We start from the raw sequence: 288,358 nt of genomic DNA, 5'->3' as shown, positions 1-288,358 counted from the left end.
CTCACTACCCTCTGTTGCTTTGAAATCCCCAAGAAAAGCAAAGCTGGGCAGAAACAGAGGGGAGGGGAGTGGGAACCTCACGTGCTAAGGGGGAGGTAGCCAGGCTTTTTGCCTTTGGTGTGTATAGATGGAGGACTGCTCGGCCCCTGGGGCCCCCAAGATAGGAAAAGGATATGGGGCTAAGGGACCCCTGATTCCAAGGAAGGAGAGTAAATGTCGGGCTGTGGAGAAAAGAAAGACAAACTGGAGACACGAAGACGACCAGGGAAGCCTCACATATTCCCTGTGGCCTGCACGGTAGCTGTTAAGTTCCCCAGAAGCACTGGGAAAACTGAGGTGAAGTTAAAGTGGGGGGTAGAAGACAATGAAGCCCTCCACTTGGGCAGTGCCGAGGTGGACAGAGGGAGACGTTCTCCATCCAGTCCAGGTCACCAGGGAGGCAAGACAGGTGGAGGTGGAGGGAGCTGGGGGAGGGGGAGGGAGGGGGTGGGCACTCTCTGGACAACAGAAACACTCACAAAGGGAAGAGGGGGTGGGAGGTTCAGATGATCTGCTCCTTTACAGGTGGGCATCTCCGCTCCTAGGCTCGGGCTCCCCCCACATCAGCACTCTGCTTGAGCGTCCACCTGACATCTGGGAGTGTAAAGGTCCAGGAGTGAAGATGTGAGTTCTGAAGTCTTCTTCAGACCAAGACCTCAAGGTGGGGAGAGAAGCAGGGAGGCTCCTGATGGAGAACCTGGGGTGAGCTGTCCTGCCACATCCTCTCCAGAAGGTCCAGGCTGTGCTCTGTGGTACGGGTGAAGGGATCAGGCCGTAGAGCAAGGGCTATCTGCTTCAGTGGCAGATGCTTTCAAGGCGTTTGGGAGATGGTCTTTGCCTCCTGGAGCCCAGCCAAAGCTATGTGGATAATGTTCTGTAGCACCTCAAACTCTAGGCAAATCCCTGGAGCTCACCCTGGGAGAGGTGGCTTTATCTGTAGCCACCCAAAAGTTCTTTCCTCCAATGGGCTACAAAGTCTCGGTCAAAGTCTTGGGTGTTGGTCCTCTCCCCACCTTGAGAAGTGACAGGAATCTCTCTCCTTCCCAAGGATGAATGAAGTCAGCCCATGGCCTTTCTAGGCCACTCTGGAAATGGCCCACGGTGGGGCAGTACGAAGACTCTGGGCCCTCCTCTTTATTTCCATGAAGCATTTGGCAAGAGGCGGCAGAGGCCAGAGGCTTCTCCCAGGAACGAGTCTTGAGTGGGACACATCCATTGGGCTAAGAGGAGGCAGGAGAATGGGCAGAGGTGGGCAGGCTTCTGGAGACAGGGCTGGAGCCGCAGAAAGTGTTCAGCACTGGGCCTCCCACTTCATGACCAGGGAAATACCGAGGGGCCCAGGCTCTCCTCATGCCTCTCCTCATCCTGCTTTCCAGCTTTAAGTGGGGATGACAGTAAAGGGCAGACAAAGCTGGTGAAAGGGAAATGGATTGGGGCAGCAGAAAAGAGGGCTCTAGTCAGCTGGAAAACTCTCCCATTTACTGGCTACTCAGAGATATGGAAAAGGAAGGCAGGATGCTCCAGTGGAAGCAGGGAAAGGAGTTGAGGGAGTAGGTGAAGGGGCCCGTGGGAGAGTCCATGCCTTTGGTCAGTTCCAAGAAGCAGGACAATGCGGCTCAGCACCTTGTCCGGGGCAGGTAGGATCCAGGAGTGCCCTGAGAATTGACAACGGAGAAGGCAATGGGGGTGAAGGGGTGAGGGGCAGGACACAAAGGGGATCACAGAAGCACTTTGCCATTTCTGTGGATTTTCAGGATACGGCCGAGTCTCTGCTTTGCTGTAGCCAGGCCCTTTTTGGGACGCTTTCCTGGTCCTGCTTGATTGCTCTGGGAGCCAACTGAAGGGCGCCGCTGGGCCAAGAAGACACCAGGGGCCATGGGTGTGGTGCTGCGGTTTGCCTGGGCCATGCCAAAGGCATTGGGACGAGCAGTACACTCATGGTCAGCAAGACTTCCTGAGAGGGCCTCTTGTTTAGGCTCAGGCGGAGGCAGGGGTGAGGAGGAGGTGAGAAGTTGGGGTGTAGTGGCCAGAGTTGGGGCTGGTACTGCCACGCTGAGATTAGGCTCTTGAGGGCGAGGCTGTTCTACCTCCTTCAACAAAGGCTTCTTCTTGATATATTTCTTCTTTGGGGCCTTCTGTAGCTCCTGCGGGGCCAACTTTGCAGCTGCTGCAGCCAAGCCTGTCTCAGTGGAAGCTACCCGGGTGCCCTCACGCACAGGACAGTCCTGCTTTGGTAGAGTTGGGGTCACACGGGCTTTAGGACTCCATGGAGCATCATCTGAATTCTTCTTTTTCTTGGGTCGAGATTTCAAAGCAGGGTCATCATCGTCAGACTCCAGGGAAGGGTAAATATACTCTGCATCCTTGAAGCATGCTCCCAAGCTGTCCTGTTCATCGAGACTGGCGTTCTCCTCCTCCTCCTTGCTCTCGGTTCCCCAGTATGATGGCCGCTTGATGGGCCACTTCCCTGGGATGCGCTGGGAAGCAGGACTGCTAGATGCTGTGCCCAGCCCACTGCTGGAACTCCCACTGCTTCGGTCCTGCCCCCCGGTCCACCAGGCCTGCAGGCTGGAGGTAGCTGGCGAGGATGATGAGGACTGCGGGTTGGCCATGCACAGCATGCCCTGGATGGCCTCCTGAGTGCTGGGAGAGGCAGGGGCCTCGGTGAGGGCAGCATAGTCAGGTCCCCCCACCTGCCTGCTGGCCTTGAGCAGATCAAGAGTTCCACCAGCTCCACTCCCATTTCCAAGCTTGCCTTCGACCCCTTCTACCATGTCCTCATCTGCTGTATAGTCCTCAATGTCAAACTCAACTTCTCCTGGTTCACGAACTCGGTTGGGGTCAGAGCAAGGCTTCGCACGGGGCAACTTTCGGGGAAATTTTGGTCTTATTATCAGAGTCGCCTTCTCCTTTCCCAGTCTCTCATCAGTCTGCAGTTCATCATCTGAATCCAAGTCAAATTCATCCTCCATCACCTGTTCTGCCACCAGCCTAGCCTTGTCTACCTTCTTTGCGATCTTGGCTCGCCGAGACTTGGATAAGCTCTTTACCCTCTTGGCACTGCCATTAGACGTCAACAGGGCCAGCCGGACCTCATTCCCATCAAGGTCCAAGTCTGGCGAGTCATCATCTGAGTCATTCAAGCAGGTACCAGTGATGTTGAACTTTGCTTTCTGGGAACAGCCTGTCTTCAGTGCCTGATGACTGTATGTGTCCATGGGATTATAGCTCAATTGGCCAGCAGGCCCCAAGGCTGAGCTCTCCTTGCCCTTTCGCTCTGCCTTCTTGAAGAATTCCTTGGGCTTCAGGCCTTTCTTCTTTGAACCACTTTTGGAGGGCAGTGACAGCCTGGACATGGATACTGAAGTGGAATGGGCTGGCCTGGTTAAGGGAATGGAGCCGGCTGGGAAGATCCTCTGCAGCCCAAAGATATTGCTTGTCTTCCCAACGTTCTGTTGGAAGGTATCTTCCACCAGGCGAATCTCCCTAGCCAGATCTTTAATGAGCCGTACGGTCCTCACTGTCTCCGGGATCTCATCCTCGTGGTCTGGCAGAGCTTCTTTCCTTGTCCAGGCTCTAAAGGCCAAGTTCAGGGCTTTACCACCATGGACCAGGTAGGAGGCAGGGTGTCTCCTGTTTTCTCGCAAACCTCGAAAGATGTCCAGGATATGCTTTCCCACATACCAACAGATGGTCTCAAAGTTGGGGAACTTGAAGAGGTCTTCTGTGCTCAACCGCTTCTCAATCTCATAGACTTTGAGCTGCATTTCAATGTTAAGGCTGTGTAAGAAGTTCCCTCCAAAGACAAGGCAGTCCACGGGGGTCAGCACAGCATGGATCCATCCTGCAGGAATGAAAAGTGTCTGTCCTTGCTTCACAGAACACTTGTAGCACTTGTCCACCTGGTCCCCAAAGAACATCTCATTCTGGTTAGAGGAGCTGCTCCAGCACTCAAAGAGAGTCAGGTTGGCATTTGTTGGGCGGATCAGGTAGAAGATCTTCTCACCCTTGAGCACATGGTACCAGACTGAGCTGCCACCAAAGTCAATGTGAAAGTCGGTATAGCTATCCCGCACGCTCATGAGGCAGTACTTCTGCACATTGGGCCTCTCAAAGATACACTCCTCTGGCCACAAGTTCTCCACCCATGAGAGCTTCCGAACAATCTTGGGTGTCTCCACAAGGTTAGAAAGCCTGGTATCAGAGAATTCCAAACTAATGACATTGAGGACTTTCTCCCTCTTCCCGCTATAATAATATTTCACAAAATCACCAAGCTTCATCTTGCAGTCGGCCTGGCGGGTCACATCAATTACATCAATCTCTTTGTCAGAACCAACATAGTGTTCCACATCCCTCACAGTGAATGATGGTGAGGGCAGCGTCATCCCCAACCCATCCTTCTTCAAGACTAGGATGGGCACACTGAAGCTATTCTCTTCCAGGAATTCCACGCTCAGCTGACTTCCAGTGGGCTTCAGAATCACTTCATCTGAGCTGTCAAAGGTCCTACTCCGAAGCTCTCCAATGAACGCAGGGCTTCCCGTCTTCACTGGCTTCCCCTTGTGTGTATCATGGCCTTTTGAAGATACACAGCGTTTTTTCATGATGGAGGGCCCATGTAAGACCTCACAATTGGGGCAGTGGTAGAGGTCAATGTCATCAGCCTTCTCCTCTTCAACACCAACACAACTGCCATGAAACCAGTCCTGGCACATGTCACACTGGATCATGAAGCGGGTGACATCGTAAGGAAGCCGACAGAGGCAATACACCGGTCCCGAGGCCATCTTCGCCTGGCCTTGGAGCGTCCTGCGGTGGGCCAGGTTCTCAGCGCCAAAGGGAGCGGGAGGCGGCAGCACGCACTCTCTCTGGACGAAGGGAGAATCTCTTCACGCCTCTCAAACTGACAGGAACCTCCTCACGCCCCAAACCTGACAAGAACGTATTCGGTCCGGAGCCCTACAGGGACCTCCTCATCCGCAAAGGCGCAGGGATTCCTCACGCCCGCGGAGCTCAGTCCCGCCAAAGCGCCGGCGGCCGGGCTCGCTCCGGAGCTGCTCAGCGCCTCGCTCAGCGAAGGTTCGGCGACGCGCACCGAATTCTGGGATCGTCATGGCAACGCAGCGAACCTTTCTCGCCTTGTTCTCGAGCCACCCGCTGGGTCGCGCGGCCCTGGTCGCGCGGCCCTGGCCGCCCAGCGGTGCTTCAGGACAGCTTTCTCCACAGCTCTGCCCCGGGCCCGGCCGTCAGGGCCTACTGGAGCCCGCGGCTCGGGCCTAGGCCGGCGGCCGCCTGACGAACAGGCAAGCGGCGGCGTCGCTGGGCCGGCAGGAGATCGCCGCGAGCAAACCAACGAGGAAGGAGATGAACCGGCGGCCCGGTTGGAGCAAAACAGCCCGAAAAATCACCGGGAGAAGCCCGGTGGCGGTGATGGGCAATTCAGAGTAGTCAATCTCTCTCCTTTTTTTTAATGCTTTTCCATCATTTGAAGATGGCAATAAACAAGGACAATTGCCTGGAATGCCCATTGGGATAAATGGATTAGTCAGTCTTTAAGTGTCATCAAATTCATAAGGACAAGTTGAAGTAAGTAGTCAGATGATATTGGACATTGATTCTAAAATGTGCAGAAAAGGAAAGCTACTCGGGAATACAAGAATGGTTCATTCATACTTTTCCTACTTATACAAGTGAAAATACTATGGTTATGATAACACGTTTAGTGGCGGTTCCTTTCTAGGGTACTTCTCAAGATACATTCATCTTTTGCCCATTCTTTTCAGTAGGTTGCAAAGCCCATAGGGATTCCTGTGGCTTTGTCAAGAGACGAGTGTATGTCTTTGCAATAACCCCAGCACTTTAAGAGTGACTACTGTAAGTACTGGCTTTTCAGAATTGTCCCATCTTTTGGGCTACTCATTTCCAAAGGAGACTACAAGTGATTTGTTTTCTATTTGTTTTACATACCACGGCAACAATGACAAGATCTAAGCTTTTAGCAATAGGAAGTTTTTTCCCCTAAGGCTTCAGTTATGATGGAAAACAACAACATATATCAAAAAACAACATATAATCTCTACTTCAACATAATAGGTGGAGCAGAGGGATTTACAGCTCAGAAAGCCAGAGGTCCACTGACACTTAAGGACTTCTGCCAAGAAGAAAACATCTGTGAAAGGACAAATAAGGACCTAGACCTATATGTTGAAGGCATAAAACATCTTACAGTATGAGAAGGGCTCCTGGGATGAGAAACTTTTCCTGGACTTGTGTGTGTCTAGGGGAGTTAGTCTACTCTGCTCTAGATTCCTAAACAATTTTGTGCATACTTCCATTATATGCTTACTATATTCTATTTGTTATGTATGCTTATCTGTCTCTCCTCCCCATCCCCCTCCTACCCTAACCAGCAGCAAGCTCTTTCAGACAGGGAATCACGTCTGACTACTCTCAGCTTTAGAGCCCAACACACATATAACTTCTTAATTAATATTGCTTGAATTTATTTATGAGAATAGTCTCATTTTGAACCCGAGGCTGGAGTAGTGAGTGTCATTAGTCAACTTTGCACTGATGAAATTTGTTTTTCATGTCTGGAAAAAGAAATCAAAATGTCCATCAGCCAATTTAGAGTTTTCTTTTTTTTTCTTTATTTGGTCCCCTCCCCTTTTTTTTTAAATCATGCTTTTGCTGAATGGAAATATTGCTTTGATGTGATTATGGACACATCCTCTGAAATGGGGTTTTTGATTAAAAGACTATAATCTAAAAGTAGAAGTTAAGCATAAAAGTATAAAATCATTTCCCCTGAGGGAAAAGACATTGCTCATCCAGTGACCGGATTTTCATGTTCAGTCGTTGGAAAAAGGGAAACATTCGAAATCTAGTTTGAGATCATTTTTTGTAACATGGTGTATTAACTAAGAATTCATTAAGCTACCAGTAAAAGAAAACCTAAGTATATATGTATATACATATATGTACATACAGATATATACAGATATATACATACATATATATATATATATATATTTGAGCTTAAATGAAAAGGGGTTTATTTTTCTTACCTAATAAGAAACCTGGAAACATGTGGCTGCTGATGTTAGTTCAGTGGCCCAAGGATATCAGGCCCATGTTTCTATGATTCCCTTAACGTTTCCTTGGACTCACAGGTTAGTTGCCACAGCTCCAAACATTACATCTACATTCAAGGCAGGAAGTAGGTGAACGGGTTGTTTCAGCCCAGCCACATCTGTTATATTTTTCTATTAATTAATTTATGTGTTAGTTTATTCATTTATTTATTTAGGCTGTGCTGGGTCTTTGTTGCTGCACACGGGCTTTCTCTAGTTGCGGCGAGCGGGCGCTACTCTTCATTGCGGTGCACAGGCCTCTCATTGCAGTGGCATCTCTTGTTGTGGAGCACAGGCTCTAGGCATGCAGGCTTCAGTAGCTGTGGCACGCAGGCTCAGTAGTTGTGGCTCGCAGGCTCTAGAGCACAGGTTCAGAAGTTGTCACACACGGGCTTATCTATTCCATGGCATGTGGGACCTTCCCAGGCCAGGGCTCGAACCAGTGTCCCCTGTATTGGCAGGCGGATTCTTAACCACTGTGCCACCAGGGAAGTCCCCACACATCTGTTATTTTTTAATCAAGAAAGTAAAAGCATTTCTATGACCTTCATCAGTGGACTAAGTCTTAATTCGTGGACTACAAAGATGTTACATGGTCATTTATAGATACAAGTCAGTCTGAGGGAAAGAGCTCTAGTGTAAGACAGTAAAGTACTTTGTCCAGGGAGTTGGGAATGGCTATTGGGGAAGCAATCACCAAAGTCAATCCCATAAGGCAATGTGACCTGATGGAAAACGGTGCATTGAATAAATTCAACTTTAACGCTAAATTGGCATAACTCCACTGCTATTTATCTTTATTTTCTTAGATCTTAACTTCTTTACCTTAAAAACAGAAGTTTTCATATTATTCACCAAACATTGCACACTTGAGAAACAGAAAATGCTGGTAAGAATACAATGATGCACTACCAAACGTGAAATAGATAGTTAGTGGGAAGCAACCGCATAGCACAGGGAGACCAGCTCGGTGCTTTGTGACCACCTAGAGGGGTGGGATGGGGAGGGTGGGAGGGAGAGAGACGCAAGAGGGAAGAAATATGGGAACATATGTATATGTATAACTGGTTCACTTTGTTATAAAGCAGAAACTGATACACCATTGTAAAGCAATTATACTCTAATAAAGATGTTAAAAAAAAAAGGATACGATGATGGCTGCATAATCTACTTGGTGATAGATCGAAAGCCCCTTCTTTCTAGAACTTTGAGCAACTAATTTCAACTCTCCTACATATCAATGTTCTCTGCAAATTAAATGGGTCCAAATGGATAATCTCAAAATTCTTTTCTGCTTTACCAATTTATTATTCTACGATTTGTGGTAATAATCTATTAATTGAATAAATGTCTTGAAATCCTGGAGTTTAGAAAATTATTGAAATTAAGAATTAAAAGTGGTACAATCACTGTAGAAAGGACTTAAACATTGATATACCCCAGGAGTAAGCAATTACACCCCTCAGTATAAACACCAGAGAAATTCTTTCACTTGTCCACTAATAAATATATATATATATATAAGAATGTTTACAGAGATACCATTCGTATGGAAAATACCCAGAAACTATGCAAATGCCAAAAAAGTAGGGAATAAATAAATAAATAAGCTGTAGTATGTTCACCCAATTGGTTATCACAGGAGTTAAAATGAAGTACAGCTAGTTGGAACACCATGTATGGTGTTATACATATAATATGGAGAAGAAAAAAATGAGTCTCCTAAGATTATATATAAAATTTCAATACCCTTTTTATAAAGTTAAAATAACTAAAACCAAACATGTGTATTAGAAATATGTAAAAAGATAAAACTAGGTATGCTTTCAAATGGCAATGAAATGATTATTATAGGAGTCAAGGTAGTAATTACATTAGAAGGGAAGAGTGAAGAGTCCAATGGATAAGATGGAAAAGTTTCCCAGGTAATGTTAACTACTGTCAATGCTCTAATTATCACACTGAGTAGTAGATTCATAGATATTTTTATAGGATTTTAAATAAATAAGCAGTTGAATAAATAAATACATACTCGCATACAGAAGGCCAACGGACTGATAGATTATATCAAGAACAAAGGATTGGGCTTTCCTGGTGGCGCAGTGGTTGAGAATCCACCTTCCGATAAAGGGGACACGGGTTCGTGCCCCTGTCCAGGAAGATCCCACATGCAGCGGAGCTGCTGGGCCCGTGAGCCATGGCTGCTGAGCCTGCGCGTCGGAGCGTGTGCTCCCCAACGGGAGAGGCCACAGCAGTGAGAGGCCCTCGTACCGCAAAAAAAAAGAAAGAAAAGAAAAAAGGATTACGCTTAATCCCTTTCTGTTTACTTAAATTTCAAGTAAAAAAAATTTATAAGTCCATATCATCTATGGAAGTTATTTTAGAAAAGACCTTTAAACTCATGGTTTCATTCCGTATAGAAAACAAATGACGCAAAAATTCACTCACCAAAAATAGTAGAAGTTTTTGGTTATTTAGGATGTCTTCTATTAGACCACCTAGTCATTTAATCAGTGCTAATAAAACAAGGAAGGAAATCACAAGCATACCACACCCTACCCTGAAATCCAGTCCCTCTAAGGATGACAACAGTCATTATTCTCTTTTATCACCAGTCTCATCCCTGTTCTTCTCTGGAGTGAGGTCAGGACAGAGAGATAGGAGGGTCCATCCACTGCATCTTCCTGAGCAGAGAGGAGGTTTTTGAAATGACCCAGTACTCGGTATTTCAAAGCATGTCCTCTACTGGGTGAAATGAGAGATTATCAAGATATGATTTAAACCACGATGAATCCCCAAATAATGAGGAACACAGCAGATGAAGACAGGCAAAGAACAAGACATTGAAATGTACTGACACAGATGCCCAAGCCAAAGCAATTCATTTGTTCTATATTACACACACACACAACTGTGACATTTACTGTTATAGGCATGGGGGATATACATCAATGAACATAATAAGCTAAGTCTTTGCTCTTTAGAACTTATATTCTACTGGAAAAGACTAACAATATTTAAGTAAACAAATCAATAAACAAGATAATTTAAAAGAGCAAAAGTGAAATGAAGGAAATAAAATCATGTATTATAATAGAGACTGAGGGGAAAAATCATTGCTTTAAAGCACAAATGACTTCTAACTTTTTACGCTCTTCAATCCATGCAAGCTTTGAGATTGCATCAGTACTCATTAGAACAAAACTGCAGCCCCTTATGCTTATAAAATTGACTTGTATCGACCAAATTCAAGTGTCATTAGTCACACGTATCTGAAGCTACTGAAACCTACTAAAATATGTGGAGAGCACACACTGCTTCACCATTCAGCCACTCTGCAATCAGGCTCCTTTTTAACCCTCCCTTCACCCCTTCCTTAAAAACCTTCAGAAATTGAGGTGACCACCCCTCCTGTCATGACCAGCAGCTCCTGAAGCAGAGTACATTTCTTTTAACAGGCCCCATGCTTCTGACATATCTGAGGGTGATATCCTAGGGGAATTTAAACATATACATAATTTTTATAGGCATAGATTTAGAAGAGCATATTACATATTCAAATATATATACACATATCTATGTTTGTATGTATGTATATGTATATCCATCCTATCTTGGGATCCCATATTTTGATGAAGTTTCATACCTAACACACATCTTGGGGCATCCATTTACACATGGCTTTGAATTAATAATCATGTAAGAAAATATCTAGACTCCAACAAATGTGCAACATCCGCAAAGTCATTGATTAAATCTTAGTGAGAAGATTACAAGTTCTCATATAGAAGTTTGTGGTTTTTTTCAGCTTGTAAGCCTGATCCAGAGCTGCTATCAGAAAATTGACCCCCTCTGCTCTCAAACATGACATCTGCCCTTGATACCGAACATAGGTGGTCATCACCAGCAGAAAAAGAAATTTGATTTTGGAACAGATTTCTTGAGTTTCCAGTTCAATACCTCTTCCTCACTAGGTAACAGGCATAAGTGAGAGAACTGTCCAAAAGATCTATTATACAACCATTGCATCGATCCAGTTCAAGACCAGAAAGATCAAGCAACAAACCACACACTGGAAGCATTTGCATTAAACAATTTATTGAATGCCCAGCCGGTCTGGAAACGCTCTAGTGTCCTGCTGGTTGTAAAGAGTGTTGAAGCCCTACCTTACCTTCCCCAGTTACAAATGTTTCAGACAGAAAACCTTAGACCACGGGAGAGAATCCAAGCAAACGAAATGTTAAAGTCATGCTCATCTGCTAATAGACCCAGATGCTGTCTCTCACCACTTTTGAAAACTCATATTTACAAGTATGACCCACTTCATTTCTAAATCACCGTAGTTCAACCAGTGTCCAGAACCAGGATGTCAGTAGGTTTCTGATACCACGCTTCTCCCTTTCTCTGAAATGGTTCCCAGAACAAGGGTTAGCCCCATTTAACACATTGTATAGAACAGTCTCTCTCACATTGAATGGAAAGGTTAATGCGTCCTCAGGCCCTCAGAGAATCTATAAAAGAGGAAGAACAGCATTATGAGGGGTTGGGGTTATTCCGCTAGGGATGCTTTCAGGGCTTAATTTTTCCATGGTAGAAACAAAATCTCTTGTTTCCAAAGCAAGATGTCAACATGATTTTTACCTGTCAACCACTTTTTGTGTAAGAAGTTCAGTTTTAGATAGCAATCACTTTTTTTTGTGCAAGGAATTCAATACTTATCCTTCTCTTTCACTATAATAAAAGTAAATATATATAAAGCTTTTTAACCAAACTAATTGCAAAGCTATTTAGCTAACTCTCAAATTATTGCAGGAAAGTCACCCAAACAGAGAGATGATTTATGTCACAAAATATTTGTAATAGTCTGCTAACATAAGTGATATGTGATTTGTGGACATAATGAATTGTTTGCCTTTCTGGGTAACTAACTGGAAATCCTACAGACTTTGATAGTCAAAGGCTTTCTTCCACAAACATTCATCTGTAGTTCATTTGTCTGTAAAAAGTCAAAGGCTTTTTATTTCATATGGGCAGCTACCTAGTCGGTATAGACCCTGAGAACAAAGCAAAAATGGACTGAATGTCTACATTTTGCTCCTTTCATCTGAGTGTTTGGTCCATATAAATATTTGAGTACAAGGCTTTCTCGGAGTGTTTTTTAACTTTAATAAAGAAAAAATTAGTTCTTTGTTTCTAACCATAACTAATGAAATGTGGCTCCAGGCAACACATCACCAAGAAAGGAGAGGTTATACAACTTTCTGAGAACTCAGTGAAGTAGAGAGCCATCTTGATTACCTGTAACCACGAGTTTCTACTTGGATTGGCTCCTTTTATTTCTTAGGTTCAACTCGCCTTTCTCAAAATACCAAATGCCTGATAAAATGCCTTAAGCATCTTATCCCTCTGCGTGGCATTGAAAATGTAGTTTTGAGACTCAAGAACAGTTACCACCTTTCTTGTGTTCCACCTTAGGTCATAATGGCTCAGGAATAATATTTCTCTGCAGAGAGCTACCATGATGTTATTAATAAATAGCTACTCTGCTGACAAATCAATATTCGGCTCCTAATCAGTATGGGGGTGTTGTTCTCATCTCTTGTATCTGAGATGCTGAATGCTTACAATTTCAGTTTCAGCCCAAAATAGTATAGCTATGGTTATAGTCATGGAAGTAAGAGGTTTTTGTTTGTTTGTTTGTTTTTTGCAGTAGGCGGGCCTCTCACTGTTGTGGCCTCTCCCGTTGCGGAGCACAGGTTCCGGACGCGCAGGCTCAGCGGCCGTGGCTCACGGGCCCAGCCGCTCCGCGGCACGTGGGATCTTCCCGGACCGGGGCACGAACACACATCCCCTGCATCGGCAGGCGGACTCTCAAATGTTCACACTGCTCCCTGAGCAAGCGACGGTCCCCACCTTCAGCGTCCTGAGGGTTACGGTGCCTCTTCTTAAGCAGCGGGGGTGCTCGGCGCCTCTTCAAGTCTACGTCAAAACGCCGGGAAACGGCCGCCACCTCTCGCCCCCAAGTCCATCTCCTGCACCCTCCTCTTCCCTCCCTCCCCTCAAGATTTCTTTTCAGAAAACAAGGAGGCTTAGCCGCACACACCTCATTGACACTGACCCCTACCCTGCCTCCACCAGCAGAACTGAGCCTTTGTGTGGTTGGGAGGCGTGACACTGCTGGCCAGGAATTGGAAAGTTGGGGCCCAGTCCCGCGCCCTTCAAGGAGCAAGTGGGGCTCCCTAGATCTCTACGCTCCAGACGTTCCTTGTTTGAGAATAAAGTGATAGCAGGGAAGACTCAGGACTCCTAGGGTCGGAGAATGCACGTGGGTGCCCTCACAGCGGTCAGTAAGGAAATAAAGGTGCATTCCAGTGACATCCTGGGTGTGAATTTCTCCTGCCTGCCTGTGGTCCTGGGCTCCAAAAAGAAACACACCCTTGAGGCAAGAATGTGGGTAGGGACAAGGCACCACTGGAAGCTCCCCTTGACTGGGGACAGGAGACCCCATTATCTCCAGGCTCTGTGGCTTGGATCACCCCAGGAGCCCGAGCTGCTGCTCGTATTGCTTGCGTCAGCCCACTGCTCAAGATTTCACAGAGGGGTTCCTGCTTTCCAAGAAGAGGAGACGTCTGGGATTCTCTTTGGTTCTCAGCTCAAAGCTAGTTAACATCCTAGTCAGGCCTGTCACCTTTTCGGGGCTCTGCTGAGAATTAGGGCCCACCCGAACTGAAATACACCCAGACCAAGAGCCTGAGGCAAAAGTCTTACCTTTGCCACGGTTTCCAGGTTTTGCCCCCTCACCTCAAAACCCTCTAAGCATCCTGAAAACCACTGGTAGCCTCCACTAACTGAAGGCTTTTGTGCCAGCTCAACAGTATCCATGGTTACCTTCCAGAGGGGCACAGGGAGGAACCCAGGCTTATAGCAAGGTTTACCAAAGACACGAGGAACATTCCCTCTACCCAAGCGGTAGAAAGCAAGAGATCTCGAGAGGATTCCTAGGGGTTCTGGGCTTTTTCTCTTCCTCTGAAATCAGTTTCTCAATCTGTGAACTGAACATACTCATGTCTGCTTCTATTTATCTTCTGAGGAAGTGGGAAAAGATCATAAATGAGGGCTTCAACTTGCTTCCTGAACTTCAAGGAGCTCTCAGCCTCTTGGAGAAGAGAATTACAGAAGCATAGTGTGTGAGCACAAGGGATAGAGATTGGTGTGGGAGAACCCTGAGAAAGGGAAAGGGGAAAGAGGGGGCAGAGACAGTGTGTTTGAGGAGGTGACTGGTGACCTTCTTGAAGAAAAAGTTATACAGTTTTCCTGGAGCCATGGTGGGGGAATGGTCTCCTTCAGGCAGAGAAGTTAGCATGATCAAAGGCAGGGAGGGAGCCTCCAAGCAGTCCTGTGCTTCTGGGGAAACAAGTCAAGTGATAGGAAGAAGGGAAGTCAAGGGAAGGAGTGCAGAGAGAGAAAGGAGAACAGAGGTAAAGATGTGGGGATTTAATTCTGGTTTTAGACATGTTGAAAGTTACATTACCCTTGAAAATATTGGTATATAAATATGCAGTGCTCACTTTATTTTCAAGTGTCTGTGTGTCAGGCACTATTCTAGATGCTGTGCACACAGAAGGAATAAAACAAAGTCCCTGTACTCATGGAGCTTACACTGTAGTCGGGGTGGGAGAAGAAAATTTATATTTTAATTTAAAAATTATATATGTATAATGATTTGTGACTCTAGTTTCTGTGTTAAATGATGAGTTTACAGCTGTGTATCAAAAACAAACACACAACTAGTTAATTAACTAAACAAATAGTGTCACGAGTCAATAATGAGTGTTTATAATTCTGAAGCCTGTGGTAAAGTATATGTGTAATGTGTCAGTTATGGTAAGAAAAAAACAAAGGATCACCAAGAAAAAGTAAAGTGGGACTAGGAAAGGATAATGTGGGAAAAGCTATTTTATATGGAATACTGAGAAGTCCTTCCTGAGGAAGAGATATTTAAGTAAAGATTTATTAATGTGAAAGAGTGAGTCATGCATACGTATGTGAGAGAAGGCTCCAGGTAGAGCACAGGGGAAGCATAATTGCCTTGGAACCTACGTGGTGTAATAAGAGTCTTTTCTGGATATTGGGTCAGAAAGGTGGTCAGAAATCCACTCTGGTTGCTCAGTAGAGCACAGACTAGAGGGGAGCAAGGGCAGAGGAAGGGAGTCCAGTTAGGAGCTACTGCAATAATCCCGAGGAGATGGAATAGTGGCTTAGATAAGGGTGGTAGCAGTAGAGTTGGTGAAAGTGAGCAGATTCTGAATCTATTTTGATGGGAGAAAGGACAGGATTTATTGATAGACTGGATGTGTTGTGCAAGAAAAAGAGAAAAATTCAAGATTACTTCAAGTTTTGGGGGCTAAGCAAATGGAGGCTTGGAACCATCAGCTGAGAGAGGAGCAATGGTTTGAGGAATAGGTTTGGGAAAGGGAACTCAAGAATATGCTTTTCTACAAGGATATATTGTACAGCATAGGGAATATAACCAATATTTTATAATAACTTCAAACAGACTACAATAGATAAAATTTTGAATCGCCATGTTGTACACCTGAAACTAATAAAAAAAAGAATTTGCTTTCAACACGTTAAGCTTGAGATGACTGACATCCAAAGGAGAAGCTGAATAGTCAAGGAAGAGGAGGGGACTAAAGATAAACACATACATAGCACTCAAGAAAGAAGTCTAAATTCGGGATTTTGTCAACCTGTGGGCAATAGTTAAAAACGTCATAGGAAAGTATGTAAAGTGGGTACAATAGTAACCTAAGGATTGAATCTGGGAAATGCCAATATCTAAGTGATTAAAAAGTAGAGTTAAGAGGAACCAGGAGAATGTGGTGCCTTGCAAACCACTGAGATAAAGATTTTCACAGGGGGAAGAAATAAACCACAGCACACAGATTCAGAAAAGGGAGTCCATAAAATGAAGACAAAGAATTTTCCATTGGCTCTAAAAAATAGTACGTCACCAAATTGCTTATTAAGAACAATTTTGACTGAGTGTTGGGGGAGAAATGGTGAGCTGAGGCAGAAATGGAAAGCCAGGAAATGCAGACAGCCCCTGAGAAGCACTTTCTATGAAGTTTAGCAAAGAAGAGGGAGAAGAATTGGAACAGGAGGTTAGAGGTTGGGTCTTTGTCATGTTTACAAGCTGAGGGAGAGAAACCAACAGACAGGGAGGAGTTTAAATTCAAGACAGAAGGATAACTAACAACCTCAGAAGACATAGAAGCAACAGGGATAAGGGAATAAGGAAGTCAGCATTACACAGAAGGGATAGCTTTGCTCTCTGAACAAGGAGAAAGAAAGGCTCCCTCTGGATATGGATACATCTGTGTATGGTATGTTGGCTGGAGAGCAGGAGTTGAGAGAGATGGTGACCAGTGGTCTCAGTTTCTTAATGAACTAAGGTCCGTAGTCATTCACAAAAAGTGAATGAGAGGAGGTATTAAGTAAGGAATTTAAGGAGAGTGAAAAGGCTTTGAATAATCTTTGAAAAGAAGAGAAAGAAGAGAGGAGATAAGAGAAGGGAGAGAAAGAGACTAAAGGAAGTACTAAAGGCCCAGGCAAAATTTGAGACCATGAATTGGTAACAGACCATTTTGCATGCTTGTTTGGTTTTTATGGGGCAGAATAGCATATGGATGAAGCTCCAAAGTGCCTGGGATTGCACCATATCTCCCTCATGTGTCATATTTGATGGATTCTTAGATGGAAATTTTCACATTGAACACCACTGAAATCAGGTTTTATCTATCAAATGAAAGCACCTTACAATCAGAATTGCAATCTTTTCTTTTGCTTTTATCAGATAATGAGATGTCTACAATCGACGGTGTCTTCTATTTGATGTAATACTTTGTACAAGTTACTTAACCCTTATGAAACCGTTTTCTTCTGTGTACAATGGGCAAAAATCTCCCTATGGCTAGTGAGGATAAAATGAGTTCATACATGCAAAGCACTTAGAATGGTGCTGCATGTAGCAAAGTGTTTGTTAAGTGCTAGTTATTATTTTTCTCCTTCAGTGCTCATCTGACTGAATGTAGGAGAAAAGAACGGTCATGATTATATTGATCCTGTGTTAGAACTTTTTTGGGCAAATGGTGACGAAGGAGAGGGATGCAAAGGAATCAAGGGTATACACAGGTTAGAAGAAAAGAAGAGACAAGGCGTAGAGAGACAAAAGACTGGTTGGAAATGAAGAAAACGGAAGCCCTGTTGAAGGGAAAAAACACGTGTAAGAGGAGTAAAAAAGGGGACAGTGAAAGGTACTAGTCGGGAAGAGGGATATTCAGGCTTCAGATTTCAGAGGTGGAGCAGCTCTGTATTCTGAGCACAGCCTCTGAAGTGAGTGGCTGAAGCGAAGTGAAGGTAAAGACCACTGTAGTTGGGCTCCAACTGTCCTATAATAAGTTATAATAAGATATAAGTATAATAAGATAATAAACTGAAATGGTCACCCCAGCTTTATAGCAGCTGAGGGTGTGTGACATTGCCGTCCCAAGCAGAAATCCTAGGACAACTCTTTAAAAATATATTTTTTTATACATATATATGTATAAAGACTTTCAAAATATATATTTTTAAAAGCCTAGCTAGTGTCTGCTCATTTACTTTTTTTTCTTTTCTTGACGATATAATTACTTGGGACTGGAAGTTTTGACCTTTAGTAAAACTTTTTATAGTGCCAGTCTAGAAAATAATGCTTTGATTAAACATTTCTCTTAAAGACAATTTACCAACTTGCACTTGAAATTTAAGTAGTCATCTTATGAATATGTTTATTTAGAAGATCTTAAAAACTATATATTCTGTTGGAACATACATTTAGAATCCCTTGCTTAGGGCAATTTGGAGAGATTCTTGGAAAGAAATATGTATCTTTAATCTGAACCTTACTAATAATTGCAAGAGGAAAATGGCACACTAATTCTTGCATTTCGAGAAAAAGAAAGCCACCATCAAACCACTTTAATGAAAGATTTAATACCCTGTTAAACACATAAGTTTGCTTAGTTTGATATCTTACCCTGTGGTTTCATTTCCACAGACTAGCCTCTCTCTAACAATGACACACATTTGATTAACACCTACATTTTACCAAACATTATTTTCCTATATATGGTCTCACATTTATTCTCCTCTTTCCCCCCAGTTTGCTGCCAAGGGAATTTCCTTGAGTAAGTTAGTTGGTAAGAATAGTAGAACATGCTTCTTTTTCCAACACTTAGCTTTACACATTGTCAGGTATCTGTCCTAAACAGTGTGCTTGTACAAACACATACACTGACTGTCACCCTCTATTCTCTTCACACTAGTCTATCCTTATTCCCCTATTGGCTCCCCAATACCAACTGGGAGGGAGCATATGGCAGGTACAACTTACTGATAGAATAATTTTAACAAGTTACATCTGGAATCAATCCATTACATCATCATTCTGACTTGTTAAAAAATATTCAGGGGGCTTCCCTGGTGGCGCAGTGGTTGAGAGTCCGCCTGCCGATGCAGGGGACGCGGGCTCGTGCCCCGGTCCGGGAGGATCCCACATGCCGCGGAGCGGCTGGGCCCGTGAGCCATCGCTGCTGAGCCTGCGCGTCTGAAGCCTGTGCTCCGCAATGGGAGAGGCCACAGCAGTGAGAGGCCTGCGTACAGCAAAGAAAATAATAAATAAAGTCTATTAATAATACATTTAAAAAAAAATAAAATAAAATAAAAAAATAAAAATAAAAATAAAAAAAATATTCAGGAAACCAACGGGTCCTTTAAAATGACATGACGCTAAATAACTGGTTTGACTGGCATTTGTCATCCGGAGAGTTGTTTCAGTTTTGTGCACTTGCAGACTAGGCTGAAAGAATGACTAGTGGAGAAGTAAATAGCAATTAGCTGATGTGACCCATGGGTAGATTTTCTGATTTTTGCCACTTGAAGCAATTCTCAAAGACATTTAAAAGGACTTCCGATTAATTTGAATGAAATTTGAGAGCAGTTATATAGATAGTTTGCATCTTCAGCAGTGCATTAATTTGCAAATGATGGGGCCAGCCTTTAAGAATAGGGTGCTTCTTTAACATTTAGGATCAGATTGTAAAAATAATTACTTTCCCTCATTTTTTTAATTTTTGCCAAGATAAATCACTTTTATCTCTATAGGAAAGGGAGGATCTAAAAACATATATATAAATTACATTAGTAACACAACATAAGAAAAAAACAGGGGAAAAAAACCCAACAGAGAAGTCTGTATGATGCTATTCTAACCTGTTTATAAAAAGGCCCTGCATCAGAAATTCACAATCCTACCCACTTCTAAAAATATATTTAGACACGTACAGAAGCGGTGGGCTTGTTTTTAAATTGCCTTTTTGTAAAAATATATTAAAGGTGAATAGAAATCCTCTCTCCCTGCCCCCTATCCAAGCCCCAGCTCTGTGCTGGGGATTGGAGACCAGAGGTAACTCTCTCATCATGTTCTAAACCTTGGTTACAACCACTCCCAACCCCTCCCCAACTCACTTCACTTAGAACCTGAAACATTAAAAAAAAAAAAAAAAAAGAAAAAGAAAGAAACGGCACACTAGCCTCTTTGGAAAAGCGTAAATCTGAGGGTAAACTTGCTTTTCATTTAAAACACAAAACAACAAACAGCCAGCTCTGAGAGCCCAACTAAATTAATCAGAAACCCAGTCAAATGGAGGTTGGGTTTCAGCTCCACAAAACTTTTAATGAAGAAACAGAAGGGAAAGAGGCCTGGAACCAGGGGGGATATGCTAGCAATTAGCTGCCTTTGAAAGATCAAGGGGAGGGGGGTGTTAATGGGCAGAAGGGCTGGGGTCCTGGTCTTGGTTACAGCAGTCAGGGCCTAGTCAGGCAGTTGCCTACACAGGGACACAGGCTGCCCTCCTTCCCTCCCCTCACTACCCTCTGTTGCTTTGAAATCCCCAAGAAAAGCAAAGCTGGGCAGAAACAGAGGGGAGGGGAGTGGGAACCTCACGTGCTAAGGGGGAGGTAGCCAGGCTTTTTGCCTTTGGTGTGTATAGATGGAGGACTGCTCGGCCCCTGGGGCCCCCAAGATAGGAAAAGGATATGGGGCTAAGGGACCCCTGATTCCAAGGAAGGAGAGTAAATGTCGGGCTGTGGAGAAAAGAAAGACAAACTGGAGACACGAAGACGACCAGGGAAGCCTCACATATTCCCTGTGGCCTGCACGGTAGCTGTTAAGTTCCCCAGAAGCACTGGGAAAACTGAGGTGAAGTTAAAGTGGGGGGTAGAAGACAATGAAGCCCTCCACTTGGGCAGTGCCGAGGTGGACAGAGGGAGACGTTCTCCATCCAGTCCAGGTCACCAGGGAGGCAAGACAGGTGGAGGTGGAGGGAGCTGGGGGAGGGGGAGGGAGGGGGTGGGCACTCTCTGGACAACAGAAACACTCACAAAGGGAAGAGGGGGTGGGAGGTTCAGATGATCTGCTCCTTTACAGGTGGGCATCTCCGCTCCTAGGCTCGGGCTCCCCCCACATCAGCACTCTGCTTGAGCGTCCACCTGACATCTGGGAGTGTAAAGGTCCAGGAGTGAAGATGTGAGTTCTGAAGTCTTCTTCAGACCAAGACCTCAAGGTGGGGAGAGAAGCAGGGAGGCTCCTGATGGAGAACCTGGGGTGAGCTGTCCTGCCACATCCTCTCCAGAAGGTCCAGGCTGTGCTCTGTGGTACGGGTGAAGGGATCAGGCCGTAGAGCAAGGGCTATCTGCTTCAGTGGCAGATGCTTTCAAGGCGTTTGGGAGATGGTCTTTGCCTCCTGGAGCCCAGCCAAAGCTATGTGGATAATGTTCTGTAGCACCTCAAACTCTAGGCAAATCCCTGGAGCTCACCCTGGGAGAGGTGGCTTCATCTGTAGCCACCCAAAAGTTCTTTCCTCCAATGGGCTACAAAGTCTCGGTCAAAGTCTTGGGTGTTGGTCCTCTCCCCACCTTGAGAAGTGACAGGAATCTCTCTCCTTCCCAAGGATGAATGAAGTCAGCCCATGGCCTTTCTAGGCCACTCTGGAAATGGCCCACGGTGGGGCAGTACGAAGACTCTGGGCCCTCCTCTTTATTTCCATGAAGCATTTGGCAAGAGGCGGCAGAGGCCAGAGGCTTCTCCCAGGAACGAGTCTTGAGTGGGACACATCCATTGGGCTAAGAGGAGGCAGGAGAATGGGCAGAGGTGGGCAGGCTTCTGGAGACAGGGCTGGAGCCGCAGAAAGTGTTCAGCACTGGGCCTCCCACTTCATGACCAGGGAAATACCGAGGGGCCCAGGCTCTCCTCATGCCTCTCCTCATCCTGCTTTCCAGCTTTAAGTGGGGATGACAGTAAAGGGCAGACAAAGCTGGTGAAAGGGAAATGGATTGGGGCAGCAGAAAAGAGGGCTCTAGTCAGCTGGAAAACTCTCCCATTTACTGGCTACTCAGAGATATGGAAAAGGAAGGCAGGATGCTCCAGTGGAAGCAGGGAAGGGAGTTGAGGGAGTAGGTGAAGGGGCCCGTGGGAGAGTCCATGCCTTTGGTCAGTTCCAAGAAAGCAGGACAATGCGCCTCAGCACCTTGTCCGGGGCAGGTAGGATCCAGGAGTGCCCTGAGAATTGACAACGGAGAAGGCAATGGGGGTGAAGGGGTGAGGGGCAGGACACAAAGGGGATCACAGAAGCACTTTGCCATTTCTGTGGATTTTCAGGATACGGCCGAGTCTCTGCTTTGCTGTAGCCAGGCCCTTTTTGGGACGCTTTCCTGGTCCTGCTTGATTGCTCTGGGAGCCAACTGAAGGGCGCCGCTGGGCCAAGAAGACACCAGGGGCCATGGGTGTGGTGCTGCGGTTTGCCTGGGCCATGCCAAAGGCATTGGGACGAGCAGTACACTCATGGTCAGCAAGACTTCCTGAGAGGGCCTCTTGTTTAGGCTCAGGCGGAGGCAGGGGCGAGGAGGAGGTGAGAAGTTGGGGTGTAGTGGCCAGAGTTGGGGCTGGTACTGCCACGCTGAGATTAGGCTCTTGAGGGCGAGGCTGTTCTACCTCCTTCAACAAAGGCTTCTTCTTGATATATTTCTTCTTTGGGGCCTTCTGTAGCTCCTGCGGGGCCAACTTTGCAGCTGCTGCAGCCAAGCCTGTCTCAGTGGAAGCTACCCGGGTGCCCTCACGCACAGGACAGTCCTGCTTTGGTAGAGTTGGGGTCACACGGGCTTTAGGACTCCATGGAGCATCATCTGAATTCTTCTTTTTCTTGGGTCGAGATTTCAAAGCAGGGTCATCATCGTCAGACTCCAGGGAAGGGTAAATATACTCTGCATCCTTGAAGCATGCTCCCAAGCTGTCCTGTTCATCGAGACTGGCGTTCTCCTCCTCCTCCTTGCTCTCGGTTCCCCAGTATGATGGCCGCTTGATGGGCCACTTCCCTGGGATGCGCTGGGAAGCAGGACTGCTAGATGCTGTGCCCAGCCCACTGCTGGAACTCCCACTGCTTCGGTCCTGCCCCCCGGTCCACCAGGCCTGCAGGCTGGAGGTAGCTGGCGAGGATGATGAGGACTGCGGGTTGGCCATGCACAGCATGCCCTGGATGGCCTCCTGAGTGCTGGGAGAGGCAGGGGCCTCGGTGAGGGCAGCATAGTCAGGTCCCCCCACCTGCCTGCTGGCCTTGAGCAGATCAAGAGTTCCACCAGCTCCACTCCCATTTCCAAGCTTGCCTTCGACCCCTTCTACCATGTCCTCATCTGCTGTATAGTCCTCCTCAATGTCAAACTCAACTTCTCCTGGTTCACGAACTCGGTTGGGGTCAGAGCAAGGCTTCGCACGGGGCAACTTTCGGGGAAATTTTGGTCTTATTATCAGAGTCGCCTTCTCCTTTCCCAGTCTCTCATCAGTCTGCAGTTCATCATCTGAATCCAAGTCAAATTCATCCTCCATCACCTGTTCTGCCACCAGCCTAGCCTTGTCTACCTTCTTTGCAATCTTGGCTCGCCGAGACTTGGATAAGCTCTTTACCCTCTTGGCACTGCCATTAGACGTCAACAGGGCCAGCCGGACCTCATTCCCATCAAGGTCCAAGTCTGGCGAGTCATCATCTGAGTCATTCAAGCAGGTACCAGTGATGTTGAACTTTGCTTTCTGGGAACAGCCTGTCTTCAGTGCCTGATGACTGTATGTGTCCATGAGATTATAGCTCAACTGGCCAGCAGGCCCCAAGGCTGAGCTCTCCTTGCCCTTTCGCTCTGCCTTCTTGAAGAATTCCTTGGGCTTCAGGCCTTTCTTCTTTGAACCACTTTTGGAGGGCAGTGACAGCCTGGACATGCATACTGAAGTGGAATGGGCTGGCCTGGTTAAGGGAATGGAGCCGGCTGGGAAGATCCTCTGCAGCCCAAAGATATTGCTTGTCTTCCCAACGTTCTGTTGGAAGGTATCTTCCACCAGGCAAATCTCCCTAGCCAGATCTTTAATGAGCCGTACGGTCCTCACTGTCTCCGGGATCTCATCCTCGTGGTCTGGCAGAGCTTCTTTCCTTGTCCAGGCTCTAAAGGCCAAGTTCAGGGCTTTACCACCATGGACCAGGTAGGAGGCAGGGTGTCTCCTGTTTTCTCGCAAACCTCGAAAGATGTCCAGGATATGCTTTCCCACATACCAACAGATGGTCTCAAAGTTGGGGAACTTGAAGAGGTCTGCTGTGCTCAACCGCTTCTCAATCTCATAGACTTTGAGCTGCATTTCAATGTTAAGGCTGTGTAAGAAGTTCCCTCCAAAGACAAGGCAGTCCACGGGGGTCAGCACAGCATGGATCCATCCTGCAGGAATGAAAAGTGTCTGTCCTTGCTTCACAGAACACTTGTAGCACTTGTCCACCTGGTCCCCAAAGAACATCTCATTCTGGTTAGAGGAGCTGCTCCAGCACTCAAAGAGAGTCAGGTTGGCATTTGTTGGGCGGATCAGGTAGAAGATCTTCTCACCCTTGAGCACATGGTACCAGACCGAGCTGCCACCAAAGTCAATGTGAAAGTCGGTATAGCTATCCCGCACGCTCATGAGGCAGTACTTCTGCACATTGGGCCTCTCAAAGATACACTCCTCTGGCCACAAGTTCTCCACCCATGAGAGCTTCCGAACAATCTTGGGTGTCTCCACAAGGTTAGAAAGCCTGGTATCAGAGAATTCCAAACTAATGACATTGAGGACTTTCTCCCTCTTCCCGCTATAATAATATTTCACAAAATCACCAAGCTTCATCTTGCAGTCGGCCTGGCGGGTCACATCAATCACATCAATCTCTTTGTCAGAACCAACATAGTGTTCCACATCCCTCACAGTGAATGATGGTGAGGGCAGCGTCATCCCCAATCCATCCTTCTTCAAGACCAGGATGGGCACACTGAAGCTATTCTCTTCCAGGAATTCCACGCTCAGCTGACTTCCAGTGGGCTTCAGAATCACTTCATCTGAGCTGTCAAAGGTCCTACTCCGAAGCTCTCCAATGAACGCAGGGCTTCCCGTCTTCACTGGCTTCCCCTTGTGTGTATCATGGCCTTTTGAAGATACACAGCGTTTTTTCATGATGGAGGGCCCATGTAAGACCTCACAATTGGGGCAGTGGTAGAGGTCAATGTCATCAGCCTTCTCCTCTTCAACACCAACACAACTGCCATGAAACCAGTCCTGGCACATGTCACACTGGATCATGAAGCGGGTGACATCGTAAGGAAGCCGACAGAGGCAATACACCGGTCCCGAGGCCATCTTCGCCTGGCCTTGGAGCGTCCTGCGGTGGGCCAGGTTCTCAGCGCCAAAGGGAGCGGGAGGCGGCAGCACGCACTCTCTCTGGACGAAGGGAGAATCTCTTCACGCCTCTCAAACTGACAGGAACCTCCTCACGCCCCAAACCTGACAAGAACGTATTCGGTCCGGAGCCCTACAGGGACCTCCTCATCCGCAAAGGCGCAGGGATTCCTCACGCCCGCGGAGCTCAGTCCCGCCAAAGCGCCGGCGGCCGGGCTCGCTCCGGAGCTGCTCAGCGCCTCGCTCAGCGAAGGTTCGGCGACGCGCACCGAATTCTGAGATCGTCATGGCAACGCGGCGAACCTTTCTCGCCTTGTTCTCGAGCCACCCGCTGGGTCGCGCGGCCCTGGCCGCCCAGCGGTGCTTCAGGACAGCTTTCTCCACAGCTCTGCCCCGGGCCCGGCCGTCAGGGCCTACTGGAGCCCGCGGCTCGGGCCTAGGCCGGCGGCCGCCTGACGAACAGGCAAGCGGCGGCGTCGCTGGGCCGGCAGGAGATCGCCGCGAGCAAACCAACGAGGAAGGAGATGAACCGGCGGCCCGGTTGGAGCAAAACAGCCCGAAAAATCACCGGGAGAAGCCCGGTGGCGGTGATGGGCAATTCAGAGTAGTCAATCTCTCTCCTTTTTTTTAATGCTTTTCCATCATTTGAAGATGGCAATAAACAAGGACAATTGCCTGGAATGCCCATTGGGATAAATGGATTAGTCAGTCTTTAAGTGTCATCAAATTCATAAGGGCAAGTTGAAGTAAGTAGTCAGATGATATTGGACATTGATTCTAAAATGTGCAGAAAAGGAAAGCTACTCGGGAATACAAGAATGGTTCATTCATACTTTTCCTACTTATACAAGTGAAAATACTATGGTTATGATAACACGTTTAGTGGTGGTTCCTTTCTAGGGTACTTCTCAAGATACATTCATCTTTTGCCCATTCTTTCCAGTAGGTTGCAAAGCCCATAGGGATTCCTGTGGCTTTGTCAAGAGACGAGTGTATGTCTTTGCAATAACCCCAGCACTTTAAGAGTGACTACTGTAAGTACTGGCTTTTCAGAATTGTCCCATCTTTTGGGCTACTCATTTCCAAAGGAGACTACAAGTGATTTGTTTTCTATTTGTTTTACATACCACGGCAACAATGACAAGATCTAAGCTTTTAGCAAGAGGAAGTTTTTTCCCCTAAGGCTTCAGTTATGATGGAAAAAAACAACATATATCAAAAAACAACATATAATCTCTACTTCAACATAATAGGTGGAGCAGAGGGATTTACAGCTCAGAAAGCCAGAGGTCCACTGACACTTAAGGACTTCTGCCAAGAAGAAAACATCTGTGAAAGGACAAATAAGGACATAGACCTATATGTTGAAGGCATAAAACATCTTACAGTATGAGAAGGACTCCTGGGATGAGAAACTTTTCCTTGACTTGTGTGTGTCTAGGGGAGTTAGTCTACTCTGCTCTAGATTCCTAAACAATTTTGTGCATACTTCCATTATATGCTTACTATATTCTATTTGTTTTGTATGCTTATCTGTCTCTCCTCCCCATCCCCCTCCTACCCTAACCAGCAGCAAGCTCTTTCAGACAGGGAATCATGTCTGACTACTCTCAGCTTTAGAGCCCAACACACATATAACTTCTTAATTAATATTGCTTGAATTTATTTATGAGAATAGTCTCATTTTGAACCCGAGGCTGGAGTAGTGAATGTCATTAGTCAACTTTGCACTGATGAAATTTCTTTTTCATGTCTGGAAAAAGAAATCAAAATGTCCGTCAGCCAATTTAGAGTTTTCTTTTTTTTTCTTTATTTGGTCCCCTCCCCTTTTTTTTTAAATCATGCTTTTGCTGAATGGAAATATTGCTTTGATGTGATTATGGACACATCCTCTGAAATGGGGTTTTTGATTAAAAGACTATAATCTAAAAGTAGAAGTTAAGCATAAAAGTATAAAATCATTTCCCCTGAGGGAAAAGACATTGCTCATCCAGTGACCGGATTTTCATGTTCAGTCGTTGGAAAAAGGGAAACATTCGAAATCTAGTTTGAGATCATTTTTTGTAACATGGTGTATTAACTAAGAATTCATTAAGCTACCAGTAAAAGAAAACCTAAGTATATATGTATATACATATATATACATATATATGTACATACAGATATATACAGATATATACACATATATATATATATATATATATTTGAGCTTAAATGAAAAGGGGTTTATTTTTCTTACCTAATAAGAAACCTGGAAACATGTGGCTGCTGATGTTAGTTCAGTGGCCCAAGGATATCAGGCCCATGTTTCTATGATTCCCTTAACGTTTCCTTGGACTCACAGGTTAGTTGCCACAGCTCCAAACATTACATCTACATTCAAGGCAGGAAGTAGGTGAAAGGGTTGTTTCAGCCCAGCCACATCTGTTATATTTTTCTATTAATTAATTTATGTGTTAGTTTATTCATTTATTTATTTAGGCTGTGCTGGGTCTTTGTTGCTGCACACGGGCTTTCTCTAGTTGCGGCGAGCGGGCGCTACTCTTCATTGCGGTGCACAGGCCTCTCATTGCAGTGGCTTCTCTTGTTGTGGAGCACAGGCTCTAGGCATGCAGGCTTCAGTAGCTGTGGCACGCAGGCTCAGTAGTTGTGGCTCGCAGGCTCTAGAGCACAGGTTCAGAAGTTGTCACACACGGGCTTATCTATTCCACGGCATGTGGGACCTTCCCAGGCCAGGGCTCGAACCAGTGTCCCCTGCATTGGCAGGCGGATTCTTAACCACTGTGCCACCAGGGAAGTCCCCACACATGGGCTATTTTTTAATCAAGAAAATAAAAGCATTTCTATGACCTTCATCAGTGGACTAAGGCTTAATTCGTGGACTACAAAGATGTTACATGGTCATTTATAGATACAAGTAAGTCTGAGCGAAAGAGCTCCAGTGTAAGACAGTAAAGTACTTTGTCCAGGGAGTTGGGAATGGCTATTGGGGAAGCAATCACCAAAGTCAATCCCATAAGGCAATGTGACCTGATGGAAAACGGTGCATTGAATAAATTCAACTTTAACGCTAAATTGGCATAACTCCACTGCTGTTGATCTTTATTTTCTTAGATCTTAACTTCTTTACCTTAAAAACAGAAGTTTTCATATTATTCACCAAACATTGCACACTTGAGAAACAGAAAATGCTGGTAAGAATACAATGATGCACTACCAAACGTGAAATAGATAGTTAGTGGGAAGCAACCGCATAGCACAGGGAGATCAGCTCGGTGCTTTGTGACCACCTAGAGGGGTGGGATGGGGAGGGTGGGAGGGAGGGAGACGCAAGAGGGAAGAAATATGGGAACATATGTATATGTATAACTGGTTCACTTTGTTATAAAGCAGAAACTGATACACCATTGTAAAGCAATTATACTCTAATAAAGATGTTAAAGGATACAATGATGGCTGCATAATCTACTTGGTGATAGATCTGAAAGCCCCTTCTTTCTAGAACTTTGAGCAAATAATTTCAACTCTCCTACATATCAATGTTCTCTGCAAATTAAATGGGTCCAAATGGATAATCTCAAAATTCTTTTCTGCTTTACCAATTTATTATTCTACGATTTGTGGTAATAATCTATTAATTGAAAAAATGTCTTGAAATCCTGGAGTTTAGAAAATTATTGAAATTAAGAATTAAAAGTGGTACAATCACTGTAGAAAGGACTTAAACATTGATATACCCCAGGAGTAAGCAATTACACCCCTCAGTATAAACACCAGAGAAATTCTTTCACTTGTCCACTAATAAATATATATATATATAAGAATGTTTACAGAGATACCATTCGTATGGAAAATACCCAGAAACTATTCCAATGCCAAAAAAGTAGGGAATAACTAAATAAATAAGCTGTAGTATGTTCACCCAATTGGTTATCACAGGAGTTAAAATGAAGTACAGCTAGTTGGAACACCATGTATGGTGTTATACATATAATATGGAGAAGAAAAAAATGAGTCTCCTAAGATTATATATAAAATTTCAATACCCTTTTTATAAAGTTAAAATAACTAAAACCAAACATGTGTATTAGAAATATGTAAAAAGATAAAACTAGGTATGCTTTCAAATGGCAATGAAATGATTATTATAGGAGTCAAGGTAGTAATTACATTAGAAGGGAAGAGTGAAGAGTCCAATGGATAAGATGGAAAAGTTTCCCAGGTAATGTTAACTCCTGTCAATGCTCTAATTATCACACTGAGTAGTAGATACATAGATATTTTTATAGGATTTTAAATAAATAAGTAGTTGAATAAATAAATACATAGTTGCATACAAAAGGCCAACGGATTATATCAAGAAGAAAGGATTGGGCTTCCCTGGTGGCGCAGTGATTGAGAATCCGCCTGCCGATGCAGGGGACACGAGTTCCTGTCCCGGTCCGGGAAGATCCCACATGCAGCGGAGCTGCTGGGCCCATGAGCCATGGCTGCTGAGCCTGCGGGTCCAGAGCGTGTGCTCCGCAACGGGAGAGGCCACAGCAGTGAGAGGCCCGCGTACCGCAAAAAAAAAGAAAGAAAAGAAAAAAGGATTACGCTTAATCCCTTTCTGTTTACTTAAATTTCAAGTAAAAAAAATTTATAAGTCCATATCATCTATGGAAGTTATTTTAGAAAAGACCTTTAAACTCATGGTTTCATTCCATATAGAAAACAAATGACGCAAAAATTCACTCACCAAAAATAGTAGAAGTTTTTGGTTATTTAGGATGTCTTCTATTAGACCACCTAGTCGTTTAATCAGTGCTAATAAAACAAGGAAGGAAATCACAAGCATACCACACCCTACCCTGAAATCTAGTCCCTCTAAGGATGACAACAGTCACTATTCTCTTTTATCACCAGCCTCATCCCTGTTCTTCTCTGGAGTGAGGTCAGGACAGAGAGATAGGAGGGTCCATCCACTGCATCTTCCTGAGCATAGAGGAGGTTCTTGAAATGACCCAGTACTCGGTATTTCAAAGCATGTCCTCTACTGGGTGAAATGAGAGATTATCAAGATATGATTTAAACCACGATGAATCCCCAAATAATGAGGAACACAGCAGATGAAGACAGGCAAAGAACAAGACATTGAAATGTACTGACACAGATGCCCAAGCCAAAGCAATTCATTTGTTCTATATTACACACACATACACACACACACACACACACACACACAACTGTGACATTTACTGTTATAGGCATGGGGGATATACATCAATGAACATAATAAGCTAAGTCTTCGCTCTTTAGAACTTATATTCTACTGGAAAAGACTAACAATATTTAAGTAAACAAATCAATAAACAAGATAATTTAAAAGAGCAAAAGTGAAATGAAGGAAATAAAATCATGTATTATAATAGAGACTGAGGGGGAAAAACATTGCTTTAAAGCACAAATGACTTCTAACTTTTTACGATCTTCAATCCATGCAAGCTTTGAGATTGCATCAGTACTCATTAGAACAAAACTGCAGCCCCTTATGCTTATAAAATTGACTTGTATCGACCAAATTCAAGTGTCATTAGTCACACGTATCTGAAGCTACTGAAACCTACTAAAATATGTGGAGAGCACACACTGCTTCACCATTCAGCCACTCTGCAATCAGGCTCCTTTTTAACCCTCCCCTCACCCCTTCCTTAAAAACCTTCAGAAATTGAGGTGACCACCCCTCCTGTCATGACCAGCAGCTCCTGAAGCAGAGTACATTTCTTTTAACAGGCCCCATGCTTCTGACATATCTGAGGGTGATATCCTAGGGGAATTTAAACGTATACATAATTTTTATAGGCATAGATTTAGAAGAGCATATTACATATTCAAATATATATACACATATCTATGTTTGTATGTATGTATAGGTATATCCATCCTATCTTGGGATCCCATATTTTGATGAAGTTTCATACCTAACACACATCTTGGGGCATCCATTTACACATGGCTTTGAATTAATAATCATGTAAGAAAATATCTAGACTCCAACAAATGTGCAACGTCCGCAAAGTCATTGATTAAATCTTAGTGAGAAGATTACAAGTTCTCATATAGAAGTTTGTGGTTTTTTTCAGCTTGTAAGCCTGATCCAGAGCTGCTATCAGAAAATTGACCCCCTCTGCTCTCAAACATGACATCTGCCCTTGATACTGAACATAGGTGGTCATCACCAGCAGAAAAAGAAATTTGATTTTGGAACAGATTTCTTGAGTTTCCAGTTCAATACCTCTTCCTCACTAGGTACCAGGCATAAGTGAGAGAACTGTCCAAAAGATCTATTATACAACCATTGCATCGATCCAGTTCAAGACCAGAAAGATCAAGCAACAAACCATACACTGGAAGCATTTGCATTAAACAATTTATTGAATGCCCAGCCGGTCTGGAAACGCTCTAGTGTCCTGCTGGTTGTAAAGACTGTTGAAGCCCTACCTTACCTTCCCCAGTTACAAATGTTTCAGACAGAAAACCTTAGACCACGGGAGAGAATCCAAGCAAACGAAATGTTAAAGTCATGCTCATCTGCTAATAGACCCAGACGCTATCTCTCACCACTTTTGAAAACTCATATTTACAAGTATGACCCACTTCATTTCTAAATCGCCGTAGTTCAACCAGTGTCCAGAACCAGGATGTCAGTAGGTTTCTGATACCACGCTTCTCCCTTTCTCTGAAATGGTTCCCAGAACAAGGGTTAGCCCCATTTAACACATTGTATAGAACAGTCTCTCTCACATTGAATGGAAAGGTTAATGCGTCCTCAGGCCCTCAGAGAATCTATAAAAGAGGAAGAACAGCATTATGAGGGGTTGGGATTATTCCGCTAGGGATGCTTTCAGGGCTTAATTTTTCCATGGTAGAAACAAAATCTCTTGTTTCCAAAGCAAGATGTCAACATGATTTTTACCTGTCAACCACTTTTTGTGTAAGAAGTTCAGTTTTAGATAGCAATCACTTTTTTTGTGCAAGGAATTCAATACTTATCCTTCTCTTTCACTATAATAAAAGTAAATATATATAAAGCTTTTTAACCAAACTAATTGCAAAGCTATTTAGCTAACTCTCAAATTATTGCAGGAAAGTCACCCAAACAGAGAGATGATTTATGTCACAAAATATTTGTAATAGTCTGCTAACATAAGTGATATGTGATTTGTGGACATAATGAATTGTTTGCCTTTCTGGGTAACTAACTGGAAATCCTACAGACTTTGATAGTCAAAGGCTTTCTTCCACAAACATTCATCTGTAGTTCATTTGTCTGTAAAAAGTCAAAGGCTTTTTATTTCATATGGGCAGCTACCTAGTCGGTATAGACCCTGAGAACAAAGCAAAAATGGACTGAATGTCTACATTTTGCTCCTTTCATCTGAGTGTTTGGTCCATATAAATATTTGAGTACAAGGCTTTCTCGGAGTGTTTTTTAACTTTAATAAAGAAAAAATTAGTTCTTTGTTTCTAACCATAACTAATGAAATGTGGCTCCAGGCAACACATCACCAAGAAAGGAGAGGTTATACAACTTTCTGAGAACTCAGTGAAGTAGAGAGCCATCTTGATTACCTGTAACCACGAGTTTCTACTTGGATTGGCTCCTTTTATTTCTTAGGTTCAACTCGCCTTTCTCAAAATACCAAATGCCTGATAAAATGCCTTAAGCATCTTATCCCTCTGCGTGGCATTGAAAATGTAGTTTTGAGACTCAAGAACAGTTACCACCTTTCTTGTGTTCCACCTTAGGTCATAATGGCTCAGGAATAATATTTCTCTGCAGAGAGCTACCATGATGTTATTAATAAATAGCTACTCTGCTGACAAATCAATATTCGGCTCCTAATCAGTATGGGGGTGTTGTTCTCATCTCTTGTATCTGAGATGCTGAATGCTTACAATTTCAGTTTCAGCCCAAAATAGTATAGCTATGGTTATAGTCATGGAAGTAAGAGGTTTTTGTTTGTTTGTTTGTTTTTTGCAGTAGGCGGGCCTCTCACTGTTGTGGCCTCTCCCGTTGCGGAGCACAGGTTCCGGACGCGCAGGCTCAGCGGCCGTGGCTCACGGGCCCAGCCGCTCCGCGGCACGTGGGATCTTCCCGGACCGGGGCACGAACACACATCCCCTGCATCGGCAGGCGGACTCTCAAATGTTCACACTGCTCCCTGAGCAAGCGACGGTCCCCACCTTCAGCGTCCTGAGGGTTACGGTGCCTCTTCTTAAGCAGCGGGGGTGCTCGGCGCCTCTTCAAGTCTACGTCAAAACGCCGGGAAACGGCCGCCACCTCTCGCCCCCAAGTCCATCTCCTGCACCCTCCTCTTCCCTCCCTCCCCTCAAGATTTCTTTTCAGAAAACAAGGAGGCTTAGCCGCACACACCTCATTGACACTGACCCCTACCCTGCCTCCACCAGCAGAACTGAGCCTTTGTGTGGTTGGGAGGCGTGACACTGCTGGCCAGGAATTGGAAAGTTGGGGCCCAGTCCCGCGCCCTTCAAGGAGCAAGTGGGGCTCCCTAGATCTCTACGCTCCAGACGTTCCTTGTTTGAGAATAAAGTGATAGCAGGGAAGACTCAGGACTCCTAGGGTCGGAGAATGCACGTGGGTGCCCTCACAGCGGTCAGTAAGGAAATTAAGGTGCATTCCAGTGACATCCTGGGTGTGAATTTCTCCTGCCTGCCTGTGGTCCTGGGCTCCAAAAAGAAACACACCCTTGAGGCAAGAATGTGGGTAGGGACAAGGCACCACTGGAAGCTCCCCTTGACTGGGGACAGGAGACCCCATTATCTCCAGGCTCTGTGGCTTGGATCACCCCAGGAGCCCGAGCTGCTGCTCGTATTGCTTGCGTCAGCCCACTGCTCAAGATTTCACAGAGGGGTTCCTGCTTTCCAAGAAGAGGAGACGTCTGGGATTCTCTTTGGTTCTCAGCTCAAAGCTAGTTAACATCCTAGTCAGGCCTGTCACCTTTTCGGGGCTCTGCTGAGAATTAGGGCCCACCCGAACTGAAATACACCCAGACCAAGAGCCTGAGGCAAAAGTCTTACCTTTGCCACGGTTTCCAGGTTTTGCCCCCTCACCTCAAAACCCTCTAAGCATCCTGAAAACCACTGGTAGCCTCCACTAACTGAAGGCTTTTGTGCCAGCTCAACAGTATCCATGGTTACCTTCCAGAGGGGCACAGGGAGGAACCCAGGCTTATAGCAAGGTTTACCAAAGACACGAGGAACATTCCCTCTACCCAAGCGGTAGAAAGCAAGAGATCTCGAGAGGATTCCTAGGGGTTCTGGGCTTTTTCTCTTCCTCTGAAATCAGTTTCTCAATCTGTGAACTGAACATACTCATGTCTGCTTCTATTTATCTTCTGAGGAAGTGGGAAAAGATCATAAATGAGGGCTTCAACTTGCTTCCTGAACTTCAAGGAGCTCTCAGCCTCTTGGAGAAGAGAATTACAGAAGCATAGTGTGTGAGCACAAGGGATAGAGATTGGTGTGGGAGAACCCTGAGAAAGGGAAAGGGGAAAGAGGGGGCAGAGACAGTGTGTTTGAGGAGGTGACTGGTGACCTTCTTGAAGAAAAAGTTATACAGTTTTCCTGGAGCCATGGTGGGGGAATGGTCTCCTTCAGGCAGAGAAGTTAGCATGATCAAAGGCAGGGAGGGAGCCTCCAAGCAGTCCTGTGCTTCTGGGGAAACAAGTCAAGTGATAGGAAGAAGGGAAGTCAAGGGAAGGAGTGCAGAGAGAGAAAGGAGAACAGAGGTAAAGATGTGGGGATTTAATTCTGGTTTTAGACATGTTGAAAGTTACATTACCCTTGAAAATATTGGTATATAAATATGCAGTGCTCACTTTATTTTCAAGTGTCTGTGTGTCAGGCACTATTCTAGATGCTGTGCACACAGAAGGAATAAAACAAAGTCCCTGTACTCATGGAGCTTACACTGTAGTCGGGGTGGGAGAAGAAAATTTATATTTTAATTTAAAAATTATATATGTATAATGATTTGTGACTCTAGTTTCTGTGTTAAATGATGAGTTTACAGCTGTGTATCAAAAACAAACACACAACTAGTTAATTAACTAAACAAATAGTGTCACGAGTCAATAATGAGTGTTTATAATTCTGAAGCCTGTGGTAAAGTATATGTGTAATGTGTCAGTTATGGTAAGAAAAAAACAAAGGATCACCAAGAAAAAGTAAAGTGGGACTAGGAAAGGATAATGTGGGAAAAGCTATTTTATATGGAATACTGAGAAGTCCTTCCTGAGGAAGAGATATTTAAGTAAAGATTTATTAATGTGAAAGAGTGAGTCATGCATACGTATGTGAGAGAAGGCTCCAGGTAGAGCACAGGGGAAGCATAATTGCCTTGGAACCTACGTGGTGTAATAAGAGTCTTTTCTGGATATTGGGTCAGAAAGGTGGTCAGAAATCCACTCTGGTTGCTCAGTAGAGCACAGACTAGAGGGGAGCAAGGGCAGAGGAAGGGAGTCCAGTTAGGAGCTACTGCAATAATCCCGAGGAGATGGAATAGTGGCTTAGATAAGGGTGGTAGCAGTAGAGTTGGTGAAAGTGAGCAGATTCTGAATCTATTTTGATGGGAGAAAGGACAGGATTTATTGATAGACTGGATGTGTTGTGCAAGAAAAAGAGAAAAATTCAAGATTACTTCAAGTTTTGGGGGCTAAGCAAATGGAGGCTTGGAACCATCAGCTGAGAGAGGAGCAATGGTTTGAGGAATAGGTTTGGGAAAGGGAACTCAAGAATATGCTTTTCTACAAGGATATATTGTACAGCATAGGGAATATAACCAATATTTTATAATAACTTCAAACAGACTACAATAGATAAAATTTTGAATCGCCATGTTGTACACCTGAAACTAATAAAAAAAAGAATTTGCTTTCAACACGTTAAGCTTGAGATGACTGACATCCAAAGGAGAAGCTGAATAGTCAAGGAAGAGGAGGGGACTAAAGATAAACACATACATAGCACTCAAGAAAGAAGTCTAAATTCGGGATTTTGTCAACCTGTGGGCAATAGTTAAAAACGTCATAGGAAAGTATGTAAAGTGGGTACAATAGTAACCTAAGGATTGAATCTGGGAAATGCCAATATCTAAGTGATTAAAAAGTAGAGTTAAGAGGAACCAGGAGAATGTGGTGCCTTGCAAACCACTGAGATAAAGATTTTCACAGGGGGAAGAAATAAACCACAGCACACAGATTCAGAAAAGGGAGTCCATAAAATGAAGACAAAGAATTTTCCATTGGCTCTAAAAAATAGTACGTCACCAAATTGCTTATTAAGAACAATTTTGACTGAGTGTTGGGGGAGAAATGGTGAGCTGAGGCAGAAATGGAAAGCCAGGAAATGCAGACAGCCCCTGAGAAGCACTTTCTATGAAGTTTAGCAAAGAAGAGGGAGAAGAATTGGAACAGGAGGTTAGAGGTTGGGTCTTTGTCATGTTTACAAGCTGAGGGAGAGAAACCAACAGACAGGGAGGAGTTTAAATTCAAGACAGAAGGATAACTAACAACCTCAGAAGACATAGAAGCAACAGGGATAAGGGAATAAGGAAGTCAGCATTACACAGAAGGGATAGCTTTGCTCTCTGAACAAGGAGAAAGAAAGGCTCCCTCTGGATATGGATACATCTGTGTATGGTATGTTGGCTGGAGAGCAGGAGTTGAGAGAGATGGTGACCAGTGGTCTCAGTTTCTTAATGAACTAAGGTCCGTAGTCATTCACAAAAAGTGAATGAGAGGAGGTATTAAGTAAGGAATTTAAGGAGAGTGAAAAGGCTTTGAATAATCTTTGAAAAGAAGAGAAAGAAGAGAGGAGATAAGAGAAGGGAGAGAAAGAGACTAAAGGAAGTACTAAAGGCCCAGGCAAAATTTGAGACCATGAATTGGTAACAGACCATTTTGCATGCTTGTTTGGTTTTTATGGGGCAGAATAGCATATGGATGAAGCTCCAAAGTGCCTGGGATTGCACCATATCTCCCTCATGTGTCATATTTGATGGATTCTTAGATGGAAATTTTCACATTGAACACCACTGAAATCAGGTTTTATCTATCAAATGAAAGCACCTTACAATCAGAATTGCAATCTTTTCTTTTGCTTTTATCAGATAATGAGATGTCTACAATCGACGGTGTCTTCTATTTGATGTAATACTTTGTACAAGTTACTTAACCCTTATGAAACCGTTTTCTTCTGTGTACAATGGGCAAAAATCTCCCTATGGCTAGTGAGGATAAAATGAGTTCATACATGCAAAGCACTTAGAATGGTGCTGCATGTAGCAAAGTGTTTGTTAAGTGCTAGTTATTATTTTTCTCCTTCAGTGCTCATCTGACTGAATGTAGGAGAAAAGAACGGTCATGATTATATTGATCCTGTGTTAGAACTTTTTTGGGCAAATGGTGACGAAGGAGAGGGATGCAAAGGAATCAAGGGTATACACAGGTTAGAAGAAAAGAAGAGACAAGGCGTAGAGAGACAAAAGACTGGTTGGAAATGAAGAAAACGGAAGCCCTGTTGAAGGGAAAAAACACGTGTAAGAGGAGTAAAAAAGGGGACAGTGAAAGGTACTAGTCGGGAAGAGGGATATTCAGGCTTCAGATTTCAGAGGTGGAGCAGCTCTGTATTCTGAGCACAGCCTCTGAAGTGAGTGGCTGAAGCGAAGTGAAGGTAAAGACCACTGTAGTTGGGCTCCAACTGTCCTATAATAAGTTATAATAAGATATAAGTATAATAAGATAATAAACTGAAATGGTCACCCCAGCTTTATAGCAGCTGAGGGTGTGTGACATTGCCGTCCCAAGCAGAAATCCTAGGACAACTCTTTAAAAATATATTTTTTTATACATATATATGTATAAAGACTTTCAAAATATATATTTTTAAAAGCCTAGCTAGTGTCTGCTCATTTACTTTTTTTTCTTTTCTTGACGATATAATTACTTGGGACTGGAAGTTTTGACCTTTAGTAAAACTTTTTATAGTGCCAGTCTAGAAAATAATGCTTTGATTAAACATTTCTCTTAAAGACAATTTACCAACTTGCACTTGAAATTTAAGTAGTCATCTTATGAATATGTTTATTTAGAAGATCTTAAAAACTATATATTCTGTTGGAACATACATTTAGAATCCCTTGCTTAGGGCAATTTGGAGAGATTCTTGGAAAGAAATATGTATCTTTAATCTGAACCTTACTAATAATTGCAAGAGGAAAATGGCACACTAATTCTTGCATTTCGAGAAAAAGAAAGCCACCATCAAACCACTTTAATGAAAGATTTAATACCCTGTTAAACACATAAGTTTGCTTAGTTTGATATCTTACCCTGTGGTTTCATTTCCACAGACTAGCCTCTCTCTAACAATGACACACATTTGATTAACACCTACATTTTACCAAACATTATTTTCCTATATATGGTCTCACATTTATTCTCCTCTTTCCCCCCAGTTTGCTGCCAAGGGAATTTCCTTGAGTAAGTTAGTTGGTAAGAATAGTAGAACATGCTTCTTTTTCCAACACTTAGCTTTACACATTGTCAGGTATCTGTCCTAAACAGTGTGCTTGTACAAACACATACACTGACTGTCACCCTCTATTCTCTTCACACTAGTCTATCCTTATTCCCCTATTGGCTCCCCAATACCAACTGGGAGGGAGCATATGGCAGGTACAACTTACTGATAGAATAATTTTAACAAGTTACATCTGGAATCAATCCATTACATCATCATTCTGACTTGTTAAAAAATATTCAGGAAACCAACGGGTCCTTTAAAATGACATGACGCTAAATAACTGGTTTGACTGGCATTTGTCATCCGGAGAGTTGTTTCAGTTTTGTGCACTTGCAGACTAGGCTGAAAGAATGACTAGTGGAGAAGTAAATAGCAATTAGCTGATGTGACCCATGGGTAGATTTTCTGATTTTTGCCACTTGAAGCAATTCTCAAAGACATTTAAAAGGACTTCCGATTAATTTGAATGAAATTTGAGAGCAGTTATATAGATAGTTTGCATCTTCAGCAGTGCATTAATTTGCAAATGATGGGGCCAGCCTTTAAGAATAGGGTGCTTCTTTAACATTTAGGATCAGATTGTAAAAATAATTACTTTCCCTCATTTTTTTAATTTTTGCCAAGATAAATCACTTTTATCTCTATAGGAAAGGGAGGATCTAAAAACATATATATAAATTACATTAGTAACACAACATAAGAAAAAAACAGGGGAAAAAAACCCAACAGAGAAGTCTGTATGATGCTATTCTAACCTGTTTATAAAAAGGCCCTGCATCAGAAATTCACAATCCTACCCACTTCTAAAAATATATTTAGACATGTACAGAAGCGGTGGGCTTGTTTTTAAATTGCCTTTTTGTAAAAATATATTAAAGGTGAATAGAAATCCTCTCTCCCTGCCCCCTATCCAAGCCCCAGCTCTGTGCTGGGGATTGGAGACCAGAGGTAACTCTCTCATCATGTTCTAAACCTTGGTTACAACCACTCCCAACCCCTCCCCAACTCACTTCACTTAGAACCTGAAACATTAAAAAAAAAAAAAAAAAAAAAAAAGAAAGAAACGGCACACTAGCCTCTTTGGAAAAGCGTAAATCTGAGGGTAAACTTGCTTTTCATTTAAAACACAAAACAACAAACAGCCAGCTCTGAGAGCCCAACTAAATTAATCAGAAACCCAGTCAAATGGAGGTTGGGTTTCAGCTCCACAAAACTTTTAATGAAGAAACAGAAGGGAAAGAGGCCTGGAACCAGGGGGGATATGCTAGCAATTAGCTGCCTTTGAAAGATCAAGGGGAGGGGGGTGTTAATGGGCAGAAGGGCTGGGGTCCTGGTCTTGGTTACAGCAGTCAGGGCCTAGTCAGGCAGTTGCCTACACAGGGACACAGGCTGCCCTCCTTCCCTCCCCTCACTACCCTCTGTTGCTTTGAAATCCCCAAGAAAAGCAAAGCTGGGCAGAAACAGAGGGGAGGGGAGTGGGAACCTCACGTGCTAAGGGGGAGGTAGCCAGGCTTTTTGCCTTTGGTGTGTATAGATGGAGGACTGCTCGGCCCCTGGGGCCCCCAAGATAGGAAAAGGATATGGGGCTAAGGGACCCCTGATTCCAAGGAAGGAGAGTAAATGTCGGGCTGTGGAGAAAAGAAAGACAAACTGGAGACACGAAGACGACCAGGGAAGCCTCACATATTCCCTGTGGCCTGCACGGTAGCTGTTAAGTTCCCCAGAAGCACTGGGAAAACTGAGGTGAAGTTAAAGTGGGGGGTAGAAGACAATGAAGCCCTCCACTTGGGCAGTGCCGAGATGGACAGAGGGAGACGTTCTCCATCCAGTCCAGGTCACCAGGGAGGCAAGACAGGTGGAGGTGGAGGGAGCTGGGGGAGGGGGAGGGAGGGGGTGGGCACTCTCTGGACAACAGAAACACTCACAAAGGGAAGAGGGGGTGGGAGGTTCAGATGATCTGCTCCTTTACAGGTGGGCATCTCCGCTCCTAGGCTCGGGCTCCCCCCACATCAGCACTCTGCTTGAGCGTCCACCTGACATCTGGGAGTGTAAAGGTCCAGGAGTGAAGATGTGAGTTCTGAAGTCTTCTTCAGACCAAGACCTCAAGGTGGGGAGAGAAGCAGGGAGGCTCCTGATGGAGAACCTGGGGTGAGCTGTCCTGCCACATCCTCTCCAGAAGGTCCAGGCTGTGCTCTGTGGTACGGGTGAAGGGATCAGGCCGTAGAGCAAGGGCTATCTGCTTCAGTGGCAGATGCTTTCAAGGCGTTTGGGAGATGGTCTTTGCCTCCTGGAGCCCAGCCAAAGCTATGTGGATAATGTTCTGTAGCACCTCAAACTCTAGGCAAATCCCTGGAGCTCACCCTGGGAGAGGTGGCTTCATCTGTAGCCACCCAAAAGTTCTTTCCTCCAATGGGCTACAAAGTCTCGGTCAAAGTCTTGGGTGTTGGTCCTCTCCCCACCTTGAGAAGTGACAGGAATCTCTCTCCTTCCCAAGGATGAATGAAGTCAGCCCATGGCCTTTCTAGGCCACTCTGGAAATGGCCCACGGTGGGGCAGTACGAAGACTCTGGGCCCTCCTCTTTATTTCCATGAAGCATTTGGCAAGAGGCGGCAGAGGCCAGAGGCTTCTCCCAGGAACGAGTCTTGAGTGGGACACATCCATTGGGCTAAGAGGAGGCAGGAGAATGGGCAGAGGTGGGCAGGCTTCTGGAGACAGGGCTGGAGCCGCAGAAAGTGTTCAGCACTGGGCCTCCCACTTCATGACCAGGGAAATACCGAGGGGCCCAGGCTCTCCTCATGCCTCTCCTCATCCTGCTTTCCAGCTTTAAGTGGGGATGACAGTAAAGGGCAGACAAAGCTGGTGAAAGGGAAATGGATTGGGGCAGCAGAAAAGAGGGCTCTAGTCAGCTGGAAACCTCTCCCATTTACTGGCTACTCAGAGATATGGAAAAGGAAGGCAGGATGCTCCAGTGGAAGCAGGGAAGGGAGTTGAGGGAGTAGGTGAAGGGGCCCGTGGGAGAGTCCATGCCTTTGGTCAGTTCCAAGAAAGCAGGACAATGCGCCTCAGCACCTTGTCCGGGGCAGGTAGGATCCAGGAGTGCCCTGAGAATTGACAACGGAGAAGGCAATGGGGGTGAAGGGGTGAGGGGCAGGACACAAAGGGGATCACAGAAGCACTTTGCCATTTCTGTGGATTTTCAGGATACGGCCGAGTCTCTGCTTTGCTGTAGCCAGGCCCTTTTTGGGACGCTTTCCTGGTCCTGCTTGATTGCTCTGGGAGCCAACTGAAGGGCGCCGCTGGGCCAAGAAGACACCAGGGGCCATGGGTGTGGTGCTGCGGTTTGCCTGGGCCATGCCAAAGGCATTGGGACGAGCAGTACACTCATGGTCAGCAAGACTTCCTGAGAGGGCCTCTTGTTTAGGCTCAGGCGGAGGCAGGGGCGAGGAGGAGGTGAGAAGCTGGGGTGTAGTGGCCAGAGTTGGGGCTGGTACTGCCACGCTGAGATTAGGCTCTTGAGGGCGAGGCTGTTCTACCTCCTTCAACAAAGGCTTCTTCTTGATATATTTCTTCTTTGGGGCCTTCTGTAGCTCCTGCGGGGCCAACTTTGCAGCTGCTGCAGCCAAGCCTGTCTCAATGGAAGCTACCCGGGTGCCCTCACGCACAGGACAGTCCTGCTTTGGTAGAGTTGGGGTCACACGGGCTTTAGGACTCCATGGAGCATCATCTGAATTCTTCTTTTTCTTGGGTCGAGATTTCAAAGCAGGGTCATCATCGTCAGACTCCAGGGAAGGGTAAATATACTCTGCATCCTTGAAGCATGCTCCCAAGCTGTCCTGTTCATCGAGACTGGCGTTCTCCTCCTCCTCCTGGCTCTCGGTTCCCCAGTATGATGGCCGCTTGATGGGCCACTTCCCTGGGATGCGCTGGGAAGCAGGACTGCTAGATGCTGTGCCCAGCCCACTGCTGGAACTCCCACTGCTTCGGTCCTGCCCCCCAGTCCACCAGGCCTGCAGGCTGGAGGTAGCTGGCGAGGATGATGAGGACTGCGGGTTGGCCATGCACAGCATGCCCTGGATGGCCTCCTGAGTGCTGGGAGAGGCAGGGGCCTCGGTGAGGGCAGCATAGTCAGGTCCCCCCACCTGCCTGCTGGCCTTGAGCAGATCAAGAGTTCCACCAGCTCCACTCCCATTTCCAAGCTTGCCTTCGACCCCTTCTACCATGTCCTCATCTGCTGTATAGTCCTCCTCAATGTCAAACTCAACTTCTCCTGGTTCACGAACTCGGTTGGGGTCAGAGCAAGGCTTCGCACGGGGCAACTTTCGGGGAAATTTTGGTCTTATTATCAGAGTCGCCTTCTCCTTTCCCAGTCTCTCATCAGTCTGCAGTTCATCATCTGAATCCAAGTCAAATTCATCCTCCATCACCTGTTCTGCCACCAGCCTAGCCTTGTCTACCTTCTTTGCAATCTTGGCTCGCCGAGACTTGGATAAGCTCTTTACCCTCTTGGCACTGCCATTAGACGTCAACAGGGCCAGCCGGACCTCATTCCCATCAAGGTCCAAGTCTGGCGAGTCATCATCTGAGTCATTCAAGCAGGTACCAGTGATGTTGAACTTTGCTTTCTGGGAACAGCCTGTCTTCAGTGCCTGATGACTGTATGTGTCCATGGGATTATAGCTCAATTGGCCAGCAGGCCCCAAGGCTGAGCTCTCCTTGCCCTTTCGCTCTGCCTTCTTGAAGAATTCCTTGGGCTTCAGGCCTTTCTTCTTTGAACCACTTTTGGAGGGCAGTGACAGCCTGGACATGGATACTGAAGTGGAATGGGCTGGCCTGGTTAAGGGAATGGAGCCGGCTGGGAAGATCCTCTGCAGCCCAAAGATATTGCTTGTCTTCCCAACGTTCTGTCGGAAGATATCTTCCACCAGGCGAATCTCCCTAGCCAGATCTTTAATGAGCCGTACGGTCCTCACTGTCTCCGGGATCTCATCCTCGTGGTCTGGCAGAGCTTCTTTCCTTGTCCAGGCTCTAAAGGCCAAGTTCAGGGCTTTACCACCATGGACCAGGTAGGAGGCAGGGTGTCTCCTGTTTTCTCGCAAACCTCGAAACACGTCCAGGATATGCCTTCCCACATACCAACAGATGGTCTCAAAGTTGGGGAACTTGAAGAGGTCTTCTGTGCTCAACCGCTTCTCAATCTCATAGACTTTGAGCTGCATTTCAATGTTAAGGCTGTGTAAGAAGTTCCCTCCAAAGACAAGGCAGTCCACGGGGGTCAGCACAGCATGGATCCATCCTGCAGGAATGAAAAGTGTCTGTCCTTGCTTCACAGAACACTTGTAGCACTTGTCCACCTGGTCCCCAAAGAACATCTCATTCTGGTTAGAGGAGCTGCTCCAGCACTCAAAGAGAGTCAGGTTGGCATTTGTTGGGCGGATCAGGTAGAAGATCTTCTCACCCTTGAGCACATGGTACCAGACCGAGCTGCCACCAAGGTCAATGTGAAAGTCGGTATAGCTATCCTGCACGCTCATGAGGCAGTACTTCTGCACATTGGGCCTCTCAAAGATACACTCCTCTGGCCACAAGTTCTCCACCCATGAGAGCTTCCGAACAATCTTGGGTGTCTCCACAAGGTTAGAAAGCCTGGTATCAGAGAATTCCAAACTAATGACATTGAGGACTTTCTCCCTCTTCCCGCTATAATAATATTTCACAAAATCACCAAGCTTCATCTTGCAGTCGGCCTGGCGGGTCACATCAATCACATCAATCTCTTTGTCAGAACCAACATAGTGTTCCACATCCCTCACAGTGAATGATGGTGAGGGCAGCGTCATCCCCAACCCATCCTTCTTCAAGACCAGGATGGGCACACTGAAGCTATTCTCTTCCAGGAATTCCACGCTCAGCTGACTTCCAGTGGGCTTCAGAATCACTTCATCTGAGCTGTCAAAGGTCCTACTCCGAAGCTCTCCAATGAACGCAGGGCTTCCCGTCTTCACTGGCTTCCCCTTGTGTGTATCATGGCCTTTTGAAGATACACAGCGTTTTTTCATGATGGAGGGCCCATGTAAGACCTCACAATTGGGGCAGTGGTAGAGGTCAATGTCATCAGCCTTCTCCTCTTCAACACCAACACAACTGCCATGAAACCAGTCCTGGCACATGTCACACTGGATCATGAAGCGGGTGACATCGTAAGGAAGCCGACAGAGGCAATACACCGGTCCCGAGGCCATCTTCGCCTGGCCTTGGAGCGTCCTGCGGTGGGCCAGGTTCTCAGCGCCAAAGGGAGCGGGAGGCGGCAGCAAGAATCTCTTCACGCCTCTCAAACTGACAGGAACCTCCTCACGCCCCAAACCTGACAAGAACGTATTCGGTCCGGAGCCCTACAGGGACCTCCTCATCCGCAAAGGCGCAGGGATTCCTCACGCCCGCGGAGCTCAGTCCCGCCAAAGCGCCGGCGGCCGGGCTCGCTCCGGAGCTGCTCAGCGCCTCGCTCAGCGAAGGTTCGGCGACGCGCACCGAATTCTGGGATCGTCATGGCAACGCGGCGAACCTTTCTCGCCTTGTTCTCGAGCCACCCGCTGGGTCGCGCGGCCCTGGTCGCGCGGCCCTGGCCGCCCAGCGGTGCTTCAGGACAGCTTTCTCCACAGCTCTGCCCCGGGCCCGGCCGTCAGGGCCTACTGGAGCCCGCGGCTCGGGCCTAGGCCGGCGGCCGCCTGACGAACAGGCAAGCGGCGGCGTCGCTGGGCCGGCAGGAGATCGCCGTGAGCAAACCAACGAGGAAGGAGATGAATCGGCGGCCCGGTTGGAGAAAAAAACAGCCCAAAAAATCGCCGGGAGAAGCCCGGTGGCGGTGATGGGCAATTCAGAGTAGTCAATCTCTCTCATTTTTTTTTAATGCTTTTCCATCATTTGAAGATGGCAATAAACAAGGACAATTGCCTGGAATGCCCATTGGGATAAATGGATTAGTCAGTCTTTAAGTGTCATCAAATTCATAAGGACAAGTTGAAGTAAGTAGTCAGATGATATTGGACATTGATTCTAAAATGTGCAGAAAAGGAAAGCTACTCGGGAATACAAGAATGGTTCATTCATACTTTTCCTACTTATACAAGTGAAAATACTATGGTTATGATAACACGTTTAGTGGTGGTTCCTTTCTAGGGTACTTCTCAAGATACATTCATCTTTTGCCCATTCTTTCCAGTAGGTTGCAAAGCCCATAGGGATTCCTGTGGCTTTGTCGAGAGACGAGTGTATGTCTTTGCAATAACCCCAGCACTTTAAGAGTGACTACTGTAAGTACTGGCTTTTCAGAATTGTCCCATCTTTTGGGCTACTCATTTCCAAAGGAGACTACAAGTGATTTGTTTTCTATTTGTTTTACATACCACGGCAACAATGACAAGATCTAAGCTTTTAGCAAGAGGAAGTTTTTTCCCCTAAGGCTTCAGTTATGATGGAAAAAAACAACATATATCAAAAAACAACATATAATCTCTACTTCAACATAATAGGTGGAGCAGAGGGATTTACAGCTCAGAAAGCCAGAGGTCCACTGACACTTAAGGACTTCTGCCAAGAAGAAAACATCTGTGAAAGGACAAATAAGGACCTAGACCTATATGTTGAAGGCATAAAACATCTTACAGTATGAGAAGGGCTCCTGGGATGAGAAACTTTTCCTGGACTTGTGTGTGTCTAGGGGAGTTAGTCTACTCTGCTCTAGATTCCTAAACAATTTTGTGCATACTTCCATTATATGCTTACTATATTCTATTTGTTATGTATGCTTATCTGTCTCTCCTCCCCATCCCCCTCCTACCCTAACCAGCAGCAAGCTCTTTCAGACAGGGAATCACGTCTGACTACTCTCAGCTTTAGAGCCCAACACACATATAACTTCTTAATTAATATTGCTTGAATTTATTTATGAGAATAGTCTCATTTTGAACCCGAGGCTGGAGTAGTGAGTGTCATTAGTCAACTTTGCACTGATGAAATTTCTTTTTCATGTCCGGAAAAAGAAATCAAAATGTCCGTCAGCCAATTTAGAGTATTGTTGTTTTTTTTTTCTTTATTTGGTGTCCCCTTTTTTTTTTAAATCATGCTTTTGCTGAATGGAAATATTGCTTTGATGTGATTATGGACACATCCTCTGAAATGGGGTTTTTGATTAAAAGACTATAATCTAAAAGTGGAAGTTAAGCATAAAAGTATAAAATCATTTCCCCTGAGGGAAAAAACATTGCTCATCCAGTGACAGGATTTTCATGTTCAGTCGTTGGAAAAAGGGAAACATTCGAAATCTAGTTTGAGATCATTTTTTGTAACATGGTGTATTAAGTAGGAATTCATTAAGCTACCAGTTAGAGAAAACCTAAGTATATATGTATATACATATATATACATATATATGTACATACAGATATATACATATATATATATATGTATATGTATATATATATATATATATATATATATATATATATATATATATATATATTGGAGCTTAAATGAAAAGGGGTTTATTTTTCTTACCTAATAAGAAACCTGGAAACATGTGGCTGCCGATGTTAGTTCAGTGGCCCAAGGATATCAGGCCCATGTTTCTATGATTCCCTTAACGTTTCCTTGGACTCACAGGTTAGTTGCCGCAGCTCCAAACATCACATCTACATCCAAGGCAGGAAGTAGGTGAAAGGGTTGTTTCAGCCCAGCCACATCTGTTATATTTTTCTATTAATTAATTTATGTGTTAGTTTATTCATTTATTTATTTAGGCTGTGCTGGGTCTTTGTTGCTGCACACGGGCTTTCTCTAGTTGCGGCGAGCGGGCGCTACTCTTCATTGCGGTGCACAGGCCTCTCATTGCAGTGGCTTCTCTTGTTGTGGAGCACAGGCTCTAGGCATGCAGGCTTCAGTAGCTGTGGCACGCAGGCTCAGTAGTTGTGGCTCGCAGGCTCTAGAGCACAGGTTCAGAAGTTGTCACACACGGGCTTATCTATTCCACGGCATGTGGGACCTTCCCAGGCCAGGGCTCGAACCAGTGTCCCCTGCATTGGCAGGCGGATTCTTAACCACTGTGCCACCAGGGAAGTCCCCACACATGGGCTATTTTTTAATCAAGAAAATAAAAGCATTTCTATGACCTTCATCAGTGGACTAAGTCTTAATTCGTGGACTACAAAGATGTTACATGGTCATTTATAGATACAAGTAAGTCTGAGGGAAAGAGCTCCAGTGTAAGACAGTAAAGTACTTTTTCCAGGGAGTTGGGAATGGCTATTGGGGAAGCAATCACCAAAGTCAATCCCATAAGGCAATGTGACCTGATGGAAAACGGTGCATTGAATAAATTCAACTTTAACGCTAAATTGGCATAACTCCCCTGCTGTTGATCTTTATTTTCTTAGATCTTAACTTCTTTACCTTAAAAACAGAAGTTTTCATATTATTCACCAAACATTGCACACTTGAGAAACAGAAAATGCTGGTAAGAATACAATGATGCACTACCAAACATGAAATAGATAGCTAGTGGGAAGCAACCTCATAGCACAGGGAGATCAGCTCGGTGCTTTGTGTCCACCTAGAGGGGTTGGATGGGGAGGGTGGGAGGGAGGGAGACGCAAGAGGGAAGAGATATGGGAACATATGTATATGTATAACTGGTTCACTTTGTTATAAAGCAGAAACTGATACACCATTGTAAAGCAATTATACTCTAATAAAGATGTTAAAAAAAAAGGATACAATGATGGCTGCATAATCTACTTGGTGATAGATCTGAAAGCCCCTTCTTTCTAGAACTTTGAGCAAATAATTTCAACTCTCCTACATATCAATGTTCTCTGCAAATTAAATGGGTCCAAATGGATAATCTCAAAATTCTTTTCTGCTTTACCAATTTATTATTCTACGATTTGTGGTAATAATCTATTAATTGAATAAATGTCTTGAAATCCTGGAGTTTAGAAAATTATTGAAATTAAGAATTAAAAGTGGTACAATCACTGTAGAAAGGACTTAAACATTGATATACCCCAGGAGTAAGCAATTACACCCCTCAGTATAAACACCAGAGAAATTCTTTCATTTGTCCACTAATAAATATATATATAAGAATGTTTACAGAGGTACCATTCATATGGAAAATACCCAGAAACTATTCAAATGCCAAAAAAGTGGGGAATAAATAAATAAATAAGCTGTAGTATGTTCACCCAATTGGTTATCACAGGAGTTAAAATGAAGTACAGCTAGTTGGAACACCATGTATGGTGTTATACTATTGAGAAGAAAAAATGAGTCTCCTAAGATTATATATAAAATTTCAATACCCTTTTTATAAAGTTAAAATAACTAAAACCAAACAACATGTGTATTAGAAATATGTAAATATAGAAAACTAGGTATGCTTTCAAATGGCAATGAAATGATTATTATAGGAGTCAAGGTAGTAATTACATTAGAAGGGAAGAGTGAAGAGTCCAATGGATAAGATGGAAAAGTTTCCCAGGTAATGTTAACTACTGTCAATGCTCTAATTATCACACTGAGTAGTAGATTCATAGATATTTTTATAGGATTTTAAATAAATAAGTAGTTGAATAAATAAATACATAGTTGCATACAAAAGGCCAACGGATTATATCAAGAAGAAAGGATTGGGCTTCCCTGGTGGCGCAGTGGTTGAGAATCCGCCTGCCGATGCAGGGGACACGGGTTCCTGTCCCGGTCCGGGAAGATCCCACATGCAGCGGAGCTGCTGGGCCCGTGAGCCATGGCTGCTGAGCCTGCAGGTCCAGAGCGTGTGGTCCGCAACGGGAGAGGCCACAGCAGTGAGAGGCCCGCGTACCGCAAAAAAAAAGAAAGAAAAGAAAAAAGGATTACGCTTAATCCCTTTCTGTTTACTTAAATTTCAAGTAAAAAAAATTTATAAGTCCATATCATCTATGGAAGTTATTTTAGAAAAGACCTTTAAACTCATGGTTTCATTCCGTATAGAACACAAATGACACAAAAATTCACTCACCAAAAATAGTAGAAGTTTTTGGTTATTTAGGATGTCTTCTATTAGACCACCTAGTCATTTAATCAGTGCTAATAAAACAAGGAAGGAAATCACAAGCATACCACACCCTACCCTGAAATCCAGTCCCTCTAAGGATGACAACAGTCACTATTCTCTTTTATCACCAGTCTCATCCCTGTTCTTCTCTGGAGTGAGGTCAGGACAGTGAGATAGGAGGGTCCATCCACCGCATCTTCCTGAGCAGAGAGGAGGTTTTAGAAATGACCCAGTACTCGGTATTTCAAAGCATGTCCTCTACTGGGTGAAATGAGAGATTATCAAGATATGATTTAAAGCACGATGAATCCCCAAATAATGAGGAACACAGCAGATGAAGACAGGCAAAGAACAAGACATTGAAATGTACTGACACAGATGCCCAAGCCAAAGCAATTCATTTGTTCTATATTACACACACACACACACACACACACACAACTGTGACATTTACTGTTATAGGCATGGGGAATATACATCAATGAACATAATAAGCTAAGTCTTCGCTCTTTAGAACTTATATTCTACTGGAAAAGACTAACAATATTTAAGTAAACAAATCAATAAACAAGATAATTTAAAAGAGCAAAAGTGAAATGAAGGAAATAAAATCATGTATTATAATAGAGACTGAGGGGAAAAAACATTGCTTTAAAGCACAAATGACTTCTAACTTTTTACGATCTTCAATCCATGCAAGCTTTGAGATTGCATCAGTACTCATTAGAACAAAACTGCAGCCCCTTATGCTTATAAAATTGACTTGTATCGACCAAATTCAAGTGTCATTAGTCACACGTATCTGAAGCTACTGAAACCTACTAAAATATGTGGAGAGCACACACTGCTTCACCATTCAGCCACTCTGCAATCAGGCTCCTTTTTAACCCTCCCCTCACCCCTTCCTTAAAAACCTTCAGAAATTGAGGTGACCACCCCTCCTGTCATGACCAGCAGCTCCTGAAGCAGAGTACATTTCTTTTAACAGGCCCCATGCTTCTGACATATCTGAGGGTGATATCCTAGGGGAATTTAAATGTATACATAATTTTTATAGGCATAGATTTAGAAGACCATATTACATATTCAAATATATATACACATATCTACGTTTGTATGTATGTATAGGTATATCCATCCTATCTTGGGATCCCATATTTTGATGAAGTTTCGTACCTAACAAACATCTTGGGGCATCCATTTACACATGGCTTTGAATTAATAATCATGTAAGAAAATATCTAGACTCCAACAAATGTGCAACATCCGCAAAGTCATTGATTAAGTCTTAGTGAGAAGTTTACAAATTCTCATATATAAGTTTGTGGTTTTTTTCAGCTTGTAAGCCTGATCCAGAGCTGCTATCAGAAAATTGACCCCCTCTGCTCTCAAACATGACATCTGCCCTTGATACCGAACATAGGTGGTCATCACCAGCAGAAAAAGAAATTTGATTTTGGAACAGATTTCTTGAGTTTCCAGTTCAATACCTCTTCCTCACTAGGTAACAGGCATAAGTGAGAGAACTGTCCAAAAGATCTATTATACAACCATTGCATCGATCCAGTTCAAGACCAGAAAGATCAAGCAACAAACCACACACTGGAAGCATTTGCATTAAACAATTTATTGAATGCCCAGCCGGTCTGGAAACGCTCTAGTGTCTTGCTGGTTGTAAAGAGAGTTGAAGCCCTACCTTACCTTCCCCAGTTACAAATGTTTCAGACAGAAAATCTTAGACCATGGGAGAGAATCCGAGCAAACGGAATGTTAAAGTCATGCTCATCTGCTAATAGACCCAGACGCTGTATCTCACCACTTTTGAAAACTCATATTTACAAGTATGACCCACTTCATTTCTAAATCACCGTAGTTCAACCAGTGTCCAGAACCAGGATGTCAGTAGGTTTCTGATACCACACTTCTCCCTTTCTCTGAAATGGTTCCCAGAACAAGGGTTAGCCCCATTTAACACATTGTATAGAACAGTCTCTCTCACATTGAATAGAAAGGTTAATGCGTCCTCAAGCCCTCAGAGAATCTATAAAAGAGGAAGAACAGCATTATGAGGGGTTGGGGTTATTCCGCTAGGGATGCTTTCAGGGCTTAATTTTTCCATGGTAGAACCAAAATCTTTTGTTTCCAAAGCAAGATGTCAACATGATTTTTAGCTGTCAACTACTTTTTGTGCAAGAAGTTCAGTTTTAGATAGCAATCACTTTTTTGTGCAAGGAATTCAATACTTATCCTTCTCTTTCACTATAATAAAAGTAAATATATATAAAGCTTTTTAACGAAACTAATTGCAAAGCTATTTAGCTAACTCTCAAATTATTGCAGGAAAGTCACCCAAACAGAGAGATGATTTACGTCACAAAATATTTGTAATAGTCTGCTAACATGAGTGATATGTGATTTGTGGACATATGAATTGTTTGCCTTTCTGGGTAACTAACTGGAAATCCTACAGACTTTGATAGTCAAAGGCTTTCTTCCACAAACATTCATCTGTAGTTCATTTGTCTGTAAAAAGTCAAAGGCTTTTTATTTCATATGGGCAGCTACCTAGTCGGTATAGACCCTGAGAACAAAGCAAAAATGGACTGAATGTCTACATTTTCCTCCTTTCATCTGAGTGTTTGGTCCATATAAATATTTGAGTACACAAGGCTTTCTCGGAGTTTTTTCTAACTTTAATAAAGAAAAAATTAGTTCTTTGTTTCTAACCATAACTAATGAAATGTGGCTCCAGGCAACACATCACCAAGAAAGGAGAGGTTATACAACTTTCTGAGAACTCAGTGAAGTAGAGAGCCATCTTGATTACCTGTAACCACGAGTTTCTACTTGGATTGGCTCCTTTTATTTCTTAGGTTCAACTCGCATTTCTCAAAATACCAAATGCCTGATAAAATGCCTTAAGCATCTTATCTCTCTGCATGGCATTGAAAATGTAGTTTTGAGACTCAAGAACACTTACCACCTTTCTTGTGTTCCACCTTAGGTCATAATGGCTCAGGAATAATATTTCTCTGCAGAGAGCTACCATGATGTTATTAATAAATAGCTACTCTGCTGACAAATCAATATTCGGCTCCTAATCAGTATGGGGATGTTGTTCTCATCTCTTGTTTCTGAAATGCTGAATGCTTACAATGTCAGTTTCAGCCCAAAATAGTATCGCTATATTTGTAGTCATGGAAGTAAGAGGTTTTTGTTTGTTTGTTTGTTTTTTGCAGTAGGCGGGCCTCTCACTGTTGTGGCCTCTCCCGTTGCGGAGCACAGGTTCCGGACGCGCAGGCTCAGCGGCCATGGCTCACGGGCCCAGCCGCTCCGCGGCACGTGGGATCTTCCCGGACCGGGGCACGAACACGCATCCCCTGCATCGGCAGGTGGACTCTCAAATGTTCACACTGCTCCCTGAGCAAGCGACGGTCCCCACCTTCAGCGTCCTGAGGGTTACGGTGCCTCTTCTTAAGCAGCGGGGGTGCTCGGCGCCTCTTCAAGTCTACGTCAAAATGCCGGGAAACGGCCGCCACCTCTTGCCCCCAAGTCCATCTCCTGCACCCTCCTCTTCCCTCCCTCCCCTGAAGATTTCTTTTCAGAAAACAAGGAGGCTTAGCCGCACACACCTCATTGACACTGACCCCTACCCCGCCTCCACCAGCGGAACTGAGCCTTTGTGTGGTTGGGAGGCGTGACACTGCTGGCCAGGAATTGGAAAGTTGGGGCCCAGTCCCGCGCCCTTCAAGGAGCAAGTGGGGCTCCCTAGATCTCTACGCTCCAGACGTTCCTTGTTTGAGAATAAAGTGATAGCAGGGAAGACTCAGGACTCCTAGGGTCGGAGAATGCACGTGGGTGCCCTCACAGCGGTCAGTAAGGAAATTAAGGTGCATTCCAGTGACATCCTGGGTGTGAATTTCTCCTGCCTGCCTGTGGTCCTGGGCTCCAAAAAGAAACACACCCTTGAGGCAAGAATGTGGGTAGGGACAAGGCACCACTGGAAGCTCCCCTTGACTGGGGACAGGAGACCCCATTATCTCCAGGCTCTGTGGCTTGGATCACCCCAGGAGCCCGAGCTGCTGCTCGTATTGCTTGCGTCAGCCCACTGCTCAAGATTTCACAGAGGGGTTCCTGCTTTCCAAGAAGAGGAGACGTCTGGGATTCTCTTTGGTTCTCAGCTCAAAGCTAGTTAACATCCTAGTCAGGCCTGTCACCTTTTCGGGGCTCTGCTGAGAATTAGGGCCCACCCGAACTGAAATACACCCAGACCAAGAGCCTGAGGCAAAAGTCTTACCTTTGCCACGGTTTCCAGGTTTTGCCCCCTCACCTCAAAACCCTCTAAGCATCCTGAAAACCACTGGTAGCCTCCACTAACTGAAGGCTTTTGTGCCAGCTCAACAGTATCCATGGTTACCTTCCAGAGGGGCACAGGGAGGAACCCAGGCTTATAGCAAGGTTTACCAAAGACACGAGGAACATTCCCTCTACCCAAGCGGTAGAAAGCAAGAGATCTCGAGAGGATTCCTAGGGGTTCTGGGCTTTTTCTCTTCCTCTGAAATCAGTTTCTCAATCTGTGAACTGAACATACTCATGTCTGCTTCTATTTATCTTCTGAGGAAGTGGGAAAAGATCATAAATGAGGGCTTCAACTTGCTTCCTGAACTTCAAGGAGCTCTCAGCCTCTTGGAGAAGAGAATTACAGAAGCATAGTGTGTGAGCACAAGGGATAGAGATTGGTGTGGGAGAACCCTGAGAAAGGGAAAGGGGAAAGAGGGGGCAGAGACAGTGTGTTTGAGGAGGTGACTGGTGACCTTCTTGAAGAAAAAGTTATACAGTTTTCCTGGAGCCATGGTGGGGGAATGGTCTCCTTCAGGCAGAGAAGTTAGCATGATCAAAGGCAGGGAGGGAGCCTCCAAGCAGTCCTGTGCTTCTGGGGAAACAAGTCAAGTGATAGGAAGAAGGGAAGTCAAGGGAAGGAGTGCAGAGAGAGAAAGGAGAACAGAGGTAAAGATGTGGGGATTTAATTCTGGTTTTAGACATGTTGAAAGTTACATTACCCTTGAAAATATTGGTATATAAATATGCAGTGCTCACTTTATTTTCAAGTGTCTGTGTGTCAGGCACTATTCTAGATGCTGTGCACACAGAAGGAATAAAACAAAGTCCCTGTACTCATGGAGCTTACACTGTAGTCGGGGTGGGAGAAGAAAATTTATATTTTAATTTAAAAATTATATATGTATAATGATTTGTGACTCTAGTTTCTGTGTTAAATGATGAGTTTACAGCTGTGTATCAAAAACAAACACACAACTAGTTAATTAACTAAACAAATAGTGTCACGAGTCAATAATGAGTGTTTATAATTCTGAAGCCTGTGGTAAAGTATATGTGTAATGTGTCAGTTATGGTAAGAAAAAAACAAAGGATCACCAAGAAAAAGTAAAGTGGGACTAGGAAAGGATAATGTGGGAAAAGCTATTTTATATGGAATACTGAGAAGTCCTTCCTGAGGAAGAGATATTTAAGTAAAGATTTATTAATGTGAAAGAGTGAGTCATGCATACGTATGTGAGAAAAGGCTCCAGGTAGAGCACAGGGGAAGCATAATTGCCTTGGAACATACGTGGTGTAATAAGAGTCTTTTCTGGATATTGGGTCAGAAAGGTGGTCAGAAATCCACTCTGGTTGCTCAGTAGAGCACAGACTAGAGGGGAGCAAGGGCAGAGGAAGGGAGTCCAGTTAGGAGCTACTGCAATAATCCCGAGGAGATGGAATAGTGGCTTAGATAAGGGTGGTAGCAGTACAGTTGGTGAAAGTGAGCAGATTCTGAATCTATTTTGATGGGAGAAAGGACAGGATTTATTGATAGACTGGATGTGTTGTGCAAGAAAAAGAGAAAAATTCAAGATTACTTCAAGTTTGGGGGGCTAAGCAAATGGAGGCTTGGAACCATCAGCGGAGAGAGGAGCAATAGATTGAGGAATAGGTTTGGGAAAGGGAACTCAAGAATATGCTTTTCTACAAGGATATATTGTACAGCATAGGGAATATAACCAATATTTTATAATAACTTCAAACAGACTACAATAGATAAAATTTTGAATCGCCATGTTGTACACCTGAAACTAATAAAAAAAAGAATTTGCTTTCAACACGTTAAGCTTGAGGTGACTGACATCCAAAGGAGAAGCTGAATAGTCAAGGAAGAGGAGGGGACTAAAGATAAACACATACATAGCGCTCAAGAAAGAAGTCTAAATTCGGGATTTTGTCAACCTGTGGGCAATAGTTAAAAACGTCATAGGAAAGTATGTAAAGTGGGTACAATAGTAACCTAAGGATTGAATCTGGGAAATGCCAATATCTAAGTGATTAAAAAGTAGAGTTAAGAGGAACCAGGAGAATGTGTTGCCTTGCAAACCACTGAGATAAAGATTTTCACAGGGGGAAGAAATAAACCACAGCACACAGATTCAGAAAAGGGAGTCCATAAAATGAAGACAAAGAATTTTCCATTGGCTCTAAAAAATAGTACGTCACCAAATTGCTTATTAAGAACAATTTTGACTGAGTGTTGGGGGAGAAATGGTGAGCTGAGGCAGAAATGGAAAGCCAGGAAATGCAGACAGCCCCTGAGAAGCACTTTCTATGAAGTTTAGCAAAGAAGAGGGAGAAGAATTGGAACAGGAGGTTAGGGGTTCGGTCTCTGGCATGTTTACAAGCTGAGGGAGAGAAACCAACAGACAGAGTGGAGTTTAAATTCAAGACAGAAGGATAACTAACAACCTCAGAAGACATAGAAGCAACAGGGATAAGGGAATAAGGAAGTCAGCATTACACAGAAGGGATAGCTTTGCTCTCTGAACAAGGAGAAAGAAAGGCTCCCTCTGGATATGGATACATCTGTGTATGGTATGTTGGCTGGAGAGCAGGAGTTGAGAGAGATGGTGACCAGTGGTCTCAGTTTCTTAATGAACTAAGGTCCATAGTCATTCACAAAAAGTGAATGAGAGGAGGTATTAAGTAAGGAATTTAAGGAGAGTGAAAAGGCTTTGAATAATCTTTGAAAAGAAGAGAAAGAAGAGAGGAGATAAGAGAAGGGAGAGAAAGAGACTAAAGGAAGTACTAAAGGCCCAGGCAAAATTTGAGACCATGAATTGGTAACAGACCATTTTGCATGCTTGTTTGGTTTTTATGGGGCAGAATAGCATATGGATGAAGCTCCAAAGTGCCTGGGCTTGCACCATATCTCCCTCATGTGTCATATTTGATGGATTCTTAGATGGAAATTTTTACATTGAACACCACTGAAATCAGGTTTTATCTATCAACTGAAGGCAACTTACAATCAGAATTGCAATCTTTTCTTTTGCTTTTCTCAGATAATGAGATGTCTACAATCGACGGTGTCTTCTATTTGATGTAATACTTTGTACAAGTTACTTAACCCTTATGAAACTGTTTTCTTGCGTGTAAAATAGGCAAAAATCTCCCTATGGCTAGTGAGGATAAAATGAGTTCATACATGCAAAGCACTTAGAATGGTGCTGCATGTAGCAAAGTGTTTGTTAAGTGCTAGTTATTATTTTTCTCCTTCAGTGCTCATCTGACTGAATGTAGGAGAAAAGAACGGTCATGATTATATTGATCCTGTGTTAGAACTTTTTTGGGCAAATGCTGACAAAGGAGAGGGATGCAAAGGAATCAAGGGTATACATAAGTTAGAAAAAAAGAAGAGACGAGGGTTAGAGAGATGAAAGACTGGTTGGAAATGAAGAAAACGGAAGCCCTGTTGAAGGGAAAAAACACGTGTAAGAGGAGTAAAAAAGGGGACAGTGAAAGGTACTAGTCGGGAAGAGGGATATTCAGGCTTCAGAGTTCAGAGGTGGAGCAGCTCTGTATTCTGAGCACAGCCTCTGAAGTGAGTGGCTGAAGCGAAGTGAAGGTAAAGACCACTGTAGTTGGGCTCCAACTGTCCTATAATAAGTTATAATAAGATATAAGTATAATAAGATAATAAATTGAAATGGTCACCCCAGCTTTATAGAAGCTGAGGGTGTGTGACATTGCCATCCCAACCAGAAATCCTAGGACAACTCTTTAAAAATATATATTTTTATACATATATATGTATAAAGACTTTCAAAATATATATTTTTAAAAGCCTAGCTAGTGTCTGCTCATTTACTTTTTTTCTTTTCTTGACGATATAATTACTTGGGACTGGAAGTTTTGACCTTTAGTAAAACCTTTTATAGTGCCAGTCTAGAAAATAATGCTTTGATTAAACATTTCTCTTAAAGACAATTTACCAACTTGCACTTGAAATTTAAGTAGTCATCTTATGAATATGTTTATTTAGAAGATCTTAAAAACTATATATTCTGTTGGAACATACATTTAGAATCCCTTGCTTAGGGCAATTTGGAGAGATTCTTGGAAAGAAATATGTATCTTTAATCTGAACCTTACTAATAATTGCAAGAGGAAAATGGCACACTAATTCTTGCATTTCGAGAAAAAGAAAGCCACCATCAAACCACTTTAATGAAAGATTTAATACCCTGTTAAACACATAAGTTTGCTTAGTTTGATATCTTACCCTGTGGTTTCATTTCCACAGACTAGCCTCTCTCTAACAATGACACACATTTGATTAGCACCTACATTTTACCAAACATTATTTTCCTATATATGGTCTCACATTTATTCTCCTCTTTCCCCCCAGTTTGCTGCCAAGGGAATTTCCTTGAGTAAGTTAGTTGGTAAGAATAGTAGAACATGCTTCTTTTTCCAACACTTAGCTTTACACATTGTCAGGTATCTGTCCTAAACAGTGTGCTTGTACAAACACATACACTGACTGTCACCCTCTATTCTCTTCACACTAGTCTATCCTTATTCCCCTATTGGCTCCCCAATACCAACTGGGAGGGAGCATATGGCAGGTACAACTTACTGATAGAATAATTTTAACAAGTTACATCTGGAATCAATCCATTACATCATCATTCTGACTTGTTAAAAAATATTCAGGAAACCAACGGGTCCTTTAAAATGACATGACGCTAAATAACTGGTTTGACTGGCATTTGTCATCCGGAGAGTTGTTTCAGTTTTGTGCACTTGCAGACTAGGCTGAAAGAATGACTAGTGGAGAAGTAAATAGCAATTAGCTGATGTGACCCATGGGTAGATTTTCTGATTTTTGCCACTTGAAGCAATTCTCAAAGACATTTAAAAGGACTTCCGATTAATTTGAATGAAATTTGAGAGCAGTTATATAGATAGTTTGCATCTTCAGCAGTGCATTAATTTGCAAATGATGGGGCCAGCCTTTAAGAATAGGGTGCTTCTTTAACATTTAGGATCAGATTGTAAAAATAATTACTTTCCCTCATTTTTTTAATTTTTGCCAAGATAAATCACTTTTATCTCTATAGGCAAGGGAGGATCTAAAAACATATATATAAATTACATTAGTAACACAACATAAGAAAAAAACAGGGGAAAAAAACCCAACAGAGAAGTCTGTATGATGCTATTCTAACCTGTTTATAAAAAGGCCCTGCATCAGAAATTCACAATCCTACCCACTTCTAAAAATATATTTAGACATGTACAGAAGCGGTGGGCTTGTTTTTAAATTGCCTTTTTGTAAAAATATATTAAAGGTGAATAGAAATCCTCTCTCCCTGCCCCCTATCCAAGCCCCAGCTCTGTGCTGGGGATTGGAGACCAGAGGTAACTCTCTCATCATGTTCTAAACCTTGGTTACAACCACTCCCAACCCCTCCCCAACTCACTTCACTTAGAACCTGAAACATTAAAAAAAAAAAAAGAAAAGAAAGAAAAGGCACACTAGCCTCTTTGGAAAAGCGTAAATCTGAGGGTAAACTTGCTTTTCATTTAAAACACAAAACAACAAACAGCCAGCTCTGAGAGCCCAACTAAATTAATCAGAAACCCAGTCAAATGGAGGTTGGGTTTCAGCTCCACAAAACTTTTAATGAAGAAACAGAAGGGAAAGAGGCCTGGAACCAGGGGGGATATGCTAGCAATTAGCTGCCTTTGAAAGATCAAGGGGAGGGGGGTGTTAATGGGCAGAAGGGCTGGGGTCCTGGTCTTGGTTACAGCAGTCAGGGCCTAGTCAGGCAGTTGCCTACACAGGGACACAGGCTGCCCTCCTTCCCTCCCCTCACTACCCTCTGTTGCTTTGAAATCCCCAAGAAAAGCAAAGCTGGGCAGAAACAGAGGGGAGGGGAGTGGGAACCTCACGTGCTAAGGGGGAGGTAGCCAGGCTTTTTTGCCTTTGGTGTGTATAGATGGAGGACTGCTCGGCCCCTGGGGCCCCCAAGATAGGAAAAGGATATGGGGCTAAGGGACCCCTGATTCCAAGGAAGGAGAGTAAATGTCGGGCTGTGGAGAAAAGAAAGACAAACTGGAGACACGAAGACGACCAGGGAAGCCTCACATATTCCCTGTGGCCTGCACGGTAGCTGTTAAGTTCCCCAGAAGCACTGGGAAAACTGAGGTGAAGTTAAAGTGGGGGGTAGAAGACAATGAAGCCCTCCACTTGGGCAGTGCCGAGATGGACAGAGGGAGACGTTCTCCATCCAGTCCAGGTCACCAGGGAGGCAAGACAGGTGGAGGTGGAGGGAACTGGGGGAGAGGGAGGGAGGGGGTGGGCACTGTCTGGACAACAGAAACATTCACAAAGGGAAGAGGGGGTGGGAGGTTCAGATGTTCTGCTCCTTTAGAGGTGGGCATCTCCGCTCCTAGTCTTGGGCGCCCCCCACATCAGCACTCTGCTTGAGCGTCCACCTGACATCTGGGAGTGTAAAGGTCCAGGAGTGAAGATGTGAGTTCTGAAGTCTTCTTCAGACCAAGACCTCAAGGTGGGGAGAGAAGCAGGGAGGCTCCTGATGGAGAACCTGGGGTGAGCTGTCCTGCCACATCCTCTCCAGAAGGTCCAGGCTGTGCTCTGTGGTACGGGTGAAGGGATCAGGCCGTAGAGCAAGGGCTATCTGCTTCAGTGGCAGATGCTTTCAAGGCGTTTGGGAGATGGTCTTTGCCTCCTGGAGCCCAGCCAAAGCTATGTGGAGAATGTTCTGTAGCACCTCAAACTCTAGGCAAATCCCTGGAGCTCACCCTGGGAGAGGTGGCTTTATCTGTAGCCACCCAAAAGTTCTTTCCTCCAATGGGCTACAAAGTCTCGGTCAAAGTCTTGGGTGTTGGTCCTCTCCCCACCTTGAGAAGTGACAGGAATCTCTCTCCTTCCCAAGGATGAATGAAGTCAGCCCATGGCCTTTCTAGGCCACTCTGGAAATGGCCCACGGTGGGGCAGTACGAAGACTCTGGGCCCTCCTCTTTATTTCCATGAAGCATTTGGCAAGAGGCGGCAGAGGCCAGAGGCTTCTCCCAGGAACGAGTCTTGAGTGGGACACATCCATTGGGCTAAGAGGAGGCAGGAGAATGGGCAGAGGTGGGCAGGCTTCTGGAGACAGGGCTGGAGCCGCAGAAAGTGTTCAGCACTGGGCCTCCCACTTCATGACCAGGGAAATACCGAGGGGCCCAGGCTCTCCTCATGCCTCTCCTCATCCTGCTTTCCAGCTTTAAGTGGGGATGACAGTAAAGGGCAGACAAAGCTGGTGAAAGGGAAATGGATTGGGGCAGCAGAAAAGAGGGCTCTAGTCAGCTGGAAACCTCTCCCATTTACTGGCTACTCAGAGATATGGAAAAGGAAGGCAGGATGCTCCAGTGGAAGCAGGGAAGGGAGTTGAGGGAGTAGGTGAAGGGGCCCGTGGGAGAGTCCATGCCTTTGGTCAGTTCCAAGAAAGCAGGACAATGCGCCTCAGCACCTTGTCCGGGGCAGGTAGGATCCAGGAGTGCCCTGAGAATTGACAACGGAGAAGGCAATGGGGGTGAAGGGGTGAGGGGCAGGACACAAAGGGGATCACAGAAGCACTTTGCCATTTCTGTGGATTTTCAGGATACGGCCGAGTCTCTGCTTTGCTGTAGCCAGGCCCTTTCTGGGACGCTTTCCTGGTCCTGCTTGATTGCTCTGGGAGCCAACTGAAGGGCGCCGCTGGCCCAAGAAGACACCAGGGGCCATGGGTGTGGTGCTGCGGTTTGCCTGGGCCATGCCAAAGGCATTGGGACGAGCAGTACACTCATGGTCAGCAAGACTTCCTGAGAGGGCCTCTTGTTTAGGCTCAGGCGGAGGCAGGGGCGAGGAGGAGGTGAGAAGTTGGGGTGTAGTGGCCAGAGTTGGGGCTGGTACTGCCACGCTGAGATTAGGCTCTTGAGGGCGAGGCTGTTCTACCTCCTTCAACAAAGGCTTCTTCTTGATATATTTCTTCTTTGGGGCCTTCTGTAGCTCCCGCGGGGCCAACTTTGCAGCTGCTGCAGCCAAGCCTGTCTCAATGGAAGCTACCCGGGTGCCCTCACGCACAGGACAGTCCTGCTTCGGTAGAGTTGGGGTCACACGGGCTTTAGGACTCCATGGAGCATCATCTGAATTCTTCTTTTTCTTGGGTCGAGATTTCAAAGCAGGGTCATCATCGTCAGACTCCAGGGAAGGGTAAATATACTCTGCATCCTTGAAGCATGCTCCCAAGCTGTCCTGTTCATCGAGACTGGCGTTCTCCTCCTCCTCCTTGCTCTCGGTTCCCCAGTATGATGGCCGCTTGATGGGCCACTTCCCTGGGATGCGCTGGGAAGCAGGACTGCTAGATGCTGTGCCCAGCCCACTGCTGGAACTCCCACTGCTTCGGTCCTGCCCCCCGGTCCACCAGGCCTGCAGGCTGGAGGTAGCTGGCGAGGATGATGAGGACTGCGGGTTGGCCATGCACAGCATGCCCTGGATGGCCTCCTGAGTGCTGGGAGAGGCAGGGGCCTCGGTGAGGGCAGCATAGTCAGGTCCCCCCACCTGCCTGCTGGCCTTGAGCAGATCAAGAGTTCCACCAGCTCCACTCCCATTTCCAAGCTTGCCTTCGACCCCTTCTACCATGTCCTCACCTGCTGTATAGTCCTCCTCAATGTCAAACTCAACTTCTCCTGGTTCACGAACTCGGTTGGGGTCAGAGCAAGGCTTCGCACGGGGCAACTTTCGGGGAAATTTTGGTCTTATTATCAGAGTCGCCTTCTCCTTTCCCAGTCTCTCATCAGTCTGCAGTTCATCATCTGAATCCAAGTCAAATTCATCCTCCATCACCTGTTCTGCCACCAGCCTAGCCTTGTCTACCTTCTTTGCAATCTTGGCTCGCCGAGACTTGGATAAGCTCTTTACCCTCTTGGCACTGCCATTAGACGTCAACAGGGCCAGCCGGACCTCATTCCCATCAAGGTCCAAGTCTGGCGAGTCATCATCTGAGTCATTCAAGCAGGTACCAGTGATGTTGAACTTTGCTTTCTGGGAACAGCCTGTCTTCAGTGCCTGATGACTGTATGTGTCCATGGGATTATAGCTCAACTGGCCAGCAGGCCCCAAGGCTGAGCTCTCCTTGCCCTTTCGCTCTGCCTTCTTGAAGAATTCCTTGGGCTTCAGGCCTTTCTTCTTTGAACCACTTTTGGAGGGCAGTGACAGCCTGGACATGGATACTGAAGTGGAATGGGCTGGCCTGGTTAAGGGAATGGAGCCGGCTGGGAAGATCCTCTGCAGCCCAAAGATATTGCTTGTCTTCCCAACGTTCTGTCGGAAGATATCTTCCACCAGGCGAATCTCCCTAGCCAGATCTTTAATGAGCCGTACGGTCCTCACTGTCTCCGGGATCTCATCCTCGTGGTCTGGCAGAGCTTCTTTCCTTGTCCAGGCTCTAAAGGCCAAGTTCAGGGCTTTACCACCATGGACCAGGTAGGAGGCAGGGTGTCTCCTGTTTTCTCGCAAACCTCGAAAGATGTCCAGGATATGCTTTCCCACATACCAACAGATGGTCTCAAAGTTGGGGAACTTGAAGAGGTCTGCTGTGCTCAACCGCTTCTCAATCTCATAGACTTTGAGCTGCATTTCAATGTTAAGGCTGTGTAAGAAGTTCCCTCCAAAGACAAGGCAGTCCACGGGGGTCAGCACAGCATGGATCCATCCTGCAGGAATGAAAAGTGTCTGTCCTTGCTTCACAGAACACTTGTAGCACTTGTCCACCTGGTCCCCAAAGAACATCTCATTCTGGTTAGAGGAGCTGCTCCAGCACTCAAAGAGAGTCAGGTTGGCATTTGTTGGGCGGATCAGGTAGAAGATCTTCTCACCCTTGAGCACATGGTACCAGACCGAGCTGCCACCAAAGTCAATGTGAAAGTCGGTATAGCTATCCCGCACGCTCATGAGGCAGTACTTCTGCACATTGGGCCTCTCAAAGATACACTCCTCTGGCCACAAGTTCTCCACCCATGAGAGCTTCCGAACAATCTTGGGTGTCTCCACAAGGTTAGAAAGCCTGGTATCAGAGAATTCCAAACTAATGACATTGAGGACTTTCTCCCTCTTCCCGCTATAATAATATTTCACAAAATCACCAAGCTTCATCTTGCAGTCGGCCTGGCGGGTCACATCAATCACATCAATCTCTTTGTCAGAACCAACATAGTGTTCCACATCCCTCACAGTGAATGATGGTGAGGGCAGCGTCATCCCCAACCCATCCTTCTTCAAGACCAGGATGGGCACACTGAAGCTATTCTCTTCCAGGAATTCCACGCTCAGCTGACTTCCAGTGGGCTTCAGAATCACTTCATCTGAGCTGTCAAAGGTCCTACTCCGAAGCTCTCCAATGAACGCAGGGCTTCCCGTCTTCACTGGCTTCCCCTTGTGTGTATCATGGCCTTTTGAAGATACACAGCGTTTTTTCATGATGGAGGGCCCATGTAAGACCTCACAATTGGGGCAGTGGTAGAGGTCAATGTCATCAGCCTTCTCCTCTTCAACACCAACACAACTGCCATGAAACCAGTCCTGGCACATGTCACACTGGATCATGAAGCGGGTGACATCGTAAGGAAGCCGACAGAGGCAATACACCGGTCCCGAGGCCATCTTCGCCTGGCCTTGGAGCGTCCTGCGGTGGGCCAGGTTCTCAGCGCCAAAGGGAGCGGGAGGCGGCAGCACGCACTCTCTCTGGACGAAGGGAGAATCTCTTCACGCCTCTCAAACTGACAGGAACCTCCTCACGCCCCAAACCTGACAAGAACGTATTCGGTCCGGAGCCCTACAGGGACCTCCTCATCCGCAAAGGCGCAGGGATTCCTCACGCCCGCGGAGCTCAGTCCCGCCAAAGCGCCGGCGGCCGGGCTCGCTCCGGAGCTGCTCAGCGCCTCGCTCAGCGAAGGTTCGGCGACGCGCACCGAATTCTGGGATCGTCATGGCAACGCGGCGAACCTTTCTCGCCTTGTTCTCGAGCCACCCGCTGGGTCGCGCGGCCCTGGTCGCGCGGCCCTGGCCGCCCAGCGGTGCTTCAGGACAGCTTTCTCCACAGCTCTGCCCCGGGCCCGGCCGTCAGGGCCTACTGGAGCCCGCGGCTCGGGCCTAGGCCGGCGGCCGCCTGACGAACAGGTAAGCGGCGGCGTCGCTGGGCCGGCAGGAGATCGCCGCGAGCAAACCAACGAGGAAGGAGATGAATCGGCGGCCCGGTTGGAGAAAAAAACAGCCCGAAAAATCGCCGGGAGAAGCCCGGTGGCGGTGATGGGCAATTCAGAGTAGTCAATCTCTCTCATTTTTTTTTAATGCTTTTCCATCATTTGAAGATGGCAATAAACAAGGACAATTGCCTGGAATGCCCATTGGGATAAATGGATTAGTCAGTCTTTAAGTGTCATCAAATTCATAAGGACAAGTTGAAGTAAGTAGTCAGATGATATTGGACATTGATTCTAAAATGTGCAGAAAAGGAAAGCTACTCGGGAATACAAGAATGGTTCATTCATACTTTTCCTACTTATACAAGTGAAAATACTATGGTTATGATAACACGTTTAGTGGTGGTTCCTTTCTAGGGTACTTCTCAAGATACATTCATCTTTTGCCCATTCTTTTCAGTAGGTTGCAAAGCCCATAGGGATTCCTGTGGCTTTGTCAAGAGACGAGTGTATGTCTTTGCAATAACCCCAGCACTTTAAGAGTGACTACTGTAAGTATTGGCTTTTCAGAATTGTCCCATCTTTTGGGCTACTCATTTCCAAAGGAGACTACAAGTGATTTGTTTTCTATTTGTTTTACATACCACGGCAACAATGGCAAGATCTAAGCTTTTAGCAATAGGAAGTTTTTTCCCCTAAGGCTTCAGTTATGATGGAAAAAAACAACATATATCAAAAAACAACATATAATCTCTACTTCAACATAATAGGTGGAGCAGAGGGATTTACAGCTCAGAAAGCCAGAGGTCCACTGACACTTAAGGACTTCTGCCAAGAAGAAAACATCTGTGAAAGGACAAATAAGGACCTAGACCTATATGTTGAAGGCATAAAACATCTTACAGTATGAGAAGGGCTCCTGGGATGAGAAACTTTTCCTGGACTTGTGTGTGTCTAGGGGAGTTAGTCTACTCTGCTCTAGATTCCTAAACAATTTTGTGCATACTTCCATTATATGCTTACTATATTCTATTTGTTATGTATGCTTATCTGTCTCTCCTCCCCATCCCCCTCCTACCCTAACCAGCAGCAAGCTCTTTCAGACAGGGAATCACGTCTGACTACTCTCAGCTTTAGAGCCCAACACACATATAACTTCTTAATTAATATTGCTTGAATTTATTTATGAGAATAGTCTCATTTTGAACCCGAGGCTGGAGTAGTGAGTGTCATTAGTCAACTTTGCACTGATGAAATTTCTTTTTCATGTCCGGAAAAAGAAATCAAAATGTCCGTCAGCCAATTTAGAGTATTGTTGTTTTTTTTTTCTTTATTTGGTGTCCCCTTTTGTTTTTAAATCATGCTTTTGCTGAATGGAAATATTGCTTTGATGTGATTATGGACACATCCTCTGAAATGGGGTTTTTGATTAAAAGACTATAATCTAAAAGTGGAAGTTAAGCATAAAAGTATAAAATCATTTCCCCTGAGGGAAAAAACATTGCTCATCCAGTGACAGGATTTTCATGTTCAGTCGTTGGAAAAAGGGAAACATTCGAAATCTAGTTTGAGATCATTTTTTGTAACATGGTGTATTAAGTAGGAATTCATTAAGCTACCAGTTAGAGAAAACCTAAGTATATATGTATATACATATATATACATATATATGTACATACAGATATATACATATATATATATATGTATATGTATATATATATATATATATATATATATATATATATATATTGGAGCTTAAATGAAAAGGGGTTTATTTTTCTTACCTAATAAGAAACCTGGAAACATGTGGCTGCCGATGTTAGTTCAGTGGCCCAAGGATATCAGGCCCATGTTTCTATGATTCCCTTAACGTTTCCTTGGACTCACAGGTTAGTTGCCGCAGCTCCAAACATCACATCTACATCCAAGGCAGGAAGTAGGTGAAAGGGTTGTTTCAGCCCAGCCACATCTGTTAGATTTTTCTATTAATTAATTTATGTGTTAGTTTATTCATTTATTTATTTAGGCTGTGTTGGGTCTTTGTTGCTGCACACGGGCTTTCTCTAGTTGCGGCGAGCGGGCACTACTCTTCATTGCGGTGCACAGGCCTCTCATTGTGCTGGCTTCTCTTGTTGTGGAGCACAGGCTCTAGGCATGCAGGCTTCAGTAGCTGTGGCACGCAGGCTCAGTAGTTGTGGCTCGCAGGCTCTAGAGCACAGGTTCAGAAGTTGTCACACACGGGCTTATCTATTCCATGGCATGTGGGACCTTCCCAGGCCAGGGCTCGAACCAGTGTCCCCTGTATTGGCAGGCGGATTCTTAACCACTGTGCCAGCAGGGAAGTCCCCACCCATCTGCTATTTTTTAATCAAGAAAGTAAAAGCATTTCTATGACCTTCATCAGTGGACTAAGTCTTAATTCGTGGACTACAGAGATGTTACATGGTCATTTATAGATACAAGTAAGTCTGAGGGAAAGAGCTCTAGTGTAAGACAGTAAAGTACTTTGTCCAGGGAGTTGGGAATGGCTATTGGGGAAGCAATCACCAAAGTCAATCCCATAAGGCAATGTGACCTGATGGAAAACTGTGCATTGTATAAATTCAACTTTAATGCTAAATTGGCATAACTCCACTGCTGTTTATCTTTATTTTCTTAGATGTTAACTTATTTACCTTAAAAACAGAAGTTTTCATATTACTCACCAAACATTGCACACTTGAGAAACAGAAAATGCTGGTAAGAGTACAATGATGCACTACCAAACGTGAAATAGATAGCTTGTGGGAAGCAGCCGCATAGCACAAGGAGATCAGCTCGGTGCTTTGTGACCACCTAGAGGGGTGGGATGGGGAGAGTGGGAGGGAGGGAGACGCAAGAGGGAGGAGATATGGGAACATATGTATATGTATAACTGGTTCACTTTGTTATAAAGCAGAAACTGATACACCATTGTAAAGCAATTATACTCTAATAAAGATGTTAAAAAAAAAAGGATACAATGATGGCTGCATAATCTACTTGGTGATAGATCTGAAAGCCCCTTCTTTCTAGAACTTTGAGCAAATAATTTCAACTCTCCTACATATCAAAGTTCTCTGCAAATTAAATGGGTCCAAATGGATAATCTCAAAATTCTTTTCTGCTTTACCAATTTATTATTCTATGATTTGTGGTAATAATCTATTAATTGAATAAATGTCTTGATATCCTGGAGTTTAGAAAATTATTGAAATTAAGAATTAAAAGTGGTACAATCACTGTAGAAAGGACTTAAACATTGATATACCCCAGGAGTAAGCAATTACACCCCTCAGTATAAACACCAGAGAAATTCTTTCACTTGTCCACTAATAAATATATATATAAGAATGTTTACAGAGATACCATTCGCATGGAAAATACCCAGAATCTATTCAAATGCCAAAAAAGTAGGGAATAAATAAATAAATAAGCTGTAGTATTTTCACCCAATTGGCTATCACAGGAGTTAAAATGAAGTACAGATAGTTGGAACACCATGTATGGTGTTATACTATTGAGAAGAAAAAATGAGTCTCCTAAGATTATATATAAAATTTCAATACCCTTTTTATAAAGTTAAAATAACTAAAACCAAACAACATGTGTATTAGAAATATGTAAAAATATAAAACTAGGTATGTTTTCAAATGACAATGAAATGATTATTATAAGAGTCACGGTAGTAATTACATTAGAAGGGAAGAGTGAAGAGTCCAATGGATAAGATGGAAAAGTTTCCCAGGTAATGTTAACTACTGTCAATGCTCTAATTATCACACTGAGTAGTAGATTCATAGATATTTTTATAGGATTTTAAATAAATAAGTAGTTGAATAAATAAATACATACTTGCATACAAAAAGCCAGCGGACTGATAGATTATATCAAGAACAAAGGATTGGGCTTTCCTGGTGGCGCAGTGGTTGAGAGTCCACCTGCCGATGCAGGGGACACGGGTTCCTGCTCCGGTCCGAGAAGATCCCACATGCCGCGGAGCTGCTGGGCCCGTGAGCCATGGCTGCTGAGCCTGCGCGTCCGGAGCGTGTGCTCCGCAACGGGAGAGGCCACAGCAGTGAGAGGCCCGCGTACCGCAAAAAAAAGAAAAAAGGATTACACTTAATCCCTTTCTGTTTACTTAAATTTCAAGTAAAAAAAAAATTATAAGCCCATGTCATCTATGGATGTTATTTTAGAAAAGACCTTAAGCTCATGTTTTCATTCTGTATAGAAAACAAATGACGCAAAAATTCACTCACCAAAAATAGTAGAAGTTTTTGGTTATTTAGGATGTCTTCTATTGGACCACCTAGTCATTTAATCAGTGCTAATAAAACAAGGAAGGAAATCACAAGCATACCACACCCTACCCTGAAATCCAGTCCCTCTAAGGATGACAACAGTCACTATTCTCTTTTATCACCAGTCTCATCCCTGTGCTCCTTCTCTGGAGGGAGGTTAGGACAGTGAGATACGAGGCTCCATCCACTGCATCTTCCTGAGCAGACAGGAGGTTTCTGAAATGACCCAATACTCGGTATTTCAAAGCATGTCCTCTACTGAGTGAAATGAGAGATTATCAAGATATGATTTAAACCGCAATGAATCCCCAAATAATAAGGAACAGAGCAGATGAAGACAGGCAAAGAACAAGACATTGAAATGTACTGACACAGATGCCCAAGCCAAAGCAATTCATTTGTTCTATATTACACACACACACACACACACACACACACAACTGTGACATTTACTGTTATAGGCATGGGGAATATACATCAATGAACATAATAAGCTAAGTCTTCGCTCTTTAGAACTTATATTCTACTGGAAAAGACTAACAATATTTAAGTAAACAAATCAATAAACAAGATAATTTAAAAGAGCAAAAGTGAAATGAAGGAAATAAAATCATGTATTATAATAGAGACTGAGGGGGAAAAACATTGCTTTAAAGCACAAATGACTTCTAACTTTTTACGATCTTCAATCCATGCAAGCTTTGAGATTGCATCAGTACTCATTAGAACAAAACTGCAGCCCCTTATGCTTATAAAATTGACTTGTATCGACCAAATTCAAGTGTCATTAGTCACACGTATCTGAAGCTACTGAAACCTACTAAAATATGTGGAGAGCACACACTGCTTCACCATTCAGCCACTCTGCAATCAGGCTCCTTTTTAACCCTCCCCTCACCCCTTCCTTAAAAACCTTCAGAAATTGAGGTGACCACCCCTCCTGTCATGACCAGCAGCTCCTGAAGCAGAGTACATTTCTTTTAACAGGCCCCATGCTTCTGACATATCTGAGGGAGATATCCTAGGGGAATTTAAACGTATACATAATTTTTATAGGCATAGATTTAGAAGAGCATATTACATATTCAAATATATATACACATATCTATGTTTGTATGTATGTATATGTATATCCATCCTATCTTGGGATCCCATATTTTGATGAAGTTTCACACCTAACACACATCTTGGGGCATCCTTTTACACATGGCTTTGAAATAATAATCATGTAAGAAAATATCTAGACTCCAACAAATGTGCGACATCCGCAAAGTCATTGATTAAGTCTTAGTGAGAAGTTTACAAATTCTCATATATAAGTTTGTGGTTTTTTTCAGCTTGTAAGCCTGATCCAGAGCTGCTATCAGAAAATTGACCCCCTCTGCTCTCAAACATGACATCTGCCCTTGATACCGAACATAGGTGGTCATCACCAGCAGAAAAAGAAATTTGATTTTGGAACAGATTTCTTGAGTTTCCAGTTCAATACCTCTTCCTCACTAGGTAACAGGCATAAGTGAGAGAACTGTCCAAAAGATCTATTATACAACCATTGCATCGATCCAGTTCAAGACCAGAAAGATCAAGCAACAAACCACACACCGGAAGTATTTCCATTAAACAATTTATTGAATGCCCAGCCGGTCTGGAAACGCTCTAGTGTCCTGCTGGTTGTAAAGAGAGTTGAAGCCCTACCTTACCTTCCCCAGTTACAAATGTTTCAGACAGAAAACCTCAGACCACGGGAGAGAATCTGAGCAAACGAAATGTTAAAGTCATGCTCATCTGCTAATAGACCCAAACGCTGTCTCTCACCACTTTTGAAAACTCATATTTACAAGTATGACCCACTTCATTTCTAAATCACCGCAGTTCAACCAGTGTCCAGAACCAGGATGTCAGTAGGTTTCTGATACCACGCTTCTCCCTTTCTCTGAAATGGTTCCCAGAACAAGGGTTAGCCCCATTTAACACATTGTATAGAACAGTCTCTCTCACATTGAATAGAAAGGTTAATGCGTCCTCAGGCCCTCTGAGAATCTATAAAAGAGGAAGAACAGCATTATGAGGGGTTGGGGTTATTCCGCTAGGGATGCTTTCAGGGCTTAATTTTCCCATGGTAGAAACAAAATCTCTTGTTTCCAAAGCAAGATGTCAACATGACTTTTAGCTGTCAACCACTTTTTGTGCAAGACGTTCAGTTTTAGATAGCAATCACTTTTTTGTGCAAGGAATTCAATACTTATCCTTCTCTTTCACTATAATAGAAGTAAATATATATAAAGCTTTTTAACCAAACTAATTGCAAAGCTATTTAGCTAACTCTCAAATTATTGCAGGAAAGTCACCCAAACAGAGAGATGATTTACGTCACAAAATATTTGTAATAGTCTGCTAACATGAGTGATATGTGATTTGTGGACATATGAATTGTTTGCCTTTCTGGGTAACTAACTGGAAATCCTACAGACTTTGATAGTCAAAGGCTTTCTTCCACAAACATTCATCTGTAGTTCATTTGTCTGTAAAAAGTCAAAGGCTTTTTATTTCATACGGGCAGCTACCTAGTCGGTATAGACCCTGAGAAGAAAGCAAAAATGGACTGAATGTCTACATTTTCCTCCTTTCATCTGAGTGTTTGTTCCATATAAATATTTGATTATAAGGCTTTCTAAGAGTTGTTTTTTAACTTTAATAAAGAAAAAATTATTTCTTTGTTTCTAACCATAACTAATGAAATGTGGCTCCAGGCAACACATCACCAAGAAAGGAGAGGTTATACAACTTTCTGAGAACTCAGTGAAATAGAGATCATTTTGATTACCTGTAACCATGAGTTTCTACTTGGATTGGCTCCTTTTATTTCTTAGGTTCAACTCACATTTCTCAAAATACCAAATGCCTGATAAAATGCCTTAAGCATCTTATCTCTCTGTGTGGCATTGAAAATGTAGTTTTGAGACTCAAGAACAGTTACCACCTTTCTTGTGTTCCACCTTAGGTCATAATGGCTCAGGAATAATATTTTTCTGCAGAGAGCTACCATGATGTTATTAATAAATAGCTACTCTGCTGAGAATCAATATTCGGCTCGTAATAAGTATGGGAGTGTCGTTCTCATCTCTTGTTTCTGAAATGCTGAATGCTTACAATTTCATTTTCATCCCAAAATAGTATAGTTATGGTTATAGTCATGGAAGTAAGAAGGTAGTTTTTAATTCATTTTTTGCTACACAGAGATATGGTCAAAAGTTTAAGTGTAACCATCCCAATTTTCCTCAAGGAAAATTTTAAAGGTATTTTTATTAACCTGAGGAGGAAAAGTTTTTTTTTTTTTTTGGCTGCATTAGATCTTCATTGCTGCGCGCAGGCTTTCTCTAGTTTCTATGAGATGGGGGCTTCTCACTCTGGTGGCTTCTCTTGTTGCAGAGCACAAGCTCTAGGTGCATAGGCTTCAGTAGTTGTGGCACGTGGGCTCAGTAGTTGTGGCGCACGGGCTTAGTTGCTCTGCGGCATGTGGGATCTTCCCAGACCAGGGCTCGAACCCGTGTCCCCTGCATTGGCAGATGGATTCTTAACCACTGTGCCACCAGGGAAGTCCCTCCTCAAAATCTTTTTAAGGAAAAACGGTCCCCTAACCACCAAGTATCAAATGTGGCCTTTAGCATTTACTCTTCTCTCTTTCATACGTTCCACAACCAGCTGCCCAGTTCTGTTGATTCTACCTGTGTGATCTGTCCCACTGCTTTCTGCATTTCCACAGCCCTGTTTCAGTTCTTCATTATCCTGGATAGGACCCTGCTATCCTAACTGGTTTGCCCACCTCCTGCCTCTCTTACCCACAGTCCATCGTATATACTGCTGCCGGACAGCTTCCATTCCTCCAAGCCTCAGAAACCTGCTTGCAGCAGCAAAGTCCATGCACGACAGCTCAAGATCTCTACAAGTTTACCTGGAGCTGCAGGTCATTCCTCTCTTCCTGCTGTCCCCTTTATACACTCTATGCTCCAAATCAAACCAGTCGCTTGGTGACTGTCCCAGATGGGGTTTCCTGGGAAGCAGACTCCGAGGCAGAGGTTAGCGGACAGAATGTTTATTAGGGAGTGCTTCTCTACAGCTGTGAAACGGGACAGAAGAGGAAGATGAGCTTCCATGAAGGCCCAACACAGGAGGAGCTTTTGGAGCCTGTCTGGTCCTGAGATGGGGGGAGAAGGCTGGGCCTTGAGGAAACCACAATGATTAATCTTTGGATGTAGCCTACTTTGAGGGCAGTTTTCTTCATTAGGGGAAACCTCCAAAAGGGCCAACAGCTGATGTCTGCCTTCCAGCAGCACTCCCAGCAGATAGAGGAATAAACCCTTTATATAATCTCTTTATTTCTCAAAGCAGATCTGAGCAGTGCATCATGCACCCGCCCAAGGGCACTTTTCTATAAGCTCAGCGGCAGGCTGAGGGCTGTCTCTCAGTGCCCATTTCTAAAGTTTTTCTTTAGTAATAATATGTCTCCACCCCTGTTAAATTTCTAGTCTCCTTTGCAACTAGGTGTGACTAAGTTCCAATTTCTCATAGCATACTTTTCAACTCTCAACTTTCTGTTTTCACAGACACCTGGGTATTTATCAGGCTGATTTGTACTTACAGGTTTATATTTGGACTTTATGACTTTAAAAATAGGTTAGGAAAGCTATTCAAAATTACTTGGCTAATTAGTGACTCGTTTGTCACCACGAAGCCCAGTGTTCGTTTCAGCACTTTTACTTGGTTTCCCTCATCTTGCATGGTAGACTGATAAAAACGAATATTCCTTTTTCTGACCAGACTCTCATAAATACTGAATTTGTTACAACAAGCAAATAAAAAGGCCGCTCGGAAATGGGAACTGAAAAGTAAAAGTGATATATGCAACTGCCAGACTGGTATCCAGAGGAACTGATAGGCCTTCCAAGTCTCCTCCTTTCCTTTGCTTCCTGGAAGGTAGACAGGCTGATGGGAGCTGAAGCAGAGAATTTGTTCCATGAGACGGAAGATGTGTGCTAAGGGTTTCACAGCAAGAAGATGGAGGGTGTGTGGAGCCATCTACTAGCTCTGGATGCCTCATGCGAGAGACAAAAACGTCTATCTTGTTTAAGCTACTGGCCTTTTGGGCTTTGTTATTTCAGCTGAAATTGTACATCTACCTGTTCAATTTGCAACACTTTTCTCCCCATTTCCATATGTCCATAGTTCGTCAGTTATTCAGATACCAGTTCAAACGCTTCCTCATCCAGAGAATCTTGTTGATCTCCCTACACCCCAAAGCAGGAAGTAGTATCTTCCTCTGCTGATCTCCCATGGTAGTTTATCTATTTTTCCTTTACCTAGTGTGACACTTTTATCATAAATGGTCACTCTTGAAATAATGTCATTTGTAGCAACACAGATGGACCTACAGATTATCATACTAAGTTAAGTAAAACAGATAATGATAAACACCATATGGTATCACTTATATGTGGAATCTTAAAAAAATGATACAAATGAACTTATTTACAAAATAGAAACAGACTCACAGACATAGAAAACAAACTTAATGGTTACCAAAGGGGAAAAGGTGGGGAGGGATAAATTAGGAGTTTGGGATTAACATATACACACTACTATATATAAAATAGATAAACAACAGGACCTACTGTATAGCACAGGGAACTATACTCAATATCTTGTAATAACCTATAATGAAAAAGAATCTGAAAAGGAATAGATACATATATATGTATAACTGAATCACTTTGCTGTACAGCTGAAACATTATAAATCAACTATATTTCAATAAAAAAAGAAAAGAAAAGAAATGCTCATTCTTTCCCTATTCTCAGCTTCTGTACTAAACTATAATGTCCAGCATCTGGGTGTCATATTTTCTGACCCAGCATCTGGCAAAGATCTTTTATTTAGTAGATGTTTGTATTATTTGTTGACTCAATGAAGTTTTTTAAAATATAGGATGAAAAGGGACACTCATGTCAATTTTCACTTAGTTTTGTAACAGAAAATGGTTTAACTCAACAGAGGTAACATAAAAATCCCATTTCTTCTCTCACTTGACATCCTACAAATTTGTAAGCTGATTAACACATTCCTTCTCAGGTGGAGTAAATTTTGTAGGAATACATTTTTCACCTTTTCCTTTGGTCTTGCTATTCTCTCTCTCTCTCTCTCTAGTTCTAACAAATGGCCAGAATGTACATTTAGAGAGTGAAGTTATTACAGTACAGATCCTCTAAACTGGGACACTCCCACTCTCTTCTAGTGGCGGCAGCAGTGGTTCCAGTAGTGGTTCCCAGCAGAATCAGCCCACAAACACAGGCAGAAACCTCAGCACTCTAACCAATGGTAGGTATGGCTTAGGAGCCAGGCAGCCACTAAGCTGCTTTAACAAGCATTTAGACACACCTATTTGCCAACATTGGACCAGTTCATCTCCCACAAATGAGCACATCTGAATAAGCTTAGCACATGAAGCACCGCCAAAAGGAAGTAGCTTCAGGCAGGCTGTCTTTGATCCTCTGTGGCTTTGACATCCACATGAAACAGCAGTAAGTTGACATATAAGTGGAAGCTCATGAGAACGCCTCTGTGACCCTTCACACAGCCACCTGCAACCCTGATTAGGGTCAAGGCCATGTCTGCACACTCACTGGAACTATCAGACGATTGCAGGGGCCACACGTGAAAACGTCTCATTATCTGATGCAGAACTTGGGCCCACTAGGGGCCATAGGTTCAATCCTGTGCAAAGACAAGTTCTGTTGGCACTGCCTTTATCCACACAGTGTTTTTGAAATATGAATTGGCTGCGTGATTTAAAAAATAGGAAATTTTAGATACATATCTGGACTTAGGGCTTCTCTAGAAAGATAAATGGGAGGGGCAACCAAGGGTCCAATTTTCCACACGGTGACCATTGGCTGGAGCTGAACAGAGACAGGGTGTATGCTCTCCGGCTCAGCTCAGGCTCCTTCACTCTCTCATCTCCTAGACTGGGTTGTCCTACTCGTCTGGGGAACTGGCTCCTGCAGACGCTAAACCGTTCACCCTTGCTTCACAGCCATTTCACCTACATAGGAAAAGCATTTTAAACCTTCTGAGTACCGTTCATTCACTATCTCTATGGGAGTGACATTGGCTCGGTAGGTAGCGGTAGCGCTGTCTCTTGCTGTAGGGCAGAGGCCTCCCTGATGTCATTTACTGTTTTCAGTTTTCTCCCTGACACCTGGGTCTGAAGAAGCAGGGAGCTTTGCTGTAAGCTCATTTACCTCCTGAGGTTGGAAGCTATTTAAAGCTCCAAAGAGATCTGAAGAACTCTTGATACCCTCCTGATCATTCAGGATGAAGATTTTTCTGTTTTGTTTTGTTTTGCCTTGTTTTTGTAGGACCATTCAATTTACTGGGCCGATTTGGCTTTCAGGGATCATCACAGTCAGTGAACTGAGTGAACTCTATGGGGTCACAAGTGCAGCCTTTGCAGCCACACCAGGGCAAGTGTGTGTGCTCACAAAATCAGCTGGCAAAGGTGCATCAGCAGATCCCAGCAGGACAACTATTTTCAGGTAATGAGGGATCATGGCATTTCCTTTCTCTCCGGAAGTCAGGTACGTGGCCAATAACTTGTTCTAGTCAAGGAGCCAGAGAGGCTAATAGGTTTTTGAAAAGATTGAGGAAGGTTAACCTCCTCTCCAAGCCATAAAAGATGATAAACACTAACTTTGGTGGACCGGAAGTGAAGCTGAACTTGGAAAATGATTTTGACCCCTCATTAACTGAAGGACTTACTAAATGTTGCTTTAAAAGCATTTATGGTTCTTATCCACCCCCTCACGCCAGACTGAGATTAGCCAGAGATTTTTATGCTAAGAAAATATTAGAGGTTTACAGGTCAGGTCAAGAAGCCCTCTATGTCATTAATGACAGCCCCAAATACTAAAGACTGATCCATGATGAGTTCATCAGTGGAAAAATATCTAAAAATATAAGGTTTTGACGGAGAACTTCATAATCATCATCATCACTCAAGCAAAAGAAATCCAGATATCTGAAGCAGAAAACTAGATCTGAATATTACAGGTTATTCTACTCCCATGGCATTTGTAGATGGACTTCCTTCTGTCAACCAAAATGAGCCCTGGTTAAACATAACAATACGTGATCATGGTTTGAAGGTCCAACTACACGGCCTTTCGCTCAAGTGCCACCTCCTCTGTGAAACCCTCCTTGATCTCAAGGGCAGGGATAGAGTCTCCCTCTTCTCTTCTGAGGCACTTAATTACTTAACGTCTATCGGGGCACTTACCACATCGAATTTAAATGTTATATTTAAAAGATTGAGAGCTCAGAGTCATTTGGTCCTTGAGACCTGGCACAATACTGTAGAATTTTTATAGATCAAGTTCAGGAAAGGTAGGAAGGAGAGAATAAGGTGGGGGCTGGGATGGGAGAGAGGGGTTGGTGGGCTAGCAAAATGGAAGGAAACACGTGCCAGGTGGAAGGAAACAGACATTTAGCACTACTTACCCGAAGTGTCTGAGCTCTTCTTCTTGGGTCTTGAAGCATGCTGCTTCCTGTGCCTTGAGTGTTTCCCACTTTATTAGACTAGTGAACTTGTCATCTTTCAAGATAGTTCAACACTAATTTTTGGAAAGCCTTCCTGCATCCCTCTTCCCACATCAGTTCTCTTCTATTCATTTCCTACCTGATTTAGTTTACTTATCACCTTGGGCTCAGAGGTTTTTGATTTTGTGATTTTCAACACGTCTCTCCCTGCTAAATTGTGAACAACTTTAGGCCAAGAATTTTCTTTTGTTCCTTCGAGTCCCAGGAAGAGTTTCTGGCATAGAGGCTTAATAAATGCTTGTCGAATGAATAAATTAATGAGTAGAAATCCCTAACTTTTGTACATTAACCTAAAGGGGGCCTACATTAAATTTGAAAAGTTACTTAGGATCCCATTGTGAGCATATGAATTATCTACCTATTTATTCATATCAAAGTTTTGTGGGTTTTTTTTGTTTTGTTTTTGCTGTACGCGGGCCTCTCACTGTTGTGGCCTCTCCTGTTGCAGAGCACAGGCTCCGGGTGCGCAGGCCCAGCGGCCATGGCCCATGGACCCAGCCGCTCTGCGGCACACGGGATCCCCCCGGACCGGGGCACGAACCTGCGTCCCCTGCATCGGCAGGCGGACTCCCAACCACTGCACCACTAGGGAAGCCCCATATCAAAGTTTTGACTCTAGGGCTGCTGTTCGATTTTCTAGGAAGTTTTTGGTTTCTGGGTCACGTTTCACAGTCAGTTACCAAGGGAGCAAGGAGAGTTCAATACAATGTCAAACTCAAAAAAAGAATGAGAAAAGAAAACATACAAAAATCAGATAATTCCTTTAAAAGTCAAATATGAATTGTACTCTAATGTTCTTTCTTATTTAAAGTATAATATTCATGTTATTTTAAGTGTTTCATATTCCTTTTATTACATGAAATGACATAGAAACAAATGAACTATGGTGAGTGGACATAAAATTTACATAAGACTGTTCAGACCTGGGCAGAAGAGGCTCTTTGAGGGGAACTGTAAGTAGGATGACTATGGGAGGATAAGAATTGATGAAGACTAGAAAGATAAACAAGGGTGAGGCCATGAAAGGCAGCCAACACTTTAAGTCACATTATTAAGTTTGGACTTTATCCTATAGGAAATGACGATGTCCTGCAAACTCTACCAGAGGAATGATGTGGGCAGATTAGGCTCTTTCCGTGTTAGTGCAGTACATACATGTGAGGTACACGTGAGATACATGTGGCTGTTGAGCACACACCAAAGCATGGCACTGGGAGGGAGAGGAAACACTGAGAGACCTTCATGAAGAATGAATATTATTTGATGACCAATTCCATGCAAGGTGTGAGGAAATACCTTCCTTCTTTGAATGTTTCTGATCATACAATTTAGATAACCAAATACTTCTATTTTCTTTTTAGTTTGATTCTAATGGTACCAGGTCAAAAGTGTGGATGCTATGACTAGCCATCCCCTCTTTAAACCCAGAAGAGAGACACTAAAGAAAAAAAAAAAAAGTAATGGTATAATCCTAAGGTGGTTTTTCCCCCGACTTATAAAAAGCAAAGCATTTCCAATAAATCCACTGAAACTGAATCCTAATCAGCAATATATTTATCATTAATCAGAGATTTTATTTTGCTCCATTGGCTGATTAAATTTTTAGTGAGCCTTTGATTAAGAGACCAGTGCTAAAACTCTTGATCGTGCCAGGCGCACAGCCACTTAATCAACAATACAAGAGAACACAGAAAAAGGGTTTAAGAAAAATGATCAAAGTAAAAAGCTACAACACTCAATGTTAACAAAAGTTTTAATATACACTTGACTACAGATGCATACAATGACTACTGAATCTCCATCCATAGACAGCCAACAAGGTATGAATTAATTTATTAACTTCCAACAAAACTTCAGGTTGTGCACTTAAAAAACTGGAAACTATTTAAAAATAAAAATTAACAATGGAAGCAACAATGGCTAAAAAATATGATGGGATTACTTTAAAGAAAGGGTTCAAGTACTGTTTGGAAAGTTCTTCAGACACTAGTCTTTGAGAAGTTTGTGCATTTCCCATCTTTGCATAGTAAAAAAAGAAAAACAGAAACTAAACCCACACACATACCACTTGGTGAAACTCCACAGCTTTATGTGATTCATGTTTTATAACATGCACTTATGTGTACTGCTCATTTATCTAATAGGAGTAGCTCTAATTTGATGGGCTCATGCAGTATCCCAGGGTGAGCAATGAAGTCAGCGCACATCTCTTCATCCATGTGTTATTAATTAATGTAGCAAAAGTAAGCAGGTGAAATGGGAACTTGTCATCACTTAACACTAACTCTTGTTGGGTAACATTAAACAGTAATATCCTTGTGTTTTGAGCTCAAATGAATAAAAAGGCATATTCACACCACAAGAATCAGCAAATGAATCGCATATGCAAGAGAAAATACAACAGAGTTTGAAACTACGTAACCTAATACCATCAAAAATAACTATAATCCACTGTTCACAATTGGTACGGTTGCATTATCTTTCATAGTCATACACAGATAGCTTAAAGCTTGTGTATTTTACATATACACACAAATAATTTAACACTGGGGCATAGGTTTCATTACCTATGAAACTGCCAGTGTAACAAAAAGTTACACTGACATTTGCCATATGTACATCATATTTGGGGACCACTGTGGTCTGATTTAAAACATAACATCGCACATTTACAATGTTATTTGTGAAATGCTCAAAAGTTAACAATAGATTTAACTTGTTTGCACTACCATGGTTTTGTATCTATTAAGTCACCGTGGTGCCTCTGGAACAGCAGTGAAATGTGTATGGTGGACTCAGCAGCAGCTAAGTATCCACTAATGAATAGGACCCAGCAACAGAGAGATATAAACAATGTGGTGACAGGAAGAGATGCCGAGTAATCTGAGTTTCCTCCAAGCTTCCTCTAAGAGCCAATGCCGCTTGGTAGAGGGATACACCCTGTGTCTTATGAAGCCAAGAGTAAGGCTGATAAACCTTGTAGGTAGCCCTGTTAGTATGATATAAACATACAGCTAGTTCTAGAGAAAGACTGCATACCTGTGTAGCACCTAAGACTCAGAAAGCAGTAACAGGATTAAGATGTTAGGTTATGGTTTATTGTAGCATATAGAAATTAAGGTTTCTGCTCTATGATTGTGATACTTCCACAATTAAAGATAACTTGGGGAAAACCCCACTGTTTAAGCAGTACATTTTTAGGACTTAATCCTTTGCAAAGTCCGAGCAAGAGTGGTGAGACTAATGTCATGAATCTCGCTGAAGAGGAATTTAAAGCTCAATCGAGCAACTAATTTGGTTGTCATGAAGAAGTGACTAGTACAATTGGATGTCCTGTTTCTAAAAACAGGACATTAAAGAAGTGTGGGCTCTTTGGGGGCCTTTAGTAAAACTCATCTCTAGAAGGCTGCTCACTGAAAGGATCATGTACAAGTTTTTACATTCAAAACAAAGCTGGGATCAAATTTCTTTATGAACGTATATACATAACACTTGAACAAAAGCTATCTTGACCATAAATGGAAGAAGAGTTCAATGACAGTGAATTAAATTTAGAGGGACCTGGGAACCCAGATTACATCTGCAAATCTGCCGGGAGGGCAAAGAAGGATGTGAATTTGTATATAGTAGAATCCCGTTGTAATCCAGCGCAACATTCCATGGACCCGCCATACACTGTGGGCCAAACAAGGTTTGTTGAAAATACAACACACAGAAGTAAAGCCTATATTAACAATGCTCACAAGAAGGTAAGTGTTGTTTCTGTCCCCATTACCAGCTTTACAGTGGGAATCTACCATATATATTTTGAGGCAGGAAGTTGAAAGCATGAATGAAATATTGACAATAATAGATATGAATAAAATGGAAAGCGTAACTTCTTCCTCAAGCTTTCAACATTTAAAAATTATGTTTTAATTTAAGGCTTTAAGTGTATCCTCCTTTCACATTAAAGACAGGGAAAGAAAATTGTCAGAACCAAAAGCTAAAATCATGAGCTTGGCACTTTTGTGATTAATTTGAGAGGGTGTCTACTTTCTTACATTATATACATATGTTTATAATGACATCAAAAAAAATTTAGAGACTTAGTACATATATTTGCATTTACATCATTTTTATATGTTTTCATATGGGTTATTTTGTTCTTTGTGTCCCCACCCTTTGTTTATTTTTGGTTTCAAGCATTTCATCTCATTCAAGCATTTCATTTCTTAATTGCACCTGTTTTGTGCCCCAAATCCCGGAATCTGTGGCCACATCTGTCTTTTTTTAAGCAAACCTAAGAATCACTGTACAACATGTTACAAGAGAGAAGGACAGAGACAAAAAGAAATAGAGAAAAGAACCCAAAAAGATGGGGAGCAAACAATAAACTCAGATTTACAGAGAACCTTTACAAGAGAAATATTTCAGTACAGACAAGTGAAAATGATGTGTCAAAATCTCTTATTTCCATATTTACATTTATAAAAGAACTATACAATAGCTTCATTGTTCAAATTCCAGCTTCCATTTCCAAAGGATGCTCGGTCCAGGAGAAAAGACAACGGGAAAGTGAATCAACAAGAGCAGGGGTGTGTGAAGCTCCTCGTGGCCTGGTCTAGACTAGGGGGCTGGGGGTCAGGCAGCTTCCATGGGCTCATCTGTCACCTTCACCTTAGGAATTCAGTTGCAGGTTTTGCTGTGGATTGGCTTGCTAGCTGTTTGTTGTATATATGCCATGCAGATTTTACCCTTTGATCTTCATGCCACTGGAGTGTGTCATTGGTAGGAAAAGAAAAAAAAATCATGCCAAACCATTTAGAAGATATTAAGTGCCAATAGGCTGAGGAAAGAAAAAAACATTTGCTATTTTTTTAATGGTTCTTTTATTGCACTTAATTTTTGTTGTTGTGCCTTCTTCCTTTCACTGGAAAAAAAAAAAAGATTCTGAAATCGTTCTTTTTATAACATTGTCTTTTGCTCCCTTTTATTGACAGGTGGTGGGAGGGGGTTCTTTGAAATTATTTCCAAAAAGGACAGTTTTCTTTTACCCCATCCCTGTCACCCCAACTTTAGTTCTGTAGTCATTACCACCCAGTGTTTTTGTTTACAGACTTAATAGTTCCGGCAACGATGCTGCAAGTATGTCATACCCAGAATCCAACAGTGCAAGATGCCATTCATCCAGTGCCGCTGATTCAGATGGGGCCTTGCTGAGTAGGATCGAACCTCCTCTTCTTGACATTTCTTCCAGAGTGCGTCAAAAGAAGATGCAAGCAGAGGGGGAAAATCCACAATATTAATCAGATGGTGATGAGAGAAGGGTAATGATAATGACAGCAATGCTAGTTCCAGAGCAAAGTAATCAACTGGCCCCGAGGCAGATTTTCCCAAATAACTTGAAATTGAAACACAGAACAGCTCACACTTTTGGATGTTGTTACAACTTCCCTGCCAGTGTATACTCATCTATGAATACCAAAAGAAGCTTCAAGTTGTTCACTGTAAATCACAGAAAGCCTCAGCAGCCCAATTTGTCTATTTCAGAAGTAAATGACATGGCTAATTTTAACTAGATGTAAATTATTCTAGGGAGGCTCTCCCACTTAGGGGGCTATTAGCAAAACTAAGAAAAATTCTGCAGGTCTTGTAGCTACTTCCTTCCAGAACTTGAGAGTTCTATATCAGTGGATCAGCCTTTGTCAAAGTGGAAAAAACAAAACAAAACAAAAACACTTTGCTCTACTCAGTTATATCTTGCTGCCTTGGTGGTGTGAGCTCTTACCCTACTCTGGAACAAGCATTTTTTCTTACCTAGAAAGCTTAAAACCTGAGTGCACAGTAAGACAGTACACTCAAGGGAGAATGGACACAGGCTTGGGTTAGTTTAGCAAATGCAGCAGCTTAGCTTAGTTTGAAGTAAGCAAGTTAAAATGCCTTGCTCACGGTGTCCGGTCTCCTAAAAAGAGGTTCCTATGTTTCAAAAGAGAAAAGAAAGAACCAGCAAGACACTACAAGGCAACAACAAAAGTTAGTTGCAACCTCCCCGTGGTCTGGCTTCATGTGGGGCATCAAGCAAGGGGGCTCATGCATTCAGTCTGCACACTGAGCGGGTGCAACCCAGCTGCCACCACGGCATCATGCAAAACTGGAGACCAAGGAGTCCCCAGGATCCCTCATCCCCCTGCCCACTCACTTGGGGCCAGTTGGATACCCTTACAGCCCTAAGTACCAAAAGGATTACAGTATATTCCTCCTCGCCCATGGGTAATTCAAAACAAAAACAATACCAAAGCTCAACATATGTAGAAAGACATCCTGCAAAGTTCTTATTTTTTTCCAAGATGACCACTTTTATGCTTCTCTTTTGAAATAGCAAAAATAAACATCTTTAAAGAAAATCTCCCTTCTCCTTTTTAACGTTTTCATTATGGCATCTTCATTAATGGCTTAAGCATGTGGATCACTGGCTAACATGTAGTGCAAACACTATTTCCAACAGTGCTACTTTTTTCTCTTCACCATTTCCCACCCCTTCAACCCTCTTTTGGGTCAGTATTCTTAAAAGCAGCCATTACTGAAGCTGCCCAGGAAAGAGAGGTGAGAACAAACAGGAAGTCTCCCGTGATGTATCTGTCACTGAGCTAGATTCCTTCAGAGCACAGGACCTGTGTCTCTACCTATGTTTACTGCCCTTGAAGGTAGATGTACAAGGAACCACACGTCCTGTGAGTCAGGTGGGGAAAAACAGGGACTGCTTGACCTTGTGAAATGACCCTGAAGGACTAGGAGCCCTAACCTATTAGATATGTATTGCTGGAACTCATGAGAAATGTTAAACTAATGTCTCCCCAATTAAAAGCGGATGCGGAGGAAAGATCAAGTGTGCTCATGCTACCCATGTAAATGACTATATTGCCCTCATTCAAATTCAGGGAACATCAGATAAATAGCCACGTTTACGGTCATAATGGCAATGTGGTTCTTTTTTTTTTTTTTTTTTTGGCTGCACTGTGCAGCTTGCAGTATCTTAGTTCCCTGACCAAGGATCGAACCCGGGCCCACGGCAGTGAAAGCACTGAGTCCTAACCAGGAATTCCCTGGTTCATTTTTAAATGGAGGTATGAAATTCCATTTCAGCCTGGCATACAGGGAACCTCTAGTGTCCAAAAGCTTGTGCTCCTTTTAAAAGTCAGTTTTTGAAGCTTAGATTGCATTTTTTATACAAAAAATGTTCGACAGTATGACTGGACTCCCAGGGCAGACCAGGAGGCTAAGACACCCTCCTGTCTATGGGAAAATGGACTCTAGAAACTAATGGGGAATTCCAGGACCACGTTTCCTCCACTGGTGTCCCAGCAGGGAGAAAGTGGGGCCCCGTAATGAAGACAGAGAGGGATACTCCTGCAGCAGGCTGACTTTGAGGGCTCCTCAGGGGTAAACTGTAAAACCACTATGGGCTACTGTATGTTGAGAACTGCCTGTCAAGTCTTTTTGTTCTATTTTAATGTGATACACTACTCTCATGCGTAGGTGCTTGCTGCTTTTCTTCCACAAGTCTTTCCTCTGAGTACCTCTACCCACTAGATTCTGAAGACAGCTCACTTTTTCATCATAACCTGCAAGGCATTTCTGGATCATTATAAAATATTAGTGTAATCCATAAACCCTGCATTGACCCAGTTTTCATCCATTTTTGCTACTTCTGAAAAACCTGTACTTTTGTCTACTATATATTATACTACATATACATCTATACAAAATTTTTAAAAAGCACTTCAGGTAACAATAACCATCTTGGGATTGCAAAGTCTTAGGTCTTCTTTTAAGGGTATGTCTATCCATCACTAAGACCTTCTTTTCTTTCCATGATGAGACATCACCTGCCCACCAAGAACCCTTTGCCCAACCCCGCCTCCTTGGTCACCTTAGACTGAGTTCCCTTCCCCAGGGGGTTGAGTCAGGGAGCTGAACTGGGTCTTTCTGGCCAACCCAACACCACCACCACCTGTGAGGTCTGAGTGAGAAAGTGCCTAACCCAGGAGTCGCAGGTACTAGAGGAATCAGGCTCCTTATTTTGCACTGGGATACGGTCATGGAATTCAGATAAATGGCAATCTGGTTATCCTCCTCATGGAAAGACTACCTAAAATTGATCCCATTTCCTAACTCTATAAAAATGAAAAGCAAAAAAAAGAAAAAAGGACATTTGCTTTTTTGAGAAAATGTAATTAGCAATATTAAGTTCCTTTCAAATTTCATCCAATGTGACATTCAAACAATTCAGTTAACTTTCCTTGTGATAATCCAGATATGGCCCTTTAAATTTCATTTATTGCAAGCACCTAAACAGTCTTTTCTTTAGCACTTTCAATGACAAGGAACACAAGCCAAACAGAATCTCCTAGAGTTCAAGTCAGGCTCAGTAAGGACTTGTATCCCAAGTAACTTCTCATAGAGAGGAAACCACATATGTAATTCCACAGACTTATTAAATTAACACTTTTAATGTCAGGAGGAGCTCTGCCAGGCTAGGACGGCCACTCCTGCCACCAAATCCCATGCAGAGAGCAAGCAGTGGAATAATGGGACATGGCACGTCTTCCACAGACTGAGATTATAATATGGTTGGAAGAACTCAATATTCATCCTAAAATCTTGTGATATGAATTGTCAACAAACTATGGCATCATCTATTACCTCCAAGTTCTTTTCCTACCATCACCTAGAATTCCTCTTTTCTACTACCATTGTCTATGATGTTGATATACTTTATGTGCATATAAATGACCATATTGTTCACACCAAAATTCCTGTCTTCAAATTTAAGGAATTCAGCTAAAAAGCCATATCTAGGTTAATAACAGCAATTCTGTTCATTTTTAGATGGAGAGAGGCAATTTTCTTTTTATATATTTGTCACTTTTCCTAAGCTTTAGAGAATGATCCTAAATGCTACTAAAACGATCCTTCATTTTCTCGATTTTTTCCAAAGTCCAGGGAAAGCAACAGCTCTAATAACCTCGTGGAGCAGCATTATTATTCAGCACTGGATAGGGGCCAAGAGTCTCTGGGAGTCAACCAGGACAGAGGTCTGCAATCTTCCGCAGCACAATTCGTAGCTTTATTTAGTGTGTGTAGGGATGGAGAGAAAAAAAGAGCATGGGGTGACTGTAAATCGAGGCAGATGTGGTGGAAAGTTGGACAAATTGGTGTGCCAAGGGCCTATGTTCAGTTTTCACAGGATTTCTCAGAGAAAAATCCTGACACCCCCAAAGACTGAGAGTTCATAGACTGAATTATCCCTTAGCCACCTTCATACTTGGAATATGCAATTAACTGAAGTTACTAAGGTATGCCTACCACATTATCCAATACATCAGAATATTAAAAAAAAAATTACCTACCAAATGAAGCATTTTTTTTCTTTTTAAGAGTTTCACAACCTTGCTCATGCAAGTCTTACTTACGTTAACCAAAACTTTCAGCCTCTACTATTCTGCTAAAAAGAAGTAATCTAAATTCATATTATTTTTTTGACCACAGCAATCTTGACAAAGCTTCATTATCACTTTACACACACAAATATGTACACACTCACACATGCATGTACACTCACATATGCTTATGCTTCTACCACCTGTTTCAGGGGAAATATGGTTTAAAAAAAGAACCATAAAGAACGGCAGACAGTGTCAGGAGTCAGAGCACAGCTGTATTTCTCATGCATACTCTAACAGATTATGTTTGGTGTGATACTTCCTCCACATCTATGTTACTCAGTGTTATACCTAAAGGAATGTGACATTAGGAGAAAGCAGTACTTCCCCTGAGCAGTTAATATATTTTCCTTTAATCTAAAAGTTTATGTACCCTCAGATTCTTCAGGCTACTTTGCCAATTTCCCGTCTAGTCATAAAAGCCCATTTCAGGAGGGATTTTCAATAAAGGTATTTAGAGCAATCCTTTTCAAAAACTGTTTTCAACTTCTGATTCTAAAGAAAGCTCTTTTGTATCTACACTGAACTCAATGAAAAAACTCGAAGTTTCAGTTCAACTAGCAAAAAAATATACTTCCATATCACCTCTAGACTAATCATCTCCAAAACTGTCCAAATGGTGGGAAAACCTAAGCTTTATCATTCAGCACCCAAAGCTTTTTATTGCAAGGGGTAAGCAGTTATTTAAAGTTTAATACAAACCACATGGTTACTCTTAAAATCTAAAGATCTAAACTCTGAAAATATAAAGCTCCTCATGGAGCAACCAATAGCACAAAGAATAGCAGCTTCTCCGAATTTAAACGGCTAAAGTGACACGTTCAAGAATTCTGCCTTCATTTTTTTCTTTGTTTCAGGGCATGCAAATATTTACTTCGCACTATTGTGTGCCTCCTACAATGTTTTCCTATAAGGGTCATAGGGATGGGAAGGGGTATTGACACAGCCCAGCCATACACGTGTCTGCACAGCATCCCCACAAAGGCTGTTTTTCTCACCTAAGTATCCATTTCTCCCCCTCTTTGTGTGTGTGTGTGTGTGTTCTTCTGATGATTAGACATCTCTCTCAGATATAAATAAACTGTACGGGCCTAATCCACTTATATACACAGTGATAAAGGCTTTTTTGTTTTTCCCCAAAGAAACATGCAATTCAAGCTGTGAGCTATAGGCCAGGCCACTGTTTTGAGGTCCTGCTACAGAACAGCGCTCTTATCTCCAAATGCTGAAGTGGTACACCTGTCACTGCATGTGGCTGGATGGCAAAGATGCCCAGGAGACTCTTCTCCAGGCCTTTGAAACTGAGGTTTCCTAACACTAAGGAGGCATGAGCCAAATTTATTTTTCTTGAGGCACATTTATGAAAAAGTTCAAAGGAGCATTCTAGAATGAGAACAGATCATGGAACTATGGCAACGTACAATGACAGTTTTACAGTAATGAGACTGAAAAGTTTTTGCTGGAATTAGGTCAGCCCAAACAAACATATATTCTTTTGTTAGGTACCATGTGAGAGACTCACCATCTGGGCAATATTTTGTTAATACCATACAAGAAATTTAAACAGGACTTGCTTACTTTGTGTGTGTGTGTTTTTCAAAGCATTTTGATGCCAAAATTACTGTTTCACCAAACAAGTTCAAGTTTATAAATATCTCTGTAGAAAAGAAGTCTCATCTGATAACACCTTTCCAACTTGAAGTCACTCAAAACCTTGTAGGCTTATGCATTAAATCTTAATATAATAACAAAATTAGCAGAAAATGTTTAATTTATTTAAATCATCTATTGGTTTGTTTTTCTTTCATAATCAGTTTATAATAATAATATTTTACCTGGTTCAAATATATTGAATTCAGAATTCCAAACATAAAATAGAATAAAGTTCATAATTAAGGCAATTATTCAGATAATTCAAGGTCAAAAACTTCCTTGTTAAATAACGAGATGGAGGCAAAGTGGGTTTTGAATTTGGGTAATGGTCTTAGTTCCTGCTTAAATTTGTTTCCCTAGATCTAATTGAAACTGAATTGATCACAGGGAGTGTTTGGCACAGGAGGTCTTATCTACAAAACACAATAATCAAGTCATCACAGCACAAAAAGGTATAAAAGGCAATTATCCGGGCTTCCCTGGTGGCGCAGTGGTTGAGAGAGTCCGCCTGCCGATGCAGGGGACACGGGCTCGTGCTCCGGTCCGGGAGGATCCCACATGCCGCGGAGTGGCTGGGCCCGTGAGCTATGGCCACTGAGCCTGCGCGTCCGGAGCCTGTGCTCCGCAACGGGAGAGGCCACAGCAGTGAGAGGCCCACGTACAGCAAAAAAAAGAAAAAAAAAAAAAAAAAAAGGCAATTATCCAATGAATCCAAGGTATGGAAACATCCAAACTGGATAAATAAGGTCCAAAAATTTGAGCCACAATTAAGGTTTGTTTGTGATTATCTGGTGTGTCTATTTAAACAAACTTACTTCAGTGATCAATGTACAATCCAAACTGAAAGGTCACATGAAAACACAAAGGCCTACCAGTCATGTCAATATTAACAATTCATTAGAAAATAGTAAGTGTCACAAAGCCACAGACTTCAAATTCCAATGAGAAACCAATTCAGTAGGTTAGGGAATTAATAAAACTATTTTTTTAAATCTGTTTTTATAAAATAATGAAGCTTTTCAAATCACAAAGCTATACATGTTACATGTGAAAAATAAGAACCAAATGGTTACTTAGGTTGTGAAAATTTCAAAATGTCAATGGCATATACACCAGTTTTAAACAGATACAAGGAACTTATATCCACTTATTTCCAATGACGTAGTTTCGATTATCTGCATATAAATAAATGTTTCTCAGGATGCTTGCTCCTAAAAGTTCTTTTATCAAAGAACTTCTCCTTTAAGCAGTGCACGTGAATGCCTTCTACATTTCATGTTTTCCCACTTGCCTGAAGATGATATTTGAGGTTCCATGTTTCTTCTTTTCTGACCCATTTCTGAACAAAAATATTTATTTTTAGCAGTTTTACCATTAAAACTCGAAATCTGGTAGCAGGAACTCAAAACTTAGTTATGTAAGCAGAAAAGAGAAGTGCCAGAGCCACTGAGAAGAAGACATGCGGCATTGCTTACTTAAATCCCCATCCTGTGCCCCCAAGGACAATAGCTGCTACCAGGATGGCACCAGCGATGGAGCCTATTATGAGGTTGGTGGCACTAGGACCTGTGACAAAGGATCATGGGAAGAAAGTCATATGAGCCGACCACTTTCATTACCACCAGGGACAGGCAGATAAACGGTTTCAGGAAGTAAGTCCCCTGCATAAAAGATCGCTAAACACTTAAATCGCCTTTATTTATAGACAGCTACTGCTTGGATTCATCTACCTGGAAATCTAAAGTTTCCGCACCACTGACAGAATAATTCATTCCATTCACCTTTTTCAGAATTTGAAGCAAATTATGGATGCCCAATTGCTGCCGTTGCCCATCTTTCTTCGCCTCCCCTTTCCCAGTTATCATGAATCAAACAAGTAAAAGAGTGAATAAAGAACACGACTGCGTTAGAATTCATTCAATCTGACTGGCAAATGAGGGCATGAAAAGAAGGAAAACTATTCCACTGAAATGCTCTTTCAAGCAGCACACAAAGTTGTCTGAATGCTAATTTTTTTATCCCCCCGTTGGAGACAGTTAAAATTTAGAAGTCGGAAGGGGGGTATCAATAAATAAATAGAAACTTTGAAGCTCTCAAAGAGCTTCACTGTACAGACCTATACAGTGTTTACACAGCAACATGGGGTTCCAAAGACAAGATATAAAGGAAGCATAAAATTCATTTGGGTAATTCTGTAGAAATGGGAAAAAGATTCCTTAGGTTCGACTGAATCAATCTTCAATTTTCCAGTTATTGCTAAGAGAAATCTGAGGCTTAGAGATAGTAAAAAAAAAAAAAAAAAAAAAAGAGAGAGAGAGAGAGAGTCAGAAAGACAGCAAGAAAGAAAATGCAAGCTGGAGCTTCTATCAGTTGTTTTAGAGTTGAAACATACAGTAAGTCCTCTCCACCCACATGGAAAACACTTTAGCTCACTATTTTTAAATGTAAGAAATGCTAACTTCAGCAAATGAATTATTCTAAGTATCACAACCTCCAGGATGCTAATATGCAGGTCCAGTGCTCCTAACGGCAAGCCACTTCCAGTCCTAACTATACATCTCTGTTCCAGAAGTCACGAGGCCAATTTTCATAGTTCCCCTAAAATCCTGAGTTTGTGTATACATTCATTTCTGTGTACAAAATTCTCTTTTCTGCTCACATCAGTGCCCTCAACTGTGTACATAAATGGATGCCACTTTTAGCAGCACCAAAATTGTGTGCATTATATGTTTTTACTCGGAGACCACCCAGTGCTGTGGGCATGAGTGGGGAGGTGGAGGATGAGTGAGTCTGGGGGACAATGGGAGGCTGGGGGATGTGGTCTTCACAAGCTCCTGGGCTGTGACACGCTCGTAAGACTAACCAATGAGGTTCTACAGAACACAAATCTCAGTGGCCTGTAGAGGCACACTGAAAATAATAAATAATAATGAGTGCAGGAAAAGCAGATTACCTACTGTATATTGAGCACTTACTACATGCCGGGTGCAGTTCTAAGCTCTTGACAGATATTATTTCATTTGATCCTCACAAAAACCTTACGAGATAGGAACTATGATTATCCCTGCTGAATAGATGAAGAAACAGAGGCTTCTAGAAGTTAATAAGTGACAGAGGCAAAATCTGAACACAAATTTGTCTGACTCTCAAGCTTATGCTACAAATTGAGGGTTAGCGAACTACAGACCACAGGCCAAATATGCCCCCGATGCTTTTTTTGACAAAGAAATTTTATTGGAACACAGCCACGTTCATTGGTTTACATACTGTTTATGGCTGCTTTCATGCAGAGACAGCAGAGGTACACACAAGGCTATGACAGACACCCTGCGGCCTGCAAAGCCAAAACAGTTTACTATCTTTAAGATTGCTAACCATTAATTTCCTCCCCACATTTTTTTCTGCTCTTGTTCTTTTTTTTTTTTATTGGAGTATGGTTGATTAACAATGTTGTGTTAGTTTCAGGTGTACAGCAAAGTGATTCAGTTATACATATACATGTATCTATTCTTTTTCAAACTGTTTTCCCAATTAGATTGTTACAGAATATTGAGCAGACGTCCTTGGGCTATACAGTAGGTCCTTGTTGGTTATCTATTTTAAATATAGCAGTGTGTATATGTCAATCCCAAACTCCCACATTTTAATAAGGAATCAAATCTTGAAACAAACTTTCAAAACACTTGTATGGCCATCTACGTTCTGTATGCTTTAGAAATGATTTGTACTTTACCAGCTCAGAAAGCATAGGTTGGGGTTAGAATCAATACATAATCCATGAGAAATGATTCCTGATTTATAATTATAAACTAAGGAGTAGAAAAGTAAAGGCAAAAATCCCAAACAAAACCAAAAAAAAAAAAAAGGCTCTGTGTAACCCTCAGTGACTAAATGAACATTAATACTATATCATACTATGTGGATTTTATTTTTAAAAAGCTATATTTCTGTTTTTAGCAATTATGGCCAAATTTAGAATTTGAAGGGAAAAAACAGTAAACTAATAGACAAAAAGCGTGCAGAAACCAAGTTAAATAAATAAATCTATTTTAAAGAAAAATATATATGCTTATACGGACTTACCTGTCACAACCAGAAATAGCCACAAACTAACAACAGTGGAAGGGTAGATGAAACAAAAGTTGGTAACAAAGACTATACCTTACAGCAAAGGCCTTGGATTTTGCCCAGCTCTAAATTTTTCCAAGGGAAATTTATTAAGATTCATCCCTTCTGTTAGTACATTTCAGTTATGGCCAATAAATAATATAAAATGATATAAAAATGGAATTTATATACTATAAAATAATACAAAAAATGGAATTGGGATGATTTTTTAGAAAACTACCTTTCTTCAAGGAGGAATTTCACGTAAATGTATATAGAATTTCTCCTGGAAAAGGAATGTTGCATCTGTATATAATCCAGTTAACAGACCCAAAGTGAAATTTTACAGGACAAAGTTCTTGTTTTCTCTAAATATTTTACCTCTGTCATATACAAGTAAGTAAGGAGAAATAAAATATTTATTTTCTAACAAGTAAAGAGAAATAAAATATCTTTTCCAGTATTTTAGCTTCCCTTGGGTTAATTAGCTTCACAGTCCATACAGATGGGATGTGAGTTAGAAGATCCCAGTCTAGTCAAAGCCCTTCAGTCAAGGGAAGAGAAAGCTTAGGTAATCTTCAACACAAAGTGAGACCTCTGGACTCCCTCCTCTCTCAATGCTATTTTGGTGCCGAGGTCTCCCAGACCCATACTGTACTGTGTGCAGCAACTAATGGGACTAAGGAGGAATGTGTGTGATGTTAGCAACAAGCCCGTGGTTTGGGGAGGTTGAATAGAGTTTATCTGGTGTTTCCTTAAGATACTAGGAAATCATTCCTGGGCCACTGGGGAGTGTTACCACCACTACACTGAATAGAAAAGACAGCATGTGTGGGGTGTTTCTGTTATTTGTAAATGCTCTCTCTGTAATTAGAGGGGGAAAAAATCAGGATAATCTTTTAGTCTACAGATTGGCAATCTCATAAAAGCAATATCCCATGGAGAAATGACAGCTATTGTGAGGATGTGGATCAAGTACAGAGCAACCTAAATTAAAGCACCAATGAGGAGAGCTGTACTTCTGTGTAGGACAAGTGGCACACAATGTATTTATTTATACACTGGTTATTTTTAAGACAAACCCATCAGATAATTTGCAACTGTTCACTTAAGGTTTGCACTAAATATCTTCCCTTTCTTAAGGCTCCTTGCTTCCAAATATTTATGTAAACTTCTGATTTGAATGATTAACCTATTCTATAAGAAGAAAATAAAGGCAATATCCTAAATATCTGTTTTTAAAAAAAAAAATTAAGCTGAAGCCTCCTGTATCACTCTAAATAAATGGAGGAAATATTAGTGGCTACATTTGGATTATCTTTAAAAGGAGCTACAATTGTTGATAAATAATTCCTAGCTGTATACGTGGATCTAATTGACTGGTGAAGATTAAACTTGTTATAAGAACCCTAACAAACTCTCAAATAAAAGCATTTTTGTCAATAGTTTGTCCAAAAAAATCTGTATCTTAAAATTACTTTTACAAATGGAGGAGCAATGGAAGCCTTTGGACCATTGCCTTAATTGTGAAGACATCATAAGCACCCCAATATTATTTTATGCCCCACATTGTTCCAGACAGGAGAAGGTTCTCCACGGCACGAGAAAACCACAGGACACATACACATCCAAATCACACGACAAGGGGCACTGCCACGGGGAACACAGCAATGAGACAACACGTGGGGGAGTCAGATGCCAAGGGTCAGCCCACACGCCAGGAACCAAACAGAAACACTCGGAAACGCAGAAAGATGCTTACTCTATTCCCCACCCTGTGCCTCCAAAAATCACCCCCAGGGCCAGAATGGTGCCGGCCACGGCACCTATTAGCCTGCTTGTGGCCATGTTCGCTGTGTGGAGGGAAAACGGAGATTTTTTTTAACAAAGGAAATTAATTACACACTGATTTCATTAACATACATATAATCCGTTCAGGAAATGCTTTGAAAGTCAGTTAAAGATTGAGATCTTTGCTTTAAGATTTGAAATTAAGATCTACATACACATTGCAAATATTTGAGGATGATTTTGAATTTATGTTCAAATTCCACAAATGCTACTTAAAAACATAATCTTTTATAAATACTTTAAACATGTAAATAATCCAATTTGAGTTATAGGTCCTACACGGAGTGAGATAAAATTAAAATGTAATTTTAATTGCATAACAGCAAAACTGTATTTTGGTTATGAAAGTAATAAACCATTACTATGCTTTTTATAAACTTCTCAAACCACGAAATATGCCTAAGAAGCTATATCTTTTTTAAAATTCAGATCTTATTCAAATTTTGTGAAAATCCTTACAAATTTAAAACAGAATATATTTCAAATGAACCAAATTTTTACCTGGAAAGTGACTTTATCTGGAAAAGTGTATCTCAAATAACCTGCAATGTTTGGGACACACATTGCATTGGGACATTTAGTTTTTGTTTATAGTCTCCAGTGTATAAACTACACACTGAGAGAAAGTTAGGGTCTCCGGGAAACTGTCTTAATTGCTTCAAACCATGCAGTAGCGGGTGGCTGAGGGGAGACACTCCATCCCCGCACATCACGACTTCTGTGAATAGCTTTGGCATGTTGCAAAATGGGCCTGGAATGAGCACAGGTCCCCAGCGTTCTCTGCATGGGCAAGATGAAGTTTAGCGTTGAAGGAGGAAGGCAGGTTATTCAGGGTTGAACGTGTCTGTGCGGCTGTGACTATACATGCAAACCTGTGGACAAAAATGCACTTTAACTCACATTTCTATGTGAATCAAAAGTACTGGCTTCAATCACTTTACCAATTAAGACCGAAATTAGCTTCCACAAGGCTGCATTCACACAGATTGTGTATTATGGGAAACAAAGAACTATGACTCGAAGTCACAATTTTTTAAGGCTTAATATTGGGCTTGTTAACATTTTGAGCTAAATATTCTCCCAAAGAAGAGAGAGGACCTTGGTGAGCAACTGTGCAATTGCTTCATTTTATCACAGAGCAAATAATCTGAGTGAGAGATTCTAGTTTTATCATTAACTAAGCACAACCTGAGTTGTTCTTAAAATAACAAAAAAGATGGGGGACACAACAGAAAACAGAGAAAGTCTATGGAGATCATTGAGGGGAAAAGAAAGAAGACCAACATATAAGGTGGTGGCAATGTTTTCCAAATATGACTGTATATTGTAATTCAAAATAACCTAACTGATGGCTCAGATTTCCAAATTATGGAGGTAAATATTGGGATGAAGGGTATTCTAGATCGAGTGCCTTATTTTTTCTTTTTTTGACTCCTGAGAAAATCATTGCTTTCAGAATACTAAATTAACCAGGATACATCATGTTATCATTTTTTTTTCTTTTTTTGCTTAAGTTTTAGGCATTGGCCCTCAGACCCAAAGTACGTGAGAGTACTATTACCCCGTTAATTCTTATATAAGCTCTATGTGCTAAGTTACAGGAAACACACACACATCTCTGTAAAACATAATGATAAATGAATATTTGTTATCTTTATAGTAACTGTATGAATGATGACTAAAAATAGCTATTTTAAAAGGCTTTTTGTATTTCCTATGGATGTAATTTCTCACTGCAGAACCGAGAGAATTAGGCAATCAATCATGCAGGTGTTAGAAACAACCAGAGGACTAAGACTTCTACAGATGCTTCAAATATGTATTCAAGATAAACAGATATAGTCTTTAATCTCCCCTGAGCAAGAACAATTATCTCCAATTCTTAACTGATGAGTAGTCAACACCAAAGCAACATAAAAGTAAGTGGAAAAATAGCTTTTTCAAAGGTATCCTCTCCCATCTTTGCTCTCCTTCCCTCTCACTACTTTTAATGGTGGTATACTAAAAATATATGTAAAATCCATTTGAGTCTTTATCATGATACTTGACAGGATTATCTCTTTCAGTAGGTAGTGACTCAACGTGTTTTCAAACTGGCATGAATTCACTGAGTGGCTCACAGGTGGGTGGATTTGTACAGGGGAAAATATTCAGAAACCAAGGCCTCAGCTGCTCTTCACAGCTACAAAGAATTTATCTTCTCATTGAAAAAAAATTCCTTGGATCTTTAGGGGCCTATGATCTAGTTTCACTTCTGTAATAATTTATTTATTATGTAACTGTATTTGTTCATTGACTCACTCATTTGTTATCTACCAAGTGCCTTTTTTTTGGTTCCAGAAAATACGGTGTAAGAGTAAGGGAGCAAAGAACAGAGTTTGGTTAAAGATTAAGTATAGTATTTATTTCTAATCTTAAATTTTAACAAGATAATAAATCTCTGCAGAAAGAACTTTGGTGCACAGAGTACAAATGATGGCTTTGATGCCTCCTGCCTTTGAAGTATTAAAGGATGCAGGATTATAGTCTCTTTTGGTTCATTGGAATCACATAGATGAAATAATGCAGCTTTTTGTTTCAGAAAGTCTCTAAAAGTAAGAAAAGAAAAAAGCCAATCGCTCAGTTTCAAAAACGCAATTTCAAAGTGTCTGAAGCATGACTAGTCTGTGGAAGAATTCTACGTATAAAGTAGAAATTCCTAAGAAAAGGAAAAATTTCATAGTTTGTATCTTGATATTATATATGTCTCAAAAATTCTACCTCTTATCACATATGATAGCAGGGACCAAGATTAAAAATAATAATAATAATCCAGCAAACAACAGAAAGAGGAAAACAAAAATGAAAACATACTGCTAAATGTTAATAATATAATGTTTCCTTTGACAAGCAATGGATCAGCTAATAAGCTTAATCATTACCTGTTTATTTTTTTCACCCTTTCTACTTAGTACTGCTATGAAAACTAGCAGCATAACTTAACACCCAGCTTTAACTCAGGCTGTGTGCAATAACAGAAAGAAAACATTGGGCTGAAGATCAGGTGATCTACGTTTTATTGTTGGCTCTGCACCAAACTAGCTGTTAACCTTGTTAATTTAGTTTTCTCATTTTTAAAACAATGGGTCTGAACTGAATTGCCACTAAGGTCCTTCCATCTCTGATCCGATGACTATCGTCATGATGAAAGGGTCTGATCAAAGCTTCCCAGGACCGTTCTTTGCCCTTATATATATCAATGAAAACATCTGATATGTTCCAGTTTCTTCTTTCCTCCTACAATGGTGCTGCAAACCAACCAGTGAGAAAAGTTCCATTGTATTTCATAATAAGCACTGCGCAACGATGCCTACACATTACAAAAATTACTGGTACTTGACGTGGCTCTCCTTACAGCAGGTGGAAATTCTAGGTCTTCTAAACAGAGTTCAAACATATTTTACCTTTGTAGAACAAACCAAAATAATTTCTTTCAGGGAGTTCAGTGGAAACAGGTTGGGAGAAGAGGGACCCAGAAAAGTCTTCATATGTAAAATGAATGAAAATGTAGAAAACATGAGTGAAGTAATATGTGATAAAAAATCTTTTTTAAAAAATCCTCGCCCACATGGTTTTTGCATTGAGATCCTATTTCTTGTCTTTTAGTAATTTTGACTTGAGAGTTGGAGCAAATAGTCTAGCATGCTTTAAACAGTGGGTTAACAGTGGACAACTTTAGCGAGTACAGAGTGACTTCAGTGGCAATACTTTCATGTGTGTTCTTCATCCCTACCTAGATGGAGAAGTTGAATTTTTATTCTTCCAGGAACCTATAGTTAAAGTGAAAGGAATACCCAAAACACATTGGTTCATTTCTGACTTCCTCAAATCAATGGAAACAGAGTCACAGAATTCACCTTTATTTTTTTACTAATTTGGTCTTGATCCAACACCAGACCAATTCAATCATGAGAAAGAATGTAGAGCACAAAGTTATAGAGAAAAACTTTGGCACCTCATACAGCTGCTGAACCTACAGTCAAGGAAGTACTGATTGTTTCAATACCTTGAGTTCATTACTTGTTACTCTTCAGCAAGGCAATACAGCAAGTGGATTCTGATAAACGGAAAATCAGCACTACATGCACCATTTCACTTCCTTTATATATTCCCAAAGAGAAGGGATGTGATATTTATTGAGTGCCTACTATGTGCAAGGATGTGCTGACTTTTAAATAGTAGAGAATCAATAACTATTTGCTATCTGGATTAAAAAATAGAAGTAAAGTACCTAGTTTCTCTTTTACCATCTTCTTTTAACCAGAATATCAAAAATCTACAGCCAAGTGTTTAAATTTTTATTTCTGTTGTTTCCCATTTTCCTAGTGTATTACTGGAGTTTCCTATAGAGGTTGAAAAGATATAAATGACCATTATAGATAGAGCCATTATTTAGTTGTTCTAAAATTGCTGAACTTTTCTGGAAATCTGATAATTTACAATAATAACTGCTCTTTGTTTATATCAATTAATGGCTTTTTTTTCAAATGAATCAAGATGATTAGAGATTCATGAGGATTTTAGAAATTTTAGAGCCAATTGGTAGGTTTACTCAAATGATTGCACTGTCTTCATTAAGAATTTAAAAAAAAAAGAATATTTGCAATAGGAAAGAAATTTACCAGAATGCTAACATTGATTACCTCTGAGTTGCCAGATTAAGAATGATTTTTATCCTCTTTTTAATCTTTTCTGTATTTTCAAAATTTCCTACAATAAACTTGAATGATCAAAAAGGTTATCTTTAGAAGATAATGAAGACTAGCACCACATTAAATGGAAAGAAAGTGAAACAAAACAAAAGGCAGCTATGGATATTCTCTTCTCTAGAATGTAGTTGTTTACTTTATGCTTCCAAATAAGTCTTCTAGGCACAGGTGAGTGAAGGAACGGGGAATAGAGAGAACCAGACAATTAATAATCCCCTATCCTACATAATGAAAAAGGACAAAGTCTAAGCCACTTTAGCTCTGCTCATCTGTGCAGGCATCCTTATACATCACTTGAGGAAACACTATCTACATCTTTAAGAGAATCACAGACATGCTATGGCAAGAGAATTTGGAAAGAATGAATCTCTCCTTCTTGTCAGAGCCTAAATCTTCTCTAAATCTAAGTTCTGAAGGTGGATCCAAGAATTTTTTGTACTAATTTTAAAGTAACAAAAGACTAAATGTAAAAGTGGAATTGGTTCCTTTTTAGAAATAGAAGGAGAACAGAAATAGACTGTGAGGGTGTGCTTGTGATTCTTATAGAATCTTAATATCATGGCATATTAAGCAAACTCATGAGAAGTGTTTTAACACACCCACTCCTACTGAACATTACACATGCACCCAAATCAGCCTAAATCTCTTCAGGAATTGAGGACGATGGAACTTCATATGCTTTCGAATTCATTAGTTTCCTATATGGACAATACTGAAGCTCAGAGAGTTTAAAGGCACTTTCATCCAAAACTAAGCAGATCAAAATGACACTATTTCTATATGTATTTTTCCTACCTGCAGGAAAAAGAAGCATGATAGTTATTTATAAAATACTGTTAGCAGTACCATGAAAAAGAAGAACCTGATATACAATGCCCATTGGTGTACAACATTCGTTCTAGTGATTTTTTGGTTTCACAGGTACAATGCTATAGATGCTATAGTAAGCCTACTGTAACTGATGACTTTTTGAGATCTTTGAAAATCATAAAATGGGTTGGGAATGGGAAGAATAGTGAGAAAGTGACTATCATATTTATGATGACATAGGCTACATTATAACACGATGTAAAAAAAGAGAATAGGCCTGAGATTGGGCACTTGGGTCCTGGTCCCAGCCCTGCCTCTGTTTACCTGAGTAACCATAGTATGTCACCTGACCACAGGGGCTGAGAGTTCCCATCTACAAAATGTGGGTGGTTCCAGTCAGAATGGCCATCATCAAAAAATCTACAAACAATAAATGCTGGAGACAGTGGGAATCTCTCACCCCACATCATCCCATCACCTCTTTTTCTCCAGGGACAATTCCCCTCCCTACCCCACACCCACTCAAGGTGACTTTAAAAAATTTTTCCATTCATGTTTTCTCTCACAAGCGATTTTTTTTTTTCCTCTCTCTGTCTTCACGAAGATTTGTAATTCTGCTCTGTCTTTCTCCCCTGGTACCCAGGGCTGACTCATCTGCAAAATTGCACTAAATTTATTCCCCTCATCCAAATCAATAATAAAAATTAAAACAAAGTCAAAAAATAAAAAATAAAAAATAAATGCTGGAGAGGGTATGGAGAAAAGGGAAACCTCTTGCACTGTTGGTGGGAATGTAAATTGATACAGCCACTACAGACAACAGTATGGAGGTTGCTTAAAAAACTAAAAATAGAACTACCATATGACCCAGCAATCCCACTACTGGGCATATACCCTGAGAAAACCATAATTCAAAAAGACACATGCACCCCAATGTTCACTGCAGCACTATTTACAATAGCCAGGACATGGAAGCAACCTAAGTATCCATTGACAGATGAATGGATAAAGAAGATGTGGCACATATATACAATGGAATATTACTCAGCCATAAAAAGAAACAAAACTGAGTTATTTGTAGTGAGGTGGATGGACCTAGAGACTGTCATACAGAGTGAAGTAAGCCAGAAAGAGAAAAACAAATACCATATGCTAACATATATATATGGAATCTAGAAAAAAAAAAAGGTTCTGAAGAACCTAGGGACAGGACAGGAATAAAGACGTAGACGTAGAGAATGGACTTGAGGACATGGGAAGAGGGAAGAGTAAGCTGGGACAAAGTGAGAGACTGGCATGGACATATATACACTACCAAATGTAAAATAGATAGCTAGTGGGAAGCAGCCGCATAGCACAGGGAGATCAGCTCGGTGCTTTGCGACCACCTAGGGGGTGGGATAGGGAGGGTGGGAGGGAGACGCAAGAGGGAGGATATATGGGAATATATGTTTATGTATAGCTGATTCACTTTGTTATAAAGCAGAAACTAACACACCATTGTAAAGCAATTATACTCCAATAAAGATGTAAAAAAAAAAATGAGGGTGGTTCTAGATGGCCACTGAGACTCTTTCTAACTCTAAACTCCTTTTAATGGCTAGTTAAAACAAAGGTCCAGATCTTTCACGTTTTCTCTTTGAAGTATTAAAGGTCTGTGAAGTATTGCAATTTCTTCCTAATCAAAAGTGTGCTTAAACAGAGCATGGAAGACTACAACTTCCTTCTGGAAGGACTCAAGTAGTGAGGAATGACCAGAGTCTCATGTCAGTGAAAAAGAGTTTATCTATTAAAAAACTGGCATAGCTTAGACAAACTATAAAATGATTAACATTTGTGATTATGGAAGAAGAATGAGGTTTAAAGGAAAGAAAGGAAATCAGTATATTTACTTCTTCCCAATCTCAGTTCTAGGCTAAGGGGTAACTTAAACATTTTTTTCAATGTTATATTACAAGAACCCTTAATTCTGTAGTAATATGAATCATACATTTTAATGGCAAAAAGAGATATTCTTATGTGTCTCCTGTCAAATCTATGAAGTTGTTATATTGGCGCCACCGGAAGAGTACCAATGAATTCAGTATGCAAGGAATTGAAACCGAAGTCACACAAACCCTTGGGTCCTTCGTCCTTCGGGGGGTGCATGCTCCTAACTGGATCCCGGATACTGCAGTCTGTCCCCGCCCAGGTGAAATCACAGATGCAGGTGGCTTCATTACTACACACCTGTGAAGAACAAAGAACAGAGATGCGCCATTTTCACTGCACTTGGTGGAATAATGGTGATAAATGTAAAAGGGACATGGAACTAGGCAGAGGCTTTAAAACCCATTGAGAGTTTTTAAAAATTTCCCATGGTTTTGAATACTAGACAAGGGGAAACAATGTATAGATCCAATAGTTGGATGATGTCTTTTTCAGTTAATTATAGAAAAATCAAGAATAAAAGGAAGAAATTTTTATGTTAATTACTCATGTTGATATTATTTAAGTACACAAATGTCTGACAATGTAGAAACATATATGCTTAATTCAAGAAATTAAGCAATACTGGGTTTAAGAGGCATTGCCAGAGATTAAGTACCTGGAGGCATAAATCGCCAATGCACTGCATTATCTCACCATGCTCGACGCAAAAGTCATTAGGTGGCACTGTGCCAGCCAAACACACACCCTCCCACCTTCCCTGCCTGCCATGGTATCACTCCTCTCTCAGTCAGCCAGGCTGAAGACCCTCCTAGAGCAATCTTTGTCCCTTTCTCTTCCTCTGGGGATCAAGCAGCATGCTGGAATGGATGTGTAATTTAGATGAAATAAATAACCATCCACAAACTAGAGACAGAGTAGGTTAAATCCTCATCTGCCTGTGAAATACATTTGGAGATAGATTATTTAGAGATGATAAAATTGAATTTAGGCTTATTGGTATAAGAGCTTTTTAATCTTAAATGACATGACACCATGATTATGATTAACAGGCTGAATTTAACCCTTTTTTTAACAAAAAAAAAAGTGGGAGGGGTAGTGAAGACTCATGGGCTTTTTTTTTTTTTTTTGCGGTACGCGGGCCTCTCACTGTTGTGGCCTCTCCCGTTGCGGAGCACAGGCTCTGGATGCGCAGGCTCAGCGGCCATGGCCCACGGGCCCAGCTGCTCCATGGCATGTGGGATCTTCCTGGACCTGGGCACGAACCCGTGTCCCCTGCATCGGCAGGCAGACTCTCAACCACTGTGCCACCAGGGAAGCCCCATGGGCCTTTTTAATGCATTAAATTTTATAATGCTTTCAGAACAATAACTGAATAACTGAGAGGTCTGCCCAGTGCTTTTACTTTACTGTAGCAATTATTGAATATTTACTACATTTCTATGTGCTGGGTACTTATGCTCAGTGCTTTGTGTATAGCATCTCATTTAATACTCACACTAGCACCCTGATGGCTGAGAGAGGTTGAGTGACTTACCCAAAGTCACTGGGATAGAAAGAAGCAGAGCCAGGATTCAAACCCAGGATTCTTTCTAGCCACAAAATCCATGCTCTTGATCACTAGGCTGTACTGCCTCCCAGTGAGCCTATGATTTCAACCAAACATGGAATCATAGTCATTGGGCATAAGCTTCTTATGTCTTTCTACCTTGTTCTTCAACATATCACCTGTTTAGCTATCTATATTTTGGATTATTTTTACCTTCATTGCAGCATCTCCCTTTGAGATGATCACTCTGAGTTTCTTCACGTCTGTTTTTTCCATTTCATAAGGCTGTTTAAATTCTGAACTACTTTTCTTTTACTAAACCCAATTTAAATAATTATTAAAATGTGCTTTTAAGTATTAAACCTCGGTTTGCCAGGAAGCATCTGCCCAAACACTCTGTGCATAGAATTAAAGCTACATGCAGTTGTGAGTAGAGAGTACATCTTCTCTTTGGCTGCCAATGGTCCAAGCATAACCGTACAACTTTAAACACGTGAATTATAGCAGTGATCCAACCTCTAGTCTAGTGTGATCTTGCACACATAGATACTCAGTATGCATGTTGAGTAGCCGGAAGGCAATTACTGAAAGGGTATATAAATTATTGTGAATGGTACAAAGCAGTCACATGGGGTCTACAGTTTCTTTAGGAACCACATCAATTTTCTTCCAACTCCTTGGATGCCAAGCTATCTCTAGAGACTGCAGTGAATACAAATAGCCAGTGGTAAAAGAAACAACAAAAATAAAACCATATCAACACATATAGGAGTTATTCTTAGCACATAAGGATACTAAGGAAATAATCATAGTCAGTGCATAGATATTAACAACAGTCACGGAAGGAGAATGGCTGAACTGGAAGTCCAACCACTGTGAAGCTGGAGGATGCCAGACAGTGTTTGGTATCCTCAACTTCAGATTTGGGCTGGACACTGATGTCTACTTACCCCATGGCCGGAACAGACTTTACCCTTGGAATCGAGAGGGCAGCTGCTCATATTTAGGGCCTGAATCTGTAGGCACTTCCGATCTAAACACATCATAGATGGGCCACATGGTGTTCCATCTTCTACATAGCCCACATCTGTATCATCATCTAAAACCACATGAGCACCACTAAAAAGAGAAAAATAGTCATACAACCATTAGCACCAGACTTAGAAATATAACATCAACATGAATGAGGTTTGCTCTTTAGGAAACTGAAGAGGCTGTCAGAGGACATGGATTTCTTCTAGCATTTCTCCACTTTTCTCTTCCTTTCTCCCTTTCCCCACCTCCCCTAAATAAAATAAACTGTCTTTCACTATCATTATTACACTGCAGTCCATCAGAACAAAAAAAATGTCATTTGCACCAAGTGTGTTCTAAATCTTCCCTTGTTTTCAAGACCAACATTAAAACTAGGGGAGAGGTGTGCATAAGAACAAGACAAGCAATCTTATCATTAGCTCTTCAAGACTTTCAGCTGTTTCCTGAGGCAAAAAGGCAGATGTTGAGCATAAACAGCAAATGAAAATATTTTTAAAATTATTACTTTAGAGGATTGGACTATTCATGATTGAAAAAATTAAGCTGGTTCCTCTCTATTGATACATATAATTCTAAAACCTCAAAATGAAGGACAGCTTGAATTTGAATAATAATCAATGTTATAATTACTAATTAAGTACCTTGCTGAATATTTTTAAAATATACTAGTTTAGAATAAAACAATATAATTTAACAAGGTTGTTGTATCTAAAGACGTGCAAAAATGTACACATTCAAAGGAAGCTTCTGTGCATCAAAGTAACTAGATCTGAGGACTACAAATTTATTCCAGGAAGGATCTTATTGTCTAAGACACTGTTAGAATAGCCTTTAGAGCCATTTAAAAGACAGAAAATCAGCAACCATTTGACCAAGACAGCAATATCCAATTTGGTTACCCAATCAATTTACTAAATTCTATTCAAAATTACTTTGGGATGTTTCCAAATCTTTCATTCACTCATATAAGATGAAGGTTTGCTATTTGGGGAATACTAGGGATAAACATTGCAGACCCTGAAGGCAATTCTGTAGGGGGAAATCCCAAAAGTGTTTTGGGCAATGACAGTTATCATCTGAATGAGGGCATAGCATCTTAGAATTATGACTACTTTAACAGGAACAATATTTATTTAAAATATAATATGACTCCCAGTGTTCAAAAATAAGCCTCATATCTTCTATGCCTTGTACTCACAGATAACTGGACATCAAATGTCTGACTATAGCTATAAATAATATTTTAGTGTATATTTTCTATATGTGATTAGGCATTAATTAAGCCATCTTCTAAACCACACACATGCTACATAGAGTATAGCTTAGATTCTTTATTCTTTGTCGCAAAACAAAACACACAGTGTTCAGAGAGTGACATATTTCAATGCTCAAAACTTTAATCATGTGTCAACATGAATACCATAAAGTTCTACTTTTAAGATTATAATTACAAGGAATGTCTCCCAACTAACTGGTATAATTTTTAAGCAAATATAATTTGCAAATCAGTATATAACTTTGTTTTTTAAATGACTTTCAACATGCAAGGTGATAATAAAATCTAAGTTACCATTTCCCTTGATTTTTCTAAATTTGCAATTCTCATGATTCATTAGGTTTTCCAACATTTAATGTGTTACCTGCAATCAATCACCCGGCCTTGGTGGTAGAAAGAAGTTGGGATGATCTCACCCTGAAGTTGACCAATACGTGGAGCTCGAGTAAGATTGGTACAGAGTAAAAATCCACAGAACACATCGCTGAACATATTAAAAAAAAAAAAAAAAAGAACAAGACAGGAGGAATCAAACTGAAAAAATCAAAACTATTCAGTCTACAAATATTTTAAAATGGGAAATAGTCCCTTTTCTTTAAATAAAAGCATTCGTTCAGATACTGTTGGTTGGCGAGGACTCCCTCCTTCCTTGCTAACAAGATCACAGTTTCTTCGGGGTAGCAAAGTGCCCAGCCCTGAAAGATGGCTCATGACTGGTGTCTGAGTTCATCATGGCACTCCCATTTGCTACACCCACTTTCCTAGCCATCCCTCCTTCCCACCCTCCTGGAGCTAAGAGCAGCCCCTGGGTGTTGAGATGTGAGGAAAAGGCAGCTAGGGATTGCTGGGGAGAATTCTGTGCTCTGGATGAAAGGTTAGAGCCTGACAGGGAGAAGACCTTTTGCTCCTACCCCTGCTTCCTGCCTTTGAGTGTGGAGCCTTTGCATTAGCCTTGCAATCATGAATTCACAAATGTAAAGACACAAATTGAACATGCTAAGCATTACAAAGAAGAGGGGCAGAAATCATCTGGGTCCTTGGCGACATTGTTAAACGACTCACCCACCATGAGGGCACCTACCTCCAGCGAAGTAAACAATGAACTCCTTAAAAAATGTGCAAAGAATTAAAGTGGCACATTACAAAAAAGGACATCCATGTCCAAGAAATGCATGAAAATGTACTAACTTCCACTTGTAATCAGGAAAATACAAATTAAAACCACAACAATAAAGCAGTTCACACCCAGCAGAATACATAAAAGTAAAATGTCTGATAATACCAAATATTGGTGAGAATGAAGTACAACAAAATTCTCATATACAAATTCTCGATGGTAGGGTTTACTAGTACAACCATTTTAGAAAACAGTGTCACATCATCTGGTAGCACTGGAAATATACATCCCCTATGACTTAGCAATTTTTCTTCCAGGTAAGGCCTTAGAAAAGTATGTGCAAATGTGTACTAAGTTACATGTATCGGAATGTTCACAGCAGCATGGTTGCTAATAGCCAAAACGTGGAAACCATCTAAATGTCTATCAACACAGAATGGAGAAACAAATCAAGGTATATAAATATGAATGAAAATGAAACAAATGAACAATAAATATGAACCAACAGCTACATATACCATGGAAAACTCTTAAAATAATGAACTTAAGAAGCAAAATGCAAAATAATACCTGAGATATGATTCCTTTTATATAAAGTTACTGAAACTTTAGGCAAAATATACTGTTTAGGGCTGAAAACTTGGGCAGTAAATCTCTAAAGAAAAGAAAGAAAGCAATTGCCAGAAAACTCAGGTTGACAATACCTCCAGCAGAGAGACACGGGCACTGTGAGGGGGAAGAATACATTTCTGGAATGCTCTACTTCTTGATCCACATAGGAGTTACATGAGAGTTCACTTTGCATTTATTTGGCAAAATGTATATTTGTATATTAATCACTTTTTATGTTATATTTCCCAGTTTTTTTAAAGTTTAAAAAAACATGCATTTATTTTCTTTAACTCATCGGTGGTTGGCTATTCTACTGCCAGATATTCAAAAGCTATCCTCTACAATGATCTGATACAATGCCTCCCAACTTTTTGAAGTCACAGAGGCACAGAGAAATGATCAGATTTGTCTATGACATTGATTTAATGACTGAAGCTAATTAAATCCAGAGGCATCCAACCCCATGGATTTTGACTATTTTAGTCCCCATTTCCTCCCTGGCACCTCGAGGACTGAACAGCTCAGAACATCTATAACTCACTCATGAGACATCAGATGGGAAGTTCTGTTCTGTTATTTTGGTTTAACTTTAAAGAAGTCAAAGATTTGTTGCCTCCTAAGGCCTCATCTACCATCAAAGACTACATAGAATGGCAAAGTTTCCTAAAGTACATTAGAGACCATTAACTAGAGAAATAAAACTTCCCTTAAATCCTCGCTCTGCTTCAAAATGGGAGAAGAATCCTCACTGTTATGGAAGGAGAAAGGAGGAGCTTTGGTGTATCACTTAGTGGTCCCATAGATCCAAGTCATTGAGTTAACCTTAATAAACTATTAAATCACAATTTTAACTTTCCTCACCAAATCAAGGGAAAATATTACCAACGTGCTCTGAAAGTATCTCACTTCCTGAGTAAAGATGCCTCCAATATGCACTGACTAGCTACTTTTTAGAAGGGAAAACAAAACTCTAATATAGGCATTAGATGTTTAATTAAATCAAATGGTGTTACATTCGAGAAATAATTAAGTATATATATTACTTCACTTTAAATGGTCCCTCAAATTATATATACAGTCTATATCTTTTGCTTGTAGAATTCCATGCATACTAGTACATTCATAGGCCTTTTCTGCTAGCAGAAGTAGAGAATTAAAACCCACTATTAATTTAAAATACCTTGGCAGAGTATCTCTTCAAAACAAGCTTCAAGTAAAATACAGCATGCAAGAACTTTTCTGAATTTTACAGAAATGGTGTGAGTCTGTACCACAGAAATAGTTTAGTTCATAGCCATTTGCCTCTAGCTATACTAATGTATTTTTTAAATCCATACTTTAAAATTTTAAGTAGTCGAATATTTATTAAAAAATCAGTAACATTTATTTTGTGCTCATTTTACATTTGGACCAGGGTTTCCAAGTCCACTCACTATGCTCCCAGAGCTGACCACTCACTGTTTGCTGCACTGGATCCATCGGTCTCCATCCTTCCCGCAGTTGCCTTTCTCTGTGCCTTCTGTATTCAGCTTTTCATAACAGAATTTGTCAGACCCCGAAGCCTCTTTTGGAGAGGAGAAAGAAAAGAGAATTAATTTTAGTTCTCTTTGTTATCCATAACTGGTCGAGTGCCAGTAAGTATTTTAATAACTGGTGTTTCAGAAAAAGGAAAAAAAAATTCCTAATTTGTAGCACTTGCCAATTTCCATGGTGTAAATTTCCATGGTGTAATACATGGCTAATTTCAAACTAAGACTATGATGTCAACTGGCTTCTAAAATTCCTAAAAATTTAACCAATGACTCTTATAAGCTAAGACAGGACAGCTCCAACACACCTTTCTTTTTAACTTGGGAGACAAATTTATTCCCAATTCTTGTTGGTGGGTTTGAGGGTGGGAGGTAGGATTAATCATCAGCAGGAACTAGTGAAGTGACACAGAGAAAACTAGTATCATTCCTAATCCTGCTTTCTCTTAATATCAGTAGGCATTATAAAGTCTGATCTCATTGAGATTTTACATTGGCACATGGATTTTGATATTTAAACCTTTTTACAAGACAAAAAATGCCTCTATTATCTTTCCCTTGTCAAAACTGAAGCACTGAAAGTAAATCTTTCAGTTAAATGACATTTGCCAAACACTGGCATCACTTGTGCATGGGTCCCAGTCTCCTTTTGCGTGCTTTCTTTTCCTGGTGGGTGACCCAGCCTCTGCCAGCAAGGCAGAGCCACTTCTCTCTCTCTTCCGGCCTGGCCCTCATGAACTGAAGTTCACTGGCGAGGCACTACAAATGTCAGGAAGAGAATATGTGTACTGACATGTAGGGAATGTACTGAGAAGCATGACCATGTACCCGAATCTCTACCTGTCTGCGTCTCACAAAGTACTTGTGTTTCTTCACTTCAAACTGAGATAATCAATTATAGAATTAAAAAAAAACAACAACAAAAGTCTGGTTCTATCCTGGGGTAAAAGAAGAGAAAGCTAACTTGAGGGGGTGAATGTTAAATCCAAGGTACAAAGAAAATCAGCTGAGTGGCTGGATAATAAGCATGACCACTGCACTCAACCCAGTCTTTGCAGGTGGGTGTAGCGTCCCTTCTGTCACAGCCACAATCACTGATTGGCACTTTTTGGTTCAGATGACAAGTCCCCAACATTAGCAGTTGTTTGCTGTGGTTTTGTGACTAAGATTCACCTTCTCTTCCGCCTTTTCTAGTTGTTTGTTTGTTTTTTAATCACCCCAAGCTGTATATCTCTTTCAGCAAGACTGGCAGTGAAGAATATTAAGAGAAACCTGTGTGTGACCAGCAAGCAGGAAACATGACCTACTTGTTCCCCAGATGTACTGACACTGGTTATCCCGTGTCTTGCACTCCCCGTTGTAGCAGCGGCCCTGAGGACGGAACATATGTTATGAGGCACATGCAGCCAGTTCCATTTTCCCCAAACTCTCACTGCAAGGTCTCCTTTTCATTGTTTCAGACAAAATTGTTTTCTTTTTCATTCGGTACCCTAATACTTTCACAGTGAAAATAAAAACCATAAACATCCTAAGAGAAGCATAAGAATGACAGTTAAAATTTAAAACACAAAACATAGCTCATAGTACAGCTCTTCAAATCCAACTAACTGTCTAAATTTTTTAATTTTATGGAAAAAAAAATTGAGACATTTCTTTGGGTGATACCAATATAATTTTTTAGCTTTTTTTGCATGTGAATGGTTAGGTTATAACATAGCTTCAGGAAAAAAAAAAAAAGAAACTACAACCACATTACAACAGATTACCATATTTTCCCATCAGAGACAGGCTGAAATGATTAAAAGATAGTCACAACTCAATAAATTAGATTTCTAATTCTTCAGCCATTACATTTTTTTCCTCTCCCTCAATCTGAACAGTTTGTACTCAGAGATAAATATAATATATTTGTATTTTATATGACATAAAGCAGCTCTGAATTAGAAGACCACTGCAATAATTTACTGTTGTTTGAATTGCAATTCCCTATCAAAATTACATTTATCAAAAAAAAACCTTGAAATCTAATCTTTTTATAAAATCCCATTTAAAACCTAGAGCCCAGCATACCTGATTTTGATTGCATGCATATCCATCTTGCTTATGAAGATTTGGTGGGCACTGAAAAATATAAACTTTTTAGTTAACATTCAGCATGTGAAGTATCTTCAGATTATGTGTACAATATATTAAAATGCAAAAAAAGTAAGCATGATTTTATTATTACCTGTGAATTGTGTGCTACAGATCATTCATATCAGTAAAAGTTAGAATAAGTATTTTAAAAATGCAAGCATGATGACTCTATAATTAGGAAAACATAAGTAACTCTTTGAGTAGGTTATCCAAATTTATTCTGCAATTATTGGTAAAAATGAATCAATCAATTAGGTCCATGCAGTGGGTGCTTTTTATGTTTCTCCGTTTTCCATGAGATGGGCTAAAATAATAATTTACGTTCACTTGCCTGTGGAGTTAAAAGTAGAAGGAATTAAAATGGATAATGAAGGGAACAAATCAGCTTGTTATGCAGGAGTGGACACGTTCAGGAACTAATTTACGAGACTTCACTCAGCCCTGTGAAAATGTCAACTTTGCATGTAACACCCATGGCACTCACCTCTAGGCCACATTACTGAGAAAGAAGAAAGACACGGCCCTTCAGCGCAATATAAGTGCTGTATCTCCATTACATTTCTGACCTCTTGAACTACAGACCTGTTACTAGAGCAATCATGATGTGACAGTTCTTTCTTTTTCCAGGTCTATTTATCAAATCATTTTTGATAAGTAAAAATAAGGAAAATTTCATTTTCCCCCAACATTACCCTGAGTAAATTAAAATTTTTACTTTCTGTGCGTCTCATTTACCACATTTAAGAGAGCTAAAAAAATTAAGTCAAGGCGCTGCTACAGCATTCAAAACAAATACAAAAAGGAAAAAAAAAATACATGGGTGTGGCAAGTGAATAAGAAACATAGCAATACCCACTGAGGTCCTCCCTTAGTTTTCACCTTCTCAGTAAATGACAGTCCCACTCTTCCAACTGTTCAAGGCCAAAACCATGGAGTCATCCTATGTTCCTCTCTTTTTCTCACACTCTCCTTCTATTCCATTAACAAATCTTGGTAGCTTCTACCTTTAAAATATAATTGCAATCTGACTTTTCTCCATTTCCACCGCTAATGCCGGGTCCACACCACCACCATCTCTCATCTCTCTGATTATGCAACGGCCTCCAACTGATTCCCCTGCTTCCACTCTACTCTCCTTATAGGCTATAGAGCTACCAGAGTGTCCCTTGAAAAACCTAAACCACCTCATGTTGCTCCTCTGTTGATGGCTTCCCCGTCTACTCACTGGCCTTCCAAGTTCATCATGATCTACTCCTATGCCGGCCCCATCCTCATCTTCATCTCTCTGACCTCATTCCTACTCTCTGCCATAAATACCTGACTCTACGTGAATGTACCAGCCATGCTGCCACCCCACGGCGTTTGTCCTTGCTCTTCCTCCAATCTCTCCCCCAGATTTCTGCCTGGCTTGCTCTCTCACCTTTTTTTAGGACGTTGTTCAAATAACAGCATCTCAGAGAAGCCTTCTCTAACCATGCTCTTCAAAACCATAACCTCCTTCTCCATGCTGGCATCCTCTGTTCCCCATTCCCTATTTTTTTCCTTCTCCAAAACATGTATCACCAACTGAGGATCCGTATATTTTATGTATTTGCTTGTCTTTTGTCTGCATCCTAATGCGAGCACTGTGCAGGCAGGGATTTTCTGTCCCTGCAGCCTCCCCAGAACCTAGAACAAAACTGGCTCAATTGTGATTGAGATGGTGCTCCATGACTATTGACTGACTGAGAAAATAAATAACTGACCCACACAGATACAATTAAGTTATTCTATTCTGCAACACCAAGGTGTTTATCATGGTCACTACAGAAAGGTAATGGAACTAATTTAGAAGTGCAAAGAAGCAGTAACTTATGAAGGAACACTTTGAGATTAAATGCTTTGGTTCTACATCTTTCTAAAGAACAACTGACTCTCATACAAGCTTTCACTCAACCTAATGGTAACTCTTCAAAAGATGTAATTACCAGCATGAGAAGTTGGTTTACTGGACCAGCTGCCCAAAAACAGAGATCCCTGGGCCTCTTTCATCCAAACCCACTCAAAACACCATCATTTTCTTTTTTTTTCTTTTTTTTGCGGGACACGGGCCTCTCACTGTTGTGGTCTCTCCCATTGTGGAGCACAGGCTCTGGACGCGCAGGCTCAGTGGCCATGGCTCATGGGCCCAGCCGCTCCGCGGCATGTGGGATCTTCCCGGACCGGGGCACGAACCCGTGTCCCATGCATCGGCAGGCGGACTCTCAACCACTGCGCCACCAGGGAAGCCCCATCATTTTCTTATTAATCAACTAACGTTAATTATTCACTTACTCCAAGATGAATACAACCACACTGGACAAAAATGTAAAAGAAATGTTGCTACTAGAATAGGTACATCAGGGGCTAAACAATTTTCATATTTGACTTCTGCGATGTTTCAAGAGGAAAAAACTAGTAGGAGTCACTAATTAGAAAAAAAAAGCTCTTGTTATAAACTGTCACAGCTACATGGAAGAAGATTTCTAATCAATCTATTTTTCGTTTAGGCTAATAAAAGCCAGTTGCTTATCACTGAAATGTTTAACAAAGGAAATTATGGATGTCTCTCGTTGTCTGGGGATATTTAAAGCAGGGGGACCATAAATCTGTGTACTTTATTCTGCCTGTGAGCAGAGCTCTGGATTCGGTCTCTAAATGCCATTTGAGCCCCCAGTTTTACGCTGTGCAGGAAGGTCCAGTTGAGGCCGGCTTTCACAGTGCAATAGCCTTTAAATGTACTTATTTTAAATTGTGCTATACTACCATTTTGATGACATATTTCATAGTACTAACAAAACAAAACACATCTTTAAAAAATATCTTTATTAGATCATCCAGACTGTTTGCCCAGGATTTCTCTCAGTTCCACATGTATTACTTATTCTCTTATAAATTGTTAATTTAAAAAGCAGCTCAGAAGCATCAGTAAATGCTAGTATCAAAATTAAGCAAAAATTGGGGCTTCCCTGGTGGCGCAGTGGTTGAGAGTCCGCCTGCCGATGCAGGGGACACGGGTTCGTGCCCCAGTCCGGGAAGATCCCACATGCCACGGAGCGGCTAGGCCCGTGAGCCACGGCCACTGAGCCTGCGCGTCCGGAGCCTGTGCTCTGCAACGGGAGAGGCCACAACAGTGAAAGGCCCACGTCCCGCCAAAAAAAAAAAAAAAAAAAAAGCAAAAATATACTATAAAATAAAAGAGATCAAGTCATAATGTTGCCAACGATACTGATTTTCAGAGATGCAGAGATTCCCAGAGATCCTATTTTCTTAATCATTATTAGCATCAATTAAATTCACAGTTCACTGCCTCTTACAAAGCAAAAGAATTTGGGGTGGGTGTTTAACTCCCCCTATTCCACTTATCTAGTTCAGGTTCATTCTGGTCATATAAGGAAATTGTTACTAAAGGAACGTGTTTTTCTACTATGCCACTGAGAATTTAACAGTACAGTTTTCACCTTGGACACATGAGATAAAAAGAACATTTTAAAAATCTGGACAATAGAATATTAAGTTGAACACAGAGCCCTCATTATAAAAACCTTATTTCCAGTAAAGTCTATGGCAATTCAAGAGTAAAAGGTTTAAATGAAAAAACTATACTTTTAAAAGAACTGAATACACAGAACCAAAACCATATATGATGGGTATAAAAATAGCATTATTCTACAAAACTAAAAATATAACTCAGTGAAACAGTATATCAAGAATGTCAGTACACTTGTCATAAAACACTGAATCCACAATTCTTACATTCTGCCACTATATTATTTAAAAATTGCAGAGAAACCTATTTACATATTTATATATAAAAAACAGATACGCATAAAAATCACAAAAGAGTAATAGCCTGAATAGAGTTCACTGTACCATTCCTTTGTACCATATCCACTTGAATCGAGCCTCAGATGATACATATCAAAACCTTTCAAAAAGGTTAATTAGGATCCTTTGTTTTCCTCTCCTCATGTTTCCTTCCAGGGAGGGGAACTCAGTGTAACTCCAGTTACTCTCTGCTCCTGTACTCGATTCTCCAGGCAGGTAGAGTGAATGGTTGGGTTGGTTGGCTGGCTGATTTGATAAACTTGAGAAGAGTAACTTGGCATTCTGGCCCAGTCCTGCCATCCTTCTCTTGCCTACTCACATAAATCATCCTCTCTCTATTGCTCCTCCATAGCATACAAGGCAAGGGCTGGCTCTGCACCGACAGGTCATTCCAGGCCCAATTTTGTCAATAACGTGTTGCTATAGCCTGAATCTGGGATCTATAAAGAGGCCCATTTAGCCCTCACACTAAGCTATCGCTTTCAACTTGGCTATTTGCAATAGCAAAAATGATATTCTGGCTTCTAACTGTACTCTATCAGGAGCCCTACCTGGCAATAGGTAACTCCACTCCTGAGAACTTGTCCTAAGGTGCTAACTCCAAACAAGAAACACTCTTAAAAATGCATAGAGATTCACAACCGTATTAACCATAATAATGAAATACTGCCAACAATCTAAATATCTACCACCACTGGATGTAGAGGTGACTGGTAAATCCACATGGCAGACTTTCATGCAACTTTAAAGAGGATATTTATAAAAACTGTGTCATAGCATGGGAAAATGCTCTTGAAATAACGTTAGAAAGAAATGAAGGTAGAATGAAGTCAGAAATTCTTACCAAGCCCCTACCTGCCTGATTCCTGACTTCCTCTCTGAATTGTTTCCACTATTCCCCAGCTATCCCTGCTTTCATTCCATCTCTTGAAGAAGCCATGCTTCTGTACTCACTGGCTTTTTTGTTCATTTATTTGCCTTTCTCCATCCAGCAGAATGCAAGCCCCGTAAGAGCAAGGACTTTTCTATTTCAATTCCTCCCGTATCCCAGCATTCACAGCAGTGCTTGTCACAGAGCAGGGGCTCCACAAATGTTCATTTGAATGACAAATAAAGACATAAAACAACACAATATAAATGTTTAAAAATGTAAAAATTAAAGAAGGAATGCCGGAAGGCAACCTTAATGATAATGTGATAATTTTAATGTGAAGAAGATCATGCCAAGTGTGTGGGCCATGAAGCCAGGGCTTCATAAGTGGAGCAAGACGGTGACAGAGCTGAGGAAGGCAGACTTCTGCTCCCAATCCCACTTCAACCACAGCAGTGCTACGCTTCCTAGATTTCTACATTGGGCTTCCATCCAAAATTTTGTTGGTAAGCTGGGACAAAGTGAGAGAGTGGCATGGACATATATACACTACCAAATGTAAAACAGATAGGTAGTGGGAAGCACCCGCATAGCACAGGGAGATCAGCTCGGTGCTTTGTGGCCACTTAGAGGGGTAGGATAGGGAGGGTGGGAGGGAGACGCAAGAGGGAGGAGATATGGGGATATAGGTACACGTACAGCTGATTCACTTTGTTATACAGCAGAAACTAACACACCATTATAAAGCAATTATACTACAATAGAGATGTAAAAAAAAAAAAAGGGTTTTGTGGCTTAAAAATGCTTGAAAATAGTACTATTAGTGCTTTATCAGTGTGAGGATACTGTTTTAGATGTGGGGACCAGGAAAGATAAATCAATTCGTTGGATATAAGCAATATAAAGGGAACTAATTACGAAGGGGAAATTTGGAAGAAAAGAGATTTTTTAGGTCCAAAAAACCACAATAAACGTTCCTAAAATAAAGGCATGGTAGGAGCTAGAAATTACTAGAAAACAGAGCAAAACAAAACAAAAAACAAAAGAACCAAATCATATTCACACACATAATCCAAACTGAAAGCTTTACAATATGTATTTGCAAGTAAGATGCATTACCTAAAACTTAGTTTGCCATACCTGGCCAGAGTCTCCAGTACAGTATTCGGTAATATCACACCCATTCACAGCATCCCGACATTCATACCCTCGCGGCTGAAACTGCAAATCAAAACTCAATATTAGGAACCAGTATTAATTAATATTTCAAAGAGTTAACATTCTTAAATTCACCAACAATCATGACATCCTTTCATAACCACCGCCAAACTCTTTTTATGAATCAGCAAGATAGTTCCAGGATAGAGATAATACCCAAACACCACTCTGTGTAGTAAATATGAATCATTAACCAAGGCATTACATGTTCAGATTTCAAAATCCACTATCTCAGAGTATTATTTTTGGAAAACATTGTGATGACAATTGTGCAAAGAAGAAACACTGGTGTGGCTTAAGACAAAAGAACAAAACACTAAAATATAAACATTTAGGATCTCTCTGAAGACTGATATGCACACCCAACCTGCACTGATTTACCAACTAGCTTGGATATTAGTCTTGCTTTAGCTAAATATACACAAGCAGATTTCAATTAATTCATATGAATTTCCTTCAGTGATGCCAGTGAATGCCTACTGAATACAAGGCATTTTGTTTCTCTGGGTGGTGGGTGGGTAAAAGATGAAGGAACGAGTCCATCATCTTCAAGCAATTTATAATCTGGTTGGGGACATAAGCAAGTACAAACTAAGCTAGAACCGCCTAGATTACCACATGCATAATATCCCTTTGGTGTTGGATAAAATTAAATCATATACTTTTATGGTTTTAAAGGATATTAGAGATTTTATAGATGAGAAAAAGGAAAATTTTTAAAACTTTTTTTAAAAAAATTAACCAGAGGTCTCTAAAGATGGAAGTAACTGTGTGTCCACACATACACAAGTTGTGCATATACACATATAAACATACATACATACATATATTACCTCCTTATCTAGCTTTCTTGCCTTTATAAGTGATTTTAAATATCAAATGTAAAAACATGAGCACTAGGATTTCTGCTCAGGGTCTAAAATAAATTAGGATGAGTTTTAAAGAAAGAGGTTATAAGTAGGGCTTATTAGAAAAAGACCACAAGAATTGTCCCTCTTCTATTCAACTATTTAATTTGGTTTTCACTCATGATAGTAGAGCAATTCTCAATGTTTATTTTGGAAGGATTATAGATATATTTTCTTAGGGAGGTACCAGAGAATAGAATGGTTGGTAGTGAATCATAGTAAAGATAATCATTGTAACCCACAGAATTTGGATAGATTTATTGATTCTACAAAATTGCCAGGCTAATATGCACAGTGTCAAGCAACAAGTGTGTGACAAGTTGTACAAATACTCAATGTACACATTGAGATATTTGGCTAATATGTCAACGATAAGAAAGATGAAACTGTCAGAGAACTCACAAGACATGAGGTGTTATTACAGCAGGGCCCGTCGCTGCAGTGGGCCCCATTGGAGAGAGAGCATTTCTTACAGCACAATCCATAGCATTCCTAGAGAAAACACTTCATGTGAGTAAGTGAGGAAACCTACCCACTGGTCATTCAACATGCTCTCCACATGTAACTTATGCATAATCCATGTGAGGAGATGTATATAATAGTAAGCAAATCTTTTAGGAAAGAATGAACCACTTTAAGCAATGACAGATTCCTTCTGGCTATACTTCTCAGCAAAGTACCATCTTCTAAGAAGGGGCTTCTCTACCAAAAAGTAAGCTTATTTTTTAGCAGGCACCCAACCCTTGGTTAGCTCTGTGGTATTCTTAATACTCAATCTAGTTTTACAAAGACAAAACTAATATACAACACAGAAAGAATTTTCATGAGTTAGTAAAACTTGTCTGAGATGAATAGGAGCTATGAATTTTTAAGAGATACGAATTTGATTAGAAGAATCCATTAGGTTTCTTCAGACAGAGCCAATGATTAATTCTAACGTGGTTGAGCTAGGATTAAGCATTGATGAGAGAGCTCAGAAATAAAGGCAGTAAGACCACAATGAATGATGGGGCAGACTTCCCACTAACACTATTCTTCTGCACTCTGGGTAGATGTGCTGAAGGTAGAAAAGATCTCTTACACCTACCACATGGATTCCACAATCACACTCCTCCCCAGCTTCCACATATCCATTTCCACATTCTGTGGGCTCAAATAGCTGAAAGAGATTAGAAAGATAAAGGGAAACCATTTTAATTCATCACAGAAAATCAACACTCCAGTCAGGCTACATACTTGGCCCTATAATCAGCTATCATGTGGTATTCTTCTATGATCTGTTGTTATGGCATCTTACAAATGTGTCTGTGTGAGAATCACTGTTAATTTATTAATAACACTTCTAAAAAACGTATTTTAAATGGGGTAATATCTCTTGGAGGATTCTCCAGTAGTGGGCTCCAGAGATGACCTCTCCCATTAGAGCTACTTTTCAGAGAAATATGCTGTCAAGAGGAATAGATCACTTTTCATATTTGCTAATGGAGCTAAAATGCTCTGCTAATAAGACTCACAGATACCTAATTTGTTGACTTATAACCAGGCAGCTGAGAAGATATAAAAAATGTCAAGAAGATAAAAATGCTTCATTCACAGCTAAATGTGATATATGCCATCAAGTAAATGCAAATAAACTTAGGGAAAAAAAGTGTTGCTGGAAATCCATGCCTATCATTCTCAGTGAAAAGAAATCTGCACTGTCTGAATCATATTAAGTAAATGTGCAGACATATGCACAGATGTATAGAAATTTCTCAATCATTCCTGGAGCAATGGGAGAGTCAAGTTTCTAGAATAATCCACCCTACTGGTGCTATGAACTTGCTTGCCAAATAAACTGTATTACAGACCAGTTGTTGAGGCAGCTGATTATTTATAAGAAACATTCCTATTTCCCATCACCTGGGGCAAAATTTTTCTGTGTATATCTACTATACTCAGGTGAAGATTAGAACAGGACATCCCAACCCAAATGCTCAGAACCATATATATGAGAGGGAGCAGCACACACCCAAGGAACAGCTGCCCTCCACTGAGTCCACCAAAGAAAGATCTGATCCTCCTTCCACTTCCAGGAAAGGAAAATTGTTATAAGGAGCAAGGAAGTTTTCCACGATACTTGGGTGGGACTTCCCCATGGGAAAATCCAGTGACTAAAATCAACAGTCCTCATCTCTGTGATATTTTGATCAGCAGGGAGGAGAAAATGGAAAAGGGAAAGGCAGACTGGAACATGACTAGTGCTTTAGATCAGGACTCCCATGTAACCCACTGTTGGATTTCATTCTTAGGACTCTTCTTCCATCCTGAGACAGGTCACTATCACAAACCATATGGCAAACATGGCAGTTGAGAAGGTTCCCAGAGCACAGAAAAGATGCACTTAGATAATGTGAAAATAACACATAAAACCTGCATACATACATCCATTGACTACAACACTTGGAAGAAAGTCAGTTCTTTCACACATACATGTAAGTTATTCCACTGTAATCCATAGGAGCTTTTAAAAAATTATTCTATATATGTTGTTTAAAAAGAAAGAATTCCATATTTACTAATTTTTAAAATTGAAGGTGTATGTGTATTTTTATTTACTTTCCACATTATCCGAATAATTTGCTTTCTACTCACAGGCAATTTCAGAAATCTAATGATGGATCCTTATACACACGCTAGAGATCTCAGTATTTTCAAACAACTCAGTGTTGTTTCCTCAGGCATGAGGCTTATAATTAGCTGGTGAGCTGCAAGGCAGGTAAAATTAGCCATGTACTTTGCAATTCAGAAATGCCAACAGCTCACATTAATTCATTATTACTCACTGCACCCATTTTAAACACTCTGAAGCTTTCAGATTTCTGTTGCATTGAGATCGATGCCATGAAAAGCAGGGAGCTGAGTTTAATGATGCAAGGTCATTTTAAAATTCCTGTTTCTTTTTCTGCAGCCTTACTGAGATTTTATACAGTTGTCAGGCATCAAAGTGTCATCCCTAACTTAGCAGTATCACTTAATTATGGGGATAGGAATAAATTATTCTGACAGTTATCGACATCAGACATTGATTTTTTTTAAAAAGGTTAACATGGTTTCACTGCTCTCTCAATTTGCAGAGTTATTAAACATTTTGTATAGCAATGGATTATATTTGACTTATGATGTAGTATCTTAAAAAGAAATATGAAATGTGCAATGTTAGAATGTCTATGCCATCTGCTAATTCGCATCAATCCTGTCCTTTTGCCTGTCAAGCAACTTCGTTTCTAAACATGTTATTGGTCGACAGTCCCATATCCAAAATCTCTATAGCCTGTTAATTTAAGAATTCTGGCTTTGCTGGATTTTAGAAAAGTATGATGCATTTACACTGTTCTATATAACAGCCCTGAGGGGTCTGGTATACACCCTATAATCAAACACATTAACATTTGTGCAGTAACATTTGTGCAGTAAGACTTATGAATACTTACACTATGAGGGATAAATGAAGATTTTCAGTTCAGGATAAGTTGTACCGTCCACTATGTTTTCTGCAAACTCATAAAATATACTTCCAATTTTCAGAATTTTTGAATTAAGGAATTGTTGATAAGAGAATATGACATTGTGTATATAAATTTTAATGAAATGCCAATTGACAATGTGGACCTTCCCAAGTAAAGATATATATATCTCTTCATATATACAAATATATATATATATATATATATATGCCTGTATTTATGGGGTCCATAAATACTTTGGGTCAGTTTTTGGCTGGCTGATATTAGTAATGCTTTCTATCTGGGAGAATGGACCACACATACCGCCCCCTGCCAAAAAAAAAAGAAAGTAAGAAAAGCCTAGAAATTAGTTATAACCCTAGAGAAAATGTCAAGGGGAAATAGAATTTTTGTCAGAGAAATGGGCTAAAGTAATGTATCTTAATCTAACCCACTATCTCTTAGCAGCAATTGAAGACCCCAACATGAAAATTTCAAAGATATTTTAATTGAAGGATTGTCTGTTTGTTTTTTGGAGGGGAGGGCCAAGAGGAGGTACAGCTAGCACTGAAACACCAGAGCTTCAGAACAGTGAAACTATGGTCTTGTAATTCACTTAAACGAGACTTAATCTTTAATGTGATAAAGATTTTTATAATTAAATATTAATCTGGTTGGAAAGAAACCTGCTTTGCAAGCCAAGTATCTGATATTTGACATAGTTCCATTGTAAAAAAAATGGAGAAATAATTACACTTTCTAAATTACTAACCTTTGTTGGCCTGTTGAAAAGACAGGCTCCACCCCCTCTGTGTAAAAAGTCTCTATACTCCAAAATGCTGCACTTTGAGAACTTTCTGGAATGGGATACCCTGAGGGAATAAAGAATCAATTATGTAAAAAATTTACCAAAAGCAGTCATCAGAGAAGAAAATTAAAAACCCTGAATTAGAATAAAATCATCACTCTGGATCCAGATGATTCTACACAAACTTTGACAAGGCACTTATGTTCAAACTGCTAAGTATGTCTGGTAGAGTCTGTAAAAATAGAAATTCAAAGAAAATCACAGATTTGGGGGCTAGGTTACAATCTCCTTAGCAGTCAAGCCCCTTTGTGCTCAGGCTTGAAAGAGTTTTTGAAAAGTTCATCCCCAAACTTCATCTAGGCTGTATATTAAAATGTGGTTACTAGCACTGACATATATACACTACCAAATGTAAAATAAATAGCTAGTGGGAAGCAGCTGCATAGCACAGGGAGATCAGCTCAGTGCTTTGTGACCACCTAGAGGCGTGGGATAGGGAGGGTGGGAGGGAGACGCAAGAGGGAGGGGATATGGGGATATATGTATACATATAGCTGATTCCCTTTGTTATACAGCAGCAACTAACACAACATTGTAAAGCAATTAGACGCCAATAAAGATGTTAAAAAAAATGTAGTCACTTTTATTCGCTCTGTCTCAGTAAAGATAAGCAGGGGTTTGGGGTTTTTTTTTTTTTTTTTGCCTCTGTCCTGAATAGAAGGAACTTGGGAACCTACTAGATTTTACTTTGGATTTTACTTTGAAGCTGTGAGGGTCAACTGATTAAAGATTATGTATTGCAGGCTTCAGCGACACAATTGAGGTAAACAAGGAAACCCTAAAGAGATGTTAGACTATATATGTTTTTATGTGTATATACACACAGTCAAAACAGAATTAGGGTAAGCGCCTTCTGAATTAGAATTAGGTAATAGCTCCTTATTCTTAAATTCAAATACTATTTGGTAATCTTCATGATTTTGCAGGAATATAGTGAACCTCTTTGTGAGTTAATCAAATTACTATCACTGTGTCAGTACATAGGGGAATATTATATATATGGTCAAGGTTACACTGAGTCATACACACTGATTCCTTGGACATATTTGTCATAGTATTTGATTTGAGAGTACTAGGTCACTTATTCTAGGATGTGATCCAATAGATTTATATTTCCTTATGTATGAGGGTAGTGTATGGAAGTAGGTGAAATCTACCATTGTTGACAGTGATGTCTTACAAGAACTATGTAGAAACATATACTTGAGAAAATACAAATTAAGCTTAAATAATTTTATTATATCCTATGGGTAGTCAGTCTAGAAATCCATTTAGAAACTGGAAGTTTAGAAGACAGAAGACCTCTCCCGATAGAACCAGTATTATGAATGGTGTTACCATTCTGTAGGAGGCATCAGGGGAGGGGGAGCATGAAAGCTAACGGCTTCAAGTTTAAACTACATTTCTAGAAACATGTGTTCTAAAGTAGCAAGCATAATGGCTGACCCTCTCCTCAAGCCTTCATGCTCACACACCTCTTGTTCCCTGGACTCCTGGTGCACAAATAAGGAAGGGACTCTGTAAAAGTAGGTCAGGGCTTCTGGCAACTGGGGATCACAGGGAGGGAGCAGGACCAGAAATGGTGATATGCTGAGCAGATGTCTGGCATGGGCAAAGGAAGTGGGAGAGACACATGAGTGAGGAAACCTCTTCTATCTATTAGGAGTGGGCTGTAGCTTAGGAGGCCTTGTGGCAGTGGCTCCCATGGGGCAGGGGTCCCTGGGAAAGAGGGCAATGTTTCTAGGCCTTGGTTCACAGATGCAACAGCAACCCTCTAGTTTCCAAATTATCTACAATAGGATACAGGAGTTAGGTGAGCAACTATTCAAATGTCTATCAGTAGAAGACCACCTAGACATGATAAATCTGTCTTAATTTGTTTAAAAAAGCTTTATTGATTATATAAGGAATACAGTCCAATTTTATTATAGTAAACATGTCTATTTACGAGTTCCTTAAAATATAAATTGTTGACTAAATTGGTTTTCACTGACAGTTTAGACAACCAGCTTTTATCCTAATTACTAAAAAATTAATGCATCCACTAAACTTAGAAGCATTTAATCATGTGCTTCCTTTAAGGGTTAATAGATGTAGAAGTGGTTACTTTATTTTACTTTTATTACCAACTTTAAATAAAAAATTAAAGTATAAAGTAAACTAGCCATTTCATTTTTTAAAATATCAGACAATGAATTATTGAATTTATTCTAAGGCTTAGCCTAAAAGACCAGTACCTGAGAGACTGTATATCTAATTATAGGTAACAATTTCAGTAAAAGGTATATAACAAATGCATGTACGATGAAAATTTACCCCGTCTCCTCCATGATGCAGCCACCCCAGGATTCTGTGCAGTCACATTCTAGTCCAATGAAACAATAAAAAGCAACAAAAGAAAGGGGAAACAACAAAAGTCACATCTTTAATTTGCATCACAGTTCTTGAAATAGTTCCTTATTACCAATTCCATGTCAGACAGGTACAGAATGTGAAGTCTCACCAAACAAAACCTATTTCTTTTAAATCAATATTTCTTTTTCCTTTCCAACAGTACAGCGTGCTTCCTAAGACAACAGCTGCAAGAAATAAAATTGTGCCTCTCTTCATTTTTGTAACTCAGAGAATTCAACTAAGTTCCTAGTGCCAATGTTTAATGAAAAGTACCTGGTCTAGAGATTGTAAAGCCTGAGTTCTAGTCCAAGTTCTGTGTGATGAGAGAGTTTCATAGGCAAGTGACTTAGCATTTCTTGGGTCTCAGTGTTTCCACTTCTAAAATGCGAATGCATCTCCCTATCTCCCAGGGTGGTTCTGGGGCTCACATGAGAGGGTAGTCTGTGTGCTCTCTGGGAACTACAAAGCTCTACTGCACAAATGCAATGAGTCCTCACTGAAGTCCTGCTCACAGACCACACCGGACGTTAGAGGAGAGAATTCAATTTGCTGGAGTCAAAGCAAGAATCAGCCAGAGACTTGAAGAACACTGAGCTAAAAGGTTCAGCAAAAGAGAGAAATCTAAAATAGAAATGTAAAATCCTCTAAATTAAATAACAACCATAAACTTAACACAGATACCACAGATGGACATATGGGTATCATGACAGGCTGTCCTTTTCATTTATTTTTTCCTATTCTCTTTCCTATGATAGACAAAGATATTTTTAAAGAAAGACTTCCAAATGGATCTTTAAAAATTCAAAGTACAGAATGAACCTACCTAAACAATTCACAAAGGAATAAAGAATTTTAGGAAGGAATTATGCCCAGCATTAGTAATGAAGCCTATTGCTCACCTTACTCCTTCATCTGACTCAGCAATATCTCTCAGCTGCCCCCAGCACTGGCCTCTTCCTGGCTCCGGGCTTTTCAAACAAGGACATAAACCTGGTTCTACTCCTTTCTGGTTTTCAGGTATTGATGCCAGCCAGTGAAACCTGAATCACTTCCTTTAATGTGTACTATGTGTTTCCCTGGGAAAGCAAATACTCTGAACAAGAAATCAATAGATGAAAGTTTGTAGAGATTTGCTCAATGCCACCAGACTTAATGTACCCATAAAGTGATGACTTAATATGCCCTTAAAGGGAATCAAGACATCCTGGATATATATTTTGCTTCAAGTTTCCATAACACTATGTATTAATTATTTGATAGTAGTCAAAAAGTATAAAATATAGGATAATGTTAAGGTAGATTTTTGTCCTCTTCTTCTTTAGGGAGGCTGTGGTAGAGAGGGGGACCTTTATTCCTAGCATCTGATATTTTCACTGAGGGGAGTAGATTTCCACTTAATTCCTAGGTAACAGATTAGGAGTGAATACCTCAGGTTTTTCTTTCCACAGGATCTCATTGTGTGTGCCCTAGGCAATTTTGCCTTCTGCCACAAAAGTGTGTTAGAAATTATATTTTACTAGTGTATTGATATAAAGAGGAATATAATCCAAGTTGGATTTTATACCGATTTTAAAAGAAGTTAAAGGGCTTCCCTGGTGGCGCAGTGGTTGAGAGTCCGCCTGCCGATGCAGGGGACACAGGTTCGTGCCCCGGTGTGGGAAGATCCCACATGCCGCAGAGTGGCTGGGCCCGTGAGCCATGGCTGCTGGGCCTGCGCATCCGGAGCTTGTGCTCCGTAACGGGAGAGGCCACAACAGTGAGAGGCCCGCATACCACACACACACAAAAAAAGTTAAAAACGTTCAAGGGCCCCCTAAAATTATTGTGGGCCTTCAACACTTCGCCACTAGAATCTCAGCCCTGTCTTTCCATCTGCATCTCCTCTGGTTAAAGAGGAGAGTGACATCCAGCAGTCATCAGCTGTGTTTTCCTACTGGATGGGATTTGTGGCTGCTTCTCTTGGCCTGCCTGCCCAGTAGAGGAGAGTTATTCTCTATCATCTGCCCCCATGTTTAAAAGGTCCAGGACAGGACTGCTTGTACAGGAAGCTTCTCCAATGTTTCTGATGGTACTAGGAAGGTAAGTTTAATTAGAGGTAAGTAGATGGGTAAGTTTAATTAGAGTTTGAGCTCCTTTTAACTCTAGGCCTAAGCTATTTTCTGATCCAACTGTACTTGTGGTGGAGCTTCACTGACATCTTGTGGCTATCCTCAACTGGTTAGAATCCAGAGGGTGAGTATTCACCACCACCCACCCCAACATTCTGCAGTGTGAGAAAGAGCTGATCATGCCCTGAGAAAGTATGATTTTATGGACTTTGAAAGGGACATTTCTCCAACCCACACAGATTAAGAATTACCTTAAATTGCTCATCTTATCATTGTTTAGAGGAAGGAGATACACTACAGTTAAGGTATTATGACTTAGAAATGAAAAACATTTCTTTATTGACCGGACATGCATTATACAGACAGAATGGCACATGAAAGTAAGAAGGTCAATGTACATACTTGGCTTTCTGCTAGAAGGTTCCCACTGGATTCCAAGGTTTTGAGCCAAACTCTGCGATAATACTTGTGCCACTGCCATTGGAAGACCATACTGTTTTTCAGAGTTGAAAGTGTGTGGGAAACATTTGAGAGAGGGCACAAAGCTAGTTATTATTTCTTAATCATGACCACATTTCATCTCAGTCCCCTAAGTAGAGCCTCACAGCATCAAAAGACGGCTTATGCTCCTTACCACTTCTTCCTTGCAACTGGGCCCAAGAAGCAGAAAGCCTCTCTTACTATGTGGCATCTCTCAAAACTTGATGTTCTCACATGGAAACATAAAATCATAAAAGGCTGTGCCCCATTTCAATTCATACCAAACCAAGAATAAATTCAACTTACTACAAATCTGTCAAGAGAGGTCTCCACTGAATGCTGGCTACTGGGATAACCTGGTATAATAGATTCAGGTATTGACCAAGGTTTAGATTTGGTTGGTTCGACTTTTGGGATGTGTTAAACCTAACATAGGCAGAAGAGCAAATAACTTTTTTAAAAAGTCATAAAAGAAGGATAAACAAGCTTATAAAAACTTATCTATAGAGGCCAAGAAATTTCTGGGCCAATCTTTGGTTTGCATCTGCCTGATAAATATGAAAAACTATCATTATGATATGAAACAATACCTCTCTTCTAACACCAAAGACCACTTTGGGCTCTATTTACTAATACGAACCACTCATACTATAGTCTCGATGTCATTATCATTCTAAAACAGGCCTGAAAAGGGAAGTAAACTAGGCCATGGGGAAGAAAGAGACTAGATGCACAGATAAAGCTCCTACTTTAGGAAAACTGATAACATTTACCTCATTCACACCAACTCCCCTTGTGCGAGAACAGACACCTCCAAAGTAACTCAGGCTGCTTCTCTTATAGTGGAATGTCACACGCCTTAGGAAAAATAAACGCTATTAGGAAACCAATGTAGTGACCATTATATTTCAACTCTCCGCAAATATGTCTATTGTCCTACATTGAATACCCCAAACCAACCCTCCTTTAGAAAACCAAAAACTGTATTTTAAATACCTTTAAATGTATGTTATCATAAATACCTTTAGATTAATGTTATGTTAAATAATCTCAGTTGAGCAAACATCAACTGAGCACCTAACTAAGCATCATGTACTGGCACAGGAACTGAGGGCACAAAGATAAACAGACCACAGCCCTTGACTCTTTTCTAGTAGAGACTATAGAGTAGTTATACAAAAGATTGATGATTGTAAATTGGTATCATGACGGGCTGTCCTTTTCATTTATTTTTTCCTATTCTCTTTCCTATGATAGACAAAGATATTTTTAAAGAAAGACTTCCAAATGGATCTTTAAAAATTCAAAGTACAGAATGAACCTACCTAAACACTGAGAGAAAAGCAGAGTAACAGGTGAGAAGAAAGGAAGGAGGACTTTGGTTGGTTTGATCCCAGGACAGAACCTTAGAGGACTGTCTGAAAACAGCTTAGCCACCAGGGTGGGAAGGGAGCAACTTATGATATCAAAAGTGAGCAAAGCACCCCTTTTCCTTAGAGATGAAACGTCAATTTTAGCCAATAGTTCATTTTCACTTTGCTGTACACCTGAAACTAACACAACATTGTAAACCAACTATACCCCAATAAAAATTTAAAAAAAAAAAGATCTAGCAAATGATTTGTTGGTGAAAGTGATGTGTGCAAGCCTTCAGGAAATCTGCTTTCAAGGAGCTAACTCAGCTGGAAGGAGGGCCCTTTCGCAATCCTCCCTCCCTGGCATTCCTGCTGCCTGTGATGAAGGCTGGAGTGTCAGCAGCTGTCTTGAATCACGAGTTGACCCTGAGGATGGAAGGTCTGAAGGTACAGATGTGCTCTGAAAGTAAATCTCCTGACTGTGGAACCACCATTCCAGCACTGGGCAGCCTACTGCTGTGCTTCTTATGTAACAGAGGAATCAACCTCAAACTTGTTCAGGATTGATTCATTGATATATAACCTACTGATACAATAAAGGGATAAAGATCAACGTCAAGCCAAGGGCTGGGGATACGTACGAGATGAGATGCACAGCATCAGCGTGCTGCCTGATACGCTGCCGGTATTTGGAGAATTCGTGGAGCATCTGCACAGGGTTGGTGGTGATGTCAATATGATCCTTCTCAGTCCAGGTCTCTACAGCCACCAGGACAACCCTGGTATTAAGCTGCTCCTTGTAAATCTGAGGGTATACAACAGGACAGGTGCAGGAGGAAAACACTGGGTCAAACATGCACAATCAGTGTTTCAGAGTCAGCGGAAGGACAGGAAGGGGAGGTGAGAGGAGAACACGACGTCAGAATTAGCTCATCAAAGAGAATCTTCTTTCCTTTCTCTTTTCCAAGAGCAAAAAGAAAGAACAATCATACAACTCAGCCTCTCCTACAAAGTTACTGCAATCCCAAATCAGCACCTTTAGCAGCCAGGCATCTCACTAGGGGATCTATACTAGGAGTATCACGATTCTAAAGTCTGGACATAAGTTCAAAACAGGGTTTAGTAAAATCACCTTTCCAAACCTCATAGGAGATAACAGGTTGGAGCCTGATATACTGGTTCTGAGTAAGTGTGATATGACCAGTTACTCCTGCAGGATTGGAACAGATCACTAAATCCTTGGACAAGCACTAACACCATGGCTGGCTTGCCCTTGGAAGCCTTGTTGTATGAAAAGTAAAATAACAGTGGAAGAGAATCACGATCTGAGGCCAAAAGAGGGAAAAGCAGATTTACATTACCTATGTCACCCTCACCACAGGGTGACATCACTCACAATATTTAAATTGTAATTTTCTGCTTTTGGCCCAGTAGCTAAGTAATTCACACATGTAAGCAATTTTGATGAATGTTGTCATTTTGTCCTATTTTCAAGCTAATTAAGAAAATAATGGATGATCTTAGAACACACTGAGGAAAGGAAATATTATCATGCGTAAATCAACGTGAAGCTATAATGATTTTACAACAGGGGGTGAGTTAAGTGTAGTGTCTTTTAAAAAAAATTAGTTGGTCAGCTTCAGAACCTTGTATGGTAAATCCAAATAAAAATGACACTTTGCAAGATGTGATTCTGTTCAATCATGGTGAAATGACAAACACAGCGATTCTACCAAGTAAACACCTGGGGCAGAGGGAAAGGTGTGTTTAATATTCTCTTTTTCATATCCACTTATAGTTTTCCTCTGAGAAGACTGACAAGGGCTGAAATTAAAGAAAATTAATAAAGCAGGTGATAACTGGCTTTCAGAATTTCAATCCTAACGCTACATGCTACTCTATTACCCCGCACCCATTTTATACAGCTCAGCTGTGCCTACCACGTATTATATGTTATGAGTGTTTACGTGATTGGAGACTTTTGGACTGTTTAAAAGGCAAAAAAGAAGGCAGTTCTTTAAAGAATATAAGTATCATTTAGATATTAAGCAATTTATAAAGGTTTTTTTTCCCAGTTAAGAGGGAACATACAATAAATATCAGATAAACATACATTTAGCTGAGCAAAACAGCACTTTACATTAGAATACACAAAATACTATGCTATATTTATGACTAGTCAAATTGAATTATTTATTGGAACATAATGAATAATATTCACATTTACGGATTTCCTATCTAAAGGAAAAAGGAAGAAAATCTTAACCATTATTCTCTGTAACTGACAGAATGAGAGGAGGAGGAAAAAATCTCAATAAGAAAGATTTATAGAAGTCTTTTTAAGAAGATATACATTTTACTGTTTTAAATTAGCTTTATTTGGGGACTGCACTTAATTCTGTCATCTAAAAATAAAGTCTGAAGCATTCTTATGGGGACACGAAGAAAATAAATTTGGGTTCTTTTAAAGAAAATTTTTTTGTATTGCCTATATCCTCCAAACATAATCCACCTCTATCTATTAGTTCTTCTGCCTTATATTTAAGATGATAAGCTCAACTGATTATTATTAATGAAGTCTCATTTGCCAAGTTTAATTTACACTCTTTTCGGTAGCTAATTTTCTCCAGTATTTTTGTCCTAGCTAGACTCTTGTGACAATAATATCTAGACATCACTTAGAAGCAACATCAATGCATCTTTGGGATCCCAAGAATAACTCAACAGTCCCCTGAAACTCTTGATAACACTGCCCTTTGTGAAGCAGACCACTATAATTTCTTATTAGCCAGATGAGATAAGGATAGCATTTTTACTTTTGTCTCAGAAAGAACTAAAGCAGCAAGTAAGCAAACAAAGATATAAACCATTCCACTTTGGAAAAAGAGGTTCAAGAAAACCAGGATACTTACAGAATCCACAAGGTTGACCACTGACTTTGCAAAGTTGTTTGTATGCGCATGAGAAGAGCGACACTTCTTATACTGGGAGGGGGAAAGATATATCAGTCACTGTCAAACCATAATTTAATGATAAATTTCAAAATTCTGTAAAAACAGAAATCTGACAGCAATAGTAGAAATAGGGATTAAAAATACAGAATTTAGTTTGTGCCATGTTTGGATATAGTGGTGCTCTTATTTTACTTCTCTGTTAGGCAGGAAAACTATAACTGTCTAAAATACCCATGATGTTCCAGGTAATGGAGACAGCCTAGTGATTCTGAGTGAGAAACTTTACACTTGAGAAGTAAGCTGTTAATTCAGTCTCAATGTCTAACAAATGCAATCCTTTTTTTTTTTTAATTTGTTTGTTTCAAGGAAATGAACTTTACCAGTTTAGAAAGAGCTTAGATCAAGGAATTTAATCCCAACTGGACACTCTCCTCACTTGAATTCAAGTGCATACAAAGATCAAGAAAATTTCTTAGGCAACACTTCAGATTCAGTCCATGATATGGAACGTGTCTGTCGTACATTTTAGTATATTCTTTCAGAAGAATGCCTTCTCCAAATGAAGCCTTTTGCTTTTGACGGCTCAGAAGTCAAAACAAAGAAGAGACAAAAAGTAAAACTGAAGTGTGCCGATAGTGTATAGTTGCTTATGGTTATTTATGATCACTTAGGAAAATAAAGTAAAGTAATAGAATAATTACATAACATCTAAAGGGCTACAGTTTTAGCAAGGAGCACTGCAATTAATATGGCTTTGAGAGGACATTTAAAAACTAAGGTTTACCACGGGGGGATCATGCCCTCTGCTGAGGAAAAAGAAAAACATCCTCAAAACTACTGAATCAGGTTTGCACCATGTCTTTAAAATTTGACTTCATTTATAATTATAAAAATAATGCATCTTCATAAAGATTAAAAATTCTTCCATGTTGGAATAGCATGATATTATTTTCTTCTCCTTTGCCCATTTTCACATTATAAATTTGTCAGACCCCCTTCATTTCATTCTCTCTTTAACCCTGTCACTATGTTTTTTAAATGAAGAATATGTCTTAATGCTTATAGATCTGATATATATATATATATATATATATATTTAATAATACTGAGCATACTGACAACCTATGATAAATGTGCAATAACTTAGTATTGTGTTATTAGTAGCATTCATTAACTTATGACTATTTATAATATTTGCAATGGTGTGAATGTTTGTGTGCCCCCAAAATTCATGCTGAAATCCCCACCCTCAAAATGATGGTATTAGGACGTGGGACCTCTGAGCGGTACTTAGGTTATGAGGGTGGAGCCATCATGAATGGGATTAGTGCCTTATAAAAGAGGCTCCAGAGAGAGCCCTAGTCCCTTCCACCATGTGAGGAAACAGTGAGACATTTTAACAGTTTTTTTTTTAACTTAGCATAAAGAAGTTGTTGTAAGAGCTCAGCATTTTAAGTTGCCTAGCAAATTCCACAAGCTGGCAAACTTCAAAGATATCCTTTAAAATATTGGGTTGGCCAAAAAGTTCGTTCGGGAGTTTCCGTAACATCTTACTTTTTGGCCAACACAGTAAAAGCAAAAGTATCAACAATAAGTCTCTTTGGGGTGATGAAATGTTTTGAAACTAGACAGAGGCAATGATTGCACCACATAGTGAAGGTACTAAATGTCACTGAATTGTACACTTAAAAAAAAAAAAAAGTCCCGACATGAAGAAGCACTTATCACAAAAAGAAAGGGAAAATATTAGCTAACACCTATTCTAATGCAGTGGTGTTACATATCTGTTCAAATGAATTTTATTTTGCTTCTGAACATTTATTTGTCCTTTGGGGATATGTCTTTTTGTAGTATAATGGTCATGGAAAACATGACATGTAAGTTAAAAACAATGAGGACTTAAAAGTATTAAAATGTGAAGTTTTCCATTTATTTCATATTTATAACTTCCAATTCTCTGATGTTCTTTATTTTTGGCTTGCAGGATTTTTTAGTTCCCTGACCAGGGATCGAACCCATGACCACTGCAGTGGGAGCGCAGAGTCCTAACCACTGGACCGCCAGAGAATTCCCTCTGGTTTTCCTTTTAGAAAGATCACTCTGCCTGCTGTGAGGTGAGTGAATTAGAAAGGGTCAAGAATGCATGCAGAGAGACCTGTTGGGAAACTGCTGCAATAGTCCAGGTAAAAAAATAATGAAGGCTGGACGTCATTATAGGATGTTGGAAGGTAAGGAAAGAGAAGAAAGAAAGATGACTCCTAGGTTTTGAACTTGAATAGCTGGGGGTGGGGGAGGCGCCATTTAAAATAATGAGAAAGACTGGGGGAGGGCAGTTTAGAACTAGGGAACCAAGAGTTCTGATTTAGAAATGTTAAATGTGGGATGCCTATTCAATACTGAAGTAAAGATGTCAAGTAGGCAGTTGAATATAGAACTATGGAACACAGAAGGCTACAGTATAAAGTTGAGAGTGATGAATTTAAGTCATGATATATTTTAAAGACTTAAGACTGGAAGTGATCACTTGAGGAAGAGTTATAGAAAGAAAAGAGAGCCCCAAATCAAGCTATGGGGCACTCCCATAACTCTAGAGGTCAGACATAAAAGACTAAGAAGAAATGGCCAGTGAGGTGAGAAAGCTATTGTGTCATAGAAGCTAAAAGATTAAGAAAATGTTTCAAACAGGAAAGAGTAATCAGCTGTGTCCCATGCTACTGAGAAGGCAAGTACAATAAGGACAAAGAATAACCACTAGATTTATTCACTTGAAATTCCATGTAATTGAGCACCTAGGATTTACTAGGGTCTACCATTAGTATTTCTCCTACAACAAATATTTGCTCCTCACAACTCAGTGAGGTAGGTTTTATTATCCCTATCTTTATAAATTTGGAAAGTGAGGCTCAGAGAGCACAAATAACTTATCCAAGATCACAAAGCTGAAATTCAGTGCTTACCCTGGGTTGACATAGGAGATAAACTTGTTCAGTTAACAAGTCATGTAAAATATTTATGTATGCTCCTAGTAAATCATGATTATTGATGAGAAATCATAATATGTTGGGTTCCTATAAAATATAGTGGCTTTCAAAGAAGGAAACCAAATGAGGTTTAAATTAAAAAATACATGAGCTATCCTTTCATATTTGCACCTATGTACATAAGGATATAGCAAAGATGTAAGAAAAACATTTGTTTTTCATGCACTTTAAAATATTTCAACTAATTTTCTAATAGAATAGGTTTTTAATATTTATATTGAGCCGAAGTGGCTCAAAGAAATGTTTGGCAGACCGCTATAAGGCTTTAATTGGCTCACAAATTGGACTCTGCCAGCCTGCTACTAAAATGCTTTATATAAAATTGAGGGATTTTTTCTTTTCTAATTGAAAGCTACTGATAATATATGATGCTTGTTCAAAATAAGATATCTGTATTTTTTCAGAAAGGTTACTCTGAATTAAAGAGGTAAGTGTGAATGTAAATGTAGGCAAAATGTTTCTACTTTCTTCATGAATGAGAATTAATTTTACAAAGAAAAACGTGAAATCTCCATTTATGATAGAATTTATTTCCACATTTTCCGATCACTGACAATAATTTACATTTAAAGTGCCAAATTTGCTTTTCCTGTCTGAATAAACACAATCCTTAAGGTATTTGCTTTTTGAAAAAAATTAAAATTAGAGCTTGACTTTCAACCTGAGGGTGATAGTTATCAAAATAAGTGTGCTGCCTCATCTAGCACAAAGATTATAAAATGAGTACTATCAGTGGGATGACATTTTAAAATCCAATAGCAAATCTCCAGTTATTAAAGAATAGATGTCAATTATTCTAGCTTAGTTTTACTTTCAACATGTGAATTTAAGTACTCTGATCCATCCCTTCTTTGAAGTATTCAAATTCAAAAACAATCTTCATCTCATATAAAGCACACCTTTAAAAAAGAACTTTTCTCAACTCTCAAAAGAAAAAAAAATTCTTATAAAATGACACACTTATTTGGGACTATTATGGACTAGAGTATAACTTGGTCTTAAAAGAAAAGGAATCTATTTAGTTCTATTGCATCGATGCAATATTTATTAAAATAGTAGAAATCTAACAAGGACTTACTGTATAGCACAGGGAACTATATTTAATACCTTGTAATAACCTATAATGGAAAAGAATCTGTGTAACTGTATCACTTTGCTGTACACCTGAAATACTGTAAATCAACTACACTTCAATTTAAAAAAAACCAATAGAAGTCTTCTTAGGTAATTTCCTTCTACTTTAGGCATTACTATCACTCAATAATAAAGGCTTTCATTTTTTTTTCACTTCCTAACATGTATTCCCTCCAAACTTATCAGTACAAATTACAGGGTTTTTTTCTGGCTTCAAAGATAAATGTATACATTCCTAGTTCTCACTCATTTTAATAATAATAATAAAACAAATTACCAAAATTTACCATTAAAAGATCTGGTAGCCTAAATAATGTAACTTTATTACAGACTATACGGTATAATATTAGAAATTTTCTATTTACAAAAACAATATTTTAAAGGAGGGCATTATTTTACTATTCATAAGATAAAGACAAGATTATTTAAATGCTTCCCATTTTAAAAGATTTACAAATAAATTCAATATATATACAATGTTTAAAAAATTATCATTTCCTATTTGTATAGTTACTGAAATCTGCTCTCTGATTAATGGCTTCATGTATTTTCCTAATAGAGATTTGGTAGAACAAGAGATTTGGAATTACAAGTCATGGGTTGGAGAATTCTTCTATCAATTACCAGCTGTATGTGAATGCACTTTGTGAATTTAAAGGCACTGTATATATCTTAATTATTTTCACTACTTTAAAAGTATATATTGGATGTTGGAAAAAGTTTAACCTTCTAAAGCCATAATTTCATAACATGCCACAATGTTAAGGATTGAGAAGTAGCTGGACAAAATCTCAATGTCCCAATCAACAAAAATAATTCAGATGAAAAAATTATCTTGGGGTTTCGAGGAAATTAATGTCCATCAGAAACTCATATTTTAGCCTTCATTATCTAAAACGGCTACCCACCCATTTGGTTTTCTTTCCTATCAGGGAAGATCTGTCCTAAATTGTATGTAATTCTTTTTTTTTAATTGTATGTAATTCCAATAATTCTGGTTCTTACTGACATATCTCAAGCAATGTACTTAAAAGCTACTGGTACAGAAAATAAATCTGCATACCATACTAAGAGGTATGCTCTTGCATAACTTCATGTTCAGCATAATTGAGCCAGTGCTTGGTAATTAATAGAAAACACGTGTTAAAGTAGAGACAAAAGTTTAAATTTAAATCATCATTTTAAAAAATGTATGGTTTCAAGGTCTTTTCTACTGATTAGAACTTCACTTTTTCATTTTTGTATGAAACACAACCTTATTCTATAGTCTACTAATCTAATTTTGATTTCCTTAAAGAAAAACAAGGACTTCAAGATACTTGCAAAGCAATCAGAATTTTTGCTGCAATCTTTCACAAGTTTTTCACCTATACCTGACTCTTGGGTATGTCTTAAGAGTCTCACCTTTATAAAGTCTCTCCAGAAATGTAACTTAGTTTTCACAAAGCAAATTACTCTTTGTCTTAGTTTATACAATTTAAAAAATTAAATTATGTAATTACAACAAAAATTACAAGTGGCCTAAACAGTTTGGAAAGTGGCGCAGTGGGTTGCTGGAGCCAGCTCCCAACAGTTCAGGATTCAACTGGATGCATCTTTTCCCAGGTCCTCATTTAATGACCTCATTTTGGTAGCTTGAAATCAGCCAAGGTGGGAGTATTTACACCATGGATATAAACAAACATTATAAATCAAGGTTTTTTTTCAGAGAGCCAGGTATAAAACATTTACCAGCACAGCACAAGTACTAAGTATACAGCTGTCCCTCAGTATCCAAGGGGGATTGGTTTCAGGAGCCCCAAAGATGCCAAAATCCACTGACGCTCAAGAGCCTTATATAATCTGGTGCAGTACATTACAATGGATTCAGTCGGCCATCTGCCTCTGTGGATAAAACTATACTAGCAAATAGCACACTGACTTCAGAATGCTCTAGGCTTCAACACTTCAGAATGCTCTAGGCTTCAACCAAGATATTTTTTTAACTCTATTATTTTTTAATTAATTTTTATTGGAGTATGATTGCTTTAGAATGTTGTGTTAGCCTCCACTGCACAACAAAATGTATCAGCCATACACATACAGATATCCCCTCCCTTTTGGACTTCCCTCCAATTTAGGTTACCACAGTGCTCTAGGTGAGTTCCCTGTGCTATACAGCATGTTCCCATCAGTTGTCCATTTTATACATAGTATCAATAATGTATATGTGTCAATCCCAGTCTCCCAATTCCTCCCACCCCACCCCTTTCCCCCTTGGTATCCATACATTTGTTCTCTAAGTCTGTGTCTCTATTTATGCTTTGCAACTAAGATCATCTATACCATTTTTCTAGATTCCACATATATGCGTTATTATATGATATTTGCTTTTCTCTTTCTGACTTACTTCACTCTTTATGACACTCTCTAGGTCCATCCACATCTCTACAAATGACCCAATTTCATTCCTTTTTATGGCTGAGTAATATTGCTTTGTATATATGTACCACATCTTCTTTATCCATTCCTCTGCCAATGGACATTTAGGTTGCTTCCATGTCCTGGCTATTGTAAATAGTGCTGCTATGAACATTGGGGTTCATGTGTTTTTTTGAATTATGGTTTCTCTGGGTATATGCTCAATAGTGGGATTGCTGGGTCATATGGTATCAACCAAGATATTTTATAAGGGAAATGGTTAAGCAGAGTATGGTTAAGAAAGTTCCTACTTTATCTTCAAGAAGGGCCAATGGAGGACAATAATTGTTTTCATATGTCTTTTAAGCACTGAATCACATTTTATTTTGACCGAAGTTAACAACAGATTATTATTCTTTCTTAAGTAAGCTGTCGGATCTAAAATTCATTGATTCTATATTCTTACCGTTTTATGATCATTAACAACCATAAGTTCCAAATATTTCATTTCTTCAAACACACCACGAGATGGCTGTGGAAAATAAAAATACATGGTCAGAATGGTCGTTAATAGAAAATATCTCTGATACTGACTGTTAAGTGGTAGACTGACTTTGAATTTCAGAAGAACTCTTTGCTGTTCACTTTATGAACATCCTCAAAGAAACTTGGTCAGGGAAATGAAAAAAAAAAGTGACTGTAAATTGTGGGTAAACATACAACTATTCAGAAAAGAACTGTATTTAATTATCATTAAAGTATTCATCCAGATAGAGAGCTCATGTTGTTTTTATTTGATTTTTATATGTAAAAATATTCTAGAGAAAAATGTTCAGTGTAATTCTGTTAAAATAAATAAAGCTCAATTTCTTTGGCATTAAGATACAATAAAAATATTCACATCTACTCAAAACTTCAAAGAAAAACTGCATAAAACTTTAATAAGAATAGCACAGTACATCTGGAACAGGTACCAATGTAATCATATAGAAACCTTAATTCAGTGGAGTGAAATTCTCATAATAATGTACTAATTCTTAACCACACAACTTCTCAAAGGAACAAATGTTGACAGTTACAATATTCTGAATTCTTCTAAATTTTGATTACTACTAGATAATCCTTTAAGAGCAAGGGCTAAGGATTTTAGCTGTCGTTTGTACTTTTATTTCTTTTTCATAGTTGGAAGAGTACATGATCATTGATCAGCTGTATTTTATAGGGGTGGGCTGTAGTGAAACATCAATAGCCTGTATAAAACTTATTACCAACTGCATCTTCAAGAGTAAGCAAAAAGAGATCTCTAAGTTAAAAAAAAATTGTTTCCATAATCACCATAATACAAAGGCAGGCTCATAAAAGAGGATGATTTGACCTACAACCAAGTTTTTGATGGCTGGTGGTATAATTTTTTCACAAAAGTACATTCAGCAAAACATTATCTAAAGTGTGCAATTTTCAGTATAATTACTCATTAAGTTATCTAGCAAATTACCATGTAATCTATATGCCATGGAATTAATTTTCCATTACATAGCATTCACCATGTAATTACTAAATAGTCCCCATCATTACAGCTTTCTAATCTATTATGAAATAGCCTAGGAAGATAATTTCAGTTACAAAGCCCCTATACATTTATCAATACATGGGAGCTCTATGACAGTTGTTGATTATATAATTACATGATTCTTATTTAGTAACTATCATGATACTAATGGTCAAAGAGATTTATTCTGTTCAGAAAAACACATCCAAAGCACTTCAAAGTGTGGTATAACTGTTTTTAATTTGAAAAGAAATACAAATAAGCATGATTAGTCAATATTTCAAAACCTAACTCTTCCCCTACTTTTTTGTTAGTAGATTATTTTACATGATAAGTCATACCAGAAAAAAATAAACAAATAAAAAGCCTGCTCTACTTTCAATAGAAAAAAATGCACCGCAATTTTCATAAGAAAAATGCTTTGAAAAAAGAGCTAAAACAATACATTCTTCAGATGCCTTCAGGGTTCATAGAACATCAAAATCAGTTTATATCACTTACAGGGAAAGCAAAATAAAAAGCACCATGCCCATAAGACTCAAATCATACGGTATTTTGGTTTTGGGTTTTGTTTGTAAGAGGAAATTGCCCAAATCTAAACCGTTTTAGGTACACTTAGCCACAGTGTGATGACAGGCACACAATTTGAGTGAAAGAGCCCCGCCTACAACTCAACGCCACACTCACATTCACTGCTCTCTTCCTTCTCCTTTTCAACCACTGTAATTCAGATAGGAAGGGCCACTGGTCACTGCTTTCCATACCTGTGCAAAAGAAAAAGAATACCAAAATTTATGTTTGATTGCATTTCAATGGGAGAATGTTTTTTAAATATTATATGAAGGAAAAGTGGCACCGATAGCATTTGTCATCTCAAAATCAAAATAAACTAAGGCGAAAAAAGCACGCCAATCAATAAATATTTCACATTTTCATAGTCACAAATATTAATATAATTCAAAGATATAATTTTCTTCCAAACCTCATGAAAAACTTTACGAGCTATTCAAGACTCCTTGGAATATGCGTATTTCATCTACAACCACCTGGCCCTGGATATCTGAAAATTTAGAAGAATTCTACTATGCTTAATTCATTTTAGAATTAAAAATAATATCTGGCATAAGCTTTTGCATAAATTATTAAAGATTTTGGGTATTAATATACAGAAGTAACATCACATACTCCAATAATCCAAAAGAAGCTTTTGCCAAATCAGCATGCTTGAGATGCCACAGGACAAGAGCATAAGACACTACAAGTTGGTTAAAGAGCAGCAAACTTCCAGGAAAATCTAAGGATGAACCTCCCTGTAAATCACTCTGTTAAATCTGGCCACACTCTCCAGTTCCTAACACAGCTTTACTTCTGGGCTTCATATTTCAGTCTTTCCATTAGAAATGAGTCTCCATCCTTCATTCCATTAAAGCCACAGTTCACACCACTGCCCACCCACACTGCTCACTCCAGATCTCAAACCTACTCCATTTCCCAACAAGCCTGCATGTGCACCGAGCTCCAAGTCAAGGCTCCTAGTACATAAAATAGAGTGGCTTCTTTAATTAAAACTTACTGAGATTCTTCATTTGCTTAGAATATTGTCCTGCCAAGGTTTTCTCGATTATGTGTGGTCGACCTGTGCTTTTCTGAAACAAAAACAATTGTAGTCAATTAAAAAGCAAGATGTGATCACACCTCTACGGAACAGTGTTAGCATTTTCTCTAATATCTTTCCTAAAATGGAAACTTATATGCTGATGTGTTAGTTATCAAAAATGAAAAGTAGTTGGTTTATTGAAACTTGAATTTTAAATAAAATAGAGCATCATCCAATTGCCCCAGTTTAGATAAAAGCATAGTTTCATTAGCTACTCTTAAACTTTGACTTTCTTCAAAGCCATGAATAGGAAATGCACAAGAAAAAAACACAAATGGGCAATGAATATATTTTTTAAAAGGTGAATACTACTTGAACACTCCTTCAACATGCAAATAAAAAGATATACCAATTACTGACATCAAGTTGGCAAAGGTTTAAAAATTATGATAACTCTAGTCAATTATAGTTGCAAGGCAAAACACTTTCACACTGCTGGTAGGAATAAATTGGTAGCATAGTTCAGAGAGAAATTTAGCAATTCTATCAACAATCTTGAAAAATTCATATCCTTTGCCCTAGATACTACACTTTTAGAAAAGTCTTATTTCCATCGCTACTATTAGCTTCCATTACTGAGTGCATAGTATGGTCAGCCAATTTAATCCTCACAAGAACTCCATACAGTGCATATTTTATCTCCATTTTACAAATTAAAAGATTGAGGCTCAGAGAGATATATTGTTGAGTTAAAATTATATTACAAAATAATGATCTAATTTATTTTTGAAAATATGGGAACATAACATTGAAAAACTGGAAGAATGTACACTGAAAGGTGAGGAGAAGTTATCTCTGGGGGATGGGATGATGGATAATTACTATTTGGTTAAGTATTTGCTTAATTTGCTTTTCCAAATTCCTTACAGTGTTTTATAATCAGAAAAGTTATTTTAAAAAGTGTTCTTAATAGATTACATAAAAGACTTACAATAATGAAAAGTTTTGCTCTTTATTACTTGAGAAATAACATGAATTCTTACTACAAATACTTGATCCATATTACTGGACTTATTATAAAGCATACTAAAATTAATAATAATAATGAACCAAACATCAAAAATCTAAATTAAAACTTCCCTGGTGACGCAGTGATTAAGAATCCGCCTGCCAATGCAGGAGACACAGAGTCGAGCCCTGGACCAAGAAGATTCCACATGCCGTAGACCAACTAAGCCTGTGCGCCACAACTACTGAAGCCTGTACACCTGGAGCCCGTGCTCCGCAACAAGAGAAGCCACCACAATGAGAAGCCCACGCACCAAAACGAAGAGTAGCCCTCGCTCGCTGCAACTAGAGAAAACCCGCGTGCAGCAACGAAGACCCAACGAAGACAGTCTAAATAAATAAATAAATAAATAAATTTTTTTTAATGGACTGTATTTTTTTTTTAAATCTAAATTCAAGTAGACTAAACTCTTAATTCTGGTATCAGGTGAAAAAGATACATAGAGTGATGAAACTCACAATTAGCAACATAATTTTAAAAACTGACTAATTTAAAGGTTCAGGCAGTGTTCCTTTCCCTATACCCATGATGAAAATGAGGATAAATCATTACATGATTATGTAATCATTACATCATGAATGAAAGGCAGGCAGTAAAAAAGGAAGGCAAAAAAGAAAAGGTATGAAGTATATAACAATCAGCTCCTAAAGAATATGATTATGGGTTTAACAATGCAAAAGCAACGTTTTAAGCATTATGATAATAACAGTTTATAAATCTCTTCAAGAGTTTAATAGACATAGTCACATATATTTATTAATTCATCAAATGTGTAAAATTGCCCTACTAGGGATGTAATGAAAAATTATCTCATTTTACCTATTTAAAAACTCAAGGCTTAGGGAGTTGTTATCTTGGGTTTTTTGTTTTGTTTTTTGTTTTTGTTTTTGTTTTGTTTTGCTTTAGAGTCACAGGGCCATTAATCAATGCCAGAAATCAAAGTCAATTTTTTGCTTGATGAGTCAAATAATTTTGCTGTGTACAGGTTATCTGCCTACAATTGGAGTAGGGGAAAAATATTTTACTTAATCAAAATGTCTTTATCTAGGTGGGATGGTCTTCATTATCTGGTAATTTTTATAATTACTAGTTGAAAAATAATACTGGTTTATTCAAACATAAAACATTTAAAACTTAATGACTTTTCTGCCTCAAATTTGAAATTACCCCATATTCATACATACACAGCAACATAAAGAAAATAAACGTTTGTCAACTGTTCTTGTCAATAGCCTGAATGACTATTTCCTGTCTCAAAATTACTTTGTCTACATTTGAAATCTCTAAAGATTAAAAAAAAAACATTTGCTGCTCCCCATCAATGATTGCAATATCCTGACTCTATCACTTTCAAAATATTCTTTTCCCATTAGCAGCTCTTTTCACTGATATGACTCCCCTACTGTTAACTCTTAGTGCCTTCACCTCCTACCATTCTCCCCTGTCCGCTCCTCTCTAACCTAGTTGGGTTCCTCACAGTTCCTAGAACACACTGGGAATACTCCTGCCTCAGGGCCTTTGCATTGCTCTTCTCCTGCAATGCTTTTCCAGCCCCCTAATTTCCTGAGGGTCTTCATTCAAAACTCACCACCTCACTGTGTGTTAAACTATAAATTTTAACTCTCCTCTCCACTTTCCTGGCTTCATTTTTTCTCCTTAGCATGCACTATCTAACATACCATATGCAATTACTTATTCACCTATTTATTCCCGCCTCTGCCCCTGTAGATAACAAGCCCTACTAGGCTCAGGCTCTGTGTCTATTTTGTTCACCACTGTATCCCCAGCGCCTAAAATACTACCCAGTATGTAGAAAGCCTTCATTACAATATTTTTTAATATATATATATATTAAATATTAAATTTGGTTGCCTTCTATTAGTGAGCAACATGATTAGAGTATATGATTTACTTTTTTTCCAGTTTTATTGAGATCTTATTGAAATATAGCATTGGATAAGTTTAAAGTGTACAACATAATGATTTGATATATATGTATATATTATACAATAATCACCACAATAAGTTTAGCTAACGTCCATCACCTTACATAGTTACACATTTTTTTCTTGTGATGAGAACTTTTAAAATCTATTCTCTTAGCAGCTTTCAAATATACTATACTGTATTGTTAACGATAGTTACATGTTGTACATTACATCCCCAGAATTTATCTTATAACTGGAAGTTTGTACCTTTTGACCACCTTCACTCATTTCCCCCACTGGCCTCTGGTAACCACTAATCTATTCTCTGTTTACACAAGTTCAGTTTTTTTAGATTCCATATGTAAGTGAAATTATACAGTATTTGTTTTTCCCTGGCTGATTTATTTCACTCAGCATAATGCCTTCTTGATTTCTTATCTAGGTTGCTGGCCTATACATGACTCCTAACATTATTTTCTCCCCTATCTCAAAAGAAAACTAAATATTGTATAACATAATCATAGTTCAACCCACAGATTTCCCCACTGAAGATTCTTAGACTCACAAAAGTTATGTACTTGCTTACAGTCATACAATTATCGAAAGACCGTGAGAATAAAAGCTAGCTTAAAGGAAAACAAGGTGGTCAGTACAAAATAAAGCATCCTCTCTGCTCTTTCAGTAGACTGGGAAGAACTGGTCTTAGCTTTAGAAAACCTAGGTTTGATGCCTCTTACCATGCCTTACTGGTATGTGACCTGGTATGTGTAACTTAAGCTTCAAAACTCATGGTATCAGTCCAAGTGTGAAATAAGGTGCTATAGATAAATGCACTGTGAAATCTACCGGATTGTCCTTTATTGCTCAAAAACAAAGATGCTGGAAAAGTAAGGAAAAGGAAACCATAAGGAAACTGATGTCAGACTCACCTCATCATGAACCAGCTCCAGTGGTTCTATCATATACACAAAGGTATTATCTTCAAACATACCACTGTGAAAAGAAACCACAGGAGGAGACAGTTAACAAATATAGCAAACACAGTATGTCTTTAAAAATAGTGTACCTGAATAAATACCTTTCTACTGTCCCAAATCAAATTCACGTACCTGCATGGAATCACACTGTGTTCCCACCACTGCACTAGACAGCGTATAGGCTACAGAGAGTATAAAAAGTGTACACCAAAAGCATACATATTATACCTGGCATAATTAGTTTTTGAAATTAAATGGACAGATAAGAAGATTACACTGGGATAGAATTATTCATGCTGTTCCAGTATCTCAAGTTATTATTACAGAACCATGTACAACTAGCACAAATTTGTTATGCAAATCCAATATCATCTGTGAGAAAGCAGACAGGTTCTTCATGTATAAGAAAAAGCTAAAACCATCTGATTCTGAAAAGGCAAACAGAAGTATCTTTATGCTTGCAAGTTGCGAATTTCCATTAAGACTCTGTGTTGAAAATTGCATTTAATTTTGAGAGACACGGGATTTTTTATAAAGTGTGGAGATAGGATTTTCAAGATCCCTTTCATCACATGGCCACAAAAGACCTTTACATGAGGTGTTACTGTGTTCGAGTCTAAAAGGCACCTACAGATGTTTTTTAAGAGCCTGCCTGAAGCCGAAGCATGGGCTCCTCTCTTTCGAACCCCACCCTTGCCTGGCCACCTCCTGCTTATCCTTAGGTTATGTTGAGTGATAGTTCCTCTGGGGGATACCTCTGGGAAACCTTTCTGGACTAGGGTCGGTCATCCCAAAAGTCCCTGTCCTTCCCCTTCACGGTACCCACCAAAATGGCAATTAAATAATAATCTGTATAATCATTTGTTTAATCTCTAAATCACCGGCAAACTCTATGTGTTAAGAGAGCAGGAACTTTGCCCTCCTTGTTCATGACTCCACATCCACTCTCTACCCCAGGACTGGTACAGAAGAGTCACTAAAATAACTATGAAAGACAAGATGGAAAGGGTGAATGGGTGAAACCAAGTTCATTCTCCCAATGACAGTCCCACATACTGAAGTCCATTGCAGGTCGACAGAGCCACCCTGGAGTCCTTGATACCTCTGATGTTTCCATGGTAATAACAGTGCTCTCCACCCTGCAATGCAGAAGAAGATTTCATTGACAAATTATGCTTTCTCCATCACGATTCACTCTTTGGGATGATTCTGTAAAGCAAAAAGAAAGGCAAGGATGATCCTAGAAACTCCTCCTGTTTGACAGGAAATCTCAAAGAGCACTAGGCAATTTTTCAACTTTTCTATAAGAAGCAGGTGTATATTCAATGTAACGAAGGAGAAAAACCTTTAACAGAGGAATAAGACACCAATGCAACTGGAACAACTTATATACCTTTCCTAAGCATGTGAGGGAGTAGACACTTACCAGATATTGTTAGGGAATAAAGTCTTCTACATCACTGAGGAGAGGCCCCCAAGGGTGCTGTTCAGAATCATTTTCTATGGAAAACTACACAAAGCTTGGGGATTTGCTTTCTTACCTTTTAAAATCAGTTTTTTAGTTTTTTTAGAAATAATATATGAACTTAGTTTTCAAAGGCAAATAGTAACTGCGAGGACTGTTTTAAAACTCACAGCAGTTTCCTGTCACTTTCTCTCACCACCAACACATTTTTAACACTTTTAGCTGTTTCTTCTTTTGTTTATCAATGTATTTCGTTTTTCTTTTTTTCTTTTTTTTTTTTTTTGCTGTACGCGGGCCTCTCAATGCTGTGGTCTCTCACGTTACAGAGCACAGGCTCCGGACGCGCAGGCTCAGCGGCCATGGCCCACGGGCCCAGCCACTCCGCGGCATGTGAGATCCTCCCGGACCGGGGCACGAACCCGCGTCCCCTACATCGGCAGGCAGACGCTCAACCACTGCGCCACCAGGGAAGCCCACCAATGTATTTCTGAATGGAATATTTATACTGTTATGTCCTGATTTATTTCACTTTAGAAATTACCTTCCTAATATAGAATCTTGAAATCCCCTCTCGCCCCCCATACATTTCAACACACATCACAGGCTTTTGGTTAAATTGATATTTAGTGTTTGTATTATGACTATGCACGTATTGTTCATAGCTGTGCCACTCTGATTACATTGTCTTTTTTGCTCCATTTAAAATTTTTTCGAGAACTTTTATTTTCTTCTTTGCTTTTCCATGTATTTAGCACGTACATAGACCCTATTATCTAAAACATTATCTACAGATCTTCTAGTATGGTCAAGCATATCAGGTAATTTATCACATCCGTTTTGTTCTTGGAGACACCCCTCTTGCTTCACCCTCCTACTGGGCCTGATGCACAGCTGCTTTACAGGACTTGTCTGTAGCATCATCCTGGGAACTCCTTTGTCCCCTTTCTGTATTGAATCCTAGATCCCATGTCTTCTCCATTGATGGTCCCTTTTCCTGGAGGTATACATCCCCTGGTAATTTGTTGAAAAAGTGTTTGTAGAAGATAAATTTGATGAGAACTTGCATGTTTGAAAACCCCTTTTTCTATCTTCACACTAGATTGATCTTGTGGGTGGGTAGAGAATTCTAGACTGGAAATTATTTTCTCTCAGCATTTCAAAGGAATTGTGCACAGTCTTAAAGTTTCTAATGTTGCTGTTGAGAACTGGAGATTATTCTAATTGTTGACACTGTCTATACAATCTATTTTTCCCCTTTTAAGAAGACTGTAGGAAATTCTATTCACACCCATTTTCATGAAATCTCAGGATGTGCCTCAGTGGGGACTTCGCTTACTGATTGTACTGGGCACTCTGTGGCACCTTTGAATCAAGAAAATGCACTCTACCCAATATTCTGTAATAATCTATATGGGAAAAGAATCTGAAAAAGAATGGATATATGTATAATATATGTAACTGAATCACTTTGCTGTACACCGGAAAGTAACACAACATTGTAAATCAACTATAGTCCAATATAAAATAAAAATTAAAAAAAAAACAAACTCAGACTCCTCATGAAACATATTTGAGCCTGTGGCAGTGCAGGTAATAAATAATATATCCATTAAAATATTTTAAAAAAGAAAATGCATGCACTTCAGTTCTGGGAAACTTCTATTATTTCTCTGATAACCCCCCTCCTTTCCATTTTTCTCTACAAGCTGAGCTCTTCTACCAGAGTAGAGAAGGAATGGCTGCCTGTCTATCTGGTGTAGGGAGTAGATCAGGAATTTAGTACCTTCTCCATGTAGACTTTCAACCAATCTTTCTGTTTTCTGGCACCTTCAATTCCTGGGGCTTTCTGGGTGCAGGGACACAAGTTGGCTTTGCTCTGCTTGGTTTTGTTCCAGTGGAACTTAGCAAAGCAAGAAAAAACTCAAACCTAAGACAATTACTCCTCATCTGTCTGCTTTCTATCACCTAGAATTTTACGGACACCTCTGATCAGCTGTCTTCTCTTGTCTTTATCCTTGTGAGTTTACATCCTTTTTAAAATTCCTTAACTGTTATTTGAGTGGCGTATTACCAGGAAATTGAGATAAATATAAGCACTGAATCCACATTGCCTAACCAGAAGCTTCCTATTTTTTTTCTTTTATTTATTTATTTATTTTATATTGAAGTATAGTTGATTTACAATGTTGTGTTAGTTTCAGGTATATCGCAAAGGGATTCAGTTATACATACGTATATATCTCATTTTTTTCAGATTCTTTTCCCATATAGGTAATTACAAAATATTGAACATAGTTCCCTGTGCTATACAGCAGGTCCTTGCTGGTTACCTATTTTATACACAGTAGTGTGTATATGTTAATCACAAATTCCTTAAAGAGAATACTGACTTTGACTTTTTATTAATGATTTACATTCATCTTGATCACTGCTTATTAAAGTGTATTACAATAGCCTCAGAGGCTACTTAAGTGCCTAAAGGGGTTCACCCACACATCAAATCACCACTCCCCAACCAACTCAGTTTGTTTCCTTTTAGTAACTATAGTACACACTTTCAATGTTGGTTTCTAAAATTGGTATTCTAATGTTTTTTCTATTTTGTAAAGGATTGCTTTTCCCTTCTCAAAGAGCAGCTCTGTATATAAATATTGACTTCTATATAATATGTCAAGTTCTATTTGCATTTTCAACTCTGGAACTTATAAGCACAAATGGTATCACACATTTCAGTGATTTGAGAATCCAGGTCGATACTCAGCAATTAAATTTCAGACTCTTCCCATGATTCTAAAAACAACCATAGGTAACTGTAAATTCCATCAAACCAGTTATTTAACACTTTGTGTCACACCAAAAGGCTATCTTAAGTCAGGTGATTGTTAGAAGTACACAGCAAACACTGTCATATTTATTTGACCTTTCTAAGAAGAGCTCTGTTTTTTAGATTTTCCTACAAACAATCTTTTTCCCCCCAGAAAATATTTCCAAGTCCTTTCTTAGATTTCAGTTTCATTCACTTGCTGAAGGTTGATGCTCTCAGTATAAAGGTCATTGGTACCTGTTTTAATTAAGGCAGAATATTATCTGAAGGGAACTGTTTGATTCACTGTATATCTGGAGGTGGATCACCATATTTTCTCGACTTTAAATGATATTTGTGGTAACATCTGATCCCTGATGTTTATCATAAGAAAGCTTTAATATCTAAACTGTGGAATTATATTAGCACTATAAGCAATTCGGCAGGTCCTAATTTAGTGTTAGTATTAGTAGCATTAGAGGATGTTCTGAGTTTCTTATTGCTAAATTTATACCAACTTTTTGAGAAAGCATTACCAGAAAAATACTGTTTGGCAACTCTCCAGATTATGCAGCATTTTGTTAACACCACTACAAAGTAACATCTTCGGGTATTTCATATTAAATGAATCCCCGTTAAGAAGACGTATTCCCTCTTGGATATCAGGATGACAGGAGCGGGTCACTGAAGAGGGGCCCCTTGCAGAGGGCCTCATTAATGAAGACACTGAGTAGTCAGCTCTGGCGGTGCCTCCACCCAAGGAGCTAGCTATCTGGAACACTCACTGTCTCACTGTAACTGCTACCTCTATGCACAAATAGGAGGACACTCACAAAGTGCTAAAAGGCTCTGCCAAAGACAGCAAAACTCCAAACTAAATCCCACAACTTCAGGCTCCAGTGTTTCTTTCTCCGATCAGGAAGGCCTCAGACAGTACAAGAGTGCTGGCCAGACCCTTCGAGATCACCACTTAGGAGTGGATCACAGATCTGTGACTAGGCAAACAGCAGGCAGGAGAACCAAAAAGGGCTCATTCAGCACATGACACAAGTCTATGTGTGCCTCCATGGGCATCAGCATTTTCAGATTAAAAGCTGTCAGTCAGGGCTTCCCTGGTGGCGCAGTGGTTGAGAGTACGCCTGCCGATGCAGGGGACACGGGTTCGTGCCCCGGTCCAGGAAGATCCCACATGCCGCAAAGCGGCTAGGCCCATGAGCCATGGCCGCTGAGCCTACGCGTCCGGAGCCTGTGCTCCGCAACGGGAGAGGCCACAACAGTGAGAGGTCCGCGTACCGCAAAAAAAAAAAAAAAAAAAAAAACCCTGTCAGTTACTTAATTCAACAAAAATGGAACATCTAATAAATGAAGATTACTGGGTAGTCAAAGGAACTTAAGAATCCTAGTAAGTGTGCTCCCCAACTTTCTCAGCCCACCACTTCCACATAAAATTCCACAAGCCAGATAATGCTCGAACAACCCCATTGGAAACCAGCAGGCAACTCCCGCAAATAATGAAACACCAAAGTCATGTGCATCCTTTAACACATTTCGTAATCAGATGTGTAACAGCTCTGTGAGTCTAGTGATAACTTGGCGAGGGAAAAAAAAGATTTGGCTCCCTGGTATTATTGACTGAATGACAGGAATGATTTGATTCTACTCACTTTATTTTTTTCAATTTTTTTTGTTCTTTTTTTAAAATTGGAATATAGTTGACTTACAATGTTGTGTTAGTTTCAGGTATACAGCAAAGTGATTCAGTTTATCTATCTATCTATCTATATTCTTTTTTAGATTCTTTTACATTATAGGTTATTACAAGATATTGGGTATAGTTCCTTGTGCTACAATACAGTAGGTCCTTGTTGGTTATCTATTTTATATATAGTAGTGTGTACATTTTAACCCCATACTCCTAATTAATCCCTCCCCCACCTTCCCCTTTGATTTTACTCATTTTAAATAGAACCTATTGGAAACAGAATCTATCGTTTCAATATAATTTTTTTTTAAATTGCCCCACTTTTGTGTCTGTTTAATTATCTCATCTGCTTCAGTAAAGTTCAATCAGCCAATTCTTATTATCTTCATTGCTTAAGAAACCCTCATAAACCTGGGCATTCATGGTGACCAGGCACTGATGTTTTCAATCAACTCCTGTACATCTGGATAAACATTTGAAAAGAAACTCCACAGGCCACATCTCACAAATGTGTATATTATGATATTCCAGGTTCTGAATATGGTAATTAAAAACTCTGACACTATACTCAAGTGATTATTCTATATGCGTATCTTTAAATACTTCAAACTTGTCAACCAGCATGATATATCAATCTCTTTAATAAATCACTGGGCTGGTTGCAAAAAAAGAAATAAGTTTAGAAAAATCTATGGGCTTCCTTGGTGGCACAGTGGTTAAGAATCCACCTGCCAATGCAGGGAACATGGGTTCGAGCCCTGGTCCAGGAAGAGCCCACATGCCACGGAGCAACTAAGCCCGTGCACCACAACTACTGAGCCTGCGCTCTAGAGCCCGTGAGCCACAACTACTGAGCCCACGTGCCACAACTACTGAAGCCCACATGCCTAGAGGCTGCACTCCACAACAAGAGAAGCCACCATAATGAGAAGTCTGTGCACTGCAACGAAGAGTAGCCCCCGCTCACCACAACTAGAGAAAGCCCACGCGCATCAACAAAGACCCAGTGCAGCGAAAAATAAATAAATAAAAATTTTAAAAAATCTATAATGGGACATATGTACCTGAATTTGAATACTACAGAATAAGGATACAAAAAAACATTTCAGAGAATTGGACAACTTGAGAACTCAACACCAGTTTAATTATTTACCTTCATTAGACTCAAGGGGAAAAACATGTTCGGGTATTAGAACAGTTTGGCTGTACTATATGTATTTTAATGCTATATACATTTTTAATAGTTCACACAAATCATACTATTCAAATTTAAAATAGCTTTGTGAGGAGCCAGTGTGGTCTGCTCTCTTGATTTCCTGGGGAATTTTTTTAGCCTCCCTGTCAGGAGACTTGCCCACAGAAGCCCATTCCCTCTGACAACAGTCCCTGCCAAGAAGCCTTCATGGACGAAGTGAGCTTGAGCTGAACCAGGGTAATGATTTGAAAAGGAAAGCATAAAAAACATTCTAGGAGGGCGACGTGATTAAAATGACAAAAGAACAAAGGCGAGAATAGAATATAGAACCCACAAGGACAGGGATTTTTATCTGCTTGGTTCACTAATGCACATCCAGCTCCTAGATCAGAGTGAGTGAAATCAATATCTGTTTAATAGATAAATAAGAATGGCTTCTTCATGAGCCTAAGTGACAAGACCAATCTGAAAGGACCAGAGGATTTATGTTTGTTGAGACAGTGGGTAAATAAACTCCCATTACCTACCTGAGAAGTTCTGTACTTTGAAAGCTCTTTTATAGAGTATAATTCAGTGGTTTTTAGTATATTAAAACAGGGTTGTGTAACAATCACCACTTTCTAATTCCAGGATATTTTCATCACCTCAAAAGGAAATCCTTTGCCCATTAACAGTCATTCCCCATTCCTCCTTATACCTCCCTAACCTCCCCCAGCCCCTGGCAACCACTAATGTACTTTCAGTCTCTATGAATTTCCCTACTCTGGACATTTCAAATAAATGGAACCACATAATATGTGGTCCTTTGCAACTAATTTCTTTCATTTAGCCTAATATTTATAAGATTCATCCACGTTGTAGCATGTATCAATCAGTACTTCATTCCTTTTTATTGCTGAATAATATACCACGTTTTGTTTATTTATTCACCAACTGATGGACATTTGGTTTGTTTCCATTTTTTTGCTATTATGAATAACACTGCTGTAAACATCCATGTACAAATTTTTTCTTGAACATACATTTTCAATTCACTTGGATATATACCGAGATGTAGAATTGCTGCGTCACAAGATAATTCTACGCTTAATTTTTTGAGGAACTGCCAAACTATTTTCCAAAGCAGATCCACCACTTTCCATTCCCATCAACAGTATATGAGGGCTCCAGCTCTCCAGATCCTTGTCTGCACTTGCTATTGTCCATGTTTTTGGTTACAGCCATCCTAGAGGGTGTGAAGTGGTACCCATCCAAGTTTAAAATCAAATGAGAGAGTGACACAGGTGAAATAGGGATCAAAATATCACCTTCAATTTTAGTGTTGCTACATTGGAGGAGAGGATCAGCTGAGAATCCAGTGGACCTACTAATGCTGCCCCCTAAGTTAGCCAGACATACCCACCAAGGCACAGACAACAGGGGATAACCAACACCCTCCCCCAACCCACCCACACCCACAAGGGCTGCCACTGCACACTGAGAACAAGTAGAGAAAATGTGCTCTTCCTGTAGGGAGGTGGATCTCACCCAAGAAAGGGAGGAAAGGACTATGTAGCCGTGCCCAGCTCCTTCCCACCAGTTAAGTCGCTCTTCTTTCCCTGGGCAAGAGGGAGCAAGGGGACAGGAAGAAGCCAGGAGGAGAAGATAGAGCTAGGAAAGGACGATTTCCCCACCCCATAAGGATGAAGAGTAATAAAGGGAAGTAGGAACAGAAGTACTGTATCTATCTATTCAGTCTTACACTGTTGGCCAGGTGGCAGTTCTTTTCATAAGAAGAGAAATCAAAGTATTAGTAATCATTTAAAGCTAATGGTTCACCTAAAAGGGATTTAATAGAAATATATTAAATTTGAAAATAACTATTATACCATCATACTGATGCCTAACTCCTTTAGAAGAACTGACACACTAAAACTTAACTTATTTTTAATAGGTTCATCAACAAAGTTGATCAACAAATGAACAAAGTTGTTTTGTCACATACTGTGTGCAAAGCACTGTGCTAGGAACTCTAACAAAAGCTATTGCTCGGGCTTCCCTGGTGGCACAGTGGTTGGGAGTCCGCCTGCCGATGCGGGGGATGCGGGTTCGTGCCCCAGTCCGGGAGGATCCCACATGCCGCGGAGCGGCTGGGCCTGTGAGCCGTGGCCGTTGGGCCTGCGCGTCCGGAGCCTGTGCTCCGCGGCGGGAGAGGCCACGGCAGTGGGGGACCCGCATACAGCAAAAAAAAAAAAAAAAAAAAAAAAGCTATCGCTCTGTTGGTGCAGAAGGAAAGTTCTTCCACATGCGTTTACTAATACCTGGCACCTATTCTATACTGCCTACTTAATCTGTTGATCTCTCCACTTCCTATATTTGCTTCACAAGGAAAGCCCATTTAGCCCACTTTCATCCAATAAAAGTAAAAGCCTAAGACTTTAGCTTCTTTTTAAGTAGAAGTGGGAACTAGGTAGGGGCTTCATAGCTGTGATATGGGAAGACCTAGACAGGTTCCTCCAAAGTGTGGTTCATCATTTTGTTCGACTCTAATTCCCAGAATATTTTATTTTTTATTTTATTTTTTATTTTTTGCGGTACGCGGGCCTCTCACTGTTGTGGCCTCTCCCGTTGCAGGGCACAGGCTCTGGACGCGCAGGCCCAGCAGCCACGGCTCACGGCCCAGCCGCTCCGCGGCATGTGGGATCTTCCCGGACCAGGGCACGAACCCGTGTCCCCTATATCGGCAGGCGGACTCTCAACCACTGCGCCACCAGGGAAGCCCTCCCAGAATATTTTAAACGTCCACATTTAGATTTCACTTCAAAGTCAAGTAGCCTATTAGTGATTCTGTTCCTCCCTAGTCATGTGAATAATGGTGTGAGTGTGTGTGTGTGCACGTGCACGCACATGTACTTTTGTCTAAATAGTTTGAGATCTTTGGAAGAAAGGTTGCATGGGTGTAAAAACAGGTTTATTTAATCTAGCCATTCTTACATATTGATTTTCTTTTCTGGTACTTGATACAAAGATTTTCTTAAACAACATGGAAGGCAATGTGAAGTTTAAAAACATGCTTTTAAAAATGTGTATGTAATGGTAGTAGGAGCATGAATTTATACAAACTTTCAGAAAAAAAAACTGTCAGTATGTAACAAAAGCCTTAAAAATATACCAACTCTTTAACCCAGAAAATTCCATTCTCAAAATTAATCCTTAATCAATTATTGAAGAAGTGTTCAAAATGTATCTGGAAGGCCTTTCCTTAAAGTTATTTGTACAGTCAAAGAGTAGAAGCAATCTAAATGTCTATCACTATGGGATTAAACAAATTATAGCAAATGAATTGGAAACAATATGATACGTTTTTTAAAAATAAAAGTTTAGAAGAATTTTTAATGAATGCTAAAATGTTTATAATATTGTTAGGTTAAAAAATTCTCCCACAAGATAATGTGTACCATATCACCTCAGGTTTTGGAGTGTTTGTATAGATACATACACATAAAAAACAGACTGTTACCATTCATTCATTACCTATAAAGCAAGTAAGTTTGGGTATATAAACTTGGAGAAAATGGGTCAAAAATAAGAAAAAAAGCAATGAATACAAAAACAAACTGCAATGAACACTTCTTTTGTCAGAGTTAAAATACCCTTTGTTTTAAGTTTTAGTTACAACTGATGCAAGATTTGACGTGTCTTATTCATGATAAGGCCTCCATTTGGGACCTCAAATGACCTCTGAAGGCCAATTAGCTATTTCATTTCTTTAAAAAAAAAAAAAAAAGACCTTCTTGTGAGAAGTTTGGATCAGGTTACCGCAGCCTGCAAAGGTGGTTCATTTGCTGAGTCTGTAAAGGTCTCATGCACTCTTCTCTTCTCCAGACTCATGATTCAGCATCTGCAGTGCTCACAGCACTGCACAGCTGACAGAAGCTTTGTTTCGTACAAATGCCAGGCAGCACTGTTCCTGTGCTTGATTTAGCATTTCTGTTCACTTTCCACAGCATTAACTTTTAGGGAGATTCAACAACCCCCCAGATGCAGCCTAAGGCGAGAACTGACAGACTAGTAAGAATAATATATGGAAGTTCTTAATCTAGGGCATAAAATTCAAAGGTTTGGAACGCACATCAAACTACAAACGTCCCATCTGTTAGTTGGACAGTTATAAATCCGGAGAAATTCCATGACCCTTCATGGCAGTAATCTCAGTTCATACCACCTATAAATACTTGTTAAGAGGTTATCAGACTGACAAGCCCAGGTTATCAGACTGTACAACCCAACAAACCCACACATGAAAGGTCCACTTTTGTGCCAGTGCTCATTAGCAATCAAGGAAAAAACCCAGTAATGCTTCCCCCCTTTTTTTGTTTCCCTGTTTGTGTCCCATTCCCGTGGCACCCATGGACACTGCTTAGGCTCAATGGCACTCTGTGGCCTTCTTACAAATCAGAGTCTCTGGATGCAGCCATTCCAGGGATTTTCACCCTGACTGGTGCAGAGCAACTGTGTTCCTTACATACAAGTAATCTCTCTCTCTCTTGTTTTAATCTAAACCCACTTTTCCTTATTGATCTTCCAGGAAGAGAACAGTTAACCTCCAAATGAAGGAAATCAAGCACCCCACTGCATTTATATTACAAAGCTTGGTGGCCTTGAGAAGGCTTATGTGTCCTCTTTCCACTTCAATTTCTTCCTTTGAGCAACAGGAATGATAATACCCACCTCAGAGAACTGTTGTGAAGATTGAGAGGGAGAATGTTCCCGACATCTTCCTTTCCCCATCTGTCCTCTGTCCCTCTTGGGTACCAAGGTCCCTTGGACAAAACAGTCACTCTAACAGTCCACCCAGTCTGATCATTCAATTTCTCTGCCCATGAGCCTAGTGCTGCCATGGAACTGGAGAGCTCTTGATACCGTTCACTTACATAAGATACTGTATGTATAACCAAAACAATGATCATTTCTTTATTGGCTGGAGTCTCTAACGTTACCTCAAACATTTGTAAATTTTAATCAATTTCTCCTAAACTTATTTTAAATTTAAAAATAATAGCCTTGTGTAAGAGGCCAGAGGATTTTAGTGAGATAGACAACAAAACAATGAAGTGTGCAATGAACAGTTCAATGATTAAGTATATTTATACTACAGGATGTCCATGTGCTATTGACCATACCTTAGAGTACAGTGGTTTCCCATTTTCATAGTGGATCTCCACATAATCAGAAGACAGCAAACCACTACAAAGGAAAGAAAATAGAGTGATTTCCACATCTAAGACACTTGGAGGTTTAAAAATAGCCAGCTCAATAAATGGATGTGAGAGCCTTGTAAACCGCAAAGAGCTCCAGTCCACAGTAAGGACAGAACAGGTTATCATCAAGAGTCTCAAATGTTATCCAGCAACAAATCATTCCTCCATCTGCTAAAAAAGATAAAATACAAATAATTTAAAGATGAACTCCTTTTATGCACACATTCATCATTTGAGTGATATGTTAATATGGAACAAACAAAAAGGCAGGTAATGGGAGAAGACAGGCTCTATATAAATCACACAATTACACTCTAAACAATTGGAATCTCAAAACAATCGTTGAGGAAGAGTACAGAGAAAAGACTAGACAGAAAATATTTTAGGCTTTTCAAGCCACAGGGTCTCTATAACAACTACTCAACTCTGCTGTATTATCACATAAGTAGCCACAGGCAGTACCGTTGTGTTCCAACAACACCTCATTTAGGGACACTGAAATCTGAATTTCACATAATTTTCACCAGTCAGGAAATTGTTCTTCTTTAATTTTTTTCAACCATTTGAAAGTGTAAAAAACATTCTCAGCTTGAGGTCTGTACAGAAATAGGAATGCTGCATTTGGCCCACGGGCCATAGTTTGCTAACTCCTGGAATAAAGACTAACAGTTAAGAATATAGACTGTGAAGTCGGAGTGGGGTTTAAAACCTAGCCCAGCTCCTTGACTGTGGGCAAGTTACCCAACTCAGCCTTTACATGAGTCACATGGAGACAACAAAGAGTGTGAATCTCATACACACCAAGAGGCTTAAATGAAAGCATCCACATGAGAACTCAGCACTGAGTATGTGCCCAGTAACGGGCACTGCGGCTGTCACTATTTTTAACTCAGCTTCTTCCAACACATTTCCCCCTATACAATGTGGGAAATAAGAAATATGTGCCTCCGAGGCAGCTCTGGATTGTTAGGGCATCCGGGTTCCTGTTTGGGCTCTGCCACTAGAACTAATGATTATAAGAGATCACTCACATTGACTGAACACTTACTACATCCCAGCCACTGTTCTAAGGACTATAAAGGTAGAACTCATTTAAACCTAATGGTAACTGAAGGACAACAGTAGGTTCTACGATGAGCTGGATGTGTGCCCTGCATTTAGGCTTCCATTTCCTCTTCTGCCAAAGTGTTGGAGCAGACGATGACTCAGGTCCCTCTTGCTCTGACATTCTATTTTCTATAATTCTGCCTAGTCGTAGGTTTTCTTATCAGGAAAACTTGACACTGCTTTTTTTTTTTTTTTTTGCGGTACGCGGGCCTCTCACTGTTGTGGCCTCTCCCGTTGCGGAGCGCAGGCTCCGGACGTGCAGGCTCAGCGGCCATGGCTCACGGGCCCAGCCGCTCCGCGGCATGTGGGATCCTCCTGGACCAGGGCACGAACACGTGTCCCCTGCATAGGCAGGCAGACTCTCAACCACTGCACCACCAGGGAAGCCCAACACTGCTTCTTTAACAGAAGGATGGGAGGACCCAATGATTTCACATCATTTTGAGAACTGCACCTGATGTGGTTCTAAGATGACCCAGTGCGGAGGGCTGGAGGAGGCTTGGAGCCAGTCAACAGAATAACTGGGAGCCATGTGTGTGCCTGGTCCAGCTTGGTTTCCTGTGTGAGCAGAAGGACAACCTTTACAACATGGAAATAAAGCAGGTGCTTGTACCTTGGACAGGTTTTCCTACTGAAATTACTAATCAAATGTGTGTCTACTGATGATTCTACATTTGAAACTAATTACGGTACATCTACTCATTCCCTTTTCAAAACCTCAATAATAGTAAAAGTAATGAGAGTTCTTAGCTCTCTATACTTCAGAATACCTGAGAAGAAACAGAAACTTCTTTCAGTTCTAGTTAATGAAGTCAGCACTGCAAATGTACATAAACAGGGTTGTTGTTGGCAACATTTCTCTGAGGAATCTTTCTGCAACACCAAGAGGAAGGGAGGTTGCACTAACTGCATTTTAATTACCTCTCTCTACAGGTAATTCATTATTTTCAAAATTCTCAACCACACCATCACTGGAGCATGTCTAACAACTGAAAACAAGGTTATTTTAGACCCCTACTTTTGTTTGTAATTACAAAAGCAGATAAAAACATTCTAAGCAGGGCTTCCCTGGTGGGGCAGCGGTTAAGAATCTGCCTGCTAATGCAGGGGACACGGATTTGAGCCCTGGTCTGGGAGGATCCCACATGCCGTGGAGCAGCTGGGCCCGTGAGCCACAACTACTGAGCCTGCGCATCTGGAGCCTGTGCTCCGCAACAAGAGAGGCCACGATAGTGAGAGGCCCGCACACCGCGATGAAGAGTGGCCCCCACTTGCCACAACTAGAGAAAACCCACACACAGAAACGAAGATCCAACACAGCAAAAATAAAAATAAATAAAAAGGCTGTGCTGAAAAAAAAAAAAAAAACATTCTAAGCATTAACTACCGAATGGATAAAGGTCACTTTAATTATCGTATTTCTCTCTTTTCAAGGGCCTTTTCCCCACCATGGACACACCTATTTCTAATATCTCCCGCATTTGAGAAGCTTTTTTTAAACTTATTTATTTTATTTTATTTATTTTTGGCTGTGTTGGGTCTTCATTGCTGCACACGCACTTTCTCTAGTTGCGGCGAGCTGGGGCTACTCTTCATTGCGGTGAGCAGGCTTCTCACTGCAGTGGCTTCTCTTGTTGCAGAGCATGGGCTCTAGGCACGTGGGCTTCAGTAGTTGTGGTGCTCGGGCTTCAGTAGTTGTGGCTCACGGGCTCTAGAGCGCAGGCTCAGTAGTTGCTCCGCGGCATGTGGGATCTTTCCGGACCAGGGCTCGAACCCGTGTCCCCTGCATTGGCAGGTGGATTCTTAACCACTGTGCCACCAGGGAAGCCCTGAGAATCTTAAAGAAGAAAAATATCTACTTTTCTAGGACAGACAGAGATAGACATAAGACCATATCCTCCCTTTCACAGAGACACTCTACTCTCCCACCTCCTATAAATAGCACCGCCTCCCCATTTGCACCATCCTTCCCTCCTGTCTGACCATTCTTCCCTTAAAACTGTTTCTTTCACTTATCACAGTGTCCCCAGCACCTGGCATAATGCCTAGTGCATAGCAGATGCTTAATCAACATTTGCTGAGTGAGCAAACATCTACCAACATCCACTATACGCCAGGCCCATACCATGTGCTGGGAAGTGGGGATGAAGTATGCAACTCTCTGAAACTGAAACTAAGCAAATCAGTACAAATGTATGAGATTCACCATCTCATCCTAGAATATTATTTGTAACCTTCCTGAAAGTGAATTAATGTCAACTGAAATGTAATCTAATTACAAAAGTCTTAATGTAACTTTGAAATGAGACTTTTCAGTGAGGGGCAAGTAACACTGGAAAGGAAGAACTGAATAGCTAATTGTGTGGTGGTGTGTCTCCAGCTCCACCCTGCAGAAAAGGAACAGGTCATCTGTATCTCTGTAGGCCTGAAGGTGAGTTGTCTGGCAATCTCTGCCTGCAGATGTTCTCCAAGGCCCTTCCTCCACCTCTGCTCTCTGTAGTTTCCCTAGTAGAACTTCCTGTTGAAAATACAATGTTCTAACATGCCAATACTGATCTATTTAGCAATTATGGTCCTGAGTATAAATACTCATTGTACTTTCTTGATCAGCCAGTTGGGTGTTTGGTTCTGAGTTGTCTGATAACTTGGGGGGGCTGATGAAAAGGAATTTCTGAACATTCTAAGTTCTGAAATAAACATCCTTTTTCTAGTCATTTAAGTTACAGAAAAGCTATACACCCCAGCTACTACAGTCCTTCTCATGCAGGTTATCTGGTGAAAGAGAGGTGGCCTTGGGAAGTAAGGAGATAAATGTAGGATGGAAGTTCAAAGCAAGGTGAAAGAGAGTGGAAGAATTGGAATAAGAAAATTCCCTTTTGATTATTGTTATGGAACCCTCTTGCTCACCGCCTTCATGGTGAATCTGCATCACAAGGGTAGTGAAAAGAACTTGAACTAGACAATGTGATTTTACTCAGCATATGAAGAACAAGTATGAGCACCTTAATGATGCTGAACTCCAAGAGCAGGAGAATGGCAAGACTATTAAAACATGGCAAATGAGCCAAGAGTCAGATCAATGAAGGGGACTGTGGTGGAAATAATGCTGAGTATCCACCAAATCCCATGTCATCTTCCCCTTCCTAGAACAGTAAGACTATATTTCACAGCTTTCAGAGCAGTTAGGTTGGGGTCAAGAGATTGAATTTTGGCTCATGAGATATGGGGGGAAGTAATGTCTATTCTTCCAGTTTGACCATTAAAATCCATGCTTCATTATCCAAGCTCTCTCTTCCCTGGAACCCTGGCAGTCACATGCCCTGGAAGCCACATGCCCTAGATGGCATAGCTACAAGGCGAATGCAGCCTAGGTTCCTACATCTTGACTGGAGAAGAGCTTCCTAGGAAAGCCACTCAAATTGCATTAGACCATAATGTGGGTAAGAGACAAAATATTACAGTGTTAATTCTCAGATTTCATCTTTACTATTGAAACATGGTCTAAATGTTTCTAATTCCAGCATCTATCACAAAAAAAGTTTTAGAAATTTATGTTGAAAGAATTTCAGAATCATCAGCAAATATACAAAGAGAACTTCTATAAGATCTAGGCATTAGAAAATCACACAAAGAGAGAAGTTTTGCCTATATAAATATTTGTTGGAGTCCTTGAGTTTGAGATTTATGTGTCTAATGAAAGAAGGTACATGAATAGCCAGGTGGTCAAAACTCCAAAGGTTTATATCTTACATTCCTCCAAGGAGGCTCATTATGGAAAAGCCAAGGATCTGAGTAATTGGAAAAGTAACTTACCAAGAATCCCTAGTGCCTGGAAAAGTCATTAACCAAGAAGAGTGAATGACTTCTAGTTTTTTGGAAGATAACTTGAATCCCTTACTTTAAAGAAAGAACTATATGCCTTCTTTTGGACAATCCCAGTCATGGCAGGTTGTGAGTGGGTTCATGAAGCAAATTAAATTGTTCAGAATGAGATGATATAGAGAAGAGGGCCTTGAGCTCTAAGGAAGACTACTAGGAACGGCAAACATTGGGCCACAAGATGTGATCATCTGCCCTCTTACCAATTTCTGTTGATTAAAGAGTCCAATGATCTGGCTTGGTAACACATTCATTCATTTAGTGACAAAAATTGTTGAGCACTATGGAGATTCTCAACTTCATGGGGCAACAACGATGACAGCGTTGGACAATGCAGCACCACACCTGCCCCCTCTTCCCACTAGAAGCTTCACATTTATCCTTTTATACACATAACTATTTTAATTCATTAAATAATTACTCTAAGTTGTAATGAGGAGAGACACAGAATTTAAACTAGTACATTCATACAAGCAGAAGCTTGTAACTTTACTATTATCCTATTGTCCTTACACTGCGTTCCTTTTTGAACACAACAGACTTAAAAAGATGATTCTTCAACCACCACTTCTCTCAAGTCTTAAGAAAAAGTTAGACTCATCCCACCTAAAATAATTTGTATGCCAAAAGTTATTTCAGCTAGGAAATATACACTCCTTTGAGTGTAGACAATACAATAAGAGCTTTAAAGCTGTGTTCAAAGATTGTAGACATGGAGAAGTTGAGATTTAAGAGAGTAGAAATGGTACGTTAAGTGGGTGAAAGTAATTATAGGCTGAATTGAGGCTTAGTGTTAAGTCAAACAAAGATGGCATGGTAGGCAAGGGCTGGGGAATGTGGGCATATTTCATAGGAACAGAGCTGGAGGTGGAGACTGCTCCTGGCACAGGCAGCTTGTAGAGATGTAAGCTTCTTTGAGGGTCACGACAGGAATTTAATGAGTTCCTAAATCACATAAGAGGTTGCAGTACTTTAATGTGTAGGCGCTCATAAGTGATGGCCCATGCGCCACAATACAGTGAAGAACACTCAAATATATTAATAGGAAACACAGGCAGGGCTGCAAGTTAATAGATAGGGCAGTAGAGAGAAGAGGAATTAGGGGAGAAATAAGGGATGAACTTGAGGTGATGTAAAAGCTGAGGACCCCCACGTGATCAGCCGATAAGAGGAGCCAATTATGAGTTCCCCTCTGAGGAAGTAGCATCAATAGAGACATTTTCAATTACACAAAAATAAAAGATGTCTAATTTCTCCTCCCCAGCTTTTAAGCCATACCACTTGAAGTGGCTTAACACATTCCTAGCATGGCTGCCAGCATCTCTATAAGTATACCAGTAATTTTGAGATTCCTCTATGATAGAATTGTAGTTACTTTCACACAAATGGGTAATTTTACCCCCATATGTCATGAAACAAAAACAATTTTAAACACAGGGAAAACTGAATCCAAATAAAGATAGCATACCTTTTGAACACAGTTATACATAACTGAAATGCTTTGGTGCACCATTTTCAAAGCTAATAATGAATATTATAGTTTGTTGAATATTGCTAATATAGGTTCTTTTCTGATCTGCCCAATATTTATTTATACTATTATCAAACCAGGCTTTACACGCAGTAAAATCATAGAGAAATAGATATGGATCTATTATCAGCCTTGCCTTCTTGTAACTTTGTCTCGAAGAAAAAAAACTCTCCTCCAAGTCTAGTTTTTGCCATCTCCCAGGACAAGAGCCCCCTACTTCTTTCATTTTTCAGTCTATAGAGAAAAAGTGTACATTTGTTTATACAGTGTCCATCCTTCCCAGGTATACATGAAATAGTCAAAAGTGTAAAAAGGAAATGAATGGGAAAACTACCAGAAATAATAAGAATTAAGTAAGACAGCCAGTTATAAGATATATATGCAAAAGCAAAATACATTTCTATGTGCACAAGCAAAAATAACCTAGAAATAATCCAGGGGAAAATTTTCTACTAACAATGACAACAGTGGCAACAGATGTTATATACATATGTATTATGCATGTGGATATTTACACATATATGTATAGATGTACATGTACTCTGTAACATTAATGTAATTCCAAACAAAATCTCAGAAAGTTTGTTTAATTTGATGAAATTATTCTAAAGTTCATCTTAAAGAATAAATGTTTATGACAACCCAAACATGTTTTTCAAAAGAGGAGTATCAATAGGACCTCATATTACTACTACAGTAAATGAAATACAGAGCACTGGCCTGATTAGATGGACAGCCCAAAGGACAGAACAGAAAGTCCAGAGATTCAAGGTCATATGAAAAATGTAATATATGAAAATAATGACATTTTAAAGTGGTAAAGAAGAGAATAAATAGGTTTGGGACAAGTGACTAAACATTTCGGGAAAGTTAGATCCCTACATCAGATCTTACACCAAATAATAATATATGCTTTAAAGGAATGTATGTTTTAAAATAAACTTACTATAAAAATATAGTTGAACGTTAGGGAGCAGAGACCATTTTATGCATGATCTTAAACACAGAAATAATTTTTAATAACCGATAAGACTATATAATTTTTTTTAATTTCCATAAGTTAAATTTAAAACTACCATAAACAATTGCAAGGCAAACTGAGAAAAAACAAGTATATGAAAAACGAAGGGTTGCTATTTTTTGACATAAAGAGCAAAAACCCAATAAAAACCAACAACCCAACAGAACGTAGGCAAAGGACATGGACAGATGATTCACAAAATATTATGTACAAAATGCAATTCACAGAAAAAAGAAAACAGAAATACTAACGGTGATCAATCATATACAAATCTACAATTGTATTAGTAATAAAACACCTGTAAATTAAAATAGCCATACGAGACCATTTTCCCCCATCTGTTCAGAAAATAAAAAATGAGTAATAGTAGCTAGATCTGGCAAGAGTGTAGAAATATTGGCACTTCACACATTACTGTGGGGAAAATGAACTAATATGTCTTTCTATGGGACAATTTACCAATAGCCATGAAGCCCTGAAAGCATGTTCACCTTAAATCCATAAGTTTTTATAATCTTATAACAGCTACTTATAAAGCTTTCCTAGACCCGGAGGAAGATGGCGGAAGAGTAAGACGCGGAGATCACCTTCCTCCCCACAGATACATCAGAAATTCATCTACACGTGGAACAACTCCTACAGAACACCTACTGAACGCTGACAGAAGACCTCAAACCCCCCAAAAGGCAAGAAACTCCCCACATACCTGGGTAGGGCAAAAGAAAAAAAGAATAAACAGAGACAATAGGATAGGGACGGGACCTGCACCAGTGGGAGGGAGCCGTGAAGGAGGGAAGGTTTCTACACACTACAAGCCCCTTCGCGGGCGGAGACTGCAGGTGGCGGAGGGGGAAAGCTTCGGAGTAGCGGAGGAGAGCACAGCAACAGGGGTGCGGAGGGCAAAGCGGAGAGATTCTGGCACAGAGGATCGGTGCCCTCAGGCACACACCAGCCCGAGAGGCTTGTCTGCTCGGCCGCCGGGGCGGGCGGGGCTGGGAGCTGAGGCTCTGGTATCGGCTTTCAGTTGGAGCGCAGGGAGAGGACTGGGGCTGGCGGCAGGAAGAGAGCCTGAAGGGGTTAGTGCACCACGGCTAGCCCGGAGGGAGTCCGGGGAAAGGGTCTGGAGCTGCCGAAGAGGCAAGAGACTTTTTTCCCTTTTGTTTCCTGGTGCGCGAGGAGAGGGCATTAAGAGGGCTGCTTGGGGAAGCGCCAGAGACAGGCGCGAGCCGCGGGTAAGGCGCGGACCTCGGAGACGGGCGTGGGACGCTGGGGCTGCTGCCGCTGCCGCCAACGCCGCCGACGCCGCCGCTGCGGGGCCTGTGGGCGAGCGCGGGTCACTGTCCGCCCCGCCTTCCGGGGGGCCTGTGCACCCCGCCACTGCCGGGGTCCCGGGACCCGGGGACGGCTTTTCCGGGAAAGCGCACGGAGCGCCTCGGGCTGCTGCAACATCACGCCGGCCTCTGCCGCCGCAGGCCCGCCCCACTCTGCGCGCCCCTCCCTCCCCTCTGCCTGAGTGAGCCAGAGCCCCCGAATCAGCGGCTCCTTTAAACCCGTCCTGTCTGAGCGAAGAACGGATGCCCACCGGCGACCTACGCGCAGAGGCGGGGCCAGGTCCAAGGCTGAGACCCGGGAGCTGTGAGAGCAGAGACAGGGAAATCTCTCTGTGCAGCCTCGGAGGCAGCGGATTCAAGCTCCACGGTCCATTTGATGTGCCCTGCGTCTGTGGAGTGCATGAATGGACAGCGAATCATCCCAAATTGAGGAAGTGGACTTTGAGGACAAGATTTAAGACTTTCCCCCCTTTTCCTCTTTTTACAACGAATTATCCCAAATTAAGGAGGTGGACTTGGAAAGCAAGATTTTTTATTTTTCCCCCTGCTCTCTTTTTGTGAATGTGTATGTGTAACCTTCTGTGTAAGATTCTCCCTGTATAGCTTTCCTTCCACCATATGTCCCAGGGTTCTATCGGTCCGGTTTTTTTTCAATAATTACTTTTTTAATTTTAATAACGCTACTATATTTCATACTTTATTCTATTTTACTTTACCTGCTCTTTCTTTTTTTCCTACCTTCCCTTCCTCCCTCCCTCCCTCCGCTCCTCCTTTCCTTCTTTCTTTTTCTTTCCTCCCTCCCTCCCTCCCATCCTTCTTCTTCCCACTTTTTTTCTTTCCTTCCTCCCTCCCTCCCTCCTGTCTTTCTTTCTTTCTTTCCTTCCTCCCTCCCTCCCTCCCTTCTTCCATTCACTCTTCCTTTTGCTTTCATTCCTCCCTCCCTCCCTCCTTTCTTTCCTTCTCTCTTTCCATCCTTCCTCCCTCCGTGCCTTTCTTTCTTTCTTCCTTCCTTCCTTTCTTTCCTTCTTCCTTTCTTTCCCTCTCTCTTTCTTTCTTCTACTAATTCTTTCTTTCTGCTTTTTCTCCCTGTTATTCTGAGCCGGGTGGATGAAAGGCCCTTGGTGCTGCAGCCAGGAGTCAGTGCTGTGCCTCTGAAGTGGGAGAGCCAACTTCAGGACACGGGTCCACAAGAGACCTCCCAGCTCCACATAATATCAAGCAGCGAAAATCTCCCAGAGATCTCCATCTCAACACCAGCACCCAGCTTCAGTCAACGACCAGCAAGCTACGGTGTTGGTCACCCTATGCCAAGCAACTAGCAAGGCAGGAACACAACCCACCCATTAGCAGAGAGGCTGCCTAAAAACATAATAAGGCCACAGGCACCCCAAAACACACCACCAGACGTGGACCTGTCCACCAGAAAGACAAGATCGAGCCTCAACCACCAGAACACAGGCATTAGTCCCCCCCACCAGGAAGCCTACACAACCTACTGAAACAACCTTAGCCACTGGGGACAGACACCAAAAACAACGGGAACTACAAATCTGCAGCCTGCAAAAAGGAGACCCCAAACGCAGTAACATAAGCAAAATGAGAAGACAGAAAAACACACAGCAGGTGAAGGAGCAAGATAAAAACCTACCAGACCTAACAAATGAAGAGGTAATAGGCAGTCTACCTGAAAAAGAATTCAGAATAATGATAGTAAAGCTGATCCAAGATTCTATTTCCAAGGTCCATAATCTTGGAAATAGAATAGACAAAATGCAAGAAACAGTTAACAAGGACCTAGAAGAACTAAAGATGAATCAAGCATCGATTAAAAACACAATAAATGAAACGAAAAATACTCTAGATGGGATCAATAGCAGAATAACTGAGGCAGAAGAACGGATAAGTAAGGTGGAAGATAAAATAGTGGAAATAACTGCTGCAGAGCAAAATAAAGAAAAAAGAATGAAAAGAACAGAGGACAGTCTCAGAGACCTCTGGGACAACATTAAACGCACCAACATTCGAATTATAGGGGTCCCAGAAGAAGAAGAGAAAAAGAAAGGGACTGAGAAAATATTTGAAGAGATGATAGTTGAAAACTTCCCTAATATGGGAAAGGAAATAGTTAATCAAGTCCAGGAGGCACAGAGAGTCCCATACAGAATAAATCCAAGGAGAAATACACCAAGACACATATTAATCAAACTGTCAAAAATTAAACACAAAGAAATCATATTAAAAGCAGCAAGGCAAAAACAACAAATAACACACAAGGGAATCCCCATCAGGTTAACAGCTGATCTCTCAGCAGAAACTCTACAAGCCAGAAGGGAGTGGCAGGACATAATTAAAGTGATGAAGGAGAGAAACCTGCAACCAAGATTACTCTACCCAGCAAGGATCTCATTCAGATTTGATGGAGAAATTAAAACCTTTACAGACAAGCAAAAGCTGAGAGAGTTCAGCACCACCAAACCAGCTTTACAACAAATGCTAAAGGAACTTCTCTAGGCAAGAAACACAACAGAAGGAATATACCTACAATAACGAACCCAAAGCAATTAAGGAAATGGGAATAGGAACATACATATCAATAATTACCTTAAATGTAAATGGACTAAATGCTCCCACCAAAAGACACAGAGTGGCTGAATGGATACAAAAACAAGACCCATATATATGCTGTCTACAAGAGACCCACTTCAGACCTAGAGACACATACAGATTGAAAGTAAGGGGACGGAAAAAGATATTCCATGCAAACGGAAATCAAAAGAAAGCTGGAGTAGCAATTCTTATATCAGACAAAATAGACTTTAAAATAAAGACTATTAGAAGAGACAAAGAAGGACACTACATAACGATAAAGGGATCGATCCAAGAAGAAGATATAACAATTTTAAATATTTATGCACCCAACATAGGAGCACCTCAATACATAAGGCAAATACTAACAGCCATAAAAGGGGAAATCGACAGTAACACACTCATAGTAGGGGACTTTAACACCCCACTTTCACCAATGGACAGATCATCCAAAATGAAAATAAATAAGGAAACACAAGCTTTAAATGATACATTAAACAAGATGGACTTAGTTGATATTTATAGGACATTCCATCCAAAAACAACAGAATACACATTTTTCTCAAGTGCTCATGGAACATTCTCCAGGATAGATCATATCTTGGGTCACAAATCAAGCCTTGGTAAATTTAAGAAAATTGAAATTGTATCAAGTATCTTTTCAGACCACAATGCTATGAGACTAGACATCAATTACAGGAAAAGATCTGTAAAAAATACAAACACATGGAGGCTAAACAATACATTACTCAATAACGAAGTGATCACTGAAGAAATCAAAGAGGAAATTTAAAAATACCTAGAAATAAATGACAATGGAGACACGACGACCCAAAACCTATGGGACGCAGCAAAAGCAGTTCTAAGGGGGAAGTTTATAGCAATACAATCCCACCTTAAGAAACAGGAAACATTTCGAGTAAACAACCTGACCCTGCACCTAAAGCAATTAGAGAAAGAAGAACAAAAAACCCCCAAAGTTAGCAGAAGGAAAGAAATCATAAAGATCAGATCAGAAATAAATGAAAAAGAAATGAAGGAAACAATAGCAAAGATCAACCAAATTAAAAGCTGGTTCTTTGAGAAGATAAACAAAATTGACAAACCATTAGCCAGATTCATCAAGAAAAGAAGGGAGAAGACTCAAATCAATAGAATTAGAAATGAAAAAGGAGAAGTAACAACTGACACTGCAGAAATACAAAAGATCATGAGAGATTACTATAAGCAACTCTATGCCAATAAAATGGACAACCTGGAAGAAATGGACAAATTCTTAGAAATGCACAACCTGCCAAGACTGACTCAGGAAGAAATAGAAAATATGAACAGACCAATCACAAGCACTGAAATTGAAACTGTGATTAAAAATCTTCCATCAAACAAAAGCCCAGGACCAGATGGCTTCACAGGCGAATTCTATCAAACATTTAGAGAAGAGCTAACACCCATCCTTCTCAAACTCTTCCAAACAATATCAGAGGAAGGAACACTCCCAACCTCATTCTACGAGGCCACCATCACCTTGATACCAAAACCAGGCAAGGATGTCACAAAGAAAGAAAACTACAGGCCAATATCACTGATGAACATATATGCAAAAATCCTCAACAAAATACTAGCAAACAGAATCCAACAGCACATTAAAAGGATCATACACCATGATCAAGTGGGGTTTATTCCAGGAATGCAAGGATTCTTCAATATACACAAATCAATCAATGTGATACACCATATTAACAAGTTGAAGGAGAAAAACCATATGATCATCTCAATAGATGCAGAGAAAGCTTTCGACAAAATTCAACACCCATTTATGATAAAAACCCTGCAGAAAGTAGGCATAGAGGGAACTTTCCTCAACATAATAAAGGCCATATATGACAAACCCACAGCCAACATTGTCCTCAATGGTGAAAAACTGAAACCATTTCCACTAAGATCAGGAACAAGACAAGGCTGCCCACTCTCACCACTCTTATTCAACATAGTTTTGGAAGTTTTAGCCACAGCAATCAGAGAAGAAAAGAAAATAAAAGGAATCCAAATTGGAAAAGAAGAAGTAAAGCTGTCACTGTTTGCAGATGACATGATACTATACATAGAGAATCCTAAAGATGCTACCGAAAAACTACTAGAGCTAATCAATGAATTTGGTAAAGTAGCAGGATACAAAATTAATGCACAGAAATCTCTGGCATTCCTGTACACTAATGATGAAAAATCTGAAAATGAAATCAAGAAAACACTCCCATTTACCATTGCAACAAAAAGAATAAAATATCTAGGAATAAACCTACCTAAGGAGACAAAAGACCTGTATGCAGAAAATTATAAGACACTGATGAAAGAAATTAAAGATGATACAAATAGATGGAGAGAGATACCATGCTCCTGGATTGGAAGAATCAATATTGTGAAAATGACTCTACTACCCAAAGCAATCTGCAGATTCAATGCAATCCCTATCAAACTACCACTGGCATTTTTCACAGAACTAGAACAAAAAATTTCAAAATTTGTTTGGAAAAACAAAAGACCCCGAATAGCCAAAGCAATCTTGAGAACGAAAAACGGAGCTGGAGGAATCAGGCTCCCTGACTTCAGACTATACTACAAAGCTACAGTAATTAAGACAGTGTGGTACTGGCATAAAAACAGAAAGATAGATCAGTGGACCGGGATAGAAAGCCCAGAGATAAACCCACGCACATATGGCCAACTTATCTTTGATAAAGGAGGCAGAAATGTACAGTGGAGAAAGGACAGTCTCTTCAATAAGTGGTGCTGGGAAAACTGGACAGGGACATGTAAAAGTTTGAGATTAGATCATTCCCTAACACCATACACAAAAATAAGCTCAAAATGGATTAAAGACCTAACTGTAAGGCCAGACTATCAAACTCTTAGAGGAAAACATAGGTAGAACACTCTATGACATAAATCACAGCAAGATCCTTTTGGACCCACCTCCGAGAGAAATGGAAATAAAAAGAAAGATAAACAAATGGGACCTAATGAAACTTCAAAGCTTTTGCACAGCAAAGGAAACCATAAAGAAGACCAAAAGACAACCCTCAGAATGGGAGAAAATATTTGCAAATGAAGCAACTGACAAAGGATTAATCTCCAAAATTTATAAACAGCTCATGCAGCTCAATAGCAAAAAAACAAACAACCCAATACAAAAATGGGCAGAAGACTTAAATAGGCATTTCTCCAAAGAAGATATACAGACTGCCAACAAACACATGAAAGAATGCTCAACATCATTAATCATTAGAGAAATGCAAATCAAAACTACAATGAGATATCATCTCACACCAGTCAGAATGCCCATCATCAAGAAATCTAGAAACAATAAATGCTGGAGAGGGTGTGGAGAAAAGGGGACACTCTTGCACTGCTGGTGGGAATGTGAATTGGTACAGCCACTATGGAGAACGGTATGGAGGTTCCTTAAAAAACTAAAAATAGAACTACCATATGACCCAGCAATCCCACTACTAGGCATATACCCTGAGAAAACCATAATTCAAAAAGAGACATGTACCAAAATGTTCATTGCAGCTCTATTCACAATAGCCCGGAGCTGGAAACAACCTAAGTGTCCATCATCAGATGAATGGATAAAGAAGATGTGGCACATATATACAATGGAATATTACTCAGCCATAAAAAGAAACGAAACTGAGCTATTTGTAATGAGGTGGATAGACCTAGAGTCTGTCATACAGAGTGAAGTTAGTCAGAAAGAGAAAGACAAATACCGTATGCTAACACATATATACGGAATTTAAAAAAAAAATGTCATGAAGAACCTAGGGGCAAAACGGGAATGAAGACGCAGACCTACTTGAGAATGGACTTGAGGATATGGGGAGGGGGAAGGGTGGGCTGTGACAAGGCGAAAGAGAGGCATGGACGTGTATACACTACCAAACGTCAGGTAGATAGATAGTGGGAAGCAGCCGCAGAGCACAGGGAGATCAGCTCGGTGCTTTGTGACCGCCTGGAGGGGTGGGATGGGGAGGGTGGGAGGGAGGGAGATGCATGAGGGAAGGGATGTGGGAACAGATGTATATGTATGACTGATTCACTTTGTTATAAAGCAGAAACTAATTAAAAAAATGAATAAATAAACTTAAAAAAAAATGGAAAAAAAAAAAAAAAAAAAAAAAGAAAGAGAAAGACAAATACCGTATGCTAACACATATATATGGAATTTTAAAAAAAATGTCATGAAGAACCTAGGGGTAAAACGGGAATAAAGACACAGACCTACTTGAGAATGGACTTGAGGATATGGGGAGGGGGAAGGGTAAGCTGTGACAAAGAGAAAGAGAGGCATGGACATATATACACTACCAAACGTAAGGTAGATAGATAGTGGGAAGCAGCCGCAGAGCACAGGGAGATCAGCTCGGTGCTTTGTGACCGCCTGGAGGGGTGGGATGGGGAGGGTGGGTGGGAGGGAGATGCATGAGGGAAGGGATGTGGGAACAGATGTTTATGTATGACTGATTCACTTTGTTATAAAGCAGAAACTAATTTAAAAAAAAAGAATTTGGGATGAGAAGGAAAAACATAATAATTTAATCTAGTCAATAAAAGGAATATTGATGTTCCTCATATTTCTTTGAAAAAAAAAAAAGCTTTCCTGAGGAAATAGCTAGACAAGAGCAAATAAACACACACACACACACACACACACAGCTATTCTCTGCAGGTGATGTAGATGCGAGTAGGTTTAAATGTGCTTTTACATTACAGATGCTTGGAAACATGGGAAAGATGTTCACGTCATTCACTGAAAAACGCTAATGAGAGAATGTTATGATATTGTCTGGTAACTTTTTTTTTTTTCTTTTTTTTTAATAAATTTATTTATTTATTTTTGGCTGCGTTGGGTCTTCGTTTCCGTGCGAGGGCTTTCTCTAGTTGTGGCAAGTGGGGGCCACTCTTCATCGCGATGCGCGGGCCTCTCACTGCCGCGGCCTCTCTTGTTGCGGAGCACAGGCTCTGGACGCACAGGCTCTGGACGCGCAGGCTCAGTAGTTGTGGCTCACGGGCCCAGCTGCTCCGTGGCATGTGGGATCTTCCCAGACCAGGGCTCGAACCCGTGTCCCCTGCATCGGCAGGCAGACTCCCAACCACTGCGCCACCAGGGAAGCCCTGTCTGGTAACTTTTTAAAAGTATGTTTATACGTGTATATTCACATATAGAAAAGAAATCTGCAAAGATATACACACAAATATAACAGTAGGCTATTGCTTCCTGAAGAACTTTCAAAGGTTTTTATTTTCTTTCGTTTACCCATAATTCCTAAAGTTTTTATAATGAACATACTTTTGCCTTTTAAAATGCGAAACCGCAATACAAGCTATATTTTTTTGAAGGAAGAGAAACATAGCTCTTTAGGAAGGGGATGAATTAATTAACTAATTAATTAATGACTAATTTCAGGCCCAGGAAAAGAAAAGAGTCACAGGCATTGACAACCACCACTAACCTTGCTGGGAGCAGTGGTCAGGCCTGGCTGCCTCCGTCCCCTCACATGGAGGTTGGGGTGAGGTCAGAAAAAGAAACAAAATGCAATCCCCACCCTTGAGGTGACTATAATCTCCCAGCTAAAATAAGACGGGACAGCATGTACTCTAATATCATATATAGTAAACCATCAAGCTGCCCCAAAGGGAAAATTAATTTCAACTAAGCTGATCAGGAAAGCAGGGCCAGGGCAGGGTCAGGACAGAGTATAGACAGGGAAATACAGGCAGGAAAGAGCAGGTCACATAGACAGAAACCAGGGTGTGCAGTCAGGGAGGATATTCAGGGTACGGATAGAAGTCCAGTGGCCGGGGCATAAGTCACGGGTGGATGGTGTTTAAAAGGCAGGATTGGGACCAGGCAGTATACAGATTTAAGCAGAGGAGTTGGAACTTCTGAAGGAAAGGGCACTCTAGGACCAGGAATTCACACTTGGAAGAGCTGAGAGTAAGCACTGCATTTGTGTCTTCAGAAGCTGCAAAGTCTTTAGGGCCTGAGAAGGACTGAACACAGATACTGGCTCTTTTACTGGGTCAATTAGAGCCATCTGCAAAGTAATTAATGTTAGCAGCAGGAGAGAACGGCATGAAACCAGCAAAGACACTAAGAAAAGGCCTTTCCACATGTGAAAACCTGTAGATTCAACTTTCCTTTACTCATTCAATTAATGGCTGAAGACTGGATGAGAAGCAAAAAAAAAAAAAAAAATAGATGAAGGTTAGATAAAGAAATGATTTTTAACAAAAAGTAAAGATTACTTCATTTTTATTTAAAATTTCCATTTCTTTTTTTATTTGTATTAATGCAGTTAGTTTTATTTTTTAATTTTTAAATTTCTATACAATGTTTAAAGGTTACTTTCCACTTACAGTTGTTAAAAATATGGGCTATATTCCCCATGTTGTACAACACATCCTTGAGACTATCTTACACCCAATAATGTGTGCCTCCCACTCCCCCGCCCCTATGTTGACCCGTCTTCCCACTGGTAACCACTAGTTTGTTCTCTGTATCTGTGAGCCTGCCTCTTTTGTGCTGTATTCACTAGTTTGTTGTATTTTTTAGCTTCCACATATAAGTGATACCATGCAGTATTTGTCTTTGTCTTACTTACTTCGTTAGCATAATGCCCTCCACGTCTGTCCATGTTGCTGCAAATGGCAAAATTTCTTTAAATGTTTTTACTGTGAATTATAGATATTTGTCCTAAAATTTAGTTATGCAAATACTAGCGTGAACAGCGATTTTATGCTGTTTTAGTAAAGAGTAAGATTTTTGTAGAACAATTACAGTTGTCTTTTGTGTGATCTCCTCCTCTCTTTTTACCCTACCAAGGAGGAGCCTAACCATTTCTTTCTCTTGTGTTGACACAGTCTGAGCATGTACGGTATCTGCTGGCTGACCTGAGACCCAAGGCCTCCACAGAACCTGCACGGCCCTATAAAGGAAAAGGCATTTGACGTTGTCATTTCTCGGTACTGATCAGAAAACAACATTCTGTGCAATCATGGGATCCTTCATACATAGAACACAGGGGCCTTTAGAGATGATAACTGTGGTCCTTCTAAATACTAGATATGTTTATGAAATTATCAGAATGTAGCAATTAGAAACACAGTTCTGCAGTAATATCAAACCAGTACAGCAGCTAAGACCACCACATAGCAAGAAGAAGACGAGGAAGGAAAAGGAGAACTTCTTTGCGGTTTCTACAAGACACTACAAAATTACTCTTATACAAAGTGACACCTATTTTTTAAATTCGCACTTTAGAAAAATGATCTTCAAACTTCTGAGCACATTTCATGGCATCGAGAAATTATTCACTGGGCCTTTAATCATTTAAAAAAAAAAGTCACGATTTCCCTAATTTCTCTAACCAAAGAGATTTTTTCATTCTTCCAAATTATGTACCATTTCAAAATAATGACAACAGACCTCTGAAAATTATAGAATTTATTGGAAAAACTACCATTAATTTGTAGCTTCTTTGGAAAGGGGATTTCTTCCAACTAGCATGGACTTTCCAATTCAGTATAACTCATTCGAGTGTTAACTAGGCCTTTTTCACTCTGCTCACTGTTATACCCTCAGTCAAGGAAGATGCCTGAACTAAACAGGCACCCAGGAGCCATTTGTTGGTTGAATTAATGAATGAATAATTAATGAATGAAAAGGTAACAGAAATCAGGAGATCCAACTCCTAACCTGACTCTTATTGTCTCTGAGTCCTTCGAGAAGTCCCTAACATTATGGAACAAGTTTTCTCCCTTACAAAAACCAAGATTGTTGGATTATAGGATCTCTAAGGAAACTTCCAGGTCTAAAATAGTGAATGCATGACTGCCATCATCTCCTACCCTAAAAGTATAGCTGTGCTAAGCTGGGATTTGGGATTGTTAACACACACATCTCATCTATAATATTTGGTACCTGCTTTATCAAATAATCAACTGTCTGTATATTGGGATGACTTCAGGCCAACTTTTCCAGAATGGTGCTAAAAGAATGGTTGCATTCATGTTCCATATATACTGCAGAGAGCTGCTTTATAATTTTTTTTTCTAATTCTACATATTTCTATGTACCTCAATCAAAAAAGAACACCCCAATTTCCAAGAAGGAAAGTGATAAACTCTTCCTACAGATTAGATTAATAAAGAACAAAAAACTTTTACATAGAAATTAAACTGAGCCATGATCAAGATCTGCTAAAGCTACATTGTATTAACACCAACCTATTTAAGGGGTGTGTTGAAAATCAGATAACACAATTAGAGTACTGTTACTTGATTGAAACTAAAAATAAGTCAAAAACTTAAAATCAACTATCATGCTTTATCATAAAGATATTGCAAACCAAAGAAAACAGGGAAAAATAAGAACTTATCCTGTGTAAGTTGCTTATGATAAGCAAATCTGATGACACCTGATGTCATTTTGAAAGACATGTATACAGCAGTGACTACAGCTGTGTAATTTAATCTATTCCAGTTTTATTATATCGTCTGGACATTTTGCATAATACTAAAACTGAATTTTTATCTTTCAAAAGTTACTCAGGGGCTTCCCTGGTGGCGCAGTGGTTGAGAGTCCGCCTGCTGATGCAGGGGACACGGGTTCGTGCCCCTATCCCGGAAGATCCCACATGCCGCGGAGCGGCTGGGCCCGCGAGCCATGGCCGCGGAGCCTGTGTGTCCGGAGCCTGTGCTCCGCAACGGGAGAGGCCACAGCAGTGAGAGGCCCGCGTACAGCAAAAAAAAAAAAAAAAAAAAAAAGTTACTCAGATCATTAGTTATTTGCACTTGATTCTCTCTTAAAATTCATTTTAAATAATATATAGACAGACACCTTCTTTCTATTTTAAGAAATATAATGTACCAGTAATAAAATCAAGTCAGTGGTGGTAGAAAAAAGCAGAACAACAAATCTATAAATCAGAGTTTTAAGACAATTTCTGTAAATGGGCCTTTCCTCCAGCCAGATAACTTTCATTAAATTGTCTTAAAATTTTAATTCCAAGTAGATAATCTTACGCACAGTCACCATTAAAGTGCCTCTCAATGTTTGGAGGAAAAGCAAAGCCTTTATAAGATTCTAGAAGCAGCCAAATCTCAGAGAGACTGACACAGAAAAAAGGAGAAACTATTCTATTTAGGTTCTTTCAGAGGAACTATTTTTAGTTTAATCCTAAAACCAGACATTTTTAGAACCCTGGTGGAAATTCTAACAATTAACTCTGTGATCCATAGTGGCAAATTCACTGAGTATCAATAGTATATTCAAGGATCATGAGTACTTAGGGTTGGGGATGATGATGGGGAAGAAGAAAGATCCTAAGTGAACTGATTCACGTCCAAGAAAGCCATACCAAGGTTGCTAATTCATGACAGGGATAGAAAATGGAGTGGACTACCTTCAGAGAAAAATCCAGAAGCTAGAAGTCTGGTAGAGTTAAAACTCTGGGCCAAGAGCATATTCAGGAGTTGAAATGCATATAGAGTCTAGAGATCACACCAGCATGTAAACAACAGATAAGCAAATGAGATTCTCCAAACTACCATCCCACAGAAATGGCAGGTACCACGCTGTATCCATAGCTCTTGGTATTGCCACCTACACAGAGGAAGCATCTAATCAAGTTCTGTGGCTGATGAGTTCAGGAAGCTCAGAAGAAACAAAAGACAAGATGGCACGTCACACTTTAGTCAGAGGAATCCTCAGGAACTCGAGGGTCCTACAAGCAGAGCTCAGCCCCCCAGGTAGGCAAGGTGAGGCCAGAGACAGTCCGTGGCAGAAGCAACAAGAAAACTGAGACTCAGGCTACTTTCTGTCTCTCTCTCTTTTTTTTAAATTAATGTATTTATTATTTATTTATTTATTTGGCTGCATTGGGTCTTTGCTGCTGTGCACCGCCTTTCTCTAGTCTCAGTGAGCAGGGGCTACTCTTCATTGCGGTGTGCGGGCTTATTGCAGGGGCTTCTCTTGTTGTGGAGTGCAGGCTACAGTAGTTGTGGCACACGGGCTCAGTAGTTGTGGCTCACAGGCTCTAGAGCGCGGACTCAGTAATTGTGGCACACGGGCTTAGTTGCTCCACAGCATGTGGGATCTTCCCGGACCAGGGCTCAAACCTGCGCCACCTGCATTGGCAGGCAGATTCTTAACCACTGCGCCACTAGGGAAGTCCATGTCTCTATCTTTTATAGCTAAGTATTCATGAAGTCAAAAGCCAATCCCAGGTAGTCAGCCCATGAAGAGTGGAAATATATGGCTGAAAGAAGAATTAAGGATGAGAGCAGATGTGATAGTTAAGATTACGCTAAGAGCAGTGTGTTTTACTATTTCAACACCTATCTAGAGCTTTATGAAAGGGGTGTGTGTGTGTGTGTGTAATTTCTTAATGGGCTATCCATAACAAACAATAAGACATGGAAATGCCACAAGTATATATATCCTCAAGGACCAAGAGTCAACAAGATAAGGAGAAGTTGTGTACTCTCAATATGATAGGCCAAGATAGGAAATTTCTAATTCTTCTTTATAACATCAGACAAGGGTATGTTGCATAACAGTCCACTGAATATTTTCATGACATATGTTTGAACCTTTCATGTTACTCTAATTCTAATTTCAATACGACAGCATGAATAGCTGAACCCTTTCAAGAATGTTAATTCTCCTATAACCTTTTTTTTTTTTTTTATGCGGTACGCGGGCCTCTCACTGTTGTGGCCTCTCCCATTGCGGAGCGCAGGCTCCGGATGCGCAGGCTCAGCAGCCATGGCTCACGGGCCCAGCCGCTCCGCAGCATGTGGGATCTTCCCGGACCGGGGCACGAACCTGTGTCCCCTGCATCGGCAGGCAGACTCTCAACCACTGCACCACCAGGGAAGCCCCCCCTCCTTATAATCTTAAACTAATTTTCCTTTTACAGAATGCAAGAAATAAACATGCATCCACATTTTCTTTATTTTCTTCTGAAAACTCTACTGTGATTATTCATTATTACTATTTTGCTTTTTGTGTGTGTAAAAAAAAACCCAAATCTCCTACACAGGCTTTAGGACGAGCAGTTTCCTGGGTGGGGGATAGGATGGAGGAAATGTTTTGGTGAAGGGACACACAGAAAGCTTCTAAGATACTAGCCATGTTCTATTTCAACCTGGATGGTGGGCATTATACGAATATCCATTTTATTATTCTTCTTTAAACTGTAAAAATATATTTCCACTCCTTTATGTGTACATTTTATAATTTTAGTAAAATAAAGAAAAAGGAATCCAAAGTATCTGTAAGTAATAAAAACAGAAGAGCCTAGTCCAATTCTGACATTGAAAAATTTGAGTACGAGACAACTTGAGCAAGAAATGGACCAAGGAAAAGGCACCTGGAGTTAGAAAGTTATCACTACTAAGACCAGAGGGGAAAAAGACTTTAAAGAACAAGTGGGAGGTGAAAAGCACAGAGAGAACAAAAGGCAACTTTCTTCTTCTCTAAAAATAGCAGGCTTATTAGGCCACTTTTAGAGCCAGTGCTCATGTGGGAGTCCATTTCTATTAAAAGAATAAAACTTAGAAAGGGAAAAGAAGTTCCTGGAGGATACCAAAGTATGGAAAAGAAAAGTTCAGAAATGTAACAAAATGTAATAGACCAGACAGAATTTGAACTATATATGACTTAGTATCAAAATATTTAACTCTCAGACTAAAGAGCTAAAGGAACAGAAAATGAGAGAGTGAGGCAAAGAAAATCCTTCCATGCTCTCATTTTCTGCGGAACTACACTTAAAAAGTAAAGAGTGTGTGTGGTATAAGGTTAAGTAAACCTCACAGAGGGCACTGCCATGGCAAATGACTGCTTTCCAAATAAAGTGGCAAAAGATACCATCCTATACCCTTCACTGAAATACTCAAACTTAAATTTAACTTTAAAAAAATCCTCATTTTCAATCACCAAGACTAACATCGCTGGAAAACATCAATCTCAGTTGTTCTGATAATCATTTATAATCACATTTATGAACTCGTAATGCCAACAAGTATCTTCCCTTTCTCACTCCCACATTCTCCTATTGTTTAAAAGACTTATCTGTACACAGGAAGGTGGAATTTATGGATGACAACACCAACAGTGGGTCCGAGAACAAGCAAGACCTGTGTCACAGCTATACGAAGGCCTACTCATGTTACACAATACAAGCCACTTCTAGACGTTTTATGCTCAACAAGATAAAATCTTCTCCAGAGTTCCTATTTTTCATCAAAGACAATGTATTACAGTGTTAGACATTTAAAACATCGAATAATTCTAAAAAAGGTTATTCGAGGAGTGTTTTCACATGCATGCTCTGAGGGTCAACTCAGTATCTCTATTTTTATACACAATTTTTTAAATCCTAGGGCCATGTAATGTCACTTTACAGCCCTTTTGGATGACTAAGAATATCTAAAACCAGAGAACAGTTTTGAGATGACTAATAACTTAAATACCCACACTAAACTTCAACCCCAAATCAGAAAGGATGAGTGAAGTAATAACATAATGAGGCTTTCTCCCTTTTTTCCATGCCTCAGGCGCAATCATTCCTATAATTCTCAACTAGAAAAGAATTTTAGTTTGCTTATCCTTTAAGAGGATATTAAACAGCTTGTACAAAAAATCGAAAGATAATTCTCATTTTTTATCCCATAAGCTCAGATAACAAGCATGTGGATATCAGTTCTCTTTAGCTCTTTTATCTGGATTCTAGGCATTGCATCATTTTCTAAATTTGCCTAAATTCTACCACAGGTGTCACTGAAACAAACCCCAAACTCCAGTCATCTCCACCTAGTGTTGGATAACTCAGTGAAAGTTCCTAGTTAATAGACCCTCACTGTTACTAAGTCATCCATTCTGCAAATTCTACAAATTCACTATAAATCCATTCTACAAATTCACTATAAATACCTAAGAGAAATACATGATGGTCAAAATACTTCCAAAGACTGAAAATGTTCCCCTCCCTCCCACTTTCCATCTTAGACTATCATTGATTTTTTTTCCATGTTCATATTCCTTACAAGGATTACAAACTCCTCATAAATTACAACAGAAGAATAAAAATTAGAGGAACAAGAAACTACTGCATTTCCCTATAAAGAGAAATGGTGCTAATTTCAAGCTACTAAAAACTATGAAGCTAAATACTGGGAAATCTGAGCCAACATACCTCTTCCCAGAATTTGAATAGGTCAGAGCAAAAATTTCATATCCAGCCCAGTTATTCTTCAAGTATAAGATTAATAAATATTTTTAAGCATTCAAGAACTCATGAAATCTATCTTGCACTTATACTCTTCAGTTAATTCCAGTCAAGCAAAATACAAATAATTTAGGAAGAATGGAGAAACCATGGTAAAAGGACTCATAGTGGGTGCTGAATCCCTTAAGTAAAGAATGAAAGCTCATTATGGAAATTGTGGTTACTGAGCAAAATGCAAATGTTATACACCTTGACGATATAAAAAGTATTATAACTAACAGGTGAGGAAGGGAAGTGGAAAAAGTATAAATGTGTTCATTTTATCTTCATTCAAATATACAATCTAGTTGAAATAAGTCTTTTCTTTTCTTTCTTTTTTTTTTGACGATTCCAAACAATGTTCTTCACAACTTTGGTAGGACATTTTTAGCAAGTAACATTTCTTGTTATGAAGAAATATTCATCTGACCTTCATACATCTCTTTAATTTCACTTGTTTTCTTTTCTTTTGTTAAATTTAGTATTCATTATATTTGCATTTTGTTAAGTGTAATCATTTATATTTAAAATATTATTATAATATAACCCCATTTTTGCAAACTATCTATCACACCTTCTATCTGTATGCATAGAGAGTTCAGGAAATAGAGTGTACAAATAATAGTAATGGTTACTTCTGAATGGTAATTTTTAACTTTTCCTTTGCACTTATTTTGTACTGACTTTAAATTTTATAATGAGCAGTATCATTTGATGAAAACAACAAAATATTTTCATCAGAAAACTGCTTTTGATATAACAGCTACTCTTCTATTTCTCAGAAGTACAGAGATTTCTGACAGTGAAGTGGAAACTAACTGAAACATTCACCATTACCTGCTTCTCATACGGTAGTTGGGTAACAGCACACCTCTAGCTTCAGTGTGGAGGATTCAGAGGTAACAGGGGAGATCCATTACTTGGGATAGCCATTACTTCATCATGGCAAGCTGCCATTTTAATGAACTCCTGCTTCAGGATGGAAATCAATTCAGACAGCTTTGCCAGCAATCTCAGAGAGAAAAAGTCAGAAAATTATCTGCAGAACTACTAAGGTGTTGATTTTTGTTTTGTTTTGTTTTTTTGTAGATAACCAATGCATGTTTATTGAAGCAAAGGAGGAAGTACAAGAGGCCCAGGCTAGGGCTTCCCTGGTGGTGCAGTGGTTGAGAGTCCGCCTGCCGATGCAGGGGACACGGGTTCGTGCCCCGGTCCAGGAAGATCCCACATGCTGCGGAACGGCTGGTCCCGTGAGCCATGGCCGCTGAGCCTGCGCGTCCAGAGCCTGCGCTCTGCAACGGGAGAGGCCACAACAGTGAGAGGCCCGCATACCGCAAAAAAAAAAAAAAAAAAGAGGCCCAGGCTATAGGGAACTTTGCTCCTTAGAGGGAGAGTTACACTTGTCTAGCTAATTTTCTTTTTTTAACATCTTTATTGGAGTATAATTGCTTTACAATGTTGTGTTAGGTTTTGCGGTATAACAAAGTGAATGAGCTATATGTATACATATATCCCCATATCCCCTCCCCCTTTCATCTCCCTCCTACCCTCCCTATCCCATCCCTCTAGGTGGTCACAAAGCACTGAGCTGATCTCCCTGTGCTATGTGGCTGCTTCCCACTAGCTATTTTACATTTGGTAGTATATATGTCCATGCCACTCTCTCACTTTGTCCCAGCTTACCCTTCCCCTCACCATGTCCTCAAGTCCATTCTCTACGTCTGTGTCTTTATTCCTGTCCTGCCCCTAGGTTCATTAGAACCCTTTCTTTTTCTTTTTTTAGATTCCATATATGTGTGTTAGCATATGGTATTTGTTTTTCTCTGGAACCTCCATACTTTTCTCCACAGTGGCTGTATCAATTTACATTCCCACCAACAGTGCAAGAGGGTTCCCTTTTCTCCACACCCTCTCCAGCATTTATTGTTTGTAGATTTTTTGATGATGGCCATTCTGACCGGTGTGAGGTGATATACTCACAAAAGGTGCTTTTGTTACAAGTCTATGTTGTCACTGACTTCTCAGAAATAAGACACGATCTTTATTACCAAATACAAAATGCTTACGTCAGCACCTGGAACTTGCTAGTGCCTGCTAACATCTACCTTAATTAAGTGACATCTAAAAAGCAGAAGGCTTTACTGAGCCCTTTTCTAAGTACTGTTGGGGAAGTAATTTCAAAATGAACTAGGCAATTAAAAAAAAAGAAAAAAGTTATCCTTTTATCTCTTCTTCCCCGTTCCCTCCCTACCTTTACCTCCACTGGAAAACAGACCTAGTAATGAAGGAAACCCAAGCAGGCTGCACAGTGATCACTGCCCTGCAGATCTGTGCTCTATAATCACTGTCTGTTCCCAGCTTATAAAAATAAAGGCTGGAATAAAGTCTACCTGGAAAAAAGGGCACTCCTGAAAAGTTTAAAGACACCCAGAAATGTAAAAGCATGTTTGTGTTTTTTATATCAGCGAGACCAAACACAAGCATGAGACTATGACTTTAAAATACACAGCACTGGACATTCAGACAAAATATCATTAAGTGCATTTTCGAATGAAGCCCTTGGGAAAACTTCATACAGTAAATCCTATCAGGCAAGGATCTGACTGCAACTTGTCATCCAGAACGCCATGACTCTGTCAACTGTCAAAACTTTAAATACACTTTCTTCTTGTTAAAAACAAAAATAGCCCTGCCTTTATTTCTAACTATGGCAATGCTGAAAAGCAAGAGTCCTTAAATAGATGTGAATTTCCTTTTATTGCAAGGTAATGTATAATCCCACAATATTTTTCAGATCCCCCGAACACCTTTTTACTTTTTTTAAAATGATTTCAGCCATCCTATCCTCTTTCACTTATACTTCTAGGTTTAGACAATCATTAATTTTGACAAATGTCTGTCTTTCTGTGTCAAAATACAAGTATGGTTGACTGGAAAACGAAATTTTTCTCATTCCACTTAGACAAAACTAAGGAACATAACGACACATCTGTTAAAGACAAAAAAGTTGTTTTGTCAGTAACAGAGAAGTTAAAATTTTTTTTCCAGTTGATGATAAAACAGGAGGCTTTATCCTGCCAACAGCAAACATCTGTAAAAATAAAAAGAGTGGATCTCAACACTAAGCTAAAATTCAAATGCAGGTAGCTTGTTTACTTGGAAATGCAAATATAGATTCAAGCTGTAACTGAGGAAAAGTTAGAAAGAGCAAAGGCTGGAAAGTGGAAACATAGGAATATTAAGCTGTATGATAGCTTGTGTTGTGAGTAGGTGAGGTAGCCCTGGAGAAAGAGTCCTAACTGAGGTTCTCCTCTACCTAGCAAGAACACCAACCACTCGGTGAACCTCAGGAACAGAGGCTTCATTTAAGACCATCACATTTCACTTTTCAGCTGAAATTACTACTGTTTGTATCCTCCCTCTCCCTCTCCCTCTTTATCCCCCCACCATCCTGCCTTCTCTGGGCTCAGCATGTGGTAACAAATCTATTCCTATAAGCTCTTTCCTCTGAAAAACTTGCTCAAATATAACAAAGAATCACCATGTAGCTAAAGACCACTATCTGTAGAGACTGTAGTGGTGAAAAAGAATGCATGGTTTGTCTAGAGTCTTAGTAAGAAATTCAAAAAAACCTGGTGACCCCCCTGAGAGTCAGATGTTAATTCAGGGGAAAGAAAAGATGCTGTCTTGTAAGAGAACTCTAAACGTTAAATCTAACCCTTCTTAATGTAATGATCCATTTTATAAAGTGTCAACACACAAGTAAATTGAAGCCAGACGTTCCCAGGAGTCAGTGTAAATCTGAGTTGCCCCACAAGATACCCAAACTCTCTCTCTCAAGGAAAGTAAAAAGCTGGGTGAAAATCTAGATTTCCTTACAGCTAAATGGGGTTACCTCTCTAGAGAGAAAATGGAGCTCTAGAGCTTAAAATGGGGATTAAATCCCAGGGTTACCACTAACTAACTAGATGTGTGATTTTAACATGCAACACCTGTCTAAAATATGATACAAACAAAGTTATCTACAAAACAGAAATAAACTCACAGATATAGAGAACAGACTTGTGGTTGCCAAGGGGGAAGGGGATAGGGGAGGGAAGGATTGGGAGTTTGGGATTAGCAGAAGCAAACTATTATATATATAGGATGGATTAACAACAAGGTCCTACTGTAGAGCACAAGAAACTATATTCAATATCTTGTGATAAATCATAATGGAAAAGAATATGAAAAAGAATATACATATATGTATAAATGAGTCATAAAAGAAATTAACACAACATTGTACATCAACTATAGTAAATTTTTTTAAATGTGCAACACCTAACTTCTCTATGCCTCAGGCTCACCATCTATAGAGGGTGGGTAATAATGTACCCATCACTTGGGTTATCATGAAGATTAAATGAGTCAGTTCACATATGACACTCTGAACTGCAGCACACCCTGGAAGTGATCAATAAGTCATTTATTATTGTCATTTTTGCCTGAATTCCAACTCCTGCTAACTTAGTCTGTCTGGTTTAAAATTTTTATCACTTTGCTGATAATTCTGGAGGTGAAAACCAGATCTAAACCATTGTTGTTAGAAGCCTGAGTTTGCAAATATATACCCACGTGCAAATTCAGTCACTGGGAGGCTTGGCAGTCCCTTCTTTGTCCTGCAAGCCAGCTGGCTCTACCAAGGTCAGGAGAGGAAACTTTATGGGAGTCAAGTCTGGTATTTAATATCTCAAAACCTACCTTCTCAGTCCCAGAATCCTCATCAAATTTCTGATATACTCATTCTTTCTTCTACTTTACCTGTGCTATTTAAATAATTTGAAATATTTAGGTACAGAGTGTACGGTTGAATAATATCATGGATATAATCCATAGTCATATACATAAGAGCTCTACAGGCAATGCCCTCCATATTGGGAAAGGAGAATGACAAGAGCCAGAAGTTATGGGTCCTGGGACTCAATGTATACCACGGTCACCTTGGGCAAAACAGCCTATTTTTGAACTTCAGGGTCTTCATCTGTAAACGGTGAAATTTGGTGCAAACTCTGTGACTCTACAGAGTATGTATCAAATTGATACATACATTTCTACAGTTATTCTGTTATAATAAAATAATACCCCTTATTTTCTTCAGATTCACGATACTCTTAACCACCTGGAATGTGGCCAGCATGCAGGACACAAAGCAAAAAGGCTTACTGAGTCTTTAAAATCACTATTTTAAAGGCAGGGTATCTCTTACACATGGCTAAAGGAGACCTCAAGTATTTATTCAAGGTTACTAACTCTTACATAAAATGCTAATAATTTTGGTTATTTCTTATTCTGGCTGTAACATATGAAAAACAATAAGTTAGTAAGACCTGGGATAAAATGACAGGTTCACTGAGAGAAAAAGCTACAGCCTACAGCAGGAAACCAGACAGAATACCTATTATATTGCTGGTCAGGCAAGCAAAACAATAACCTTGAATATTGTTCTAAAGTTAACTTACATCTAAAATATATTCTATCAAAGAAACAGGAAGATATGTTACCCATTTTAGAAGAATTCTTTCAAAAATAACTCTTTTTTTAAAGTTTAGCATGCCAAGGAACAAACTTTAGTTATCTGAAAAACCCACTTTGTGCGGAACAATCCATTCCCTAGCAACCTTGTGTAAATGAAGTTTCACAATCTAAGACCTTTAAAAATAGTCTTTTATAGGTTTTAGATGATGGGGGAAAAATAGGTTAAAAATTACATAGTTTCAGCATACACAGTTGTGTAAGTGAAGTGGTCATCATTTTGAATGGTTTTTAAATAGACCCTTACTATAGTTTTCAGTCAAGTACTTCCATGAATAGCAAAATAGAAAATAAGGGACTGTTCAGAAACCCTTACACCAGCCATCAAAAAGGCCAAGACTAAAGTCAACTTATGACAGAATATTTGCAAAAGATTCTTAATGGTCAGGAAATAGAAGTATGTACTTTACGGAAGGAACTGAACACCTGTTAAGTGTCTATTATATACACTGGTCTCTTTCACAGGCAGCAACTTGGTTAGTCCTCCCATCAATTTCAGTTCAGTTTAATAAACTGAGGCTCAGAATACTTCTGGGATTTCCCCAAGTTGCAGAATCAGAATGCAAATCAAAACATTTAGCTATAAATCTAAAGCACACTTTCCACCATACCACACTACTAACTCACTCATCACACAAACATTGACTGCATCTCTACTGCATGCCAGGCAAGGTTCTAGGTGTTAATGGACCATGTATTCCTTCGTCCCTCTTCCTTTTCTCACCTCTTATCTCCTCTTGTTCAACTTTCAGACAGGTGCCTTTTTATCTCATCTACTGTAAGAAGTCATATATATAAACTTTTCTTCTTATGCCACAGGTACAGGCGCTCTCTTAGCATATGGTATGACACTTGACTTTAAGTAAATATGAATCCAATTCTACAAAGTGAATATGCTTCTCCTTTTTAATTATGCTAGCTTTTCAAATTAACACCATGACAACATCAGACAACACTGTGCACTGGAAGAGTAAAAGTCCGTTTCCCGAAGGATCACAGTGGCCTGACCAAATTCATGAATCCCAAGGGAACTCATTTATACAGGAGATACTGCTTCACCTCATAAGGTTTAATCTTATACTTCTGAAATCATTAACCAATAAAAACAAGCAATCAGTTTCCCAACATACAGAAAATAACTATGCCTGGAGGGAAAAAAATCACTTGATCCAGCCCACAAATGAATGGGATGCTCTACTGAGCATCGTGCCTTGCTTAAGAGTAGACTAGTGCAGCCTTTCTTCAGGATAACTCTGCAGGACTTCATCAAATTATGTATAAACCTGTCTACAATGTATGATCCAGCATCCTCCTCCTGGGTACATGCACCAGAGAAATTCTTACACAGTTCCATGGGCAGTGGGTCCACAGGTCCATTACAACCTGGCTTGTGGTTGTAGAGAGCCGAAGGGAATCTAGACTTCTCCTTTGGGAGAATGGAAGAGTGTTGGACATACTCCATAGGGTACTCTGCAACAGTTAGGTATAATGGACTAGATATACACAGTCACAGGCATAAATCTTTAAACATTGTGTTGAGTAGCATAACACCATTTATATAAAATAAAATTACATGCCCACAAAACTGAAATATATATATATTTATAAGAACACATACAGATAAAAGATCATGTAAGATATCTTAAAATGGTTGCCTCATTTGGATAGGGGTGGGGAGAGTAAGAAGGGGACTGGAGATAGACCAAAATGAAAACAGCAAACAATCCTGGGGCTTTGCCCAGATCAGTGACACAGTATATTATGTCACTGTCGTATGTATTTCCAATACATGAATGAGAAAGACGATTAATGGTCTGGTGTTTGTGTCACACTAACCCTCTGCACCTGAGGTTCATGTGGAAATTAGCAAGATATCAGTCATAATCACCAAAACATGCTGTTTATAGGTACTTGACTTCTTTTCTACTGTTCTTCAAAGTCAATGGAAAATACTGATTTTTACCATTAATATTTGTTTTACATGGTAAAGATTCAATTAACAGCATGCTATTGAAAAAGAACATGCTTTAAAAAAACAAACTTTATATCCCTTAACCCAGAGGAAACATTTTTGCTGGTTCACAGATAACACAGGAGGAAATTACTACAGTTATTTATGAAATCTTTTAACATAAACTCATCAGAAGGTGATCTGTTTTGAATAAAGAGGATGGTCAAACACTTAGACAATTTAAAAAGCACACCCTTACATACAGGTGCCTACTATGTGTATATAAAAAGAGAATTTTCAATCAGATTTGAATGGTAGATATATTAAGAATAATAAACATAATAAATAATAAATTTAAAAGTATGGTATTTCACACTGACAGTTTTTAGATTATTTTTCTATGCACCACCCTCACTCTCCAAACTAGGGCAAAGGAAGTTAGTGTGTTTTTTATATTATCCTTCCCAGTACAATCAGATCAGATACAGATTAATTTTGGACATCAAATTTGATTTCTGAAATAGCCTAATATTTTCTCCAAAGAAGACACTAAAAACATATTTAGGTTACTGCATTTCGATTCTAACCAGAATGCTAAAACGTTTTATCATATTTCAATGCAATTTTAGAAACAAAACTAAATTATATTTAATACATTGGGTTGTATATCGATTAATGGGTAGTTAGTTATGAACTGCTCTCTTAATAGACTGTATTAAGTTCAGCTCATCTGTAAAACATGTTGAGATAGCAAAAATCTGGCAGAATTCAACCTGAATTGCTTTCACCTTGCAGAAAGTTCTTACAGACTTCAAAATATCATTTTTTAGACTGCAAAAAGTTCCTGCTGTTTAATAATACTGAACACTGCTAGGGAGAAACCATAAATGACTTCTTACATGCTTAAAAAATAGTATTTTTCAAGTATGTGAAAAATGATCTGCATTCTTACTTTGTATTCTAGGTGAACACCTTATGAACAGAGTCTTGGCTATTTGGGGGGGACAATGGGAACCAATTTCTAGAAAGTGCTGATAATTGAATGAAGTAGACTAATATCTAGTCTCCATGAATGAGTGGATTTTAAATACAAAATCTGAGACTCGGAGGTAAAAAGTTTCAGACAGATATTTTTAAAAGAACTTGATAAATCAACACAGTCTAAGAATCAGCTACCTGAGGCCTGAAGATGTTCTGGAATACACTAGAAGACTACTCAGTGGGGATAAGAAAGGATTTGAGACTCAGCTAGGGAGCTGGACTGCTTGACTTTTAAGAATTTATCTAACCTCAATTTCTCATGATTCAAAGGGAGCTCATAAAAGAAGCTGTAACTTGTTCTTGGAAACAGGAACCAAATACACAAATATACCTGTAATAGTTTTCATTCAGGGATCACAAATAAAGGTGAAAAAAATTTCACCTTCATTGAGGTATAACTGACAAAAGTGTAAGATATTTCAAGTATACAATGTGATGATTTGATATACATGTACATCGTGAAAACCCTTTTAATCAATTCAGCAGCCTTTGTAAATCCCTGCAACTTCAACATGGAGATTCAAAATTCATACACTTTAGCCAAATCAAAAGAGGAAGCAAGGTCTCCTAGCTCTTAGCCTTTTCTAATACAAGAAACAAGACCTTTAAAAAGGACATTTATATGTTGACTTTTAACTCTCAAAAACACCAGAGTAGGAAATAATGCAATTAAGTCCAACCCTCAAAAGATAATTTGGATCATGCTTTCTTTAAGTAGTAAGAAAACATTTTCTATTTTTAAAAAATAATAAAATAAATATGGGATTGCTACATTCAAAGCCCTAAATCAGAAGTGGAAGATGGCAGAGGGATTACTGGCGGCAGGAAAGCATCCCCCAGCTAACCATGGACTCCTCTCACGGGTGAAGGCAGATCAGAGTAGACCTAAGCACATCTAGCTCAAAGACGCACACTCTCACGTTCTTGGACTTACCCTGATGCCAAGAGCAAAGCACGGATAGGACTGACCCTCTGGATTTTGCACAAAGGAGAGGAGAGAGGCACCTAAGCTGCTCTACAAAAAGCATTGCTACAGAACTGTTAGGGAAATTCTACTAAGAAAAACATTTGGATTCCAGAGTCCTGTATCATCCTCTGCTGTGACAGAGATAAGTCTTAGTAGCATAAAAGGTTTTGTGTCCTTCTTAAAGGCCAATTTTCATGAATGTAGTAGTATCATCCATTATCATGGCTACCCACCCACACACCTGTGCTACACACATGCTGAGTAACACCTAAGGATTTGTGAGGCCTGTACTTTGGGGGCCATGTAATTTAATTATTACTTACCGGGAAGTGGCCTTCAAAGAAAGAGCCAAAAATATTGGTTTTCTGTTGGCTTTTTACATAGCTTTACTATAGGACAATGGGGACGATGCTATAAGATACTCTACATCGACATCAGTATCTGATCAACACCACCAGATATTAAGCAAGCCTTATCTACTGAGCCTTGCAGGAAGCAAGAAAAACATCCTGCATATAAAACAGAAAAAAATTATTTTCAAATAAGTTATGCAATATTTGAATTAAAAAAAGTACTTCCAAACAGCATATCTTGAGGAGAACTATACAGTCAAAACAAAGAACAGGCAATATGGGCATCTTGCTGATGGTGTCGGGTGTAGAAACAGTTTGACGCCTTTAATCCTCAGACCTGGAAAACTCGCCTCAAACTGCTTTTATGAAAAAAGAATAATTAATAGTGTCTTGCAGTTTGCTCGTTTTCTATAGTTCACCAAATCAAAAGCACACAAAGGACCCAGGTATTCGAAGCTGGATGACAACAGGTAGATGTATTATTTACTTCTGAAAGCACTGCTGTCACTACATGTTTGCATTCCATCATGAGTACATTAATGATTTCATGGGAACAAAGTCAGCTAAACCTCCCCCAAAGAAAAGGGCACAGATGAATTTTTAACCTCAGTAAAATAACAATACTTCATGTTCACAGCCCATAAAACTGCTTCTGACTATTAAATCTGTATCAGGTAGAGATACTGGTGGGGGGAAAATGCAAAGTAACTACCCTGTATCAACAGCCCATCACTTGTATACATCCAGTGAGCATTCCATATCAAACACTGACTCGCCAGCAAAAATAAATGGGTGCCCTAAAGAGTTACTGCCCCCCCACCCATTCAAAAATATTAAATCACTCATCTTTGAATTACTCATCCTTCAAAATTCGGCTCAACCATCTCCTCCTCTGTGTAGCTTTCCCTGATTCCACCCTAGTTTGTGGGCTCCATAAGGAGACTGCATCTTATTCTTCTTTATTTTCCCTTAACCTAGGACAGTGTAGAGGGATGGAGGTGGGGAGGACGGTCAAGTGCCAGTAGTCACATAAAGAAACCCTTTACCATTGTCTGAATAGCTTTAAAGAGCAAAGCATCTCCTTAGGGTCAAGTACCAGGTCGGTCAGCATTCAATGAATAAATACTAACGGCAATGAGGAAGAGCCTCAGATGCAATTAAGTCTCTAAGAAATTCTACCGATTTATAAGAGACATAGTCTTGTCCTTATGCTGTGAGATTCTTCTTGTCACATAGTTTAGTCTGATTTATTACACGTATGAAGTGTTGGGCAAAAAAATAAAGGAAGAAGAAATGAAATGTGCATTCTACAATGTATTAGAGATTTTCAGACTCTTGTTTGAAAAATATTCCTGTAAGAAAGAAAGATAATTCTTTTTTAATTTTAAAATTATTTTTATTGAATTAAAGACTTGAAACTTTTTGCAGAAATGGTCACATGAAAAAGCCTATATAGATTTTGTCTTTAAACACAATCAAAATACTAAAGCACATGGTTATCATCATAGAAGACGAGTTAGAACTGACCACTTAGAACACTTTTATAAAAAAATCATAATAAACCATAGTTTGGGTTCTAATATTGGAGATTCTACTCTTACAATAATTTTAAAAGATTAGGGGAAATGATCCTACATGATGATTCTAGTCTATGAATCACCAAAAAATTGGTTCTAGAAAACAACATAATTCTTATTGGCAGCAGATGATGACCAAGAATCTTAATGAGCTCTTTTATCTGATGTCAAACCCTTACTTCATATAGATTTTACAGTACTTAAAGGAAATTTAATAAATTCCTCTTTGGGACTAATTTATGCAAAATATAGTAGTGAAAGCGAAGCAAGATGAAAAAGTCAAGTGATATAAAATTTATGTCTCTATTTATTTATAGCTAAGTTTCATCTTTGTAGAGCTTTTGAAACATAACTTCAATGGGATTACTTTATTACTGAAAAACATCTCAACTCTCAAAGGCTTTGACAGTGGGTGACCGTGAATTCTGATGCCAGTTCTGTCACTTACTGTGTGATTCTTTTTTCTTTTTTGAGAGTAGGAGAAAAGGCTATTTAATGAATTAAAAGTCAGAACATGGCATAAAATAAACTGCCAGGACAGAGTACATGAAATAATATTCCATTAACTATGAAAACTATACAGAGAATAGCCATTATATCAGAAGCAGGTTGTAAGAAATCTAACCTGTCGGCAGGTCAGCCATGCTTCCCTTGTCTATCATTTCCTCTGTGGAGGTTACATGGGGAGGAACATGGACCATCTTTGTTGAGACAAAATTCTGCTGGATGTACTAAAACGGCAATTACTGTCTATTCAGAGCAAAAAACAATTTAAGCAGGTGATGAGAAGAATGTAGAATTCATTAACCTTCCTGCCCACAGCTCCTATAGGAGAAAAAAATCCTATTGCTTAAAAGATACAGTTTAAAAAATAGCAAGTGGTGGTACTTTCAGGTGTGTATTTACAAAGCTGACTCAGACATACCATTCTGCCATGACAAAGTTTCTATTTTTTCTCCAACTTGCTGTGTGATTTTATCAATTTCTCCAGGCCTGCAGAGTTAATGTTTGATATGGAATGCTCACGGGCTGTATACAAGTGATGGGCTGTTGATACAGGGTAGTTATTGCCTCATCTCTCTTGCCTACCTTTCAGGCCCTCACACTCTCTGACCCTCAAACCTTTGGCCAACTCTTACACTTTAGGTCTGGGCTTAGGCATTTAGTTCCATAAACTTTAGCTTCCTATTCAATCCCACTCCTCCTAAGGAGATAAAAGCATCCTCAATTTTCCCCACCACGGCACTTCTCAGACTGTATGTAATTGAGATGGCTGTAGGATTGTCTTTCTCCTCCATTGTTCTGTAAGCTTCATGAGGGAAGAGTTTCTCTCTGGCAGCTTCAACATTGTCTGGGACTTAGCAGGTACTCAATAAACATTTCTGGAAAAAAGTGTTTGAAATGGTTCATAAAAGGCTTCAATCAATAGAAATCTATCCATCAATCCACTGAGGTTAGAAAGCAGTGGGGGCTTCCCTGGTGGCGCAGTGGTTGAGAATCTGCCTGCTGATGCAGGGGACACGGATTCGAGCCCTGGTCTAGGAAGATCCCACATGTCGCGGAGCAACTAGGTCCGTGAGCCACAACTACTGAGGCTGCACGTCTGGAGCCTGTGCTCCGCAACAAGAGAGGCCGCGATAGTGAGAGGCCCATGCACAGCGATGAAGAGTGGTCCCCGCTTGCCACAACTAGAGAAAGCCCTCGCACAGAAACGAAGACCCAACACAGCAAAAAATAATTAATTAATTAATTAACTCCTACCCCCAACATCTTCTTTAAAAAAAAAAAAAAAAAGAAAGAAAGAAAGTATGCTATGCTTGGCTACTACATGAGAAGTCCATTTATGTAACTTTTCTGGTCATTCACAAAATCATGGTTGCAGACATTAACCATTATGCTACCAAATGTTCTCCTACATCAGCACCAAAAGGATAAATTTCTCCCTGACAGGAAAACATTTATATCTCTAGACAGACAGATAAAGTTCATTTATCAGATAATGGAAATTATACACCCCAGCACCTGGACTTTCCCACCTAACTGTCAGAAAAGTAAGATCTAAAATCAGTAGCTTATGCAATTAACTCATCTCAGATGCCTTATAACAGCTAATCCTCTGTGCTTTTCAATTTTTTTTGTCAAAATTAACTTCTGCTGTAATTCTTCATGAACATTAAACTGTCTTGAATTGTTTTCCCATTTAGGTTATTACAGAATATTGAGCAGAGTTCTCTGTGCTATACAGTAGATGCTTGTTGGTTACCTGTTTTAAATATAGCAGTGTGTACATGTCAACCTCAAACTCTCAGTCTATCCCTCCCCCGCCCCATCCTTCCCCCGCTGGTAACCATAAAGACCAAGAAGTAGTCTGAAGAATGAACTAAGTTCTAGTTTAATTTGGCCACATTCTGCATGGGGGTGGACACCTGCAAAGGGTTTCCTTTAATCCATCAGTCAAGAAATAGTCTCTTGGGCTTCCCTGGTGGTGCAGTGGTTAAGAATCCACTTGCCAATGCAGGGGACACGGGCTCGAGCCCTGGTCCAGGAAGATCCCACATGCTGCGGAGCAACTAATCCTGTGAGCCACAACTGCTGAGCGCACGTGCCTAGAGCCCATTCTCCACAAGAGAAGCCACCGCAATGAGAAGCCCATGTACCGCAATGAAGAGTAGCCTCTGCTCGCCACAACTAGAGAAAGCAAGCACGCAGCAACGAAGACCCAACGCAACCAAAAATAAATAAATAAATAAATTTCTTTTTTAAAGTAATAGTCTCTTAATTCAATACATCCCAGATTAAAAAAACAATGCCATGTGATCCCACTGACAATTAGATCCCTTTGATTCTGCTGGAAATTCTTAGATGCCTATTTTTTTTTTCTTTTCTGTGTGAGAGGCTATCACCACAGCTCCTCATTTCTGGGCAATCACAGTCTTCTCATTTCTTAGAACTTAAGAGAATTTAAATCTAGCTCCTATAGCTCTCATGATTTCCTCAGCCTGGTGTTTAATTTCCCTGGATCCCATTCACCCATAATAATTATTGTCAACAGGCAAGAAGGGGAGAGGGTAATGAAGTCTCTTACTGCAGGTAGAGGGCAAACATCCACAGTCCTTCACCACTTACACTAGATCTCATCCACCTATGGAAATCAAAAATCAGTGCAATATACCAATGGTTTAATTGTGATTTTGCTTTTAATGCTTCTGCTATTATGTTTAATTGTGGAAGTCATTCTCAACCCATTTTGAAAGTAGGTCAGATACACATCCTAAAAAATAGAACTAGAACCTACTAACATTTAGGCAATACTTATTTTAAATCTTTTCAAGAGTTTCAGGACCTGATCTAGCAGCTTAAAGATGGGTCATCAAAAGCAAATGATAATGATATTATCCAAAGCATTCAATATAGGTTTAACTCTTCAAACAGAAATGCCCAAGGGAGACCTGATAGGTACTCACCTGATCAGAGAAAGTAAGGCAAAAAGAACTACCCTGTACCGTGGAATCAAAAGGCTTAAAAATATACAGGAAAGGGGCTTCCCGGGTGGCACAGTGGTTGAGAGTCCACCTGCCGATGCAGGGGACACAGGTTCGTGCCCCGGTCCGGGAAGATCCCACATGCCGTGGAGCAGCTGGGCCCGTGCCCATGGCCGCTGAGCCTGCGCGTCTGGAGCCTGTGCTCCGCAACGGGAGAGGCCACAACAGTGAGAGGCCCGCGTACCGCAAAAAAAAATATATATATATATACATATATATATATATATATATATATATATATATATATATATATATACACACATACAGGAAAGGATGACTTAAGGAGAGAAACCCCACAGCAACTCATTCCTGCCAGCACTGGAAATCTTAGAACACTACTGGGCCTCTAGGACATAGGAAAAGCAATATTTATCTTCATCGTATTGCACATGGCACAGTGGCAATCAATACTCACAGCAACTTTGGGGATCTGTGCCTCTTAAGGTTCCTTATTATCACAGAAACTTTTTCAAAATTGCATAAATAGTTCTACTCTCCCTGAAGTACATAAATGCGAAAGAGACCATAATCTCTCAGAACAACACTTTGAAATTATAGCAGCAAAATTGGCTACCAGAAACAAACAGACTTACCCATTAACAAGCAGCAGCTTAATGCTGACTGTCCCACTGCAATAAGCAATAAATGGATGAGGCTGGTGTATTTGTTTGCTAGGGCTGCCATAACAAAGAACAACAGAAATTTATTTCCTCATAGTTCTGCAGGCTAGAAGTCTAAGAGCAAGGTCTGAGCAGCACTGGTTTCATTTTGAGGCCTCTCTCCTCGACTTGCAGATGGCTTCCTTCTCACTATGTCCTCACATGGTCTTTCCTCTGTGCACACACAAGTCTGTATCCAAATTTCCTCGTCTTAAAGGATACCAGTCATATGGGATTAGGGTCCACCATAAAGATTTCATTGTAACTTAATTACCTCTTTAAAGGCCTTATCTCCAAATACAGTTACATTCTGAGTTACTAGGAAGTTAAGTCTTCAACATACAAGTTTGGTGGGGGGACAAAATTCGGCCCATAACAGATGGTCTGGTCTGCTCAACAAACAGGATTATTTTTACTAAGAGGGAAGTTTATAGCAATATACGCCTTTTTCCAGAAACAAGAAAAATATAAAATAATCTAACCTTACACCTAAAGGAACTAGACAAAGAAGGGCAAATGAAGTCTAAAGTCAACAGAAGGAAAGAAATAATAAAGATCAAAGTGGATTAAATAAAATAAGAGACTAAAAAGAGAACAGAAAATATCATTGAAACTAAGAGCTGGATCTTTGAAAAGGTAAACAAAATGGACGAACCTTTAACTAGACTCACTAAGAAAAAAAGAGAGAAGGCTCTGATAAATAAAATCAGAAAGGAGAAAGGAGAAATAACAATGGATGCCAGAGAAATACAAAGGATTATAAGAGAATATTACAAACACCTACATACACCAACACATTGGACATCCTGGCAGAAATGGACAAATTCTTAAAATCATATAAACTTCCAAGACTGAATCATGAAGAAATAGAAAATCTGAATAGACCAATCACTAGTAAAGAGATTAAGAGAGTAAACAAAAAACGAAAGTTCAGGACCAGGCGGCTTCACAGGTAAATTCTCCCAAATATTTGAAGAAGATTTAATACCTAGCCTTCCCAAACTCTTCTCAAAAATTGAAGAGGAAAGAATGTTTACTAACTCACTTTATAAGGTCAACATTACTGTAATAACAAAACCAGACAAGAACAACACACAAAAAATTTACAGGCCAATAAGTATATGACAAGATTCAACACCAAAAACTCTCAATAAAGTGGGCATAGAGGGAGTGTACCTCAGCATAATAAAGCCCATATGACAAACCCACAGCTAACATCATATTCAATGATGATGAGTAGCTAAATAGACATTTTTCCAAAGAAGACATACAGATGGCCAACAAGCACATGAAAAGATGTTCAATGTCACTAATTAACACAAATTAAAACCACAAAGAAATATCACTTCATGCCTCTTAGAATGGCTATTATCAAAAAAGCAAGAAATAACAAGTGTTGGTAAGGATGTGGAGAAAAGGGAACCCTCATATACTGTTGGTGGGAGTGTAAATTGGTGCAAACATTGTGGAAAACAGTATGGATAGCCCTAAAAAAATTAAGAATAGAGCTACCATATGATCCAGCTATTCTACTTCTGGGTATTTATCCAAAGAATAAGAAGACACTAATTTGAAAAGATATATGCACCCCTATGTTCACTACAGCATTATTTACAGTAACCAAGATATTGGAACAACCGAAGTGCTCATCAACAGATGAATGGATAAAGAACATATGGTATATATACATACAAAGAAATACTATTTAGTCATAAAAAAAGATGAAATCTTGGGACTTCCCTGGTGGTCCAGTGGTTAAGAATCCTCCTTCCAAAGCAGGGGACGTGGGTTCGATCCCTGGTCGGGAAACTAAGATCCCACATGCTGCAGGGCAACTAAGCCCATGTGCTCTGGAGCCCATGCACCACAACTAGAGAGCTCGCATGCCACAACTAGAGAGAAGCCTGAGCGCCACAACGAAGATCCCACGCACCGCAACAAAGATCCCGCATGCCGCAACTAAGACACGACGCAGCAAAATAAATAAATAAATAAATAAATATTTTTTAAAGAAAGATGAAGTCTTGCCGTTTGTGACAACATGGATGGACCTTGAGGGTATTATGCTAAGTGAAATAAGTCGGATGGAAAAAGACAAATACCATATGATTTCATTCATATGTAGAATATTGAAAACAAACTTAACTACGTAAATAAACCAAACCAAACAAAAACAAACACATAGATACAGAGAACAGAGTAGGGGTTACCAGAGAGGAAGGAGCAGGAATGATGGGGGAAGGCATGAAACGGGTAAGGGGGATCAATTGTACTGATGAATGATAACTAAATTTTGGGTGGTAAGCATGCTGTAGTGTATACATGAGTAGAAATATAATGTACACATGTAACTTACATAATGCTATAAACCAATGTTACCTAATAAATTTTTTTTTAAAAAACAGGACTATTTCAAATCCTATCTGGACCTTCTGTATTTTCTTTATACTGTTAAAAATTGACTGAAATAGTTACATTCTTTTTTCTCACCTAATGTGAACAGAGGAGCAATCATTAGAATTATGCCCAGCTCCCTTGTAAATTTATAGTCCAGGGCTGCAATCAAAGCAGCCACAGAAGAAGACTCCAGACAGACTGCCCAGGCTGCACATCAACATGTGACTGAATGTCACCAGGTCTCAGGTTGCTGGAAATTATCACATCTTCCTTGCAGGGTTGGTGACAGGATTTAAATTGGAGCATATAAGTAAAGGGCTTAGCACAGGATCGATTACCATCATGACTATTGCAGTAGATAGCCTTCCTTCTACACACCCCTGAAATTAGGAAATAAAGCATTTAGCCTATGAGTTAGCAGCATCTTAAAGTCATAGAATTCTGAAATGGAAAGCAAGGTTACTCGTCATTTCTAACTCCTCTGGACTCAAACCCAGAAAACATGCCTCAGCTGGCAGCCTCAGCAGCAAGTGTGAGACCAAAAGCCTGAATTCCGAAAAGCCAGTGCCTTCCCTCGCCCAGATGTGTGTGAGGAGTTCCAGCAGTGAGACTGATAGGCAGATAACAGGAGAGAAGCAGGGGGTCAGCACTGACACGTATGGCCAGCCAACCCCAGGTCAGGAGTCAAGCCAACTCACAAGTCCGCCCCGGACTGCACTGCAGGTGGGCCTGCCTCACTCTTCTCCAGCCACAGCTTCTGCTCCTATTCATTCACAAAAGGAAAATGGGGCAAGAGGCCTGTCTCTCCTCCACATGCTTCTCCTTATAAACCAAATTTTAAGTTCAAATCTCCCAATTTGCAGAGCTGGAAGAACAGTCAACAGAACAAGACTGAAATTTCCCCTCTGAATCCAGTGACTCCAAGCAGGCAGCTTGCCTTCCATCTGCTGGTCGGTGGTTCAGGCTTCTTTGAGAGAAGGGGTTCACTAGTCTTCACTCATACCAGGGGTTCGATGCTTTCCTGCTCTCCAACCTTGGTTCTGCCACTTCCCCACGTAAAATGCACCTTTCTCCCTACCACATCTTTCCAAATCGAAGCATCTGTAGCAGACTCCAACATGCCCTGCCCACATGCCCTCAGCATAACACGCTGAAGGCAGGTGACTGGAAAACCTAAGATTTCGGGCTTTTCTCTACCTGAGAGGAGGCATGAGGGACATACTGAAAAGTTATTGCCCCCAGAAACAGCTCTCAACCAACAACAGACTGGCACTTGGTGAACAAAACTCCAGCTTCCTCACCCCTCAGTTCAATAATACTCTGGCATGTTCTAGAGGATGAATCCATGGACTCCCAGGGTTTCCTCAGTGGGAATGAGCCCCAGTTGGGCACGTGGGAAATCACCCTTTTTAAGCTCCGTTCCCTTCCACTTGTCATTCCTCAGCTCCCTAAATGTATTTCCTTGCTTCAGGATCTGCTACCAGGGGAACCAAAGACAGCATCCTTTAAGAAAAACATTAAATCTCATCTTCCCCATAAAACCTTCCAACACCAAGGCTTCCCAAGTCACTTCCTATCATGTTTACTACAATTCGTATATATTTTAATCTCTTTTCTCTGCTATGGGCTCTTGGAGAGGAGGGATTCTTTTACACAGCTCTGAATTCCCTGGGTTGCTCAGCATAGTACCTTACACAAACTAGACGCTCGATAAATGTTTGTTGGCTGAATAAAGAATGAATTACCCATGCTAATCAGCACGAAAGCCAGGGTCTTTATTTAATCTAGCTGAAACTACGTCAATGTGGCTGTTTTCTTCTTTCAAAAGCATTGCATGAACTACATTTCACGAGCAAACTACTGTGGGCATATATTTCTTTAAATCAGCATTTTCTAGATATTCATCTTAAATCAAATACCCCCCAAAATCAGAACAAAGATACCATAAACTGGGTGGTTAAACAACAGAAATCTATTTCTCGTACTTCTGGAGACTAGAAATCCAAGAACAAGGTGCTGGCTGATTCAGTTCCTGGTGAGGACTCTCTTCCTGGCTTGCAGATGGCTGCCTTCTTGCTGTGTCCTCACATGGCAGAGAGAGAGAGAGCAAACTCTCTGGTGTCTATCTTATAATAACACTAATCCTATCAGATCAAGGCTCCACCATATGAGCTCATTTAACCTTAATTACCTCCTTGGAGGCTCTATCTCCAAATACAGTCACAATGCAAGTTAAGGCTTAAACAGGAATTTTAGGGGGAATTCAGTCCACAGCATGGAGCATGCCTTTCCAATTAGCAGACATGTATAAGTACCACACATTACCTTAGTTAGTCCTTACAACAACTTATAGCTTAAGGAGGAAACTAAAGCTTAAGAAGCTAAGAATATATCCATACAATGGCATATTATTCAGCTACAACATAAATGAACCTTGAAAATATTACACTACATAAAGAAGCCAATCACAAAAGGTCACAAGTTGTATAAATCCATTTATATAAAATGTCCAGAATAAGAAAATTCAACAGAAAGTAGATGAGTGGTTACCAGAACCTTGGGGGGAGGGGGTGTGACTGCTACAGATACCGGGTTTCTTTCTGGGGCAAAAAAAAATGCTCTGGAATTAGATGGCGGTAATAACTGCACAACTCTGTGAATATAATAAAAACCATTGAACGGAACACTTTAAAGGAGTGAATTTCATGGTGTGTGAATTGTATCTCAAACTATTACTAAAAAAGAAGTTAAGAAATTTGCCCAAGGTCACACAGCTAGTAAATGACAGCCTCCAGATTCAAACCCAGGTCTGTTTGACTCCAGAACCTATGCTCTCAACCATTATATAACTCTGATCACAATTATTCCCAATTAACATTTGCTGAAGACGCCAGCAAATTTAACTATAGGTAATATGGCATAATTCCAATCACACATATCAGAGAGACAATCTTCAGACTCCCTGAGGACTTCCAAGGATCAACTATACACATTAAGAATTGCTGGGGACGGGCTTCCCTGGTGGCGCAGTGGTTGAGAGTACACCTGCCGATGCAGGGGACACGGGTTCGTGCCCCGGTCCGGGAAGATCCCACATGCCGCAGAGCAGCTGGGCCCGTGAGCCATGGCCACTGAGCCTGCGTGTCCGGAGCCTGTGCTCCGCAATGGGAGAGGCCACAACAGTGAGAGGCCCGCGTACTGAAAAAAAAAAAAAAAAAAAAAAAGAATTGCTGGGGACTTCCCTGGCAGTCCAGTGTTTAAGAATCTGTGCTTCCACTGCAGAGGGCATGGGTTCGATCCCTGGAGATCCCACATGCCACGGGGTACAGCCAAAAAAGAAACAGAATTGTTAATATAGTAATCCTTTTTAAACCTTATGTAACTTGGAACAATGGTCATTCTAGAGAAAAAACAAAACAAAATTGAAAAGGGGAGTATCCCGAAAGGAGTATGACAAAAGATCCTCTGAAGCCACAACTAGGACTTTTGGGGCTAAAAAAATGTAAACAGAATGGGGTGATGCCCATGCTTCCTGCCCTCCAGTGGCATCCTACCCAAATGCCTCCCCGTGGACAACGGCCCTTCACGGTCTGGCTACGTGGCTTCCCCTCTGACCTCATCTCCTCAGTCTCCCACCACCCCCTGCCCCCCGCTGCACTCCAGTCACACCAGCCTCAGTCCTTCTTGAACTTTCCACATTCTCCTCAGCACTTGCTGTCTCACAGTCCCAGCTGAGTGGAACCTTCTCACCTTCCAGCCTCATGTGGTATCTCATCTTGGATGATCAGGTCTCAGCTCGGTGGCCCTCCTCAGACAGACCTTCTGGCTTCTGTGACAACTAAACCACACTGGCCACTCCCAGCTGAAGTCTCTTTCCCTCACGTAGCCCAGCTATATGTTTTTCAATGCACTCATCTTTATTTAGTGGTTCACTGTCTGTCTTCCCCTGGAACAAAGCTCCATGAGGGGAGACAGCGACCTTGTCTATTTCACTCCCAGCAGCATCAGCACCTACAGCAATTGCAGGCATAGAGCAGATGCTCACTCAATATTTGTCAGCTAAATTAAAACACACACATCTGCCATGAGATGCCTCAGCAAGCCAAGGCCTCACTTGTTCAATCCATGAAAGCACAGACTCAGAAAGCTCTCCTCCCGGGAACTCACATCAGGGTAGTCTTCACAAGCTGGCAGTCCAGCCCTGGTGAGGTCATTAACCATTTAGGTTCTGCGGATACCACTTGGATTAGTTTATGTTAACACCTTAATGCTTTCTCTCCTTCACTGAGCTCCTATACCTATCATACACCTTTTGCCCTTCCCCACCTTAACAATTTAAAATTGTTGTAAATAGTGTGGCAACGACCACCCTTTGGTGGAAATGGGAGTCCTCTTTGCTCAGAAGCTCTTTCTCCATGACTGATTTTAAAAATTCTCTTGACTCTTTACGTTCATTCTAATGGAGCAGCCATTGAAAGTCAGTGAATCACAGCCAGCGAAAGTTATTTAAAGTAGAGACCCACCCTGGCCAACACCTGGCACACTCTTACCCAATTCCTTTGTCTCTGGAGGTCACGTGAGCATTGCACACACACGCTGCGCTCAGAAGGCTCGGGACTCTGAACAGGGGAGATACCATGTGATTATAGGTCTCATGGTCTCCCTCTCACTGCATTTACTTGTCCCTACAGAGACCTCCATTTTTTCCTGGTCCTCTTGACCTCATCTCCATTCTTACCCAAACTGGATCCTGATAGCAAACTACCCTAGTTATTCACCAGTATTCAAAGAGCTCTGTCTCCACTGCTCTTCCTCTGAGTCACCACCAGAAAACATGAACCAGAAAACATCCACACTACAGTCTACCTTCCTCCCCCACACAGTGCAGTGAAGGAGTTACTGAGCACTCCAGGTTAGAAAAATAAAATAAAACACCATCAGGTACAATGACACAAAGACCAACACATAACATATGACTTCTAATGAAGATTGCTCATAAATTCTTTAAAATGACCTTGGTGAGCTTCCTCACCCATTTCTCTCCATGTTAGCCTAAACTTTCATCATTTTCCTCAAGCCCAACCCACCCTCCTTCTCCATCCCAATGGTAGATGATGCTGTCTCCAAGAAGAAAGAAATCTTCAGAGATGCGCTGAACTCCATCCCTTCTCCTGCAAGCTTATCTCTACCTGCATATGCCCTAATACCTTCATACAAGTTAGGAATGAACTGTCTCTCTTGGTTCAAAACTAAGTTGCCCTTGTGTTCTTGCTCTCACTGCCTTCTATCTTCACCCAGATCTTGCTCCATAAATTATCTCCTCTCTTCTGTATCTTCATCTCTCACTCTTAACATCTCCATTTGTCAGCCTAACACTTGCTCTGTTATCCCTAAAAACCCCTTCCTAGACCCCAATGTCTTCTTCTGGCTACTACTCTAGCTCTCTTTCCTTCTCACCCAAACTTACCCAATGAGCAATGCTGTCTCCAAACCATCTCCTCTCAGTCACTCCCAGCCCACTGTAACCTGGTTTCTGCCCCAAACTTTATGGAAACTGCTGCCTTCAGACCATCAGTGATTACTTAATAGGTAAATACAAAGGCAATCTTTGCCCATTATCTCACTAGATCATTCTACTGCATGTGAGGTTACATATCACAACTTTCTGTTTTGAAACTCTCTATTCAATCATGCTCTTGCTTCTCCTCCCACTACTCTGATCACTCATTCTCTGTCCCTTCATTGGCTCCTCTTTCTCTCCTCAACCCTTAACAATCTTCCCAGCTTATGCTCTCCTTATTTTACCCACCCTTCCTGAATGAACATGGTCTCATTCACAACCACGTTTGTCATTAACATTCATATGGAAACTACTTTCAACTCTACTATCTCTAACCCCCACCTCTTCCCTGAGCTTTAGACTGTTATATCCACTTACTGCCTAGACATGGCTTCATGTATGTCCCAAAGCCCCTCAAATCAATTATGTCTACTCTGACTTCACATTCTTTTCTCTTCACCATTTAACCTGTTTTTTCCCTGTGCTGCCCATTTCACCTGGATACCACCTTCCACCCAGCTATGCAATCAAGGTACCTGTTAACTTTAACTCTTCTTTCTGTCTTGTCACCCACATCAAAGCAATCCTAATGATTTTTATCAATCAAAGACTTCTTAAAAGCATTCCCTCTCCATGCCTTTTAGCACTTCCTGAGAACAGAACTTCTGTTTATCTGCTTACTTCATTTTTCACAGTCTAGCGGGTAATAGCCCAGCACTGAGCATGACATACAATATCTTGCATGAGTTGAGCTGTCCCTGGGCCTACCTCTTCTGACTCACCTCCCTCAACCTTGTAATCTACCAAGAAATTCAACAAAAGACTCATGCTCCCTTTAACATGCCACACTGCTACATGGCCCGCCTCCTTAGCACGCACTCTCTCCTCTGCCTAGAACACAATTCTCCATTCTCTCTCTCTCTCTCTCTCTCTCTCTCTCTCTCTCTCTCTCTCTCCCTCTCTCGCCCATCCATCCCCAACACTTCCCTTCCTCACTAGCACTTGCCCTCCAAGATTTAGCTCAAGCATCACCTTTCCTAAGATGCCTTTTCACACTCCTCCAGCCTGGAGAGCTTCCTCTCTCTAGTGCTACCATAGCATTCCATGTTTATCTCCAGCACAACCAATTTCACACTGCTCTAAAATTATATGTTAATCTATTAACCTCTCCCAAGTAGACTATAAGCTCCTTAAGGCAAGGACTGTTCATAGTAGGTGCTCAATTTGATTCCTCTGCATGTTAAATATTAGTGGTAAATAATTTTCTGATGTGTCTCCAGACCTCTAAGTACCCTGGATGTCCCCATATGACCCTTTCGCAGGCACAGTGCTGACCCAGCATGGTGAAAAGGAACTCAACCAATCCTCAGCAGACTCAAAGAGGAAAACCTGCAATATCTTCAACACAGGAAATTCTGAGTTCTGCTGATTCATTCTGACTTAAAGCTGCAATTACACTTGAGCAAGGAGCACCCAAGCTGACCCTGCATCTTTTTTTCTGCAGAGCTCACAGAATTTGGCACACAAGAAATTTAATAGTTGTTCTTTATAGTCTTCTGCAATTTCTCAGATATTGACTGTGGTCACCCACATTATAGTGTCTGATAGCATTACGTGGTATTTTTCTGGCAAAAATGCAGTCTTGGTCAAAATACTGATGAGAGTTTAAAATATTGACTGGAGCTTCTTAAACTAAAGAAAACCATGCAGGAAAGCTCTTTCACCAAAGAAAGGCTCGCTGCTGGCTCAATTCGAGGCTGAAGAACCCTGCTTAAGGCAACAGCTCTTGTTCGTGCTTTGTACAAAGACATCTGTGCAATTGGTTCCAACTTGGGAAATAGCATTTAAATATCAACATAAACACATGCTCAGAGAAAAATCGGGTAAATCTTCATCAGGACCAAAATTTCTAAGAAACTGTATTAGAGCAAATTACGAAGCAAAGAACCTTCTCAAAATAGGTATTTGCAAGTCATCATTTTCTTCTGTCCTTCTGTTCTTCATACAGAAGTCATGTGAATTGCATACTGAAAGGTAAAGTGGAATTTCTAGACTGAAGTCTAACTATACTTGAGTCAGTAATTTATCATGCTTGCTATATATTGTAAAGATTATAGTTAGCACTTAATTAACTAGCATTACTTTAAATATTTGTTCCATTTAAAATCACAATATCTAAGTACTGTATTTGAGATTTTTAACAAATTAAATGCTAAATGCCTCTTTTTTCAGAAATAAAAAGACATTATTATTTAAAAGAATTAACTTCAGAATTTTATATTTTTCTTTAAGTGCTATATGACATATAATCAGCTAGAAAATATCAGTTGCTTCAACAACAGACATTATTTTGACTAAAATATTATCATGAAGTAGAGTTTTACTGCACTTACTTCTTAACAGGATCATAACTAAATACTTACTTGTTCAGTGTGAGGTCAAGAATGAATTTGGAGCCGAAGGCTTCAATCTGGAAGCTTGCCTGGGCCAGATGGACAGCCTATGGATTCAAAAAGACAGAAAGAACCTTAGCTTACTTTCCTATCTTTAAAGCTGATTATATTGATATCAAGAATGATATTTAATAAGAAGAAAATTTCATGGACTGATACATTTCTTTATGGATCCTTATGTAACAATTCATTTCTTTAAGAAGAGATTAGGTGCATTGTCATGGCCTTACTTAGAAGACCTAAATATCTGTGCAGCAAGGAACTAATAAAAGTCCTTTAAAAGGGACCCATCGTGACAAAGATTAAGAGCAGATTCAACTGGACTTTCAAAGGGACCGTGATGAATTATGCAAAAGTCTGACTAATTAAAGCTTGATTTCAGCCTATTCTGTGCACAAAGCTAACCGATTCTTTCTGCACACCTAAGTGAAAACTCATGTCAGCACTCTGCTCTTCATCAGGAATTGGAACTTTCTCTACATGATGTATCAGCAGAATGTGCCGGTAAAATGGGATAGCACAACCTATTAACTTCAGAAAGCACTTCAAACCAGGCCCTTCGTGGATAACAAGAGTTTATATCCCCCTTTGAAAGTCACACATTTACAAATACTGTCCTCGTTGTGATTTAATCCAAATACAAAGATAATCTCATCTAAACATGAATCATACGTTCTAGGTATTAAAGAGTGGTATAGCTCACAGAAGCGTCTTGCATAACGTAAATTAACAAATCAATGAAGTTGTGTTAAAGTATTATCCAAGATAAAACTCTCTTTTGTCACCCAATCAGGAAAGAAAAAAGAAAAGGACAAGGATACATGCAACACCTACCCCTACACACACACAAACCTCCTTCCTCCAGACCTCATTCCTAAGGTACAGGGGGTGTCGTGTGTGAAGTGCTACATGCATGGCAACCAGACACCTTCCACTCCCCCTTCCCTCAATGCCACCCCGTGCTCCTCTTTGCCTTTCTCCTCCACTTCGCATTATCCACATCCTACTCCTCCTTCAAGGGCAGCCCAACGCCATTACTTTCCAGGAAGCTTCCTTCACACGCCTGCTGGGAACGATCTCAGGACTTCAGGAGCACTGCATTTGTCCCTCCCTCCACAATGATGTATGATCGCTTCCCACCCTGGACAGTTTGCTCCACAACTCATACCACAAGGGTCTTGCAAACAGTTGTACATTAACAACCCTTCCCCCAAATACATGAACTTTCAATTAATTAACCAAGTATTTATTGTCAAGACTCTTTTACCATGCCAAACCTATAAAATACTATAAATAAACCATGATTTCTACTTCTTGTCAAGCATAACTGCTGATCAGATAGTCACTCTGTAATAAATAAATAAAATTAAAAGGAAATTAACATATTAAATTTTAAATACAGAGCAATGAGAGAGAAGGCACCTCAATCCCTAACACCACGGGACGCCATGTCTGCCCCAAACAACCATGTATTAGTAGAACAGGGTCATTATCCTTGATCTGAGCTTCCTGTATTCAGACAACTCCTTGAGAGAGAAAGAAATTTCTGTCTTGTCAGGTATGGTCTCTGTCATCTGTAGCAGAACCTCTATTTATCTACTATAAATATCACAGAGTCTTTAATCTAAATTCATTCTGTGTCTTAAAGCATTAATTTTTGCATGAAAATATTTATTTGATGAATAATTTGTACAAGGGGAAATTTTTCATCTCTGGGTCCCAAAAGTTTTAAAAAAAAAACAAAACCTTACTTCCTGAGAATAAGATAGATCCTTAGGCATATTTCTCTTAAGAATATTAAATAGTAGAGAAGAATTCATTAATGGCACCCGGACCTAAAAGAGGTGATAAATGTACTTCTTTGAGCATCTTTATAAACAAGAATATATTGTGGTAAAAAGAGTAACTACACATAAAACAAAAAACTACACATAAATTATGACTTAGCAAAACAAATGAAGCAAAACTTCCAAATGAATATTCCAAAGAAAAGTGTTTTGAATTCAAATTTAGGCAAATCTCTGTATGTCTGTTATTGATGTAAAGAACCTCCCAGCAAAAGGCTCATTTTACAGCAAATAAGCAATGAGACAAGTACAAACCCCAAGAAAACCCTGTTGCAAAATAACGTAGCCCAGTAGTAATTGCCTACTCCATTTTAAAGAAATTGCTCAGAGTCAGACAATTTGATCGTTGTTAAATAAGTTTATACCGAGTCAATGTGACAAGCTTCAGTTTAACAGAATTCAATGAAAGGACTGGCAAATAATATTAATACTGGGATTTTCCTTTGCTTATTTTATTTACTCCTTCCACACACACGTGTTGAGTCCCACCCTGTGTAGAAAGATGACTGGGACACAGCCCCACGCTCAAGGAAGCGGCAGTCTCCAGAGAAGCAGGCAGGGCTGCCATCCTCTGTGTGCCTAAGGGGCCACAGGGACAAAGGCTTCAGTGACGAGGTGCAGTTTGAACAAAATTTTTTTAAATGAGTAAGAATCTTCCTGCCAAGAGAAGAAAAGACATTCAGGCCCTGGGAGGAAACATCTGTAAAAAACAGAGTAAAAAATGAATATGGAAAACAAACTTAAAAAAATTTTTTTAATGAATATGGCCTGTAGAAAAATGGCTTTTGGAGGAAATGTCAAACAATGAATCTGAAAATGTGGGCAGGAGACTGTGGGGCTTTGTGTGATGTGATCAATGACGTGTCTGCTCACATATACACACATGTGGCCAAGACACAGAGCTTTCCTTTAAATGTCCCCCACTTACTCAGCACAGTGTCTGACATATGTCGTCATCATCATCATCATCATCATCAATACCAACACTATGATTCAAACATATTGACAGATTACTTTCCACAACAGCTGAAACAATTAGTGCAATGTCATCAACAGCATTCTTATTTCTCCACAGGAAAAAAAAATCTGATTTTGTTACCTTTATCGGGAAGACTGTTTTAACATTTGAATTCGCTTTAATGCTGAGAGGCAGCACATTTTCCTATAAAATGATTTAAGATTTCCTTAAACATTCATCTTCCTTGCATAGTTAGCAAATGGAATTAGTATATTCATCTAAAATATCTGTATCCATTTTAAGTAATTTCAATCCAGTGATGTATGTTATTTTTCTTACATTCTGTTTCTCTTTCCTTTGCTATATATTCTGCATTTGTACACAGAGTACAGATTCTTCTCTAGACCAAAATAAATACCTGACAAATGCTACTTTTCCCTATCATTCTGTTATTTCCGTTCTGTCCTAGAAATGATTAAAGTAAGTTTTAACTTCTGGTATCTCTATGTTATTCCATATCAACTGATCCGTTTTTCTTTAACAAAATACCACGCATATAGTTTTGATAATTGTCAATTTTAAATATGTTTTCAAATCAGGTAAAATGAGTCCTTATCATTATTGTTTTACAAATTACATTTTTTGATATTATTTGTTTTTATTTCATATTAACCCACTTCTTCCAAATGGTAGAAAAATTAGAAGAATGGCTGGGATGGGTAGAAAGTTTTTATAATATACAGCCATCTCACTTATGGTTTATTAAATATTTTAGAGTTGACTAACTGACCAGCACCACTGAAACCCACTGAAAACACAAAGACTACCTCAAAGAGTATTGCTCTTCTTTTACAAAGAAGGACCTGCACAGCGAGATTTAGGAATGTGTTCAATGATACAAAATCACAGGCATACTTCAGAGAAGAGTTCATGAACCACATGCAAGGTCATAATGGGCTATTTTCTCCATTGGGATATCTGCTAAACAGACTTAAAGATTAACACATGTTTTTACAAGACCTGTCACTGTAATAGCACTGTGGAAGAATGCAGGGTTTTAAAGCCAAAGAGCGTCATTTCACGACAAGAATAAGCACCACCCTGGGCTCAGAATTACCACCCTGAAAGACTGAGAACAGCTGTTGCCTAAGCACTTTGAGATTTTTCTTTTGACTCAGGATCTGGCACAGGGAAATTACAGGAGCTCTATAAACAGAAACAACTAAACTCAATTACATACACAAACCTCCTTCACTGAAGAACAATTTATACATCCTAACAGTGTGCTTCTGTTTTTCTGGTTTTTTACCTCATGGTATCATATTAAGTAACTTTAGAAGACTTTTAGGTTCCTCACCTAAGTTTGGCCTTGCATCTTATCCAGCAATGTTATGCTACTAAGAAATCATAAATGCTCGGCTTTGGGTAAGGTACATTATATAAGCTGAAAGACACAGTTATGTTTTCTTGGGACTTATAGTCTAGAATAGTTAACATTAATATGGACATGAAAACAAGAGGAAAAGATGACTATCTACTTATGGAAATAAAAAGCAGGTATTTTCAGGATATATGTTTTCATGCAAAAATGAATACATAAGAAGTATTCAATTAGTATTCTTTACTACTTGTAAGGAGTTGTAAATTCTACAGAGTGTGTGCATAACTGAATATGGGAAATGAACAGTTTACACTTCCTCAGAATTCAGAAAATATTACAAGACTGAATTTCATATTTCAGTAGAAAATGAGCAACTTGAATTGAGATGTCTACTATCAATCACAACATCCACTGAGCATGTATTTTACTTTACTATGCTCTATAAGGTACATAGTTTGGGTAACAGAGGAAAATTTAGAAGAAGTTTCCCTGCTCTTAAGATATATTCAGTTTATTTAGGGAGACACTCATTTAAGTAACAAAGGAAACATATCCAGAGTGGCATAGCAATAAGACAAGAAAATGCTTTACAGAGAGCAGAAGACCTGGAAAGTATCAAGCAAGCCTGAGCAGACACCAGGAGGATGATATAAGCTCTGCTTCCTAAAGAGGAGAGCTATGGGCTTCTAGGAAAGAAGGTGCTTGAGAGAGAAAAATGCTATAATTAGAGTTAGAAGCCAGATTAATAAAACTGTCTTCTCTGCCAGAAGGGATCACGGAAAACGTAAAGCAGGTAAAGAGTTGATTAATAATGAGATTGTAGGTAAATTTTTTCTTGTTTTTTTGGCTGCATTGGGTCTTTGTTGCTGTGTGCAGGCTTTCTCTAGTTGCAGCTAGCGGGGGTTACTCTTTGTTGCAGTGCGCAGGCTTCTCATTGCAGGGGCTACTCTTCATTGAGGAGCATGGGCTGTAGGTGAATGGGCTTCAGTAGTTGTGGCATGCGGGCTAAGTAGTTGTGGCTCGCAGGCTCTAGAGTGTAGGCTCAGCAGTTGTGGAGCACTGGCTTAGTTGCTCCGTGGCATGTGGGATCTTCCTGGACCAGGGATCTAACCCTTGTCCCCCGCACTGGCAGGTGGATTCTTAACCACTGCGCCACTAGGGAAGTCCCTTTTTTTTTTTTTTTTTTGGCAATCACTTTGGGAAATAAGGTTCCCTAATATACTTATCACAGAAAGATATGCAAAATATTAATATGTCCATCAAGTAATTATTATATTCATCACATTATAAAGTATATCTTAATGCAGAAAAAATTTTCTTTCTTCTTATTTTTGTCAGAAAAATCAGATAATTTTCCCCACTTAACCAAATTTGGCCCACATAATTAGAAGGAAATCACAGAACTATGGAGTCACAGATGTTAAAATTTCAAGGTGCCATTCTGCCATGGGGGATGCATTTTAATCTTTTTACATCATCAGAGTTAATTGGAGGAAATGCAGAACAATATTGGCTCACAGACAGGGAGCTGGAAGTGGGTTGCACCTAGGCAGAATATATTTCTAAATCTTGTCTGAATTTTGCACATGAAGAAGCTGAGACCAAAGAGGGGAAATGATCAGGACAGTCTCATGGCTGGTGAGTAGAAGAATGAGCTGGAACCCGGGGCAAGGTCTCCTGGTTTAGTATTCTTTCCAGCATTGCCTCCTTAGAAAGTGCACAATGACAGTGAGGGTCCTCTATATAAGAAGTCAGGAGGCTGTATTGTACACTTTAAAAGATTCTCAATAAAATGATGAAATACACAATGTTTTTACTTAAAGACAGAAAAATATGTCCATATATATGGAAAGTCCCTTTTCTTGTTTTTATTTCCCTTATTGCTATGATAATATTGTTTATTCTATGTTCATTAAAATATCAAACATATATGGTGTGTGTGTGTGTGCACACGTGCATAAACTATAACATTTTCAGGAAAATTTTTTCCCTCCCTTTATCTTTTTGCTCATGATTTTTTCCCCTACTCTCAAAGATTTTTCAATAGATCTAGATCCTTCAAGAGTTTCCACACTTTTTTCTTCAAATACAGTGGGAAAAGTTCATAGAATTTCAAAGATTTTCTTCTTTTGAGTTCCAGGACATTTTATGGTATTTCAGAGAAGACAGCTTTGGAAATTCCCCAACTAAGAAGGAAGGAAGAGAACCAGCTAATCAGATACTAGAAGCATGCTTTGTTGTAACAGGTTGAGTTGCTGAAGAAAGAACGGGTTGAGTTCCTTCACCAGGGAGTCTTGCATCAATCTTGGTTGCATATTATGTTTTTCTCTTCATAGAAAAACAGGAGACACAGAATCCTGCCAAGTTTAAAATGAAATCAGTTTGAGGAAAATACATCACTTTCTTAAGAATAGATATATGTATATACATAACTGAATCACTTTGTTGTACACCTGAAGCTAACACAACATTGTAAATCAACTATACGCCAATATTTTTTAAAAAAAGAAGAAGTGAGAAAGGAGCAAAATGTAAAAGAGAATGTCAAGCACTCTCACTATCAACAGATTTTCTCATAAGTCTTATAAAATCACAACTTGAGAACTGAACTGATCTAATATTCTATTGAATAAAGCCATGTAACTGAGATTTATAAGCAAAAATAAATAAATAAATAAATGAGAAAATATGTTACTGTCTTTGCTCATACAAGCTTTTCTGTACATGACCAGTCTGGGTCTATCCCACAGCTAGAGAAACATAAAAGTCCAGCTTGTGGATCTTTTTTCTGTGTAATGCAAAAACTCAAATATGGGAATATGTTTTAGGAGTCTTAAAGAGCAAAAGAACATATCAATAGGACATTTAAAATTATAATCTAGTTCTAATCCCTTATTCTAAGTTTGCATATTGGTGATCACCAATGTGATCAAGACTCATATATAATAAAAATAATAATGCCCTATATTTCTTGTGTTTTATCCCAATTATCTAGAATAACATAAAGCTAGTAGGGCAGACTTTTTTATTATCCTCTTGTAGAAGAAAAACATTTTTAAAAGGCACAGAGAGGTTAAATGATATTTTTATACTAGGTCACACATCAAAGAAAGAAAGATGAGGCTCAGTGAGAAAAAGTGCCATGTTCATGCCAGAAGTCCTTAAACCTCCAAACCTCAATGTTTCCTGGTCATTAAAATATAAATAATTATAGCTTACCAACAGGATGTATGTGATGATTAAATTATATAACAACGTAACAAAAAGTTCCTAGAAAAGGTTGGCCACATAGAAAGAGCTCAATAATTTAGAAAGGAGCAGGTAAAGTAAAAGGAGGAAGAGAAAAACAGAAGAAGAAAACTATATTAATGTTTTGGAAAGGTTATCAGTCAAGCTCTACCTTAAAAACTCCCTCTCAATATAGCGGGGCACCTCCTAGAAAATCCAATGTGCATTTAGACTCTGCAAAATTTGCAAACTTTATATTTGCATTGCTAAATACCATTAGGATTATGCTTTGACCTTGTTCAAGTTGTCGTGTCTTTAAAACAATATGAATCATTTTCCTGAGAAGTGGAACAGCTGCAAATGTTACATGAAGGCAATTTTGCAAATTAAAGTAATTTGTTCAATGTTCTTCCCAAGATACATTTAAATAGGTAGCTCGTGGGAGAGAATATCATCATGTTTACCTCTAGCATGTTCCATTTCACAGGATTATCAAACTTGCATTGGTTTGGTTAACCCATTAACAAACTTGCATTGAATCCCTACCTTGGGTGAGATACTGTGGCAGGTATACAGATATAGAAGAATTAGTATTTAGATCAAAAAATTTATAATCTGGTTAGGGAAATGAAATGAGAAACCAAAGAGAAATACAATACTTCAATTAAATGATAATAGTAAATATTATTTGTAAAGATGTCACATATTATTTAACCATTATTGACTACTCAATTTAATATGAACGAGTGTACAGTATGGGTAGCAAGTATATTTAAATATGAGGAATGAGAATGCTGAGGGCTAGAGAGAGCTAAGAAAAGCTTGCTGGAGAGGTCTTTCTCAGCATTTAAAGATAGAATTCAGATAGCTCTAGGACTGAATTAATAGGATGAAATTTCAAAATGTTTCCAAGTGTTTGCTAACAAATAGAGACTTAAGAAACATTCCTTTAAAGTAAAAGACAGGAAGTCTTCCACTCTGGAGAGTTAAACTATAGTTTGGATTGTAGGATTTAATTGTGAGAATTAACACATGGTAATTTATTACAAAATAAGCATTGCACAAGGTCAGTAAGTCATGTGAACACATACAAGTCCAACAAATACTAAGGTATTTTGTTAATTAATCTATCTTTTAACCTGAAACTAGGAAGCTGAAGTCCTAGCCTAGATGGATATTACAGAAACAACACCAAAACATCAGCAAAGCAGAGTCTTCTCGCAGGTCACAGCAGATCAGCATCTCCCAGTGAAGGAAGCAGGTCACTGTATGACCTTGTTCTCTGTGCCGGCCTAGCCAAGAAAGATAGAACGTCTGCTCTGAAAGAAATCAAGCCAACAGTCAATTATCCAATCTGATAATACAGAAAAAAGGAGAGCAGGTTGAATTCCGATTTCTGACCAAATCTTTTACGAGAGCTCTTTTCTAAATAAACCAGTTATAAAGAGAATCCAATTTCATCTTCCTCCCTTTTCTTACCTACCCCTCAGTTTGAAGTGCTCTCCAAGTCTGATACAGACAAAAGATAGACACTGAAGAGAAAGAGAGAAGATAGGCACTGATAATCCAAACAGATAGTCCAGTGAATAAATCATGAGTTCTCTCTACTGAAAATGTATTTGTAAAATTCCTCATGACCAGCCAAAGAAGAGAAGCTACATCTAATATTATTGAGGGTGGGGGAGGGAGTCACACTAAGATCTTCCTTAGTGATCACTCAGCAACCCAGGAGAACTTTGTAACAATACACTTTCACTGATAAACCATCTTTGGACATTTATACGAACTGTCTTCTATACATTCACCCTCAGTGATTAACGTTGGCTGGATATTAAACTGACAATGCCATCTCAAGAGAGAGATGAAATCAAGCCTTCAGAGCTCTTGCTATTTGAAAATGAGTAAATCATTACAAGTATCACTAGAGCTGTATTATTTGGCTTTCATATATTTTCTGAAAGATGAGTAAAAATACAATTCTGACAACAGTTACCATGGAAGCAGTTTTTTCTGCTGTCTTTCCTGAATAGTAACGTTTAATTTGATGCATTAATCTAGTAGCTGAGGTGTGATTCACCTTGTTCTTTTTCCTCATCAGTTTCTACACCACCAAACTGTGCATCTCCAAGGAGTACATCTCTCACTGCAGACACTTTCATCATAAGCAAGAACAAATTCTGTCTTTCTAGCCAGAATTATTGAACACCCACTAAATAATTTAAATAAAAGAACAGAAGTAGGGTATAAGATTTGGAAAACAAAAAACCTCAAGCTCCATGCTTAATGGCTTTGACTCATTACCCGACAGGTTTTTTTAATTTGCTTATCTAACCTTAATACTTTCCTGAAAGGAAAAAGCCTTTGAGAGGCAGCTCTCCATGATGAGCCCTACTTTCTTGGCCTGCCCACTCTGGTCCTTGGAATGCTACGTACAACAGCCCAGTGGACTCAAGTCAACTCAAATATCTATCTAGAGCAAAAGAAGGTTCTTTCACTTGGATCTTTATGATGACCACATACAGATTAGTTAAGAATGAATGAGTCTGAAATACAAAATGAGAACTATGATACAGTAATTACACAGTTCACTTAAGCATTATTACATACAGCAAACCATAAATGACATAGAGTAAATTCAAATATTAATTTCCAGATCTCCCTCATTACAAAACAACTGGAAATGTATAACCAAGGGAGGTTAAGCAGACCTGTCCAGGCCAGATCTCTCTTCTCTTGAGTTACCTTGATTCTATTGATCTGCACTGGTGGATCTAACACTGTTCTTGCCTAGAACTGATTTGTATTAGGATCTCTAGACCAGCTCTGTTATTTCTATTTGAAGAAATGTTTCAGGCTCTGCTTATGAATTCATGGTAAATACATAGCTGTTTGACAACAGTATTCCTAAGAGGTCTCTGCTTCCCTTAACTACCCTCTGCAAGGTGTGGGTCACAAGTTCTGTGTCACTGGAGTGGAAACTCCTTTTGTCCACAGGAACCCAGCTCTGTCTACATCTATGGATTAGAAAGAGTTCTGTGTTTTCTGGTTCTCAGCTGTGTCTGGCTCTGTCCTTTGCTCTGATCTTAGTTATTATGACCTTGGATCGGTTGCATTCTGCCCTTTTGGATGCAAAGAGTAACTTTCAAACTGGGGGCCATGCCAAAAAATGGATTTTCCCATTTTACAAAATTTTACAAAATTTTCCCATTTTACAAAATGCAGGTGCCGTTAGGCTTCCTAAGTCACACCATTAAAGTGTGTTCCCGGATATAGAGGCTCACAACTGTCATGTAACATAATTTTACTCAAAACAAATATCATGTGCACTACACATACCTTACTCAAAGTTAGATGTGGAAAACCTAATATTGATGTGATCTCATTTTTTCTAACATGTTAGAAAAATTCTTCCATAGAATTCTTCAAAATGCCAACTGCACAGCCTGTAGTCACACAATTTTTAAAACTACTATTTAGAATACTGACTGCTATGCAGAATATCCTGACTATTTTAGTAAGCAAACGATAGATCTCACTATGTCTACAGAATGTTTTAGGTTCATTAAAGCTCATTTTTATTTCCAAATGAGAACCTATAATAAGATGGAACCTTGAAGACATACAAAAATAAAAATAGTACTTTGAAATACATCTACTTCCTCAGATTATATGCGACCTCATTGGCTTCTACATCACATATGAAATCATTTACTCATTCAACAAATAATTATTGTGTCTACCATGTTTCAAGCTGAAGCTTTGGTTTTCTGGAGTTTGCATTTTAGTATGTATTGAGGGGCAGTGGGGAGAAATAGAATCAACAAATAAATTTAAAGCAAGTTGGATGGTGATAAATGCTATAGGTAAAAGGAATAAAGTAAGTAAGAGGCAAAGGGAGTGTATAGTATAAAGAGGTGATAATATTAAATAGAGTGGACAGAGAAGAACTCTTTGAAAAGGTGACATTTGAGCAAAGATTGGGAGGTGAAGGAACAAGCCACATGGATATCTGGGGAAAGAGAATTCCTGGCAGAAGGAACAGTGGTTGCAAAAGTTGTGAGGCAGGAGCATACGTGGTATGCTAAAGAATTGCAAGAAGGCCAGTTTGGGTCAAGTGGAGTTAGTCAAGGGGAGTGTCATAGGCACTGAAGTTAGGGAAGCAACAGGGGGTCAAATGTATAGGACCTTGTAGGCCACTGTAAGAACTCTACCTTTTACTCTTCATGAAATAGGAAGTCACTGAGGTTTTTGAGCTGAAGAGTGACATATCTGCCTTCCTTTTTTCAAAGTTCACTCAGGCTGTTGTGTTGACAATAGACTAAAGATGAGGGACCAAGGGAGAAAGCAGAAAGTCCAGTTAAGAGACTGTTGCAATAATCCAGGCAGGAGTTGATGGTGGGTTGGACTTCGGTAGTAACAGTGGAATTGATGAGAAGTGGTCAGATTCTGGGTAGACAGTGAAAGCAGAGTCAACAGAGTTGCTCACAGATGAGATATTGGTTATGAATGAAATAAGGGGACCAAGGAAATCGCCAGAATTTTTAGCCTAAATAACCAGAAGGAGTGAGCAATGTATTGAGATGGGGAACACTGCAGGAGGAAAAAGTGGCAGTGGGAAACCAGAACTTCTGCTTCAAACCTATTAAGTTTGATATGCACATTATATATCCAAGTAGATATGTGGATTTTGCAGTTAGATATAAGCATATAGATATATCTTTTCATTAGCATTTACTGAGTGACGATTAAATAAATGATTGAGCATATGAATGAATGAATAAATGAATAAATGCTGGGGATACAAAAAAATTCCAGTAAAAAAACTAACGAGGAAAGTATCATTCAGCAGATAACTTACTGTCTGAAATAACTTGGGCTTAAATGAGAAAGCTAAGATAACTGGGGAGAAAGGGGGCGGGAGAGAAGGGGACTATAGACGTCAGTACAAAGCAACCCACTCACTGGGTTTTACAATAACATTTTCTACTAAAACAATATCACTTTGCAACCCAAGAGGTATAATATACACTACAAATTTCTCCAAAAGAATTCAAGTCTGGGGGGCGCCTTCAAGATGACGGAAGAGTAAAACGGGGAGATCACCTTCCTCCCCACAAATACATCAGAAATACATCTACATGTGGAACAACCACTACAGAACACCTACTGAACGCTGGCAGAAGACCTCAGACCTCCCAAAGGCAAGAAACTCCCCACGTACCTGGGTAGGGCAAAAGAAAAACGGAAAAACAGAAATAAAAGAATAGGGATGGGACCTGCGCCTCTGCGAGGGAGCTGTGAAGGAGGAAAAGTTTCTACACACTAGGAAGGCCCTTCGTGGGTGGAGACTGTGGGTGGCGGAGGGGGAAAGCTTCGGAGCCAAGGAGGAGAGCGCAGCAACAGGGATGAGGAGGGCAAAGCGGAGAGATTCCCGCACAGAGGATCGGTGCCGACCAGCACTCACCAGCCCGAGAGGCTTGTCTGCTCACCCACCGGGGCAGGCGGGGGCTGGGAGCTGAGGCTCCGGCTTCAGTAGGATCCCAGGGAGAGGACTGGGGTTGGCTGTGTGAAAACAGCCTGAAGGTGCTAGTGCATGACAGCTAGCTGGGAAGGAGTCCAGGAAAAAGTATGGAACTGCCTAAGAGTCAAGAGACCATTTTTGGGGGGTGCACGAGGAGAGGGGATTCAGAGCACCATCTAAATGGGCTCCAGAGACAGGCATGAGCCGCGGCTATCAGCGTGGACCCCAGAGACAGGCATGAGACACTAAGGCTGCTGCTGCAGCCATCAAGAAGCCTGTGTGCAAGCACAGGTCACTATCCACACCTCCCCTCCCGGGAGCCTGTGCAACCCACACTGCCAGGGTGCCGTGATCCAGGGACAATTTCCCCGGGAGAACCCACGGCGCACCTCAGGCTGTTGCAACATCACATCAGTCTCTGTCACCGCAGGCTCGCCTTGCATTCAGTACCCCTCCCTCCCCACCGGCCTGAGTGAGCCAGAGCCCCCAGTCAGCTTCTCCTTTAACCCCGTCCTGTCTGGGCAGGGAACAGACACCCTCAGGTGACCTACACGCAGAAGCGGGGCCAAATCCAAAGCTGAACCCCAGGAGCTGTGCAAACAAAGAGAAAGGGAAATATCTCCCAGCAGCATCAGGAGCAGTGGATTAAATCTCCACAATCAACTTGATGTACCTGCATCTGTGGAATAAATGAATAGACAAAGAAACATCCCAAAACTGAGGCGGTGGACTTTGGGATCAACTGTAGACTTGGGGTTTGCTTTCTGCATCTAATTTGTTTCTGGTTTTATGTTTATCTTAGTTTAGTATTTAGAGCTTATTATCATTGGTAGATTTGTTTATTGATTTGGTTGCTCTCCTCCTTTTTAAATTTGTTATATACATATTTTTTCTTTTTTTTCCTTTTGCTCTTTTTGTGAGGGTGTATCTGTATCCTTCTTTGTATGATTTTGTCTGTATAGCTTTGCTTTTGCCATTTGTCCTAGGTTTCTGACTGTCTGTTTTTGGTTTCTGTTTTTTTGTTTTTGTGTTTTTTAAGTATAGTTTTTAGCACTTGTTGTCACTGGAGGATTTATTTTTTGGTTTGGTTGCTCTCGTTTCTTTCTCTTTTTATTTTTTATTTTTAATAATTTTTTCTACTTTAATAACTTCATTTTATATTCTTTCTTTCCTTCTTTTTTTTCTCACTTTTCTTCTGAGCCATGTGGCTGACAGGGTCTTGGTGCTCTGGCCAGTGTCAGGCCTGAGTCTCTGAGGTGGGACAGCCAAGTTCAGGACATTGGTCCACCAGAGACCTCCCAGCCCCACGTAACATCAAATGGTGAAAGCTGTCCTAGAGATGTCCATCTCCACACTAAGACCCAGCTCCACTCAATGACCAGCAAGCTACAGTGCTGGACACCCTGTGGCAAACAACTAGCAAGACAGGAACACAAACCCACCCATTAGCAGAGAGGCTGCCTAAAATCATAAGTTCACAGACACCCAAAAACACACCACTGGTCATGGTCCTGCCCACCAGAAAGACAAGAGCCAGATTCATCCACCAGAACACAGGCACCAGTCCCCTCCATCAGGAAGCCTACACAACCCACTGAACCAACCTTACCCACTGGCAGCAGACACCAAAAACACCGGGAACTATGAACTTGCAGCTTGCGAAATGGAGACCCCAAAACACAAATGAGAAAAAGTTAGGCAAAATGAGAAGACAAAAATACACAGAAGATGAAGGAGCAAGACAAAAACCCACCAGACCAAACAAATGAAGAGGAAATAGTCAGTCAACCTGAAAAATAATTCAGAGTAATGATAGTAAAGATGATCCAAAATCTTGGATATAGAATGGAGAAAATACAAGAAACGTTTAACAAGGACCTAGAAGAACTAAAGAGCAAACAAACAATGATGAACAACACAGTAAATGAAATTAAAAATTCTCTAGAAGGAGTCAATAGCAGAATAACTGAGGCAGAAGAATGGATAAGTGACCTGGAAGATAAAATAGTGGAAATAACTACTGCAGAGCACAATAAAGGAAAAAGAACAAAAAGAATTGAGGACAATCTCAGAGACCTCTGGGACAATACTGAATGCACCAACATTTGAATTATAGGGGTCCCAGGAGACGAAGAGAAAAAAAAGGGACTGAGAAAATGTTTGAAGAGATTATAGTGGAAAACTTCCCTAATATGGGTAAGGAAATAGTCAATCAAGTCCAGGAAGCGCAGAGAGTCCCATACAGGATAAGTCCAAGGAGAAACACACCAAGACACGTATTAATCAAGCTATCAAAAATTAAATACAAAGAAAAAAATTTAAAAGCAGCAAGGGAAAAGCAACAATTAACATACAAGGGAATCCCTATAAGGTTAACAGCTGATTTTTCAGCAGAAACTCTGCAAGCCAGAAGGGAGTGGCAGGACATATTTAAAGTGATGACAGGGAAAAACCTACAATCAAGATTACTCTAGCCAGCAAGGATCTCATTCATATTTGATGGAGAAATTAAAACATTTACAGATAAGCAAAAGCTAAGAGAATTCAGCACGACCAAACAAGCTCCACAACAAATGCTAAAAGAACTTCTCTAGGCAGGAAACACAAGAGAAGGAAAAGACTTACAATAACAAACTCAAAACAATTAAGAAAATGGTAATAGGAACATACATATCAATAACTACCTTAAATGAAAATGGATTAAATGCTCCCACCAAAAGACACAGACTGGCTGAATGGATACAAAAACAAGATCCGGACATATGCAGTCTATAAGAGACCCACTTCAGACCTAGGGACACATACAGACTGAAGTGAGGGGATGGGGAATATCACTGAAAGTGATATTCCACGCAAATGGAAATCAAAAGAAAGCTGGGGTAGCAATTATCATATCAGAGAAAATAGAGTTTAAAATAAAGACTATTACAAGAGACAAAGAAGGACACTATATAATGATGAAGGGATGAATCCAAGAAGAAGAGATAACAATTGTAAACATTTATGCACCCAACATAGGAGCACCTCAATACATAAAGCAAATGCTAACAGTCATAAAAAGGAAAATCGACAGTAATAAAATCATAGTAGGGGACTTTAACACCACTTTCACCAATGGACAGATCATCCAAAATGAAAATAAATAAGGAAACACAAGCTTTAAGTGATACATTAAACAAGATGGACTTAAGTGATATTTATAGGACATTCCATCTGAAAACAGCAGATTACACTTTCTTCTCAAGTGTTCATGGAACATTCTCCAGGATAGATCATATCTTGGGGTCACAAAGCAAGCCTTGGTAAATATAAGAAAACTGAAATCATATCAAGTATCTTTTCCGACCACAATGCTATAAGACTAGACATCAATTACAGGAAAAAAATCTGTAAAAAATACAAACACATGGAGGCTAAACAATACACTACTAAATAACCAAGAGATCACTGAAGAAACCAAAGAGGAAATAAAAAAATACCTAGAAAAAAATGACAATGAAAACACGATGGCCCAAAACCTATGGAATGCAGCAAAAACAGTTCTAAGAGGGAAGTTTATAGCAACACAGTCCTGCCTCAGGAAACAAGAAACATCTCAAATAAACAACCTAACCTTACACTTAAAGCAATTAGAGAAAGAAGAACAAAAACCCCCCAAAGTTAGCAGAAGGAAAGAAAACATAAAGATCAGATCAGAAATCAATGAAAAAGAAATGAAGGAAACAATAGCAAAGATCAATAAAACTAAAAGCTCGTTCTTTGAGAAGATAAACAAAATTGACAAACCATTAGCCAGACTCATCAAGAAAATAAGGGAGAAGATTCACATCAATAGAATTAGAAATGAAAAAGGAGAATTAACAGCTTACACTGCAGAAATACAAAGGATCATGAGAGATTACTACAAGCAACTGTATACCAATGAAATGGACAACCTGGAAGAAATGGACAAATTCTTAGAAAAGCACAACCTTCCAAGACTGAACCAGGAAGACTTAGAAAATATAAACAGACCAATTACAAGAACTGAAATTGAGACTGTGATTTAAAATCTTCCAACAAACAAAAGCCCAGGACCAGATGGCTTCATAGGAGAATTATATCAAACATTTAGAGAAGAGTTAACACCTATCCTTCTCAAACTCTTCCAAAATATAGCACAGGGAGGAACACTCCCAAACGCATTCTATGAGGCCACCATCACCCTGATACCAAAACCAGACAAAGATGTCACAAAGAAAGAAAACTACAGGCCAATATCACTGATGAATATAGATGCAAAAATCCTCAACAAAATACTAGCCAACAGAATCCAACAGCATATTAAAAGGATCATACACCATGATCAAGTGGGGTTTATCCCAGGAATGCAAGGATTCTTCAATATATGCAAATCAATCAATGTGATACACCATATTAACAAATTGAAGGAGATAAACTATATGATCATCTCAATAGATGCAGAAAAAGCTTTCAACAAAATTCAACACCCATTTATGATAAAGATGCTCCAGAAAATAGGCATAGAGGGAACTTACCTCAACATAATAAAGGCTATATATGACAAACCCAGAGGCAACATCATTCTCAATGGTGAAAAACTGAAAGCATTTCCACTAAGATCAGGAACAAGACAAGGCTGCCCACTATTCAACATAGTTTTGGAAGTTTTAGCCACAGCCATCAGAGAAGAAAAAGAAATAAAAGGAATCCAAATTGGAAAAGAAGAAGTAAAACCGTCACTGTTTGCAGATGACATGATACTATACATAGAGAATCCTAAAGATGCTACCAGAAAACTATTAGAGCTAATCAATGAATTTGGTAAAGTAGCAGAATACAAAATTAATGCACAGAAATCTCTTCCATTCCTATACACTAGTGATGAAAAATCTGAAAGAGAAATTAGGAAACACTCCCATTTACCATTGCAACAAAAAGAATAAAATACCTGGGAATAAACCTACCTAAGGGGACAAAAGACCTGTATGCAGAAAACTATAATACATTGATGAAAGAAATTAAAGATGATACAAACAGATGGAGAGATATACCATGTTCTTGGATTGGAAGAGTCAACATTGTGAAAATGACTCTACTACCCAAAGCAATCTACACATTCAATGCAATCCCTATCATACTACCAATGGCGTTTTTCACAGAACTAGAACAAAAAAATGTCACAATTTGTATGGAAATACAAAAGACCCCAAATAGCCAAAGCAATCTGGAGAAAGAAAAACAGAACTGGAGGAATCAGGCTCCCTGACTTCAGGCTATACTACAAAGCTACAGTAATCAAGACAATATGGCACAAAAACAGAAATATAGATCAGTGGAACAGGATAGAAAGCCCAGAGATAAAACCACACACATATGGTCACCTTTTCTTTGATAAAAGAGGTAAGAATATACAATGGAGAAAAGACAGCCTCTTCAATAAGTGGTTCTGGGAAAACTGGACAGCTACATGTAAAAGAATGAAATTAGAACACTCCCTAACACCATTCACAAAAATAAACTCAAAATGGATTAAAGACCTAAATGTAAGACCAGACACTATAATACTCTTAGAGGAAAACACAGGCAGAATGCTCTATGACATAAATCACAGCAAGATCCTTTTGGACCCACCTCCGAGAGAAATGGAAATAAAAAGAAAGATAAACACATGGGACCTAATGAAACTTCAAAGCTTTTGCACAGCAAAGGAAACCATAAACAAGACCAAAAGACAACCCTCAGAATGGGAGAAAATATTTGCAAATGAAGCAACTGACAAAGGATTAATCTCCAAAGTATACAAGCAGCTTATGCAGCTCAATATCAAAAAAACAAACAACCAAATCCAAAAATGGGCCGAAGACCTAAATAGACATTTCTCCAAAGAAGATATACAGGTTGCCAACAAACACATGAAAGGATGCTCAACATCACTAATCATTAGCGAAACGCAAATCAAAACCATAATGAGGTATCACCTCACACCGGTCAGAATGGCTACCATCAAAAAAATCTACAAACAATAAATGCTGGAGAGGGTGTGGGAAAAAGGGAACCCTCTTGCACTGTTGGTGGGAATGTAAACTGATACAGCCACTATGGAGAACAGTATGGAGGTTCCTCAAAAAACTAAAAATAGGGGGCTTCCCTGGTGGCACAGTGGTTGAGACTCCGCCTGCCGATGCAGGGGACACAGGTTCGTGTCCTGGTCCGGGAAGATCCCACATGCCTTGGAGCGGCTAGGCCCGTGAGCCATGACCGCTGAGGCTGCACATCCGGAGCCTGTGCTCCGCAGCGGGAGAGGCCACAACAGTGAGAGGCCTGCATACCGCAAAAAAAAAAAAAAAAAACACTAAAAATAGAACTACCATATGACCCAGCAATTCCACTACTGGGCATATACCCTGAGAAAACCATAATTCAAAAAGAGTCATGTACAACAATGTTCATTGTAGCTCTATTTACAATAGTCAGGACATGAAAGCAACCTAAGTGTCCACTGACAGATGAATAGATAAAGAAGATGTGGCACATATATACAATGGAATATTACTCAGCCATAAAAAGAAACAAAATTGAGTTATTTGTAGTGAGGTGGATGGACCTAGAGTCAGTCATACAGAGTGAAGCAAGTCAGAAAGAGAAAAATAAATACCATATGCTAACACATATATATGGAATCTAAAAATAATAATAATAATAATGGTTCTGAAGAACCTAGGGGCAGGACAGGAATAAAAATGCAGACATAGAGAATGGACTTGAGGACATGGGGAGGGGGAAGGGTAAGCTGGTACGAAGTGAGAGCATGGCATGGACATGTATACACTACCAAATGTAAAACAGATAGCTAGTGGGAAGCAGCCGCATAGCACAGGGAGATCAGCTCCGTGCTTTGTGTCCACCTAGAGGGGTGGGATAGGGAGGGTGGGAGGGAGACACAAGAGAGAGGGTATATGGGGATGTATGTATATGTATAGCTGATTCACTTTGTTTTACAGCAGAAACTAACACACCATTGTAAAGCAATAATACTTCAATAAAGATGTTAAAAAAAAGAATTAAAGTCCAAGAACATCATTTTCATATGTCTTGTATATGTGTGTTAAAATTACAAAAGAATGATTAGCAAATGAGGATGTTAGTTCTTTAACAAACCACACGGGTTAAAAGCATTAATGTGTCTATATTAAGTATTCCTAAGAAGCAATACAATGCTTACCATTGATTTCCCAAAAGTCATCTTCATATTCTGAAAGTCGTGCTATCTTAACTACTTTTAATATTTCAAACTGGTCACTGCTTTTAGGTATACATTGTCATATACCTCATTTTAGGAATTTTTAAAAGTATACACGTCGTGATTTTAATTTTCTAACTTTATCTACCGTCTTAGGGGCCTAATCTTTTTTTTTACTATATTCTTCTTCTCTTTATTAACAAGAAACATTTAGCCCATTTTCTCAATTTCTTAATTCCCCTGGAGAACTAAAACATACAACTTCTAAATATTTCTCTTTTTTATTTTTAACCATTTTTTAAATCAAAGTATAGCTAATTTACGAAGTTGTGTTAGCTTCAGCTGTACAGCAAAGTGATTCAGTTATTTATATGTATCATATATATGTGTGTGTGTGTATATATATATATTCTTTTTCAGATTCTTTTCTCTTATAGGTTATTACAAGACATTGAATATAGTTCCTTGTGTTATACAATAGGTCCTTGTTGTTTATCTATTTTATACATAGTAGTGTGTATATGTTAATCCCATACTCATACTTTATGTCCCCCTCACCAACCCCCACTATCCCCCCTGGTAACCATAAGTTTGTTTTCTATGTCTGTGAGTCTATTTCTATTTTGTAAATAAGTTCACTTATATCATTTTTTTAGATTTCACATATAAGTGATATTATATGATATTTGTCTTTCTCTGTCTGACTTACTTCACTTAATATAATAATCTCTAGGTCCATCCATGTTGCTGCAAATGGCATTTATTTCATTCTTTACTGTGGCTAATATTCCATTGTATATATGTACCACATCTTCTTTATCCATTCATCTGTCAATGGACACTTAGGTTGTTTCCATGCTATGAACATTGAGGTGCATGTATCTTTGCGAATTACAGTTTTCTTTGGATACGTATCCAGGAGTGGGATTGCAGGATCATATGGTAACTATTTTTAGTTTTTAAAGGAACCTCCATACTGTTCCATAGTGGCTGCACCAATTTACACTTAGGGGTTTAATCTTAAATTGCAGAAATTAAGGTATATCCCCCATCCTACTAAATAATGTAGGTTTCTCAAAGTCTCTAACCAATTTAGCAATTAAAGTTCATATTGCAAAATCTAGGAATAAAAGACTCAAGATCATTGTACAAATCTCTTCATTCCTACATCTTTTCCTTGGGCTGCTACTTAAGTTAGTAAATGACAGGAAGTAGACTTTTCCTCAACATACTTTTTTTAAATCACAACGCTTCTATTTCAACAGTGCCAAACAATAAGAAGCAAAGCAATTTTTACAATTTTATTTTATTTCAATTATAGTTATATCAAGTGACTTTTTTTTTTTACCTGAAATAAGCAAATAACTACACCAGGGCAGTATTTAATTAGTCATGACTAGCAAGGGCACAATGTTAGTACTACTTGATAAGTAGTCCAAAATAAAAACTGCTTACAGAATGAAATTTTTTCCTAAAATATGACTCTAATAAATTTAACACTTTCATTTTAGCCCCCCAAAAAGCCATTTAAATTGACTTCAAATCCTTCTTTGTGTCTTCCATTCCAGTTAACACTAAATTAGCCAGTTTCTCACAAAATAAAAATTATAGAATATGCAAGAATGTTGTAGTACTTACATCAGGGCAGCGAAACGAAGTCTGCCAGCTCAGTGTGCAACCAGATTTATGTAGGAAGAGCATATATGTTAGGGACAGAAAGATAATCGTTCCCATTTTCCTAACCTGTAGGTTTACAAGTTCTATTACAGGGTCTGCCAACCTCTGCACTACTGACACTTTAGGCTGAGTACATCTTTGATGTGGGTCGGGGTTGGGGGCTGTCCTGTACACTGTGGTATGTTTTTCAGCATCCCTGGTCTCTACCCACGAGATGCCAGAAGCATCCCATCCCCATCTCGACATCCAAACAAATCTCCCGACATTGTTAAATGTCCCCTGGGGAACGTAAAACTGTCCATGGTTGAGAACCCTTGATCTATATGTTCAGGAGATATATGAATATATATAGATTCCTCTAGATGTGTTGCCTTTACACAAAATTTAACCTTAATTTCAAAGCTCACTGTCAATTGTCACCAAAGCCCTTGAAACAAAACAACAGGAAGCAACCAGTACCATCAGAAAAGGGGAGTATGGTTCTCCCAAAAGATAAAGGTTATCCACCTGATAAGAAGCAAATTCTTAAAAATTTATACCCATAAAAATCCCCCCCAAATTAAACTATAGGCTTAAATCTGTTAAATGAGCTCATATGTATTCTTCAAAAAAAAAAATGAAGAAAGAAATACTGCAACTATCTGCACACTCCAGAAATTTGATCTTTTAAAAGGTTGCTTAATGTTGGTTTTTTTTTTTTCCTTCCAAAGTGGCAGCTTCTTATTATCTTTTGAAATGTCATTTGGTGACTCAAAAGAAAACAAATGTAATATAAACAGCAAGAAATGAGGGGGAATAAGTCTGTATGTGGCCTCTGTTTGGAAGTTACTAAGCTGTCTTTCCATGATTTTTACGTAATATGCTTTCTCCAGGGGTGTAAACCCCAGGTCTCTAAATACCATTTATATGTTGGTGGCTCCCACATTTCCATCGTATCCTGACCTGCCCCTGAGGCCAGGACCAACTCGCCCATCAACTTATCTGTATGATGACCATCTGTCCACTTGAAGGGGACAGGTTCAGTTTTCTCTTGGCCTTCTTTCCTCCCCAGCCTTTCCCATATTGGGAAATAGTTGCACTATTCCCCAGGAAAAAGCCTTATTGTCATTCTTGACTCCTATATTAATTTCCTATTACTGCTGTAACAAATTTCTATGATTTTATGACTTAAGACAACACAAATAATTTTCTTACACTTCTGGAGGTCAAAAGTCCAAAATCAAAGTCTAGAGCCTAAACTGAAGGTGTCAGCAGGGCAGTTTCTCTGGGGGGGCTCTAGGAGAAAATCTGTTTCCTTACCTTTTCCAGCTTCTAGAGGCTGCCTGTATTCCGTGGCTTGTGGATTGTACACAAATATCGAAGAAGTCTATTCTAGCAGACCCAACCTGACTGAAAATCCAGATATAGAAATGTTTACAGACGGGAGAAGCTTCATAGACCAGAGACTCTGAAAGGCTGAGTATGCAGTAGTAACTCATCAGGAAGCCTTAGAAGTGGAAGCCCTCCTTCCGGGTACATCTGTCCAAGAGGCAAGCTCATAGCCCTAAAGAGGGCCCTGTGCCTTGGGGCTAAATAAAAGGTCACCATTTATACTGATTCTAAGTATGCCTTCTCTGTCGTGCATGCACGTGGGGCCCTATGAGAAGAGAGGGGTCTAACTAACATCAGGAAGAAAAGAAGTTAAACACGTGGAGGAGATACTGGCCTGATTAGACTCTGTTATAATGATGGAAGAAGTAGCCATAGTACGTTGCCTGGGCCCCCAAAAGACTGATAGTTATAGCTAAAGGAAATCATTTGGCTGATCAGGGCACATAACAGGCAGCCAGAACCAAAAATCCCCATCCTAAGGCCCTAGCACTCATTCTGAGTGTGGACCTATCCCTGTTTAAACCTCAGTATTGGGAAATGGATCTAGAGAAAGCAGATGAAGGGGGATTTCATGCTGACTTGAGACTTAGACGATCAGTACCAAACAACCAAAGAAGGCTGGATTTATAATGAACAGGGACTAGTGCTTATACCCGAGCATTTAATAGAAAGAGTTATTACCCATCTACATCGAGGAAACCATTAGGGGCGTGACCTAACCAATCACTGGCTACAGAAGTTTATTTTTGGTCCACAAATGCAAAGGACCAATGAAAGGGTAATACAAAATTGCCTGATCTGGCCAGAAACAATCCAAAAAGCAGGCCGCCCCCAATAATAAAAGGGGTGCAAAACCGAGGGGCAGAACCAGGGGATGGTTGGCAAGTAGACTTGACTGTTACGCCCAAAGGCATGAGAAATTACACATATTTGCTGGTATTTGTAGACACCTTCAGAGGACTCAGTAAATTTTGTATTTGTTCTCTGTCTCATATATTTAAAAGGCCTCCCCACATGCATGATGATTGCCTAAGACTTAAGAGTTCAAGGTGGGACTTGTGAATATTTACAATTAGGTGCAAAACAATTTCATTCCTCTTATAAAAATCCATGCTCCTAATCAGCAGGAAGCACCTAGAGTGATATCACCCAATTTCCTTCAAGATTGAGGAATGTGTAAAGAAACAGGGGGAAATGGAAACAGCACATAAAACACTGACCAGCTTAAACTGGCTTTGCTTCCTTAAAACAGGTTGCTGATTGTTTAAACCTGCAGTTATTTTACAGAGACAGCACTGCGCATGTGCAAGATGGGAACCCACGGCTCCAGGATGACCCCGGAATGAAGAATCTTGAGTTTGCAAAACTCAAACAAGAGAAATGTTGCCACTGGAGCCCTTTACAAAGTGAGAAGTCCTTCCATAAGGAAAATCAGCTTCCGGATGGACTGATTTGAGACTAGCCAGTCAGCTTTTGCCAAGTTCGCCCTTAAATTTTGCCCTGAGCCCTGGATGAAAGAGACAGATTTGAGTCCTGCTTTCTGTCCCCTTGCTGGTCAACCTCGCAATAAAGCTCTTTCTTTCCTCCAAGAAAGTGGCTTCTGTACACGTCGGGCAGCCGGCTTGGTAACAATCCTTCCTCGCATCTCTCCAACCTCTGTTTCCATCACGACATCTCCTTCTCCGACTCTGACTGCTGTAAGGACCCTGTGATGACACTGCCCACTCAAATATTCCAGGATAAACTCCCCATCTCAAGATCCTTACCTTAATCCCATCTACAAAGTCTGTTCTGCCATGTGAAATATTGTGATTTATAAGAAATATGTATATTTGGTCAGATGACCAAAATATTTTTTCATATGTATTTGATCTTCATCCACAGCTCCCGGCTCACAGCTCCCTGGGAATTTCCTGGGCAACAAGAGCAATAGGAGCATCTTTTCTCATAATATTTGGTCTCTGTCCTTAGTTTCTGAAAGCACTTCAGAGCCATAGAGGTGTCCTGTTACTCATAACAAGCCCTTTTTCACCACAACTAAGTTTTTGTTAATGAGATGACTTTTGGAAAGCACCTAGGGATGGGGGCTGGCTGCTGGGGAACCAACCTTGAAAGGAGAGTTGGAACTTTCAGTTCCACCCTTTGACCTCTGGGGAAGGGAGAGAGGCTGGAGGTTCAATGGCCAATGATTTCATCAACAAGTCCTATGCAATGAAGCCTCCATGAAAACAACAGGAAAAGGAGGTTCAGAGAGCTTCTGGGTTGGTGAACGCACGGAGATTCGGGGAGAGCGGTGTGCTCGGAGAGGGCATAAAGGCTCCACAGCCTTTCCCCATACCTTGCCCCATATCTCTTCTGTCTAGCTGTTCCTGAGTTGTATGTTTTTATAATAAACCGGTGATCTAGTAAGCAAAATGTCTCTCTGAGTTCTGTGAGTTGCTCTAAGCAAATTAATCGAACCCAAGGAGGAGGTCATGGGAACCACTTTTTTTTTTTTTTTTTGAGGTACGCGGGCCTCTCACTGTTGTGGCCTCTCCCGTCGTGGAGCACAGGCTCCGGACGCGCAGGCTCAGCGGCCATGGCTCACGGGCCCAGCCGCTCCACGGCATGTGGGATCTTCCCGGACCGGAGCACGAACCCGCGTCCCCTGCATCGGCAGGCAGACTCTCAACCACTGCGCCACCAGGGAAGCCCTGGGAACCTCTTATTAATAGCCAGTCGGTCAGAAGCACAGGTGATAACCTGGGTTTGCAACTGGCATCTGAAGTGGCGGGGAGAGGGGCAGTCCTTTAGGACTGAGCCCTTAGCTTGTGGGATCTGACACTAACTCCAGGTAAATAATGTCAGAACTGAGTTTCAGTCTCAGATACCCTGCTGGTGTCCTGAGAACTGCTTGTTGCTTTGGGAAACGTCCTCCACACATTAGAATCTGGTGATCAGAACCACCTTTTACCACCACGTAAGGTAACATATTCACAGTTTCTGGGATTAGGATGTGGACATCTTTGGGAGGCCATCATTCTGTCTGCCATGATTCCTCTCCTCTTCTAGCTCACCCATCCCACCACATCATCAACAATCTGGAGGCTCCACCCCTAAAATATACCCCAAATGAACTACTTCCCTGTAATTCCTCTGCTACCATCTTAGTGCAGGGCCACACAGACTCTGCCCTGGACAACTGTAAGCATCTCTTAACTGGTCCCCTTGCTGCCACTCTTGCCCCTCTGCAGTCCATCTATAAAGCTGCCAGAATGATCTTCTTAAAATATAAATCATATAATGTTATTGTCTTGTTTAAAACTCATCAGTGGTTTCCCACTGTAACCAGAACAAAATTCTAATAGATACTTCATCCTCTGGTCCCTTCTCACATTTAAAAAATAATAGAGAAGAAATAATGCAATTTTTTTCCTTCACAAAATTTCTCTCCATCCCTCACTTCCACGGCCTTGTATGTTGACAGCAGCTCTTAGCAGCTCATCAAAGGGAGGTACGTGTGTTTGAGCTGTCCTTCCGGGTCTCCCCAGACGTAGAAGACAGCAAATTACCACATAATTCTAAACCTATGCCCTCCCTCTCCAAGTTTGTTTTAACTGTACATTCCTGCTAAAACTACCAGAAATTTAAAAATATATAAGAAATGAAAATCAAGAGATAGAGGGAAGAAAGGAAGGAGCACAACATAGTATAATATATTCTTCACATTTCATAACAGGCAGACAAAAGATAATGTCTTAGATTGATGGATCTAAAAATAGTGCAGATAAATTATTTAATGTTAAGAGAACTAAAAATAAAAGTTTTTTTATTCCTTTGGGGAATGATGGGAGAGAGACTTTACACTTTTCATTTTATTTTTTATGAACTCTGAATTCTTCGACCATGTAAATAAATATAGTAAAGCAGCTACTAATTTTGCACAAATATTTACACTAATTTTACCCATGAGGGTGTGCATGTTTATATATGCACATTGGTCATCAGTTTTTCACCCACTGTAACATTTCTTCTCTCTGATTCCCAACACTGTTCTTTGGAATTCCCCCACCGGAAACCGTCCCACCAAGGACTTCTTGCTAATAAATCAAAGGGCACTATGACCCCACTAGTAACCTCTCTGTGGAAAATTGTTCCCTAGGCCCTCTTCTGCCTCTATTTCCCAAAAGCTCTTTTCTCCCTGAATCACCTCACACCAACTACTTCTGGAGCCAGCTATTCTTCTCACACTTTCAAATAATGAGTCTACACTTTATAATTCCTAGTCTTTTTCCAACACGTCAGAATCTCAGGAAGCAGCTACTCCAAAAATGCAGGCATTGCTTGGAATAATAAACAATCCCTAGTTCAACCACCAGTATATGTATTTCATTGACTCTTATGAACGCCCAGTCACCTCTCATTGGAGGATATTTCACAGAATTTTAGGATCAATAAAGGGTTGGAGAGAACAAACTCACCCCCACCAAAATAGCCTGAGATATAAAAATGCAAACCACTGGACCCCATACAGACCTACTAACTCAAAATGTTTTCAACAACCTCCCCAGGTAGTTCCCATGCACACAAAAGTTTGAGATTCCCCAAATCAACCCAATCTAATTATTTCTGAAATGAAGAAAGTCCAAAATTGCCCACTTAATATGCAACCAATTCATTATTCTAGTCATACATATTCTGGTACCCTTTTAAAGGAACCTGTGAGATAAAACATGCACTAGAAAGAAACTACCTCAACATAATAAAAGCCATATAAGAAAAACCCACAGCTAACATCATACTCAATTAAGAAAAACTGAAAGCTTTTCCTCTAAGATCAGGAACAAGACAAACATGCCCACTTTTGCCACTTCTACTCAACATAGTACTGGAAGTCCTAGCCAGAACAATTAGGCAAGAAAAAGAAATAAAAGGCATGAAAACTGGGGCGGGGGGCGGGGAGAGACATAAAATTATCACGGTTTATAGATGACAGGATCTTATATAAAGAAACCCTAAAGATTCCACTAAAAAAAATCCTATTAGAACTAATAAATGAATTCAGCAAAGTTGAAGGATACAAAAACCAACACAGAAAACGTAATTTCATTTTTATGCAAAATCATAAAAGGAAATAAAGACAGCAATTCTATTTATATTAGCATCAAAAAGAAAAAGTACTTAGGAATAAACTTAACCAAGCAGGTGAAAGACTTGAACTCTGAAACTCTAAAACATTGATAACAGAAATTAAATAAAACACAAATAAATGGAAAGACACCCCATATTCATGGACTGGAAGATGTCAGCACTACCCAAAGTAGTATTGTTAAGATGTCAATACTACCCAAAGCAATCTACAGATTCAGTGCAATCCCTGAACTAAAATCCCAATGATATTTTTTGCATGAATTGAAAAATCCATCCTAAAATTCATATGGAATCTCAAGGGACCCTGAATAGTCAAAACAGTCTTGGAAAAGAACAAAGGTAGAGGTCTCACACTTCCTGATTTCAAATTTTACTACCAAGCTACAGTAATCAAAACAGTATGATACTGATATAAAGATAGACATAAAGACCAATGGACTAAAGAGCCCAGAAATAAACCCTCGCATATATGGTCAAATGATTTTCAGTGAGGGTGCCAAGACCATTCAATAGGAAAAGGACAGTCTTTTCAACAAATGGTGATGGAAGAAAAACTGGATATCCACATGAAAAAAAATGAAGCTGGACCCTTACGCCATATACAAAAATTAATCAAAAGTGAATCAAGCGCTTAAACATAAGCCTTAAAACTGTAGAACTCTTAGAAGAAAATATAGGGGAAAAGCTTAATGACACTGGATTTTGCAATGATTTCTTGGCTATGACACCAAAAGCACAGGCAACAGAAGAAAAAAATAGATAAGTTGAACTTCATCAAAATTAAGAACTAAATTTTAAGAGTAAAATATCAACTCACAGAATGAGAGGAAAACATATCTGATAGGGACTGATATTTAGAATATATAAAGAACTCCTAAAACTCAACTAGAAAATGAACAACCTGATTTTAAAATGGGGAAAGAATTGAATGGACATGTCTCCAAGAAAGATATACGAATGGCCAAAAAGCAAATGAAAAGGTGTTCAATGTCACTAACCATCAGAAAAATGCAAATCAAAACCATAATAAGATCTATTTCACATCCACTAGGATGGCTGTTATTAAAAAAAACAAAGTGTTGATATGAATGTGGAGAAATTGGAACTCTTGTGCATTGCTGGTGGGAATGTAAAATAATGCAGCTACTATGGAAAATGTTATGGTCATTCCTCAAAATATTAAGAATAGAATTACCATATAATCCAGCAATTCCACTTCTGGGTATATACCCAAAAGAACTGAATGCAGAGACTCAAACACATTTTATATATCCATGTTCATAGCAGCATTATTCATAATAGCCAAAGGTGGAACAGCCCAAGTATCCGTCAACAAATGAATGGGTAAACAAAATGTGGCATATACATAAAATGGAATATTATTCAGCCTTAAAAAGGAAAGAAATCTTGACACATGCTACAACATGGATGAATCCTGAAGCCGTTATGCTAAGTGAAATAAGCCAGTCAAGAAAAGACAAATACTTTATGATTCTAGTTATATTAGGTATCTAAGATAGTCAAATTCACAGAGACAACAAATAAAATGTTGGTTGCCAGAAGCCAGGGAGAGGGAGGAATGGGGAATAAATATTTAATAGGTACCGTTTCAGTTGGAGAAGATGAAAAGCATTCAGGAAATGGATGGTGGTGATAGCTGCACAAAAATGTGAATATACTTAATACCCAGAAATGTACACTTAAATGGTTAAAATGGTAAATTTTATGTTATATCTATTTTACCACAATAAAAAGAATTAACATGCAAAAACTCAACTACTCAACTTTCTTTCTCTTAAACATTTAAAACAAATAAGATTTGTTTTATTCATCTAACAAATAGCAAATCTCAGCTTCCAGCAAAACATCTCCAAATGCTCCTTTTGAGCAATTTTCTTCTCAGAGCTTCAGCTTATACCCACCTTCCTGTGATCATCCACTCCCCGTGAAATCCAATGGTTACAGTACAATGTTTCCTTTAGTTCTGATATTAAGAGTTCCCTCCGAAAATTCTGTGAAGACTCCTGTCCCCACTATGAAGCTTGTCTTCTTTGGCCTCAAGCAATTTCCCCAGCTAGCAAAGAAAGCACTGCTCTTCATGGAAGTAAAAACTGTGGCACTGCTGCAACAGCAATAACCCTTCTCTTATTCAGCCCACTGTCTGCTGACCTCAGAAGCAACATCTATCTTTTCTCAAATAAATAATAAAGTATAATCTTTTGACAAGCCATTGACACATCAAAAGCATTTTTGCACAGTACAAGGTAATCTTGAACTTGTCACAAGGCCAACAGATATGTTTGGGTGTTATGCTCGTTTTGTGTTTTATTGTTACAATAAAAAAAAATACTCCATTTTAATTGTATGGTCTATGGTTTGAAAATAGGAAAAATCAAAAATTTTTAATTAAAATGTGAATAGAAACAATAAATGCTGGAGAGGGTGTGGAGAAAAAGGAACACTCTTGCACTGCTGGTGGGAATGTAAATTGGTACAGCCACTATGGAGAACAGTATGGAGGTTCCTTAAAAAACTACAAATAGAACTACCATATGACCCAGCAATCCCACTACTAGCCATATACGCTGAGAAAACCATAATTCAAAAAGAGACATGTACCAAAATGTTCATTGCAGCTCTATTCACAATAGCCCGGAGATGGAAACAACCTAAGTGTCCATCATCGGATGAATGGATAAAGAAGATGTGGCACATATATACAATGGAATATTGTTCAGCCATAAAAAGAAATGAAATTGAGCTATATGTAATGAGGTGGATAGACCTAGAGTCTGTCATACAGAGTGAAGTAAGTCAGAAAGAGAAAGACAAATACCATATGCTAACACATATATATGGAATTAAAAAAAAAAATGTCATGAAGAACCTAGGGGTAAAACAGGAATAAAGACACAGACCTACTTAAGAATGGACTTGAGGATATGGGGAGGGGGAAGGGTAAGCTGTGACAAAGCGAGAGAGAGGCATGGACATATATACACTACCAAACAGCTAGTGGGAAGCAGCCGCATAGCACAGGGAGATCAGCTCAGTGCTTTGTGACTGCCTGGAGGGGTGGGATAGGGAGGGTGGGAGGGAGGGAGACGCAAGAGGGAAGGGATATGGGAACAGATGTATATGTATAACTGATTCACTTTGTTATAAAGCAGAAACTAATTTAAAAAAAAAACCATAACCAAAACAAAAAGGCAGCCTACTGAATGGGAGAAGATATTTGCAAAAAAAAAAAAAAAAATGTGAATGGGACAAAGGAGGTAAACCTATTTTTTATAATATTTTTAAGCCATGAGTGAACATGATGTTTAAATCTTATTAGTTTTCCTGAGTTGTGTGTTTAAACACACAAACATAAAGAGCACTTCCTGCTATCAAGTTAACAACTAGCAGTAGTTTAGTTTTCGTCAGCGACTACATTATGATTAGGAGAGAAAAAAAGTCGCTCTGAGTGAGGTGGGAAGGAAGCTCTTGCAGGTTATTCAGCTGAAGAGTGGCATGAACCCAGTTAGTATTTAAAAGAATCCCTTTGCCTGAAGTGTGTAAAACAGACTAGAGCCAGACTGACAGGAATAGGACAAAAGCAGGGACAAGAGGTAGGAAGATATTTTAATAATACAAGCGAGAGGTAATGGTAGATTAGACCAGGTTGGCAGCAATGGAGACAGTGAGAAATGGTCAGATTCTGAACAGCTCTGAAGGGAGAACCAACAAGATTTCATGGCTTGGGGTAATGCTTAAAAGAAATAGAAGGGTTAAGTCTCTTGAGCTTAGCTGGAAGAAGGATGTTCTATTTACTCAAATGGGAAGAACGTGGAAGGAGCAGGTTGGGGTAGGAGATATTAGAATCAAAAGTTCTGTTTTGGATGTATTAAGTGTGAGTTGCCTATTAGATATCCAGGTGGAGATACAAGATAAATAGCTGGATATGTAGTCTGGGTATCAAGGGAGAGATTATGCTCTCTGTGAAAGAACCAAGATTTTTAAATGTTACACGACAAAGAAGTGTCTCACACAAATTCATCAGATAAGTTCCCAAACTTTTAACACATTAGGGTGTTAAAAACATGTCAGGGGAAAGCCAGAAATTCTAGAAAACTAAAATGGAAAAACAATTTAAGATCTGATAAACAGACAGGATAGTTTATAAATATACTACTCAGGTAATAATCCTAAAGTACATCAACAGATCTTAAAAGGATTAATGTCCCAAGTAAAAGAATTTTAAAAATACAGGTATATTTCTTTAGAAAGGGAAACAAAAATAGTTAACTATTTCCAAAAAATGTTTTATGCACTGTTGCAAAGCCAAAAAAAACAAGACAGCATCATCCCAATGTCCCACTGGTTCTGAAGGCAACAAGTGATTGCTTTTATGCTGCCCAGGAGTGATAAATGCCTCTAACTATGGTCTGAACATTCTACAGAGATGAAAGTCCACTACATTGTACAAGGCAGACCATGGTAATTAACAAGAATTCACTAACTATTTTTAGCCATGATTTATAAGAGAAGGGGAGTCAGTGTATGAACTCCTCTTGGTTAAGGCAGTTAAGAGGCAAAGCCCAAATTTTAACTTAAATGGTTAAAATGGTAAATTTTATGTTATATCTATTTTACCACAATAAAAAGAATTTTTAAAACTTGTTTTATTGCTGTGAGGATCATGTGAGATTATAGATATGAAAATGCCTCAACAAAACTGTTTAGGTTCACTGCAAAGTGAATACTGTATTTGTTACTACCAGTGTATTGTTGAGTGAGTACAGGTTGGTTTAATGCATTCTATCTTCTTAGCTGGAAAAGCAAAGGGCAAGGAGGCACATGCAGGATGGAAGACTCCTCTAAGTGCTGATTGATTTATATTATTAGTGGAGGCCATCTGCAACACAACTATTAACTATTATGGTATATGGTATTCACAAGCCTGTTTGCAATTAAAAGACAGCACAAAGCACCCAATTAAGTGATCCAGACTACAACTTGATATAGCAAATTTTTGAACATCCACAATAAGGGAAAGGAAGCACTGGAACAGATATTAGAACTCAGTAGATATTCAAAAATGAATGGCTCTGAAATGTTCTGTATGATATGCCTCTAGGTGTGCTTAGATTTGACTTCTAAAATTAATCTTTAGCCCCACTGAGGGCAGAGGAGGTGGTCCAAGGGCATGTGATTATCTTGTTCCCCCTCCCACCTAGGATTTAAAATGTGCCAGAATGACTGCCTCATGTGGACACTGCCATGCAAATAAGAAAGAGATGAATGTCCCCAACTATATAATAATAGATCAAAGCTAAAGGGCAATATAGTCACTGGCTATAGGCTCCTATTTACACTTCTCTGTTCATTGGTTTGTTTGAACTTTAACTCTCTGTAATTAGTGTCTATCAGTAGAGGAGACTTATTTGAATTTCTATCCATTCCATGTCTAAATAGAAAGCTTTGAGAACATTTAGCGTTAAGGTAGTTCTTGTTGACAAATAAACAGCTTTTACAACAGACTTGAACATAGATTTCGAATTCACTAATTTGTAATGTTCCAGATGAGGAAAGTAGCCTCTGTCTACTCTTTAACCAGAGAAGACAACAATATAACAAAACCTTATTTGGAACATGGAGCTAATTCACAGATCTGGCTCTGTCCAGACTGGGTACCCATTGATGGAGGATGCACCACTCACATACTCTGTGAAATGCAAAAACTGTATCTTGATTTGCTGTGAATGAACACAATTGTTTTTAACTTCTCATTATTCTAACTAAAATAACTGGATCTACCCTTTTATAATAGAATTCCTAGCATTGGATTTGATTAAAATTGTACTGAATTTATATAAATTCTAAACACAAAAACTCCTTTGTAAAATTGCAAAATTCAGATGCTAGGTGGATTATGAATGAATGAATTATGTGAATGAATCTTTCATAAGACCATGGATACCCACATCATTTGTGAATTGAATACTTCGTGTGAATAAAGCTTTATGATTATGTACATATTTGAGAGGAATAAAATATTTTCATTCAGAAAACTTATTCTCTAGGAGCAATTAATTACTCAGATCCTAAAGATGGAGAGGAAGGACCTTCTAAAGCAGGAATTTAACCGTATGTGAACCTAAAACAAAAGCCTGAGAACACACTACTGACAGTTTGGGTTACTGCTACTGATCACAAGGGTTTTCCATAACTAGCCCCAGAATTTGGACAGATATCAATGGAACGGTCCAGATAAAATTACCTCCTGCCATGCACTGACCTGGGTAAACAGGCCTGGAAAAAATGCTGAAAGGAGAATGGACCAGCAAATGTGTAGTATTCAGAAGGGGGACAGGGGCAACAGCTCTCCTCCAGAGCATTTCACTTTCTCTCCTTCACTCCACAAGGAAAATTCATCTGCTGAAATCATGCTTGTTGCATGTGGATAAAAGGAGTCACGTGATGCACTAAGTGTTCCAGGAAGATTAATCTGTCAGCAGTGGGACTGATGGATTGACAGAGAAAGAGAGAGAGAGACAAGAGGCGATGACAAGAACACAATACAGAGGAGGAGGGAAGGACGGATTTGGGAGAAACGTCAGGACTTAATATGTGACTATTTATAGACAGAAGATGAAGGAGAGAAAAGAGTCAACGATGACTCCCAAGGTTCACTCTTAGGTGGTTGGGAAAATAGCACTACCACTGAGAAAAGTGAGCAAGGCAGCCAGGACAGCTCTCTTCCTGCCTGTCTTTACCCTCAGCCTGCAGGATGCCACCAACCCTAGCCAAAGCCACTGAGCAAATAATGCACTTGTTATTTTTGGACTGGCTATAGAGAGAAGGATAGTGGCTCAATCTGTTAACAAAACCTGAGAATAAGTGAAGACAGAATGACACAAATAGTTATATAGTTAGCAGGCAGGAGCCAACCCAGGAGCAGAAAGAGCAGAAAATGTTATGTAGGGACACATGCATGCTAAAGCAAGACCTTGGACAGCACGACGTACTGCTGGAAAGCATGGCGGCCATCAGATCAATCCAGCTGGGTGAAACGATCAAAAATAGTCCAGACTTTGTGGGAGAGAAGAATCAAAGACTAGGGTCCAGGGCTTCCCTGGTGGCGCAGTGGTTGAGAGTCCGCCTGCCGATGCAGGGGACACGGGTTCATGCCCCGGTCCGGGAAGATCCCACGTGCCACGGAGCGGCTAGGCCCGTGAGCCATGGCCGCTGAGCCTGCGTGTCCAGAGCCTGTGCTCCGCAAGACTAGGGTCCAAACTGAAATGCCTACAGGAGCTGGGCGAGTAACAGAAATGAGGACGGGTGGCATTTGGCAACAAGGAGTGCAGGTGGGGGCCACTGAAACAGCAGGCGCCCACTCCATCTAAAGAGGAACCACAGTAGGTAGGTTACTCTCACCCAAGGCCGTACACCCAATCTTCCAATTCTTCAAGAGCAACCCTCCCACCCTCCATTCTCCACCACGTACGCTACTTTATCTTCTTCAAGCACTCATCAACACCTGAAATCTTTGTGCTGCTGTTGCTGTTGTGTTTATGGCCTGTCTCCTCCCACTAAAAGGTAAGCTCCCTAAGGAGTCACAGAATTGGCACTCAATCAATGCTCAGTCATGTGCTCACCTCCGTATGCATCAGGAGGTGAGACATTTGATACAAAATAAATCCAAACCCTTGATCTCTTCACAGTCTTCACAGCCTTTCCCCTTCACCACCCGCCGTACCCAACACACCCTAGTCTCTCTCCAGCCTGGACTTTTGCAAAGGATAAGACCTGGGTTCGAATCCTGACCCTGTCTGCCACTTATTAGCTGTTTGTCCTTTGTGAAGACACTAATTATAACTCTCAACTGCTACATCTGACAAACATGTATTGGATTTCTAGAGGAATCAAGTGAACTTTTAAAAAATTGACCATGCATGTAACAATGATGTCCAATTCTTTTACATTTCCCACACTTGGGTTTCTGCTTCTCACACTCACCACACTGTCTCCAGCAGGGCAGAGCCTTTGCCTGCTGACTGTGGGCCCCTCTCTACCTCCTCCACCCTCCACCCTCTTTCCACCTCCCAAACACTTGTCCCCTAATTGCTCTTTAGGGCCAGCTCCATTGTTTCTTCCTCTCTGAGGTTCTCTTTGACTTTCCTGAGTCCCCACAGCCCTTTGTTCCTACAACTAGCAATGCACTGACAGAAGCCACACACACACCGCCAGCTGCCTTGTTTCTGATGCCCAGCAAGTCACGAGCAAAGGTAGGGACTGAGTGTTACTCTTCCTTGCTCTTCCCAGGGTCTAGCACGGTGTCTGATTCAAAACGGGTATTTGCCAAACAGAACTGAACGCCTCACAGAGGTAAATCTGACTGACTGGAAACTACAGGAGTGGACACCTTGGGCTCCACCATTGAGAATTAGCCAGTAGCAATGACAAAATCTCCCACATGGTCAGCTTGTGATTACCCATGTTAATGGTAGGTGACACTGATAGGGGTAATGTAAGAATTGTTAACACAGGTATTCTCATGATTTTAGGTAGTGTAAGTGTGATTTCTGCAGTGCGAATAACTTGGGCCCAAAATTCTCTCTCCTGCCACTCTGTCACAGCGCCAAAAATGCTTAACAGCAACTTAAGGCACTTTTGAATGTCAATTTGATTGCAACATGAAATTTCACAGAAAGCACTGCACTCTTTCTAACACAGGAGTGTTCAACCATCGATTCACTCAGCCTACAATATGCCAGGCATTACAAGGAAAACCATTACAAGCCTGAATTCTACGTACTACAATTCTGTAATGACTGCTTAGGGAGACCTAGAAAACTTGGGAAGGCCGCTGAGGCCAATCCCAAAGTTTGTATTACCAAATAAACTAATAGTTGTCACACGCCCAGTTCTAAGGACCCAGTATTTCTTTCTGCTGATCCACACTGAGAGCAGTGGAGCAGCTGGCTTCTGGATGGTCAAGAAACGGGGAACCAGCTTTGTCCTGAAGCAGAGTAGGAAGTGATGATAATCATCGTGATCTAAATTTACTTAAACTTCTCTCTTCTCTCTCTTCAGCCTGGGTTGGTGGGAATAGGTGTGATGAAAAAAACAACTTTTGTTTTTCTGAGTTGCTGCCGAGACATTTTACAGACTGGAAACCCTGCTCACACCTAGAGTCTGGACATTTAGATAAGCACTGCACTTTGGGATTCCTACCATAAGTCCCTCTTTGCTTTCCCCAGATGCCTTTTAAAATAATCACTTAGAGTTAAGCCTGTGAAAAGTTAGTGACCTCTGACCCAACCACCTTATAAGTGATAGATGCTTGCTACCCTCTCTACCTTCTGCTTATTGGTGACCTGGGACAAAGGAATGTCCTTCCCACCCCTCTCCTCAAACTTTTCTGGAATCTGTGAATAATAGATCTTGTGACTCAACTTCTTTTGTGTGGGTGTATTGAAACTGTGTCCTCAGTCAAAACGACCCAGCAGTTTGCACTTCCCCAAAGTGGAAGGTTGGATGCTGAGGGAGCTACTTGCCGACCTGTGTGGGTGGTTTGTGCCCCCTCATTCAGCAGGTCATAATCTGTATGTTCTTAATTCAATACACCAGGTCCGACTCCCCAGCACAGTAGGGAAGGTAACAAAAGACTGAGCCATATCTCAAGTCCAAGGAGATGACTTTCATCTTTCCCCAAACCCTGTGCTGTATATAATGTACCTCTTCCATCCCTTCCCAACTGCAAGAGAAGAGAATCTAAATAAGTAGGATTCAAGGCAAGTAGTTTTTGACTAAAGGCAAGTAATTTTTGACTAAAGGTAAGTTTCAGGAAAAGGTTTGAAGGGGAGCAGGGTATACTATCCCAAAATATGCCTCTTTGGCATAAACATTATTTTTAAGAAACAGTGGACACAGGAGCAGCTCTGTAAACCAAGCAGAAGTCACTCTTCTCTAAGAGACATTTATATTTATAAGAAATCTCCATTTGTAAGGGTGTTTCCCTCTCTGTACCAGAAAGAGGAGGATACTCGAAATCTCCAGAAACACATAATCAGCGTAAAAGGCAACGATTTAAACCTGTGTAACGAGCTTACCCTCATTTACTGCGCTTTTCCTGATAGCCTCCCATCACTGGCTCCCCACCATCTTGTCTTTAGCTGGACAGTTATTTAAGCTGATGGCTGGGCCATCTCAAAGTTACTCAGCTTTCCTGAGTCTCTCCCATGTACACAGGAGGCATACATGTCGTTAAACTTCTAATTTCCTCCTGTTAACCTGTCTTTTATTACAGGGTGTGTCTCAGCCAAGAACCTGGAAGGGTAGAAGAAAAATTATTTTTCTTCCCCCACAGGTTCATTAACATTCTCAGGAATAGATCTCATAGGATTATCTATGAATGAATGAATTAATTAATTAATCTAAATTGTTTCTGCCTCTTTTTAAATGTATATTTTATCAAAATATTGAATTAATTAGGTTGATAAAATGCTTATGTTTAGTAATCATAAAATTCCATTTATGCTTGTAAAAGTTCTACAGGTGAAGAAGATAAGTCTTGATAACAAAGCAAAACAAAATGTTTCCATTTCAGACCCTATTACTTCTACAAGGTGGTAAATTAACCTCCTAGTTAGTAAGAAAAAAATTACAATAGGGCTTCCCTGGTGGCACAGTGGTTGAGAGTCCGCCTGCCGATGCAGGGGACACGGGTTCGTGCCCCGGTCCGGGAGGATCCCACATGCAGTGGAGCGTCTGGGCCCATGAGCCATGGCCGCTGGACCTGCACGTCCGGAGCCTGTGCTCCGCAACGGGAGAGGCCACAACAGTGAGAGGCCCGCGTACCGCAAAAAAAAAAAAAAAAAAAAAAAAAATTACAATAAATTATCAGAAAATAAGGCTGTCTATAAAGAAACCTGATTGGGTTAAGTGCCAAAAATCAAGGAACGTAACTGTTTAGATCTGAGATGACCATGTTCCCAGTCTGCTCTGGACCATCTAGGTTTATGCTAATTATCCTGGCATAATTATTAAGCGTGCCTACTTTCACTCTCAAAAAATGTCACAGTTTGGACAACAAGTTATATATAACCCTATCTGGAGATAAAAGATTCCTTAACAATCTTTGACAAAGAAAACTTTAAGATTTTCAGAAACACTAGTATTACAGCCTGCTTTGCACAGTCTGCTTTTAAACTTACCAATTTTGAAAGAGTTAACAAACATCTTAACTCTCACAACTGTAAAGTAGTAAGACCTGCTCAACTTTAAATACTTATGAAATAAATATGGAGGTCTGCCCTATAACCTATATCTGGGAATTTCCCTCTCCACCTCTACCCTCCCAATCTAGGATTCCAGGAGAATGGCACAGTGATTCAGCATTTCTAAGGCAGTCATTAAAATGTGCTTGGGTTGGGCTTCCCTGGTGGTGCAGTGATTGAGAGTCCCCCTGCCGATGCAGGGGACACGGGTTCGTGCCCCGGTCTGGGAAGATCCCACATGCCGCGGAGCAGCTGGGCCCGTGAGCCATGGCCGCTGAGCCTGCGCGTCCAGAGCCTGTGCTCCGCAACGGGAGAGGCCACGACAGTGAGAGGCCCGCGTACCGCAAAAAAAAAAAAAAAAAAAGAGAGATGCTTCAAAACAGAAGTGCAAGGGAAATCATAGAACACAGAGGGAAATTTCAAGGAACCCATACAGGAAGAACACTGTTTATCCCTGTATGAGAGCACTTTTTAGAATCTTGCTTATCTCATTTTTGTGTCTCCTGGAGGACAACCTTGTCTTGTCCATCCTTGTACCCCTTAACTCTTACCTCTGAATCTTTACCACACTACTTTGCACATGAGAAATGTGCAACAAATACTTGTTGAATCAAACTAATAAGAAAAGAAGAAAAATGCTTTCAAATATAATTTCTACATAAACATTTTTTTTGAAGATAAAAGAAACCTAACCACTATGGGGGGTGGAAGTGGAGAGGTAAAATCATTCCAGCAAGTATGTGCACCCTACTAAGAAATCTATTCCTCTACATGAGTGGTGGGTAAAGTTTTAACAACCTTACTATCATAAAAATTCAGATATATTGTGGTCAAACCAAGTCCCACCAAAAAAAGCAACCCAGTAAGGTTAGACTAGAAGACAGGAGTTAGCCATAGCCACCGACAGCTCAGTTATTAGAGAAGTTTCACTAAAGTTCCCTTCAAGTCCAAACTCGAGAGGGCTTGAGCATTCTTTAAAATAGGCTTTCAGGCCATTTTTTTTTCTTCCTCCAGCACCTTATGCAAAGGCACTGGAATTTGAGAACTTGTCACTTAACCATAGAGGATCTTATTAATTAGTAGAAAAACCATAAAATGGGCCTCAATGCCTTTATCAAGAGGACCTTGGATTCTTCTTCCTTAAAGACACCACCCACTCCTCCTATCAACAAGACAAACGGGTAGACAGGATCCAGGAGTCAAGCCGTCCAGTTACATATGAGCAGATCAGAAAAGGGCCATGAGCAAAGAGATCCCTTCATCTCAGCCAAGGCGGGTAGCAGCCACTTCACAGCACCGTGGAGCAAAGTTAAATTTTCCAATAACATCCGATATGAAGGAAGCATTTTCTCAGAAGCCTGACTTGTAAATATTAAATATTCAGGCCTCTTGAATTTTACATCAGCTGTTTTACAACCCTGGGAAAGTCACCTGAAGGCCTTAAATTTCTAACTCCCCATTTGTAAAATAGGAATAAATACTGTTACCACTTACCCATATTTTAGAAAACTAATAAAAACAATGATGCAAACCATAGATACTTTCCTTAAATTCTAGATGTTTAGACAATGACTGTTCTCAACTGAACAGGTATAATCTGTAAGGGCTCAGAACGAGCCTCCCCCAAAATGTGTCACTTTTGCATGAGGATTATTTTGAACTAAAGGCACAATCAAGACCCTGCAGGTTCAAGAGAAACTACTGTCCCTCCCTTAACTACCCAGCAGAACTTAAATTGAGGATTTTTCCCAGAAAAGAGTTATTACGAGAGATAAATTTTATCTAAGTGGCCCCATCTATATGGCAGGGCAAACATCTAATTACCAAACATCTGCTCTTTTTATTGTCCTATGAATGACCCTCCTGTCCTTGGAAGCCCAAGGCCCCTATGCCATTCCTTAGCTCAGGATGGCATATACGCCTCATTTTACCTTTCTGTCTCTGAACCTCTCAGGTGTGCTGGGCCTCTGACCCTCACATATATACATACGAGATTAAATTTGATTTTCTCCTGTTAACCTGTCTCATGTCAATTTAATTTTTGGACCAGCCAGAAAAACCTAGAAGGGTAGAGGAAAGTTTTCTTCCTATCCTACAAGTCCAAAGTAAAATATTTAACATACGGACTCTATTTTCTGCTCCTAATAAAGAAAAGAGGCACTGATAACCCATTGTGGACATCTGCTTGGGGTCCAAAATTTTATTAACTCAAATAATGACTAGTAAGCAGGAAAAAAAAAAGATCCCTTGAACTCTTTGGATATTAAGCACCTTCATCTTCCACTGAATGCCTTTTTGAAAATCAGTGACACTTTCTGAACCAATCTGCAAGTAAAGCTACTGTTCACAATGAATGCAGATAAAGTCTTGAAGGATTGTGCTGACCAAAACTGGTCTCTATATTATATAAATTGTTTGTTTATATTCACCATAATCTTTTAAAATGTCATATTGTTTACCTACTGAAAATATAACCCCCAAAAAAGTATTTTTTTCCTACTAACCAACTAAAGAAAGAAAGAGGCTGTTTAAACTTAACCACTCAATTTCTAAGTGAAAGACTGATAGGGAATCTGCAGCCCAACAGCTTTTTATAGCAATTTTCTGGGTGCAGATTGAAAGCAGTTTTCTTCATGGGAGGTAGAATACTGCACCCTTACATAAAGCCTCACAGATATAAGTCAGGACCATCAACATGTTCGCTTAACTACTGTTCAGTGTTCAATGCACCTACAAGAAAAATGGACCACATTTCAGCTGTTAAACTTATAAGGCGATAAGAAAATTCCAATTCCAGTTTAGTGTCAGAGAGGAAAGACAAACAGCAACCCTATCCCAGTAGATCCCAGGTTAATTCCCTCCAGTTTCTCCCCTATCATAATATTAATTGGTTTCCTAATAAAATGCTGCAGTAACATTTTTGAAATCAGATTCTGGCAGAAAATCAAATCAAAGGACAACTAACTCTTCATGGCAGCCACTTTTGCATACCCAGACCCTGCCTACCTTGTTATGTTTTTGCTGGTGTCTTGCCTTCGTGTCAAGAACATGGTAAGGGCTTTCCGAGTCTTGGTTGATGTAATATATGAGTCTTGAAGGCAGTGTGATTTCCTTCTGCATTGCATTGCTGTAACTGCTATTACTGCTGCTATTCTGTTGTAATATGTTGTCTTCATCTGCCAGGACTCCCAAATTGTTTTCTGCAGTTTCATTCCAATGCGGAGCTGGGGGGGAGGGGGGGGGACACAAACATACACAAACACACACATACCCTATAAATACATAAGTACTAAAATGCATTTTTCCATTAATTGCAAAAACAAAGTTTTCTACTTTTAAGCAGGTAAGGCGTAGAGACACAGGAAAGCAAGTTATTGCAACAATGAAATGGCCTGGATAGGTTATCAGCCAATAAGGCTTATACAACAATGTACTGTTTATAGTCTTAAATCTATACTTCTAAGTCTGGTGGTGGGGCTGAGGGGGAATGGACTTGAAGGAAGGGTCATTAAACGAACAAGCTCAGGGATTCTGCCCCTCACCTCCCCACCTTGGGAGTCTACAGAAGCTCAGTGGGACCAGGACTAAGAGTATCCCACCTGAGAGCTAAGAACCCTCCACAGATAACTTGAGTGCTGAATTCATGAACACGGGATGTTAACCGATTCATTTAACAAAATGGACAATTCCCTTTTCCTTTAACTTTGAGATGAGCAAAAATCTTTTGCCACAGAGGGATACAGATGCTGGCAGCTTTCCAATTTCTTTTTATTTTCCTGCCTATGGCCAGCTATCTGCTGTCACTGATGTCCAATCATCAATGTATTGAACATCATTTTATCTTCGTTGTTCATTATAATGACAAGCATTTTGAGAAATTACAAGCCAAAGGTTTATTATATCCCTGAAGTTTCCCTCCCCCACCTTAATTCCAACAGCAGTGAATAAACCCACTAGGCAATTTGAGGAAACACATTACCACTATTCTCATCACATCATCCCGCACTCACGTTCAGGCTCCACCACCCAAGAAAAAACTTGCTCCCTCGCTGCATTCCCCATCCACCGGTTTCCCCAAGTTGCACAGAGATCAGTTAGGGACCCCGCATCCACTGAATACCTTCCAGTGGAACCGGCAGTAATTTAGTGAATGCAACAGAAAAATGGACTTCAAAAAGTGAACTGGAATGAACGCCGGTTTGGGAATGAGAGAGGTGGACAGGCAGAGAGAGGCTGGGAAAGGCCGAGCCCTGGACGTGTCCGGAGCGCACGGACCCGCGTGCCCTTCGCTCTCCTCTGCAGGGCCCCGTGGACAAGGCAATGCAAAGGGCACCTGGGCCATACCCACCGCTGGGTGCAGCAGCCCGCCAGGCGCGGGGCCGGGATGAGGCGGCGAGTGGAGGCAGCAGGAGAAGTGCGAGGAGCAGGCGGCAGGGCGGCGCGCGGGCCGGGGCGCGGATGGGCGCCGGGCCGGCGGGGCCGCCGCGGGAGCAGCTGGAGGCTCTGGGGAGGCTGCAGCCCTCCACGGGCGGCCGCCCGGAGCTGTTGCCGGGTGGCTTCATGGCTCATAGCTCCCGGGCGCCGCTCGGTGTGGCCAGCGAGAGCGCCGGGCTAGGCTGCGGGCAAGGTTGCGGGCGGAGCCGGTCACGCCGGCTCGGCGCGCATGGTGCGGCCGCGGACAAGGGGGTCGGAGCTCGGGGCTAGGGGCTGGGCGGCGCCCCCCTGCCCTGCTCGCCTCTCAGCCCCTTCCGGGGTGGCTGCTGAAGAGTCCGGGGGTCCCAGTCGCTCCGCCAACTTGGAGCCTCCCCAGATGCTCCTCCCTCCCTGCGGCGGGTGCGGCAGCTCCAGTGACTGCGGGGGCTGCCGCTGGGGCTGAGGATGCTGAGGCGGCGAGCGGGAGCGAGCGGCGCGGGCGTGCGCCCCGCCCTCGAGAGCGCGCCCGAGCGCGGCTTCGCGTCCTGATGCTGATGCTGTTGCCTGGCACGGGACGCACTGCGCATGCTTTATTGTGGAAGAGAAAGGAGAGAGGGAAAAAAAGGGAGCAGAGTGATGCAGCATCAGAGGTGACGGTGGCACCTCCAGAGTTGGGGGCGGGGGAGAGAGGAAGCTGGCAGTCAGGGATTAGCCAGAGGGGAAGAAAGAAGAGTGTGGGGATTTCCAGGACAGAATGATCTGGAGGAAACAGCCAGCCAGAGGAATCGGCCTGCCTTTTCCACCACCCCAGACCTTACATATCCCCTCCTGTTCCAACCGCCACCTTCTCGGGTAAAACTTAGGCCAAGCATTTCCCTCTTCATCCTTTATTTATTTCCTTCCTGCAAATATATTGATATATAAAGGATTGCAGCCGGGGAGGTAAAAATAGCACTGCTCCTCATTCAGTTCGCGGGCAGCGCGGGGAACGAGGGCTGGGAAGCACTTTGGCGCGTGGCGGGCTCGCTGGCCAGATGACGCCCTGCGGCCTTGCAGAGCTCAGGCGCAGGGATCCCCCGAGCTGGGCCCTCCGCCCTGGACTCTGTCGCCCGGGCCTCTGTCGCCCGGGCTTGTGCCCAGGGCCTTTGCGGAAAGCAGATGGAGCTCAAAAGTTCAGAAAGGATGGGCCTCCCTGGTGGCGCAGTGGTTGAGAGTCCGCCTGCTGATGCAGGGGATACGGGTTCGTGCCCCGGTCTGGGAGGATCCCATATGCCGCGGAGCGGCTGGGCCCGTGAGCCATGGCCGCTGGGCCTGCGCGTCCGGAGCCTGTGCTCCGCAACGGGAGAGGCCACAGCAGTGAGAGGCCCGCATACCGCAAAAAGAAAAAAAAAAAAAAAAAAAAAAAAAGTTCAGAAAGGATGACTGGACGTGTTCCAGAAGGATTTAGAAATTCTGGCGGGGAAGAAACAGGGAGATGAGAAACCGAGTGTGTGGCAGCTATCATGGGAAATCCAGCATTTGTCAAGCCGGTGGGCGGGCGTGCATCGGAGAGGGCACATTGCAGATTTTGAGATCTGGTCCTGACTTGTGCAGAGAAAGAAAGATTTTTCTCTCACTGCTGTAAAAAATGAAGAAAAAAAAAAATCCCTGAATTGGGTGGATCAGCGGCAACTAAATACGATGGTTTCACATTAGGGCCTGTGGCATATTTCTGCCCCCAAACTCCCATAATGCAAGCATTCATTTGTTCGCCCTCCCAATGACAGTCTGAGTAATAACAATGTTGTCTTTCTCCGTTATGTGTATTTAAAATGGAGACAATACTGTCTACTTTGGGGGATCAAGAATCTCACAATAAAGAGAAAGGATGTGGGTATAATGCACCACAGCAATGACAGGACTCAGTGTTGTTAGCTGTCTTCTCCACCCCCAGTTAACAGAGGGAAGGAAAAGAGAGAGAGACGAGACAGACTCACACACACAGAGACCAGAGATCTCAGAACTGTTAGAGAATTAAACACTAATATTAGCTCTTCCTCTTTGTATCAGAGCTAGGATATCAATCTGTTATCACACATTTATTAATGTGAACTTGTCATTGATGCTACCTCCCCCAAATGTGGGCAGCAACAGTTTTCCTTTTGGCTCAGTTTGTGTCCCTAGAAGCTAGCGTGGTGTTTGTGGCACAGAGAAGTCTCTCAAAATATGTCATGAATGAATAGACCAGCGGTGGTACCAGTAGCAGGAGGCACGTGGGGCAAACGTGAACATGCCCACCTCCCCATCGTTCCTACTTGCAGCTCAGTGCTCTTGGGGGCGTCTCCCTCAAGACAAGCATGTCCTGGCTAGGTTTTCCCAATTTATACTTGATATAATGATATAATCCTGGAAAAGGGCTTGTGGGGAAAAGGAGGTGGACAAGGAATGAGAAGGGAAAAGGAGATGAAAGGCAAAAGATGCCCAGATGCAAAGTTCTTTAAAAGGCATCTCTTGCAACTGGGTAACAACCTCTCAAAGCTTCTTCCAATAAATAAAGCCATGAGTTACCCAGACCACCTGCATACCAACCAGTCAGCAGCCACCATCCCATGCACTTGGGAAACAGAATAAGGACTGAATTCCATTTCTAGTAAGGAGCAGAAGTATTTGCAAAAAAAAACCCAACAAAAATAAGATGTTGTCTTTTACACTGTAATCCAAAAACTGCATTTATTTACAGAACTTTAATGTTTACAGACTCGACCGGAGCCTAGATAATGTATTAGTAAATGAGATAGTGAGTCAGAGAAGGAGTAAATCACTCAGAAAAGAATGTACTAGAAGTTTGGCCCTTAAACCATATATTTAAGGGGAGGTTAAGAAGAGAATCAAATATTCTTTGAGCAGTTAATTTGTTCGTTTTAGTCATAGTCTCATTAGGTAGCTTGGAATGTTTATTGTTAGAGAGTCTGGTTCTAAATAGTCTCCTCTGTGCTTATAATATTTAGAAATTTTGTCCATCATCATCTACTGCTTTGCTCTATATTCATGTCTGTGCATATCATCTCTCCCCTGTCAAAAAACACTGAGTCTTAAGCTGCGTCTCATTCATCCCTGATCTGTAGAGCCTAGCGTAGTACCCAGAATGGAGTCAGCATTTGATAAATGTGTATTGGGTAGAGGGGCACTCACAGGTAGGAGGGAGGGATTCAGCAAGCTGGAGTGGAATGAAGGGAGGAATGTACCAGAAGTTTGGGTGCTGTAATAGCTCTGGTTAGACGTGTGTGCTGGATCCCAAGAGCATCAGGGACCATTGGAGTGGCCTGGTGAACTTAGTAGATATGAAAAACTGCTGTAGTCGTAGGTGAAAGGAAGTGGTCAGAAGGTCCATGGGAAGAAAATTACAGCAAGCAATGTGGATACTAACTGAACACAAGGAAGGGTGTGTGCAAGCAGCGTCCACAAAGGGTAGCTGTGCTGCTCCCAAGAGTGGTTCAGCTGGGCCGGTGAGGGAAGACACCAGAAGTCCTCTCTTTGCTTTCGTTTGCTGCAGGGGGCAGACCGGACCTGCCTTGAAACCAGTGAGGAAACTGGGCCTGCACAAGAGCAAGTAAAAGGGTAGAAATATTAGATTTGGAAGGCATCTGCCTCAACAGGGCTGAAATTCTGGGAGAGAAGGTAGAACAAAGGATCACAGAAGAGGGGCCTTGGAAGATGAAAGCAGGTGAAAAAGTAGGGCAATGTAGCAAAGCGGCTTCACAACAGCAATTAGAATGGAAAAATCATTTGACCAAAAAGCCAAGGTCAAAGAAGGGGTGCAGCAAATTGGTGGATGGCAATGATGCTGAGGAGTGGTCTGGGGGAGTGAGAGCAACTGCACCAACAAGGGTCAAAGGGCGGCAGCTCTGACTCCAGGGCAGCTCCATCCAGAGAGCTGGCTGGGAGCAGAGAATTCCGTTACAGACTCTGCTAGAGGAGGTTCTTCATTCTCTTTTTAGACTGGCTGTGAAGACTGATTTTACAAGTGAAAATTAATGCCTCCAAGGGAAAAAGTGGGATGAGAAAAACAACTTTTGTTTCTCTGACTTGCTGCGTAGGCATTTTACAGTATGATTACCCTGCTCACACTCAAGGGTCTGAACAATTTGGATAAGGACGTGACTTTAGGATTCCTGCCTCAAGTGCGCATTGTGCTTTTCCTGGGCACCTCTTCACATAGCTACTTAGAGTTAAGCCCGTGAAAAGTCAGTGACCTCCGCCCCAACCTTCTTATAAGTGATAGTTGCTTGCTGCCCTCTTTATCCCCTGCTCACTGGTGACCTGGGTCAGAGGATTGCCCTTCCCCCAGCTCATGACTTCCCACCCCCAGCTTCTGGGATCTGTAAGTAGTAAATCTTGTGACTCTGCTTCCTTTGTGTGGGTGTATTGAAACTGTGCCTTCAATCCAAATGACCCTATGGATTACACTTCACCAAAGTGGGATCTCGGATGCTGAGAGGGCTACCTGCCTGCCCATGTGGGTGACTTGTGCGCCCCCCCGCCCCGCCCCAACCTTTCAGCGGGTCATAATCTGCATGTTCTTCACTCAGTCCCCCAGCTCCGGCTTCTCAACACAAGACAGCATACTTTTTGGTAAAAGCCAAAAATAAGTGAGCTCTATTATTTGTACTTTCCACATTGTTCTGGGGTCAGCAAACATTTTCTCTAAAGAATCATATAGTAAATATTTTAGACCTTGTGTGCCATATGGTTTCTGACGCATATTCTTGGTAATTTTTTTACACTTTAAAAAATGTAAAAATCATGCAGCCTGCAGGCCCTAGTTTGTCAATCTACCATTTTTAACTATATATATATTTATATTGACTTAAGGTTAAACTTTTTTATCAACTGCATTAATATGCTTGTGAGCAGAAAAGCATGTGCAACAGTATACATAGCTCTAACTCCAAAAGAGCTAGCTCTTCACTGAACTTTACTATTTGTTTAATCAGTAATTGTTTATTTCTTAATAACATTCAGCACTTGAAGGGATTCCTAAAGAAAGAAGCATTCCTCCATTTCGAGCTCATTTCCAGACTTAGACAACAGAGGGAAATGTCAGAAATCATTTGCCAAAAAAATACAGATACAGAAAAGATTCCAGACTTTTTTTTTTTTTTGCCAAGATGTATTTTCTGGTGAGCAGAGAGATGCTGAATGAAGGCTACAGTCATGGCAGGTCAGAGGATGGAGTAACACACCCAGTGACAGCCCTTCCTGGAGCCCATCACTATAAGTGCCCTGCGTTTGTGTTCCTCAAACTCAATCCTGAAGAGTGGCTGCAAGGCAGCCAGTATCAGAGCTGAACAGGCAGCCTTGAAGTTCTTGAAAAATAAGTCTGCAAGTCTATGTTAAATACATTCTGAGGGACAGACAGCAGTGGGCCAATTTCAGAAGTCAAGGTGTGACTTTACTCAACACTACTGAGCAAAGCAAAAGTATTTATTACCAAAACTGCAATGGTCACAGACATATTTCTCTTTTTTTTTTGGCCACATTGAGTCTTCATTGCTGCACATGGGCTTTCTCTAGTTGCGGCGAGCGGCGGCTACTCTTCACTGCAGTGCGCGGGCTTCTCATTGCGGTGGCTTCTCTTGTTGCGGAGCACGGGCTCTAGGTGCACAGGCTTCAGTAGTTGTGGCTCACGGGCTCAGTAGTTGTGGCTCGCGGGCTCTAGAACGCAGGCTCGTAGTTGTGGCACACGGGCTTAGTTGCTCCATGGAATGTGGGATCTTCCCAGACCAGGGCTCGAACCCATGTCCCCTGCATTGGCAGGAGGATTCTTAACCAGTGCACCACCAGGGAAGTCTGACATATTTCTAAAAGAATAGTTGAACAGACAAAAATGTGTCATAGTGTCAAAGCGTGAAAATATCTGAAGAAAGATAACCACTGGAGACACGTAAAATTTAATTCTTAAGGGATATTATGTTAAACGAAGGTTAAGTAGGAACAGGATACATTTTTAAAACAGCTGATTTTTCTCCCCACTATGCAAACATTTGGCTAGTTTATCCCAGTTTGGTGCACTTACAAGCTGTAGTACAAAGGGATAAACAAGCATGTCGTGATGACTTGTGGTGATGATCTATGCTATGCAAAACTTGGAAGAATTGTGTTTATTGAGAATAATCACTGAGGCAACACATCATTATTAACCCTCTCTGGGTCACAGAGCAGCACTTGGAGTTTCTGTAGAAGTAAATTGCCATGTACTAATTGGGGAAGAAAGTCCTCAACTACTTTTAGAGACTGCAAGTAAATTTTATATAAAAGGTTAGAATCCCATCAGCAGAATTAATATACTAGTGCTAATCCCTAGCATTTGCATAACAATAGTTAAACCCTTTAATACAGCCTGCTTTAATCATTACTATGCGTTTACACACCGCAAAGTGCTTTTTATCTGTTTTATTTTATTAGATCTTCAATTCTGTCACACAGGGAAGACAGTTATTGCTATTCTTTTTAGGAGCTCCATCTTGGATGCAAGGACACTAAGGCCCCCTGGTTTCTGCAGTGATCCTCAATCCTGGCTGCACATTCTAATCACCTGGAAAGCTTTAACAATCTATTGAAGGCTGAGTATTTAGAATCTTCAAGACTGGAATCCACCATCAGTGTTTTACAATTCCTCCCAGTTTAATTGAATGTGAAGCAGAGTGAAGATACACTAGGTAGAGGGATTTCCCAAGATCACACACCAGAGCAAGACATCAAGAACTCGAATTGGAATCCTGAATTCAAGTCCTGCACTGTTCCCAAGGCCTTCTTCCCTATTTCTGCTTTTATAACAAGTTAACCCTGAACGAGGAAAGCTTAAAAAATTAGCTTAGTACAGTTGCTGCCAAATCTAAGAAAATACAGAATTAGAAAACATTTGAGACAGAAGTTACCTTTGAAGTCATCTAGGAGTTCAAACCCATTGTTGTAGAAACAAAGTTGCAGACCTTATTGCCCAAGGTCACACCAATCTGTGGTGACTTGGGACCGGATTCAGAGACCCCTCTTCCAGGCTTTCCAGTACTTTCCATTGTACTTTGTAAATAGTTTGTTTTTTAAAAATTGACTTGCAAAAATCCTGGTCAGTCTGCAATGTAATTCATTTCCGGTCTTCCACTTGACAGTGCTATGTAAAGATAAAGAAGGACATAGCTACGAGGTCTAGGTCCCAACAGCATCAGTTCCTCTAAGCCCAGTTCCATAGCTTGGCAGCATAACTATGGAGAGAAGTGCCACATATCTTTGGAGGTAATTCATTCAAATAAAATACCTATTGTTCTCCTACTTCTCTTGTCTTTTGTGTCTCAAATATTTCCAAGGGTCAATTTTCTCATCCAATGAGTTTCTTGTAATACCCTCAGTATATCCTAAGAATTCAACAACTGCAGCATCTTAAATCATGTTTTAGGAAGTGCCAAATTTGGTGAGAAACGAAAAAGAATACAGGAAATAATAACAAACAAAATAATAACAATAATAACAAAGAGAAGGGGGAGGAAGAAAAGATTATTTATGCAGCACCTGCAAGATGTGCTAGATACCATGTTAAGCACTTTACCTGAATGATCTCATTTAATCCTCATGCAGTTCTATGAAGGAGCCACTATCCCATTTTGACTGATGAGGGAACTGAGGCTTGTAGAAGTCAAATAATTTATCCAGGTTCATATGAAGCAGGACTGGGTCAGGAAGCATGTTTGCCTAACTCCAAAGAATAAACTCCCAACCACAACATAATGACTCACAAACCCTATCAATTTATCAAGTGTAGTAATCAAATTCACCAAAAAATTACGAAAATTCTATCCTCTACCCATTCCACACTTAATTAGAAATTTATTTTGTTTGAAACTGGAGCTGAAAAACACTGATGCTGTATAATTTATTTGGCCACAGCCCCAAAACAAAACACTTAAAACGATCTGAAATTTTCTTCAAAAGCATTTTGAAATCATGGCACTTGGCTATAAATAGAATTTTAAATTTTATTTTTGTCTGTTTAAAACCACAGACACATTGACTCATGCACAAAATGTTCTGAATTATTTTCCTTACTTCACATTAGAGACTTTTGAATACAGCCATTCTATACAATTATTTGTATAACTCTAAAACAAAACCCAATTATGGTCCAGATATTTGTTTCTTACATTGAAATAGCATTCCACAAGAGAGGGCCAAGATCCTCCCTTACCAGAGAATTTAATTTTTTCTAAATTTTAAATTAACCAAAATAGCCACCTATTCACTTTAATTATAATTATAACTAGCAACATTTATTAATCTACCTCTATCAATTAATATTAGCTTTTGCCAGCATATTAGCATGTTCAGATTTCTAATGACATAACAAAGAAAGCTTAAACCCTGATCAGCATTCATTAAATATTTTTATCCTTTTGTTGTTCTGAGGCAAAAAGAATGGCTAACACATAGCTCCTTAGATCATATAATTTGCTTTTGCACAATTTTGTCATTTACTATATTGCAGCACATACATTAAAACTGAACTAGCTATATTACTCCTGTTAGATTGTCATGGTATTAGACTATTCATGTCATGGATATAGACGTGACTTGGAGATAGAAAACAAATGATAGAGACAGACAATCACTTCTCTAGAAGAAAAAGATAAACTCTAGCCTATTCCAGAATCCAATTCTAAGACTTTGTGTTTGTTATTCTGATAAATTATCTGAGAGATAGATTGCATGCTGAAAATGCCATTGCAGAAAACATGAAGTTTTTCCATGTAATAAAATGTTTGGATGAACTGAGATAAACTGTAAACAAAATGTTTTGAAGCTGTGTGACCTGGCCAAAAAAAACTAAGGAAAGAATTTCAATATCAACAAGTAAGTTTTGGAAAAACTAATCTAAACTATTTGTATATCTAAATAACTATACATCCCACTTTCAAATATCACGGCACACATAGCTTATTATCCATATCACAGCTGGCAATAACACACACACACACACATACACACACACACACACACACACACACACTCCTTCACACCAACATGGGAAACAGACTGCGGAGTTCACTGTCCTTGAACAAAACAACTTTATTTTAAAATGCCAACAAAACAATATTGATAACCAAATAGAAAATATGATCAAAATTACACCAAACTGTGATGCACAAACCCTATAAATAAATTGGACATGATCCAGGAGTATTTCTGTTTGCTATGGCAAAATGTTAAAAACAACAACACTAGCAACAAGATACAGGCATACCTCATTTTACTGCACTTCGCTTTATTGTGCGTCACAGATATGGCATTTTTTTACAGATCGAAAATTTGTGGCAACTCTGCATCAAGCAAGTTATCAGTGCCATTTTTAAGTAAGAGAGGCTCTTACTCTCTTTAATTCTGCGAAAGCTGAGAGATGTAAGGAAACTGCAGAAGAAGAGTTTGAAGCAAGCAGAGGTTGGTTCATAAGATTTAAGGGAAGAAGACATCTCCATAACATAAAAGTGCAAGGTGAAGCAGCAAGTGCTGATATAGGGACTTCCCGGGTGGCGCAGTGGTTAAGAAGCCCCCTGCCAATGTAAGGGACACGGGTTCAAGTCCTGGTCTAGGAAGATCCCGCATGCCTCGGAGCAACTCAGCCCATGTGCCACAACTACCGAGCCTGTGCTCTAGAGCCCGTGAGCCACAACTACTGAGCCCACGTGCCACAACTACTGAAGCCCACACACCTAGAGCCTGTGCTCCACAACAAGAGAAGTCACCACAACGAGAAGCCCACGCACCACAACAAAGAGTAGCCCCCACTAGCCACAACTAGAGGAAGCCCACGTGCAGCAACAAAGACCCAACACAGCCCAAAAAATAAATAATTTTTTTAAAAAGTGCTGATGTAGGGCTTCCCTGGTGGCGCAGTGGTTGAGAGTCCGCCTGCCGATGCAGGGGACACGGGTTCGTGCCCCGGTCCGGGAGGATCCCACATGCCACGGAGCGGCTGGGCCCGTGAGCCATGGCCGCTGAGCCTGCGCGTCCGGAGCCTGTGCTCCGCAACGGGAGAGGCCACAACAGTGAGAGACCCGCGTACCGCAAAAAAAAAAAAAAAAAAAAAAGTGCTGATGTAGAAGCTGCAGCAAGTTATCCAGAAGATCTAACTAAGATAATTAATGAAGGTGGCTACACTAAACAACAGATTTTCAATGTAGATGAAACAGCTTTATACTGGAAGAATATGCCATCTAGGACTTTCATAGCTAGAGAGAAGTCAATGCTTGGCTTCAAAAGACAGGCTGTCTCTCTTGTTAGAGGTTAATGCAGCTGGTGACTTTAACTGAAGCCAATGCCCATTTACCATTCTAAAGATCCTAAGTCCCTTAAGAATTATCCTAAATCTACTCTGCTTGTGCTCTCCAAATGGGAGAACAAAGGATGACAGCACATCTGTTTACAACACAGTTTACTGAATATTTTAGGCCCACCATTGAGACCTGCTGCTCAGAAAAAAAAGATTCCTTACAGTTCATTGGCAATGAACCTAGTCACCAAGAGCTCTTATGGGGATGTACAAGGTTACAGATTAATGTTGTTTTCATACCTGCTAACACAACATCCGTTCTGCAACCCATGGATCAGGGAGTCATTTAGACTTTCAAGTCTTATTATTTGAGAAATACAAGGCCATAGCTGCTAGAGACAATGATTCCTCTGATGGATCTAGGCAAAGTCAGTTGAAATCCTTCTAGAAGAGATTCACCATTCTAGTTATTAAGAATATTGACGATTCCTGGGAAGAGGTCAAAATATTAACATTAACAGGGGTTTGGAAGAAGTTGATTATAACCTGTAAGGATGACTTTGAGGGGTTCAAGACTTCATTGGAGGAAGTAAGTGCAAATGTGGTGGAAATAGCAAGAGAACTAGAATTAGAAGTGGAGCCTAAAGATGTGACTGCATTGCTGCAATCTCATGATAAAACTTTAATGGATGAAGAGTTGCTTATGGATGAGCAAAGACAGTTGTTTCTTGATATAGGGTCTATTCCTGGTGAATTCTGTGAAGAAATTGTTGAAATGACAACAGTGGATTTAGAATATTACATAAATTTAAGTTGATAAAGCAGCAGCCAGATTTGAGAGGATTGAACTCCCAATTGTGAAAGAATTTCTACCGTGGGTAAAATGCCATCAAACAGCACTGCACGCTACAGAGAAATTTTTCGTGAAAAGAAGAGATCATCGATGTGGCACACTTCATTATTGCCTTATTTTAAGAAACTGCCACAGCCAGCCCAGCCTTCAGCATCCACCATCCTGATTATTCGGCAGCCATCAACATCGAGGCAAAAGTCTCCACCAGCAAAAAGATTTCCACTCGCTGAAGGTTGATATGACGGTTAACATTTTTTAGCAATAAAATATTTTTTAATTAAGTTGTGTATGTTGTTCGGTGGGGTTTTTTTTTGACATAGTGCTTTTGTACACTTAAGAGACTGAAGTGTAGTGTAAACATAGCCTTTATATGCACCGGGAAGCCAAAAATTTCATGTGACTTGCTTTACTACAATACTCGCTTTGTTGTGGTGGTCTGGAACCGAACCCACAATATCTCCGAGGTATGCCTGTATTTTTACAACATTTTATTTTGAAAGGTACGCAATAATATCTGTTAAAATTAAATGTTCTGGGAGGGCTTTAGTGCTTTTTAGCATTTTGTAATTTTGTTTAACATTTTGTAATTTAAATAGAAGTAGCATGCACTCGAAACAAAAAACTTCGTGTGACTCGCTTTACTGTAACATTCGCTTTATTGCGGTGATCTAAAACCTAACCGCAATATCTCGGAGCTCTGCCTGTAGTGCAACTGACATGGAGCTGGGCTGCCCAGACGCCAATTAAGAAAGGACTTGTTGCCCCAGCTACTGGGAGTGGTGTCAGCAGACAGCCCTTAGATGTCAGCCCTTTTAGGGATTGTTTCAGTAGCAGAGAGTAATGCCATTCCCAGGGGTGCTCAGGGTCACACCATCCCCTGAGTGATCCACATGCAATAACAGGCAGGGATATAAAAGCCTGCCCATTTTGGCTCGCACTGCCAGCTGCAGCAGATGAAAATACAATACAGCCAGCTAAATTTGAATTTCAGATAAACAATGAATAATCTTTTAGTAGAAGTATGTCCCATTCGAATTTGAATCTGAAATTCAAATCTAACTGTGTGTCCTGTATTTTATCTGGCAGCCATAATTTACCCTAACGCAGTAAAACTCTGATGAGCCATTTTCACTCCACAGCCCCCTGTGGGGTGTGCCAACGCAGCTCTTAGGTCAGCTCTCCTCCCTTTTGCCTCCCTCCCCCACCCTTCGACAGGGCATTGATCCCAATGCCTTTCCATAAAAAACATCCTGTATGCCAAACTCCATCTTCGAGTCTGCTTCCCAGAGACCCCAACCTGCAACAGAATGCAACAACCATCTGTTCTGCCCAACTTTTGAAAGATGCAGATCATAAAAATAATACCACAAGGGGCTTCCCTGGTGGCGCAGTGGTTGGGAGTCCGCCTGCCGATGCAGGGGACATGGGTTCGTGCCCCGGTCCGGGAAGATCCCGCATGCCATGGAGCGGCTGGGCCCATGGGCCATGGCCGCTGAGCCTGCGTGTCTGGAGCCTGTGCTCTGCAATGGGAGAGGCCACAACAGTGAGAGGCCCACGTACCGAAAAAAAAAAATAATAATAATAATAATAATACCACAAAAGTTCTCCTAAGTCTAAAATGACAAGAAAATAATTACTAAGTAAATGTTTAACTGATGGTTACATTTTTTAAGTTTTAAAAAATATTTATTTACTCCTTTAGAATAATATTAATAACCCATTACATGTCAAAAGAAATAGTATATTTTTATAAAAATAACTATTTCCAAAATAAAATAGTGTAGTGAGAAGAGTGGATCTCTTTTCATTTTACATTTTTGCAAGTTGCATTCTTGTTGGTCTTTTGAGAAGATTGTTGGATTTTCATGTCTGTTTCTGCATTTAATTTATTGTGGTTAAAGGATATGAAAAAATTCAGCCTCACACAAACATATACGAGTATTTTTAATAATCCTTTCAGATAATTATGGATTTTCGTCTTTGATGCTAAACTAAAACTACAAGAGTGTTGGTTTCCAAAAGGTTAGTTGCAATGTAGGACCTAAAACCCTGTCATTGAATATTTTTGTACTCTGTTTCATTAAAATACATAGGTCTGTCTTGCACACTTAATCGATGGTTATTTTAACCAGCATATTCACTTTAGGTGGGTGGTATTTATGATAAAGGAGAGCTAGAATTTTTCCAAACTTTATATAAACTATGCTATATTTGAGCCCTTGTGTAATCAACACATATAAACGTTCCTTTCCATTTTATAGGACTTAATTTTATTACCTTTTAAAGAGGAAATACTGTAGTTAATCTTTGATTTGTTTAATATGGTATTTCATGTTTTAGGTGAAGAAGGCAACCCTCAATTATAACATTATTCTTTGGGGAGTACACAATCCATTTTGTGGTGATTTGCTATATTGAAGGGCTTACAGAAAATGCATTTTAGCAAAAACCAGGAACTGCTAAGAGCAGCAGAAAGGCAGTACAGTACAGTGGCAGGAGCATGCAATTTATGATTGGAAGTCATGTCTCATCACAGTGTTATGAGGAATTTTAAAAGGCGTATACATGCAATCACTAGATAAACTCTAACATACTGCAAACTTGTCAATTATCATATTTTGGAATTTACACTTAGTTAAATGTTTGTGGTTGATATAAATTATTAAAGCAAGGGGACTTCCCTGGTGGTCCAGTAGTTAAGATTCCATGCTTCCAGTGCAGGGGGCACGGGTTTGATCCCTGGTCAGGGAATTAATATCGCACATGCCGCGTGGTGTGGCCAAAAAATAAACAAATAAATAAATAAAGATGCAGGTTTGACAATCCAGTTCTTCTCTAACATCAACATAATGTTTATTTTAAAAAATTATTAAAGGGAAGTAACAGGTTGACATATGGCTCTGATATTTGATATTTATGTCATGGAAGAAAAAGAGGCTTTATTGTAGCATGAGTCTTGGGACAGACCATGGGCTTTAGTTTGGTGATACCCAAGAATATATATTCTATTTCATTTTCTGGGACATATCCCAGAGATGGGGCAACATTTGTGAGTTAAAAGCCACCCTATGAGGTAAAGTGCTGCATATATATGTTGTATTGTAGTGGTTTTATCATTACTAATATGCATTTTCCTTAGTATCTAGGGTTTCTTTTCCTTTTGTCATAATATCAAGTGTTCATCAATTTATCAGCTCTCTGTCAATAATTATAAAGAAATGAGATACAAGCCGTGGTCAGTCAACGAGATGAGGCAAACACAAAATTAACCCACCTCCAGGCCAGAACCAAATTATCCGTAAAGGTGACAACAGTAACCAGAATCCCTACTTGACAAAGTTTCTCCTGCACCCACTCTGTAACGCACCCACACTTTGCTCTGTCCCTCTCCTGCCAGTCCCTCCTCTGCCCCTGATGCCCCCTTGACCATCTGGCCTCCCCTTGTTTCTATCCCCTGACATCCTTTGCATCTCTTCCTAGCTTCTCTAGAATCATTCCCTGCCTTATCTACTTCCTCGTGGATCAGGTTTCTTTGTGCTGACTATGGACTATATAACCACTGTGTCATGGCTTTGGAATCACTTCTCAAAAATTAAGCCATGCTGGGCTTCCCTGGTGGCGCAGTGGTTGAGAGTCCGCCTGCCGATGCAGGGGACACGGGTTCGTGCCCCAGTCCAGGAAGATCTCACATGCCGTGGAACGCCTGGGCCCGTGAGCCATGGTCGCTGAGCCTGCACGTCCGGAGCCTGTGCTCCACAACGGGAGAGGCCACAACAGTGAGAGGCCCACGTACCAAAAAAAAAAAAAAATTAAGCCATGCTTAGCAGTCCAATAGGTCAACCAGGAACCACGTAGGGTGCTGTGAGGCCTTGTTAAATAGTGACTTGGGAGGGCAAGCTGGGGCAATGCACCTACAGCAAGTATTCAGGGGAGCCCCCATTCTCAGTGATGGAGCACTGCGAGGGAGAAGTAGTGCCTCTAGCAAATTTGGCCACGTCCCTACTTGCGTGGACTCAGACCTTTCTACAGATCCTGTCCGCCATTTTTATGCTTAATGCCAGTTGAAAACCTCACATAGTTGCTCTAAAGCAAAAAAAATATATATTACCAGACAATGAAAATGAAATAATGAGATGAAAAAATGATAATGAAATAGCATATCACAGGAGGAAACTGGTCTTATTTAAAATGAGATTAAGTTATACATAAATGGCCAAAGAACTTGGAATCAGAGAAGTTGTGAGTCAAGAGCTATTGAATTCATTTTCCCTCTCAGTGTAGATATTCCCAATACAACAACTGTTGAAAAGTCAAATGCCTACATAGGGACCAGGCAGGTAATGAGAAAAGTAGATGCCATACAATAAGGCATGGTGAGGACTGTGGCAAACAGTAAAGCACACGCCTTGTCTACATGGGGAAGACCTTACAGAGCTCTGTCCAACTATTGTCTTCAGGTAGGTCCGGTAGTGCTAGTTCAAGAAGAACCTGAAATCCAGACTTTTGGTGACTTTTTAAAATTACTAAATATTAACTGCTTATTCAAATGTTTTAAAACACCGCCTGAAGTCAAAGAAGACATGAAAGTAGACCAGACGTGACTCACAGTGGTGACTTTTTCCATATGAAAAACCTGACTGAGAGCCTAATACACATTTCAACACCTCTAATCCTGACCTCTTCCTTATACTGAACCAAAGTTTTCAATATTAGCATAACTTCCACTCTAGATTATATAACTGTATCCTCTGGATCAACACAGGATAACCCTGTTCCTGTATTTCTTTTTCATTCTTGAAGTATGTCTTCCAAAAACAAAATGCCTAAGCCTTAATTACTTCTTTCCTTTTCTAATATCCAGTCCCTCTTTGCTCTCCAAACTTATTTATTTATTTATTACTGAGTTGTGCTTTTCTTTAAATTGTTTTCATCTTGCTCCTTCTCAAGTACCTACAGTGACTCCCTATTGCCCTTTATTTCAAGAGCCTCCATGACCTGACTCACAGTTACCAATATATATCTCCCAGTTTCTATCTTCTGCTCTAACATATCATTAGCAGAAAATGATTCTTCCATTCCTGATGCTGCTTTCCAAGGGAGTGGAAGCCCACTGCATTCTGCTCCTGGCTTCTCTCTGCCCCTTCCTGTCTCCACCTCTGGGATACAGAAGTGATTTGTCTGCTGAGTAAATTTGAGGTGAATAAACTGGGCATGTGCGGATCAGCTTTCCTTTTTCCTACTGGGACTGAGCTACCTACAGAGGACAGAAGTCCTCCATCAGAATAGAGTGATGTTTTGGTCTCCAGCCTTCTTTCGATTTGTACAGAATCTGGTTAGAGAACTGGGGAACTATTAATTGGGCCCTCTAAAAAATATAAGCCACCATATTCCTTCTCACCTCAGAAGATTCGGAAATGCCACAGATCATTACAACTGAAAGGAACCTCAGAGAATATTTAGTTCAGAATCATCATGTATCAGAGGTAGAAAAAGTAAGTCCCGGAGAATTTCAGTAACTTGCCCCCAAACTAGCTAGTTAGTAGTAGGCATTAGTTTTACGTTGATAACAGCAATAAAGTTCCTTATTTTTTCATTCTAAATGCAACCATTAGGCGATACTTGATAAGAGTTTTCAAAGTAGAAGATCAAATAAGGCTAAGTCAGAGAAGGATCTAATTAGCATGCAAGGAAAAAAATCTTTGGCAAAAATATCAGTGAGACTAAAACAGACTCATTGTAAACTTGAAAAAGACCCCATTCAACTCTGTTTTCATAATCTAGTCTGCAGTCACTGGTAGACTTGAGGATGGCAGTTAAATTTTGACATTTTCTGTACCCTGTCCATCCCAAACAACTCCAGCTAAGTCCGTTTTCAAATTTAAAGCATTTCTAGAAACAAGACACTGTTTAACATAAAGACAATAAAAAATATGATGTCTCCTTTTTGTCTTTTTCATCTTCAACATGTTCTACTAAGATTCATTTGTATTAGTGACAGATAGCAAAAAAAGGACACATTCTTCTGCACATGGTCAGGGAGACTATCCTTCTACTGATCTATGTTGACATGAACTAGCAATATGGCTGACATTTCCCCTCCTTGGAAGTGAATTTTGCCCTGTTACTGAAATACCTTCCTTACGCTTCACAAATCTGACACTGTGAGCCTCAGGAAGCCAAATCATCAAAGTACTGGCTGGCACTATCTCTAGTGGGCTAGAAAATGAGCAGTTCTGTGTTTCTAAGGACTCTGGCTATTTAGGGTGAAAACAGAAAGGACCCAAGGGAGCTATCAAGATGCAAAATTATTCAAACAGTGAAATTTATTTTTTTTCTGTTCTTCAGACTACAATCTGCCAATCACTTTGGATTTTAATGTGCTGGGAAATAAAAAATTACTATAAAGCAGCGTTTTAGCTGGTAATGAATTATCAGTTTTAAACTAAGACTTTTTTTTCTAATGGAGCATTTAGTGAATCAGAGAAACTATTCGCCAAGAAGCCTCCTTCTCCTCATCCCACCCTGAGGCCATAACCCCAGTCACTCACTCTACCATAAACACAAAGGTCCATTGATACAGTAGAAGATCCTTTGAAACCCATCCAAACACTTCTCTCTATTCCCTCTACTCACACATCTCTAATATTAAGGTAAAAAATAGAAAGCACATACAGATAAATAAATGTCAGAGGCCAAAGGAGTAAAATATAATGAAAGATGGACACTGGCACAGAGGGTGCTAGCTGCTCACCAACTAACACATAGCAATCTAATCTTCCTCTTTGCTGGCCACATAGCAAAACTACATTTCCCAGCCTCCCCTGCAGTTATGAGGAGCTACGTGATTGAGTTCTGGCCAACGGAATGCAGGCAGAAAAATAGAACATCACTTTCAGACACGGACCATAAAGATCTCTCATGTGCAATCCTCTCTCTCTCTCACCTCACCTGCCAATAGAATGAAGAAGCCCCCAAGAACATAAGGACTGAAAGAGGAGAACTGCCTAGGAACTATTTGTCCAGGAACACCTATGTTGAATTATTGCATGAGCAAAAACCAAACTTTTATTATGTTAAGCCACTGAAATGTTGGGATTGTTTGTTTTAGCAGTTAGTCTACCCTGACTAAAACGATATGATTATATGAATTTAAGCAACTATAAAAAGAGGCATCTACATAGAGAAATTCACCTATTTTTCATATTCATGATGAAAAACAGAAACTAAAAATGACAAAGTTGATGTTTTCAGCCCATTGCTAAATACTTTGAATTGCTGTTTGATTTAACAAATCACTTGTTCTATGAATACAACATCTGAAACTTTTTTGCATAACTTGGCTGCTATAAACCTGAGAACTTCACATCACTCTACAAAGGTTGTGATTTAATTTGGGTGAAGGCATCCCAGAGGATGTAATACTTCAGCTCAATCTTGAGAGATGTAAGAGTACAACAGATGATTAGTCCTAAAATAGTCCTAAAACATTAGTCTAATGTCAATATAGATCAGTGAAAAGTCCCTTTCCAACATGAAAGGGTTCTTGCAAATGAGACTAAGATCCAGAAAAGTTTGAGCTTGTCCAAGGTCACACTACTGTACTGTCGTAATTCTTAGTTTAGATAAGGAATTCCTTGGCTTCCAGTCAAGTGTTTATTATGTCACATTTTCCCCCATATCATTTCACCTAACAAAATGTTAATGTTCTCTAAATTATCTGTCATAAAGCAGTGACTGCATGCATTTTCAAATTTTCAAATATCTATCTACACACACACACACACACACACACACACACATACTTAAATATAAGTAGGAAGGTTCCTAGCTGAACTAGAGCAAAACATAATACAATCATGTCTTTCATTAAGGAATAGTACCCCATTCTTGCTGTTTTCAAATAGTAAATATCTCACCACAACACTATGTGGTAGCTAGTGTTCAAAGACACCAGCCAAAGTGCATGTCTATGGTATTCATGCCTTCTTTTTTTTTTTTTTTTTTTTTTTTTTTGTGGTGCGTGGGCCTCTCACTGTTGTGGCCTCTCCCGTTGCAGAGCGCAGGCTCCAGACACACAGGCTCAGCGGCCATGGCTCACGGGCCCAGCCGCTCCTCAGCATGTGGGATCTTCCTGGACCGGGGCACGAACCCGTGTCCCCTGCATCGGCAGGCGGACTCTCAACCACTGCGCCACCAAGGAAGCCCCATACCTTCTTTATAGTCCCCTCCTACACTATCTCCAGATTTCCAGTAAAATGTGCCAGAAGTGACACAATACAAATTCTAGCCTTTAGGGGGATTGACTGCTTCTCTTTTCTCTCTCTTGGAACATTCAGTTTGGGAAGTCAAGAAACCCAATATAAGAAGTTCAGGGACTTCCCTGGCAGTCCAGTGGTTAAGACTCCATGCTCCCAATGCGGGGTCCCAGGTTCGATCCCCGGTTGGGGAACTAAGATCCCACATACCGCAACTAAGCCCACACACCACAACAAAGACCCAGAGCAACAGAAGGAAAGAAAGAAAGAAAGAAAGAAAGAAAGAAAGAAAGAAAGAAAGAAAGATCCAGCTACCCTACTAGAAAGATGATATAGAGAGGTCACATGAAGAAAAGAGTCTGAGACTACACAGAGAGGGAGCCCCAGCTGCCCAAGGATTCCAGTTACCATCTGACTGCAACCATGAGAAAGACCACAAAAAATGCCAGTAGAAGAACTGCCCAGGTGTTCCCAATCAACACACAGAGCAATGAGAGATAATAAAATAGTTGTCATTTTAAGCCACTAAGTTTTGAGGTAGTTTGTTACATATCAATAGGTGAGCAAACCAGAATTTGGTACATAGAAGTAGGATGTTGCCCTAATAAAAACCTAAAATATATGGCATTGGCTTTGGGATTCAGTGGCAAGCAAAATATGGAAGGATTTCAAGGGGATAATTAGTGAAGGCTTGAAGAACACTGAAGAACTTGCTATTGGAAGCTGAGAAAAAGTGGCCTGAATTATGTGCAGACCAATTAGCAAACCTGTCACCTGTAACTTGGAATGTAGAAGAGGTATCTTTGCTTTGTGGCCCAACATATGATCGGTCCTGGAGAATGTTCTGTGTGTGCTTGAGAAGAAGGTATATCCTGTGGCTGTTGGGTTAAATTTCTATATATGTCTGTTAGGGCCATTTGGTCTAAAGTATAGTCCAAGTCCAGTGTTTCCTTATTGGTTTCTGTCTGTATGTTCTATCTATTACTGAAAGTGTTGTATTAAAATTTCTTACTGTTATTGTATTGCTGTCTATTTCTCCCTTCAGTTCTGTCAATGTTTGCTTTATATATTTAGGTGCTGTAATGTTGGATATATACGTATTTATATTGTTGCATCTTCTTCATGAATTGACCCTTGCATCATGTAATGTCCTTCTTAGTCTCTTGTGACAGTTTTGACAAAGTATATTTTTTCTGATGTAAGTCTGACCACTCCTGCTCTCTTTTGGTTACCATTTGCATGGAATATCTTTGTCTACTCTTCACTTTCAGTCCATGTGTATCTTTAAATCTAAAGTGTCTCTTGTACACAACATATAGTTAGATCTTGTCTTTTTACCTATTCAGTCACTCTCTGTCTTTTGATTGGAGAATTTAATCCATTTACATTTAAAGTAACTATCAATAGATTAGGACTTGATATTGCCATTTTGTTAATCCTTTCCCTGCCCAGGGAGAAGCTGGTATTTGGGACTTTTCTTCTGCTCACTCTGCTTTGAGGAGCTCTGGTGAGTGACTGTGTACTAATCCAAGCCTTTGCCTTTGTTCTCAACGACCTTAGGAGTCTAGATTATGCCAGTCCCACCAGTGCTCTGAGGTGGGTGAGACAGATATCAGTCTCTCAGACAGCACTACAAAAAAGTTGGAATCTTGGATGTATGGCCCACCACTTTCCCACCCCAGGGAGAAGCTGAGATGTCAGATTTTTTTCATCCTCTAACTCAGTACTGAGCCAGGAGGAAGGGCTATGGTGAGTGCTTGCATATTAATCCAAAGAGCTGCCTTTGCTTTTAATAGCCCCAACATAGGGTCTTTCCATACCAGCACTCAGATTCAGGCAAGGAAGAAACCAGTACATGGTCAGAATGTTGGACGTTCAGTCTAATCCTTTCTTTCCTTCTCCAGGGAGAAGCTGGGAGCTGGGGGTTTACTCCCAGTCATGTAGCATTGTACCAAAGGGAGAGATTATGGCAAAATGGAGCCTCAAATTCTCCTACCAGCTTCAGTACGGCTGGTTTTGCTCTTGCCTTGGTAGTAGAATCCTCTGAATTGATTTCTGGATCTCTCACAAACGGAATTGGTCCAGGTAGTGTTGTTGAATTGGTGTGTCCATGAGGGAGAGAATGATAGAAGTCTTCCTATCCCCCATCTTGCTCTATCTTAAACATTTTTAAGTGTACACTTCAGTGGCATTAAAAACATTCACATTGTTGGGGAATAGTCTGGCAGTCCAGTGGTTAGGGCTCCGTGCTTCTACTGCAGGGGGCACAGGTTCGATCCCACATAGTCAGGGAACTAAGATCCTGCATGACAGCATGACCAAAAAAAATTTTTTTTAAATTCATGTTGTTATGCTAACTTCACTGCCATCAATCCACAGAACTCTTTTCTTCTTGTGAAACTGAAACTCTATATCTATTAAATAATAATTTACCATTCTTCCCTCTCCCCAGCTCATGGCAACCACCATTTTACTTTCCATAAAATATCAATGAATTTGACTACTCTAGGTATTTTATATAAGTGGAATCACAGGATATTTGTTCTTTTGTGACTGGCTTATTTCATTAGAATAATGTCCTCAAGGTTCATCCATGTTGTAGCATGTGTTGTATCTCGAGTCTTTGAAAATTACAAGGAAAGCTGAATCTAAAGTCAGCAGTGGAGATGACAAACATGATTGAATTTACACATTAAAACTGTCAAAAATCTCAAAAACTGACAGTGCCAGAAAACAGAGAGAAAAAAGCAAGAGAAAGACATGGAATAGAGGAAATGGGAATGCAACAAAGGAGAAAGGGTATGAGAATCCTCAGAATGACAATAAAGAGAGATGCCTGATGACAATGGTCCCCAGATCGAGAGGGGCACCTGGTTCACATTGAAGAAGGTCAGAGGGCTCTTGGAGAGGTTTTGTCAAGAAGATAAATTGTTAAAAGACATAATACAGCTGAATATAATAAAAAGAGATTTAGACAGCTACAGGAATTTGGCCTTGAATTAGTGATAGAATTAGCTGTCACATCTCCATCCATTCCCACCAACATAATGAGCTTGACTGAGAGTGGGTATGACTCAGTATGGCATTTCTTATTTTATGATTGCTATATACAATCATCTAAGAAAATAGACACATGCATGTTTTTAATTATAAAATTAGCAGGTTCATGAGAACTAAAAACAATATGCAATCCTGAATTGATCCTGGACCAAAAGACAGATCTATCTATCTATCTATCTATCTATCTATCTATCTATCTATCTATCTCATTTGGAATAATTGCCAAAATTAGAATAAGGTCCATATTATTATTAGATAATAATATTCTATCAGTGTTATTTCCTGATTTTGATAATTGTACTATGGTTATGTAAGAGAATTTCCATCTATTTTAGAAATATACACTGAACAATTTAGGGGTAAAGGAACATCTGGTCTACAGTTTATTCTCAAATAGCTCAGAAAAAAATATTTACATCTATATCTACCTTTCTAAACAGAGAGGATGCTCACAGACTTAGAGAATGAATTTATGGTTACCAGTGGGGAAGGGTGGAGGGGAGGGATAGACTTGGAATTTGGGATTGACATGTACACACTGCTATATTTAAAATAAAATGCCTTTCCATTAAAAAAAATAAAATAAAATAATTTTGCATCCAAAAAATAAATAAATAAAAAATAAACAGAGATAATGGTAAAGCAAATGTGGGAAAATGTTAACAATTAGTGAAACTGATTAAAGGGTATATGGAAGTTCCTTGTACTAATCTTGCAACACTTCTGTAAACTTGAAATTATTTCAAAATACAAATAATAAGCAAGGCAATAGATGACAGTAATAAGTGGCTAGAAAGATGGCCAACACATTCCCCCTCAGTTCACATTCAATTCTCTAGTCCTTATATATGCTACTCCCATTTCTGTAAAATACAGTGGTCTGAACAGCTAAGAAACTCACTTAACTCAATCTAGATATCATAGGGGTCCAGATATTTAAACTGATTGGCATATTCATTGAAAAATTCTTCTAACAAGAGTTGTGAAGGAAATATTTCCTATTCTCTTTTCTTTAAGCCTATGTTCTTATCTAGTGCAGGTCAGTTAACATGTATTTCTTTTACTTTAGCCTAGAATTGACCTAGTCACTTTAGTCTTTCAAAATATAGATTAAAGGAGCCAACTGTTTTATTTTATTTCCACACTGTATCAATTAGAAATGTATATGGCTTAAAGTACGTTGATACTTAAAGTACGTTGATAAAAGCTAATTTTCCTTATATGACAAAATGTCCAATGGTAGGTACTGCTGGCACTCGCCCAGCTCAGTGTGACAGGGCTGGTATTTCTATGATTCTCTTGGGCTGGCCCTCATTCTCAAGATAGCTGTCACATTTTTCAAACATTAATTTCAAGGAGGAAAGAGGTAGGAGCAGCACTAACCACATGGCTCCTCTTCTTAGTAGACTTCCTTTTACATCTTATTTATTAGAATTGGGTCATATGGTCATCCCCAAGGAAGGGTGAGGGAGGCTGGCAAAGCAGAGAACAGGATTGTCAAAACTGGCTTCTTGGACTGTGGGCTCTACTTGGGAATTCTTCTTGCTTAAGACTGAGCACATTGCCACCCTGAATAAAATTAGGGCTCTGTTAGCAAAGAAGGAGGGAGTAGGAAGATTGGGAAGGAAACCAGAAGCATCTCCCACACCTTCCTCATCCTAGTCATCAGACTATTGGTTATAGCCTAGAAGTCCCCAAAACTGCAATTCATTCAAGTAGATGCATATTAAGACCTTCGTGTCAGTTAAGAATAGAGTCTTACAGGCAATTTTTAAAATTCAAAGTCAATTTTATGAAGGGAACACACTGGTAAAGAGAAAGTAAGCTGTCAGAATAATTCTATAACTTATATGTCATCTGAATACTTGGAGCCTCTGCAGCTTATTCATCATAGTGCCTGTGTCAGAGAAGTTAGGAGAAACTTTGGAAGCCAATTTGTGGAAAGTGAGATATTTTATATTGGCTGAAAAATAGCTTTATTATTCTAGCAAACTATCCAATAATAAAGGCTACAGTGATCCAAGTACCATCGGCCACGCTTGCAGTTATACATAATTGCACAATTATTCTTGCGACTAACCATTTTCATGCCTTTAGGCTATAGGAGGAAATTGAAGCCATAGGAGAAAACAGGTTGTGTAGGAAGAACACATAGGGTGAGAAAGGAGAAAAGTGAGAATCAAAGATTGCTCTAAAGAGCACCTTCGGACTTCCCTGGTGATACAGTGGTTAAGAATCCGCCTGCCAATGCAGGGCACACAGGTTCGAGCCCTGGTCCAGGAAGGTACTACATGCTGCAGAGCAACTAAGCCTGTGTGCCACAACTACTGAGCCTGTGCTCTAGAGCCCGAGAGCTACAACTACTGAGCCTGTGTGCCACAACTACTGAAGCCCACGCGCCTAGAGTCAGTACTCTGCAACAAGAGAAGCCACCGCAATGAGAAGCCCGCGCACTGCAACAAAGAGTAGCCACCTATTGCTGCAACTAGAGAAAGCCCACGTGCAGCAACGAAGACACAACGCAGCCAAAAATAAATAAATAAATTTATTTTTAAAAAATTTTTTAATTAAAAAAAAATAAAGAGCACCTTCATGTACAAGACTGTCAGAGGAAGAGGGGAAATGTAATATTTATAATATTATTTAATTCCAGTTCACTAGAATGTTCTTTTACTGTGTCTAGTATACTGTTTGCCCTATTAAACTTTTTATTTCATTAAATTTATTTTCATTCTCACAATTTCTAATTGTTTTTTATTTGTACTCTATCAGTTCTTTACTCAGATCTGCCTATTCCTGTTTTGTCATTTCTTGTTCTTTATCTCTTTGAAGATCTGGAACCTAATATTTTTAAATCATTCAATATGTTTGCATTTCACTAGGAGTCAATCCATCTGATTATTTTGCTGATTCACTTTTTTAGTGGTAGTTTTCATAATGGTGAATTTATATTTAGGTTGGTAGGCTAATCCTAGGTGGGACTGGGTTTGTTGTTGTTTTGTCTTATGTTCTCTCTGTGACCACGCCTCTCTATGTATAAATTATGTGGTTGCCTCCACTCAGCCCGCAGGGAGACCCACCACCCAAGTCCAGAGCCAGGTCTTACACTGGAGGGACAGCTCCAAGTGCAGAATGATGGGGCTATTTTAGATCTAGTTACTGAGCTAAACAAGTCCTGCTGCTGGGCTTGCTCTACTTCCTCCTGCCCCCCGCAGGAGCTCAGCTTTAGAAAGCCACAGCTTCAAGCAGTGATCAGAGCTGTTTCCACCTCCTTTCATGGTCATGGTAGGCCTACCTAGCCTTGGCTTTTACACGGTGATGCTGGCCCTGGTGCCCTACCACATGTGGACCACTTTGGTTTTCATTCCACTGCAGGAGTCACCCTCCTAACTCTGTCTATTTCTGGAACTATAGCCCAGCAGGCCTATGCTGCAGTCCCCGCTTACCGCCGAGTGTTTCCATTTCTGGCCCATGAAAACGCTTAGTTATTGTTTGGATTTTTTTCCCCATTGCTGTGTCTTTTAGGTTTGGAGCAGAGGGGAAACTTTTAAGGAAACACTCACAGCACCACTTGATGGGGAAATCTGGAAAGAAACAGTAGGGTGTGGCTATAGATAAATCTGTAGGTCAGGAGTCAGACGTTGAAGAATATCACAGTTTCTATAAGGAAGGCCCTGCTTCCAAAGGCATGGAAATAATCTAATCAAAGGCAGCAGGCATGTCAGCTGAGGAATGAATAATGCTCAAATGCATATTTACTGTAAGACTAACACAGATACATTCTAAAGAGGAAAAGGGAAAAGAGAAAAAGGCATTGACAGGATAATCCATGCAATTTTTCAGAGTCCATTCCATCACCCCCCCATGACCTTAAATCCAGAAGAAATGCAATCAAGAGATTAATTGTGATACTAAATTCCAAATTTTATTGAAAAATCCATCACTCCTGTAAACTGTCCTTTTTATTGCATGACTCAGAAATTTGCACTGAGGGTCCCACCAATCCCCAGTGCTTTCTAGGATTCTCTTCTTATTGGTGTTCCTTCTGCATATTGAAAATTCCTTAAGTTGCTTTCATATTTATTCCCTTATTCCTGGTGCCCAAATGCTGGAATGAGTTTGAACCTCATTTAAGAGTACAGGTTCTTCTCTCTTATAACAGTTCTTGCCCATTTACAAGAGACATCTCCAAGCACCCAGTGTATTTTTCCCATAGTGCCAATTTCCTGCTCATGTCTGTTTCTCTGTCTCCCACCAGATACCATATGTTTGTTTGTTTCAGGTCCTATGATGTCATCTATGACGAAGATGTTGCTGTTTTAGACTCTGGAGTCTAAAGCTTTTTAGTCCTAACAATCCTACTTCCTAGGTTAATGTTTCCTTCTGCTACCACATTTGTACCAGCTGGAGAATCCTTCCATCAATGCATTTCTGAGCTGGAGTTACCACTGGTAACATTTCTCAAGGCTTTAGTGGTGTAGGAAAAAGCAATATGTCTTGTCCCATGGGTTTTCTAGCTTTCTTTCAGGCCAACAAAAATACTGCTTTCTCTACCTCTTTTTCTGCAGCAGCACAACCTAATTCCTTACTCCTGTGCTCCATTTCCATTTCCTCCTAAGGAATCCCTATTTCTTTCAGTTAGAGTCAGATTTTTGGGAGGTTTCTTCCCCCAAACTTCTACCTGTGCCAAAGTTAGTCTCATTCCTCCTCTACAACATGTAGGATTACATGATGTCTGAAGACATCATTTCCATTATGTTCTCTTTCCATTGGACTGCAAGACAAAATTTTTTTGTTTGTTTTTTTGGCAGCATTGGGTCTTTGATGCTGCGCATGGGCTTTCTCTAGTTGTGGTGAGTGGGGGATACTCTTCGTTGAGGTGTGCAGGCTTCTCATTGCAGTGGCTTCTCTTGTGGCAGAGCACAGGCTCTAGGTGCACAGGCTTCAGTAGTTGTGGTATGAGGGCTCAGTAGTTATGGCTCATAGGCTCTAGAGTGCAGGCTCAGTAGTTGTGGCACACAGGCTTAGTTGCTCCATGGCATGTGGGATCTTCCCAGACCAGAGCTCGAACCCGTGTCCCCTGCATTGGCAGGCGGATTCTCAACCACTGCGCCACCAGGGAAGTCCCCAAAATGTATTTTTAAAGCTAGTCCTGTTCCATTCCATGCTCCAGACTTACCACTTGTACATGAAGGTGCTGTTTAGAGCAATCCTTGATTCTCACCTTTCACCCTTTCTCACTCTATGTGTTCTTTCTACACAATTTGTTTTCTCTTATGGAGCTTCAATTTCCTCCTATAGCCTAAATGCATGAAAATGGCAATCGCAAGAATAATTGTGCAATTACATATTACTGCAAACAAATTTAGGCCCATATGATCAAAGACTCCATGAACAAAGCTAAAAGATAAGGAAACCTGATTAGGAGAAAGTATTTGCCACATACTTAAAAGATTATCTTACAGATTAATAAGAAAAAGCCTAAAGATATAATAGAAATGCAAACAGAGGTTATGAACAGACGATTCACAGAAGAGAGAATACAAATGGCCAATAAACATATGAAAAGATGCTCAATCTCACTAATAACCATGGAAATACAAATTAAAACAATAATGACAATATTTCTCTCCATTAGATTGCCAAAAATGGTTGATTTTCTTATTGAGCTTTTGCAAGGTTTTGAGGAATCGAGTACTTTCAGATATTACTAGTGGAAATATAAATTGGTTCAACCAGTTTGTACATTCCCTACAACTCATAAGTTCCACACATAGATTTCTATCACAATATGGCACAGACATTTATATGAAGGTGCAGTGCAGCACTGTCTATAATAGATAAAAATTAGTAACATTTTAACTGTCCATCAAACAGGAAATAGCTAAATAAATTAGATTCACAATAGTATATTATATAGCGGTTAAAAGGAGTATACTAGATCTATTTAAATCAACATGGATAAATCACAAAATATAATTGCTAATTTAAAAAGGCAAACTACCAAATAATATGTATAATATGACACCATTTGTTAAACACACACACACATGATACTAAAACAATACTCTGAAAACTCATAATAGTGGTTACCTCCAGGAATTGGGGAAAAGTACACATTGCAAGTGGAAAGCAGGGTAATAATAACAAACATTTTTAAGAGCTTATTAAATATGATATGGTGTTTAAGTGTTTTACATAAATTATTACATTTTATCCTTAAAACCATCCTGTGAGGTAGGTTATCTGGAGAATGGAAATTAATAACATTTCCATTCTCCAGGTAAGGAAACTTAGGCACAGACAGGTTGAGCAACTTGCCTAAAGTTGCACAGCCAGTTAACTGATAGAGTTAAACTTAAGCCAAGGCAATCTGGCTATAGGCCTCCTTTAATAACAACGCTTGGGATATGGCATTGGGGTAGTGGGGTAGTGCTCCAAGAGGCCTTCACAGCAGCTTTAGCTTTCTAGGTTTTTGAAAGGAGAATGTATTCAGGAACCATTTATATAGCTAAAAATCAGTTTTAAAGAGGAAAAGGAATTATTGATACATCTTAGATGGAACCACATCAAAAAGGAAAAGAAGAATGAATGAACAAAGGGAAGGGAGAAAGGAAAGAAGGAAGGGAGGGAGGGAGGGAGGGAGGAAGTCTTCTCCCACGTACTTTCTAGCTTGAAGGAATGAATGAAGGGAGGGAGAGAGGTAACAAGAAGGAGAGAGGACTTTCACCCCTCTTTATCTGTTTAGTGATGAATTTCATAGCTCTGGTTTATCAGACACTTCTAGTGATCCAAAATCCATGCCATTATTAGGATTTATCTCAGTCCAGATTGAGAAAAAGGAGATAAAAAGGAAAACAAAACCCTTGGATTGTGAATACAGTCTCCTGTCCACAAATGCTGGCACTACCAGCCCAAAATTCTCTAGAGAGAAGCTCTTTCTTTTCTGAGATGAGCCCTCCTTTGCCCTTGAAACGAATTCCCAACACAGGACAATCAGTTCTGTCTCATTGCCCAGAGATGTTACCTGGCCTGCAGTTATCCCCATTGTTTGGCTCTGATGGAGAGAAAAGACAATTCCAGTCAAATTGCAATTAAAGAAAGGAAAGAAAGAAAAGTTTTTCTTAGTTCTTAGAAATCATCCATTGTTCCCCAAGACCTTCCAGGGGGCAACAGAACACATCTGTCTCTGATTAAAGAGGAAGAGCCCTCTTTAATCACCCCAACTGTATGGGGAAACCAGTTTTCCTAAAAAGCCAACCAAAGAAAACCCTAGAGTATGAGAACCCAAAAAGAAATTTACCACCAGGAACCACATTTACCCTCTACTTCACCATAGAGAAAGTTCCAGGCCCTAGCACGGTGCCCTAAACTGTGTACTTGGACTTGACCAATCCAATGTCCGCTATCAACCTCTTTGCGGGTGGAGTAATAACTGAGGGAAGTGAGATTTGAGCTCCCCCAAGTGGCTGAAGCCTTCTGCCAACCTGGACGGGCGGAATAGGCTTTTGCGGTATCATGGATTTCTCGGCTCTGTGTGCAATCCATTTATCTTCCTTTGATGTGTTTTTTATAGTGTTTTCTGAAATAACATCATCTTGTGACGAGTTCTTATCCTGAAACATTGAATACTGCAGTGTTTATGACTAGGGTTAGCCAGAATTTTTCTCAATAATAGATAGTACAATCTGCTATTCCTTCCTTTCTCTTTTTGCCAACCCACACGGCACTACTTATGTGAACTCATTTTTTTGAGCAAGTTTTTGTTTTTAGGGCTGCATTACAATAAACTTAGTATCAGATTTTCCAAATATTCTATGACCAAGGACAGAAGTAATGCCTGTGTGATTTACACTAATGCAGTCCTCAAAACAAGGCATTTATTTCTATGATTAAGAAAAAATAAAACATGTTAAGTTTGATACACATTGCTCACGCCCAAATACCTCAAGAACACAAAACGCAGAGCCCCTTAGCCAAAGCTTGCAGTACTTCCTGTCTGCTCTGTCTTACGAACTCCTTCCACATATAGAACAAGTCTTGAATTTGGCAATTCTTCTTGCTGCAGCAGCATATTTTCTCATTTAAAAAAAAAAAGTTCTTTCTCCTAAAGAGTAAGATAACCAAAATTAAAAGGTAAACCACAAACGGGGCAACTACTATGATAAAGCACTTATATGAGACTCTCAGAGAAAGACTATTACCTCAATCAATAAAAAGATATAAATATTATTTCCAAAAGAGGAAACACTAATGAGCAACAAAATTTGCAAATACTTCACCCTCTAAAGAGATCAAAGAAATAAAAATTAAACAAGGTAACATTTTTGTCTATCATATTAACAAAGATGTTTAAAATGCTAAAATGATACATCTACATACAGTAAAATAGACATTGGACAACTTATTTCTGAAAGCAAGCTGATAACCCCTCCTACACTGTTGGTGGGAAAGTAAATTGGTAGAGCCACTATGGAGAACAGTATAGAGGCTCCTTAAAAAACTAAAAATAGAGTTGCCATATGATCCAGCAATCCCACTCCTGGGCATATATTTGGAGAAAACCACATTTCGAAGAGATACATGCACCCCAATGTTCATTGCAGCATTATTTACAACAGCCAGGACATGGAAGCAAACTAAATGTCCATCGATGGATGAATGGATAAAGAAGATGTGGTACATATATACAATGGAATATTAGTCATAAAAAAGAATGAAATAATGCCATTTGCAGCGACATGGAGGGACCTAGAGATTGTCATACTGAGTGAGGTAAGTCAGATAGAGAAAAATAAATATCATATAATATCACTTATATATGGAATCTAAAAAATGGTACAGACGAAATTATTTACAAAACAGAAATAGAATCACAAATGTAGAAAACAAACTTATGGCTACCAAGGGGGAGGGGACAAATTGGGAGATTGGGATTGACATATACACACTACTACATATAAAATAGATAACGAATAAGGACCTAATGTATAGCACAGGGAGCTCCCCTCAAGTGGCTGAAGAGAGCCTACGTGGGGAAAGAATCTAAAAAAAGAGTGGAGGGACTTCCCTGGCAGTCTAGTGGTTAGGACTCTGCACTTCCACTGCAAGGGGTACAGGTTCAATCCCTGGCCGGGGAACTAAAATCCCGCAAGCCACGTGGCATGGCCAAAAATATATAAATAAATAAATATTAAAAAGGGTGGATATATTAAAATGTATAACTGATGCACTTTGCGGTGCAGCAGAAACTAACACAACATTGTAAATCAACTATACTCCAATAAAAATTAATTAAAAAGACAAAAGAAAAGCTGATAGCTTTTAAGTCTTATTCCTCTCCCTTCTGCTGCCCCACCTGGGCAAGCTGGCAAGAAAGCGCAGATGCTCCCTCCTTTGATTCAGATAAGAAGTTCCAACTATACAAGCCCTTGCCTGTGCCTGGGAACCCTCACTGGTAGCCCCACCCCTTAACCCAATAAAAGCCAAAGCCAGTCACCCTTCTTGCTCTCGCAAGCCATTTTCAGACATGCTTGGGAGCCTACCCTACTCCTTTCAAAAAGCCTCAAAGTGTGAGTAATAAACCTCTTTCTATCCTCTTGAGGTATGTGTGTGTGTGTGTATGTGTATGTGTGTGAGATCACCAGTCTCGACATCTGAACTAACTTTGGGTAAGTGGCCCATCTCACCTCTACAAAAGCCCTGCTAACAGTTGAGGTGTTAATGTCACACGATTAAGACAGTATTTGCCAGATCCTGAAGAGTGTAAAGCTGTGTTTTTCCCCTTTTGCAATAGATAAATATTTTGTGGAGAGATAACTATGTAAAATCTGATTCTTTACCTCACTTTCCCGTACTAGTTTTGACACCCATTAATGTTAATTATTACTCTAATTTTTCAAATGGAGATTTTCCAATATCGTCAATTCTTCTACATTTAGTAATTGGCTTTCTACTCAAAGGAAGACTTCTCTAGCCTTCCTATTTATTTATTTATCCAACTTTACTGAGATATAATTGATGTATCTCATATAATTGATACATAACATTGTAAAAGCTTGGGGGGTACAAAGTGATGATTTGATGCGTGTACATATTGTGAAGTGATTACTACAATAAGGTTAGTTAACACCTCCAACACCTCCCATAATTACAGTTACGTGTGTGTGTGTGTATGCGTGTGTGTTGAGAACATTTAAGATCTACTTAGCAACTTTCAAGTATATAACACAGTATTGTTAAATATAGCTACCATGCTGTACATTAGATTCCCACTTATTTATCTTATAACTGGAAGTTTTTACCCTTTGACCAATATCTCCATTTCCTCCACCCCCTGCCCCCAAGCAACCACCACATTACTCTCTGTTTCTATGAGTTTGCCTTTTTTAGATTCCACATATAGGTGAGATCATACAGTATTTGTCTTTCTCTGACTTACTTCACTTAGGATAATGTCCCCAAGTTCCATCCATATTGTTGTGAATGGCAGGATTTCCTTTTTTATGGCTGAATAATATTCCATTGTGTGTACATATTCCACATTTTCTTTATCCATTCACATGTAGATGAATACTTAATGTTGTTTCTATGTCTTGGCTATTGTGAATAATTCTGCAATGAACATGGGGGTGCAGATATCTCTTCAAGATACTGATTTCATTTCCTTCATATCTATACCCAGAAGGGAGACTGCTGGATCATATAGTAATTCTAATTTTAATTTTTTAGGAAACTCCATACTGTATTAATTTGTGTTCTCACCAGCAATGTACAAGAGTTCTAATTTCTCCACAACCTCATCAATACTTACTTGTTATCTTTTATTTTTTGGATAATAGCTATCCTAACAGGTATGAGGTGATATCTGATTATGTTATTAATTTATATTTCCCTGGAAGTTAGTAATGTCAAGCATCTTTTCATGTACCTGTTGGCCTTTTGTATACCTTCTTTAGGAAAATGTCTACCCATTTTTAAATCAGATTATTTGTTTTTTTCCTATTGAGTTGTATGAGCTGCTTATATATTTTGGATATGAACATCTTATCAGATACATGGTTTGCAAATACTTTCTCCTGTTTTGTAAGTAATAATTTCATTTTGTTGACACTTTTGCTGTGCAGAAGTTTTTTAGTTTGATGTAGACCTACTTGTTTATTTTTGCTTTTGTTGCTTGTGTTTTTGGTGTCATATCCAAAAAGTTGTTACCAAGACCGATATGAAGGAGTTTTCCCCTATATTTTCTTCCAGGAGTTTTACAGTTTCAGGTCTTACACTTAAGTCTTTAACCAATTTCAAGTTAAGTTTTGTGAGTGGTGTAAGATAGGAATCAAATTTCATTCTTCTGCATATGAATATCTAGTTTTCCCAGCATTGTTTATTGAAGAGCTTATCCTTTCCCCATTGAGTATTCTTGGCTCCCTTGTCAAATATTAGTTGACCGTAAATGTTTGGGTTTATTTCTGGGCTCTCTATTCTGTTCTATTGTTATACATGTCTATTTTCATGTCAGTATCATACTGTTTTAATTACTATTGCTTTCTGTTTCTGTACATGGGACCACAGCAAGTCAGCCACGTGGTTGTGAGCTTGTCTTGCCAAAACAGTTCTCCTTGGTCTTGACCTGAACCAGGGTTTCACAGTCTCCTACCTGGTACCCAAAACTCCCATGGAGGCACTTTTCTTTGTAGATTTTTACTATTTTTCCAATGCTATGCTGATACCGCTGATACCACACTGCCTTGACTATAGTACCTTTATAATAAGTTTTGAAATGAAGCATTATAAGCTCCCAAACTTTCTTTTTTCTTTTTCAAAGTTATTTGGTTATTCCAGGCCCTTTGTATTTCCATATAAATTGGAAAATGAGATTGTCAATTGCAACCAAAACAAAAACAAAACAAAACTTTTGGGACTCATACTAGACTGTAATTTAGGGAGAATTGGCATCTTAATAATATCTAGTATTTTAATTCATGAACATAGTATCTCTTTATTTAGTTAAGTCTCTTTTAATTGCATTGTTTCCATTGAGAAGTCTGTGGTTATTCTTATCTTTCTTCTTTCCATGTGTCTTTTTCCTCTGCTTGCTTTTATGATTTTTCTCTTTGTCACTGATATCAAGCAATTTGATTATGATGTGACTTAGTATAGTTTTCTTCATGTATCTTATTCTTGGAGTTCTTCTCATATCTGTGGATTTAGAGTTTTCATCAAATTTGGAAACCTTTTAGCCATTATTTGAATTTGAATTTTTTTTCTGTTCTCACTTACCTCCTTTAGGATCTCCCATTATATGTGTAGTAGGCTGTTTGAACTTGTCCCAGGTTCACTGAAGC

General features: G+C 40.3%; 2 protein-coding genes and 3 pseudogenes across 6 annotated transcripts; all 5 read right to left on the bottom strand.

The window, feature by feature from the left end:
• Positions 1–462: 462 nt before the first annotated feature.
• Positions 463–5,001, bottom strand: LOC308622036 (histone lysine demethylase PHF8-like; annotated as a pseudogene). Its single transcript has 2 exons — positions 1,762–5,001; positions 463–786 (listed from the first exon to the last, which is right to left on the bottom strand). The product of its transcript is annotated as a histone lysine demethylase PHF8-like (transcript).
• A 15,596-nt stretch (positions 5,002–20,597) lies between these two features.
• Positions 20,598–25,121, bottom strand: LOC308621500 (histone lysine demethylase PHF8-like; annotated as a pseudogene). The gene is made up of 2 exons: positions 21,905–25,121; positions 20,598–20,928 (listed from the first exon to the last, which is right to left on the bottom strand). The product of its transcript is annotated as a histone lysine demethylase PHF8-like (transcript).
• A 15,011-nt stretch (positions 25,122–40,132) lies between these two features.
• LOC308621962 (histone lysine demethylase PHF8-like) lies at positions 40,133–44,841 on the bottom strand (annotated as a pseudogene). The gene is made up of 2 exons: positions 41,771–44,841; positions 40,133–40,794 (listed from the first exon to the last, which is right to left on the bottom strand). The product of its transcript is annotated as a histone lysine demethylase PHF8-like (transcript).
• A 16,806-nt stretch (positions 44,842–61,647) lies between these two features.
• On the bottom strand, positions 61,648–64,868 carry LOC308622035 (histone lysine demethylase PHF8-like; the record flags this gene model as incomplete). Its single annotated transcript, XM_081243079.1, has 1 exon — positions 61,648–64,868. The coding sequence occupies exon 1, from the start codon at positions 64,720–64,722 to the stop codon at positions 61,648–61,650; it is 3,075 nt and encodes a 1,024-aa protein (XP_081099205.1). The 5' UTR covers positions 64,723–64,868.
• Positions 64,869–83,352: 18,484 nt separating this feature from the next.
• ADAM23 (ADAM metallopeptidase domain 23) lies at positions 83,353–253,701 on the bottom strand (the record flags this gene model as incomplete). 2 transcript variants are annotated; one of them, XM_081242184.1, is made up of 26 exons in its annotated part: positions 83,353–83,464; positions 90,846–90,936; positions 103,004–103,115; positions 105,315–105,483; positions 107,040–107,159; positions 109,863–109,968; positions 111,241–111,304; positions 112,004–112,054; positions 117,927–118,007; positions 119,315–119,404; positions 120,000–120,071; positions 123,170–123,269; positions 125,582–125,630; positions 128,170–128,260; positions 129,021–129,105; positions 130,244–130,407; positions 132,515–132,586; positions 139,598–139,663; positions 141,368–141,444; positions 142,254–142,326; positions 146,204–146,267; positions 147,308–147,390; positions 158,579–158,642; positions 209,490–209,566; positions 252,146–252,363; positions 253,488–253,701. In XM_081242184.1, the coding sequence occupies 26 exons, from the start codon at positions 253,699–253,701 to the stop codon at positions 83,416–83,418; spliced, it is 2,502 nt and encodes an 833-aa protein (XP_081098310.1). In that variant the 3' UTR covers positions 83,353–83,415. The 2 variants fall into 2 exon arrangements, with proteins under 2 accessions (XP_081098310.1, XP_081098311.1); XM_081242185.1 differs by lacking the exon at positions 90,846–90,936 and adding an exon at positions 95,240–95,330 and having other exon boundaries at positions 83,377–83,464.
• Positions 253,702–288,358: the final 34,657 nt, after the last annotated feature.

Source organism: Mesoplodon bidens (genome assembly GCF_964165515.1).
Source record: "Mesoplodon bidens genome assembly, chromosome: 8".
Lineage (NCBI taxonomy): Eukaryota > Metazoa > Chordata > Mammalia > Artiodactyla > Ziphiidae > Mesoplodon > Mesoplodon bidens.
Note: the sequence above shows the minus strand (reverse complement) of the source record. Positions and strands in the feature narration are given on the sequence as shown.